We start from the raw sequence: 288,358 nt of genomic DNA, 5'->3' as shown, positions 1-288,358 counted from the left end.
AATTTTTTAAAAGATTTTATTTATTTATGTGACAGAGATAGAGACAGCCAGCGAGAGAGGGAACACAAGCAGGGGGAGTAGGAGAGGAAGAAGCAGGCTCATAGCGGAGGAGCCTGATGTGGGGCTCGAACCCATAACGCCGGGATCACGCCCTGAGCCGAAGGCAGATGCTTAACCGCTGTGCCACCCAGGCGCCCCAATCCAGCATCTTTCTAAACCAGGGCCAATGTCTGGATGCACTTTTAGTTGTCACAACTTGGGGAGTGAGGATACAAATGACATCTGGTGGGTAGGGGTCAGAGGTGGCACTAAACATCCTGCAGTACACAGGACAGCCCCACAGCTGTATAGCCCAAAATGTTAATAATGCTGAAACGGAGAAACACTGATAAACATTTGTTAATAAGCTCATTGATATAGCCTTGATAACCTACCACGTATAATTCATTATGTTAATTTTTCTTCTAAGTAATCTCTACACCCAAGGTGGGGCTCGAACTCATGACCCTGAGATCAAGAGTCCCATGCTGTACTGACTGAGCCAGTCAGGCACCCACCATGCTAAATATTTTGAGGAAGATAAAGTACTTCATCTACAAAAAGGTGACAATATGATCCCATATCTAAAACATTTGTTTGAAACAGAATCGGTAATCAATAATGTCATAATAAGATAATGTCGTAAGAACAGATGGTGAAAAATAAGAAGTGAACTATGGATGATTTCTTACCTATTTCTTTGTTTCCAAAAGCTGACATGATATTTCTACTTGGATATCAACACAGCTAAAGCTTAACTCATCAATTTTCCCTATAATGAACTGTTTTCTAAGTATACCATCATTATTTTAACCTCTTGGGTTAGAAAACTGGGAGATACTCTTGAATATCTCTGCTGGCTTCTCCATCTCTTGTCAAGATTTTTAAAAATTTCTCTAATTTAGGTGTGCCTAGATGGCTTAGTTAAGCAGCCAGCTCTTGATTTCGGCTCAGGTCATGATCTCAGGGTCCTGGGATTGAGCCCCACGTCAGGCTCCACACTCAGCAAAGAGTCTGCTTGAGGATCCTCTCCCTCTCTCTCTGTCCCTCCCCCCCACACGCATGTGCACAAACACGTGCTCGTTCTCTAAAATAAGTAAATAAATCTTTTTAAAAATTTCATTCAGTCAACATAAATAATTTTGCTTCCTTTTCTTCTTTTCCAACTGTGGGTAAGCAATTTTGGGCATATCAGTGCATTAAATAGTATAAATATATACTATGGTCCAATATATAATCTAGTGGAGGGAGTATGTGATCTTTTGAAATGCCCAAAAAGATGACTACCACGCAGGTTGAGCTTAAGGGCATATCAATAGTAGAGATAAATGTTTAGAAATTCTGAGAAAAATAAGATAAATATAAAAATATGACTTCTGTGAACAATTTGTTATTCTAGTCTTGATTTCTCATAACTCTATTACTGAAATAGTTTCCTCTGCCTTCTATTCTAAACCCCTAGATGTCATTTTTGGTTTAATTTTCCTCAAACATTTCTTTTATCGTAATATTTCTCCTGCTCCGAAGTCCATAATGACTTCTTCCCTAAGGTATTAAATAGTCAGCAATTTGACCCAACTCCACCTTTATTTCTCACGATCCCCCGTCGTGCAAGCACCACACCAGCCAGGTGGGCCCATTCACACACCCCTGCCTCCATGTGTTTGAGGGGCTGTCCTCCTCCACTCTTTTGCTGATACCAATGCAAGCCATCTTTCCGGTCCATCAGTCTCATTGAAGCTTTCTTTACCGTGCTAGGGCACACTGTTTCCCGTCTTTGAATTAATTTGCACTCATAATAGACACTACCCAGCACTGAATATTCTTATTCTCTGGAAGTTGCATCCATAATCAACACCATCCAACACGAAATGTTCTCATTCTGTGGGAAGAAAGAAGGCCTGTTGCAGTGTCCTTCCAATTCAATTAAAACAGCCCCTAGGAGAAGCTCACTACTCCCTAGCCTATGTGCTGCTCAAAGAAGGAGGCATGGATATTGTGCCTTTGGAGAAACAGTACTATGATTCTTTTATGAAAGAGAAAAAAGGTATGTAACTGATTCCTTTAGGCAAGCAGATCAAATGTTCCTTCCACAAGAATGTTGTATTTCAATGTAATTAACTTGAAAACTACACACATAGTCTAATTTTTAAACTTAAAGGTCTTCCTTTTTAGGAATTTCTTGGAGAGCCTATGGCACATTCTTTTACTATATTCGGAGGTTATAAATCTTAATTCTGTGAAGGTGAACTTGCGTTTCTAAACGGCATTTAGAACTCTGTCAGGGGATTCAGATGGGGGAAGCTGGGTGGTATCAAAAAGGGTCTAAAAAAAGAGGTGTGAGTAGAATCAAGAGGCTCACCTTTTCTGTTGATGAAAACTGTTTCTGAAGGTGGTTTTAAATAAATGCTGGAATGTTGATTCTCAGAGGGAAGAGCCCAGTCCTGTACAGGGGGCATCACTGATATCACTAAGTCAAGATTTCTGTGGGAATCTTTGTCCATCCTGTTGGCTGCTTTGTGCTTCTCTCCAGCTTTCCTTCACCGATAAAGCACGCCTTCAGACAAGAAAAACGTGTGATGTATGCCACCCAGAAAAGCCCTGCTCAGTGCAGGGCAGCCATGATAATGGGCTGAACGGGTGCGGGTCAAGCGTTGGGTGCAGTCCTGTTTGGGTTTTTATTGGCAAGTTTTAGGATGTAGTGACTACTGCCCAGTGAAGCTAAAGGATGGTAAACAACAGTGACTTTAGAGGTGGAAGCTCTATTGTGAAAGTGGAGCCACCTTTGCTGGGGAGAATGACACTGTGTGTGTGTGTGTGTGTGTGTGTGTGTGTGTGTGTGTGTGTGTGTGTGTAGAACAGGAGGACTCAGAGGTAAATTGCATATGATGTCAAGTACCAACATTTAGAGTTCTAGCAATATGCATCTTCAGTCCCCATTTGTCAAGCTCCCAGCAGAGTTGGCTGCTTTGGCATATAATAATTGGATTTTACTTATTACTGCGAGGCATCCGATCTTTTTTGAACATTGCCCAAATTTATAATTTGGTACATAGGTCTCAAATGGAGGGGTACAGGTACTTTTATTGTGTAGACGTTTTTTATCACACGTTATTTCTTTTACGACTCAACAGCGACTTTCTGAGGTAAATAGAGTTGTCCTTGTTTTCACAAAAGGGGGAAGTAATCTTGGAGACTTTTAACGATTTTGATCAAGGTCAGGCACATAGTGAGTTGTTGAATGGAAGGGAGGATACTAAGGGGCCATTCCAGGCCCCCGAGCCTTCTAGAAGATTCTAAATCCAAATGTGTGAGTCTTCCTGAAAAAATCTGCTGATGTACTCTTAGCAGGGTTATATATTTCTGCTGAGTCATTTTCAGAATGATGACCTGCTTTGATGGACTGCCAGGATTCAAAAGTTCTTTGAATTAGGGGCTCCTTTCATCCCGTTGAACATTATCAATCCCGGCCTAGTGATCCTTCCTTGTTTTCTAAGCTCTAAATGAGAGAGAACAATGCAGTCACATTTTGATATTCTGTAGCTTTTCTCTGCTTAGTCATGCCACTAAGCACCTTTTTGTGTGAGAGGCAACATATAAGCTATTTGCTGAGTGCATGAAAATAGGCTTATTTTCCTCCTCTCCATTTATAAAGCATTTTCACATGTAACATCTAATTTTATTTTGCCTTGGCAAAAGTAATGGTGGTGAGGCCAAACATTTCCACAGCAGTGGTTAATCAGGGTTACTCCTTTTAAATCATTATTACTTATCTTTGCACTAAAGGACAGGCATGGAAGAGAAATGTCTTTAATAACTTACTGATAGGGCAGGCAAGGAAGTATAAACATGCTGTCCTGAACCAGGGCTTCTCAAGCTGCTTCAGATCACCCAGGGGTACTTGTTAGATATTCTAGGCTCCCACCCTGAACCGACTAATCTCGGTCTCTGAAGGCAAAGCCTGGGAATCTGCATTATTTTAAACCGCCGTCCTGTGAATCTTTTATATAAGATTTTGTATTATGATTGCCCAGCCAAAGGTCTTCAGACAGAGGTCACTGTACGAAACAATGACTTACTGTCCTTCTGGCGCTGTTTTCCATGATCTTCAACATTCCCCTCACTGAGACCCAGATGACTGTTCTGCTAGACCTCCTGGAAGAGTTAATTAAAATGAAAGAACTGATTCTTAGGCTACTTGGAATGCCACTGTCTTTCTGAAGCTGCTGTGGTCTCTGATCCTTTCACGACAGTCTGAGAACTAACACTGGCAAAGATTTTGGGTTATTTTTAATTAGAATTTTTTCATTCATTATCCAAAATTAACATGACTAGATTGCTTCAGAAAATGGAAACATTTAGATTTTGAAGGAAAAAGTGAAATCTTTAATCACTGGGACATTGAGACACACTCCATTTTTGCATTAGGTTTCATCAGGGAAATAAAATGAAACACAATTAGCTGTGTGACACCAGGAGAGTGAGTGTGGCCAGATTTGGTTACCAGGCAGAGCCAGTAGGTGAAGTGGTGTAGGGTGAAGCAAAAAGTTCTCAAAATAGGGCGTTCTATTAGGTAAAGAGATTTGGGCTTCTGAGAAACATAAATAGCCTGACCCATTTGGTTAACTAGGTAACAACAAAATGGCTGTTGTCTAGGATGGAGCAGTGAGACCCAAGTGCAGGAAGTCTAAGACTTGAATATGCAGAACACAGAAAAAGGCATGCATACCAGTGTGCTTTATCTTCCCCGTAAATCGATACCACGGATTCTCAACCTCTGCCCTCCTGACATTTGGGGCTGGAATGTTCTTTGCTGGGAGGAGCTGTTTTGTGCAATAAGATGTTCAGCATTTCTGGCCTCCGCCCACTAGATGGCAGTGGCTAGATCCCCATTTGCCATCACCAGAATTGTCTGCAGACATCCCCATGTATCCTCAGGAGCAAAATCACTCGCAGTTGAGAACCATTAACTACATGCACGAGTTTCTTTAATTTTAACTTCTGCAATCACAAATAAGTACATAAACTGAAGGAACTCTTTAAGACATGCTTAGAGAATAACTCAAATTTATTTGAATGTTTGAAAAACACTCCAAAACTCTATGAAGATCAGAGATGTAGAAGGGTGAAACATTCCGATTTTGTATGTAATAGGACAACCTCCGTTATGAGGCGGTGTGGATTTATATCAGTGGCGAATGAAGACGCCAGCTGTTAAGATGGGCAGCAAGATTAGTTTAGGCAGCCTGGAGTTCCTGCCACCCAAGCTGTAGGACAAGCTTTTGATATGCAAAACACTCTGATATAATCAGAAGAATGGAAAGGGCAGGCAGAAGAACATGCAGTCTCCCCATTTTAAATGTGTTCTCTTGTTATTTAAATGTAGGAACCTCAGAAAACGTTTTGGGTCATCTTGAACTTAACCTCCAGCTATTTCCATGCGTCTGTGCCAGGATTTAGCTCCTGGATGCTCATTGTCACTCTGTTGCCCAAATCTGTGGAACAAGGGACTTGGTTCAAGCCCTGTCTCACTCCCTGTCTGTCAAGGAGCATGTAAACTGAGACTTCTCTAGGTCCCAAGGCCTCAAGTGGTGGCCAAGAAATAAACTTCAGGGAGAATAGATCTTGGTGGACTCCAGGACAGGGGGCCCTGAGGAACGGAAACCTTTAAGTACCAAGGCCTCTTAATGGTGAAACCTCTTGAGGAATATTCTTCGAAACATTTTTTATTATTATGTAGGTAGTAAATGCCCATATTAGGACCTCCAAGGACTTAAGAGAAAAAGTTAAAAGACAATCCAATTACCTTGCTTTTCTGTGAAATGTTACCATCTGTGTTGTATAAATTCTTTAGGTTCGCTAATTTTAACTTTTATATAAATGGGATTAATGGTATACATATATATATATATATATATATATTAACAATTTGGTGTTTTCAATCCACATTAAGGTTTTTTTTTAAGTTTTATTTATTTGAGAGAGAAAGAGAGAGCACAAGCAAGTGGGCGGAGGGGCCCGGGGGGGGGAGAGAGAAAGAGACGGAGGGACAGAATCTCAAGCAGACTTCCCACTGGGCATGGAGCCCAATGCACGGCTTGATCCCATGACCCTGAGATCATGACCTGAGCTGAAACCAAGAGTCAGATGCTTAACCGACTGAGCCACCCAGGCTCACCCACATTAAGTTTAAAGATTCATCTGTGTTGATGCTTGTAACTGTAATTTGTTTTCACTGTTGCTTAATATTCTATAAGAATATATCACATTTATTTATTTATTCTGTTGTTGATTTTAGGTGGTGGTTTTGTTATCTATTACAGATAAGTCATCTTTGACTGTTTTTACATGTCCCTTGTTGAAAGTGTTCATGAGTTGTTCTTACCTCTCACATGTGAGGATGAAAATCCTGGACTTGGGGAATGTATGTTTCCAAATGTCTAGATAATGCCAGATTGTTTTCCAGATTGTTTGTAGCATTAAGCTCTTGCCCATTCACCATCCTTACCAACACTTGGAATTGATTGGTATTTTAATATTTGCCAACTATTTGTGATAGTATGAAAAAGTAGTTCATTGTGGTTGTAATTTACATTTCCGTGATTATTAGAAAGCTTAAAATCTTTCCATATTTTAATTGGATATTTATGTTCCCCTTTGGTAATTTTTTTGCCCATTTTATGTTTCATTATTAGCCTTTTTCTTATTGATTCATACGTGTGGTTTTTTTTAATATTCTGAATATAAATTCTTTCTCCAGTTCCATAAATGTTTGTGCATGTGTGCCAGCTCATAATTTGTCTTTTTATTCTGTAGAGGTTTTTGATGAACAATAGTTCTTAATTCTAAATAGTCAATTTTACCCATATTTTCTTTGTTTTATGCTTTCTTACCTGTTTTAAGAAATTCCACTCTCCCTTGAGGTGTTAAACTACTATCCTATATTTTCTTCTAGATGTTTTAAAGTTTTGCCTTTTACTTATAGGTCCTTAAACAACCTTCAGGTGATTTCTATGAATGGTATGAGATACACAACCAATTCAATTTTTTCCATGTGGATGCCTAATTGCCCAGTGTCATTTCTGGAAATATTTATTTTTTCTGCACTGATCAGTCTTCAAGTGGACAGCTTTTGAAGCTGGAAAAGCATGCCCTCCCTTAGTCAGATTGCAAAAGGCGTCCCATTTGGACAAACCAGTTAGCAAACATGCGTTCTTCTAAGCATGTCTCTTAGAGCAAGAAGTCCCTTCCTCCCAGAAGATGGTGCCTGGACAGACACATGGTCCGCTCTGCTTGGGCTGGTTCTCAGTCGCACTTGAGCTAGCTGCCCTCTAGGAAGCTGCCCTGTTCTATTGTATTGATCCGTGTGTCTATCCATGCCAGTACTATGTCATCTTAATTATTATAGCTTAGTAATAAGTCTTAATATTTCAGAGGGCAGACCTCCCCAAATATTCTTCTTCAGTTGTCGCAGCTTCTCTTGACTCTTTTATTCCCACATAAATGCTTGAATCAGATGATCAAGTTCAATGAAAAAATCCTGTTTGTGATTTGGTTGGAATGGCATTGAATTCATAGACCAAAATGGGAGGCATTTCAATCTTTTCATTATTGAATCTTCTTACCCATGATACAGATGTGTCTTCTTTCTTTCAATTCAGTTTCATATTTTTTTCCTTAATGATCTTTACTTTATCAGACTTCTAAGATTCTTAGTATTTTTTGCTGTCTTAAATTCTGTTAAATTATTTTAATTTCATTTTCTAATTCTTGTTGCTGGTGTCTAGAAATTTTTTTTTTTGCTCTTCATATTGATTTGGTATTTGGTAAATTTGCTAAACTCTTATTCTAATTACTCACGTATAATCTTTATGGACAGTCTTCCTATCTACTGATTACTACAGATTTGTTCTTTCCTTCCCAAGTCTTACGATTCATTTTATTTTACGTGCTTACAGTACTAGCTAGTTATTGCAGACACTGCCTAGCTCTCCATTGAACCTGCTTTTCCTTTCTTCCTGGGAACCCACAGCAGAACCACATTTCCCAGCATCCCTGGCGATTAGGAGGTCCATATGAGTAAGTTCCAGCTAAGGTAATGTGAGCAGAAGGAAAGCCTGCTCCTTAAAGAACTGCCCCTTTAAACCTCCCAGATGATCCTCTTGTTTGTTCCCCTTCTGCTAACTTGATACACATGAACGTGTCAACTCTGAAAGCTACATGTTGAAGACGGAAGAAGCCACAATGTGAAAGGAGCCTCAATCCCTAAGTGAACACAAAGAGAAGAGCCGCCCACCAATCTAGAACACCGAAGAAGCACTTCATTTGAACAAGATATAAGGTTCTACTATATCTTCTCCACCAAGTATTTTGGAGGTTTTTGTTTTGTTTTGTTTTGTTTTGTTTTGTTTAAAGATTTTATTTATTTATTTGACAGACAGCCAGCAAGAGAGGGAACACAAGCAGGGGGAGTGGCAGAGGAAGAAGCAGGCTCCCAGTGTACGAGCCTGATGTGGGGCTGATCCCAGGGATCCGGGATCACACCCTGAGCCGAAGGCAGACGCCCAACAACTGAGCCAGCCAGGAGCCCCTTGTTTTGTTTTGTTTTTTAATGATGGTTTCACCTGCAGTTATATGCTGGGAATTCTAGTACGGAGTAAATTAAAAGTGGTGACATTGAGCACCCCTGTTATCTTTGGCTTTAAAAAGAAAACTTTTAAAGTTTTACCATAGAATTAGATATTTACCATAGCATTTTGTTTTCTTAATTGTGAAGTGTTTGTACATGAATTGTAGACTTTTGTTGGTGGTTTTTCTGAGTATATTTGTGGCTGCCTAGTCTCTTTTCTACATTTAACTCTTTAATACATTTGGAATTTGTTTTGGCCAATGCTTTTATGTAAAGATCCAAATTTATCTTTCCCTACCAGCTACCTGTAGGAATGAGGGCTAGATTTGGCCGCATACAACAGGGAATCCAAAAGCTATGACTTGAACAAGATGGAGCTTTCTTTCTTCATCATTTAAAAAATGTTCAGAGGTAGGCAGTCCAGCCCCCTAGGGTGGCTTCCTTAGCACTGGGAATACTCGTTTCTTATTCCTCTCTGTTCTGCTCTCCCAGTACATGACTTCCAGCTTGAAGGTCCCCTTATGGCTTCCAGAGATACTGAAGCTCATCCATCCCTTCCGTACCCCAGCAGAGAAAAGAAGGTGGGGATGAGGGTGGGGAGGATGGAACAAAAGAGTCCACATGTGGCTGAGACAGTGCCCTTCAACAGTCTTCCTCAAAATGCCACACAGCATTTCCACTCATACATCGTTGGGTAGGATTACACTGAGGCCCACCGCTGGACAACAAAGCTGGGAAATATAACCTGATAGACACATAACTAACTCCTAAAATATTGAGTCTTTGTCACCAAGGAAGAAGGGGAGACTAAAAGTTGGGTAGCAACTAGTGACTTCTGCCACACAACTAAATTTCCTGATTTTAACAATTAGTGAGTAAGACTTTCCCTATTGTCTTGTAATGCTTTATTAATTTACATTTTATAGATCATGAACCTCTAAGGTGCTCTTCTGTTTCAGTAATCTATCTGTATATTTTTTTTAGTAGTTGCGTTTTGACTTATTTATTATCATTTATTCTATGCTTTTCCTTTTTTGGGGGTTCTGGTGGTAATCCGTCAACATCAATTTCCTTTTTCATTATTTTTCTTTGCTGTTTTCACCTGTGGATTTTTCTTCATACTCTAGGATTATTTTGATAAGTTGCAAAGAAAACTCTTAAGATCTTAGCATTGGATTTTGGCAAAAATCTCAAATCATGGGGCGCCTGGGTGGCACAGCGGTTAAGTGTCTGCCTTCGGCTCAGGGCGTGATCCCGGCGTTCTGGGATCGAGCCCCACATCAGGCTCCTCCGCTATGAGCCTGCTTCTTCCTCTCCCACTCCCCCTGCTTGTGTTCCCTCTCTCGCTGGCTGTCTCTATCTCTGTCAAATAAATAAATAAAATCTTAAAAAAACAAATCTCAAATCATTACAAAATTAAGTCTTCCTGGAGTGACTGGGTGGCTCAGTCATTAAGTGTCTGCCTTCGGCTCAGGGCCTGATCCCAGGGTCCTGGGATCGAGCCCCACATTGGGATCCCTGCTCTGCTGGGAAGCCTGCTTCTTCCTCTCCCACTCCCCCAGGTTGTGTTCCCCCTCTCGCTGGCTGTCTCTCTCTCTGTCACGTAAATAAATAAAATCTTAAAAAAAAAATTAAGTCTTCCCATCCAAAAATAGAGTAGGTTTCTCCATTTATTTAAGTCTTAGCATCACATGTACGTAAAGGTCTTATATAATTTTGATGTAACATTATTTCTATATATGTTATGGGTTTTTTTTGATATAATGAAGGGTCTTATTCCTTATATTTTAAATTGTGATATATGTAAAAAACAAATTCATTTTTACACATTTGCTTAATGTCCATTCATTTTACTATCTCTCCATGATTTATTTTGGATGATTTGTATATTCGGCAAATAATTATAATTTTTCCTCTTTCTCAATGGATTATTTAAGTTTCACGAATTAATGTGTTGGCCATATTTTCCAGAATACTCTTAATCATGATGCTAATGTGCTTATTATTCGTGGACCTGATTTTAGTAGTAATCGATCTAGTTTGTACTATTACGTATGCCTGTTGTTTTGAGGTGAACATTCTCTATATTTTTTGAGAAATGTCCTTCCAGTCCTCTTTTTTTTTTTAATTTTATTTATTTATTTTCAGTAATCGTCACACTCAGTGTGGGGCTTGAACTCACGACCCCCGAGATCAAGAGTCACATGCTCTATGGACTGAGCCAGCCAGGCATGCCCCTTCTGTATTTTTTTAAAGAAGGAATGGACATTGAACTTTATTGAATGCCTTTTCAGTATTTATTGTTTTTTATCTGACATTAATATAATGGGCTATATCTATATATAGGTACATATAGATCTTCTTATCTTAAACTATGGTGACATTTTTGGTTATAGTGAATTATTAGTCTGCTGCATTTTACGTTTTAATTTTCTAGCTTTTTGTAGGACTTTTGTAGGAGCTTTTGAGCTATCAGCTAATTTTGATCAATAGTTATATTAGAGAGAGAAGAGGGAGGGAAGGATGGAGAGAGAGATGTGTCAGGAGTTTTTAACAGATTATTCTGGCTTCATGAATTGGATAGAATTTATATTTTTCTATCTCTAAGAGACGTTTATGGAAAAATAGGAATTGGATAATTAAGGATTTGAAAGACATCACCTAAAAATACTTAGGCTCCCAAACTGTGTTGGGAGGTAACGCTTGGATACCATTTTTAAGAGCTTTGGGGCAACTGAACTGTTTAGGACTTCTCCACATGGTGGTAAAATTTCTGAGATCGGGAAGATCTAAGAATGCATTTCAGAAAGCCAAAAAGGGAGCAACATGGCGCTCTCCGGGTGCTTTGTCTCTCCTGAGGCGTGTTTCCAGCCTGGATACCAGACGTCCTCCCCTGCCCTTGGTCCAGCCTGGGTGAAGTCCCGGAGGCTGGGTCGGGAGGAAAGTGACTGACAGGAACCCAGCTACCAGTGTTCGCACAAAGTCTCCCACGCCCAGCAACTCAGCGCGCGTCTGTAGGACAGCCGCAGTTACATTCAGTGGTGGTGGAGAGGGGGGCCTCACCTGTGCAGCCCCAACAGTGAGAATGGACCTGATGTGGGGGTGGCCCTGCTCCCCTGAGCTGGGGCGTCATTGATAATGCGGATTCCAGTTGCTGCCCTTGCCAGAACTCCAGTCTCTAGCCCCCACCCCCCACATCCCACATCCCCCCACCCCCCCAAGCCTAAGCTGCTATCCTCCAGCAGCATCCAGCCGTTCCTGGTTCCTGCAGCCTTCCCCCTGCGCATGCTCAGCTAACTTGGCTAATGCTGTCAGCTCTTCACTTACACACAGCACATCCGAGGAGCCTTTGCCGACTCTCAAAGTCAGGCTTCGCATCTGTGCGCATGCGCTAGGTATTACTCTCTATTCACTGTGTGGTGCTGCTTCCAACCTGCTTGTTTGTCTGTGTCCCTCTCTAGATGGAAAGCCCGATGGGAGGAGGAGACACATCCGCGGGCCTTCGTCCTGATGTCCTAGGTGCCTGGCAGAGTACACAGCCCAAGGTAGGAGTTTGATGAATATTCGTTGAATGAATGGACGAGTCAGCAAATGCACACATGACGTTCTTCTCCAGTTAGGAGCAGACTGAGCCTCAGATCTTTTGGAAACCCCAACAAGTGGCCTCCCAGAACCCAGAGGAGAGAACCACAGACTGCCATGTGGTCATTGTCACATGTCGACTGCTCTCAGTCATATCTCCCTCACATCTGGGATTGATCAGCCCAAAGAGAAGTCTGTTTTCTTAACTGAAAAACTGTTAAAACTGTCTGCTGCCACGAGTCGGCTAAATCAGGTCTTGCTCCGGTGTGCCACCCATGTGTTACGGGTGTGACATCGGGGCCTTCCGTGAAGAGGGCTGGGGTAGTGGGACTCAGCCCCACGCTGCTGAGGGCTCTCCCACTATGTCACATGAACGTGCGCGTGGGGCATCTGTGGCAGTCTGAACAGGCTTGCAAGAACTGATGGCAACCGTATTGGCAGATTGTATTATTAATGGTTTTTTTTCTTTTTAAGCCGTTATTAGTTCTTAGATGTGTCTTTAGGTGGGAAGTCAAAGGCGGCACTGTATTTTTAGGCTCTGCAGAACTTCGTGGCAGCCCTGTCCCCCCCGGGTCCTGGAATTTCTCCCAACTTATAAACAGGACGGTTAGGGGAGTACATGGTAGTAGTAGTAATAGCTGTGGGAGTGATAGTAATGGTAGTAAGTAGTAGGGGCAGTGGTGGCAGCGATAGCAGTAGTAGCAATCATATTCTCAAGGCAAAGAGTTGGATGGAATGAAATGTCTAATCTGCTATTTTTCCTTCGTGGGTGCCCAAGGGGCCAGGGGGCAATAGCTGGAAGCAATCAGCTGCAAAGAAACAATTTCTTTAAAATCTTGTGCCTTATCTTTAAAACCCATGCAGATTTACTTGCTACTTCCTAACATGTTAGTGTCCTCCCCCCCCCCAGAATAAAAACTATGAGTTATAAATAAGCTCCCAGAACATGGGTCAGGTTCATCCTGGGGGTTCATCCTGGGGCTTTAAGAACCCCCTGCCTCAACCCCTCACTTCCGAGCACCCTGGGGGAGCTGCATGGTTTTGGGCAGTTTCTTTGCTGCTCCCGATGGGATGAAATGAAATGAAGCACAAACCACGGAAGTTCCATGTTAATAGGGAAAACAGTGGACAGGACAGAAAAATAACCAACAAACAAAAGACCAGATTGAAACTGTTCCTTTTTTTTTTTTTTTTTTTAAGGGGAAAAGAGTAGGAGTATTCTCTAAGCTGGGATGATAGCATTCAGGGCTTGCAGCTGGACCTCCCAGTATCTCCCCGTAATTCCAGGACGGCTGGGAATCTTGTTCTAACAGCATTGCAGTCTGTCAGTGGTCCATCACTGTTTATCATACTCACATTCAATTACGCCTGGCATGTGCTCTCAGTCTGGAAGCTCTGCCAGATACCGTCTCCGACTGCAACTTGGCTGCCTCTAAAGAGGTTTGATCAGTGTTTGATCGGTATTTTATCATCAGTCCAGGGGTGAACATCACTTGGGCCTCCTTGGATAGTGTGCGGTATAGTGTTTCCATGAGACAAGAATAGTTCTCCAGGCGCCATGTTTGGAGGGAGAGCTCCGGGAAAGGCACTCATATATTTTTGGCCCTAGACCTGACTTTCTTAGCTGAGAATAAAATGATCAGGCTAAACCCAAACTTCCTGGTGGCTGCCCTGATTCTGTGTTGACTCAGCTTTCCTAATGCCTTTCTGCCAGTGTAGGAGAGGTTCCGTCCAGAGCCTGGGAAGAGATGCTTGGGTGCTCTCTTTCTATTGGTTTGCTTTTGGTTCTGTTTTATTGTCTTTAAAACATTGTGTCTAGAGACCTATCCTTATTTGGACAAATAGCTCAGGTTTTCATCCATAAAATAAGAGAGTAGGAACATATAATCTCTAGGGTGCCTTCCAGTGTTCGTGTTTTTGGATTTTGAAATTTTCTGTCAAATTGTCTGAGAGGCAGAGATGCTTCCTGGACCCGTGTGGAAAAAGAGATCCTTAAAGTATTTTACGACCTGAAGAGTCCAGTGAACTAGAAGAATGTCGTAAATCAGTATCCAAACTAGACTGGACTCAAACGTCCGCCCCCTTCAGACCAGTAAAGAACCAAACGGAAGCTCTGGAGAATTGATGCGGGCTGTATGCAGAAAGTATGCCTGAAGTAAATAGCGAGTGGTAACAAACAGAACAACACAAAATATGGGGCAGAAGGAAACTTCGGAAGTGATGGATATGTTTGTGGCGTTGCTTGTGATGATGGCTTCACAGGTCTATACTCACCTCCAAACACATCAGGTTGTGTACGTTAAATACCTATAGCTTTTTGTATGTTGATCATACCACAATAAAACAGTTTTTTTTTTTTAATACAAAAGGTAAATAAATTGTCCCACCAGCTCATTTGGTGGGACCTTGGGGACTTTCCCTGGAGAATATAAAAATGTTTCTTGTGGACTCTGATGGGCATTAGATGCACCTGCCCAGTTTGTAGTATTCCTCTCTCTGCAACACAAACTGTGTATCTTGGACAGGCAAGCCTGGCTGTCTGGTACATTCCACCAGCCGTCAGATTTGCAAAGCTCGAAGGCTTGGTTAGAAAACACAGCTTTAAGCCTCTGACATAATTTGGAGGAGGACAGAAGCCAGGTAGCCTCTGGAGACTATGGCAGGGGACCTGGCATGTTTGTGACTGCAGAGGAAGGGTGCCAGCTGTCTCCCAGTAATTATGCTTGATGAGAAATGCACGGTCCCCTGGGGGAGATGACCCCATAGTCCATTTCTATGCAACAAGAGAAACTAGTAACAAAGGCTTGTATTCAGAATGTGAGAGCTGAAAGGGAACTCAGAGTTTACCTCATTCAACCCCTCATTCCGAAAATGAAGAGCACCAAGACCCAACACGGCTGGGTATGTATTTGGTCCAGATCCCACAGCTAATTAACGGCACCGCCAGGTGTGGAAACTCGGTATCCCCAAGTCAGAAGGGCCCTAATTCAAAACCGGGCCGGGTCTCTCCACAGTTAAGTTTCCCTCAGTCATGTACCCAGTCTCCCCTGAGCCTTAGGGTCTAAATCTACACGAAACAGGAGCGATCGCCCTTCTTTTTAGGGGTCCCGCGCAGACCCCTAATTCACATACACTGCTCGGCGCCTTCTACGCCGCGAGGGCACTTGCTCTTTCCCGGCCCTCCCGTTCCCTTATCACGGGTTTAATGGAAGCGCCATGAAGTCAGTGATTTCCTTTGCTCAGACGCGCCCTGGCTGCAGTCTGGTGTTGCATAAGCTGCTGGATCAGGACACGGTCCCCCGGGGAGCTGGCGCGAGGTGACCAGACACGCTGGCGCGGGCTGGGCGTTCCGTCCAGCAGAGGGCAGCAGAGCTCGGCCCGGCGCTCCTCCGCAGCGGCGCCGGCGAACAGCGAGCCATTGTGTGCCTCTTCGGGAAAGGCCCAAGGAGCCCTTCGGGCCGTGTGCTCTTTTTCAGTGGAAGCATTTTCCCTGTCTCTCTGCAGTGAGGACACAGCGTTTGGGCCACTCATAGATGCCCAGGTTCTTTGCCTTTTCTTTTCATCTCAGGGGTTGTTTTGTTGGGTTCGGTTTTGTCTGGTGGGGTAATCATGACATTTATTAGCAACCCCCCTTCCAGTGCACCAGGCACCGTCCTGGACGCCTGACCTGCCGTGTCACAGTCATTCCCCACGTAGAGGTGACGACTGTGTTACTCACATAAGTTGAGTAACGGGTAACAAAGGCTCTTTCTAAAAAAGAGGAGGAGGAGGAGGTATTTTATTTTACTGTGTCTGTCCAATATATTAGACATTTATTAAGTGTTCCATATGAGTTAGGCATTTTCATAAATGCAGGAGAACAGGAAACAGTAAAGAATAGGGCAAGGCTTTTTCTTCATTTTGAAGATGGTACACATTTTTTTTCTCCTCTGAGCAACTAATTTGGAAGGAGGTGGGGCTTGTGGGCAATGGGAATCCCAGGCCCCATCCCAGACCCGCTGGATCAGAATCTGCAGCTTCAGAAACTCCCCCACGTGAGTTTTGTGCCCTTTCAAGTGAGAAGCAAGGCCCAGAGGACAGGCAGTAGCTGCCTTCAAATATTTAGAGGGCCAATATTTGAAAGAGAAAGTGTATTTGTTTTTCTTTGCTCTAAAAGGCAGGTTTGGGTTTAATTAATGTAAGCCACAAGAGAAGGAGGTTTGCAAATCCTTAAAGAGCAGGGGGATTTGGAGTTGGACCTCATCCCAAACCTCACTAGCTCCGTACTAGTCATCCAGGTGGGTTAAGCTGGAGAAGTCCAACTAAACCATTTCTCTCATGTCCTTATCTATAAAAAGGGGGATCTTGCTATCTAAACAACTAAAACTTTTTAAAATTCATTGAGATAATGGTTCTGAAAGTGATCTGTGCTTTTTAAAATATGGTGCAAATGGCAGTCATGACTCTCCCCAGCTGCAGTAGCCCGACGTGGAATGTGTTCCCTTGTGAGGTGGGCGCACATCCTCATGACCTGGGGCACAGAGCGAACAGGTGTGTGGAAGTCTTTGTGGAGCTCTCAAGAAATTCTTTATGGCCGGAGCATGTGGTGCACGTGGGGACGGGGCTGTGTGTGTGTGACGAGAAGCTGGATGGGAACGCCAATGGCAAAATGAGGACTGGAACCCAGAAGTTCGCTCCTTTCATGTTTATTGTGTCACGAGTAAGAGTGGAGTCTCCCAGTTTCCCACTCCTCAAACTCTTGGCTCTTTAGAACTCAGGTTAGGTGGCGTCTGATTCGTTAGGAGCTTTACCAACCATCAAAACCCTTTGAGTTAACTACATTCAGGAAAAAGCAGTCTGTTTACTGTTTCTTGCTGCCTCTGTATCCACACAATTAGGAGCAAGTGGAAACAATGCGGAGAAGGGCCAGCCTGTAACTTGGGTGTGACTGCTGCCGCCCGGAGCTGCACTTGTCTTGTCTGCACCATGCTATTAAGTGGGAAGGAAATGCCTCTTCTGGAAGCTGTGTACCAGGCCTGCGAAGCCAGAGGCCCTTGCCCTGGGGGTCCTCCCCTTACAGGGTGGCAGAGGGCACCAGAGTGAGGAGAACGGGCCAGGGGGCTGCATTCGGCGCCTGGCACGCGGTGGCCCCCCCCCCCCCGAGAGGGCTTGTGGAGTGACCAAGTGGAAGAGTGACCCAAGAGCCAAAACTCAGCCAGCAGCTCGTTTTCAACCCTGTGCACCTCCACCTACACGCCCAAGACAGAGACAGAACTTCCGCTAGCTTGGAATAGGTTGGGCCTCCTTTAGGCCTTCGATCTGACTTGAAGAGCATCTCTCCAACACTGAGGTAGTGCAGGAAAGGGCATCGTCCGGAGGCTCCCGGTCTATCACCTTCTGAGAACGCTCATTGGCCCCACATACGACATTTTCCTCTTGCCGTCTGCACTTGGACATTCGCATCAGGCTCAACCCCACACGGACTCCATGTTTGACCCCTCTGGTTTTTAAGTCACCTAGTACTTTGCCTCCCAGGGTGGATAGCTGGGGGGGGCAGAGGCACTGGGAAGCGTGGCGTGGGCCAGTGAGGATGGAGCGGGAGCTCCAGCCATCTTTGGTTATCGTCCAGGTTGAGACAACGTGGTCAGCTATTTTGAGGCCTGTTTTTCTGACTCAGACTGTTTTTTCCCTAAATCAGAGCAATCCTTTCCCCTTTCCTTTCCCTCTACACCCCTTCCCTTCCCTCCCCTCTCCTCCAGCTCCTCTGCATTGAGTCTTTGCAGTATCCAGGAATTCCTCCAGATGCTCTGTGTTCCAGGAACAGGCAACGGCCAGTTCATTCAGGGGAGGCAGGAATTCAGTACCATCTGCTTGCCACCATTTTTTTGCCCTAAAAAAATACATTCAAGGGTATTTTTGTCCTTTCCATGTGAGTTTCTACCTGAAAAACAGATGCCCATCTCTTTTTACATGTTGACAATAACATGTGGCTTTTAAATTTTTTCCTCTCTCTCAGATTTTTTCATTACTTTTTTTTTTTTTTTATGTTAAGCATGGTGTGATGAAGAGTGTAGAATGTGGAATCAGGATGTCTGCTTGTGAGTGCTTGTGAGTTCCGGCCTTGCCCCTGCCTAGCTGGCCAATCCTGAGGACAGTACTCACCTTCTGGGAGCCTCAGTTTCCCCATCAGTAAGCAGAGACCCTGCCAAACTCCCACGAGCTTGGTTTCATCCCTCTGCCGTGTCCTTCCATTTGCTTTCTCTAATGTTCTCTTCTTTTCTCTCCTCAAAACTGGCATTTTAGAAACTGTTGCTGTTAAAATGAGTACTTGCCTTGTAAAAATCTTCAAGTTGCTAAGCAGCATCTACGTTCCCCCCTCCCTTTTGTGCAGCCTGGTTGCCATAGTATCGTCTGAGCATGGTAACAAGAAGCAAAGAGCAATCATTTTTTGCTAAATAGGGTTGGGCAGACAGATAAACACGCTGAAATGTTTCCTTACAACCCATCTGGAAAAAGTGGGAAAACTGCTTCGTAGTACACCACTCGGATCTTTAATCAGCCACTACCTGGATTTCCTGTTCACTTAGAGCTCTTCGGCACACCTGTAACTCCCTGGATGTCACAGAAGCCCCCGGCGCAGCGCTTCCTACAGAAGCTTTTGGAGGGGCGCTGCCGCTCCTCCCTTATTTGTAGCTACGTAGGGCTAAATGCAGACTCAGATCCTTCTCAGATGATTGCTAAATATAGAACGTGGAGCGTGAATCACGTTTGCGACTAAAGGTACTAGCGTCGCAGCAGGTTTGGAGAGGATACATCAACGTCATCCAAGTGACATCAGAGGGTGCTCTTAAAAAATAGAAAAGATTAGCAAAGATAGAAAATAAAGGACCGACTTGAAATCTAACATGTGCTTAAGAAACATAAATCCTGGGCTCCTGTTCTTCCAGCTCATGAGGTCAGGCACTTGATTACCAAGGGTGTGAACGGAAACACAGTTTCCGTTGAAGTCCTGGATGGTCAAGTTTCCATAGACAGGATACACAGGTACAGCCTGATGGGTGGTTAAGACGTTGCAGTATTTCCAGAGAGGTCGGTGTGTCCCCTCGCTCCCGGAGCGTCCTCCTGCTGCCCAGTCACCGCGCTCCCGCGCCGGGACTCTCCAGGCCTCCCCAGGACCCAGCATCTCAGGGGTTAAGGCTGGCACACACCGGTCTCCAGGAGCAGAGACCAGCATCTGTTCTGATTGGTCAGTGTCCCTATTGTACTTGTTAACTATTTTGAGTATCAGCTCTTAAAGCTTTCCTTCAGATCTTTTTCTAAGTAATAAAGTCAGTGTTTTCTTGAGAAAGCAAAATGTACTCCTCGAGAGTAAGCCATCCCGGATATATGCCGCCCTCTAGGAAAAATGGGCCTGCACCCAGCCTTCTTTGGGAAGACATTGCCTTTGAACTTGGGTCACAGGAATGAGGTGAACAAACACCACTGCTGCACACTCATGCTTGGCTGCCCAATGACAATGACACACAATTGCCAGGCAGCTGGTGAAAATAGGAAGCACACCGTGTGGCCCCCCAGTGCTGCGTGTGTTCACTGCCGGAGCTGGTCCCTACATCTTAAACACATATGGCTCAGAGAGACTTAGAGAGGGCCTTTCAGGCCAAGGCAGGCTTGTCCCAGACTCGTTCAAAGAAATCAACTTCTCCCTCAAAATGGAACACTTCCGTCCATTGGGCTGTAGGGCCTTTCCTATTCTGCGTGTGATAGCTTCCACTCTTCCTAAATCTCACCGGAAGCCACTTCAGAGTTAATAACATGTCTTGCCAGAAGAGTCTTAGGACCCAGGAAGGAAGCAGAAGAGGTTTTCCAATCTTTGCTTCAGTCAGGAGGGAACCACAGACCTCACAGATGGATCGTATCCATCCAGAGCCTCTCAGAAAGAACTTCTGCTGTGTCACTCAGTTACTTAACCCAGAGCTTGCTGACCCTTGCTCTAGGAAAGTTCTCTGGGAGGCCTAAGGAATGTGTTGTTGGAGCCCACTTTTCTTCTGTTTGGAGTCCAACAGAAGCAGAGGTTAGCTGTCTGAATGACCTGAATGCTGGTCCTTCTGAGCCCCAGCTTTCTCGGCTCTCCCAACTCCATGTGTGAGCGGTGACTGCCACACGGCCCTTTCCACATCAACCCTCAGATCCCTGTCTGAGGGTTGGCCCTGTCTCTGACTACTTAACAAAGGTGTGTTTTCCAAGCAGAGCTCCTCCCTCTTTCCGGATTCTATAGACTTCCACATAGCCCCTCCCTTGACCATGCCCAGAAGGCAATCGGTCAGAGCCTCACAGGGCTTGGGCAGTTTCGCTGGCTACATTGTCTTTGGATTAAGTTCCAGTGGTATGCTAACAAGTGTTTTATAACCAGCTGTCTGAGGAAAAAAAAAAGAAAAGGCCCCAATTCGTGTGGCATTTGCCCGTTTCTACGGTGTAAACACTCCCACCATGGCCAATTTTGAGCTGCTAACACAAAGCCCCTGAACGCAGAGTTAGGGAAAGATGTGCCCACTTCTTCCTTGCAAGCTGGCACATGCAGGCTGGATCTAGCACATGGAAGTAATCCCCTTTTCAGGGGAGTATGACCATTGATCTTTTCTTCACGTCCCATTCTGTGTCTTGTTTCTGTCTAACATCTAGTTCTGTCCGACATGCCGATCCTTTAAGCCAGTGGTTTCCAAACTGTTTTCTGGCCAAAGGTCTTTGTGTTTGTATCCATAAATAAAGTACATAAAAGCAATGCCAGCCTGAATGAAGGATTGGGAAGGGTTTTAGGCCCCATTCTATCCTACAGCTATGGGGACCACTCCTTTTAGTGTTTTTGATGATTGGAAACAACCAGAATTGTATGGAAAATATTACATAGTTCTTGACATATGATTGTTTTCTTGAACTCTTTGGAATAGATTGAAATGAGCAATGTTTTTGGTCCACTTGGAACCACTCGCAAAGCCCATTGCTTTTGGCTAGGAGGGGCTCTCAGGAGCCCTATTAATCAACATACTGATAATGACCTCATATGAGCTGTAGGACAGGCCATTGCAGTGGGAGCCCCTGCTCTACCAGGATGCCTAATTTAAGTGTTTGTCTGCAGCTCTGAATGTTCTCTGGCTTCAGCTGTCTACCCAAAACTGAAAGCTATGAGTCACACCACTTAACTGGCTTGCGGGTTTTCAGTCCTCCTTTTTTCTCAGTCAATACCTTTTCTCTGTCTCTTGTTTTCTCTCTCTCCAGGTTTCCTCACAAAATTATTTCATGTAATTTAGATAGCCCTACAAGATTCTTTTGTATATTTCCCTTCCAATAGAGTGATTCCATTTTTATTAATCTGTCCTACAATGTAAATCGTAATTTCATGGGGATGTATCATTCGATCTTAATGGACTCATGATTCAAGCTGATGAACTCTTTTGTTTTGATGGGAGAAATAGGTTTGGAATTGCCTGAGATTTCAGGAATCAAGTTATTAATAAAGGAATAAAAATTCTGAATCAGGAGAGGAGCCTATGAAGACAGAAGAGAAACCACAGGAAGGTTCTCTGTATGTGTAAACCCTGCCTGTCTCTCTGACAAGTCCCTGCGTCATGTAGGATCGAAAGGTTCTTCTAGTTCCGCTTCTTCCCAGCCATACTCTTAGATCTAAGAGCAAGAGTGAGTTTTAAGTATGACATAGAAATGCTCTGAACTATCTTCAGGCCAAGCGGTGGATGGAAGCAGCAATCCCGTCACCCACGCTGCAGGCAAGGACAAAAGCTTAAGGCTTTCCCATAAAGCTAACAATGTGAAGTGCTGATAGTTGGATTTCAGACATCAAAGGTGGTGAGGGAATAAGACATCCAACGTCACACGTGTAGGTTACCATTACTTCCATCTGCGAGTAAGACCTATCTTGTTGGTCCATGGGAATGGGGAAGACCAACCATACCCACATCCCCATCTTCAGTAAATTACTGGGCCTCTCCATTTAGACATCCTAATGACTTTTCCTTGAATAGAACTGAAACAGAACAACTCAAACCCAACTTCTAGACTGTGTTCAAGGAGTATCCCAGTAGTACCATTCACAAGGTTACCCAGATCACAAACCAGGGAGTCCTGTTTGGTCTCTTCCCCTCCCTACTATCCACTGAGTTACCAACTTCCTTTCCAATGGCTCACGTTTCTACCTCTTTCCTTCTAGTTCCAACATCACTGCCCTACTTCAGGCTATTCTACTTTTTGCCTGGTCTGAAATAATTTTTTTATTCATAAAACCCTCTCAGTAACTATCAGTTGAATATCTTGGTTGCTGTAGAATCTTCCTCCTAACTTTTCTGCCCCCGGTCAGTTGTGTTTTCTGTCTCCCACTTATGCTCCACACTCCAGTGAAAGTTCTTTAAAAAAAAAAAAAGATTTTATTTATATATTTTGAGAGAGGGAGTGAGGGGGAGAGAGAGAGAGCAGGGGGAGGGAAAGAGAGAAAAGGAGAGGGAGAGAGAATCTCAAGCAGACTCCATGCTGAGCTCAGAGTTCTGTGCAGGGCTTGATCTCATGACCCTGAGATCATGACCTGAGCTGAAATCAAGAGTCAGGTGCTTAACCAACTGAGCCACCCAGGTGCCCCTCCAGTGAAAGTTCTAAACAGAACATGGCTTGTGTTCCTTCTGGAGGTCATCACAGTGCACTTGCCGTGTTCTCCCTTGTGGCCTGTCTCTCCCTGTGTGGTCACACATACTCGTCAAGGCATCCTTCCATTTGGCTGTGTCTATGGAGTCTACTGGACTTTGCTTCCCAGCATCAGTCTCACCCAGACTCAGCCTTACCAAGTTTCTGAGTCAGTCTTACCAACTCATTTCAGGATCACATCTCCACCAGCCAGTGGGATATTATTAGTGTTTAGACCTTGTGCTGGATCACGTTTCCCCCTTCAGTCTCCCAGAATCGCATGGGCTATAAAATATGGAAACTACATTTCCCAGAAGCTTTTTCAGTTTAGATTGTACCAGAGGGAAAATCTAAGTGAGATTTGAAAGTAGAAAAGAAGTTGACATCAACATTGCTCCTATAGCAGCAGCAGGCAGCTTTGGAGGCCTTGACCATGGCTTCCAAGAGACCTTCTGCAGTTACCTGTTGCAGGCATCTGAAATCACGGACTAGAGTTTCCCACAATTCCTGAACGTCCTCATTCCCTAAACTCTAAAAGCAGCTTTCACTGACCTTTGTTCCCCTTGTCTCCCAAGGGTTTTGCAAGCCCTTAACTGCATGGAATATTTTCTTCCAGAAACATCTGGAGTAGTTTCTCTTTTCTTGATCAAACCTTGAGGAACACAGATCAGGTAGCCAATGATTTGGAAATGAATTTAAGCCAAGACACAGATTCCAGCTCACTGAGATTAACCTTTCTATTCCATCCGTGGTTGCATAAGTCTATAGGAGTCCACTCTTGTGTCAGATACTGAATTGTATTCTGAATCTAATGCAAGCGTACAACCCCCGCAGTAGATCCCAGCCCACTAGGCGAAAACCCTAGTACCTTTCCTACACTTTGCTGCATGATCATCTCAAGGAACTCACTGTGGCCTCTTTTCTACTCTGCCTCTTGGTATTGTGCTCCAAACCTGACAACTTCTCTGGAACCACAGGGCTGCCAGCACCCAACTTTGATATTTATTTCTGCCTAGAAACAACTTCTTTCATTCTTTATTCATGTTTTGGCTCCAACAAATGTTGGTTAACCATTGAATTCTTGCCCCAACTCTCCAGGTGACAAATCATACAGCCAAGTTTGCTCTCATGGCCCAGGGCCTTCCTCATCCCTGTTTTGTTTCCTTCCTTCCCCTGCTTATCTAGTTTTGAAGACCCAGCATGTCCCTTATTGAGCCTGTCATGATTATAATATGAAGTCAATGATGTATCAGATGCTTAGAAGTATAGCATTTTTCTGTCCCTGTCATTCCACCTCAGGTCCTTGTATCCAACTTCAAGTTAGGGTATAACTCACAAATACAAAAGGAAGCCAAGAGGATCATAATGAACAGACGTTGTATTATTTAACATAGAAGCGTAGACCAGTTAGTCTGGTCAGAACGACTCATGACAGATCTACGTATTGCTCAAGTCACCTGCCCTTTTCCCCTACATACCACATTAGGGTAACTTGTTGTACCTTTTCCTTATGGATACTACTTGCTGTCCCAAAGAATCTCTTATTCCATATTCAGGTAACAGAACGTACACTTATGCTCTGCTTTTGAATTAGCCTTCTATAGTTTTTATATGCTGCTGAAAGAGTTCTTTCTTTTCTCTGGCACACTGTCTGCTTTTCCTCTCTGGAAAATTTTTGTAACCACATGTGTACATTTAGTACTACAGACTCTTCTTTAAGAGGTAATTTATGGAAAACCAATCCATGTGTATTATGAGTGCCAATGTTATAAGTCCGTGTAATCATATAATTTCAGAGTGTGTTTCAGCCAGAAAACACGGAAGTCAGTCTTTGGTAGCCTGCACGATCCTCATGTCCATATTCATAAGGGAATTCTGCATACAAAAAAATCATGGCAGTGATTGTTATACCTGCCTCTACTCTTAATATTTGAGTGGCAAAAGAATTTTGGCTAAAAATTAGATGTGGACACACTACCTATTTTTCTTGGAAATCTTTTAAAAGAGATTCCACCCACCTGTCACATTGTTCTGCAGGATGAGTCATGAACACCGCAATGCCATAGAAGGAAGATTCTAACGCATTTACTCTAAGACCTCCTGGCTGGACAGATCTGTCAGGCTTCAGCCCTGTGACAGCGATGTGCACACTCACGGGCACAACCATGGCTTGATGACTCTATTCCTCTGAAGTATCTGCCTTCGTCTGGGGCTTCAGCCTTTCCCCCTCTCTCTTGCCATCAAGTCTTGCTTCATCCAGTTTCCAGAATCCAACCGCCTGCTTTCCAACGGGGGTTTCCATGACAACTTCTGTTTATGGTGGTGTTGACTACAGCGCTCCATTTCATCTCTCCTTTGTGGCACTGAGCTCTTCTCTCCTAAACATCCCTGGTTCTTCTCTGCTCTTCTGTTGTGCTTGACTTTGACCTCAGCCTCTCTGAGTTTAGTTTACATATTGATGAGCTTTGTTCTCAGATAAACCAGAGGAATCAGAATCAAAGTTATGGTTTTAAACCTTGCCCATCACAGAGAACTAGGTCAGATCAAGAAGTCTCCTGCCTTGTACAAATGGTGGCCATTAATTTTCTGCCCTGGAAAATAAGGATTAAATAAGAAAAAAAAAATCCAAGGAAATCCAACCCCACCCTCAATAAACACACACGCTTTTAAGGCTGGTCACCTTTCAAACTAATTCTACATGTTTAATCAACTGAAAACTCATTTAAGATCATGTGTCTTTTTTTTTTTTTTTCAGATGCATTCCCTGATAGGGAATGTCTATCAGTCATTCACTTCTTAGTATAAAGTGACATTATCGTTCAGTGACAAATTGGCAGTCTTGGATAAAGGCAGGAGATTGAGATTGAGAAGAGGGGTCATTTTTAAAGGTTAAGAGGCAGGCAGGCAGATTCTGAAGGAAAACATTCCAAAAACAAAAAGATGCCGTGGTCTGAGGATATGTGATAGCACTTTGTGTGAGCTGGTAGTGCCGTTGACGAAGGGAGGTAGGAGGGCAAAATCACCTTTTTGCAGATTTCTTCAGCACACAGTTGGCAGCACCTGCAACAGACCACCGTGAACCCTTCACTCCTTTGCCCTTGGCACGTTGTGGCCGGCTGCGGTGTCCGTGCGTGTGAGGTCCTGCTTCGCCAGATGCAAGTGAAATCCATCTTAAATTCTTAGAGGCAGAGCAGACACACAAAAGTGGTGGATCCCACTCCAGTTTGGACACAGTCTCCCCCCTCCCCATCCTCATCTTCTTTGTCCTCTCTCCTTTAATCTCTTCACTGAAAGGGCTCATTAGCAATCATTCCCACAGAGTTCTGTTGGTTGCTTCATCATTTGGAAGCATGTAGTTAATGACAAACATAAAAAGGAGAAATGGACACCAAGTCTACGAAGCCACAGAGGAGAAATAAATCGTTTGAAATCTTTAAAACACCAAGCATCTTTATATACTGGAGAGTGGAAATATTCTGGACTTAGCAAGGTCTGAGTGTGGGTCCTTACCCTGCCTCCTCTCTAGCCAGATGCTTTCGATGCCTTATTTAACCTTTTGGAGCCTCAGTTTACCCACAGAAGGGGAAATAAAAATATCTCCCTCTTAGGCGTTTGAAGATTAGGTGATAAAGTTTATAATGTGTCTGGCAGAGGGTTAAGCCAAATTCCATTTCAATAAAGGATTCCATATATATATATGTGTATGTGTGTATATATCTATCTATATATATAGATAGATATATAGATATAGATATATAGATATAGATATTTTTAGTTTTTTTGAGCTCTTGTTCAAAAAACTTTCTATCAATATTCATCTAAAAATTCATCTAACAAAATAATTACTGAATGACTAATATATGCCAACTAGTGTAAAATTTGATGTAATTTCTTTTTATGGGTTTTTGAGGATGTGACTTAGACTTATTTTGAAACCAAATTTTTGGAACAGAGTCACCTTTATTAGACTCATGATGTCTGTGCTCTTGTTGGCTGGTTTGGAATTCTGTGCTTGCATACTGTATTTTAAAAAAAAAACAGTCATGATTCATCTTATAGTCCAAATTCTCTGGAGAGACCTCAAACCATTCATTTCAATGCAGTCAGTATTTATGTGCTACTTCCTATGTGCAGAGGGCAGTGCTAGAAGCTGGGAGTAGTTAAGGAGGAATAAAAGACCGTTCTGTTTCAAGGAACAGTAAATATGGCTGACAGCCAAAGCATCAGGCAAGTGAATGATGGAACACAGTGAAATGAATACAGTGAGCAAATGATATGAGAAATGTGGGGAGAGAGGTTCATTCTGGCTGGGGGCACCAATTAGTGGGTGAGGTAGCGTTTATTCATGGCCTTAAAGAATGAGCAGGATCTGACCTGGGAAGACAGGAAGAAAAAAAGACCTGGGTAGGCAAAGAGAGTTGAGCATCTAGGTTGCCATATACAGGGAGACAATGAACTTGGCTAAAGTTATAGCTTTGGAAGCATAGACTCACTCTTTTATAGCTAGAGGGGACCCTAGAACCCAATCCATTCCTTTTGGCAGCATTTGTTAAAGGGAATTATGGGGGATTTATTTAGAAAGGTGTGTTGGATTGATTTGTGGAGAACCTGGAATATCAGTTGAAAAGTCTGGACTTCCTACCCCAGTAATGGATATTTCTGGGGGTTTCTGAGTAGTAGACTTGAAAGCATTTGCAGGCCTTACTCTAATTCTACAGCTCTTCTGGATAAATGTTTGGAAAGCTTGTTACAACACTGATTGCTGACCCTACACCCCAGACTTTCTGATTCAGTAGGGGGTCCAAGAATCTGCATTTCTAACAGGTTCCCCAGCTGGTGCTGATGCTGCTGGTCTGCAGACCACACTTTGAGAACCATGGTTCTGTTGGTTCTCAACTCCGGATGCCCATTCAGATCATCAGAGGAGCTTTTAAAAAATCCTGAGGCGTGTGCCCTACTCCAGACCAGAGGATGAGCTGTTGGTAATTGTTAAAAGCTCGCATGTGATATCTCAGGTCAGCACTTCTCAAATTTGCTTATGAGTATGAATCACTTAGGAATGTCAGCTGCAGATCCCTTTTTCCACAGATCCGGGTTGAGGTTTGAGATGATGCATTTCTCATGAGCTCCCAGAAGATGTTAATGCCGCTGGTCAGTGGACCGCGCTTGGAACAGCTAGCCTCTAGATTCTTTTTTTTTTTTTTCTCTCTCTCTCTTTCTCTTTCTCACTTTTCTCTCTAAGCTTTCATTCAGGGGTTGATTCAGTCTGTCTTTTCTGCTCCCAGTGCAGTGGAATGACATACCATTCCGAAACTCTTATTGGTATTGTGCCTAAGGAAAAAAACACAGAGGGATGGGGTGAAGAACTCTGGGTTTGGTCAGCAGCTGAGCCGTCCTGGAGACGAAACCTTGGGCCAGCGCCGGCTTGGTGGCACGAAGCCTGGAGCAGTGCAGGTGAGTACGAGCCAGCAGCCCGGACCTGGATGTGTCCATCTGAAGCCTTCTGTCCCCACCAACTGCTGCGCTTGGCATGCCACCCACATGCCTCATGCTCTGCCTGCCTCGCTGCTCTTCTTTACACACTCCTGAGCTCCGCTTGCCCGCCCTCTCCCAGCAACTGGCTTTTTTGCACAAATTACTCTTTGTTATGAGCATAATTCCCAGAGAGAGAATAAGAAGCTTTCTGGCATATCTATTAATCATGAAGGGTTGAAAGCTGGGAGTAAGGAAAGGGAGAAAAGAGACATACATATAAACTAAATGGAAAATGCCCATTTGAAATGAAAATTCTCTGATGTGCCGCCTCCCCCCCCACCCCCATTAGGACTTACATTCCTATAGTTACCTCAAATGCCTTCCTCCCTTTTCTTTGTGTGTGCGTGGGGGGGTGGGGAGGGGCAGAAGGGCGGGGGGGGGGGAGTTTTTCCCCTTTTATTTTTCTCAGTGAATTCTGACAATGATTTGAAATGCTCTTGGCTAGAAAAGTATACTTGGAGGAATAAAAACGAAAACATTCCAAGGCTGGAAGGCGAAACTCCTCCTCCTACAACCTTGGGTAGATCGACACTAGGACACCCAAATTATGTCAATTAAAGGACGCTATCTGAGCCCAAGCCGCACTGTGCCGTCATTGCACGAAGAAAGAAAACAGTAATTGTTTTGCTAAGCTGTGTTTATATTAGCAACAGCCTCTGGAAGAGTTTAGCCCTTGAATGTTTTCTTCCTGGGACCTTGGAACATGACCACTTAGGAGCAGAACCGATGGTTTTATTTACTGATTATATGTGAGCAAGGAGATTTGTGCAAGGGTTTCAGGAGCGCCTTCCAGACGGACATGAGCGCAGATACCCGCGAAGAGTTCGGGGAATTCAGGCCAATTGTGGTACTTTGTGATATTCACAAATTTGGGTCACTCTCTCAATTAGTTTAGCTCCTCATCTGTGTGAGTACAGAGACAAAAGCTACTTGGAGCCCTTGCGGGTTGGCAGAGCATCTTAAAATACCCTCCTAGAGAGGCAGTGCTGTAAATTCAAAACAGATTTCCAAAATAAACTCAGCAGGGCAGGGCTCCGGGAGCTTGCGGCGCCAGCCCTCCCCACTCCCCATCCCCGTCCCCAGTTCTGGATGCTTGAAACTTCGGTACCATTGAGCATTACAGTCCCCTTCGGTGAGCCCCGGCTTCTCCTGGGAGGAATCAGTCATTCGGAAGCACAGGCAAGATCTCCTCCATTCCAGATGCAGGCTTTCAAGAACCTTCCTCTGTTAGTCATTATCCTTGTCTCCCTCGTGGTGGAGGGAATCAGATGTACTTAACGTGCCTGCACGTGCGTGTGAAGGCCAAGCATTTGACAGAGGGAGTTGGGTCAGGACTTTCTTCTCAGAACTTGCCCGGGACGTGTGTGATGTACAGTAACAGATACAATCCTCTCAGAACTGAATCCAAATTCTGTCCTGTTTGTCTCAGCCATTTCTGCCACCAGAGCAAACTCGTATGGTTTTGGAGCATAAGTACAGATCATCTGTTGTGCTTTAAAGTGGGTGTTTTTTTTTAAAGGAGCTAATTTGGTTGTGCAATACCATCAAGAGGAGCCACTTGTAAATTATATTTAGGTGTGTGTATGTTCTTTCACTTGCGGTGATGATGAATCATAGCTATCTTCATTTCGTTATGTAACTCCACACTTACAAGAAGGGTTCCAAGGCTCTGCTGTGCAGAACAGGCCCCTAGCCATCCACGCTCCAGCCAGCAGAAGGGCCTCTGCACCTCCCTCCACCTGGCCTGGCCTTTCCGTGGGGAAGAGGCTAGAGTGACCAGCTCACCCTGTTTGCCCGGGAGTCTCCTGGTTTTAACTGAAAGTCCTGTGTTTCAGGAACTACACCCCCACCTTCTTCATCCCAGGCCAACCGGGACTGCTGGTCACCCTCACAGGTCTGGCTGCTTGACCATTTCTGGCCTCAGGTGCAGACATTAGCCCTGGGTCTTGGGTTCGACCCTGGCCTTCCCGCTCCAGCAGGAAATCAAGAAGATTCCATGCCCTGGAGTCAGGAGACAGATTTGGGGCACAACGAGGTCAGCTCTGGTCATGGAGAGGAGGACAGTTCTTCTCCAAGTTACTTCTTCTGGACTGCAGAAAAAGGCAGTAGCCTCAGCTTTTTGACCAGGTTTATGTTCTCTCTAGAAGGATATTACATATACTTCATGGACATAAAAGTTATGTACTGTAATTAGGTTGTGTAGAAAATTCATTTTTCTATAGCTAGATTAAACTTCCTCATGAGCCTTCCATTCCTCTGATGGAGGGGAACATTTTGCCTTTGGAGGATTGTTCATCTTAAGACTAGACTTTTTCGGGAGAAACTTGGTCTAAATTCAGTCTGTTGCAGATCATGCTCTAGGCCTTTGTGTTTTCTTCTCCCCTGGGAAGTCGGGGTAAATGTGCGCCACTGGCCTCCGGAGGGGGGGCGGGGGGAGTCCTCTGTTCTGGCTCATCCTGGAGCGGCCCACACAGCTGGGACCACCGCACCTTGGGGGCGCCTGGCCCTGGTGCCGAGCAGCTGTATTTGCCGCTGCTGCCGAGCCCTCCTGCAACTCCAGTCATGGGTTCGGGTCTCCTTAGCCCGCCCCAGACCTCCGCAGCCCACCGACCCTCTCAGCCTCTTGGCTGCCTTTCCTTACACTTAACAGAGAAAAGTCAGTGAACCTATCTCAGGCCCTCTTTACAGCAACATGCAAGGCCATTGTGTTGACTCAGAGCATGATGCAAAGTGTTCCAGCTGGTCCAGGGTTTCAGTCCGATGGTGGGCCTAAGCCCCGAGGGTCACAGATTCCCTCTTAACTTATTTGGGGTTTCTAACCTCTTATCGGGCTCCTCTCTCCAACACAGTTTCAGCTGTGGAATGGGGTTGGACCTAAGCTACTCAGGGATATTGACCCAATTCTAATGCTCTTCTGTGCAACACTTTTCTTAGTTCAAGCCCCAGCCCTTTCTATGCAGAGGAAACTGCTTATGTCATGCTTACATAATGTCCTAGGTACTTCTCTGTTCTAGGCTTATTGTAAAAATTCTGCAGTCTGAGTCCTACAAGCTTGACCTTTCAATCTTCCAAATGAAATGCTTTTCAAAACAAAAGAGCTTTCTTTTTCTTTCCCTTTCCTCTCCTTTGTTCTCCTCCTTTCTTCTCCCTGCTCCCTTCTTCTTCCCTTCTCTGTCTCCCTCCCTCTTTCCCTCATCCTATCCTATCTCTTGCAAATCTAATGTGCTTTGGCATTCGAGCAGTTATTACTCTCTGTGTACTCATTAAAGTAAAAACAACTGTCATAACAAATCAGCCCCTAAACTTCAATGGCTTAACATAATGGAAGTTTGCTTCTCACTTTTGAAACAGTTTGATACAAGTGAGTAATGGGGTATTCTGCTCCATGTGGGCATTCAAGGAGCCAGGAATTCTGTCATCTTCAGCACAGAGTTTCTAGGAGAAGGTGGAGAAGGCACATCCACCTGTCTTGGGAGGGACACATATCACTAGAGTTCATATTCAGTTGGGGAAAACTAGTCATATGACCCCACCTAGATGCAAGGGAGCCAGGGGAATGTAGTCCTCAGATGTGCAAACCCTTCCCAGCCACCGTTCTAACTAGGAATTGTCCTTCTATGTGCTGACTTTTGCAGACTTCTAGAATGCATGGGGCACTGTGCTGGGCATTTAGCAGAAAGATGATTAAGACATGGTCTTTACCCTCAAGGAGCTTACCTTAAATATTGGTGAGCTCTTAACTTCTCCGTACTGCTCTTTGCTGTCTGGAGCAATAAGATTCAGCCTTTTGGCTTGCCTTTATTGATGTGAGAGATGATTAATACAGAGTGTGGGGGCGTGGGGACAGAATCAGCTAATAACCAAATTTAAAACTGAGAGAGTTCTTGGAGGTCATCTGCACAAAAACCTTTGCCCATGGATAAGAAAGCATGAGACCTAGAGAATGGAAATGACTTGCCCAAGCTTTCCTAGCCAATTAGTGCCAGAACCAAGTTAAAACCCTGCTCTTTCCATATTTCAGTTCTAAACACTTTGCAGTATATCAGGATTTTTCTGATAACCATGCAATATATAAGAGTTTATGAGCTCAGAGATTTTTAAAAAATGTGTTCCAGCAAATGGGACTGTGGCTGAGTGCGATTTCCCAAGGTGGTGCTGTTTGCATTTGCATAGTACTGTTAGCATTTGCCATTTTACCTACGGAACATAGGGGGATCATTGCTTTGTTGGGAAATTACGGTGCCCCTTTGGAGAATTGTCTATATACCCACCTTGGATTCTCTTGCATTCAGCCACACTTTAGCTCACATACCCAAAAACTCAACCTCGCCTGAGGTAATAATATCTACCACATTTAATTTGTTCAACTAACAGTCTGATAGGTCTCAGATACTTAAACAACATTTTGTTTCAATATACACTGCTTTTTACCCTGTACCCAAAGCCACTGGCCATATCTGTAAATTAGTTTAGCTTATATTTAAAATCATAATTATTGTGACCTCTCCCCGAAGACCCAAGTACATTAGACTAAATGGTTACGTCAAGAATGATCTGTCAGTGTGGTTGGATTGGCATTGTCAGCTTTTACTCAGAGATATAATGGGGGTTTGGGGGATACTGAGAGTCAGTCCTGACCTACAGATCTCTGGGCAAGGGGCCTACCTTTGCAGTGTATATTTTCCTCAATGGCGATTTCCTTTATGAAGATGCTCTGGAGCTGAAAACTTCTAACTCTAGAAACTCAGACTCATGTATACTTACCAGATACACACTGACCTGTGAGGCTGGCACTCAGGCTATTTCTGAAGATTCCATATCTCCACCCTAGAGAATTGGGAGTAGTGGAGATATGTCAGAATAAAGTGGGGGGAACAGTTTACCAATATTTGAGGTAAGCTCCTCGAGAATAAATGCCGTGTCTTCATTGTCTCTCTTTTCCCAGTGGCCCAGACTGGGGCTATTCAGTAAATTCTGCTTCTGTTCACAATAAGTCTGGCAGCTGAGACTTTGAAGAAGCTTAGTTTTAGGTTCTGAAACTAAGGAGAAGCTGTATATAGCACGCCATTATGAAGCTACTCTTCCCAGACAGTAGGTTTACTCTGAACCGGAGCAGATGACAGAAGAATTTCTAGACCAAACTAGTTCTGGGACTTTGGAGTAAACACGCGCGCGCACACACACACACACAGACACACAGCCCATGAACAACTAGTAAAGGCTAGAAAGTCTATAAACAGTTTTCCAATATGTAGATGTCTGTGCTTCTGTTTATGTAGCTGAGGTAAAATTCCCTGGAGAGATGGATAGATAGATAGGAAAATTCATTCATTCATTCATTCATTCATTCATTCATTCATTCATTCATTCCCTGGAGCATCTCAGACTCTCCTGCAGTCTAAAACCATGCACTCAGCTGTTCAGCAGAAAGAAACAGTGGGAGGGGAATCCTAATTTCTTAATATATAAATACAATTAAGTTTTCCTATAGCCCTAGACTTGGGTATTTTAGCTATAACTAAGTAATTACCTACGTTGCCTCAGAAAGCTACTAGGACACCATTTTACCTTCCATAGACATTTTTTCGACTCTGCTGAAATAGCCAAATTTCTCCTAAGTTGACCAAAAGAGAAAAAAAACCCCAACAAACAAAAATCCATTCCATGTGGCTGGAATCAGTCTCACTGCGATTTTTACCAAGAGCAAAAATACCTTGCATGTGTACCAAAAACAGTTGGAAAGAACTGGCTATATTTTTCTGCACCAATATCCTCAGACTAATGGCATTCCAGTCAATTAGTTGGCATTGTTCTTTTTAGGGCATATAGTCACAAGGGCCCAATTTAAACTGGCTCAAGAAACTTGTCCTTTCTCTTGAATTCTAAATCTAAATGTTTAGTTTAGGGTCTTGCCCTTTACTTGCTGACTTTTGATGACTTCATCCAATTGTTCACTCAGTTACTTGGCTGAGACTTATTGAGGACGTTCAATATGTGGGGCACAGTGATGGGCATTAGGAATTCAAAGATGAATGAAGCATAGGCTTTACAGTTAAGGAGCTTAGCTTAATGTCCGGTGGAGACAGTTATGTTATCAGATTGTAGTCATAGAGGGAGAGTGACCAAGTCCACTTGGGATGGTAGGTGGTGCTGCTCTATCGCGCACCCCGAGAGGGGTCATGTACGTGATTCGCTATGTGTACGGTGCCCCTTAGGTACAACGTGAGTGATATCCTGGAGATGACAACATGGCTGTTCTGGGAAGAGTCATAAAAAGGCTTCATAGAAGATGAGACCCTTGAGTTGAGCCTAGAAATGATGACTATGTAGACAAAACATAGACATTGCAGGAAATCACCCAGGCAATGGGGTAAAATATGGGTAAGAATAGTGTTTAATGGACAAGAGGAGGTGTGGTGGGAGATGAGGTTGTACAAGGAGACAGAAGCCAGAAAAGAAGTGTCTTGCATACCATATCAAGGAGTTTGAAATGCATCCAGTTAGTGCTGGAGAGTCTTTAGATATGATGGTGACTTGCATTTTTGAAAGTTCACCTTGGAAGTAATGTGGAAGATGGTTTTTGTGTAAGGAAAGGGTGGAGAGGTGGGCTCCATGGAGGATAGGGAGATGAGTTAAGAGGCTATTAAAATAGCCCAGCAGAGAAGTGATGGACATCTGACTCACAGTGATTAAGTGTGCAATAATTGAAGACGTTTAAGAAATGAAATCCATAGGTCATAGGCCATAGGTCTAGGTGGCTACAAAGAAGTAAGGGATAAGCAAATAGAATTGCTGGGGATGAAAGCCATATGAGTAAATCATAAATTATTTAACTAGGGTAGGGGACCTTGGTAGGTGACTTTGGGTCAAGGAGGACTTCGGTTTAGGGACATGCTGAGTTGGAAATTGGGACCACGAGGAGGGCTGCAGAGATAGGTCTGGGGTTGAGGAGAGATGTCTGGGACACAGAAAACCATTTAGAGCCATCAGTGTTTAGTGTGTGGTGGGAAATATTCTCCTAAAATCCTAATTTCTCCCTTCTCTCCACTCTAAAATGACCTCTGATGAACTTTCCTGGTGATTTAACTTTTTCAAAGCCATCACTTGGAATCTATTCAGTCTTAGCTGTCAGATTGAATTACCACTTACATGGCTCTCCACTTGATTATTACAACTCCAGGTCCCTTCCTGAGGTTTCTCTGCTCCTCTGTTTCCCTGATTGCTTCTAGTTAAATAGTTGAGTAGACTTTCTCCTGGGCACTCGTCCAGCAGAATGCAGTGGAAAGGTCATAAGACTGATTCCCTGCTCTACCACTTTCAAGCCATGTGGTCTTGTGCAAATTATCAAACTTCTCTGAACCTCAGTTTACTTATTTCTCTAAGAGACTGTAATAATAATGTGAGCACAATGTTTTCTGAAGTTTAAATGAGACAGAGTGCAAGAATGTTTGGCATGCCACCTCAGTAGATGCTCCACAGACATTAAATTGTTTCATTCATCAGTTTTGTAAATCAGAATCTATTAGAGTTGGAAGAAATCTCTCATCTAATTCTATCTCATTAGAGGTGGGAGAACCAGACTTCAGGGAATGGTAATGACTTGACCCAGGTTGCACAGCCATCAGTCTTTGACACTCTCTGGACTCCATACCCTCAGGTTTAACTCCAGGTCATGCTCCTTTCTTCCAGCTTGTTTCGGAAGAGTCTCTGACTCTCTGTATTACCACCACTTTATTGGGCTTCCTATGGAATGATAGGAAAATCAAGGCTGTATTAGCTTTCTTTCACTGCATAACAAATTACCACAAATGTAGTGGCTTAAAACAAGGCATGTCTATTATCTCACCATTTCTGCAGGTGAGAACTCCCACCACAGCTTAGCTGCGTCCTACAAGGCTACAAGAGTCTGTGTCCTACAAGAGTCTCACAAGGCTACAATCAAGATGTTGGCCAGGCTGTGTCCTCATCTGGAGACTCAAATAGGGAAGGATTCACTTGTAAGCTCACTTGGGTTGCTGGCAGAATTCATCTCCTTATTGGTGTAGGTCTGAGGTGCCCATTTGCTTGCTGACTGTCAGCTGGAGTCCACTCATGGCTGATGTCATCCGGCTGTCTCACAACATAGCATCTTCTTCAGAGCCAGCAGGAAAGAGTCTCTAGATCCCATCATTTTGCCATACTCAATTGGTTAGAAGCAAGTCCAGGTCCTGCTTATTTCTGAGGGGAGGGTATTACATAGGGCAAGATACCAGGGGATGGAGATTATGGGGCCATCTTAGAATTCTGCTCTCTGTATAGAACATGGTGAGTTTCATTGTGAGGGTGTCACAGAGCACAGTCTGGTTAGCCCTCAGCATTCTCTAATCACAAACCACACACTGCTCTGCTCTGGAGGGAGCTGGATCTACAAGGGCTCTGGAATAACCATGGGAGCCCGACTCAAGGTGTCCTCAGGAGACCCCATCAGGTGCATAGTGACACCATAAGGTAGACTGGCGCCAGTGGCACCAGGAGGAGAAAATATGTGTGTGTGCACACGTGTGTGTGTGTGTGTGCATGTGCGTGAGAGGAGAGCCTTCCTGAGAGCACATCAAGAGACACTGCCTGCCATTCTGGCATTTTCTGAAGTGGCTTTTTCCTGAATTGTTGGTACACTCTGTGACATGAGTCACGCTGTCTCTTTATTAAAAATCCATCTTCTCCAGCTGAGGCAAAGCAAATATTTACCCATATCTAACTGGTCCTAGCCATGGCAAATATCTGTGCCTTCCCCATGGAAGTGTCCAAACCCACTTGGCATGGCTAAAGGAAGGAATATACTCTGTTTTTTTCTCAATCCTTCTGGGGACTGAAAACCTACCTGGAAGGTGCCTTCTCTGTCTCTGAGCCCCTGCCTGGGGTAAATCCTGCCCACCACCACCTGACAAGCCATCTTGGAAGTCTGTTTTCACCATCCTCTTGCTTTTCCTGCCTGAATCTGCACACCTCATCTTTTCCTTTAAGATCTGCTGAGCTTTGTAATGCCTTCATTCATCACTTCTTTCCCTTACATCCTGTAATTTCCCGCTGCTACTCAGCACCCAGGACATGTTACACCTGAACGATGCTAGTCACCATGTCTGCTGGTGAGGTTCTCCCATCCCCTCCCATCGTACCCAAAGCCCCCTCCTTATACTAACATCTCTTAGAAGTATGGCCGTCTCCTAAACCCCATCTCAGACCTCACTGCCTCCCTAACCGTCCTGTGAGCAGTAATCAGCACCAACTTTGACCTCTAGAAGCACTTGCTAACTGAACCTAGTGCCTGTTTTAGGCAATTTATTATGTTCTGTGTTACAGTTATTTCATGGGAGTGTGTCTTGTTTTTCTGGTGAGATTATAAATCTCTTGAAGACAAGATTGATATTTTCCTACTTTTTCTTTTTCTCTCTCTTTCCTTGTCCTGCTGTTGAGAGTTTGGGGTATGGAGCTAGATGGACCTGAATTCGAATCTCAGCTCCAGCACTTTCTGCCCATGTTAAACCTCTGTGGTACTCATTTTTCTCATGTTTAGATGGGGATAATAGCTACCTCATTTTGCTGTTTCGAGAACTCACTCTAATAGCATATGTGAAGAAACTAGTATATGGATACGTGCCTGGCACATACTAAGTATTCAGCTAATGGAAGTTATGATAGAGTACTTAATTGCACATTAGTGACCATTTCTGTTCAATCCAGCAAGAAATATTTGAGCACCTTCTATGAACCCGGGCCTGTGCTTAGGTGATAGAGGGATGTCAGGAAGCCAAACGACCATGCTCTCATATACTGTAGAGGCTTTTAAGGCTTCTAGGAGTTTGTGAACTGACCCAAAGCCCTAGAAGAAATCAAAGTAGATAGTAATTATTTTTAAAAATTGATGAGAATTCCCTCATAGTGGTGTCATTTTTTAAGGCCCTTTCAGTGTGTAGTGTATACCTATTAGCATCTGTGATGAGAGAGGCCGAGGGCTCCCAGCGGCGGGGTGTTTCCTGCTTTCTCCCCCTCCATGCAGTCCCCGTTAACACATTGGAAATGGAGGCTGCCCCTCGAAGAACCGATGACCACAGGGCACTGGTTTGATGAGTTGTTGATGAGATGAAAGATGGGGTGTCTTCCCATTCTGTCTGTGGGTGGCGATGGGGAGGCAGAGGGGCTGATCTCCGGCAACATCCTCCCCTCTGCCTCCCAACTTGTCCCCCTCCCCACAGGTGTCCTTCGTGCTTGTCGGAGGGCCTGGGGAAATGTCTCATGTTGTGGCCCCTTCTAAAACTCCTGGGAGCCCCCCACCCCGGTCTCAGGATGGTCACTGAGGTTGGTAGTAGAGTGTCTAATAACCGTCTCTTGAGTTGAGTGCCTCCTTCTTTCTGACAGCTGATGCCCCAGTTGGAGGGGATCAGCCATCATGGTAAGATTCTGCTGCAGAAAAGTTTAAAAATGGAACTTGGGAAAACGATCTTAAAGCTGAAGCGTCAATGTTTATCTGGGTTATTTTGCTTGAATACGAGCTTTTAGAGGAATCCGAGGCTTTCTCCGCTCCGTTTTGTGGGTGGCTCAATAAAATAGGAAACCTTCCACATTAATTCCTGTCAGAGTGAAATTGCAAGTGGTAGAGTTCATTGGTTTTCCCTTCTACAGAATGCAGAGTGCTTGATTATTGAAATGAAATACCGCATGATGAATGTCCCAAAGGAACATGAGCTTTCTTGTCTGAGAGGCGCCCACGGAGCTGGTTGTGGTGGAGGGGAGCGCGAGGGCTTCAGAGGAAGGGGATGGCGTTCCACCCTGGGCCTGGCCCTCCGAGCGTCCCACAGTGGGCGCATCGAGCATCGGCCTTGCTCCACGGCCTTGTGTCACGTTCTGTTTCACTGCCCTTGACTTGGCCGGATTACTAGATCCACCGATGTCAGTTTGTGCCATAAACTACCCGTTAAACCATAGTGCCCTCAGACCTGCTGAGTTCAGGTCGAGTCCCCTAGGAGCTTGGAGGTGGAGAGAGCTCTGGGCCCCTTGAGTCCTGTCAACACTGTGACCACAGTGAAGAAGAGCACGAGGACTCTGCATCTCAGGAGACTCCGACCCTGTGGCATCGAGGGAAAGGTTGGTTTCCATGTTAGCAGCTCTGCCCCCCCTCACTGACCCATCCCTGGGGAATTTTGGACCAGTGCTCCTGACCCCATACAACCACTGCTTCTGATGGCTTTCCCTCACCCTCGACTTTCTCAAAGAGTCTCCTGTGAATGTTGAATGGAAAAATATAGGACAAGAACTGGGCTCCTTAGCTCAATGCAGAATTTCGCCATAGTAGCAAGGTCCGTCTGCCACGCTCTTACTGTGAGTCTGGCACTGTGCTAAGCCTTTTTCGCACACTGATTTGCCCAGAAACCCTCCTAGGGAAGTGCCCTTGTTACTGGGCGTTGCTGTTGAGGAAGGAGGGTCCAGCGATGTTAAATTAGGTACCCCAGAGCAGAGTCAGACAACGAGAGCTGGGGTGTCCTGATTTTAGAGTCCAAACATTCAGGTCCCACGATAGATCGCTCCCAGTTTAAGAAAAAGTTTCTTCCAATTCCTATCTTTATTTTGTCTCTTCCCCTCTTCCTTTCACCTGAAATTTCTATGCCTCCGCGTCCTCTTTGCTGCTTACTGCCCTCCGTCCTTCCATCAAACCAAAGAGCAGCTGATATTAAGTTCCTTTGTTCTTAAATGTAACCGTGTCTTGGCACCCAAGGAGCGGGAAGTCTGTGAGTACTTGGAGCTGTCGCTTTGTGCTGCCGATCACGTGGGCTGACTCCCGGTGAAGCCCGGGAAGGCTTGCTGGTGGGCAGTGCGTTCCGCAGGTTGGGGTGTTGAGGATGGGGTTTCGCTGGAACTGTGTAGCGCAGATTACCACGCCCTCACCTCGCGAGCCGTCTCTGCACCGCGAGCCGTGGGCCAGCGCGCGGCTCCCGCTGCAGTTTGCTCGGAAGCGTGCGGCGGCAGCAGCAATGACGTCGCTGCACCAAAGCTGTTGGGACAAGGGTTTTATTCAACTTCCAGCGTACGGAAAACAGGGGGGTTGGGAACAAAGGGACGTGACTCAAGGGGCCCAGTTAAGTAGACAAATCCAGGAGGTGGGCATTCCACAGGCACTCCCCTTCAATAACGTGAGAATAAAGCTGCAGAGGTGGGAGATGTGAAGGAAGCCTGCAAGAGTCAGAGAGCATAAAGACACGTAATGGCTGCATGCGCTTAATTTGCACACGTTGATTGGATCCTGCTTTGAATAACTGAGTCCTAAAACACGTTTGGGGGACAGTGTGGGAAATTGGAATATGGAACAAGGGCTGTCGGATTTGCAGGTACTGTTGTTGGTTTGGGTAGGTGCAGTGGGGGATGGTGGTTACATAGGAAACTGTCCTTCGTTTTTACAGATGCTGCTGAGGTCTTCAGGAGGAAAAGGTCATGAAACTTACTTTAAATACTACCTGAAAAAATAAAGTAAATGTGGCAAAATGTTAATAATTGTTCACTCTTGGTAATGGGTATATGGTGTTCATTATACTATGCTATGGTGACTGAAGAATCTAATGAAATGGAAAATTACCACCTTGGTTTAGCGGTGTAAATGCAACGTAGTGATTTATAAGACCTATTTATGGGATAATTGCCACGTATACAATGGTATTTAGGCCTAGTGTGAATAATGTCAGATTCATTTTGGTGAGTCTTCGATTCCCAAACCTGTGCTCAAGTGTACTGGGAAGGCTGTTGTACGTGGAGTCGAAAGAACCTTCTCGGGTCGCTTGCACGGGGTGCTCCAGCTTAAGAAGCACATAGTAGGAAGCTTGTCTGAGGTTCTGAGAACCCCCAGAGCCAGGGGGCTCATGGGCCTCCATGGGGCAGATCTGGGAGGCTGCCCAGCCCATGAGACGCCCAGGGTCAGCCCCTGCCGAGCAAGGAGCAGCAGTCTTGAGCTTGGGAAGGTGGAGGCTGTTCTCCCTCCTCTTCTCTTTCATCCGCTCCTCTGGCCCCTCATCTGCTGTTTTTGCTTGCGGCTGTTGCCTACATCCAGGCTGGACCCGTTCTCTTGCTCCTCCTACCTCAAGCAGAGTCTGTCACTTAGCACATTTCCTGCTGCATTTTTCCAAGTCAGCGCCACGTCCTGACGTCTTCCACCTTGTCACCTGTCCTTTCTCGAAGCTTTTCTTGTTGAACTTTTATGACTCCTCCCGTTTTCACTCTGCTTAAGGATTCTTCATAACAACTTTGTTTTTCCCAGTCCCATCTGCCTCCTCATAGGGGGCTGGCGATGCAGAGTGACTCCCCAATGCGTACACACACACCTTTGGTGAATGTCAAATTTGAAACTGTTCATGTGCTAAGTGACACGGAGGAAAATGCTTAGAATTGTTCGTCAAAATCGGACTATGTGCTCAGCATTTGGAGCATGTCACTGAGTCCCCTTTCTGTTGGCTGTCAGAGTATTCTCCTCCCAGTGGTAAGAGCAGCTCAAACTCACCTTCCCCTATTGCCGAATCTCTAGCTGTTTCCCTTATGTTGCGTCCCGGTTTGTTTGGGGTAATTTAGGTTTTGAGCATTCTTCTCTTGTTAGTCTGTAATGTCTTTTCTAAACTGAAACTCTCCCTTCAGGGAGCCAAGAGCTCTGATGCTTCTAAATTTACATCTGGGTAACAGATTTGCTCCAGAGTTGGGATACTGGGGAACAAATTCAGTGTTTTAGAAATTTTACAAAGAGTTACATTCCTCAAGGTCTCATTCAGTGAGTTTCGTCATCAGAGACAGATGGTCTACTTTAAGGACGATCAGGAAGTTTCAGAAACATGACATAATGTTTATCTTTCTTAACATTTTTCTTTTTGGTTTGGCTTCTGAGAAACGCTCTGTGTGCCCGTCTTATTCTTTCTCTCCCTTTGGCAGATTCTGGTAGAAATAGTGTCCAGAAAGGCTTTTGCATTGTTTTTTAATAAAGAGAATGTATTTGCTTCTGATAATATAGTGGCTATACTTTTCCATCTTTAGATCATAAAAACTCCATTTTTTCTCTTGTGAAAAATAATATGCTTTATTTAGGAACAAGCAGATAAACCATAAGCTCCCTGGGAAAGACTATTATAGGAAAAGAACCTAAACGTAATCATTTTGACCCTTAAGTTGGGTTCAAAATCATTCTTTACACCTGCCCTACATCTGACATTTAGACACAGTGCTAACAGCAGAGTCTCATGAGCCTACTCCTAGAATGGCATTTAATAGGACGGGTCTGATGACATGATGTATGTTCAGTGATTTAAAAAAAAAAGTCTGAAATGCAAATCAATTTTAAACCATCTTCCTAAGAGTGGGAAAGTCCCCAAACCCAACTGTGTCCGTTCCTTTCAGGAAGTAGTATTTATTTAGAGGCAGTAATGCATGTTAGAATTCTTTAAATTGTTGTGTATGCTGAATATTCTTTATTTAAAAGTAGCACACGTATTTTTTTTCCTCCTGTCTCAAAATGTAAATATATTATGCCTACAATTTGTTTGAAGCATCTGCGCCCACTACAGTTTACACACACTGTCACTCCTCCCTTGCATTCTATAGATCCTTTAATGGAGTTCAGAGTCCTCAAAGCTTGGGGCGGGAGGTAGGGAGAGAGCATGTACTCCTAGGAGTACAGAAGACTCACGTTCTTGGTGTCATGAGTCACTCCCTTGCAGAGCTGAGTTGTTAGCTACTACATGGCCTGTGGCTGTTTGCTCTGGAGGCAGAGGGAGGACAGGCTTCTGCAGAGGGAAGAGCTCTGACCCAGGAATGATGGAGCATTCCCTCCAACAGATGCAGCGAGAGCCAGGTTACCTTTCCTCCTTGGGTTCTACATCTCTGTGTGTTTGGTTCTCTAAAATAAGGCCCTGCCGACATTGGTCATCTAAGGAACTAAGCCAAAGAGAAGGTTGATTTGCAAAACAAAAAAAGAAAAAAATTAAGTAACAACTCTATACATAGAGGGATAAAAAGGAAGCAAAACAAAAGAGGTGGGAGCCCAAGGGATGCTAGCCTTCTCATTTAATGAGCATTAATGCATGTGATTGCTGTACTATTTATTATGAATCGCATACAAAACGGTAGAAAGTGGCTGCTTTAATAAGAAACTTAGTAAAAGTAAGATATTGATAATTCTGCATTTTTCATTTATTAATCAATAGTACTTGATTTCCTACAAAGAATAGAGCTTGGCTCATCTTATAGAAATAAGATGCTCACCTCTGGCTTCTCAATTGTAAATAGAATCATGAAATACTGAATGCAGGGGCCTTGTCTCTAGCCCTTTTTGATTGATTGATTGATTGATTGATTGATTTTTAGAATTCACCTTTCAGCTATCATCTTTAAAAAAAATTTTTAAATTAACATATACTGTATTATTAGTTTCAGAAGTAGAATTTAGTGATCCATCAGTTGCATATAACACCCAGTGCTCATTATATCACGTGCCCTCCTAAATACCTATCACTTAGTTACTCCATTCCCCCCCCCTCCCCTCCAGCATCCCTAAGTTTGTTTCCTATAGTTAATAGTCTCTTATGGTTTGTCTCCCTCTCTGTTTTCGTCTTATTTTATCTTTCCTTTAAAAACAACTCCCACCCCAACTGTGTATTGGAAAGTGTCTGTAAGTACTGTGAAAACTCAAACATTCTCAGGTCTCAGTTCCTCAAAACCCGGAGTTGAATAAGCCAGACATACCTCCCTACACACCACCCATGAACTTGAAATAGTCATGGACTGGCTCAGCCTGGGTCATGTGTGCCCCCGTAACCACATCGCTCTGTGCCCTCTTCCCTCTTGTGAACATCTCCTCCCTGCCTGACTTCCGTGTCAGCTTCCTGTCCTTCATTTTGGAACCCACAACTTGAAGGGACACTCCCCAGGGAATTGAAACATGTTTATTTACCGTAAGGGGAAATCTGGGATATATCTCATGGCCCAAGGAATAGGACTAACATGCAGCTTTGGAAAATTTAGTTTTGTTTCTGTGTTGCATAATTTTCTAGTTTGCCTTGAGAAATATCAGAGCTATTCCTTGGGGAGAAATGAGAAGGTGGTAAATCTTGTTTTTGGTCCTGGTTTCCCAAGAATTATCAGCTACTTCCTCTTAAGACCAAGGATTCTTCACTTCCCCCATACTACCTGGTCCAGATTTATGGTATCAAGTAAACCTATAATACCATGGTCGTTGATGATGGTTTTAAAAAATTAATATCGTGCCTCCCAGGTACATTTTTTATTGGTTCTTCTGAAAACTAAAAAAGCCTTAGTTCTCAAAGGAATAATTGTCTAGTTATAGAATCGTGTCAATGTAGTGAGCACTGGGGGAGACATTTGAGGAGCTTTCTGTCTTTCATCATCTTATAGAAGTGGCCATTTACTCCCAACACCAGCCCAGTTTGTTCCACATAGCCCTTAGCTGATCTGAGCCATGGCATTCCAGGTAACACAGAAAAGTTTCTGAAGAATTTTCCTGCTGTCAGTACCTCACAAATTCCTCAATGTCCCCATGGCATTGAGTGCTACCCTGGAAAGACGTCTAAGACGCAAAAACTGCATATGACATTCAGCAAGTTCGGGAATAGTAGCTGGTAGGGTAGATACATTGGCTTCTGGTTTACTGGTCCCCAGTGCTATCTGACTAAGCAGATGAAGTGAGTAACATTTATGTTCAAATACAATGGACTTGGTTTTCTTCAACTCTCGGGTACTGTTTCATTGATAGGTAAGGTTTGGCTTTACCTTAGAGATTTCCTTATAATTCTACAGTGCAGATTTCCTCAGATTCATTATAACTATAATGGAGATGTAAAGATGAAGAAAAAGAGCGGTCAAGGAAGGTATAGATGAGAGGAGGGAGCAAAGAAAGAAAAGAATGTGAGAGAGAAGAGAAAGAGCAGAGGACGGCAAGAAGAAAGAGAAAGGGGAAAGAAGCAAAGGAAGAAGCAGCAAGGTGATGGAGGGCTGCCCAGTATATCTGGGGTGAGAACTCGCCATGTGAAGTGGGGGTATGGGTCTTGATATTACTGTGCATGCTCCTTTATTTTGTGAGTGGTTGCTCCCTAGTACTTTGTAGTTTTGCCTCTAATCTGTATATTTAAGACTGGGCATTATTTTTATATGGAAGCCAACTCAAACATATGGGCATGAGATGGTTTTTGAGTCCGGACAGTGTAGCTATGTTATCAAATAACAGTTTGTTGAAGGAAAGAGCCTGACAAATCATCTGATTCCAAGTTCTTGAGGCCATCTTCCCAAACCTTACCTTGGTTTGGCTTTCTTGTGGCTCTCTCAGGGGTTGCATGAACCAAACAGTTGAGCTGCACTCTTATCTGATGTGTATAGCAGGCTTTCACGTAAGATTTTATTTGAAGAGAGTGTTTCTCATTTTAAAAGAAAAAAAAAAGTTCTCTAACAACAGATCCAGTCCATCATAGACAAGATATCAAAATATCTCTCTAAGGGCACCTGGGGGCTCAGTTGGTTAAATGTCCAACTCTTGGTTTTGGCTCAGGTCATGATCTCAGGGTCCTGAGATCAAGCCCCACGTCGGGCTCTGTGCTGAGCATGGAGCCTGCTTGAGATTCTCTCTCTCCCTCTCCCTTTGCCCCTCCCCTGCTCTCTTTCTTTCTAAAACAAAACCAAAACCAAAAACACTTCTCTAATATTCATAATAGCATCATGTATAAAATTAACTCTTCATTCGGAATGAAATGACGTTTACAGTTTAAAAATATGACTTATTAAGGGAAGGTTGCTGTCAGCCTGGGATCTCCATTGATCAGGGGGCTTTAAGAATGGTCAGTGAGGTATGAAAGATCTGTAGTGGGGTCCTGTGGAGGGAGGACCCTTTATGTTGCGGGGATGACTGGAACAGGGAAATTGCCTGGAGCTCTCATTTTACAGAAAGCCCTTTCCCTGTTCAAAATCCAAAGCTATCTTCTAGCATTTTCATCAGACTGCATGGCTAATCTCCCCTCCTTCCCAAAGCCAGGGGCAGCTGCCAGGGATACCTAGCATGGGCCTGTTCCCCAGGGACCATGACCCGTCACCCAACAACAATAGGGGTTATTGACTTCTGAGGATGAGGTGGGGAAGATTACAATGAAGCCTTACCGGCTACTTCTGGTGTGGATCCATCTTTTTCTCCAGAAAAGCCACACTGGCCACATCTCAGTGGGAAAGGCAACCCTTGGGTCTGCAGCAGAACTGGGGTGGGGTGGGGGGGCTCCTGCTGTACTGTGGACCACGACAGACCCCTATTTGTTTTGGATAATTTGGTAGGAACGAGGTAAGAGCAGTAGCATCCAGAGGGGAGTGTCGCACACCAGGTTTTATTGGAAAGGGAACGTAATGGCAGTTATCCAAACAGGAGCAGAGACAAGAAGAGCATCTGGAAATTCGAAGTTAAATGAACTACTGCGATCGGCTCCCCTGTTCCCTCGGTTGCTTGTGAAGCAGGCAAGTTGCACAAAGCATGCGAAATTCCTAACTGTGCTTCTAGCGCTAAACGCACTGTCCATTCACTTTATATTATCCCAGACTTAAATACTTGCGGGAATGTTTTTCATCTGTGGATTGGTGAGATTTCTAAATTCAGAATGTATGGAGGTAATTTGAGCTGTGTTTATATAATACATGTTCATGTTGGCATTTGTCCCTAACTCTGTTTCTATAATCATGCCTCCCCACCCGGCACTGTAACTTCGGCTGAGTGTAAAGCAATAGCCCACCAGTGGCTAGGAATGGTCCCACTTGGACAATTGAGAATGATTTTTTTCCTACTAACTAAATAAAGAAATGCTCATATTTACCTGGTTCTTCAGCTTGCAAATGAAATAGTCCATTTCTCACATTGGTTAGAGTTGAGGAGATATTTGGCACTGCAGTCATATAATGGAGCCAATGAAAACTAGAACTTTCTCTGCCCTTCATACCTGGAGAGGAAAGAAATTGCATTAAAACCAGCGTCCATTTGGGGGGTACGTAAGGCAGGAAGGCAGAGGTTGCTTTGTCTCATGTCCAGGATGTGTTTTCCATGAGGAGAAAGAAGAAATTCGTGGTTTGAGGGCAAGAGAGGTGCCTGAGAGCGAGTGAGGGGAGCACACAGGTTCCAGAATTCAGGGGCAATAAATAACCAAAGACACAGTGCGTGGAGCAGGAGGGGTCGGGACAAGAAATGCCAAGGACTCCCTGGCTCGGGCCAAAGACGAGGGAACTAGAGAAGAGGACGAAGTCACTGCAGAATCCAGCATGGGTCAGGGCTCCATTCCTCCCAGCCTGCCGGTGTGCAAGCTTGACCCTGGGAAGAACCAGAGTTGCATGTCGAGGATGGATGGTTGAGAAACAGGGCAGCTACACGACTGGGTCCAGGGAAAAGAATCAACAACACAGGCTCGATCCTGGAAGACATACTCAGTGACTGACAATGTTCACTGGAGACTTCCATGAGGACTTTTTTTTTTTTTTTTTAACTTTGGAGCCTTGTTATATCATTAGAAAATGTTCTGAATAGAAGGGTCGCTCTGTGTTTCTTGGCTGAGACTGTTCTACCTGTGGAGCTGGGGAGACAAGAATCTGTATTAGTGTCCGATTCTTTCAGTTCAGTAAGGCTGAACAGCCATTAACATCATTGATGGACACATGTCATCATTCATTTGTCAAAACCTATGGAATGTGCAAGAGCGAATGCAAGGTACGCTATGACTTTGGGCGACTGTGATGTGTCCGCGTCAGCTCCTCAGTTGTGGCGAACGTCCCACTCTGGTGGCGGATGTTGATAGTGGGGGAGGCTGTGCGTGTGTGGGGGCAGAGGGTATGTGGGAACTCTCTGTACCTCCAGCTCAATTTTGCTGCAGACCTAAAATAGCTCTGAAAGTGAAGTCTATTTTAAAAAGAAAAGCAAGCAATCCGTGATCATACAGATGAAGAAGTGAAGAGGCAGCATCAAGTAAGATATGGATCCGTACTACTTAATTATTTACTATCTTCCGGGGAAAATTTCAAGATTTTTACGCTAAGGTAAATATGCCTTATGCCTGAGGTTTTCAGAGTTAGTGAATGTCTTGCAAAGGATGTAATGGAATCCAAAGAGATGTTTGGGGCCATAATGACTCCTCTTAATAGTAGAAGTGGGGTAATTAGGTCCATGAGTATAAATCCATATGCACTCCTGTGCACCAGCACACATGCACTTTTACACACACACACACACACACACACACACACACACACACGGAGTTTCGCCATTCAAAACATATTTAAAATGCCTAAAGAGGAGCAAAGACTCACACTCAGCTTTGAACTTGGGAACTTTCCACACAATATGTTTGCTGTGTGTGTGAATTTGAGGAAACGTGCCTGTCCTCAAGCCAAAACACACTGTCACTGAGGCTGTGTGTCTTAGAGACGCAGGGCTCTGCCAGTGAACTGTGTGGGTGTAAAACGAGAGAGAAAGTGATAGGGCAAGATTCAGCTCTGGCAGGCATTAGAGAATGTAATATTATGCTTCCTAAGGTACCTTCTCATTAGTGATTCAATGAGGACATGTTCATGCTTCAGATGGATGTTTAATGCCTTGTCTTAAGTTAAGTGAAATGTTCCTGGAGATAAAATCCATCTGCTTTCTCATGTGCTCTGGATGCTTAGTAAATATTTAATGTCAACTCTGCATCTTCCTCAGGTTCACTAAGTCAGTCTCTGCTTTCTCAGAGAGCAGCTCTGGCACTTCCTCACACAGTACACCCTGCTCCTTGATCTCTCCCTTCCAAAGAAGCCACCTTGGCCTAACTCGGAGCTGACTGGGGGCCGAAGTGTCACCCATAGTAACAGCCCACAATAGCAAAGTCTTTGGGGACTGCCTGCTCTTCACTACTCCCAGCAGCTTTTCCAGGTAATTCTTATGATTACTTCCATTTTATTAAAGAGAATGAAGCTTAGAGGGCCAGTTGCCCAAAGACGAATGGCTAGGAACTGGTGAGCAGAGGCTGGGACCTCTATCCCTCTAGTTCAAGCACACGTTTATATAATGGACGCCTTACTGTTCTGTCCCTGTGAGGCACCACCTTTACCCAAGAACCGTTTATCTCCTGGGCTCCCACTCTTAAAAGATGTTTCTTAAGGGGACGGAGGCCTTTCCCTCTGATCTCAACAGGGGAGTCGTCCTCCCAGAAGTGAAGTTGGGACCCCACCATGTCACACACCAGCTCACCGAGAACAAGGTCTCCTGAGAGTCTGGGCCAACAGTGTAGAGCATGTTTTCCGATTGTATGTTGGCGCTGCATGCTTGCCCGCAGTGCCAAGAGTGTTTTTTGTCTCAGAAATTGTCGCCAGTCTTGTAACAGAAAGTGGAAAAGTTCTCCAGTCGTCACTAATCAGCCAGCCTACACTCACCACTGGTAGGTCCACCGGGCACAGAATGAAAGGAATCAGCATGGCTTTTTCCTTGCCCAGCACACGTTTTTGTTAAGTGATCAGCCCAGAAATGCCATTTGTTCTTCAGAGTTATTCATGCTGAGATGCCTTCTTACCTCTTGGAGCTGAAAAACTGAATTTAACAAGATGAATGGTGTGAACCTTGAGGCTGCATGGAACAGGAGCAAGATTAGTTATTTCTCAATTGCCAAATACAGTCTAACCAATTTATAGACCAACAGGTAATGGCTCAAATCCACAGGATCTCTTCAGGTTGCCCTGGTACTTGGAAACTTTTCCAAGAGGAAATATGTATGTGTTTGACAAAGGCCAAGAAGAGGGAGTTTCATGAAGTCAAAGTTACCAAGTTTGTAGCAGTTGGCCAAGCCCTGAACGGCATCAGGCAAATTCTTCGCCAGCATACATGGTGACCCTGCCCTCACTTAATGTGCTTCTGCCCCTGCCCTCAGGGGCAACGCTGACCTGCATGCCCTTAACTGGAGCACCAGGAAGGCCACCGTGGCCGTGGGGCCTCCCTGAGTCTTGAGAGGCACTTCTGGGTGGGCCCAGGGTAGGAGGAGTGTTTCTGGACCACTCAGATTCTTGGCCTGCCCCTAATACACCGCCAAGTCTTCAGTTGAATTTTCACGTAAAAAAGACAGAAAAATAGAAGCACCATACAATCCAGTAATTCCACTTCTGGGTATTGATCTGAAGAAAAGGAAAACACTAATTCAAAAAGACATATGCATGTCTATGTTTTCTGCAGCATTATTTATAGTAGCCCAGATATGGAGCAACCCAAGTGTCCATCTAGGGATGAATGGATAACAAAAGATGTATATATTGTGTGTGTGTGTACAGACACACACACACACACACATACATACGCACAAAGGAATAATACTAATCCATAGAAAATGAATGAAATCTTGCCATTTATGACAACGTGGAAGGACCTAGAGGGTATAATGCTAAGTGAAATAAGTCAGACAGACAAAGACAAATACCATATGATTTTACGTATATATGGAATCTAAGAAACAAAACAAACAAACAAAAGGACATTGACAACAAAAGAAACAGACTCTTAAATACAAAGAACAAATTGGTTGGCAGAGCAGACAGAGAGAGGGGGAATGGGAGAAACAGGTGAAAGGGGTTAAGAGATACAAATTTCTGGTTGTAAAATAAGTAGGTCATGGGGATGAGAAGTACAGAATAGGGAATATAGTCAATAATACTGTAATAATGTTGAATGGTGACAAAGGGTCACTAAACTTACCATGGTGTGTATAATATATATAATTGTCACATCACCATGTCATATACCTGAAACTAATAGAATATTATATGTCAACTATACTTTAATTAAAAATAAAAAAATAAAAATAAAAAGGCAGATTGAGCTCCTCCCTCAGACCTCTAAAAGGAGTGTAAAGCATTTAAAAAAATATATAAACCCTCAAAAAAAAGGAGACCACAGAAACCTAATTTTGCATGTTGCAAAACAGATGGATGAATGGCTACTGACTTGGCAGATCTGGGGAAGCTGAAAGCTAAGCCAGCAGCAGGTAGAGACAAGAAAAAACCTGATTGAGCTTCAGAAAACCAGGAGTGGTGATGCCAGGTGCTTTTCAAAGTGGGGCTGAAGAGAGGGCTGGAAACAGGAAAGTGGGTTGAAAGTCTGAGAGGCAGTTAGATGCTAGGTTCCCATTCCCCTTCCCATTCTGCATAAACCCATGAGCATGCTCCCTTCCGCTGACCAGGGCAGGAAACTAAAAGTGTGTTTTTGGAGGGGTAAGCCAGAGGAGTTCTGGCTTGGGGAAAACCCAGACACAGCTCGGGGCAGGCAGGCGTAGTGCGCTCCATGGAGCACTGGTTCTGTTAACAATCAGCTTGGGCTGGGGAAGGGGGGGATAATTGGTAGTCGCTGCCAATTCCAGCGGGATAAATACTCCCACCAAAGCTAATTTTAAGCTAACAACATAAAGTCTCTGATCATGGAGTTGGAAAGAGACGCACATAATTAGCTTTTTTGAACTGGGCCTGCTGGCTCCAGGACCACCAAGAATGCTACAAATAGAGGTATTAAATGGAATTTTACACACCAAACTGCGAGATAACCTCCACCTTCATTTCCTCTTCTATTTAATGCCCATAATCAGACATCCTGGATAATACCTTATAAGGAGTAGATTGAAAGTTTTTTCCCTTGGAGAATATGACTGATTGGTAAGAGATAAGGGGACCTGGTGGCAATAGTCAAAGTCATGAGTGTCCTCATGAAATGGCCAACCAGATTGCTCTATCATGAAGTCTGTCTGACAACAAGCTCTCCATATAAAGAGCTTTCAGTGGCACTTTACAGACTTACTCATATGTAAGCAGACATCCAATGATGACCCGTTATTTTAGTAAATAAGCCAACTTTAAAAGCCAGAGGTGAAAAAAAACTGAGAGCAAAAAGAAATTTGGAATAAAAAGAGAAAACAATGCCCTAGAAAAACACTTCAGAAAGAATGGGATGGATTATTACATTCATGAAACAAGAAAAGGAAGCCTTTATAAAGGAACATTCAGAAAGCAGAAAGAAATCTTAAAAAAAATTTTAAAAAAGGGTATGATAGGAGAGTAGGAAAATCTCAATAAATAAGTTGAAAGATAAAGTTCAGGAAACTTTCTAGAAAGGAGAAAAGGCAAATAAATGAACAATGACAGGAAAATATTTTTTAGATAGATTATTAACCCAAGGGGTGCAAAATCAAATGGGAGGAGTTTCATAGAGAAAGAGGAAGCAAGGAGGAGAAAAGTATCCAACAAATGCTACAAATAAAGTGTCCAAATGGAAGTCCTTGAGTTTCCATAATAAAGGGACTACCAAGTGTGAGCAAAATGGACAGAAAAGGCCCAAACCCATGAGCATCACTGTTAAATTTCAGAACACTAGAGACAAAAAGTGTCATGAAGCTTTCAGAAAGCAAAAACAAATAAGATTCAGAATAGCATTGAACTCAGTACCATGCAGGAAGGTAGAGATAAATGCCTTCAAAATGTAGAGGGGGGTAGGATTTGTGATCTAGTACCCTGTTGTCAGCCACACCATCCATTGAGGGGATAAAATAAAGACATGGTCTTATATTCAAGGTCCCCAAACTTTCCTCCCTTAAAAAAATTAAGAAATCAAAATATTCTTCCCTTGGACCTTTTCATAGGAAGCAACTGGAGGAGGAAGTAATTTATTTTATTTTTTAATTTTTTTTAGGGGGAGAGAACTCAAGCAGGGGTGGGGGAGGGTCAGAGGGAGAGGGAGAGAGAGAATCTTAAACAGGCTCCACACCCAGCATGGAGCCCAATGTTGGGCTTGATCTCATGACCCTGAGATCGTGACCCAAGCCAAAACCAAGAGTTGGATGCTTAACCAACTGAGCCACCCAGGCACCCATGAAGAAAATTTTTAAAACAAGCGAGTATATAAGTTAAAAAAGACATCAGATCCAGAAAACAATCAAACACAAAGTAGCTAAGGCAGTCCCCAGGGGCAATGGTGAGAGATCCTGGAAGGACATGTCAGCAGTAAATCTAGAGAACAGCAACACCAGATCCTAGCAGGGAAGGAAGCACAGGGCTCGGAAAGAGTGTGTCAAAATAGAACAATCAATAGCATACTGAATGTGTATCTATTAAGAGGAGATTTACATACATGGTAAAGCACTTGGGGATTAATTAGTAATAGGTACATAGAAAACTGAGCAACCTCCTCCACACACACACACACACACACACACACACACACAAAAAAAAAAAAGAGAAAGAAGAAAGAACTCCAGGGACTTAAAAATGAATATAAGAAAGGAAATGTAACAGTAGTTCACCATATGGCTCAGCTGGAAATAGGGTTCTCTAACCCCATAGCAATATAAAAGGCCATATATTGATCCAGACCAACACTGTAATATCATTGTATAGGAAGAATATGGGGAGGGAAGTGTGTGTGTGTGTGTGTGTGTGTGTGTGTGTGCGTGCGCGCGCACGCGTGTGTGTGTGTCTGCAGGGAGGAGAAGGGCTAAAAAACAGTTCTTCTATGGAGAACTAAAAACACAACTGGAACACTATGAGCACATTATTTAAATAAATGTAAGTATAATCAAAGACGTAATCAGTAGCAGTCATCAAATAGAAATAGTTAACAGTTAAAGCAGTTGGGAGACAGGTGAGAAGAGACTACTGGGATTTTTTTTAATGAGACTTGCAGAAAAAAAATTCATTTTAAGGCCATGAACACATGTGATTTTGATTAAACAGTAAACATAAAACAAGAAAGAAAATAATCGTATTTAGAGAAAATGGAAAACCTTTAATAAGGCTAGAACTACCTGTGAATACCTGAATGTTCTCTAAATGATTGGAACAAAGGATAGTGTATGCTGCCGGCAGAAGCAAGCCATAAAGTGTCATGCGCATCCCCAGAGGTCACGCCCGTTCACAAAGGGGCGGCAACAAAATGGCCAACAATTTGACTGTGTCCACCTTGTCATGAGATTTCCTCATATTTGGAACACTTGCTAGTGTGCTGGCTTCTGGATAAAGTATGCCTATAAATTTCTCCCCTCTGCTATCATTAACCTTTGACATACTTCTGTGTAGAGGGGACTTAACTCTAATGACCAAGTTCTATGTCTTTCTCATTCGTTAGAGGTTGACTTCGTGAATTCAGTTTCACATAGTGAGTATTTCTAGAGGACAGATACTCTGTGTCAGACCATACAGTGCGCTCAGGAACCAAAGCCCAGCTGGCTGGCTGGCCTTCCCTCCTTCTTCCTTTTCTTCCTTCCTTCCCTCCCTCCCTCTCTCCCTTCCCTTCTTCCCTATTTGCATCTGTTATATGTAGAAGCCGGGAAAACTTGGTAAGTGAAACAGATAGAATTTCTTCCTTTTGGAACCCATAGTCATGAAAGGGAACTGGGTGTGTACAAAAATTAGACTGGAGATGGATCGGTCTTCTAATTCGCACAAGAATCTTGGATAAGGCTTTTCGTTTTCATAAGAGGATGTTAACCCTGTTTTTCACCCGGTTGAATTTTGAAGTATATGGATTCACATCAGCAGTGCAGAGAGGGAGTGATTAACTCTGTCTGGAAGTAGCAGGGCAGGCAACACAGAAGAGAAGCACATCATGTTCTGTTGCTATCCCTAATGCCTAGCAGAGTCCTTGGCACAAGGTTGGTAGACCTCAGTATTTCTTGAATGAATAAATGGTGGAAAGATGGCTGGCTGGCTGGTTGGCTGGCTGCTTGGATGCGTGGATGGATGGATGGATGGATGGATGGATGAGCTAGTTCACCTGAAATTCCCCTTGGCTTAATAAGGTGATTCTAAGAGTAGAGAGACCATACATTGGAGATTATCAATAACTTGTGTTGATCAAAAAAAAAATTTTGGATGGATCTGATTCTAAGGCTTCTTTGTACAGTCAGGACATGAGTATTCCAGTGCCTTCAGCTTCCATAAATACAATTTTCATTTGAGCCTAGACTCCCAGGGGCCACACGCTTTTAAAAGGGCTCATTTTTAGAGCTCTTTGTTTCCTTGGCTTAGATTTCAGGGAACCACTGGACTGGTTACACACACGGATGTGGGAATTTCTTTTTAGGTATTTTTTATTTGAGTTAGAAACACGTTTTCCCTGCTCTCATTCCAGGTTGTTCTCTTTACCGTTTATATATACCTATATATAGGTATATATACATAGGTTTTAGGGGCGCCTGGGTGGCTCAGTCTGCCTTTGGCTCAGTTCATGATCTTAGGGTGCTGGGATTGAGCCCCACGTTGCGGGGGGGGGGTTCCTGCTTAGTGGGGAGTCTGCTTCTCCCTTTTCCTCTGCCCCTCCCCCCACTTGTGCTCTCTCCCTCCCTCTCTCTCTCTCTCTCAAATAAATAAATAAAATCTTAAAATAAGTAAATACAGATTTTAAATAAATACAGATTTTAAATAATGTTTCCATCTAAAATAAAATTCTGTTCCACTCATTCTCACCCTTATCTAAATCCAAAGTCATTTTATGTATTGGAAAGGAAGTTATTTTCTTATGTTTAAAAGACAGTAAAAGCTGTTAGGAGACAGATCTCTGTTATAATGTTAACTCTGCAATGGAAGAGCCTTCTGGAATCAAACAGTTGTCTCTCAAGGCAGCTGAGTGATTTCAGTTGAGTTGTGAACGTATTCCAGGCTGCATTTAGCTCACCTTCCTGAGCTGGCTGCCCCCCTGCTCACTGCAAAAGGCAAGAAGAAACTCCCCTAATAAATCTCAGGCTGCTTTCATTGAAAGGAATCATTGCTTCAAGGAAAGAAGGAATGTAGGGCGGCCAAAACAGGATGACTTCTGCTTACTAGAAATAAAGAGCAGACATTTGTTTGTTTCTGTCTAATTGCATTGAGTTTGCACTTAACTCTTTGAAAACTGTGGAAAATGAGGTGGCACTAACTTCAGTAGCTTGATTGTGAGATACCGAAACACACACACACACACACACACACACACAGAGAGAAAAAGAGACAGGTGAGCCCATAAATACGCTTAAAAGGTATACTGCCAACTATAAAGGCATCTTTTGAACATTAAAAATGTTGGATCCCCCAATTCTCTTTTGGATCTCAGCACTTAAGTCCCTTGGCTTTGTAGGTGAGTAACTCAAGGCGGCATGTGGACCCTTGTATTTATGGAACGCAGTTTATGAGGCAATAACAAACCATTTAAGCCAGCTCTCAGCCCCCATTTATTCTCCGCTTGCTCTGAGGGCCTCAGACGGGTGTTGCTAAGGCGTTCAGGCCCGGCTGGCCAAAGTCCATCTGCCCGCAGCGCTCACACTCCTGCCACAGCCTGTGCGGCTGCCCCTTTGCCTCATTAGAGCCAAGCTAACCGCATTTATTGGCATTGGCTTTTCATTCTCAAAGATAAACACCTTGAATGAAAATCAGGAATCTCCGCTTTCCCAACTTGCTCTTATTAGCATGGTTGCAGCCAGAGCTGGGCTTGATAGCCTGCCGGGGAGGGGTTATTTTATTTCACTCCGCAGTTGTGTACTTTTTAAAACCAATTTTTTCTAACACCAGAGTTTAGGCAAATGTGAAAAGAGGCAAGGCAATTCACACTTGATTTTCCCATGGAGATGGAGAATGTCATGCAAAGTTGTGTTGTGATATCGAAGGTGGGATTTTTGGCGTTTTGGTGGGAGCTGTCTGTTGGTCCTTGCTACTTAAATTGTAGTCTGTGGACCACAGCACCAGCATCGCCTGGCAGATTTTAGAAATTAGGTATCTCAAGCTCTCCATCTTCTTTTTAACAAGATACCAAGCGATTCATATGCACAGTAAAGTCTGTGAAGCGCTGGTTAGGATGTCGTCTTTCACTGATACCAATGCAGATTAATTCCAGTAGCATTTGGCGTCGAAAGGCAAATTAATCCAGTTGGACATCATACTGTGGTTTTAAGAACTCAACATCTGCTTTTGCCCACACACCTCTCAAGACTTTCAAGTATTTGACTCGGTTCTCATTGCTTGTTCATTAAAATCATTATCTCAACTCCTTTTGCAGCTAAGTTGTACCTCATGATAGTGAGTAAAGCCTTTAAATCGGTTCCATGCAAGTGTTTGAACTTTAAGGTCTAAGAGTTCCAGAGCATGTTGGAACTTTCAATTATTCTAGTAATTTCTACTACTTTTACTGGAGTCCAGTAGTTTGGGGCAAAACTTGTAAGGATTATTATGAGCCTACATTATAATTAATATTATAACTGTAATATTTCTGTGAATGTACAAGTTAAGCATCACCTTGAAAATGTCTAAAGTATGTACGTATAATAGAATAGCGTATTCTAGATGACCGTGAATTCTGTCGTACGCTGATAATAAACCTTCCTAATAGAACTGGGGACTTATGAGCAGTAGACAAATGAAAGTTGGCCATGGCTTCAGCTGCCCCAAGCTTTGAAAATACTTGGAATTGGTAGATACACTTGCATGGTGTTTGGGATCCATTTTTGAATACAGTGAGTGATATTTTTTAAAGATAAAAGTGCTATATTTTAATACAGGGATACAGGGTCTGATGAGTACATCCAGCTGAGATGAACAGCAAACCAACTCTAAGAATGAAAAGTCTGGTGGGGGTGGGGACAGGAAACGGACTGGTTACTGGGCTCTAACCTTGGGTAGGTGGAAATACTCAGTATGTAAGCAGTGACTCATATACATGAATTCTTGCAGAGAGGGCTCCTATGTGAAGAGAGGAGTGTATTTTCTATATAACACCTGTTACTTTTAATACATCCACACACGTAGGTTTCTTTGTGTTATGACTGCAGTTCCTGCTGCCTGTGACTTAGGGAAATTATGAAACTATGAAGCGTAGGTCTTAAAACTGGAAAAGATAGGCATCTTGTGCTCCCACTGTGTTTTCATGGTCCTCAGGAGGAAGTTGAGACAGTCACTAAGGAAGGAAAAGGACATTGGGCAACTCAGCCACTCCCCAACGACTCAGACTGGTTGGAGTCACTACACTTGTCTTTGCCTGTTGCTCCCAAGAGTGCAGACCTGTGCAAAATTATATTTTTTTCATAATTAACTTTTAAGATCTACACATAAAACAGGTTTATTCTTAATACCTAGCTGAGATCTAGGTGACTAGAGAAGACTATAGATTGGCTGGGGGAGATGGGAAAGTCCGGTCACTGGGGGAAGGATGGCAAGAAACAAAGGTGTTTCTACAAAGCCCCGGCTTCGTAGGTGGGAGATTTGGACCTTCAGAGGAAGGGAAGGGGAGACCACAGAAGATCATTTCTGCTGTAAACCACCACTACAACCATCCACCACAACGATGACAAAATCACAACAAAGAACGTGTTCTGTACTTAAGGGTCGAGGGAGGGGAGCAGAGCAATAAGCAGAAAGAGCATCTCATGAGGAGGGCTCCCTGTACACCTTTCAGGACCTGGCCCCACCTTATTCCCCTCCGGGCTATAACATTTGCCCATGAAACCTGAAGACAAATGGGGAGGCCTGATACCTGATATTTAAATCTATAAATTATAAAACCCAGTCCGATGGCTAACGGAGCCATGTCTGTCCCAGGGCAGCCTTGCCACGAGGGAGCCTCACAGGGACCTAGAACACATCTGCTGGGGTAAGACGGGGGAAGCAGGTCCGGGCACAGGAACTATCCAGGAGGGGGCTGCCCCGCACAGCTCCAAGAGGTGCCGGGCCAAGCATCTACCCTTTCTTCCAACTCAGGATTCCAAATCAGGCAGTCTTAAGCCCCTCTCAGAACTTTGCCACCTGAGCAGTGGGAAAGAGGGCTGCAGCTATAAGAGGAGCCTGGTTGGCCTACACATTGCCTGGGTGACTGGTGTGGCCAGCGTTAGACAAAAGCTCCCATGTTCCTCTGGTTCCCACGGGCAGAGGCTGGGATTATCTCCTCCCTCTGCACGCATGTGCACACCTCAGCACCTGCCCCCCTATCGTCGGGCTTGGGTGCCCAGTTTGCTTCCTGCGTCCTCCCCAAGTCATTCCTATTTGCTCCATCAGTCAACGGCTTGCAGAAAATTGCTTTTACGCTGAAAGGAAAATACTTTGTGTTGTGGTGTGTTGGGTACATGGGGACACTGAAGGGTGGGACCCAGTGCTGCCTGGTCTGGTCCATGCCCAGGTTTAAGGCGGCATTCTAGTTTCGTCTGGAGCCACTGCCAACAACAAATCCCTGTTTCTAATGGTGGTGCCCTTGCCTGGAACGCCCACCACCACCACACATGCATGCACACGCACACACACACACACTCACACACACACAACCCTCACAGAGCATTTCTTCCTTTTTGGCAATTCCTGCTCATCACTCAGGACCCAGATATGTTTTTACCCTCTCTTTTAAGGACATAACGATTAAAACCCTAACCCCATCCGAATATGCCGTTGTTTGGAAACTGCGTCATGGCAGATGTAGTTAAGTAAGATGAGGTTAGGTTGGAGCAGAGTGGACCTCTAACCCAATATGACTGCTGTCCATATAAGAGGAGAGAGACGCAAACAGACACAGCGAAGAGGATCCTTATGAAGACACAGACGCACAGAGGGAAGGCAGCCTTGTGACCAAGGAGGCAGAGATTGGAGTGATGCGTCTACAACCCAGGAAATGGCAAAGACTGCTGGTAACACCAGAAGCCAAGAGAAAGGCCTGGAACATCCTCTCCCGTGGAGCCTTCAGAAACAGCATGACCCTGTCAGTGCCTTGACCTTGGACTTCTAACCCCCAGAACTGTGGGAGAACACATTGCTATTGTTCTAAGCCATCCAGTTTGTGGTACTGGTTATGACAACCCTAGGACACTCATACAGCAACCCTCCTCAACCCCCAAGCACAGTTTGTTAATGCTTTCTCCATGCGGATCTACGTTACTCAGGCACTATCCCATTGGGATTGTTAGGATTTTCATGCCTCTCTGTACAACTAATTAACTTGTGATTTTGCCAAGTGTTGCTACCCTGCCACATTAACTGCTATCTCCTATCATAGAGCCTGACATACAGAGGTACTTAATAAATACAGAATGAGTCAATGAATGAGCAATTGAGAGGGTTCACGCAAAGGGAAAAAAAATTTTAACGATGAGTTTGGGTGAAGTAGCAGCCATATCACAAAGGGAAATAGCTCCATGCAAATAGTCCTACTGTGCTGTAGCCTAAGGGAAACTTTTTCAAAGGATTGCATTCATTTCTATATCCTCCCTCTTTTAGAGGGATCCAAATACAGACAAATTTTCCACAGTTAAAAAGCAGGTGATTAATTTTCCCAGTTCCTAATAATGCCAACAGGAAGAATGGCTCGAAGTTCCAAGGAACCCCAGTTCTGATTTTGCCTGACCGCAGTTAAGGGTCTGGTGTGGGCCTCCTGGGGCAGAATCGGGCAGTTCTCCTTACTTCCCACACTGAGAAAAAAGAAAACAAGCTCTATTTCCAAAACAAACTCTAAGGAGCAATGCAAAAACATAGCCTGAGGGAAATGAGGAGAAATGAAGGTTTTTAAAATAATCCCTTAAAGGGGGAAATGTCACCTTAATTTAATTGGGGCTTTGCTATTACATTTCTTCTCTATCTGTGACACAGTTAAAGTCTATTATCTAAAGCACTGACCCAAGATGAGCTACTTTTTCTCAAAAAAAAAAAAAAATCTTCCTGACATCATTTTCCAATGTCTTTTGTGAGTCCTTTGGTTCTGAATTAATTATTCAGAGGAAAAGAGAGTAAAATCAGAATTTCAGTTGGAAGGCTTGGGGCATGAGTAGTTTGAGAAGTATATTCAACATTATGATACAGATTTATTCCTAGAAAAAAATGTTTAAATGTTTTAATAATACAAACTGTGGAACATAAAGAGTGATAAATCCTCACCAGTATGGACATACAAAAGACAGACATCTGAGTACGAGCCACTCACCCACAGTAGGGATACTCCCCAGGGATGCAATTCATCAGTTTTGAACTTGAACACCGTGTAATATATTTATACTTATTGAAAAGAGGCATGTGCTTTAAAAATGTTACCACCATGTCTAATATTCTCATTTTCTCTTTGTAAAAATCACACTATCTATGACATATAGATCTGCCCTTGGATATCAGCAGCCTTGAACTCTGTTCCCATACCTGAGAGCTGTAACCTATTATTTTGGATAGATTTCCTCCATCATTGAAATTGTGGGTGACCCTCATAGCCATAAGACAAGTAACTGGAAATCCTTTCTAATCACAGGGGATAATTGCTGTGTAAACACAAAGTAGCATTTTGTTAGAGATCTAACAGGAGAGGAGAAAAAATTTGCAGGAGTCTCTTTGGAATATGAAAATGGTATTTCATGTTGGTTGAAAATCATATTAGGTGCAGATATGGTGATTTTTAACTTAGGAGATGTATTGTTCAGGACGTTTTCTCCCAAATTAAATGAATTATCAGGGAGCACATGAATCCGATGAATTCCGAAAGTCCTTTTAGCGAGTCTATCCACATGTTCATATTCTTACAATAAGGGATGGCTTTCATTCCGCCTTAGTTTCAAGTGTGGATGAGACAGGTGGATAAAGCATGAGATGTCCACATGCTGCCTCAATTCTTCTGTCTTCTGGGTAGTTCTGACTGCAGCATGCAGGTGTGGGAAAGCCCCAACAACTTGAAGGGTGTACCAGCCTGAAGGTCTTTTCTACCACAGTTCCCATTGGGCTCTGCTGCCTGTTACAAAGTTAAGAGAGTGCCTTGAATGTTACCCAACACAGAGTAAATGACCAATAATATTTGTTGAGTTAATGAGTAAACGAATATTAACATACCAGGCAAATACCTGCCTATATTAAGAATAGTAATTAATAGAACAAAGTAGCAAAGAATCATTCAATTTGAAATCTCAGGAATTGTGGCCAACAGCCAAAATAACAAAATAAATCAAACAGAACATATATAGGAGGGTACCTTTTGTTTAAAGAGGTAATGAGAAACAAACTGAGGGCTTCAGAGGGGAGGGGGTGGGGAATGGGATAGACTGGTGATGGGTAGTAAGGAGGGCACGTATTGCATGGTGCACTGGGTGTTATACGCAACTAATGAATCATCGAACTTTACATAAAAAACCAGGGATGTACTGTATGGTGACTAACATAATATAATAAAAAAAATATTAAAAAAAAGAGGTAACTAAATTGAATCTCTGCCAGAATTGCCTCTCAACTGTAGCATTCACCTACATGCTCCACGATGGTGTCATTGTCATTGTCTGAACATGGGAAGATCAATTAACCATTTACTAAAAAAAAAAAAAAAAAGTAGATGTGAGAAATAGGAATCAGAAAGTAGAAATTCTTACAGGATAGTCTAAAAGGTAAAGAGGATAAAGCATTAAAAATAAACAAAAATTATAGGGAATTAATTCCTTCTGTTGATAAATCTGTATTTTTTTTACAAAAAGTAAAATTAATCTCAAATTGGAGTCACATATTTTATATTTTTATGAGCCAGCTTATTAGCATTTATTTAAAACAGGTTACAGCTGAATTTTATTTTAATCATAAAGCTGGGTATTCAAGTAAAAGCTTGAATTCTGTATGGATCAGAGACATGGTCTTGGAAGTCATGCTTTTCCCCATCCTTCCAGAGTGCCATGTCCCAATGGGTAGAGATCATTTTGAAAACAGAAAATGAGGTCTAAGGAATGAGTGCATTCTACTGTGTCTCAGAAAGTATCTATATTATTTGTCTCTTAACCTATATATTTATCAAGTTTTAAATTGATGAATTTCTTGCCATATTAGCATACACTGTGGCAAGGGGAAGCTTTACAATTTTTGCTGGTGTATGCTTTAATTAAAAAAAAAAAAAAGTGGTCCAGAAGTTTAAAAAGATCAGCTTCAAAACTCCTAAAATAAGAAAAAATAAACTGAATAACATTTCTATGGCAATTAAGCAATTTACAGAGTGCTTTCTCATGCATTGTCTCATTTGATTTCCCAGCAGCCTCTGAGGGAGCTTTTTCTATTCTCACCATGTCACAAAGGAGGTTCCTGAATCTCAGACAGGTTAAAGGATTTCTCCCAAAACATCAGAGACAGAAAGTGCTTGCACCCAGAGGGGAGGCTGTGCCCTTTGAGGGCAAAGATTATCTACTTTCCCCTCAGCCAGATGACTTCTCATTTCTGGATTCCTCTCAGGTTTGTTCAGGCTGCACCCAGACTGCCCTCTATGCAGCATCCCTGTAAATGGCCATTGACCAGTGACTTTTTATCATAAATGTATCCAGGTCAGATTGTTTGATGTTTCATAACTTCAGGTAACTCTTACTTGACAACCATGTTCTTGTAGTTCTTATTGGACACTACTTTATCAAATCAAATAGAGGGGATAATCATCCCAGGTGGTTTCATCTTCTTTCATTTATGTCCCATAACAGTTGATCAAAAACAAAATATATAACACTGTGTCGGACACTCTGCTATACATTAAGAACAGTGATGAACAAGAAAGGCTTTTAAAAAATGGTTTCTATGAAAAAAAACCTCAGTAAATTAGGAATAGAGAGAAGTCTCCTCAACTTGAGAAGGGATAGCTACAAGAAACCTATGGCTAATATACTACTTAATGATGAGAAACCAGAAGATTTCCCACTAAGATAAGGTACAAAGCAAGAATGTCCCCCTCTCACCCTCTTTTTTAACATTGTGCAGGAAGTTCTAGCTAATACAGTAAGGCAATAACAAGAAATAAAAGGTATACTGATTGGGAAGGAAGAAATAGAACTATCTCTGTTCAGAGATGACATGATTAATCTCTGTAGAAAATCTGAAAGAATCAACAAAAAGACTCCTGGAAGAAATAAGCAATTGTAGCAAGGTGGCAGGATACACGGTTAATATACAAAAGTCAATCGCTTTCCTATATACCAGCAAAAAACAAGCAAAGTTTAAAGTTAAAAACACCACCATTTACATTAGCATACCCCAAAATGAAATGCTTTGGTATAAACCTAACAAAATATGTACAAGATCTATGTGAAAAAAATGACAAAACTCTGATGAATGAAATTTTAAAAAACGAAAATAAAAGGTGGTCTGTGTTTATAGATAGGAAGATTCAGTATTGTCAAGATGCCAGTTCTTCTCTACTTGATCTATAGATTCAATGCAATCCCATGAAAATGTCAGCAAGTTGTGTTTGAATATCAACAAACTGACTCTAAAGTGTATATGGAGAGGCAAAAGACCCAGAGCAGCCAGTACAATATTGAGGGAAGAAGGAAGTTGCAGGACTGACCCTACATAACTTTAAGACTTACTATAAAGTTGTGGTAATCAAGACAGTATGATATTAGTGAAAGAACAAATAAATACGTGAATGAAGCAGAATAGAGAGCCCAGAAATAGATCTCTATAAATATAGTCAACTGATCTTTGATAAAGAAACAAAAGCAATACAAGGAGCAAAGATAGTTTTTCAACAAATGGTGCTGAAATAACTAGATATACACATGGGGAAAAAAAAGAATCTAGACCCAGTCTTTATATCCTTCACAAAAAGTAACTCGAAACGGATCATAGACCGAAATGTAAAATGCAAAACTATAAAACTCCTGAATAATAACACGGGAGAAAACCTAGATGACCTTGGGCATGGTAGTGTCTTTTTTGATACAACATCAAAGATACAATGCATGAAAGAAATAATTTATAAGTTGAACTTCATTAAAACTAAAAACTTCTCTAAGAAAGATGATATCAAGAGAATTAGAGGATAAGCCACAGACTGGGAGAAAGTATTTGCAAAAGATCTATTGATAATGGAATGTCATCCAAAATATACAAAAAAGTCTTAAAACTCAAAAATAAGAAAACATCCCAATTTAAAAATGGGCCGAAGACCATACCAGACATACAGATGGAAAATAAATATATGAAAAGATGCTCCACATCATATATCATCAGGGAAATGTAATTTAAAACAATGAGGTATAACTGTACACTTATTAGAATGTCCAAAATCCAGAACACTGACAACACCAAATACTAATGAGGATATGGAGCAACAGGAACTCTCACACATTAATTCTGGGAATGCAAAATGGTACAGCCACTTTGGAAGACAGTTGATATTTTCTTACAAAATGAAACCAAATCCTACTGTGTGATCCAGTAGTCATGCTCCTTGGTATTTAGCCAAAGAAGCTGAAAACTTACATCCATGCAAAAACCTGCACAGAGATATTTATAGCAACTTTATTCATAATTGCCAAAACTTGTAAGCAACCAAATATCCTTCAGTAGGTAAATGAATAAATTAACTGTGGCCTATTCAGACAATGGAACATCATTCAGCTCTAAAAAGAAATGAGATATCAAGCCACAAAAAAACATGCAGTAACCTTAAAAGCATATTATCAAGTGAAAGAAGCCAGTCTGGAAGAGCTACATATTGTATGATTCCAATTAAATGACATTCTGGAAAGGCAAAACTGTGGAGGCAGTAGAAAGATCACTAATTGCCAAGGGTTGATGGAGAGAGGGAAGGATAAATAGACTGAGTACAGAGGATTTTTTTTAGGGCAGCAAAACTACTCTGGATGATACTGTAACGGTGGATACATATCATTATACATTTATCCAAACCCATAGAATGTACAACACCAACAGTGAACCCTAATGTAGACTATGGGGATAATGATGTGTCAGTGTAAGTTCATCAATTAAACAAACGTTCCTCCTGCACTAGCAAGAGGATAATGGGGAAGGCTATAAATGTGTGTGGGTAGGAAGTATATGGGAAATTTCTGTGCCTGCTCTTCAGTTTTGCTGTTGGCCTAAAACTGCTCTAAAAAAATGAAGTCTTAATAAATACACACTTGCACGCATGCGTGTGCACGCGCGCGCGCGCGCACACAATATGATGGTTTCATTTCTTCCTAATCAGTGTTTGGGCATTCTCCCAGATGACACCAGCCAGAGATAAATTAGGTTAGATATTTTGCAAAAATAAGATTTCTCTGCTTTCACAGTTTTCTGAGAAAACTCAAGCTGGCTGAAGCCAAACATTACTGTATTTGAAATGGCATCACGAATGCAAAATAGCCATCCATTTATTGTCTTTTGCATTTAGAATTCTCCATCTTTCCTGGTGTTTATGGTTTGTATGTGAAAAGGTCAAGTTAGAAAGTTTAATAACAGGACCAACACTTTATACCACTCTTACAGCCATTTATGACTGGGGCTACCCTTCCCAAACCTTGTCTGGTGTATGTGTGTAACAGGAGCTCCCCTCTTTTACTGGGCTGCTGCCAGGGTGGTGTTCTGGGAGGTTGTTTCCCTAAAATGCCACCATATTGTTTGATGTGGCCTTTCAACATGGAATTCATATGGTGCATTCAATTTTACAACTTTAATCACAATGAGATGGCTTCCATTTAGCACATTTTGGAAAAGAAATGCAATTGCTAATTAAGAAGCTTCTGGTCATTCTTTACTCACATTGCCACCACATCCTCCTGACAACCACCTATACCATCAGAACTCCAAGGCTGAAGTTCTCACCATTTTAATAGTGGTTCTTGTGGTCATTCAGATACTACACATCATAGGGTCATCCTGACTCCTTTCTTTTTTTTTTTTTTTTTAAGATTTTATTTATTTATGTGACAGAGAGACAGCCAGCGAGAGAGGGAACACAAGCAGGGGGAGCAGGAGAGGAAGAAGCAGGCTCCCAGCGGAGGAGCCTGATGCGGGACTCGATCCCGGAACGCTGGGATCACGCCCTGAGCCGAAGGCAGACGCTTAACGACTGCGCTACCCAGGCACCCCCATCCTGACTCCTTTCATTTGGGATACTATTCTGTGACTAGGACATCAGTTTCTTACTTGCCTGAGTTCATCTTGAATTCTAAATGCTAAGAGACAGTTAAGAGTTACATGTAGGTTTGTGATGTTATTTAAAGGGTGTGTGTATGTGAATGATATTAGTAATTATCACTCCCATTTATTGAGTACCAACAATGAACCAGTCGTTATGCTTGGTGCTTTATATGTGCTATCTCATTTAAAACTCTGGTAATAATTCTGGGACATAATTATCCCCCAAATAAGTGAGTAGCTTGGCTCAAGGTTGCAAGTGGCAGTGCTAGAATCCAAACGTTGGTTTGTCTGATCTCAAGCCCTACATAGGACTCCCTCTCTACTCCAACTGTAGGATTTTCTCCAGAGTTCAACCATGCCCACTTAAATGTAATCCTAGTTAATATATAGAGCTTAGCACTCATCATGAGCCAGGCACTCTGAGTGCTTGCATTTTATGTCATTTAATAGTCATAAATAAGGTAGGTGCCATTATTATAGGTGAGAAAATTGAAGCATAGAGTGATTAAGGATCTTGCCAAAAGTCACACAGCTTGTAAGTTACAGAATTGAAATTTGCAATCAGAAAACCTATTGCCAGAGGCTTACTGATAACCATTACGTTATATTGGCTTTTCAGTATAACAAATACCTTTGAAGATAGTTATGCAAAAGCATTAGAATGGTAAAGTTTTTCTTTGAAACTACCTATATGTGATTCATGTGTACACATAGTACACCACACACACACACACGCACACGCATACACACACACACACACACACACAGATGTTTGCATACTTCACATCCATTTCTTGAAGTCTTCACCATATGACTCATTTAAGGTTTGAAACACATTAAGCTGAATATATCCCATCTGTCTACAGAGAATACATCTAGAACTGTGCCCCCTTTCCCACCAGACAAGTCTACACAGATTCCTGTGTGCACCAAACCAAACAGGATAAAAAGGGGAATCAACCTGTGTGCAATTCATGTTTAGTCTGCCACCTCATTGGTCCATTCCAGGATGAGGGCGGAGATCCAGGATCACAGACAGGGATCCAAGGCACAATGTGCTCGGGATACTGCCTGAAAACAGTCCTGCTCTTGTTCCAGTGTCCTCTTCCACCTACCCCTGGGCACATTCCTCTCCTCTGTTTTGTTCTCCACGTAAAATGCTAGAGATCTATTTAGGGCAGAGCTCTGATTTGGATGTCAAATAAAACTGATTGATTTTATGATTCTGTAAAGGTTACCTCAAAAGGTGAAATGGTTTCTGCTGCAGAAGAGCACCCATAAATCCAAGCTATTTGTGACAAGTCTTGTCCCACAGTAGGAAGATGGATTCTTGGATCTGCATCTAATCTAGACGTGATAGCAAATTTTCCACTGGAGTTGGCTCAGGGACTCATGCTCTTTCAGTGTCAGAGAAGCTTACATATATGAAGACAGCATGGTTAAATGAGAATTCATTGTCAACTGTTCCTAGAGTAGTACCATGAGATTGGAAAGTGAAATCACCATAGTATTCCATTGGCAAAATAAAACAACACACCCTACACCCGTTGGTTGTCTCACTGCCATGGATTAAGAGCCCTAGAACATGTTGCCTCCAAGTGATTGAGAAAGTCAGTGAATGACCAGAAGTCTTCCAACTCTCTCAGCCCTTCCAAAGCTCCAGGAAGACAAGGAGTTTTCTTATTTGATGTCATAGAGTTGGTACCCAAAAAACAATGAAACATGGAACACTACATCAAAAACTATTATATGGTGACTAACACATGATAATAAAAAAAATTAAGTCAAATGAGTATGCAAATTTCATGAAATCTGTGAATTTCTGGGTATTCTCAAAACTCTTTGGGATTCTTGGCCCAGTAGATGGAGGATGGGAGCAACGGACAATGGTGACTATGGTAGAAAAGTAGGGGAGAAAAAAGATGGATGGATGGTGTGTGTGTGTGTGTGTGTGTGTGTGTGTGTGTGTGTGTATGCTTGTCTGTAGACACAAGGTAACAATGAATGGATGGGCTGTGGTGCATACTAATCTAAAGCAAGAAGATCCACTGAGCATGTTTACTTATCATTCCCGTCATCCTGAAATAACTACCAAAGGCACGACAGTAGGGAAAACTGGAAGTTACTTAAAAACATGGGGTGAGGAAAGGGGGTGAAATTACTGCTTATGTGCCAAGCACTACAGTAGGCTCTTCATGGGACTGTCTTCTCTGATGCGCAGAATTAGCCACAGGGCAGAGAGAGTGGATTTGAGTGATTGATGTCATAGAGTTGGTACTCAAAAAACAATGAAACATGGAACACTACATCAAAAACTTATTAGTTTTTGCAGGAAGGAGGCTGAATGACCTCGTGCGGATGACTGGCAGCATAATGACTCCAGCCTGGTCTTTCGGCTGCAGTTGCTATCCTTTATTTTTCTCAATTCTTGCTTTTACCCACCCAGTTCAGGCCCACATTGCCACTTGCCAGTTCCCCTGGTCTCTCTTTACTCCTTATGGCCTAAGCCAAACTGTATCAATATCCTAATCAGACCATGCCACTCTTCTTTAAGTGCTTAAAGCAGCACCAAAGGACCCCTGATCCAGCCCTTGCACCACATAGTAAAAGGCTAAGGCCTCCCCCCAACCTCCCACTTGCCCTCTCTGCTTTATAGTTCCCCACATGCAGCAGGATATTTCTCACCACCATACCCTGGCTATTCTGTCACCCATTTCTGGAATTTTGGTCCCTCCTATCTTTGCCTGGCAAACTTAGAATCATCCAGCGTTTAGCTGAGACCTCAGTTCCTCCAGCAATCTTGTCTGATTCCCAGGTTGATTTAGGGGATCATTTGCTATGTTTCCACATTCTGAATTCCTGTGCCATAAAAACTTACCACATTATGTTAAAATAGTCTTCTTATGTCATTTATCTCACTAGTTGTAAATTCCTTAAAGGCAAGGGCCGCATTCTATATATTTTTGTACACACAGGGCTTTGTATGCATTGCTTGTAATAAAGTAATTTTTTAATTGCTTTTCTGTATTATATATAAAAGAATGGAAAAGGGAAATTTCTCTTCATAGAGTGGAAATGTTATCACAAGCTCCTTCTGGAATGATATAGGTGGATGAGCGGGGGGTGGGGGGTGGGAAGCTAGGTTTACAAGAGGAAACAGGAGAACGTCCACAAAGGAATGGTTTCAAATCCCAACTCTGCTGCCACATATTTATCAATGTCACTGACTACATCCAACCAATGACTGAATATTTCAGGGATACGAGCCTGCCAGGGGACTCTTCCAATGGGCAAGCTTTGATCAGGGACTTCCAACAGCCTGGCCAAGATGTTCCCACAACTGTACTGTGATCTTGAGCTCTTCTTATCTGCTCCTTCCTTTCCTCCCACAGGCACCAGACATGCACTGTGGTCTGATGGCTCTTCATGCCTACCCCACTCCTTCCTCCTTCATCCTTTATAGGTGCTTCCCACAGTACATCTCTTGCACATCTAATCCTGCCCTGAAGTCTCTTCTCAGAGGCTCAGACTGACAAAGGGGTACTAAGTGTGGTCTGAGAAAACAGGTGCTAAAATGGGGTTTGGAGACTAGTTCACCACCTGGCTGGCAAGGAGAACCCTATCCTGAGTGAAATGTGGGGCATACATAGTCCCTGGCATGAGGTGGTGGCCCCTCTGCTGAAGATTTCACTGGTGGTGACCTGGAAAAATGTTTCAGCAGAAGTGAATGCCCTTTGCTGTTGCAATGATTCGAGAAAACCACATTTTAGAAGCTGAGAGGGGAACAATGTCCACAACCACAGCAGAATTGGCTAATAATTACTAATTTGCATTGGCACCTATAGAGGGATGATGAGAAACTGAAGGTAGTAACCATATAGTTAAAGGCTAAGTATGAGACTTAGAGAGACTCTGGTAGCTTACAAAGAAGCCCTTATCTTGCTGCAATTGAAGAGTGGACAGAGCTGAGGAGTAGACTCAGGACCTGATAGAGTTGAGACCTCCAGAGATGCTTAAATGCAAGCCAAACCAAGTTGTTTATGCTAAGACTGGGGCTATGGTCAGGAAAACCTGGAACCTTAAAACATGGGATGGGGATATCTGGATGGATGACCACCAAAATTTTGCCTCTGCCGATGCCCTTGAACACTCAGAACCTTCTGAACTCTCCCATTCCTGGTAAAAGCGATTACTTCTGCAATACTGAGAACGCTACAGAGGCTTTTCCCTTGTAAGGCAACAAATGCTTCTCCCATTTCCTGCCTGCCAGGTGGATAACTAGAGTTAAATCCCAGCATAACCTGGCTGGGCACATACTGGGTCTAATAAGGGAGGGAAGAGATTACTCACCAAGGAGCTGAAAGAATTAGCTAGAATGTACTGGGAGGATCCAGGAGAGTATGCATGCCTGAGATTAGAATTTGAGGGTGATTAAGCAAGGAGGCTAGAATAAATCTGGCTAAGCAAAATTACATTGACTAGGGGGTACTTTCTTGCAACACCGGATTAAATACTCTGGATCCCAGAGGTTGGGGTAAACTCACTGTTAGATAAGCCTGAACATGTGTGGCCCACACTGAGTAAAGTGGAAATGCTTGGGTTTTCCTGGCAGATGGTAGAAGAAGGCATAGAAGGCTGGAGTGTAGGCCTGCTGGAGTAGATAAATTACATGAAGCCCAAAGTCCTTCTTGAGGTTTATTCCCCTCTAGGGGACTCAGAAGTTTCAGCTGTCACTCAGGCCATCAAGAATGCACTTTCAAGAGAGTAAATGGCATCATTAAGAAGAGCAGCTTATGTTGCTTAAGAATTTGCAAATGCTCTGAGGGTGAAAGTTCCAAAGAATGCAGAGGCTTGCCTCAAAATGTTTCTCTTCTCTGAGAGACCTCAGTCCCTCAAGTCAGAGACCTTAGTAACCTTCTGATACCTTCCAGCAGATGTTTGATGTATATTGTCTTATCTTACTCAGTTATACTTAGTAGGAGGTTAGTCTGCAATGATCTACTTGGCCTTTATAGAAATGATATCCTTCCGGGGCGCCTGGGTGGCACAGCGGTTAAGCGCCTGCCTTCGGCTCAGGGCGTGATCCCGGCGTTCCGGGATCGAGTCCCACATCAGGCTCCTCCGCTATGAGCCTGCTTCTTCCTCTCCCACTCCCCCTGCTTGTGTTCCCTCTCTCGCTGGCTGTCTCTCTCTCTGTCAAATAAATAAATAAAATCTTTAAAAAAAAAAAAAAGAAATGATATCCTTCCAAACAGCATTCTTTAGTACCTAAATATGAGCATGAGCCAGGAAATAATGAATGTAAACCAATAATCAATAGATAATGAATATGAATCAATAGGGCTCCACAGAAAGTTGAGAAAATTCATTAATTTGAGAAGCAGGGTTAAAACAAACAATAAGGGAAAAACAAACTAAGAAATAGATATGAAGCAGGGGGCAAAAGAATAAAAACATGGTTACCCTTACCAGAGAAACAGGAGAAGCTACCACAGCAGTGAAAGAACGATAGGATATCATCAAAATGGAACATCTGAAGAATGAGCAGAAGCTTTTGAAATTTAGATATTATTATAGTACAAATCAATAACTCTGTAGAAGTTTAGGAAGATAAAGTTCAAGGTAAAATAGAACAAAAGGGCAAAAAAGAAAAGGCAAATAGAAGAGAAAATAAGAACATAGGGGACCAGCTAATTAGATCCAATATTTCAGAAATAGAGAAAAAGGAGAGAAGAAAATTATCAAAGAACTAACAGTAATATTTTTCCAAAATTAGAAGAAATGTCTTTTTAGGAAATGCCTGAAGGTAAATGACTGAAAATATATGTAAGACTCCTTATCATTAAACTGAAGAATACTAAGGATAAAAAGATAAAATGAAAAACTCCCATAAAGATCAAATATGTCATATGTGAAGGGTCAAGAATTACAATGGCACCAGAATTCCCAATTACAATATTGAGAGCTGGAAGAAAATGGAACAAGGCCTCAAATTCTGGTGGACAATGATTTTCTACCTAGAATTCTCCAAGATAAACTATCAATTAAGTATGAGTATAGATTCCTTACATTTTCAGACATTTTAGATTTCAAAAATTTCCCTCCTATGGATGTGTTCTTAGAAAGCTACTGGAGCAGTGCCACTACCAAAATGACAGAGGAAACCAAAAAAGAAAAAGACATAGAATCCAGACAACAGGGGCTTGAATATATAAACAGTCTGTGAGAATTAATCCACAGGATTCTGGTAAAGAAAATGCCAGGATGAGAGCCCTTGGGCATGAGGAGAGAATTGGACCAGAAGTATGGGGGTGGCAGTGAGGAAGGCTTCAATGCCACTAACATCTACTAAAGCAGAGTTGATTTATCTATATATTTGACTATCCTGAGAGGAATACACAATTCTTTTGGAGAGGTTGGGTAAGAATTCATAATTAGCACAAAGAAATGTAATGAAAAAACAAACTGTCCAAAAAAGAAAAAAACAATAATAGTGTACTTTGTGGCTCAACATGAACAATAATTACATAGTAAATGCTAGATGTTTAAATTAAAATTATTATATAACCTTTTTGGGGGGAAAAAAGAGGTAAAGAAATGTGGATATGGGTACATGAAATTTCTCTGAGCGCTTCCACCTCATCTTTCATAATAAGGAGTCAATGGAAATGTCCAAAATGAACATTACTTAAATATACAAAGGCAAATATAAAAGCAAACAGCTAAAAAACGTTGAATGTGTTTCTAGGGAGTAAGTCTTGGAGGTGGAAGGTTGAGATGGGAATTATGTTTATTTTTAATACCCTTTAAGTCACTAGATTTTTTTAAACTTTGTTCACGTATATATTTGTAAAATTAAACCCTAGTCATTTCCAGGGCACTTGGCTGGCTCAGTCAGAGGAGCATGTGACTCTTGATCTCGGGGTCATGAGTTGAAACCCCATGTTGGGTATAGAAATTACTTAAATTAATTTTTTAAAAAAACTAACCATTTCCACAATAAGAAAAAGCATCTACCAGTCTCTCCTATCTTAAGACAAAGAATACCACAAACTTTCCTTGACATTTTGGCTTCTTCAACCTGCTGCTCCATTTTCTTCCCTTCACACACCAGCTTCTTCATGGTGATTGTCCTCACTGTCCCCATTTACTTATCCATCCATCATGCTTATGGACCTCTGTGCTGGTCAATCCCATGACTTCTCTTTCCTTATTTGACAGTGTCAACAGCCTTCTCTTGGGGCTTACCTACAACAATTTCTCCTACTTTCTGTGCTTCTCTGGTCACATTCTCATCTCCTCACTCCCTCCAAAGCCTCTGCTTTCTCTATTTGACATGTAGATGTGCTCCATGGACCTGTAACTCAATTCCCAGATCATTTTGCAGGCTCTTCTCTGGACCCGTTCTGGGACTGACCGTTAGCGGGGTATCCTCTCTCTGCTTCCTTGGACTTAAATTCCAAACATGCTTGACTCCTGTCCTGCTCTCATCTAACAGGAGGTCATGAGGTTCCCTTAAACTGTGGCCTGAATCTCTGGCCTTTTGCTCACTCTTCTGCCCAGCCCCAACTCCTGAAGACTGCTGCCTGGGCCAGAGATTCTAGTTTCTACTTGTCCAGGCAAACAAACAGCATGGCCCTAAGGGAGGAATACCATGTCAGAGGGACAGAAAAAAAGGCCAGAGAAGAACTTCAGAAGGTTAGAGAAGAGATCTAGGGATGAGATTGGAGCAGGGTGCTAGAGCTACACCGGGAAGGCCTTTTATTCGGCTTGAGGATTTGTGTTTTAAGACCAGTGGAATTGTTGGGAGCATGAAATACTTTTGGTCATATTTCCATAAAAGATGAGTTTGGATGAAGTGCAGAGAATGTGTAAGATGTAGATAAGAGAAAAACAGGAACGGTGCAGGTGAATAGTAATAGTAGTTGGAGTTGAGTTAGCGTGGTGATAGCGGAGATGGACAGATGTCATTGAAACAGAGAGGGACTTAGGAGGTAAAATCAACAAGCCTCTGTAATGACCTGGTTGGGGGTGAAGAGAGAAAGGCATCCCCTACGTGAGACCCACATTTCTGGTTTGAACCTTGAGTAGCTGATGGTGGCAATCAAAGATCAAGAGGATGCTGGATAAGGACCCAGTTCTGCGGAGAAGATCATAAGTTTTTGAGCTTGACATGTGTTTGAGACAGCTAAGTGATGATTTTTAAGAAGCCAGTTGAATATACAGTTCTGGAGCACAGAAGAATTATCTGAGTTGACAGATAAAAATGGTGTAGTCACAAGTGTACCAACTACCTATCAGGGCTGTAACAAATTGTCACAATCTCTTAGTGGCTTAAAACAGCACAGATCTCTTATCTTACAGTTCTAGAGGTCAGGAGTCCAAAGTGGAAGTCAGAAGTGCAAAATGGGTTTCGCTTAGCTAAAATCAAAATCAAGGTGTTGGCTCTGAGGGTGAATCTGTTCCCTTGCCTTCCCAGCTTCTAGAGGTCACCAGTGTTCTGCATTCCTTGGTTTGTAGCTCCTTCCTCCATCCTGAAGGCAAGCTGTGTGGCGTTTCAAATCTGTCTCTCTCTCTCCCCACTCCCTACTCTTTCTCCGACCTCTGCTACTATGGTCACTTTTCTCTTTATGGCTCTCAACCCTGGCTTTCCTCTCATAAGGACCCTCATGGTTTCCTTGAGTCCATCTGGATAATCCAGGATAATCTCCTCACCTCAAGAATCTTGATTTAATCATGTCTGGAAAAAAAAAATTCCCTTTTGTCATGTAACATGATATGTTCACACATTCCTGGATAGGATGTGGACATCTCTGGGGAACTATTCTTCTGTCTGCCACAGATATACAATTCTTTTTTTTTTAAGATTTTATTTATTAATTTGACAGAGACAGACAGCAAGAGAGGGAACACAAGCAGGGGGAGTGGGAGAGGAAGAAGCAGGCTCCCAGCAGAGAAGCCTGATGTGGGGCTTGATCCCAGAATACCAGGATCACGCCCTGAGCCGAAGGCAGATGCTTAACGACTGCACCACCCAGGCGCTCCCCCCCCCCCAGATATACAATTCTGCAAATGTTTTTTGAATAGGTGATTTTTTAAAAATGCCGTATTTTAAATGACACATTTTCCCCTTTCCTATGACAGAATTAAACTCAGAAAGATAGAGAAGTACGATGGTTGAGCTAAGGAAAAGAATGGAATTTACAATACTGCTGAAATCCAAGTTGTTTTTACCCAAAAAGTTGTAGGTGTTTTTGATCCTAAAGAAATTGCCCCCTTTGAACAAGTATAGGAAAAATAAACGATATCTGAATCCTAGCATCTTGAGAATTTGTTCAGCTTTTTTATGGAGACATTCTGAGTTTGGCGAGTTGTAGTATACGCATATCAAGCTTTGTTAGGACACCGTGTGGTAAGGGGGCTGCTTTTCCTGGGCTGCTCACCCTAAGTACTAGCATCTTGACTTTCTTTGCCATAGTCGCAGGACACAGAGTACATAGCCATGTAGGTGACCTCTTTCATGATTATGTCTAGCGAGGTACTCATGTAAGTGTTGTTTCCTGCCCCTGTAACTCTGAGATGTACTGCTTGAAACAAAGAAATAGCAACGTCTTCTTTGTCTGGTTATTTATCATGCTCCTGGACAAACAAGCAAAATAAGCGTTAGCATTTAGGCTGGTAACTTTGACCCTGACTGTCAAGGGACAGTGGAAGGAAAATGTGTGGATGGAACCCAAGGAATCCCATAGATGCTGCCTGGAGATACCATGTCCATTGGATGACTCGTGCAGCCTAAACAGAGAGACCCACCTAGGACTCAGGATATGCACGGCAATAGATTCCAGCCAAAGGGAAGAAGAAGGAACTCAAGAATACTTGGTTCACACTCAATGGCAAGTTACAGAAGTAACAATGGCAACCATTACTCATTTTTTCTTCTTTGCCGTGCTATGCATATATTAAATGTTTTACCTGGGTTCCCTTCCCTTTCCTTTTCCTGAGCCCCACTATCATAAATAGTACTTACTAGTGACATATATGCCACCTAGCTCGTAGGTGGAATGAGAATGATGGAACACAACGGAACCGGGGGAGGAGTGGGCGTCACTCAGATAATCTAAACTTAGTGATGGATGGAGTAGCTGGCAAGACTTTGGGTTCTCTTCCTTTCAGTACACTTTTGATATGTCAGGAGAGTTAACATGTTAACTAGTTGGGCATTTTTTTGAACTGTCAAGATGGGAATAAAGATGGGGTGGACTTTAGGCAACCAAGTGGGCTGTATTAAGAGTACATCAGCTTTTTTTTTTTTTTTTTGATGGCACAGAACCATCACCTTTCCAAGAGTATGCCGAATTCCCCCTGTGGAATTATTCCCCTCCATTGTGTAGTTCATCTTGGGAAGGAAATGGAGTTCATCTTGGGAAGGCAGTGCATGTTGGCAGCCAACAACAAAACAAAACTAGAGAGGACAAACGTCCGTAGCAAGTTTCACCAACTATAGATATGTCTAGTGCCATATCTGGAGAATAATTAAACTCCAGATTTTTATAGTGTGTCAGTAAGAGGGTCTGGTTCCACCACTACAGACTGAAAGCGTATGTGGTTTACCATACAGTTATTACATGAATGCAGGTGTATCAAAATCAAACCTTACAGAGGAGGGTTCTCTCATAAACTAGTGTCTTTTCGACAAGGATTTGAGAAAAGTTTAGCTGTGGCTACAGGATGTGTCTCCAAGTTGGTTTTTTCTTCTGCTTTGATTGTTCTGTACCGGTGATCTCTCTGCATGTCTCTGTTTGTCCCAACCATTCCCTCCTTCTATTATAATGGAAATTGTAGCAAATTCTCTCTCTCAGAGTAATTACTCAAAATTCAGCAGCTATGTTTCTTGAACCCCATCTACCTCTGTTCTTAGGTACACAAGAGAATATTCTGTCTGTTTCCAGTGTACCCATAAAATTCCTTCCCTTCATTTATCACCCAAGACTAGCGTCTTTCTCTTTGGGGGATGAAGTTTGTCAAATGCCTCCGCATAGCCCCACCCCTTTTCTCTGAGCCCTCCCTAGTCTGCCATCATACTCTGCCCAGTACGCAGGAGGCTTCCCTCCCTGCCCAGACACTCCTTTGAGTTTCTTTTCTTTTTTTTTTTTTTTTAGACTTTATTTATTTATTTGAGATAGAGCTAGAGCGAGAGAGAGAGCATGCTTGTATGAGTGTGTGTGGGGGGGGCATCGGCAGAAGCAGAGGGAGAAGCAGGCTGTCCACTGAGCAGGGAGACTGACACGGGGCTCAATCCCAAGACCTGGGAATCATGACCTAAGCCGAAGGCAGATGCTTAACCGACAGCCACCCAGGCGCCCCTCATTTGTGTTTCTCCTAAAGTCACAGTGGCAACCCCCTGGTGTTTGAGAATTCCATGCCCACAGTTGGGTGCACCCCAGAAAGCTCCGTGGCCTGGCCTGACTGAAGGTAGACCCTGCATCTTCCAGTGAACGCCCTCACTTTCTCCTGTGAGCAAGAAATTTTTCTCTTAATGGTAATTTCTGATCCTCGCCTAGATGGATGGTGCTCTCCTACTTTCTGATATTCAGATGGAGAATTTATTGTCCCTACCTCCTGTACCATTGCCAGTTTTTCCCCAGTTGGTGAGTCATTTGCATAAAAGTGCTTCTAGGCGAGGTCGCTGATTGTTTGGCTTGCCTGGGAATCAGACAATTGGATAGGAAACCAAATCCCCAGTCTGTCTTGAGCATTATGCTTTGGTCTGGTCACTCTGAGAGGGTGAAACTAAGGCTTCCTAAATGGAGCAGGAGTTTTTAGAGATGGGTACAAACTATTATATTATAGCTTAAGTGCTCCTTAGGGACTGTCTGATCCAAACCACACGTGGTAAAATGAGGAAACTGAGGCCCATCCAACGGAAGTACCTTCCCAGTTTGTTGAGAAAAGACTATTTTCACATTCATTCCCCTACCAGCCACTGCTTCTCTTTCCTGCAGGATACGGGCCGTATCATCTTAGGAATATTTCAAGTGTACATTTAGTAAAGTCTAGCTCTTATTACACAGCTCTGTCCAATGCTTCAGTAAGATGTGAGAGTCCCTCTCTTCTCTTTAAAACAATGACTTCACTGGACTGGACTGTTTCTTGGCTTACATGATGTTTTACTCACATCTTTCCCTCCCTAACCAGTGACCTCTAGCTGCTGTCCTGTGGACAACCCTGCCCTGCCCTGTCTTACTTGCATTCCCACTGCCACCCCTGAAACTGCTTCTCCACGACCAATGACCAGTGACCAGCTCAATCCCAAATCCTGTGACACCTCTATTTCCATCATTTTACCTCGTTTTTGCATTTGGCACTAATGACTTACTCGCCCATCATCTCTCTGAGTCAGACATGTATGAGTTCTTGGTATGACACTTTTGAGAAACAGTTCTAAATTATTTTTTAAACTATAGAAGTCATGAGAGAGAGAAGGACCAAAGTATGATTATATTCCTGTATTTCTAATGAAACGACAATTAATTGCTATATTTCCTTCTGACCTATTTTCACATGTTACATATATTATCTCAATTATTTTTTGTGTCTCTGTGTATTTCTTATGCTTTTAATTGCTGCATAGTATTCAGTAGAGTGTTCATACCTTAATTTACAATGGTATTTGGTATCCATAATAAAGAACAAATTTCATATCCATGATAGACTGAATTACTCCAAGAAAATTTCCAAAATGGGAGCAAAGTACAAAGTATGTGACCTGCAGTTGACATGCAATATTGTTCACTGAATAAATAATAACTTAATTTGATAGAAGAAAGATTTCTTGAATCTGGAATGTCTCTGAATGGAAGTCAGGTTTTTCTAGACTCTCTCTACATCCCTGCAGAAGGCTGAATACTCACTCTTCCAAAGATGTCCATGTCCTGATCCCTGGAACTTATGAATATGTTATCTTACGTGGCAAAAGGAGCCATCCTCTTCCACACTCAGGGCCCAAACTCTAGAAACTCCATACAAAACATTGCTCTGGTGACTCAGGGTGTCTTTCAGAACTCAGCCTCCCATGTGTCATTTCACTGCTTCTCCTCATTTTGCTGCTTATCCCCCATGCCTTGTTTTTCTGTACCTAGCCCTTTTGAATTTTGATGAGTGAACCAGGCTGACTTACCTGATCCTCTTTCTTGATAACTCAGGTTTGTCTTTTCAATGTCTGGCCTTACCTGGAATCCTGGGCCAGAAACAGCACCTAGTGCAGCATTTGTCCAAAAGGGGCAGTAGACAAGGGTTTCCAGATACATAAGATGTGGGCAATTTATCAGTATCCCCAAACTTCCATGAGCTCTAGACGCATGTGTCCCATAACTTATTGGACATGCTACTTGGATATGTCCGTAGATACTTAAACTCAACATTTCTAAAGCTGAACTCACAAATTCCCCAAATCCTTCCCCTTCCCTTGCATTCTCAATCCCGGCTATTGGCAATACCCAGTCATCTGCTCAAACCTCAGTCTTACTTGAGATTCCTGTATGCTCCTGTAGAGTGTATGCCATTCCCGTGCTCAGGTATGGACAACTTCTTACTTGTTTACTTTGAGATATTTATAGTTGACACTTCCATCAAGGCTGCGGTTAGAGTATAGCTCTTATTTTTTAGTATAACTTAGCTGTCATTAGCTGTTCACAAAAATTACATGTAATTTTCATATGTAGATAAACATAACATTAAAATTGGTTTGCCAATTAATAAAATGGGCCAGAGTGACAATCTAACCATATGGAATGCATGAACTTTTAAATATACAGTGCAATTCCCCCTACTAACTAGAAAACTTCCTTGGACCTTACCAGTCTAATCACAGACTCTTTTCCCTCCTACTGTGAATACTTTCCAATTCGGGAGGTCACAGCAAATCCTCCTTTCAGTATTAGCCTAGTGTTACAAAAAAGAGGTTATTCCTCTCTCCAGGTTACCCTGATGATAGCAGTAAAAATGATCACTGTAAATCATGATATAGGCATTAATATTTTGCTCATATGCAGCAAAAGAAGGGGTAGCATTCCACACTTTTCACCTCCAGTGCTCAAAAAGTGTTACTGGGTTGAGATGATGTATTGAAATTGGATCCCAGGGACTCACCTGGTGATCACTGAACAACTTTGCTTTGTTGAGACCCACTGACTTCCACGGCCTTATTTTGGCCCTCAAGTAGAAGAGCAAGAAGTCTGTCTCCAAAGGGTTCCCTGTCTTGGGCACTGTGTCCTACTGGGGATGAGATTCCTAAAGATCTTACCTGACTTTTACTAAAAGATAACTATTTAGAGCTTAGTATGGCCAATACGGAGATGGACAAATCATGTACTTTTTGAGGAGTAGACTAGAGCGTAAGTAATTTCTATTTTTCCGAATGGGATCCAAACTTATTGTTTTTCTGTCTATAAAAATATTTTTTCATGACAAAGAAGTGAACGTAGGTATAAACTAAGATACAAAATAAATACCATCTTAAATCCACTGCTAAGATTTCGTCACTGTTTACATTTGGTTCATATTCTTCCAGGATTTTGCCTAAGTAGCAAGTAACTCAAAGGCTTTTGTCTGTGCCAGAGGGGGAAAAAATGAAACAGAGAAGCTAAAAGGTTCAAAAATAGGAGAAGCAATCTTCTATTTGTGCTGTGGCAGCAAACATAAGGAGTCAGAGCCCAGAGCCACACATAATATTCCCTAATGTAATTAGGAAGCCAAACCTATCTGTTTCCTTCTGCCATTGGGAACCCTCAAGCTATGCAGTGTATAGCTAAAAAAAAAAAAAAATGAAAATGAAACTGACACAATATCTTTCCTTAAACGCACTGAGCACTGAGGTATTAGCCCCTAACCCGTAGAGAATTGATGTAACTCTTGATTTACTAGAAAAATCTTCTGGGGAACATTGTGTTTCTCATCACCATCCCTGACAGATTCATGCTTGGAGCAAGGTGCTTTCGACTGCAGAGGGAATATTTTCCCTAAATTCACCCACAGCATAATTGTCCTTAAAATGAAGCTACAAAAGGTGAGAAGGTCCTTAGGAGCCACTTGAGCTGACAGATGGCTCCACTGCAGCCATTATAGAAAAGACAGGGTAATTCCATCAGCTCTCCAGATCTTGGCCTCCTCCTCTGCATAGTGAGGCTAGAAATCCACGTACAGGACCACTCCCAGGATGCTTCCCCTGATAGCAAGTGGACATGAGGGCTGGATGACTACTGTCGTGCACAAATATCAGGAATTATCATCCCTCCTGGGACGATAATCACACCTGTCATCTCAGAGCTGTGGAAGTTCGTGGAACACACACACTTGCCTCTCCTAATGCGTTTCTGTTTAGATCACGCAGCCCGCATTTGCCACATACATATTGAAATACGCAATACCTCTTCCTTCACCTGACCTGCTGCTTCTTACAGCTTTCTCAATCAATAGGCTGAGGGAACCTAGCACCTGTATGCAGCTGACGCGCATACAATTTCCATGGAATACTGAGCCTCGTAAAAACCAAGACAAAAGAAGAAGAGAGGCAAAGATAGTAACAAATCTTTGAATCACTATTTTTCACTAAACCCACCCTGATTTCCTTTGGGCCATAGGCCAAGGCTCCCTCGAGCATACATTCTAATTTCCTTATTGGGACATCCAGAGCTCTCCATTACTCAACTCCTGTTCCATCTCTCCTGGCTCATGATTCGCCGATCTACCCTCAACCCCCTTCCCCCAACCCAGGCCACATTCTCCGCCAACTTCCTCACTCTCAGCCAGCACTACCTAAAACTCCTGGAAGCCCTGCCCTCTCAGGCCTCCACACCATCATCCACACATGCTCCTCTCCCACTCTGGGACTCTGCTGTCCCCATCTGCTGATACCACCTTCTCCTTTAAACAGCTCGAGCACCCCCGACCTAGGAGCCATATCCTGTCACTCCAAAGTGGGCAGTGTGCTCCACGCTGCTTATACTTACCTCTACGGAACACCCATCCACTGAGTTCTAAGGGGTCAGTTTAGTTGCCTGCGTCCCTCGGTGTTGGAGTAGGGGACTCTTCCTTCCATCTTTGTCCTACAGATACTTGACACATGCTAGAACACAGAAAATGCCTATTGTAAAAAGATGGAAGGGAGGGAGGGAGGAAGGAAAGAAGTTTGTTCAAGATAGAAGTAATACATTTTGCTTTTTTTAAGATGAAACTAAATGTTTTGATAGGAGAAGAATCAAAATAGCTATTTCTGTAAGGAAGGAAACACACATGTGTTTATGTGCACATATATGGCTCATGTATATATCTGCATACATATGCATATATAACGTGTGCATGCTTATATGAATGTATTGGTTCTATATACATGTATGTGTGTATACACACATGCATACATATTTTAATTTTCCTGGATCATCTATCAGCGTATCTGCATGACCCACAGCGCACAAAAATGAAATTAACATGAACACAATTATGGGACAGATAAGGACTTGTAACCAGTTTTCAGCAAATGGTTATTGGTGTTTACTTTTGAAATCACATGCATAGCATGTGCAGCTGGTGACACTGCCTGGGCCACCTGCTACCTAGTGCTTCTTCAGTAGTGCCTGGTTACAAAGACGAAGGAGGAAAGTACCAGGATAGCCCAACCTCATACATATTTTACCACTTAGTCTGTGTTTGGGCAAAGGTGTCCAAACCATGTGTGTCCGTGGCGTGTGAGGTGGCATGGGGCTCTGGCCACCTGCCACAGCGGATCCCTTGCTTCGTTTCCACGTGCTGTGTTAGCATGACAGACAGCAAATCCAACTGGCCACAGGAGGTGACAGGAGCTGAGGCTCAGCCCTTCGTGAAGCCAACCCATGGCCTTGTGGCTGCTGACAATGTTCTGAATAAATTTTCCAGTTCCCTTGTTCTGTGTAAATAAATTTTAAAAAGAAGCAATCATCAGCACTGATAGAAAAATGTTTTATGAAAACCAGAATAATTCCTTTTCCTTTGGATGACACTTCACAATGTGTTCGGTGTTTCACACGTATCATTTTGTTTGCTCTCCACAACAGTAGAAGAGGGAAAACAATGTTGTTGTCTTTCAAAAAAGACAAATGAAGAAAATGAGAATAGAGAGATAAAGTTCATTTCCCAAAATGACTCGACATAGGCCTGGAAAAGTGATTGTTTATTTTGGATGAGATATTTATTCCAAAACGGAAGTGCAATACAGTGGAAAAACAATGGGCTTAGCAATGGAAGGCGCTTAAGTTTGTCCACATACATTGGTAGGACCTGGACAAGTCATTTTCTTTCTCTGGGCTTGCTGTTCTCATCACTAAAAGAGACACATCTTCCCTTTGCACGTCCAAGGAGTTGGTGAACATGCAAGAACATTGTCCTCGAGTGGCTGAGTGCCAACATGGCGAACAGTTGTCATGCCCGGTGATCGCCGTGCTGCAGAGGCCAGAGTGACAGAGTTTGAAGCCCGAGCCTGAATTCATGGTATCACGAGAATACATCAACTCCGAACACCCTTATGCAAAGGAGAGCACGTGGCGCATTCATAAATCATGATCTGGTTTAATGTCTTATTGTAACTTCTCATCTGTTGGCAGAAATAGCTCCTGTTGCTTTGATTTCAGGTGATAACCCGAAGTTTTAATTAGAGATGGGCACTTTCATTAAAAATTGTCAAATGGGCAATTTCCTCATTTAGTTGGAAAGTAGTGCCTGTAACGAAGTCATGCTATTGTGTATAAAACAATGGAATGCGAAGCTCTGATAAAAGAGTTGTCACCTGCACCAGAAGTACGAGCATTTTTAATTTACATGAAGACTATGTTCCAAAAGCTCCCTTATATGTTGGTTGGTTGAGATTTATAACTCAAGTTACACAGTAAAACATGGTATCCACGTCAAGCCAGCCCAACCAATGCCTATATAAGCATAATGTAGGCAGAATGAAGAGTAATAATTCTGCTGGGTTTGAAATGAAAAGGAATTTTGTGGACCAGCATGGTGATCCGTGGACTATGGGAAAGTGTCCTCATAAATGGCAACTCAAGGTGCTGTGAGTACACGTTCCTGTTTTCATAAGAGCTGGGGAAGACATACATCCCACCTGGCAAGAAGAGGAGTCCCCAGGGAAAGGAGACTCCCTCTGCAGCTGTGCTGGGCAACTCAGCACAGGATGAAAAAGGGTTTTCACCTTGCCTCTGCCATGGCATCTCAAAGGAAAAGAAGAAAATGCTCCACCTATGCTTTGAGGCTCAGTACAGGACACTCCTATTTATAGAACATTCATAATTTAGGTGTTTATAGGTCAGGGAATGACTATGATGCATTTCCTAATTTTTATTCCCTGTTGTAGACATATAAGACAAGCAGTCTTTAACTGTAAGATCTAAAAAACAGAAACAGAAATAACCTGGCCCCAGGATGGTCGGCCTTGTTACTATGGCAGCTTGGTTGGCCTTTTCAAGTTTAACATTCAAATCCTCCAATGGAAGAAAACAGTATAAGAAACTAACATCTTCAGAAATTGAGGCAGCTGATGCCTGGCTGGCTCAGTCGGTTAAGTGTCTGCCTCTTGCTCAGGTCATGATCTCAGGGTCCTGGGATCGAGTCCCACATTGGGGTCCTTACTCAGTGGGGAGCCTGCTTTTCCCTCTCCCTCTCTCTCTGTGCTCTCCCTCTCTCTCTCAAATAAATAAAAATTAAAAAGAAAAAGAAATTGAGGCAGACATAAGATTGAAGGGTATTTATTCAGGGGAAAAAAAAGAAAGAAAAAAAACTCCGTTGTTCATGCTTTCACAAAATTGAACCAGTTATTCAATTTAGCTTTTATCTGACCCTGCTGCTATCCTTCCAATGTGATTTTTGCTGCTAGGATGGGTAGGACCCTGCGCTGGACCTGAACTGTCCCTGGAAAAGATAAGACCAGACCTGATCCACCTGGCAGGTATGAAGTGCAAACAATCAGAGGCAGAAGTGAGACTGAATAATTTGGAATTGAAGGCTGGGCTAATCCCATAGCTTAAGAAAATCCTTTATACTCCAAGGGGTAGGCCATTGGGAAAGCAGAGGAAATTGAGCCCCTCAGTGTAGACAAAGGTGCCCATGAGTTGTTGAACCTGAGCAGTCTCAGAGGTGCCCAGGCGAGCTGCCCTATTTACTGTCAATGGTTTGGCAATCAGGAAACCAGGATTCTGAGAAGAGGCCAGGAAGAGCTTTTATTCACCAGAGGTTAGAATTACCCCACCTGCAGAGATTCTGATTTGATCAATTTATGGCAGGCCCAGGAACCTGTGGCCCACACTTTGAAAAACAGTGGACTAAGGGGTAGTTTTAGATTTCACCCCCAAACAAGTAGGTTAGCTGTGGTACCAACAGGGAGTAAGTTAAAATCAAAGGCAGGTGAAGTCAAAGTGTGTACGGATGCCCAGTATCAATCAGCAGCTTCCCATGTAGGTTGAAACACATCAAGGAAGCCAGCAAATGAAGAAAAAAACTAGAACCGTTCCGAACTTTGGTCCCGAGACAATTTAATCAAGAGGGACTTGGTGAGTATTTCGATGTGATAACTGTGTCCCAAGTCTGAAGAGCCCGGACATGATTTTAGCTGGGTGATTACATAGAAAACAGGAACTGTTTTTGAAAGAAGGTTGCAGGCAGCAGAGACCTGGTGTGGAGGTCCGGGCCAGCCATAGATCATCAGGAGTTCAGAAGTGGAGAGAAAGTAACAGCAGCACAACTGTCCAGAGGATGGGCACATTCTAAGTACTGGCTTTCCTGGACAAGACAGCCCCAGGGAAAGATGCTGGATGTGGTTCTGCCCAGATGGTGGTCACAACCTGAGGGTCCTTAGGATAGTTGAAGGCAAGATGTGGCCTCACTGGAAAGGCAGGCACTGAAAGTTATGAATGATGGACATTGAGCTGATAGGGACACAAACTGCTGGCTTTTCCTGGGATTAAAGCTGGCAGAATGGGAAGGAAGTACAGCAGAGGGGCGAAGAGACAGCTTCCACAGCCAAACTGAGTTTGGATCTTGGTGTTATTGCTTCTTGGCTTGAGAAACTATGGGCAAAATACTTGAATCTTAACTATTTTATCAGTAAAATGCAGATGATTACAGTTTCTACCTCTTGGGTTCTTGCGGGGATTTAATGCGACCATCGTGGTAACATGGACAGAAGTTACTGAATAGACACTCCTTATGGTGGATGTTGCTGCATTATGAAGTTCTTCGACTTCTCAGGCCTTTCTCTATCCATCCACTTTCCTTCTCAAGCACTCCCTGACCATTGACTCATTACTTGTAGCCTATACTATGCATGCTGTGATCTGCTCTGTGTTTTAAGACTCCAACCCAACCTTGCTTTAAAATGAAGCTGAAGCTGAGGGCTGCAGAAGGAGGGGGGGCGATGGGGTAACTGGGTGATGGGCATTAAGGAAGGCATGTGTGATGAGCACTGGGTGTTATACGCAACTGATGAATTATTGAACACTACATCTGAAACTAATGATGTGTTGGCTAATTGAATTTAAATTTAAAAAATTTTAACAACAAACTTAAAAAGATAAAATGAAGCTGCTTGAAAGAGTCATCTCTCTGTCATTTCCTCACCAGCCATCCACCTGTGCCTCTACCCCTCCCCACCCCTTCAGCTGCGCTTGCCAGGGCCTCTAACCATCTAATTGCCAAATCTGTGGACACTTCGTAGGAGGTTGTCACTCCTGGCCCTGGCCCTGGCCCTGGCCCATCCCTCATTCTTGGGCTTCTCTCCCTCCTTGCTGGCCATCCTACCAGCTCTCCACTTTATGAGCAAATTGTACCTTCTCAATGCCATGAAGCCATCTCTCTCCTGCACCACCCTTCCACCACCCTCGCCAGGCACTCTAGAGTTTCTCACCACAGTCTGTCTCTGTCGTGGTCATTTCTCCAGTGTGTTCGGGTAGCCTTTCCACTCTTAGAATATAGAATCTTCCTGCATCTGAAAGTCTTCCTGCCTCCCACACCCCACAAAGCTTAATAGATCCATCAAACTATAGGCGAGATTTTATTTTGAAAGTATAAATTTATTGTTTCCTGTCCCATGCCCACCCACAGTTATCCACATTTCAGTAAATGGCTTCATGAACTTGGTTCCAGGCCATAAAGTTAGGAATCATCTGTGATTAAATGCTTTCTCAATATCCCACAGCAATGTTGACAGAAGACCGAACACTGCTACTTCCAAAGTATAGCCCCATCTTTCCATCTCTCCTGCCACCATGACTTCCTTCCTGGACAACTGCCATATGCTTGGTCTTCCTGCTTCCTTTCTTGCCTATCTGCAATCCATTTTCTACCTAGTAGCCAGAGTCATGTCATGTCTGCTCACTGCTCACTGCCTTGAAATGCCTCTTTTTAGCATCTTTAATGGACGTTAAAACCTCTTGCCTTGGACCTCACAGCCCCCCCCATATGACTCCTGGTGACCTTTCCAGCATCATCTTGGGTCCGTCTCCCCCCTCTCGCTATGCTCCAGCCGTACTGGTCTTTTAGATTCTAGACCAAATTGAGCTCCTTGCCTGTCTCCAGCCATAATGTTACCTGGAACATCCTTCCGGAACATTCTTCTGCCTGAAACATTCTTTACCCTGCTCTGTGTATGACTGAATCGCAGCTTTCAGGCCTTCCCTTCAGTGACACCTCCTTAAAGTTGATTTCTCTGAACACCTCATCCAAAGTGCATTCCCCTGACCCATCATTCTCAGCACCAGCTCTTTATTTCTTTTATAGCATTAGTCATAATTTGTACTTATTTTACTCAATAAAACTGGTTTTCTTTCAATATATGCACCATACCTCCTTAGAATCTAAATTCCCCAAGGATGGAGACCTTTTCCACTTGGTTCACCTCTACGTCCTCAGTGCCTGGCACAGTAGCAAATCCATGGGTAGGCTCCTTAAATATTTGTTAAATGACCAGATGATAAAACTGATTAAATTCAAAGTAATGCTGGCCTCATAGAATGAGTTTGGAATGCTAAGCGAAATAAGGGAAGCAGAGAAAGACAATTATCATATGGTTTCACTCATTTATGGAACATAAGAAGTAGGAAGATCGGTAGGAGAAGAAAGGGAAGAACGGGGGGGGGGGGTAAAAAGAAGGGGGAATGAACCACGAGAGACTATGGACTCTGGGAAACAAACTGAGGGCTTTAGAGGGGAGGGGGTGGGGGAATGGGATAGGCTGGTGATGGGTATTAAGGAGGGCACGTATTGCATGGTGCACTGGGTGTTATACGCAAGTAATGAATCATGGAACTTTACAGCAAAAACTCGGGATGTACTGTATGGTGACTAACATAACATAGTAAAAAATTTTTATAAGAAAAAGAAACAGGGGGAAAGGATACACATTATTATTAAAGGAATCTTAGAGGAAACTGAGGGCAGAGCAATTCCCTCTACAGCTGGAGGGGAGACAATGGAATCCTTTCTGTGTTATTATTTTTGTTGATAACAAAAATATTAAAAATAACAGTGTCAGAGAAAAAAAAGAATGAGTTTGGAAGTTTTCCTTGTGTTTTTATTCTTTGAAACAGCTTCAGGAGAATAGGTATTATTTCTTCTTTGAATGTGTGGTAGAATTGCCCTGGGAATCCATCAGGCCTTGGACTCTTGTTTTTGAGGGTTTTGATCACAGCTTCAATTTCGTTACTGGTTATTGATCTATTCAGATTGTCAATTTCTTCTTCTTTCAGTCTTGATAGTTTATAGGTTTCCAGGAAGGCATCCATTTCTTCCAGGTTGCTTAATTTATTGGCATATAGTTGTTGATAACAATTTCTAATAATTGTTTCTATTTTCTTGGTGTTAGTTGTGATCTCTCCCCTTTCATTTATAATTTTACTAATTTGGGTTCTTTCTCTTTTCTTTTGGATAAGTCTGGCCAGTGGTTTATCAATCTTATTAATTCTTTTCAGAGAACCAGCTTCTAGTTTCGTTGATTTACTCTACTGTATTTCTGGTTTCTAATTCATTGATCTCTGCTCTGATCTTAATTTCTTCTCTTTATTCTTTTTTTGGGGGGGGGTTACCAATACATTTTCTTTCTTTCGTTTTTTTACTCAGCCATCAAAAAGAACGATTTCTCAACATTTTCTGCAACATGGACGGGACTGGAGGAGATAATGCTAAGCAAAATAAGTCAAGCAGAGAAAGACAATTATCATATGGTTTCACTCATTTATGGAACATAAGAAGTAGGAAGATCAGTAGGAGAAGAAAGGGAAGAAGAAGGGGGGGTAAACAGAAGGGGGAATGAACCATGAGAGACTATGGACTCTGGGAAACAAACTGAGGGCTTCAGAGGGGAGGAGGGTAGGGGAATGGGATAGGCTGGTGATGGGTATTAAGGAGGGCACGTATTGCATGGTGCACTGGGTGTTATACTCAAGTAATGAATCATGGAACTTTACATCAAAAACTAGGGATGTACTGTATGGTAGTTAACATAATCTAATAAAAAATATTATTTAAAAAAATAATTAAAAAAATAAAAAACAATGCTTCTCTTCATTCTTATACTTCTCCTGAGTGGCTTAGGCTTTATTTGTTTTTCTTTCTCCAGTTCTTTAAGGTGTAAAGTTAGTTTGTGTGCTTGGGATTGTTCTATTTTTTTTTTAAAGATTTTATTTATTTATTTGACAGAGAGAGACAGTGAGAGAGGGAACACAAGCTAGGAGATTGTGAGAAGGAGAAGCAGGCTTCCTGCCAAGCAGGGAGCCCGATGTGGGGCTTGATCCCAGGACCCTGGGATCATGACCTGAGCTGAAGACAGACACTTAACGGCTGAGTCACCCAGGTGCCCCAGGATTTTTCTATTTTTTTGAGTGGGGCTTGAATGGCTATGTATTTCCACCCTAGAACAGCCTTTGCGGTATCCCATAGGTTTTGGATGAATGTGTTTTCGTTCTCATTGGTTTTCATGAATTGTTTAAGTTCTTTGATTTCCTGGTTGACCCAAACATTCTTAAGCAGGATGGTCTTTAGTTTCCAAGTGTTTGAATTTCTTCCAAATTTTTTCTTGTGATTGAGCTCCAGTTTCAAAGCCTTGTGGTCTGAGAATATGCAAGGAATAATCTCAATCTTTTGGTAACAGTTGAGACCTGATTTGTGACCCAGTATGTGGTCTGTGCGGGAGAAAGTTCCAGGTGTGTTTGAGAATGAGTATTCTGTTGTTTTAGGGTGGAATGTTCTGTATATATCTATGAAGTCCATCTGGTCCAGTGTGTCATTCAAGGCTCTTGTTTCTTTGTTGATTTTCTGCTTAGATGATCAGTCTATTGCTGAGAGGGGAGTATTGAGGTCTCCTACTATTAACCTATTGTTATCAATATGTTCCTTTATTTTGGTTAACAGTTGGCTCATGTAGTTGGCTGCTCCCATATTGGGGGTGTGGATATTTACAATTGTTAGATCTTCTTGTTAGATAGACACTTCAAGAATGGTATAGTGTCCTTCTGTATCTCTTACTACAGTCTTTAACTTAAAATCTAATTTGTCTGATATGAGAATTGCTACCCCAGCTCTCTTTTGAGGTCTGTTGGCATGAAAAATGGTTCTCCATCCTCTCACTTTCAGTCTGGATGTATCTTTAGGTTCAAAATGAGTCTCTTCTAGATAGCATATGGATGGGTCATGTCTTTTTATCCAGTCTGCAACCCTGTGTCATTCCATGGGAGCATTTAGGCCGTTCATGTTGAGAGTGATTATTGAAAGATATGATTTTATTGTCATCATGTTGCCTGTGAAGTCCTTGTTTCTATAGATTGTCTCTGTAAATGTCTGTTCTATATTACTCTTGGGGTCCTTCTTTTTTTATAGAACCCTCCTTAATATTTCTTGCAGGGTCAGCTTGGTGGTCACATATTCTTTCAGTTTCTGCTGGTCTTGGAAGCTCCTTGTCTCTCCCATCTACTCTGAATGACAGCCTTGGTGGATAAAGTATCCTTGTTCTTCTCATTTAGCACCCTGAATATGTCTTGCCAGCCCTTGCTAGTTCTCTGTGGACAGGTCTGACGTTATTCTGATGTTCCTCCCTCTGTACGTAGAAATCTCTTCCCCCTTGCTGCTTTCAAGATTGTTTCCTAAGATTTGCGAATTGTACTATTATATGTCGTGGCGACGGTCTGTTCTCATTGATCTTGGGAGGGGTCCTCTCTGCCTCTTGGACACGAATGCTTGTTTCCTTCACCAGATTAGGGAAGTTCTCAGCTACGATTTGCTCAAATATATCTTCTAGACCTCTCTCTCTCTCCACGCCCTCAGGAATCCCAGTAATTCTGATATTGGAACGTTTCATTGAGTCATTAATCTCTCTCAGCATTACCTTGATCCCAAAACCAGGCAAAGATGCCATCAAAAAGGAGAATTACAGACCAATATCCCTGATGAATATGGATGCCAAAATTCTCAACAAGATCCTAACTAATAGGATCCAACGGTACATCAAAAGGATTATCCATCACGACCAGGTGGAATTTATTCCTGGGATGCAAGGGTGTTTCAACATTTGCAAATCAAAGTGATAGAATACATTAATAAGAGACAAGAACCATGCAATCCTCTCAATTGATGCAGAAAAAGCATTTGACAAAATACAGCATCCTTTCCTGATTTAAAACCCTTCAGAGTGTAGGGATAGAGGGAACATTCCTCAATTTCAAAAAAACCATCTATGAAAAGCCCACAGAGAATACCATTCTCAGTGGGGAAAACCTGAGAGCTTTTCCCTTAAGATGAGGAATACAACAAGGATGCACACTCTCACCACTATTGTTCAACATAGTAATAGAAGTCCTAGCATCAGCAGTCAGACAACAAAAAGAATAAAAGGTATTCAAATTGGCAATGAAGAAGTCAAACTCTCTTTCTTTGCAGATGACATGATACTTTATGTGGAAAACCCAAAAGACTCTACCACAAATTACTAGAACTCGTATAGCAATTCGGTAATGTGGCAGGATACAAAATCAATGCACAAAAATCAGTTGCTTTCCTATACACTAACAATGTAACTGTAGAAAGAGAAATTAGGGAATCGATTCCATTTACAGTAGCACCAAAAACCATAAGATGCCTTGGACTAAACCTAACCAAAGAGGTGAAGGATCTATACTCTAGAAACTACAGAACACTTAGGAAAGAAATTGAAGAAGACACAAAAATATGGAAAAACATTCCATGCTCATGGATCAGAAGAATAAACATTGTTAAAATGTCTATGCTGCCCAGAGCAATTTATACGTTCAGCGCCATCCTGATCAAAATACCAATGGAATTTTTCAAAGTGCTGGAACAAATAATCCTAAAATTTGTATGGCACCAGAAAAGACCCCGAATCACCAAGGAAATGTTGAAAAAGAAAACCAAAGCTGGGGGCATCATGTTGCCTGATTTCAAGCTATATTACAAAACTGTGATCACCAAGACATCATGATACTGACACAAAAACAGACACATAGATCAATGGAACAGAATAAAGAACCCAGACATGGACTTTCAACTATATGGTCAACTAATCTTTGACAAAGCAGGAAAAAATGTCCAATGGAAAAAAGATAGTCTCTTCAATAAATGATGCTGGGAAAATTGGACAGCCATATACAGAAGAATGAAACTTGACCATACACCATACACAAAGATAAACTCTAAATGGATGAAAGACCTCAGTGTGATACAGGAATCCATCAAAATCCTAGAGGAGAATATGGGCATCAACCTCTTCAACATCAGCCACAGCAACTTCTTTCAAGACACGTCTCCAAAGGCAAGGGAAACAAAAGCAAAAATTCACTTTTGGGACTTCATCAAGATAAAAAGCTTCTGCACAGCAAAGGAAACAGTCATCAAAACAAAGAGGCAACCCACGAAATGGGAGAAGATATTTGCAAATGACACTACAGATAAAAGGCTGGTACCCAATATCTGTAAAGAACTTCTCAAACTCAACACCCAAAAAACAAATAATTGAGTCAAAAAATGGTCAGAAGACATGAACAGACAATTCTCCAAAGAAGACATATGAATGGCTAACAGACACATGAAAAAATGTTCAACATCATTAGCCATCAGGGAAATTCAAATCAAAACCACCATGAGATACCACCTTACGCCAGTTAGAATGGCAAAAATTGACAAGGCAGGAAACAACAAATGTTGGCGAGGATGTGTAGAAAGGGGAACCCTCTTACACTGTTGGTGGGAATGCAAGTTGGTACAGCCACTTTGGAAAATAGTATGGAGGTTCCTCAAAAAGTGAAAAATAGAGCTACCCTATGACCTAGCAATTGCACCATTGGGTATTTACCCCACAGATACAGATGTAGTGAAAAGAAGGGGCACCTGCACCCCAGTGTTCATAGCAGCAATGTCCACAATCGCCAAACTGTGGAAGGAGCCAAGATGTCTTTCAACAGACAAATGGATAAAGAAGATGTGGTCCATATATACAATGGAATATTATTCAGCCATCAGAAAGGATGAATACCCACCATCTGCACTGACATGGATGGAAGTGGAGGGGATTATGCTAAGTGAAGTAAGTCAAGCAGAGAAAGACAATTATCATATGGTTTCAATCATAAGTGAAACATAAGGAATAGCCTGGAGGACATTAGGAGAAGGAAGGGAAAAATGAAGGGGGGGGGAATCAGAGGCAGAGACAAACCATGAGAGACTGTGGAACTCCAGGAAACCAACTGAGGGTTTCAGAGGGAAGGGGGGTGGGCGATGAATTAGCCCGGTGAAGGGTATTAAGGAGGGCACATGTTGCGATGAGCATTGGGTGATATACACAAACAATGAATCAGGGAACACTACATCAAAAACTAACGAGGTACTGTATGGTGACTAACATAACATAATTTAAAAAAACTGATTAAATTCAGTGGTCTCCAGAAATTACACAGCACAGATCAAAGCTCTTGGCACACAAGGCCCTGTCCACCCATCTAGACCCTTCTGCTAACATTTCTAAGCTTGGTACTGTGGCCATTGCAATTCCTCAGCAATCTCTAAATGGAACATCCTCTCTCAGGATAGTACTTCTTCCCAGATTATTTTGCCTATTTCCATGTCCTCCTCAAGAACTCAGGCATCATCTCCTCTATATTTCAACCATAGTCCCCCACCAAAGATGCCAGCTGACACCCTCATACCCCTCATATATCTCCACTATGGCATGGCTGCCTATTTGGAGCTATTTGTCTCTCCCCAGTCCTGCTGTCCTTTGGACTGTGTGTGCCTCAAGGACATATTTGTCACCATATTACCAGAATCTAGTTCCTTATATAGCACATAATTGGTGCTCAGAAAATTTTGTCCGATAAATTCCCTCTCTGGAAGCTTCTTAGAATAACTATATTAGCCTACCCGTATATTAGTGTTACTGAAGTCAATATGTTGATAATTTTAGACTAGAAATTCAACATAGTTTATAGGGTGAATTAGCATGATGTAAGCCATGGTACTAAAATTATATAGAATAGCATCATTAAACCTGGTATCAGATAATTAGATGTGATAAGTGACTTTAAAAGGTTCTAGGTGCATTCTCACTAATGGTTGATTCTTTGTAATCATGGGCATTTTTAATATTGCCAATTGACATGTTACTTGGTGATAATCCATTTTCGTTGTGAGAGCCTCATATTCTACAGCATGTTGTCTTTCTCTCTAATGGTACAGCAAATGTGGCTTTGCACATTCGTTACACCGGACAGCTCCAGTCAAAGCTAACTGGAGCAGCATCTCCAAGGGTTTCCATAGTCTCAGCACGACAAAGGTGTGTAAGTGGCTACGTTTGTCTCAGCCTAGAGAACATGAATTTTCAAATAATTTGAATCTTAATCTTTCCTTTGCTGTGTCCTATATTAATTCCACAAAGCAATAACAAGTATAAATCGCCTTCTTGTGCCAGGCAAGGCTGCAGCTCTGCTCCTCCGGCATGCGCTGTGGGCACGACAGAAATAGTAAAGGTGGAAAAATGACTGCCTCGAGAGGGGGTGGAGCCAGTTGATACGGGAAGTGAACGCTTTGCCTAGAGCCTATAATTCATCAGCAGCTTTTACACAAAAATACCAAGATTGCACTGCATGTGAAGTACCACAGACAGTGTTCTGGGGATTAGAAGGCTACAGAGTCCCTACCCTTTAATTTTTTGTGGCCACTTAGAAATTGCTTAGTGCTCCTGTTATTTAGGGAAGCAGAATCCAATTTAAATGGTTCAGAAGACTTTAAAGAAGGTGCCATCTACAAAGGTGAAGGCAAGGTAAAGGCGACCTAGAGGAGACAGGAGGCACTAGTGGGAAACCATTCTCTCCCCTATTGGGGGCATGGAGGAGGGGCCCAGCCAGACTGGGGCTATGGCGGGTCAGTCATTTCCAGAAATGCGCTTCAAAACAAGGAAGGAAAATACCTCCTTCTGGGTGTCTAAGTGATTCAGTCCATGGAGAATCAACTCCAGGGCACAGAAAAGGTGGGGTTGAAGGAGAGGCAAGAGGAGAATAACCAGCTAAATTCCACAATTCTAATTACCAAGATCTCCTCTTGCACTTTTTTTTTTGAACCTTTCCCATTTCCAACCTATTCTTTGCCACCATATGGTTCTGAGAACGAGCAGCCTAGAAACATGCAATTTAAATTGAATGTCTCTCTAATGTCCCTTTTGTGATCTTTGTTATTCAGATTGTTTACATAGACCAAGGGTCACCAATTACTTTGCCCCTCGAGCTAGATTGTGGAATGCCAGGAAATTGCTTTCAGTGATACTGCAAATTAAAAAGCAGAGTCACAGAACCTCAAAAGACATTGATTATCCAGCCTGCTACTTGACTGGGGGAGGTCAGAGAGCTCCCATATTCACTCTCCTACCTGTAAACTCAGCGAAAGTTTTTTCTCGAGTTGCAGTAACAAATAATGCTGTATTTCGCATGTAGATAGATTGTCTTGATACCATGCTTCTGCTTTCATTAAAAAATTTACTGTTGTTTGCGTGCACACCCTGCCTTCTTCCCTACCCTTCTAAATCACAATGAACTGCAGAATGAGTTCATATGCTCTGCAGTAGATTTTTATTTTTCTAAGTGAAATTGGCCATTACACATTCGTGGTTAAAAAGATGATTTCTGCTATTCCTAGTTATTGAGTTTTTATGTTTATCCCATTAGTGTGTCAAACTCAGCTTTCTGTTTATTCATTTTCCCGGAATAGTATTGATAATCTCTTGAAAGTTTTCTGCCGCAATCCGTTTTCTTTTCATTTGCCGTTGAGACAGTTTTTCATTGGTTCAAGCACTTTTGATTAGCCATTTTTTCCAGTCAGTCGTGCTCATTCTCTAGGCTCTCTTTCTTGTACTTTCAGCTCTCTTGATAAAAATCATATGAACAAAATATTTGTGTTCTTTGATCTACAAATGCGCCATTACTTTATTTGAAGTATTTATGACTCCTCTAATTTTGATTTCACTAATGTAATGTTTCCTTAGAGAATAATGTTAGTGGGTATATGGATTATATTAGGATCCAATTAAACTAGTTAAGGTTGTTACTCCTTAAACATTTGCCTGATTTTTACCCTTCGTTTTTGTTTTTTGTTTCCACTGTGGTTACGCATTGAACCCCTAGTTCTTTGCTGGATGCAAAGGTTAAGCCCCACAGATCCTGCTGTCAGGAAGATTTTATTATAAATAAGCCCCCCCAAAACTGTGTCACCTGCCCAGACCCCTGCACTGAACCTCAGACTCACATTCAGCTGCCTTCTATTGAGTGTCCAGTGGGTATCTCAAACTGAGCATGTGACCAAACTTTGACTTCCCTCCATAATCTGCTTCTTCCCCAGTTCTCCCTTTCTCAGTAAATGTCAACTTCATCCTTCCAAGAACTCAGGCTAAAATCCTTGGAGCCATCATGGGCCTTTCTTTTTCTATCACATTCCACAACAATCCTTCAGAAAGACTCATTGGTTCTACCTCCAAACATTACATTCTCTTCCAGGCCATCACTTTCTCTTGCCTAACATAATAATCATGAGGCCATATTATTTCACTTGTGTGTGGAATCTAAAAAGCAAAACAGATGAGCAAATAAAAAACAGAAAGAGACTTGGATACAGAGAACAAACTGGCAGCTGTCAGAGGGGAGGAGGTGGTGAAATAGGTGGAGGGGACTAGAGGTACAAATTTTCAATTATATACTAAGTAAGTCACAGGATGTAAAGTACCGCATAGGGACTAAAAAAAAAAAAAAGAAAAAAATCGCCGTTGAATGAATGAATAAGCATGTACACGGACAACTGTTGTTGAATGTTGAATGTATGATTGCTACATAAGCTGTCTGAGACAAGTGCTGTGAGTGTGGACATGAGGATTATTTCCGGCTAAAAGACCAAGGGCAGTTCTGATCCACTTTATGATAGAATGGAAGGCTGACAGCACAGGGGTTGAAAGCTCGGGCTTTCCATCAGACATACCTGGATTCAAATCCTGACCTTGCCCTTTTCAGGTTACGTGACCTTTGGCAAGCCACTTCATCTTTCTGCCTCTTCATTTTCTTACCTGGAAATGTGGTATTAATGCCTGTTTGCTAGAGTTCACGTGAAGACTGAAGGGGTCCGTATATGTCCCATCTCGCAGGAGTCTGGCATGAGAGGCACACGTCAGTGCGTGGTTGGTCTTGCTAGACAAGTTCCCTGGATGCAGAGATCAGACAGAGCACAGCCTGTGGCCTATGCCAAGCAAAATGTCTGATCTTTCTGGACGTGGGGGACACGCACAAGGAACGTGAGCAAAAGATGAAGAGGAGGTGGTTGTGACCAGACCACTGGAGACCTGCGATGGCAGCGACGGGTGTGAGCTTTACACAGAGGCATGAGGTAGTCAAGGAAGGCATTGCACAAGGGCGGGGCTAGGATGGCATGATCGGGATCATTTGATTCTACTTGGCGTGGAGGAAGGATATCTGTGTGCAAGTTACTAGTGCAGTATGGAATCTGGAATAAGACAAACCTGGACTCCAGCCCCAGCTCCGCAGTGTGCCAGCAAGTTATTTAATCTCTCCAAGACCCAGTCTGCTCATCTGCTTCCTGGAGGCAGTAATGGTGCCTACATCACAGAGTGGATATGAAGATTAAATGAGTTATTATTAATACATACAAAAATCTTAGATTGTTCTCATACGTGGAAAGCATTCTGTTAGCCATTTTTTGAGCCTCACTGGGGTAGTGACTTTGGGCGAAAAAGAAGAGGACAAATTCCGAAGACGTTTTGCAGATGGATGATGATGGACGTTTCTAGGTCTTTCTACCATTTAGAATTGAAGAGCATTCTCTTTGCTCTCAGGCGCCTGTATCAGCCAACATTCTTCTTAAAATTTTTTTATTTCAATTAAATTTAATTAACATATACTGTATTATTAGTTTCAGAGGTAGAATTCAGTGATTCATCAGTTGCAGTCGGACAACAAAAAGAAATAAAATGCATCCAAATGGGCAAAGAAGAAGTCAAACTTTCACTCTTTGCAGACAACATGATATTCTATGTAGAAAAACCAAAGGACTCCAGCAAATTGCTAGAACTGATACAGGACTTCAGCAAAGTTGCAGGATATAAAAGCAATGCACAGAAGTCTGTTGCATTTCTATACACTAACAATGAGGCAGAAGAAAGAGAAATCAAGGAATCGATCCCATTTACGATTACACCAAAACCCATAATATACCTAGGAATAAACCTAACAAAAGAGGTGAAGGATCTGTACTCTGAAAGCTATAGAACACTCATGAAAGAAATTGAGGAAGACAGAAGTGGAAATGGAAAAACATTCCATGCTCATGGATTAGAAGAACAAATATTGTTAACATGTCTCTTTTACCCAAAGCAATCTACACATTCAACGCAATCCTCATCAAAATACCACCAGCATTTTTCACAGAGCTGGAACGAACAATCCTAAAATCTGTATGGAACCACAAAAGAAGATCCCAAATAGCCAGAGGAATGTTGAAAAAGAACCCAAAGCTGGAGGCATCACAATTCCAGACTTCAGCTGTTAGCAGCCAGCATTCTTAATTACAAGAGAATCTGCCCTCATTGGATAAAGCGTTTAATCCTGCCTGCCTAGCTCGTAAAATCTTCAGAAGGTCCAAAACATCAAGCCCTGAGTCTGTTTAACAGGAGCCAAGCACAAAGCGTCCTGCAGAGACCCTAGTGCTGCCACTGGGAGCAGACACCACACTTCTCACCTCGGAGCTGGGCAACAGAAGCCAGAACGTCTGCCCTTGCTGTCCAAAAGCACCTCACTGCCGCCATTGCCAGAAAGGGAATTTTACATGGTGCCTCCTCTGTCCCAATGGTTCCCTCGAAGTGGAAGCCTTGCCTGGGTACCGCTGATGGTGGTAGCCTGTGTCCGACACTGTCACTGGACCTTGAGCAAGAAGGCCAGCAAAGTGTATTTAAAAGAGGCTCAGAGGCCACAATTATGACAAGTATCCATTTCTACTGTTAACAGACATTAGGAATGAGGAGAAAGAGGTCGGAGGTGAAGAGGTACTGGAAAGCTGACTTTGGAGTTGGGATTCCAGTGGAGTAATTCAGTGGACTATATTTAGTGGACATTTGAATGTGGGTTTGGAGTTTAGAGTGGCATTACAGAGACGGTCATTCAGAGGTGGAAACTGTTGAAACAAAGCAAGGGTGTGAAATCACGTCCTAAACTCTTATGGTTTTAGAACATTTCTCCTTGATTTTGTTTCTTTAATTTTGAGAATTTATTTATAGTTGGTCGAGTAAAAACTCAGTGAATCTAAAAAATATATATATGATATTGGATTTCTTTAAACGACAAATTTATCTTCCTATAAGTCAAATAATTATTTAATTCAAAATTTAAGTAATTCATTTAAAATAATGAATTATTTTATTAAATAAGTTACTCAATTTTTGAATTAGAATTATTTAATGTTTGGTTAACATAATACATAGCCTAAAATTATTTAATTTTTAGAATTAATTTTTTTGTTAAATTAACTAAATAAATAATAAGTATTAGAATTATTTAATTTTCAGAATTATCTAATTTTGACCTTGCAGACTTGAACAGAATATTGATTAACAAATATCTTGGTGAATCAAGAAAGATCAGATACAATTTAACACACAATATGCACATTGTTTGCCAATTTGCGGGCCTCCATGGATTTTGAAGGATGTTTCTCTCCTTCAAGCATTGAATGCAATTTAGTCTCTGAATAGTTTTCCTCCCTCATAAGGTTGTTGTATCAGCCGGTATTGGATCAGAAGTCGAAGCAGAATTGCTATGTATGAGAAAACATAAGGCATCCATTAAAAGGGTTAGACTTATATGTAGGTGTACGAGCTGGTGGCACAGTCTCCGCACTTGATGTGGGGCCTGAACTGTAGAGCCATCGGTCAGCCAGATGGGTAAATGGGGAAGAAAGCTGGATGTGGGTTGAGAGCAAGAACAAACAGCAACCTTGATGAACTCCCACAAAGTTAGTTGGAACCCGCAAGAGACAATTCAGAGCCCACATCTGTCACTCACCACCTCTTACCATGATGCCGTGGTGGGGAGAAGCTGGTGTCCTTCAGCACGTGCACCTGCTCCGAGCCTTGGAAAAGTGGGAGGGCAGATCTTACGGGCCCTGAGGCATGATGAGTTGGATGAGGGGCCACCGCAACCGGGCCAGCTAGCAGATCTGACATAGTATCTGGAGCCTGACACCGCCCTTCAGCTCTGGAATGAAATATGGCGGTCGCTTCACTTCCGCATTCACTGCAAATGTCTCTCATGGCCACCACTAACCCAGAATGAACCCTTCAAGGAAAGGACTCTGGGAAACAGTTCCAGCTTAGATTAAGTTGACACGGCACAGGTGTAAGAATTTCTACTCACAGTATTTGCATTTTAGAAGTTACCTCTCTCCCATCTCTAGAATGGGCATGATAGAAAATTAATAGGCTTTGCATGAGAACAACAAAAAATCTTTTGGATTACGTTTTTCATGATTTTGACCCTAAACAGCTTTAAAGAAATTGTGGCCACATCTCTTTTAAATTTGCAGCTTGCTCAATCCCTCCAAAATTCCTTGTATTTGAGTATTTTATTTAATATTCTTGTGCCTACAAACAGCACTAAAAGATGACTAAAGTAATCATGCAGTATTTTAAACCAAAAGACTTACTAGATTATATGGTAGGGGGCACACTGCTCTGCTCTCTATTCCCGAAGACAGGGCCCGGTTGCTTTAGGGAGGGGAGCTAAGAGGCTCCTTCCAGAACCTGGCTGCCTGACCTCCTACAGAGAGTCCTGCCGTACTATGTTCTTACTTATTTCCTTTTAAACTCTACCTTTGTTTATGAAAGTTCGTTATTCATTATCCGTCTTTGTCCTTTTCCCCTCCTTTTGACCTCAGACTCTGTTCTGTCTCGGAGATATTTCCTCCCTCTTGCTCATTAAGCTAATAGACTAGCAAGAGAGAAAAAAAAAGTTCTTTGAAAACCACTTCTTCCTTGAAGCCCTTGAATGATGAGCTTTTAATGATCTATCACTTTCTTCTTGGTAAAATGAGGCTGGGGGTCAGAGTCATCTGCCCAAAAGAAGAAAAGCAGGACTTCAAAGACCATCTTATCTTTAGAAACACATCAACCCTCCTGTCTGATTCTCCTCTGAGTTTGCCATTGTTTCTTTCTTTCTCCATATTACATAACAAAGCAATCCTGCTTATAATTGTATCATTCACGTGCATGATTATGTTTTGGTTTCCGTGAAAAATAATAGCCTCTTTTCACATATTCTTTATACTTGATCTTTTTTTTAAATTTTTTTTTTTTAATATGGAACGCTTCACGAATTTGCGTGTCATCCTTGCGCAGGGGCCATGCTAATCTTCTCTGTACCATTCCAATTTTAGTATATGTGCTGCCGAAGCGGCACCTTTATACTTGATCTTAACCAAAAGGCCGAGAAGCAATTCACATATTATTTAAAAAACTACTTTTAGACATATGTCTCGCTAGATATATAGGTAGGTACACGGATGGATGGATAAATGGTGGATGGGTAGGATATAAAAATAAATGTATTGAGTGTCAGAGAGGAAGGGGCTACTTGAAATCATTTAACAATGATCATTATTAAATAGTTAATAATTAAATCAATTATTTTAACAGTGATCCCACTTTTTCAAGTTAAGAAAGGTTTGTCTACTAAGAAAATCTTATTTATGAAATAAGATCCTCTGGGGCTCTATCTATTTATAGAAACTATGACTTTCAGGAAGTTCTACAATTTGAGAATTTTGAACTACAAACCACTGAAACCTCTCATTTTATATGTAGAAAATTGAGACCCTAAAACAGTTGGTAACAAACTTAAGCATAGGAGCCAAAACTCGAACCTAGATTTTCTAAACCCTATTGTTTTCTACTCTACCACTTAGAGAAATAGAAGGCCTAAGCAACTTGCATGTAAAATACTCTCATTTGATCAAACACCATTTAAGTGTTAATGCTGGAATACAAATGATGCGATTTAGGGGGCTGGTAGATTTACTCCTGCATCTGGACCAAATCATGTTACACCTATAAGATTATGGCCTTATAGTTAAACCACAGCTTGAGACTGGATATTTTATGTTTTTAATGAATTATTTTAATATTTTTAGATGTGGGAATGGTATCGTGGTTATATTTTTTAGCAGTTCTCTTTTAGAAATACATACTGAGATGTTTATAGATGAAATGATCTGATGTCTTGGATTTGCTTCAAAATAAAATAGTTTGGGGGAAAAAACAGATGAAACCAGACTGGCTGTTTTTGGTAATTATTGAAACTGGGTGATGCATACACAGGAGCTTATTACACTATTCCCTCTACTTCTGTGAACATTTGAATTTTTCTATAACAAAAAGGTAGTTTTAAAACAAAACGCTGCTCCTGAAGCATTAAAGTTGATAAGCATCATCTCTGGAGTCAGAATAGGGGAGATTTCCAAGCCAGATCTGCCACTCACCAGCATCCTTCTCACTCCATCTATAGAACGGGCACAACATAGCTTCCTCATAGGGTCGTAAAAATGAAATAAGATCATAGTAAAACCCTTGAAACAGCTCCTAGCACATTTGTAATCATTCAAATTTTACCTAATATATTATTACTGTCATTGTCTCTCCATGGTCTACTGTTCCCCCTCCACACCTACGGCAATGGTTAAAAAATAAATGTTAAATAAATAAAACACATGAATATTATTTTTTTTAAAGATTTTATTTATTTATTCGACAGAGACAGAGACAGCCAGCAAGAGAGGGAACACAAGCAGGGGGAGTGGGAGAGGAAGAAGCAGGCTCATAGCGGAGGAGCCCGATGTGGGGCTTGATCCCATAAGGCCGGGATCACGCCCTGAGCTGAAGGCAGACACTTAACCGCTGTGCCACCCAGGCACCCCAACACATGAATATTATTATCCCAGGATCTGAGCGAGAAGGAGGGCTCACTGGAGTGTTCAGAAGACATGCCACAAGGAAGACGAAAGTTTAGACCGCTGGATGCAAAAAGAAATCCTCTTGATTGGAAAGATGAACCTGTACCCAATCCCAGCAACCTGATATCCCCTACTCAGCGGAGAAGTGGGCACCGCAGGTGGCTTTGGCCTGGGGCTGGACCACGTGTTGTCTGTCAAGGCCAGCAGACTTGGCTCATTGCCAAAGGAATTGTTCGATTGCCTTCAGCTACTCCTCTCCTCCTCATCCGTGCTTCACTTTCTTCCTCAGTACCCCTTCCACTGCTGACCTTCTTGTCCTTTCTTTATGGAGAAGTGCCATGGTAGAGTGGTGGGTAGACCAGAACGATCTGTCTGCAAGGGCTGTATGGGAGGTGGGAGTGCTATGGGAAAAAGGACGCCTTTGCCCAGAATCAAGGAACAGCACTTTATTCATAATATAGCCCACTTGTAATAAAAAGGTCAAGACCCATTACTTTGCAGAGGACTTTTGGGGGGTCATCACTCTTTTGCCAGTGCCTACTTTAAACACTGTTCATTCAGTGTATGCATTTGGAAACAGAAACCTGGTATTATTAATTTACATATGCATTGATAAATGCAAAACAGATTACTCACCCTATGAATAGAGGCCCAAGTCTTTAGAATATTATATGAGTCTGCACACTGGAGCCCCATCTACCACAACTCCCACCCCCACACGGTAACTGGTCCGGCTTCTGCACTAACCATTTGCACCCCCACACCCCCCCACACACACAAAACGAGCTCCGGGGAAGCAGGCCCAAACTTCAAGGTCTGCGTGCTTCTTTTGCCTCCACCTCAAAAACTGACCTCTCCGGTATCTCCCTGGCCTGCTTGCTTTGTGTTTGGTCAAAGACAACCTTCTGGGTGTGACCTTTCCGACAACCTATAAATACCGTAAATCCCCACCTGAACCCGCATTTCCTATCCTTTTCCTCACTTTACTATGCTATATAGCATTTATCACCTTTTAACACGCTATGTAATTTATTCACTTAGTGAATCTCCCCCATCCCGTGCAGGCATGTATTTGTACCTGTTTTCCTCTTTAATAAATGCCCAGTGACTCAGTCGGTTAAGCATCTGCCTTCAGCTAGGGTCCTGATCTCAGGGTCCTGGGATGGAGCCCCGCCTCTCACTCCCCTGTTCCTCGGGGAGCCTGCTTCTCCCTCTCCCTCTGCCCCTCCACCCAGATTGTGCACTCTCTCTCCCAAATAAATAAATAAATAAATAAATCATCTTCATAAATAAATAAATCCATCCCCAGGGCCTAGAACCCTGCCTGGCACATTAATTAAATAAATATCTGTTTCACTGAATGAATGATGATGAATGAACGAACAAGGGAAATAGGTAGTGAAATACATGTGGAACTTGTCATTACAAGGTATCGCGCATTCATTTTTACCTGAGAGAGGCCGGTTTCCTCTCCTGCCTACTGAGGGCCTGTCTTTGGAGTTCCAGCCATCTGTCTGAGGATCTGATTTACTCCGATGTTCACGGCAGTGGTGGGTGTCCCCATCCTGGGGCACTGCCACGTGACCTTCTCCTCTAGCCCACAACATGAGGGCATCTCAAGTCAGTCAACACTGCTTTAGCAGGAGAGGCACACCCATGGGATGGAGGCTGCACTTTGTTTGTCGGGAGGTCCCAGAGCTTGTCCGGAGAGAGTTTTCAGGACAGTGCTTGGATTTAATACCTGGGTCAATTATCAGATGTCTTAGGAAAAGACTTCTCTTGAAATAACACAACATTGATTTGAAATACTTTACAAAGTATATTCGAAAGAAGACAATCTTGTTAATGTAAGCCCATAGAAACCATTCAAGCCGTTAACAAAGTATTACCAATATGAGGAACTCCCCGCTTTGTTTCCTCGAACACATACAGTTCATTTACCATGAATGCATTTACTTGTATAGACTCTTTAAATTTCCTGATTAAGGAAGAAATCAACTATAGTTTCTTTTTTTTTTTTTTAAAGATTTTATTTATTTATTTGACACAGAGAGAGAGACAGCCAGCGAGAGAGGGAACACAAGCAGGGGGAGTGGGAGAAGAAGAAGCAGGCTCATAGCGGAAGAGCCTGATGTGGGGCTCGATCCCATAACGCCAGGATCACGCCCTGAGCCGAAGGCAGACGCTTAACCGCTGTGCCACCCAGGCGCCCCTCAACTATAGTTTCTTAAGAAGGTTGAAAAAAAATTTTTTAAACCATGTAGCAGTTGAACCTTTTCTTCTGAAGGAGCAGGAAGGAGGTTGTAGCCCTCCCCCCGCCACTGCAGCCTGCCGCCCTAGACCTTCTAGACCTTGAGTCCTCAAGCCAATGCAGTTGTCTGTAAAGTGCCAGAGTGGTTTCTGCAGAGTGATGTTTTGTATATAAAGTACGTGACAGGAGCACCGTGTTCCCCTTGGACTCTTCCCTTCACCCACGTTCTTTCGTAAAAATAAGTTGGCATCTTATAAGTCCTGCATTTTATAACCGAGTATCCTCTTAGAAGGGTCTGAATATGACACTTCTGTTGGATTACAATTTATATCAATTTTCCTCTTGTAAGAAGAAAACTCTCACTCAGAATAAGATTTGTCAGAGTGACAGCTGTTTTTTGTTGGACATGGATTTAAGTAAACATTAAAGACAGTGGAGCTTTTACTAAGATGATTTAATAAAGCTCATTAATGTGGTTGATTTACATAGCTGACCTAAATGGGAGACACAGTTCATCTCTGCTGCAGTCGTGTGTCATCAAAATATATTGATGTATCGGATGTGCTACCAGTGTCCAAGTTTAATTTAAATGTAATCAAACTTGTTAAGACAAAAGGCAACTCGAAGGAGACATGTTAAAAATAGCAGAAAACAGTTTACATTTATTTCCCTTTGTTTTTAAACCATGCAGAGTGCTCCGTCTGCCTCATCGGGAGAGTATTAACAGCATTTCGCTGTTATGAAAAAAAAACAACAACAGCAACACTGAGTTATTTTTGAAATTATAGATCAAAGCTATTAGATCAATCAATGTGAAAGCCAGTGAGTCGTTGGAGCAGGGCTGTAGCTCTCAGGAAACATCCCTTGGTCTCTATCAGCTATATTCGCAGTAATGAATCAGCAAGAAAGCATTTGACCCAGCAGAATTCGCCCGTGTGTCTGAATTGTGACTCATACAATTCTGAGCCTCGGAGCCCAAGGCTCTGAGCGTGTTTTCTGCCTTCTGCTTCCACGCTCAGCCCTCCTACTCTTCCTTCACCCCACAGTGACTGAGGCTGTCTTATAGTCTACTTGCTGAGAAGTATGTGATTTTTTGCCCATGAAGACCTCTCAGCCCTCTCGCAGCTTTATGGGGAAGGCAGGCCAGGGGAATTAAATAAACCTCACGTTTGGTTTGGTTCCAGGGCTTCCTGACAGTTGAGGACGAGGCCTTGGCTGTGAAATCTGTGAAATGTGAGAATTTAGCCATAAAGAGTAAATAAAGAAACAATTGGCCACAACACACGTGCTTATTTGAATATTGACGGGAATTATTCAAAGCATTTTTGGAGCACTGATTCCTTTCCTTCTCTCAAGGGTCCGGTGAGGATGACCATCCCGGAGATGAATCCTAGGCACAGGGACTGCAGGCAGGGTTACGTGCTACTCATTGGGAGAGGTGGGACTTGAACTTGGGAATGGGTTAGAGCCTGCACTCAACCACTGCACCACGATGCCTTTCCAATAGTAGCAACATTCATGATAATGTCATCTTATGCAAAATGTAAGGAAGTGGAGAGCCTGGGATTTGGGGTCAGTAATGTGGGTTCGTGGTAAAGCTGTGCACCCAACTAGTAGAGGGAACTAGAGCAAGTTATTTAACTTATCTAAGCCTCAGTTTCCCCTTATGTAAGGTGGATTTACTAGAACAGGCCCCATAACAGGGTTACCTTTGCCCAGTTCCCTTTGTCTCCTGTCTGGTTCACTTCTCTCTACTCACCTTTGTCTCCCTAGCCCCTGTATCCCTCCTCCTCTTTCTTGTATGTAAATTGTTGCGAAGTGCAACTCATTGTACAGTGAAAACCTGTGAAGTGCTCAGGAAAACCCATAAATGGTCTAGGTTATGCTGTGCACACTATCATGGCTGCTAAAAACTAGCTAATTCGTGAGGGCGAGATCAGGGAAGAGTCTTAAGTCAGGTAAAGGAGCATTGTTTGGAGAACTTGTTTTTCTGCAGATTTGCATTTCCCAAGTGCATTATTGATATTAATAGGAGTTCCCAAAAATAAATAGGTTTGGGGATAAACAAAATTAAACAGATTTATTTCTTGCAGGACTTCTCAGAGCCTTTAAAATGCTAATGAACTATATGACTCTTCAAGTAGACTATATAGTATGCTGTGTTTCCCAAACAAGTCTGTAAGGGAATCCTTTTTTATTCAATCCCAGATCATCTTGTAGAACTAGGATGTAGCAGGAAAATATTTACCCAGTTAATAAATGTAGGATTCAGTGCTTGGGATTGTTTTTGTGGCTTAGGGAGTAGGGCAATGAGACTAACACCATACCTCTGATTCCACTGTGGAGCTGAAACTTGAGCCTTTTGAGGAAGCTGCAGCCTGGCCCAGATTATGCAACAGAACTAGATTGTTTTTAGAACTCTAGAAGTAAAAGCTGATTCATGGATTTATCTTATCAATCTTCTGGGATGTAGAAACTCTAGTTACTAGTCCTTAGGCTATCAGGGACAGTGTAGTGAAGTCTCAGTTGTAGATGTATATGGGTCAGGGGCTTGAGAAAGAGTTGAGAAAATAATGACAAGATTTACAAAAGACTAGAAAAGAGTCAGAGGAGAAACACAAAGATTATCTAAAAGGGGTAAGTCTGTGACCAGCCCTATTATTATCTACCTACTCACTCTTAGAAGATGTTAACTGGGCAGACATGTATGGTTAAGTAAGTTGTGTACTGCACAACTCCAGGGGTGAACATATTTCAAGAATGATGACTCTAGAATATTGACTGTAACCTGAATAATGGACTGGAGATTTGCCAAACATAACCTCCCTGGTTATACACAGTGGCCCTGGACATTAACCTCAGTGATTAAGTAAACTAACTGAAAATGTGTTTTTCCAAGGTATCATTTTGGTCTGTCAGTCTCTAACTGGTTTGTCCATTTAGCAGAGTTCTTAAAGGTAGGGGCAAAAACTCAAACAGGCCACCCATGCAGCTAAAAACACACAAGAAATCAATTCAAAATATTATAAAGGTATGATTTGAGTAACTTAATTATGAATTTTTAAATTAAACCTCTGTGTTTCCTTTAGAACATTTCAGGAAGTTCTCTTTATTTCCATGTTTCCAGGAAAATCTCTTCCCTTCTTACAGTCTTCTACATGAATGCAAGAACCCACCAAAATTTTGCTCGCCAACTCCCTGCCAAAACATGTCAGTTGCGTATGAATCTTTGCTCCAGTTTTAGAAAGAAACTGTGTCTTGAGTTGTTGTGCCACTGAGGGACCTAAATTTTGCACAGAGTCTGGGTCCATCACCCACCTCAGCCAGTACGTTCTGTAGAAACCCCGGGAGAAGGTTTTCAACCTTCTGAGCCTCAGTGTCTGCTTGTAAAGTGAAGATAGAGACAGTGACCTCCCAGATTGCATAGGAGTATGAAGTGATAAATTAGCGTAAAGTGCTTTTCAAAAGAGAGAGTGCAATGAATGCTTAATAATAATCTTTCCAATATTGAAGACATAAAGATAAATTAGGCAGCCCTTTTGTCTCCTCTGAGAACAATGATAGAATCCGTATTTGGGTGTCAGTTAGTCTAATTGGGGCAATAAGTACTTATTAGTTGATTCAGTATGAAAAATGTGTTCTAATTGCTCATTTGGTAAAATTTACATTTTTTGAAAAGTTTGAGAATCTTTTGTTTTGCTATTTTCAATATTAAAAAGTCCCTTAGAAGGAAGATATTGATTTCTAACCAAAAGGCAATTTCCTCATTAGACTTTAATGTGAGATCTTGAGAATAGACAATTTTTTAAAGTGTGGTCCAAATTATTAGCTCAGCAATGTTATATAACTCAAAGTATATATAAAGCAAAGTTATAAATGCTTAATTATGTTAAAAATAACTTTAAGATTAAAATAGATTAAAAATATCATCTGTGCTTCTTAGCCAGGGATCCAGCAAATGGAGAACTTTTTAAATTACTCTGGAGCACGACGGTTAATGTGTGATAAAAGTGATAAAAGCTTATGAAGGAAGTCTTTGTCTTGGCAGCACGGCCCGAGGCTTCCAAAACTGAGAGCCTGATTTTGCCCAAGTGTCACATGTACGTGGATCATTTTCTGTTCATTGACAGCAAATATTTCCCATCAATATATACAAATGTTTGTTCCTATAAATAAACATCACTTAAATGACTCCCCACAACTGTGAGTTTTCAGACGTTGTTTATTTTGAGACCAAAGCCAATATTTCAACTTCTAAGTGGAGGAGTCTCAGCCCAATTTCTGGTGCAGGAAGGATTCCTGGCACTGATTCAGGGATTCGGGTGTATGAATTTTTGTGTGTGGAGGAGCTGGTGGGGAGGGGTGGGGGGAGGCGGGAGGCAGCGGCTGGTGAGGGGGCATCCCAAGGGGCGAAGGGGGTGCTGCACGGTCTGCCACTGTGGGAGGCTCCTCCCTGAAATTTTGAGGAACCACAAACTTCCAGAGGAGTAGAATCTTTTCGGTGTTTAACAAAAGCCAACCATTGTGCTTCTGCCTGTCTCCTCGCCTTCAAATAAGGGACTAGAATCTAGATGAACAGTAAGATTTCTTCCAGCCCCAGGATCCATGATCGTGATCTCACCATAATCCCTTCAGGACTGGACTGCTCTGCAAAATAGGAGAATTACATTTGTAAGTGACCAGGCTTGTTGGGGAGGCCGACAATGCAACAGGTCGGGGGTGCAGAGAGGGAGCTTGTGGGCATCCGCTCGGGAGATACGAGGGTGCAGGCAAGACAGTGGCAGCGATTGGAGTGAGTTCAAAAAGAACAATTCTCATTTTGTTTTGCTGGAGCAGAAAGACCTGCTGACAGAGTTCAAGATTATAATGACTCAGTGAATATTTAAACACGGTTATTTCTTCCTTTTTCATTAAGCCTTTAAATGCAGAGATCTATAAAGCTCCGAGGTTTTGAAGGTTTGAGATGTTAGAGAAAGAAACACAGTGACATGAGACCAAATGATGTAAGGTGATGACATCAGCGTCAGAATGCTGTTGCTAAGGTGAAGCTGTTTTTCTCTCTAATCCAGATGGAAGGCTCGATAATTGCCCATTTCTGGTAAAGAATATATCCATGACATGATCCCTTTTCTGTAGCAGATAAAACAAAGCCAGATGCTTTCTCTTTGCACAAATTATTTTTAAAATAAAGATTAAAATTTTATTATAAAACACAACACATGTTCTTGGAAGAAAATTCAGAACATTTTATATAAGTTTGAAATTTTTCATTTATCAAGAATATATCCTGAGGTCTAAATGGATAGCAGAATGAGATCGTTTGATGAATCAACCTGAAAAGAGATAGCCATATTTTTGAATTTAGAAAGGGCGGATAGGGAAACACCTAGAAACGAAAAGAAGGATCTGGCCCCTTATGATTGCTGATAGAGGGACGGTGGTGAGGAGTGTCCTGGGTGTGAAGAAAGAAAGACAGAAGCCAGACTGATCCGAACTGAAGAGTGGATGGTGCCATTAGTACAGAGAGAACAGGGCATCGCCAAGAAATAACTATTAAGAAACAAGGCGTAGAACTTAGTGACAAGCTGGCGGCCACCGCAGTTGAACGCAGAAGCCCCTCCCACACGAATGTCTTCTAGAGTTCTCCCTGGACCCTGGAGTTTGCATCTTCTGCATGGAACATGCTTCTGCGGAGGGCCCGTGACATACTTCCCCGACTTGGCTAATCTCTCTCACGGGACTTTCTCAGGGAGGCCTGTCCTGTCTATGTAGTTTACCCACCCCCCCTCAGATTGTGTGTTTCCCCCTTTGCCGTGTCCTGCCGTTGCTTCCTTTCCCCCCCCCTTAACACTTAACACTTTCTGATTCCTGTGTTACCTGTTCTGTTCTATTTAAAGCCAGGGAGGTGCAGTGGTAAGGAAATGACTGTGGAGCCAGCCTGTCTGGGGCCAGTGGGCTCCACCACCACTGGCTAGCTCTGTGGCCCCAGAAAGGTGGCTTGGAGGCTCAGGTAACTTTTCCCATCTGTAAGATTGGGATAATCACAGCGGGTACTTCACAGTGTTGTACTCAACACATAGTAATTGTTAAGTAAAGGCTGAATAAACAAATCGTCCCTACCCGCCCCCAACCCCCAAGACTGTAGGAATTCTGAGAAGCACTTGTCATGAATGGCATTTGGTGGAGGAAAGGGATGAGTAACAGGTTTTCTATAAATTTGTGTTTCTCTTGGAGCACAGAGTTTAGACGGGATTAAGATTTGAAAGGGTAGTGATGCCCCCAGATCACTACACAGCCACCAGGGGCCCTCTGCTGGCTAGGAATACCTGGGTAAATGGTGTCCGAGATTTGACCGAGGAAGAAGGCTGTGAAGGTCTGGTCCGGCCAGGATATCCTAGAGCCACTGGAACTCTGTGGTTCTAAGAAATGACTGGAAAGTAGCATCAAGTCATAGATGCCTGACGAGTTGTTGACAAAGTTGAGGACCTTTATAAAGTAGGAAGACAGAGCATCAGAAAGAAGATGTTGAGGTGAATGAGGCAGGCAGATAGGGGTATGGCCCAAAACACAGGGGGAAAGAAAAAAGAAAGATTTATCTTGACTAGTGTTTCCCAAAATGCATCCCCCAGAATATCATACAAGTGAGATGTTTTTCAAGTAAAAGGGTCTGTAGTAAAATAAATCCTCAAACGTGGCAAACTATACACCCTTTTTTGGAGATTCACAAAGCACATTCCCAGAATAAAGGCTCTGAGAAGTCCTTTGGTGAAAGAACATGTTTAATGGCTCTTCCAACATTTCCCGAACCTACTTGGCTGTGGATCCTTTTCTTTGGGAACATTCTGAGACGAGCATCCATAGATCTTGCTTCTGGGATCACTGTGTCATTCTTCAAGCTCCTCGGGGTCACGCCTGTGTCTTGCTCATCTTCAGATCGTCCCTGTCTCGGTTGGAACCAATATATGTCACGTATTCGATAAATCCTAATCAGATATGTGAAGAAGCGGACCCAGGTAGGGAGGCAATCCTGGGAGAACCAAAAGAGGAGGAGTGGGGACTGGGAGCTTTGGAAAGAGTTTCATCAAGGAAGAGTTTCATATAATGGTAGAAAATCAAAACCAGTTGCATTTGTTCTTTAAATGCAAGCTTTTAATCCAAGCTGCACCTGTTATTTCCCACAGCTAGTCCAAACTTTCACTTGGCGATGACGGTGTCTCCTCTAGTCAGCAAGCTCACGTACCCCCTGCTGCTCACGTAACCCCCCCACCCACCCCGCTGTCACGGGGCCTCGCCTGTGACCTCACCAAGATCACCTTTTTTCCTCAAGCCCACCTGCTTCTCAACTTTCTGGAAAAGAGGTCGTTCCTGTTCCATTAAAGACCCAGTCTCGGGAGCTGGGCTGCTCCTGGAACATCGGTGAACCATAGTCCCAGCTCTGCTACAGCATATGCCGTTGGGTGGCACCCAAGTTGTTCTCAATCCGGGGCTTGACTCTGGCCTGGTTTTCACACGCGTGACTCCAGTGACCCTGGGAAGCACTAAGGAGGTGCTCCCATGCTTGGCCTCGAACACAGTTTCTTACTCCTCCTGTACCATTGTTCAGTCCTCCCACGTTTTCTTTATTTATTTAACAAACATGTATAATCAGTCCCATGGGTCAGGTTCTATCATAGGCACTTGGAATATACCAATAAACAAAACAGTAAAAGGCCCCTGCCCATGCGGGGGGCGAGGGGTGCTTATATTCTAGTGGAGGGGATAGACAACAAGCAGTAAAAGTCGATTATACGTTATGACAAACGGGGGCAGGTGCTATGGAAAAGGAAGAAAAAGTAGATCAAGTCGTTCTCCTCTGATCCAATTGCTGCTGGACCCCTGTCCAGCTTGAACTCTCATTCAGAAGATGGGCAGGAGGTAATGGAAGAATCTTCCAAGCCATCTACCAGGAGGGAGAGCAGGCCAGCCCGCATAGCATTTCAGGTTTGGGGGATTCTCTTCTCCATCAGAAAACACCACCCCTTAATACGAAGAGGTGGAGACAGGGCCTAACAATACTCATCCTTTATTATAGGTAAAAAGTCAAATTATAGTGCATATGAAAGAAGCTTGGTAATTCCCCAGCGTGCCTAGGAAAAAAAGTAGGGATGAGCAGCAAACGGTATGTGTGGTCTTAATGAAGAGGACTAATCGGGAAAAGTCTCACCATTCCTTCCTCCTCAAGCTTATTTCCAGAATTCACTGTTTTGAAAGGCTATGGTCACTGGCAAGTGTCTTTTCCCATGAACAGCCGATGGCTTCATCATTCTCTTTGTCTCCTAGTCTCTTCTCCTTGCCCCACAAGCGTCTGAAATTCTGGAGAACTGTAAGCCTCCCCTGCATCTCAGAAGCTTGTGTTCAAATGACTTCCATTCCAGGGCTGGCATGTCCAGCAACCTTGACCTGATTTTCTTTCTGCAACTTCAAATGCTCTTGGACCTCAGGACAGGAGGCCTGATGCAAGTATTACACCAGGAAACAAACACAAAGCCAAAAGCAATGGGACAGCTGACTTCGGCCAACCCATGCCTTAGTGCATGGTTCCCAAACTGTGCTATGAGTCACCCCAGGAACCTGCAGCGAACTCACAGGGGTTCCATGAGACATTTTCTATTTCTAGGGAAAACATAGCAGTACTCTCAACATGTGTCAGACGGCGTGCAAGTTACTAATTCAAGGTCATTCAGTTTCAGTATAAGAATCATGCTACATTCCTTTCAATGATGTCATCTATCTTTGCCAAGTTGGGTTTTAGCAGTGGCAAAGAGGAAAAGCACGCACCACACAGAAATCACTGTGGACCGGGAAATGAAGAGTAGTGGTTCCAGTCTGATTTCAGGCTTTGAGAATTGTATGCAGTGCCCAATAGGCACTCACAATCCATTAATAACTCACAAGGGTTATTTAAGAATGAAATAAAAATATTGCTTTTTCTTTCAAACTTTTTGTATTAATTTTTCAAACAGCTACAAAGTTGTTAACACATAAACTATATTCAACTAAGTTGTTAGGACCTAATTACTTATTAAATACAACATTTAGGTATTTCTTTTGGCCTAGAAGCATGGTGAAAAAAATACAGGCTACCAGAAGTGCTACAAATCAGGGACGTGTGGAAATCCCTACTTTAGTGATTTTTTGACATAATCACTCTTCAGTGAGATCTCACTAGAATTCTACAACCTAAGGATGATGATAAAATCAGTCGTAGTAATAGTAGTAGCTAACATATATTATGTGCCATGTTTTATGCGGAGGTTTTCTCAGACATCATTTTATTTGCATACTTTATGCATTTTATTTCATTTTATTTTCCTTACCCTGGAAATGTTAGTCCTGATTGTTCCCAGAATCTTCTGCCCCTGGACCTATGGAGAACATTTAGGAACCAGTTGACCTTCCTTGTGATAAATTCAATTGAAAACACTATAACTTTTTTCTGACAATGATAAAACCAAGTTTTCTATTCCCTGCTGCATTTTTAACAATTCGAACATAAAAAAAAAAAAAAACCAAGCAAACCAAAAACTACCAATCTTTTCTAAAGTATGCAAACTTTCTCCAGTAAAAATCCATTGACCAAAATTAATTCAGCACTGCTCCATGCTAGGCACTGTGGAAAATACAAAAAGGTTTTAATGCATGGTCTCTGCCCTCAAGGGACTTGTGGTAAGATCTCTACATAAAACAACTAGAGGAAAATAAAGAACAGTACATACTAAAGGACCAAGCGGACTTGTGTAGGCTAGAAACAGCATACCGAGAGATTATACCGAGAGAGACAAAATTGTCACAGACTAGGCCCGTCTGCAGTGGGCCTCCCGGTCTCACTTCTCTCTTGCTGTAAACAACCTTCTCCTCCTTTCTAGCACTCTCTTCTGGAAAGTCAGCACTTCCATCTGTTCTAGGACACCTATCCTTTTCCACTCGAAGGAAGATTTTGTTTCTATGGAAATCACCTCCATTTTAAACATGATCAGAGATAATTTTCCTCTTGCCCATGAGCTTGCTAAGTTTGGTGCATCCAACAAAAGGAGTGATCCCCTAACTGCACTGTGCTTTTCAGCTTTTATATTATTTCTCCTTTACCTTCTCTAGCTTAACTTTCTTTTTTTAAAATATGTGTATAGGCTACATCCATTGTCCCTATGCCTTCACTATCACTTTTTTTATTTAAGAAAAAGAGGACTCAAGTGGGGTTGGAGAGGGGCAGAGGAAGAGAGAGAGAGAGAGAGAATCCCAAGCGGGCTCCACGTCCAGCACAGAGCCAGATACAGGGCTCGATCTCACAACCCTGAGATCATGACCTGAGCCAAAATCAAGAGTCAGATGCTTAACTGAGCCACCCATGTGCCTGCCACTTTACTATCAGTTTTTTGCTTGACCCCTGCATTTCTCTTTGCCACTATATTACTCGTGTTATTTTTAAGTTTATCCATTTAACCATTCAACAACAATTTAGTGTTTGCTATTATATCATCGCATGTTCTGGGTACCAGGGATAAACTGATGAACAAGAAAGACATGGTCACTTTTCTCACAGACATTAGTGGGGTACATAAGTAAGCAAACTATATTTATAATACACTGTGATAATTTCTATGATTAATACAATGTCAAGGGGCCAAGGAAGTCATGGCAGTCAGGGAACGCTGCCTGGAAGAGGTGATATGTGCATGGAGTATTGCTGGATGGAAAGATGTCAGATGGGTATGAAAGGAATCAGAGCTGTTTCATACAGAAGGAATCCAGGCTGTAAATTAGCAAGGGCATATCACATTATAGGGATTAAAACTGGTTTAGTAATACTGGGTATTAAGTAGGAGGCAAGTAAGTTCAAGAGGAGTGGTGAGAGAATATACTCAAGAATTAGTATATAGGCAAGGGGTTTGTCCTGAAGATAACGGGCATCACTGAGTGACTTTATGTAGATAATGGCATGATAAGATTTGTGTTTCAGTTTGGCTGTGGTATGACTGTGGTGTGAAAACTGAGGACCAAGATTGGAAGCAGGGAGGTAAAGAGAAGACAGAAGAGATGAGGACTTGAACTAGGGACACAGCAGTGAAGATGGGGAGACATCGATGAATTCAAGAGGTAGGAATCTATAGGACATGGGAGTGTTTGCATGCTGGTTGTGAGACAGAGACAGTCATCAAAGATGGTGGCTCCATTCACTAATGTGGGAAACATAAGAGCAATGTATTTCAATAGAATAAAAAATAATTTTAGTTAGGGACAAGGTGAAAATGCATGTTCTCTGGTCCATTCAAGTGATGAATTGGGCATAGAGGTCAAGAGAAAGGGATAGAGTTATAGATCTTGAATTCATCAACCTGGAGGAGGTAATTGACAACTTCTATTGGACAAATGTCTATGGTCTTGAGTCCTCTGGCTTCCTTCTTTACTTTGATACAGTTCATCACCTTCTTGACTCTTGTTCTATTTGGTTTCTCAGCATTCTCCTTTCTATTTAGTATATCATGACTTCAGTAAACATTAATTTTCTTTCCAGAGTTTCAGGGCTCCCACAACTGAGTTATAGACAGAAGGAGGAAGAGAAGAGGAAGAAGGGTTGGGGGAGGGGGGAGGAAGAGGAGGCAGATGAGAAAACGAAAAAGAAAGAAAAGTCCAGCTTGGATCTGCAGTACGTTGTATTGATCAATTCATTAATTCAAAACACATATTTATCATTGAACATCTCCTGTCACGCACCAGGCACATACTAGGTTAGATGCTGGAGAAGCAGGAGTGGCTTCTGATGCTGGCCAGCTGGTTGAGAAGATAGATCTTAAGTAATTAACCAAATAAACGTATCCCATGCCCTATAAAAAGTGCTGTAAAGTAAACAACATCTATAAAATCTTGCTACTCAAAGAGTAGTCCATGGACCAGAAGCAATACCATCACCTGGGAGCTTGTTAGCAACGCAGAAACTCAGTATCCACCCAAGAACTACTGAGATAGAATTTTAACAAGATCCCTGGGGGATTTGCACGCACATTAAATTTGAGAAGCACTGCTCTGGAGCGCACAGGTTGGGTGAGAAAACAACAGGTGGGACCTTAACTCATCGTGGGGGTCAGGGGAGGGTTCCCTGAAGAAAAGGCCTCTGATTAGGCTAAAGAGGTAGGCCAGGGCTGGATAACACAGGACCTTGTAGACCACGCTGAGAACTTTTATCTTATTCCCCAGCCTGCAGTCCATGTGGACCGAATGGCTTAAACAACAGAAAGGTACTTTCTCAGGGTTCTAGAGGCTGGAAGTCTGAAATCAGGGGGCAGTATGGTCAGGTTTTTGGTGATGGCCTGCTTCCAGACTTGGAGACTACTGCCGTGTCCTCGCTTGGGTGAGAGAGAGAAAAGATCTCATTCCCTGGTATCTTTTTTTAGAAGGGCACTAATTCCATCATGAGGGCTCCACCCTGATGACCTAATTATCTCCCAAAGACCTCATCTCCAAATACCACTCCACTGGGGCTTAGGGCTTCAACATAGGAATTTGGAGGACACGCAGCTCAGTCCATAACAAAGATTTTGAACAGAGGAATGTAGAATAATCAGAATTCTACTTTTGAATTCTTATGTTTACTGATGTGTAGAAAAGGGACTGAAGGGGTCAAGAAAATAGGCAGGAGGCCAGCTAAAAGTCTGTTTTCATAGTCATGGTGAAAGACACGGATAGCTCGGACCAAACCGCATTGGTAGAGACAGAGCGAAGTGAAACATTTCTAAATATCTAGATGCCGAACCTGACAGGCTTTGATAATGGATTTCATATGGTGTTTGGGGAAAGACGATCAAGAATGACCACCAGGCTATTGGCTTGTTCAGTTGAATGGCTAGGATACCAATTCTTGCGATAGGAATCATGCAATCAGCACGTTTACTCATGGCATGCTGCTAGATATGACGGAAATATAGAAACAGCAATAAGAGTGGCCATCATTTAGCCCATATTGATCATGTGTTAGCCACTGTATAGATGTTTTAAGTACATTATCTTAATATACCGTGCAAACCTTGCCTTCTGGGTTGGGGAGATCTGCTCATTAGGGGTTTAATGGTCTGGTAAAAGGAGCAGTGCAGCATGCTTTCAGAGGAGAAGAACATCAGAGAAGATGTTGTGAACAGAGTAGCCATAACAGAGGAAAGAGGATGTAAGCTGAGGTGTAAAGGTTGGATGAGGTTTTGTTAAGTGAAGCTCTTGGGAGTCAGGTCTAGGGACGGACTGTGGGAGCCAGGTCTCGGAGAAAGAAGCATGACTCCATCAAAAAGTTCACTTGGGGAAACAGTGTAGGAAAAGCTGAGTAGAAAGAGAGCGGGCAGATTATGAAAATCCTTGTAAGTCTGTAATTTGGATTTTAAAAGAGAAGACTTTGAATATGAAAGGAACAGGACTTTAGATGGCAGGAAAACCTGTCTGGCAACAGGGAATCTCGAACATGGGAAGGCTTCGTCCCAGAAGCCAACTTGCAAGCATTTGTATTATCTAGACAGTAGGTCAGAGTTCTGAACTAGCCCGGAGGAAAAAAATCAATGAGACCTCCTTTCATTGGATGAAGGTAGGAGAATGAGTCAAAGATGACTAAAATTTCAGCAATGAAATGAAGGGCATGGTAGTCTCATCGTCTGAATCAGGAAGATCGGGAAGAGGAGATTCGTAAACCTGTGATTGTCCATTTGCAGGCAGTATGATATTAAGTATATTGCGAGCTAAAAATAATTGTCTACCTGTTTGACCACAGGGATTATTTAAATCTTCAGTAAAAATTATAGTAGGCAGAACTCTAAAAGTTATATATGATGGATTTCCATCAGGATGAAAACTGTTGTAATCCTCATTAGAAGTATAAAATCCAAGGCGGAATAACACGATCGTCTGTTGAAGACATAACCTACACATCATATGAAACCTTGTGTTTTTAAACTGCAGTTAGCAAAATCGAAGGGAACCACTACATTCCACCTTAACTGTTACTTCGTTACAATTGCACTGAACAGTTTCTCATAAACAATAGTGCGTTGGTTCAACCTTTCAGATGAATGGGGCTTTGTTCCTGCTTTGGTCTAGTCATGGAGTCATGACACTTCATTTTTTAAATTCAAAATGTTGTGTTTCAGTGGAAGGGAAATGTATGCTTTTTGTGTTTTCCAAATGCCATATGTTTTTGTTTTTGTTTTTGTTTTTTTTTCCAGAGCATGAAGGAGTAGTGTTGACTGGTTAAAAAAAATAAATAACCCATACCAACCTTTCCGTTTCTGTTCTCCTGCTTTATCTCGGGGAACTTCAGCACCTCTAGACGACCTTTGGGGAGTGGCCCCCGATGGTGCCCCTTGGATCGTGTGCCCTGTGCGTTCCGCTGTGACTATCTTCCTGTAATCACTGCTTCATTAATGACAATATGGACCAATGCACAGTATTTGTCAACTGGTACCTGAGATCCCTGAGGATAAGGGGAAAGCACACCTAATCCTCTCAGGGGTGCCTGCCAACAGGACAAAAGGATAATGTGTAGAGAGCAGTTGTATTGTTCCGAACGCCCTAACTGAAGACCCCAGTGGTTGGAAAAACTTAGCTGAAAGCTCTAGGAGCTACAGTAATTAAGCACTGCAGTAACAGCTGTTCTACAGGGAAACTGTGTGCGAGGGGGTTAAGCGTGTTTTGATTTTGAGTATGCACTCGGGCTAACGCAGCCTCCCTCGCTAATAGAAATCATCTGTAAAACACTCTGCAAGGTACCCCCCGCCCGTGGTAGACGTGGGCTTGTTCTCCGCTGCAAAACAAATCCATGCTTTGTCAACTGGGAGGATGACTTCAGTTTCCTGTACAACCTGGATCTCTTTGGAATCTGCGGGGTTGGTATTTTCGAAAGTATTCACCGTGCAGCCGCAAGCCCGGGGCTGGCTGTCTTCAAGGGTGTTTTCTCCAGCTACCCCTCTCTGGGCTCTGCCAATTATGTGCCACTTTGTCTTGGTGCTCCGATTGCTTTCTTCCGAGAGGGAAATTCCTCTTTCATCAGTATGGATGCACTGTTTTCACACACTGCAAGCCCCGTGTTGCTGTGTCAGTCATCCTATGAGGGCCAGTTTCAGACGAGCAGGGCTGACGAACTGGCCGGCGATTGGCCGCCCGCGGCTGGGAGGGATTTGTCGGGAGGAAGGGCTGCAGCTTTTCTGCAAAACAGAGTTTAGACTGTCTTTGCTTCATCATCTGAAGGCAAAATTTTCCAGCTAGGGCAGACGGCTCTCAGAGTACAATACACAGGGAATGAGGAGTATTTACATGGAAATTTCTTCCTCGTGATGCCGCGGAGAAGCCTCGGCCGCCTGATTCTGCCAGATGTTCCCGGGGTTACTATAAACGGGAAGAAGAGGCAGAGCTAAACAAGGTAAGAGAATCATCCCCCCCCCCTTTTTTTGAATGTTTAAAGAGTTTGCTGCAGTATGCTGCATTCCATGTGTGTTGCTTCGGGAAGCCAGGGAAACCGGATTCCACTAATTCAAATGTAATACTTGCAGGGGGACCCTGGAGTTTTACGTAACATTCTGATTTGAGGAAAAGGGATGGCAATGCTTGAATCGATGCCGCCTGTCTGGGGTGAGGCATAAAACGAGCTTTTATTCCGAGAACAGATCTATTTATTTATTCAGCAAAAACCATTTGAATTCTTGGGAGCCCGTTCTTATCTTCTTGGGAGAGAGCGTTTTCACACTGCCATCGTTAACTCCCGAATAAATAAAGTTTACATTGATCCTATTATTTGAAAACTTCACGGTAAATCGTCATCGGTGGACCGTTGAGCTAAAAAAAAAAAATATGTCTGTTTATTAGAAATTAGGGACCTGCCTCGCTCCGTAATGCCACGGCTTTGAGTTTCAAAAGCACATTTTTTACCAAGCTAGCAAGAGGTAGCTTTCTGACAAGTTTTCGATACTGTAGTTCAATGTTTACGTTTCTTTTCCTGGCATGTCTGAGCCTTTGTTTCCAGCTTAAAAGTGGAACCATTATATTCAAAAGTAAAGCTGGGTTAATAATGCTTACTGCAATTATCTGATCTTTATGCATTTTTAATGAGAACACACAGCCAACAGAATAATTTAATGAGGGCAGGCTAGCTTTTAAAGCTGTGTCTCACTATGCCGAACCATATCAACTTTCTTGCCGAGAAGCAGCAGGGAGAAATGATGGAGATTTATTTTTAACACACTTGGCCCAAGAGAAGGAAATGATATATTTGTGAAAGAATTCTTTCTGCCCTTTTCCGTTTTTAAATTTCTGCCAGGCATGAGGAAACTGTGCTTTTTTGTTAGGCCTCGGAAGCATGTGTTTACAATAAATGTGTAACATTTTTAGAATAGTTAGCAAGCACTGAAGTGAAGAAAAAAAAAATCTGACTTGCCTAACCACTGCCACTGTGAATGTTATTCAAGAAACATTGCTGCCCTTTCAAAAGACAAAGGTGAAGTGGAAAGATATTTGTTAATTTGTTAATACGTGAATTTGGGGGCTAATAAAGTAAAAAAGAAAGGGGGGAGAGAGAGGAAGGCATGCTTCTAATCTTTCAATAAGATGAAGTTTCTCCAGCTCCCCTGCCTGTTTTGTGAGGGGCAGTTCAAATATTCATTTAAAGAAGGGCAATGCCACGTAGATTCTTCTAGACCCACTGTTCTTACTTTCAAGGAGAAGTGCAGGACACTAGCCCAGAACTTCTGACGTCATCCCCCAACTATTTCTGCTGTGTGTTCTTTTATTCAGGCTCGTGGAGAGGAGTATTGCTTTATGTCCTGGCCAGGAACATTCTGACTCTCACTTGGCAGGTCTGGAGTTATGTCTTCATAGCGTAGCTCGGCCTTTCTAAACCCCCCACCAATCTCCAGCATAACTAGGGCATCTTCTCCTACCTGCCTCACGTCGGGCGGGTCCGAGCAGGTTCTCTGCAGGGTTCTGGCTGCGCTGGCAAAAAGCGGCGGGGAGCGGAGCACGGCTTTGCTTCTGGTCCAACTTCCCCTTGGCACAGCCCAGTACTGCCACCTGGGTGGACAGTGCCTGTGGCCTCATTCCCAGTCCCCCTAGAGCCACTATTTAGGACCAAGATTATGCCACCAACTCCGTAGCTGGTCGTGATGGTGGGAACAGCTGCCTTTATATCAAGAGCACCGTGTCCTAGGGCAGAAGGGCTGAAGGAAGGGAAGGCCAGTCCTGTGGGCTGTTAATCCGTGTCACAGGTGGTAACCTTGGTCATAGAGATCAGGGGAAGGTTACTTTTTAACACAGAGCCCTTTAAGAGAGAATTTCCAGCAGAACAGATGGGAGTTTTCGGGAGTTCCTGGTTCTAGTTGACATTCCCTTCCGTGCTGCTTGTGTAGCCTTAATAAGCAAGCACCCACCTCAGTTTTTCCTTCTCTTCATAGAACTGAGTAATACTTGCTACACTTTCTCTCATAATTCCTGCATTTTGAGAGGCCTTGACCTTGTACCAAAAAAAAAAAGTCATCCGTCTCTTGCTACAATGAGCTATTTAAAGTACAAAGGGATAAACCTCTGTATTAATGAAACTCTTGGCAAATGCCTTAGGGTATTAAGATAGTCATATTTCCAGAGCCCTTCACTCTACTCATGCTCATGTCCATTTTCTAGGGATATTTATCCTTAGACCAACAGACAAAATTTCCAAGGTAATCAGAGTTTTGATGTTTGCATTTTCTCCATCGATCTGGTCTAATATACTAGAAGCTGTGGCAGCCAGACTATTTCCTACGTAGGCCTTGTAGTGCCCAAAGCATTTCGTGCTATTTTTGCCTTGACTTTGCGTTAAATTTGTGAAAGTGGAATGGATGAGACAGAAAGCAAGAGGAAAGGAGGAAGATATGCTTGCAAAATATACTGGTTATGTAGCTTTCCTGGTTAACAGCCTGCCTCCTCCCTGCTAGTTGTTTTAATTTGCTGTTGCTATGGTGAAAACAAATCAATATCACATGGCTACCAGCCAGTCCCGCGCTCAGGGAGCGCCATCGAAATTCAAGATCAGGTACTCAAGATTCCGAGCAAGAATTGGGAGAAGAGTGTTTAGATTTGAGTTGAAGAGAATTCCTGGTGGTAGATGGACTAGCCTCAATCTCACATACATTTTCTCTCCCTTTCTTCCTGCACTTTATTACCGATAACAAGAGAAGATGGAGAGGAAGGCATAGTGATTTGTTTACATTTTCCGAAATGACAAAACATATCATCAACATAGAAGTAGGTTGGTAACATTGCAAGGGGATTCTGATTAATGAAAGGCGGTACAAACGCGGGGCATGTTGGTTGTTGAAGACATAGTCTGGGGGCCTTTCATATCTCCAGGTATAGCTGCACGTGAGAGCTGACAGGGTCAGAAACAGTTAACGGCTGTCGTGTCAGGCAGAGAAATCTGGCAGCTCTAGGGAGCAGGTGGGCAGTGGAGGCGAGGGGCATGGCAGAAGGGCAGGGAGTGTAAACCATCAACTCCAGGCAGGAGCAAAGTCAAGGGGAAGCCATAGGGCCAGAGTCGGGCCAGGTGAGCACGGAACCCCAGGGGCAGAGCAGAACAGGGTAAAGGGCACTTAGCTCTTTTCATGAAGTCTGCCTGAAGGACTATCAAGGAAAGAGAGGAAGGGGCCTCGAAGAGAAGCTAAGGGGTCAGGCACCCAGGCATCCTTTCTGGAATGGTCAGCTGAATTGGGTGGGCAGAGATGCGCCTGGCCGTGTGGAGCCAGGAACTTGATATTTCATGCTTCGGTTTCTCTTGGAAGAACGAGGCAGAAGGACTTAGCTGGGCTTTGTAAATTAGTTACAATGCTGTATTCTCTCTCTCTCTCTCTCTCTTTAATTTTACTCAGCTCGGTTGATTCTTATATTTTGTTTTGTAATGTGCACAGACTGTGGGCTGCAGCCGTGGTAATATTTGTAGTACGGAGTCCGAGGTGGCGTCATGGCTGGGTCTGCATCAGGCCTGTGCCTCCAACTGTTCCACGTTGTTTAGCTGGGGTGAGTCCCGCCTCTGTTGCTGAGGGTGAAAACAGGTGTGAAAGGTAGGGCCCTAGGGTTTCTTTTGTGAACCTGAGCCACAGGCCGGTGGACAAAGTTTCAGCTGGTCTGCTCCCCTCGACATGGCAGAAATGCTTGGTAATAAAAGTGGTCCCACCGACTTACCTTAGTGCTCTGTCAAAGAGTGCATTGTCTCGGAGATGCGAGGGCAGTCTATCCCATCAATCAGTCAACAAGTGTTTATTAAACACCTCTTGGGTTCTCTAGCTTTTGCTCTTCGGTTCGAACGAGTCCATTGCCTAATACCTGACTTAGTGTGCGTGCAAAATAAAGGTCAGAAAGAAATGATGAAAAATTGTAAGTTTTAAAGACTTTAATAAGAAGTGTATTGGCTAACGTTAATTTCACATTAACTATCAGGCATTTATTATAGGTTTCAGACAGTCCTTGGTGTCTGGGGGGAGAATAAAGGGAGGAATTTTGAGTTTTAAATGTCTACATATACTTTCTTCACCTCTATTGCACTTCTCAGCAAAAATGCTGTTTAAATAACATTATGGCGATGTAAGAGGAACAGCAGACATATGAGAATGCTCTGAAAAATCCCAAATATGAGGCTGCTGAGAGCAATCACCAGTCTCAGCCAGCCGAGATTCAGTCCTGAAGGGACTGGGGAACATGGACGCGTCATCTAAAGAGCCTTAAACACCAGTCACCGAGAGGAAATGCTAGACCCTCTCCCACACTCCCGAGCCTCGGGGTACCTGGGGAGCCCCTGATGCAATTATCTCGGCATTCCCAATCCCAGCAAGGAAACCTGATTCCCGACCCTGGAGGATTAAACATCCTCCCCCCCACCCCCGCCACCTTTTTCTCCCTTAAAAACAATTACTTAAAAAAAAAATCCATTTCCCCTTTTAAACACAACTTTTTTGCTGTTGTTGTTGTTGTTGTTGTTGTTGTTTTACCCTAACATCTCTCTGTATTTTCTGGGTGTGGACAAGCTGCAAGGTTAGGGACCCAGTTTGGGGAGAGCCAGGAGGGCAGACCGAGGACGTAAATGAGCCTAAAGAAGTCTTTTTAGTTATGAGTCTTGGCAGGCAGATGGGCAGTGCTAAGGGTTATGAGTATCTATGCAAGCTGGCTGCTGTAAGAGCTTTGGGGGTGGTGAGCCCCCTCAGAAGACAGAGGGAGGAGGCAGGAAACACCCAGCAAGGCAGGTCCTGGGTCTTAAGCATTTGCAATCCACAATCCCCGGGAACAAGAGACTTACAAACAAGATAAGAATAGGTCAGCACACAACTGTCTGCAGAAGGATAATTAACATATGTATAGTTTCTTACACTTTACAGAGGACTTTCACAGACATTATCTCAATTAACAGTTCAAAAAGAGGGTTTAAAAACCGGGAGCCTAAAATTAGAGCACTAGGTAAAGCTCCTGGAAGAGATGAATTACAACCCGGATTTAAAAAAACAAAACAAAACAAAACAACTTTATTCATTTTTATTTTGTCTGTGGTTAGTTGAATTTTGAAGAGCAGGAAAAACTTCTGAGTGTCCCTGGTACGTGTATGCATGTCACTATCTCCTGTCCCCACAACTTTCCTGCACAACCCCTTATAACCAGTACTGGAGGCAGCCGAGTTGCCAAGGCAAAGCAAGAAGAGAGCTTAATTGGCTTTGCTTTCTCAGCTCTGACGGCTCCGAAGGCATCAGGGGATAGAACTTGTCCTGGCTTCATGCCCCGACCTAGCCACACAGCAGCAAGGGGAGTGTGGCTGTGGATGGCAGGGCGGTGCTTCTAGAACATAACGTTCATTAATGGTTGCAAATGGCCTGCAGACCTGGGAAAAACCAAAGTCAGGAATGAAAACAAATTTTAAAATATTCCATTTGCCCATGAGAGCATCTCATTGAGTCCTCCTATGCCTGCAGAGGTCAGTTATTTTCAGAAATCTCAGATATACCTGATATCGTTTACCTTATAATGCAAAAATGCTGGGTGTAATAATAATAATAATGTCTTACATGTATAAATCATTGCGATTTTTGTCATCTCTTTAATGGTCATTTTTTGTCCCCATTTTATGAGTTAAACAGAAACTGAACTTGAGAGAGGTGCAGCAATGTGTTAAAAAATTTCAGTAGCCAAAAAGCAGAAAAGCTAGTCCTCAAAACTATGGGAATCTGTGCCCATGACATTCAATGAGATGAAGCAGTCTTTAAATGAAATCACCCTGCAGTCTGACTTGGAGTTTTCTTGTAATGGATGTTGCATGGTGGATAGAGCCCAACCCAAGCGATTTTGGAAAGACAGTAATGGTTTTAATTAAGATATTGAATTATTTTAAAAATCTATAAATTTCTGGCATCCTGGATGCAAGCTTCAATTAATCAACTGAAAAGTATCGGTGAAGCGTATTTTATATCAGTGATTTACTACTTGTAATTTTAGATGCTCTGGTAATTCGGGAAGGTAGCACTCTGTTTGGGCTGGAGTAGCAGACAACTTTATAGAGGACAACATACTTCCTGTAGCTCTGGGCGGATATATTTTGTCCAGATCAGTGGTTCTAAAGGGGGATGTCTACACCCCAAGCCAAGGTAGGGCAAGATTATTCACTAGGTGAGGAATAGCTGAACTTGCATCTTATACATTATTTAGCTTATCCTTTTAAAATGTCAGTTTTCATGTTTGATAATGTATGTAACATGTTAGTATTGTTATGCACGTATAATATTCATAAATAAATAACAACCTTGTAACAGTTGTTCCTGCTCCAAAGTACCTTTCTGATAGGGGAGATATTTTCAAAAAAGTTTGGGGAGGATGGTAGTCAAAATCAGAGAAGGGAAGTCATCTCTGGAAGGAGGAACAGCATGACACAATGTAGGGGCCAGTGTGGAAACTTGTCTTTGGAGAACAGGGATTAAATTTTGGGGAGCAGTAGGAAATAAGGTTAGTGGGGAAGTCAGAATATAGAAGACCTGAAGCACTATGAGGAGTTTAATTTTGTTACCTGTAACATCACATTTAATGCTTTAGAAGTGTTCAGTTATGACTTGTAAGATAGAGGTTTGAACATTTGTAACAAGTGATGCCACTGGCCAAAAAAAAAAAAAAGGCACTATTCTAGGTATGATGTAGGAAAGAGTTGGACTAGACTAGCAGTGTGAGGGTGGAGGAGAAAGGGCAAATCCAAAAGGTGTCTTGAAGGGAAAGTAACAGAAGCTAGTGAGAGCTTAGAAGAGCCAAAATGACACTGGCGGTTTCTATCAGGAGAAATATCAATGGAACCCTAATAGAAAATCAGGGTAGATGAGAAAAGGGACCAACCAATAGGAATGAGGTGGAGGAATGGAAAGAGGTGATGAATTTTGAGTTCTGGTCATGGTGCTTTAGCTAATGATGGGTCGTCCGAGTGGGCTATCCCGTAGACATTTGACAGTGTGGGAATGAAGAACAGCTTAGATGTGAGGTTTCAGATGTAAATTGAGACATATCTGTGTTGAAATCATAATTGAGGCCATGGGTGCTCGTAACCTTCAGGACAAAGGGACTGTAACTGGAGACTGGCAGATGACCAAGGGTGAGCCATGGGGGAGGACTGCAGAGGCCTAGAAGAGAATAGGAGCTAGCAAAGAATCAAGAAAATAAATGCCCACAAAGGAGCAGAACTGCCAGCCAAAAAAATGAGTACAAAGACTCTTAAGCACCGTACTGCAGTCCCTGTCGCTCCGCGGGATGACATAGCAGCCTCTCACACCATATTGTCCTACTGCAGTGGCTTTACCCTCTCTAGCCGTTTGAAGGCAAATACTGGTTCACTGTAATGCTGAGAGTCACAGAATATTGGGTGGAGGAGGCACCTGGGGGACTCAGTCAGTAAAGCGCCCGACCCGTTTTCGGCTCAGGTCATGAACGCGGGTGTGTGGGATCGAGCTCGGCATTGGGCTCTGCACTCAGTGCGGAGTCCGCTTGTCCCTTGCCCTCTGTTCGTCCTCCTCCTGTCCTCTCCCTCTCTCTCTCTCAAATAAATAAATCTTTTTAAAAAAGAATACTGGATGGATAGGGAGATCATCATAGCTGTGTTTTTCATAGATACAGTTGACTTTTGGAAAAAGTAGGTTTTCAGTAATAACCACAAGAAAACACATAAAACTAGCAATTATCGAGACTTAGCACCTGTATCTTGAAATACACATTTTGGGGTGGTGTTATTGGTTAGGACGGTAATTCCAGAGTGATTGGGGATTTCCCTGGACACTGGTCATCCTATTCTCACAGACCCAGAGGTCCATTTATTCGCGAATCTAGCAGGTCTCTGCTGAACCCAGCGGTAAGGACTGCTCAGAAAAATGAGAAAGCACTCGAAGGAGCAAATGGTTGTTGTCCTCATACCTACAGTGTGTGCACCGCAGAGCGCTTCTCAAATCGCCACGTGCCTAGGGCAGCACCTGGGGATCTTACTAAAAATGTAGATTCTGATTCGGTAGATTTGGAGTGGGGCCTGAGACTGTGCATTTCTCACAAGCTTCCAGATGATGAACTCGCTGTTCATCCGCAAGGCTCTAGAACACAATGGCAGCTTTGCTAGCATCGATGAAGATGGCAGCCGACCACTGGGTCTGGCATGGTTTTAAAGGAGGGCTCTGCAGGGCTGGGGGCCATGACCTACCTCCTCAACACAGTAAGCCTTTCCAGGCTCTTTTCAGGCTCAGAGGGGGGTCAGGTTGAACTGACTTATCCCCTGGAGCCTTGCCCCAAAGCCTCTGTGGTCAAGGCAAAAGGCAGGGACTTGGACAGTTTCTAGCAGTTCTGAAGCTATGGGCAGTGGGCCTGCGGATGTCTCCCTGTGCTCGTGATGGCTGTCTTCTCTGTGGACAGAGACTCTTACCAATTCCCCAAGAGATTTGCTCACCGTCTCCAGGGAACGCCAGTGAGTTTGTTTACACATCTGTTCCAGAGACACTTCTCTTCTATGAAATCTGTGTGTTTGAAATCAACCTTAGACTCTGTTTCCTCTAGACAGTAGTCGGAATGGGGACCTGGGAGTCTGACATAGCCTCTCCAGGCCTCACACCCTCAGTGGATTAGCTCAGGGAACTCTGACAAGCTCATCATCTCCCTTAATGGTGCAGATAATACCTTTCTTTCCTCATGCTCTCCAAAGACTATGAAGAATAGAGAGGAAGGGTTGTTACATGCAGTTAAAGTTGCATTTGCTTCAAAATGCTAGTTTCAGCATTTTGCAATAGCAATGAAGACAGTTTTAGAAATGAAAGCTGTCTAATATGGTGGCTTAAGTGAAATGTCCAGGCCTGACTGTGGACAATTGTATATGTTGCTACAAGTTTTACACCTGGTTTTGTGTCCATCTGTCTTCCCTTCCTTGAGCACTTCATTTTCCTGTCTGTCCCGCCTGTGGCCCCGCTTTCCTGGCCCAGGAGTGGAGCTAAACTGATTTAGAGGAAGTCTTCCCTGCCCAGATGCCCTCTTACTTCACACACAGATGGCCAGTGTTTTTATGCATTTTTAATTTACCAGTAACCTTTTAGGAATGAAAGGAAACATGTGTCTCTTGAGTTTATTGAGTGCCTACTGTATGCCAAGGCCTCTGCTGAGAGCTTCAGGTACACGGACTCAGTTAAGCCTTTTTATAAAGAACAGGAATTCCAGGGAGGCTGAGGTACTCGCCAGGGTCAGCGAAACCCGTTGGTGGTCTCCAAACACCCAGGCTTTTTCCAATGGAGCTGTCTTGGGGCTTTGCTTTAGAGAAACTTCTCTGGCATCTGCACATACTACTGGCCGAACTCCCTCAACAGTGAGGGAGAACGCAGACAGCAATTGCTGGCATAACCGTGCAGGCCTGAGTTCGGGTTTAGCCAGGAGCAACTTCTCACAAAGGGACTGGGTCAGTCACCAGGGGGTGGCTAGAGCGTTCTCTCCGTTAGTTTCTCTCCATTAGTCGTTGTCATTAGTTGGCCTTTTCTTTACTCTTGAATCTGATCTGCATATGTATGTGTGTGTGTGTGTGTCTGTGTGTGTGTGTGTGTGTGTGTGTGTAAGAAGCTTAAAGACCTAACGACGTCAACTTATAGATACCCTAAATAGATACCATATGTAAGAGCCCATTATCGGCTGTGAGGCCTGTACAGAGGCGAGATGTGTTGTGTTGTGGCTTTGCGGTGCTCTGTGAGAATTCTTCAAAATCCCGTTTCCTGTCCACCGCCCTCCCTCTTCGTGTGCAGCGTTTTCTCGTACGTGTGTCGCCCAGCCTCCGCTGAGGCCCGGGGTGGCTGTGTCCAGCACGCCCCCTCCCCATCCCCTTGCCCCCCCCCCAGCCTGCTCCTGAGCGGGCCCATGGCGTCCTCTCTCCTGCTCTGCTCTCTGCCGAGGCTTCCCTGGCACCCATGCGAAAGGACCCACATAGATGCCCTCTGTTTCTGGGGTCCCCTTCACACCTGGCTCTGCGCTGGTAGAAAAGTCTATTTATTTGCCCCCCTTAGGAAGCCCATCATTCCAGCCCTAAAGTATCAGCTTCCTGGCAGCCACCACAAAGACCATCCCCTCAGGAAACAAAACAAACCCTATCTCTAGTTTCCCGGTTTCTTTTCTTTAAAGTTCCCTGTTGCAACTAGGCTGCAATTAAGAGTGAGGATCAAAGGGCCTCACTGCCTCTGTGGCTGCAGGGACCCAGGGAGAGCTTCGGGCTCCTTAACTCCTTACTCCCCGTGACCTGCTGCTCACCTGCACCTCCGTTCCTCTGAGGGTCAGGTGGCAGGAGGGGGGGCTTGGGGAGATGCGTCGGAGCCCACGGAGGAGCCCCTCACACACTCGAGGGTCTAATAGCCCCTCTTCCAGAGATCCACCCAACTGACAGAGCCCGTAAGATGCAAATCGGAGGGAATCCCAAATTGGGAGGAACTGGAGGGCTTATGTAGCGTAATTCACATCTACCCTCTGCCACAGCCCCCGCCAGCACGTTCTCAGGGGGCTTTTCCCCCTCTGTTGAGTGGACGATTGCTGCCTCAGAATGCTTTCAAACCATAACATTTTCTTGTAAAATTCATCCTTGTGCTGAAATGAAATGTGACTCCAGTGACTTTCACTCCCCAGGCTCATTTGGGCCCTTGGAGTGACCCAAATGCCTCTTCACAAATTAACAGATCGCAGTCCAGCTTCCTCTGATAGGAGCAGTTGGCAACTCCTTTATTTAGGCTATTATACTTTTATTTATGCAACTTAAGACACTCTGAGTGTCTCTTGTGGACCCGTATCGCTATCCTACTTGAACCTTGAGCCAGCGGTGATGGAGGGAGGGGTGGGGCTCTGTGCTCCCTGAGCTTTGTTTGGGCCTGGGCTCAGTGGGGAAGAGCCGAGGGGCGGAGGTGAAGTGAGGAGGGACAGACATCTTCCCCCGTGATGTGGAATGCTTTAAAATTGTCTTCAATCTCAACAATAGGCTGTAGACACCTTTGGAAGTATCTGGCAAGTTGTTAGACATTGACTTGCAAAACCCACAGGATGATTGACAGATTTAGACGGTTATATATGTACACAGGTAGAGAGAGAGATTAATAACAGATATAGATACATACAGATTTAGATTAATAAAAGTAGATAGAGACTTATACATCCAGATAAAGATAGGTACAGATTTAGATTAATATATTATGTTTTTAGATTGATATGTACACACAGATAGATATACAGATATATACAGTAATATACATATACACACAGCAACAGATATAGGTTAGTAGATACACAGATACAGATAGAGAATCCACACAATTTGAATACCACACTAAAGCAGCTTCCAGAGGTCAAGGACATATTTTAGGTGTTCTTTTGTTTTGTCGTTTCTGTTTTTCGGCTCCACAAAATGGCGATCACTTCAGCCGTGGCTCCCAGTCCGCCCGGGTTCCTCTGTGGCTCTCAACACAGTCCTCGGCGGCTTGGAGACGCATTCTGCCATCAGTAGATGCCAAGGTCACCGAAGGAACTAATTAATCCCGGCTCCAGTCAACAGCAGGCTACACTAACCTGTCCTCCTTCCTCGGAGAGGGAGAAACCAGGAAGGATTTTCTCCCTCAGTTCCGCCCGGGGCCCCTACTCAGGGCCACCCTGAGCAAACAAAGGGAGGGCTGGTCAACTATTTCCCGACTAGCTGGCCAGGTTTTCATCTAGAGAAAGCCTGTTCAAAGGCTCTCAAACTTGAGTTGAGACAAGCCTTCCAGTTTTTCTTAGGAAAATTCCCAGGTTGAAATTTAACCTAAAGATCCCCAGGCCCCCCTCTCTGCTTTTTTTTTTTTCTCTTTACTACTAGTTTTACTAATGTCCATAAACCCAGCCAGCACTCTCTTCCAAGCTGAAAATTTGCCTTTTTAATTAAAACTACAAATTTCCTAGCTGACCACGAAGGAGCATAAATTTCCCCCTCCCCCAGGTAAAATTTATGTCATATAACCCAGACCATGCTAAATAATTGATCAGAAAAAATAGTTGAGAGGAGGGATTATTTTTGGAAACACGGACAGCCAATAACCCATGGTAGGAAGTTGGAGAACGTTGCTGTTTAAAACATCGTGGAAACCAGAGTGAATATCAGTCTCCTTAGCCAGATACATGTCGGGTCTTGAGTTAATGGTTCTGCGCCTGTGGATTTTTATTTGATGTTCTGATCTCTTCCTTCCAGCCTGAACAATTAGTGCAGAGAGTCATGGGAAGCAGCGACATGGGGCTGTGTGCTTTGTCAACAGTACGGCGTCCCTGTCTTAGATCTGGTCAGTGCAGTTCTGTTTGAGCCCGTGCCCTCTGTGGCTCCTCCGAGGGCCCCCTGAAGCTGTCAAAGCAGGAGGGCCATTGGTATGGGAGTTGGTTTCCCTGTACAGTTTGGCAGAACCCAGCAAATTGTGGGGGTAGGTTTGTGACACTCTCCATCTTGCTCAGGGGCTAAAAACAGAAAAAAAAAAAACCCACCAAAATCAAAACCATATGTTCCATACAATATCAGGCTTCTAGAGAACACTGTGCTATTAAATAATCACCATCAACCTATCCACATATTTGAAGGTACGGGAATAGGAGCCGACCTTCTCTGGCCCCAGCTGAGACAGGCAGAGAAGGACGATTCTGTTCCCTTCCTTTCTCAAAATGGCATGTCGCTGGAGCTCTTTCAGCTCTGATGGGGGATGCAGAAAGAGACTGCATTTACTGACTTATTTCCCTTCTTCCCATCTTCCCTCTTCCCCTCACAGTTTCAGGATTGAAAATTAGAAACACTTTTCTCCTACACACAAAATCACTCACTCACACACACTTACACACGCACACACACACACACACACACGCACGCGCGCACACTTCTTCCCCCCTGCTTTGAAATGGCAGCTGTTACCAGCAAAGCCTTCTCAAAGAACACATTGCTGTCCTGGCCAGAACAGTCAAAGAGTTCATTTAAAATGTAGCCAGCTAGTGCCATGTATTAGCTAGTTCAAGAGAGGGGTCACCCTTTTGGGGAGAGGGGCTTCCGGGGTCCTGCTAAGAGGGCATTTCTCGGTCTGGGTGTGGGTCACCCAGATGTGTTCACTCTGAAAATCCAGTCAGCTGGACACTTCAGATGTGTGACCTTTCTGTTTCTAATAAAAAATTTAAAATGTGGCTGGCTACCCAGCACCGTCTCTGGTAAGATAAAGGGAAAGCGAGTCGGAAGGGGCCCCGTATCCTTTCTCCCTGCAGCCTCCCCTCCTGATCTGCGTCTCCCCTACTTTCTGGGCTCCAGCAGGGAGCAGTGGGGCTCCATTCCCCCTTAATGGCCAGCTCTGTGAAGCACCATCACATCCTACCCCCGGGGCCCGTGGCAAGTTAATGCTTCAAACTCAGACTTGAAAAGGAGATCATCAATGTTAAAGAAGAATGATAATAATAATGCCACTTTGTCCTGGGGTACAAAGCATGTCCTTTTCTCTCCCTGTGCTTATGTTTTATGTTTTATGTTTTACAAACACCTGCAAGTTTTGCTCTAAGTATTTGGGGAAGGGGGTTCTTTTTTATCCTGTTGGGCAAACAAGACTCATGGAGAGAAGGAACCACATGGGGACTGCAGATGACAGTACCCTTTGCCCTTTCTCGCCCTGTAACCTTAGATTCATGGGAGTCCATATAAGTCAAGGGAATGGAGGTCTCAAAAAAATAAATAAGGATGACTAATGATGGCAAGAATGTGAAGCTTGTGGGTTCTCAACAGGGATTTGACTTCTGGGTTCCCCAACTTCAGAGGAACAAAAGTCACCAAGTCACTTGGAACTTTGATCTCCTGGTTGGCTCAAGTCAAGAGGTTGGTGCCGCGTTTCAGGATTTCTGTGAAGATTTGGGGCAACAAGATACCGGAAATGCCCGGCACAAGTGAAAGCCCTTTGTCAATGGGAAGGGGCTGATTACTGTTCATTTCATCTTTACCTGTTCTGCCAGGGCAGATGCATTCTACTTGGTGACACTTTCTTGGCAACAGAAAAATTTGCAGGAAAAAATTAAAATACCGTGTGAAAGGTTGAGGAAGTATATCTTAATTTTTCCTCACTTCCTTTCCTCTTGTGGAATATATGCGCTGGTGGGACAGATAAGATGTATAAATAAACCACCATGCCACAAGGGAGGTATAAGTTTCCCTATCAGTAGATTCCTGCTGTCCTGGTGAGGCAGGGAGGTCTTCCTGGAGGAGACAGTCTCTGACATGGCCTGTGAAGGAAAGCAAGACCACAGTGCCTGCACTGGAGAGCACCCATGCAGGTTTCCCTGGAGCGTGGGGCAAAGTCTAGAGAGAACTCGTGGGGGCACAGTGGAAATGCTTCTGTCGAATATAGAGCTAGATGTACATTCGGGACTCATCCACAGAGGAGTGGGATTTGAAATCAGAAAGGAGTTTGAGACAGCTAAGGAAGCAAGTATGATCTAGCAAATGGTCGATGGCACAGCCTTGGGGAATGCTGACATTTTAGGGGATTTCCTAGGCACATTCCAATGGCACGGAAGCCCAGAGCAAAGAGCCTTGCAGAGACAGCAGGTGTTCCTTGGACATGTGTGTGGGCCTCAGGGCATCTCTTTTGATGCCTTTGGATCTGTGAGAAGGAAGCGATCATGCTATTTACTAGGTCCTAGTGATGTAATACAGATATGAGTATTCGGTTTTCCTAAAACCAAGTGATAATGGGAAAGAAAGAAAGTTCAGTGAAGACAAGGACTGAGCCTGGTACCTTGACCTTTGGGAGACATCTGGAGAGTGGTGGCTGGGAGGTCGAAGGGCAAGGTGCCAGGAGAGTGGAAGTGAGAACGTTCAGAGGGCGTGGAATATTTGGGGCAATCATAGGGATGATGGAGGGAAGCAAGAGGAACGGGGGCTAAGATGGGACTGTGTGGGATTGAGGAAGGGTTGGCTAGGTGGCGGAGAGCACCTGGTGCAGCTTCGAGCCCGAGGAGGCTGCTGGTGGGATGGGTGGTATAAAACCACCGGGTTTTTGAAGATTTGTAGAAACAGGTGTGATTCCGCTATAACAGGAAAGGTGAAAAGCATCCGATAAATTGGAAGGAAGGTGTAAGTTGAGGACTAAATGCTTCTCCAGAGAAACTTCCAGAAGCCTTTGCCTTGAAATGAATCCTTCTCTATTCAAAATAACTGTGATGGGGAGGCCAACATACTGCACCGATCCCCAATTATTAATTAGAGATCAGCTTTGCCTCACCGCAGGCTTCCCAATAATCCGGCGTCGGCTCCTGCTTCCTCAAGTGCTATACCAGTGTTGTTTGTTGTTCTTCTGTCTTTTTTATCATTTTCCTTAGCTCTTGCCCTCATTTCACTGGGGTCAGCAAAAGGCTAATCATGAGCCTAGCACTCTTCCCCTAAACATAATAATCTGCCAACATAGATGTCACAAATAAAGCCTCCTGATCATGGCAATCCCCCGTGCATTTTAAACTTGAACCTGGCAGGTAATAGATGCTCAGTAAATGTTCGTGGGGTGCAAAGGAATGATTGAAGTGTCTTACTACTGAGACAGGCATTTGTATAGATGATTATTAGCTACAAGTCATACTCACAGGAGCTCACAGTGCATCGTCCACCCAGAGGCACCCAGAAGTTTCTATTACAGATGAAGAGAGGGTGCATTCTTCCCCCAGAGACCGTACACATGTCTGTGCAGCTGTACTGTAGTGCTGAAGAAGGGCCGGGTAAGCCCCAGCCCCTTCAGCCAGGGTTCTTTTTGGCATTTAAACTCCAGAGAAGTTGGCTGATGAAGGCAGTGGGCAGTCAGAGACCAAGAGCAAAATGCCTCAAGTGGGGAGTGATTTGGAGCACGCTAAATTTTATAGGAAGTTTTAGTTGTTTAATTGCTGAGGACAGATGCTTTTGGTTATGTTCAGCTGCACGATGGGTATAGCACATCTCATGGAATGGATTGACCTATTTATTTACCCTTGAGGGCCGCTTGAAAACTAAGTGAAAGACAAGTATGCCCGCAGTCAAGGCCAGAATGTGCTCTTACAGCCCCTGGGACAAGGTCATGCTGCTCTACTCCGTTCTCTGCCACACCCAACTCCAACCCCTGGAAGAAGAAAGAAGCTGTGGTTTCCTTCCCAACCCATTTCAAAGACCTTACCAGTGACTCCAAACACTGTTTTTGGCTGGTCACAAACTCTGGGGAAGCTTCTTAAAAAAAGCAGGCGACAGACTCTTAGGCCGCGGCCCCTGAGATTCTCATTTGGGATGTGTGGGACAGCGCCAAGGAATCCACATTTGTGGCAGAAACAGAGCGATTTGAACACAAATGATTATAGACCTCTGGGCACACAGGTTAAGAGAGAGTTTAAACCCTGCATTCAAATTCCGGCTGCGCCACAGACTAGATGAGCCATTTCAGACAAATTTTAACATGTACTTGCATCTCAATTAAAAAAAAATGTCCTTAATAATGCCCACTTCTCTGGGTGATGATTAGGATTAAAAGAGATCACCTATGCCAAGAACTCTCTATCCTGCACAGAATAAACAACATATAATGCTTGGATATATTTCTTTGGGTGCACATGAGCTACCGTGAACAATCCCCAATGAATACTGCAGCCCTTCGCAACAATTCCACAAGGAGTAGGGACTCCAACACGACTATTTCTGCAATTTCTTACAGTCGTCTTATCACTCACAGAGCTGTCACTGGTTTTGCCACAAAACGCAAGAAGGATATTGTACAAAATAATCTTATGCCAGACTTTTGGGAACACTTATATTTGGTAGAGGTGGAAAGACAGTGGAGCACGTCTCCCAGACCAGAGGAATGCAGTCGCTTTTGAAAACAGGAGGACTGGGCACGTTTGGAAAGCTGCATACAGTGCATGTGTGTAAATGGAGCACTTGACCCAACTCCATGACAGCCCATGCCTTGAGCTGTTTTGGCACAGATAAAATTGATTCTGTCCCCACCCGGGCCGTTTTTAGGTCATTCAAGCAGATGGTAACTGGCTTACATTGGGACCAAACTCCTGAACTTAAACTTTTGGAAATGAATGAATAAATGAATGAATTTCCTCCAGGGCCAAGAAACACTCCTGACATCTGCCAGTTCGTTCTGACCTTCTGGTCCCTGGGGGAAAGGTTGGCCCTTTGTGGCTTAGAGAATGAATAAGCAAGGATTGCTCCAAGGTGTTTCCTGCAACCATGCGCTCCTTCCTTCCTGGATGTAGTGACCCAGGTGCCTGTGTTGGGAGACTCCATATGTCCTTTTCCTCCCTCCGAGAACCCCTCAACTGCAAAGATATTTTCACAAGTTAGGTGCTGGCTGGTGCTCCGGGTCATGAGATTTGGGTCACACACACACACAGGAAAGAAGTGTGGTATGGAGTCCATTTATTTGATCAGGACCCAGGGAGAAATAAGGACAGAAAAGTGAAAAAAGAAATACAAAAATAGAGGAGAGAGTACAAAGAGAAATTTATGATACTCTGGGATAGAAAAGTCTCAGTTTCAGCTTTCAGTTGGGAAAGATTTCTAAATGTTTCCAAATCAAAGTATATCTGCAAATCTGCAAATCCATTGTGAATCGTTTTCAAAATGCTCATTCCCTCCATTCAGAGAGCACTGATGAAAACCCAACTGTGTGCCTGTTCGCTGATGCTACGTAAGGCGAGCAAAAACAAAGCTGATTGGTAGCCAGCAATCACAGTGAGGAGTGAGGACACGTGTGCACGCACATAGGTGCACACTGCAAAAGCCAGCGAGGACCCCCGGGATGAACCCTGCTTAGAATGGGGGCCCCAGACACTTAATGCTTCGTGGAAGGCGGGAGGGAGGGAGAGGCCATCGGAGTGCGGCCAGTTGGGCCTGACTCCCGTTGGAGTGGGTCTTGAATGGAGAAGGATGCCTGGATTTAGACAACTGCCAAGGGGAGCGGAAGACATCCCGTATCAAAGGAAACTGTTCAAACAAAAGCCAATAGGAGGAAATGAGCTCGTATTGTGTGCACACATGGGGTTCCACAGAAAGGAAATTGCCTGATTCAGGACACTTCCGATGCCTCCTGAAGCCAGCTACAAGGAAAGGCTGGGCCTGTGTTCTCACAACCTGGAGAAAGTGTCCTCCTCACCCCAGGGCTGGTTGCGGTGCAACTGGTCAGATTTTAGCAAAACTACGTACATTCTTAGACTTCCAGAAACTTCGAATACAAGATGTGTCCTTGGGAACCCAAAAGGCAATTCCTTGTGCTCTACCTTGTGCTTTATGGCCTTTGGATCTAGGAAAAAGTGGAGAGCAGGCACTGGGCTCAAAGGTTCTGGTCTCTTTATGGGTGAAGCTCCCTCATTTTTCAGGTTCCATCAGCCAGCTGAGGCATGACCTGTGCCTGCCTGGCAGGGCCATGTCCCTTCGGGGCCCTTTCTTGGCTTCCTGGGGTGGGCCAGGCCTACTGGGAGGAGGCTCCGTGATGGTCTCAGAGCCATGTTATGTGCGGGCCGCTCGGCCAGACAGCAGTGGTGTTCACAGCTTTGCTACCTGCCAGCCTCTACCCAAAACACAATCCTGACCGTAAGCTTTTGATTCTCTGGGGTACAGCCTGGTGCTGCCTGGTGCCCCATTGGGAACACAGAAACAGGCATGACATTGCCAGTCCCCAAGGACCTTAGGGACTAGAAGAAGAGCATTCATTTCAGTAAACACCATAAGAAATAGGAATTTCCCTGGCCCCACAAGCCCCTGGGGTGGTGGTGGGGGAGGGGCGCCTATGATTTGTTAAAAAGCCTAGAATGAGCAGGGCTTGTGGGTTTTTTTTTTCCCCTCTCTCTTTTGTGTTGCCTGATTGACAGTTTGAGTACAGTTAAGCTTGGATCTGTGGGGATGCTACTATGAGTGGCATGTATCATGGAGTCCTTTCCACTGACGTCATCCTCAGAAAGTGGCGCCCGCAGACGGCAAAATGCAGGACCAAGGAGGGCTCCACGCTGGTCGTGGGGCCCAGCAGTAGGCTCCCCGTGAAGGAGCCTCCCTCGTGCTCTTTCTCCCTCTGCCTCTGCCTGGACCCCCAGAGCTATGGCATGTCTCAGGTGTCCTCCGTCCGTCCTTCCCCAGGTGACTGTCTGCAGCAGCGACCAGTGGCCGGCGTGTGCAGTGGACGTAGGAGACAAAGTTGATCACAAGACTGTGCTCTCTGAACACATCAGGTTCCACTGTGGTTTAGGTAGATAGATTTTCAGTTTACTCAGGGGGATGAAAAATTAGGGTCCTTAAATCATGTTCTAGACAGACACAACAGCAACAAGGTCAACTCCAAGGACATGAGAACTAGAGAGAGGGGGGCGCAGTGGGCCGGGAGGGTGACAGTGGCTCTCCAGGGCAGTGGAGATGCACCAAGGGCAGCAAGCAAAGAAAGGCGAGAAGGGTGTCACAGTCTTCTTCTAATTAGCATGTTCCTTCTAATTAGGGGCTTCTGAGGCTTATCAAGCCTGATCTATAAACTTAAACTAGTAGGCAGTTAGGGGTCTTTTTGTTTTCTTTTTTTCTTTCTTTCTTTCTTTTTTTCTTTTTTTTTTTTTTTTTTTTTTTGCTTCTTTCCTCCCTACCCTTCAAGGGGAAAACACATGAATTAAGATTTAATTTGCCAGCAAACAGCATAATATGAATGCACAGAAACAAAACTATTTTACTCAGCATGGATTAGGCTGGATATTTAGGGAGATTTTCATCCTCCAGCATAGATCTTGTTTTGTTATCATTCATCAGAAGCTGCAAGAAAAAAAAGAGTAGAGTAAAAAACTTGTCCGAAGATTCCTCCTTGTTCTCCTCACATCTCTGGCTCCCACAGCATCAAAAAGGCAGGAGCAGGAACCACACCCTTCTCTTGGCCACGGCGCGGACAGTATTTTGCCCTCCCCGCTGGCTAAAAATGACAAAATAAAAACACAATTCATCTCACATGACATTGGATAATGGTGGTTTCAAAATTCCTCATACTTTAAACAGGATTAGGTCATAGAAATGCCTGTAAAATTCCAATGTGATTATTTAGTTATGTGTAGTTTGTTGCAAATATTACCACACGCCCCGAGAAAAACCCCACTTGTAAAGATCTTTGAAACGAATTTAAGTTTCCTTGCATGATTTTTTTAGCTGTCTAAAAGACACGGGCTGTAAATTTGAAAGCAACAAATTGAAGGATATCAGGAGGAAAAGGAGGCCAGTACCCCAATAACACTGCTGAACAGATCAGGATCAGGAAAGCTAAGAAAAATCTGGAAACTAATAGAGATAAGTCAACTTACATTCAGGATGGTCCCACAAACCATTGATGTTCACCAAGAACCCTGAAACTTTGGCTCTTTCATGTATTAACGGCCCTTTTGTGTCATTGTTTTACAATGTAGACCAGCTGATAATGCGCCTTGTTCCTCATTGACTTTGCAATCTCATTCTTTGCCACAAATATAATGGCCTGTTTGTTTTGCTGCTGGTGCACACTGGCCAAAGAATCAGACATTTGTTTTACAGTGCTTGTTTTGAAGAAATCAGTTCTGGGTACATCTTTACACTGCCCATAAAAACAGAGGCTTATCTGGGTGAAAGATACCCCAGGTCTGCCCTGGGGTAGGCATCCATGCTTCCACTACTATAGAAAACGAAAATGAAATAGAATAAAACTCCATTTCAAACTAATTACTAAAGAGCCTGAATTATAGACTGTTCATGAAGATGTACACTTTTATTAATTATAACAACATACAGCAATTTGAACTGGCCAAGAGTATTTCTCATAATGGCTCTTAAGAAGTTCTTATTAATGAAGAGATAAGAACGATTTCTAAGTAGTATTACAGGTATTTATATCTAAATGAATGGTAATGAAATGCCTAAGAAGTTTGGTCTCATAAGTAGGGTAAATAATCCCATTAGAATGATGTTAAGACTGTTAATTTATTCAGCAAGCACACCCCCACGGCCCCCTTTTTTCATAAGCAATTCAAAGGTAACCTTTAGCCTAGTCTCGGGGTGGTTTCGACTCACAAGGGAACTCTGATCAGTTGGTGGTGGCTGCCTGCCTGGAAAATTGTTTTGAGAAATTTTCCAGTGCCAAGTCTAGATTCATAGGGAGAAAGTACCAGGATTGATTAGTCATGCCTGCTGTGGACAGGCAAGGTGGGAATAGGGGAACTGAGTGATGTCCATTTGCTACCCTTGGCTGGGCGGTTCAAAAGTGCTCAGCAGTTGGTGTTGTCACAGAATCATCTCCAGAATAGACTGCAAACGGGTAGTAACTTCAGTGATGCTGGTAACAGTTTCTAGGTAGCTCCAAAATCTGGCATTTTAAAGTTCTTTCCACAAGAATAATAGCCATTGAACTCCCTTAATTCACTTAAACCCTAAGTGAGAAAAGTACATTGAATTTACTAAAAGTAGCTATGTGAATGCATTTTTATTTTTTAAGTTTGAAGGACAGAATTATTTTTGCGACCCTTCTTTCTATTAAATATGTATTTGGGGAATGGAGTGCAGGGTGCTGTTGTACGGGAATGAGCCCTTTGAAATGGTATTTTGATATTTTGTTTTAATTTCATGTATAGTCATTACAGCTTTTGGAAAGAAAGTGAGAAAGTGCTTATTTCCCTTCACTAAAACAAATCTGAAACTCAGGGCCAGATCCACAGAGTACCACAGTTTTCTTTTATTTCTAAGTTAAATGACAAATAAATAGGACAGAGGAAGGGAACTCTTTTTAAAAAAGCACCGGCTTTAAAATGTTCTAGGCACCTTGACAATTGTTTTCAAAATATTAAAAAGATTTTTTTCTAACTTAATGCTCCCAACTTCCCTGAGAGATATGGAATATTGTCCCATTTTATAAATAAGAAGAATGAGGTCTAGGAAGGTTAGACTGTTAGGTCAATATGGAGCTTAAATTGGAACCAGCTTCTAAAGCAGGCTGACATTTCTGTGTGGAGTTCAGAATTTAAACATAAGCCACTTGTGTCAACTTTTAAACAGGACTTTTGCAGGGACATTTTATGTATTGACTAATAATTCTAGAACTTTAGCATCTTAAGAGTCCTCAATAAATTTTGGCTTTACTGTTTGTCTCCCTCCCTCCACCTTCCCCTCCCCCCCTTTCTCTCCCTCTCTCTCCTTCTCTCTCACTCTCTCCTTCTTTCTCTCTCTCGTGCACATATACTGTATATAGGTATGTGTATCTATATAGAGTGAATGCTCATTGAACTTCAAATGTTTATTGCAAGCCACTTTGCCTTTTTATTAAAAAAAACCCCACAAATGCCTACTTTTTATGTTAGAAAATTATCTAAACCTAGAAAGGGTAAATTTTTATAGGAGGATAAAGAGTGTAAAGTATACAATAAAATCAGCAGTGTGTGTGAGAAACCAGAATATCATCCTGACATTTTATACAGTATGTAAATTGCAGTTCTAATCCAGAGGAAGTCTGCTTTTAGTTAAGCGCTGTGAATAAACTCCTGTTTCTAAAATTCTCCATCTCTCTTTTGGTGGGAGGGGGCAGCATGGGGTTGGCGGTAGAGAGAAACTTCTTTTTTTCCTTTCGTTCTTTTTTCTCTGAGAAGGCTTTTTATTAATTTCTTTTGCTGAATTTTTGACCCTGTAAAGAAAAAGAGGGCTATTGTACCAAACCACACAACGGGACGGGCTCCCCCAGAAGGGATTTTTCCTTCCTGCTGAAGGACACAGATACCAGCTTTTTTTATGCTGGTTACAGTCAGCTTTATCGCAAAGCCAGTAGATTTTCTTAATATACTTATTACTGTTCTGTAAATAGCACGGGGGCAATCATGAATGAGAATCACTTGCAGGGTTGGAATGAGACTGATACTGGTAATCTTGGGGAGAAAGTGTTGAGTAGCCTCAGTAATGAAAGTAGTCATTGGAATTCTTTCTTACTGAGCAAGCTGAGAGTCTCTGCACCAATCCTTTGCGCACCCATTGTCTACCTCTGAAATTTATTGAGATACTCATGCTGGAAGCACTTCATTCACTGTCTAAAATTCGCCATAAATGCCAGGTGATAATATTAATGATCATAATTATATTAAAATTTTTAATTAAGACATGAAGAGAGCTCTAAGATTGCCCACCATGTTTCTTTAAAAAGATGATTCATTAAAAACTGCAGTACACTTTGTTTGTTTCTTCATGTCCAAGAATATTCGGAGGAACGGGCATCTCAGTCCTGGGTATATGTGAATCCCATAAAAGCCATCAGAGAACAGGCTGAGACTGTTTTTTCTTTAAAATGGTGTGCTAGCCTGATTTTTTAAAATTCTGAATTGTCCTTTGATTCCCTTTGAAAGAGGGACAGGAGAAGGGATATTTCCTAAGATCTAGGACAGCTTTTAATTCTAGAAGAATGTTACTATAATCCTTCTCAGAGCTCTCCGGGAAGGCGTCATTTCTCTCCTGTTTCTCTTGCTTACTGGCTGAATTTAATGCTACGATCTGGGACACTAATGTGTGGATTCAAACGTAAAGTGTTGTGGTGATTGAGGCAGTGGTACTGTGTATACGAAAACGGCTTAGAACTCTAGATGTTTTTAGTTCATTCATTAGTCAGCTAAAAAAAAAAAAAGAGAAAAGCAGAGTGGCTGGAAGATTACAGTGTCACCTACTCTATATTTGAATCACATTTTGATTGGGTGGTTATTATTTGTGTCTTAAACAATTTATAAGCAGTTAATATTTGAATCTGCAGACTGATTACTCTACCTGTGATTTTTACCCTGAAACATAGGTAAACCCAAATCTTGAAAACATTTAGTCTGCGTCAGAGCCTACAGGGCATATCCTTCATTATACTTTTTAAACCTAAAATAATTTGTCATCAGACAATCTCATTCTAGTTCACTGTTTCGATGTTGCACTAGAAACAGTGTTTCTTGGCAAATATTCCTTCCCATATTTATTAGTAGTCCCGGATTTAACATGTAATTATTTACTCATAGCATAACAATTTACTTTTCATAATATTTCATAGACGTGTTTGAGGCTCTTGTACATGGTTGAATAGTTTAGCTGATTAAAGCAAGAGACAATGATTACGGGTTGCTGATACCGTGGACTCGTGCTTCATCCCAAGCTGTAGCCAACCCTTCTAAAAATACGTGCTCTGAGTCCCCAAAGGGATCAAGCCGTAGCATAATATCTTTAACCTTGTAAAATATGAAAGGAACTCTATGTTCACTATAACTGTTAAGAATAATAAAATCCAGATAATGTTTTGTTTTTTCTTAGAATTCCCCCTTTTATTCTGAAATCCTATAAAACCAAAGGAGGTGAAGAGAAGGTGGAGCTGTACCCTCACTGTGATGTTAAAACTGTCTCATTTGGTGCCTCAGTGGTTAATTTTACATTAATTATGTTTTATTATTAGAAGAAATAATAAGGAGTTATAATTTAACATTTTTATGCCAAGTTCTATGAAAAGTGTTATGCAAATTTTACTATATTAGGAAGCTACAATTTGCAAGCCATTGTCACTGTGTTCATTCTTTTATTTAATCTCTTTTCTTAAAAGTTGGCCAGCCCCCTACCACAACCTACTCACTGTGAGTTTGAATTACTCAAATTAACATCAAGTTGTTTAAATATTAAACCGTATTTTATTTGTGACTTGTTTCTCAGTCACACTTATCATTGTAATTTCTGCCGAGCAACCTGGACAACAGACCATGATATGCAATATGCTTATTGTATCAACTAAGTGGGCGAAGTTCACATCAATGAAAATGTGTCCAAACTTAGCAAAATAATGTGATTTTCCTAGTTCACTACTTTTCTTGCATTTTAGGTTGCTTGTCTGTAAAGTATATTCACATTTTATAAATGACTTTCATTTTGGGTGGTTTAGTCTGGAAAGCATATTCACATTTTATAAATAATCGTCCCCAGATCTTTGTGACATTTGACCTATTGTTCAGTTTTAAATGAGGAAATGACATGGTTGCAAGCATAAAAGCCCAGGGGGCATTTTTAGAATTTTCTGAATGTTTTTTTTGTTTCATTTTATTTTCTGATGATAAAATACTTGCTTCCTGAAGAAAAGATACAAAATATTTACTATCACATGGTAAGCATTTGGATCTGACATTCTACATTTTCAGAATTTAAGAGACGCTTAGTATCTAATAATAAGAACATACAGTAATTTATTTAGCCTTTCCTGTCACTTAACATTGACATTGGTTCTAATTTTTTATTTTCATAAATTATGCTGTGATTAATATCCTGATACATAAGTATCTAATCCCCTACCTGATTTTTTTCTGGTAGGATATATGCCTCAAAGTGGGATTCCTAGGCACTGTATATTTTTTGACCCCTTGAATATTGGAGAATTCTTTTCATTTTCATGTAGGAAATATGTGACAGAGTATGTTATTGGAGTAATAATTTCCCTCAACATTCTATAGATATTTTTCTATTGGCTTTTAATATTTTATACTGAAAAAGAGAAGCCAATACTTTTTTTTTAAGATTTTATCTATTTATGTGTGTGTGAGAGAGGAAAGGGGGGAGGGGCAGAAGGGGAGAGCATTTCAAGCTGAGTGTGGAGCCCAACTCAGGGCTTGATCCCAGGACCCCCAGATCATGACTTAAGCAGAAATCAAGAGCTGGTTGCTCAACTGACTGAGCCACCCACGCACCCTCTATAGACATTTTTCTATTGGCTTTTAATGTTTTGTGCTGCAAGAGAGAAGCCAATCAATTTGCTTGTAGTTAACCATTTTTGGGCAGAGGGGCTAAATCATTTTAGAAACTTTCCCTTGTCTTAGTGATTACTAGAATGTTCTAGGTTCTCAGAGCTTTTCGTTGGCTTTGCCTAGGACATGGAAGTCTCTTCTTTCTTGGCTCCCTTTGCACTTCCCCCAATTTTCTGGTCTATATCTTTTAATTCTGCTATTTCATCTGTTCTTTTATTTTTATCTCTCCAGGGACGTGAGTCATTCTTCATTCAGCTTTTTGTTTTCTGACCTCTGTGTCTGTGAGCGGCTCTTGGATTATTTCAACTTCTTTTTCCTTTTTCTCTATGTTGTATAAATATGCCTCAAGTGTCTTCTCTATCTCAGTGACTCCATTTTGTACACCGACATTGCTCTTTATTGCATAAAATTAAGGTTTTAATTCTGCTACTGAAATGGTGGTTTCCTCACTTTCCTTTCTGATGCCATCCAGGCACCTGCCTCTTTCAGTCCCTTTTCAGTTTGGTCTCTATCTCTTCTTACCGTCCTAACTTTCCTGTCTCAAAGTTTATGAAGGAAGGATGCACTTTCCTGAATTTTATCAAAAATGCAGAACAAGATGCTATCTTAAAATTTCTTTGTTTTCGTTTATGATAAACCTTGAGCTCTCCATCTTGACCTCCTCCTCCTCCTCCTCCTCCTCCTCCTCCTCCTCCTCCTCCTCCTCCTCCTTTTAATTTACAAAATCTTTCCGCTGGTGTCATAGTGGATCTTAATTGCATGTGTAAGTGTGTGTTTGTTTGTTTGTTTTTATTGGAAAGAGGCCTGTCCAGGCTTGGTTCTTTTTATTCAAGATAGGGCACAGAAATCTTCTTCTAGCTCCCCACTTGCCACCTGACTATCAGTAGAATCATCTGCCCAGATAGGTGACAGAGGATTCCTTGGTGTAAGTTTGATCGTGTTCAGTGGTGTAGCTCGCTCGGTGTAGCCGGGAGGGAATTCCAGCCAGGGGGTACCCGGTGCGGGTGTGTCCTCTCTGCTTCAGCTTCTTGCCCTAGGGATTGCTACTCTCCACCCAGCGAGTCCTCTGCTTAGCCTTCATGCCAAGTATTCAACGCAGCCAAGCCTCCTTGCGGTTGCCTTTCCCACAGCACAAGGGACACAAACCATTGCACTTTCAGGTTCGTGTAGCTACTTGGCGAAATGTTGGATTTTTCAGTACAACTAGCAGCAACAGAGACTTCAAAACATGTAACTGACACAGTTTCTCTATTTCTAGCACTCTTCAAGTTTTCTCTTGCCATATTTTTATCAACCTGTAGTTATTTCACTGGGGCTGTGGGCGGGGGAGTTAGGTAGCTCCTTGTGCTCAAGGTGACATTGTTCCAAGAGGTCAGAAGTGTTCTGTTAAAATGTATCGAAGTCATTAAAACTGGATTGATCTTTCTGTTGCTTGTGTTGTTTTTTATTCTCGGCAAGACTTACATGCCTCTTATCAAAGATTCACCGATATATTCTTTTGCCCTTTTGTGGAGTATCTTTTTAACCAAATCAACATGTAATTTATTTTGGTGAATAGTACAGGTTGAGTTAATAAATTCAATAAATTCAATCAATTTATTCTCCATTTCCCCCCCAATTTTCCTAAACAATCTTATTGAATATGACATGCTTTCTCTGGGGTGCCTGAGTGGCTCAGTCTGTTAAGCATCTGCCTTTGCCTCAGGTCATGATCTCAGGGTCCTGGGATCAAGGCCTGAGTCAGGCTCCCTGCTCAGCAAGGAGTCTGCTTGTCCCTCTTCCTCTGCCCCTCCTCCCTACTCCTGCTCTCTCTCTCTCTCTCAAAATGGATAAGTAAAATCTTAAAAAAAAAAAAAGCAAACAAACCATGCTTTTTCCATGTTCGTACTTATTATCTTGGATTCTGAGTTCTCGGGTATACTGACATCCCTTTCAAGATGCTTTTAGTCAATTGCATTGACTTGCCTCTGTATTCCTCAGCAGTAACAAACAGTTTTAATTGTTTTTGATTGATAGTACATGTATCCATCTACTAAGGTCGATCTCATATATTATGATTCTTTTTATGAAATTTATGTTCTGTCCTCATCTATTTCTTCATCCAGAAAAATCTCAAAATCATTAAGTTCGTTCCCATACTGAAAACAGCCTCCTCCAACAAGAACAAAATATCCTTTTGAGACTTTATTAAAACTGTGTTGAATCCATAAATTAATTTGGCAAGAACTAATACTTTTAAATGATAGCAATGTTAACCTAGAACTATCTTTCAGTTTTTTTTCAAATGATACTTTATATCTTCAGGTAAAGTTCATTAATTTCTTTGTCCAAAACATTTTCAGTAACATTATTGCCAATTGTTTTATATTTTATGTAGGTATTATGAGTGATATATTTTCTACTATATATTCTACCTGATTATTGCTAGAAAACAAGAAAACTGTTGGTTCCATTTAACTTTATTTAGTTATCTCATTTCTGGCAGCTTAACGGAGCTCACTTTTTCCTTGTGAGATTTAAATTTAATTCTCTTGAATTTTCTTAGTCTATGATCATTTCAAATGAAGATAATGACAACATTTTCTCCTCTTTCTCAACAGTTATACCAGATATTTCTCTTACATATTAATGTATTGGCTGCACTATTTCTTGACTTTTTAAAAAATTTGAACAGCTGATCTTCTGAAAATTCTCAAAAATAAATGGTCAGTGGCAGAGGCTTCTCTATATTTTATATCCTGCCATGAATGCAAGTTTCCCCAGGGAATTTTAAACTAATTATAGCACCCAGCCATAGATGTTTCATCTTGCTAACTGAAATCCAAGACACTTAAGTATCTCATAAATATTAGTTTTATGATATTAAAAAATGCAGGGTGGTACGTTTAGACTGATGGCACATTAGTTTCCTGCTTCCTAGAAAATACAAGTTTGAAATATAAATTTAAAATAAAGACAGCCAGTGATTTTTCTTTGCTTTTTCCCATCCATCCACCCATCCATCCATTTATCTACTCAACAAATATTTCTTGAGCCCTGCGCTTAAAGCAAAAGAATGATGACATCTAGTCCCCACCGTATAGAATCTCAGCTTACACTTACTAGGGGTGCATAGTTCTGCTCACATAACTGCTCCCAAAAATGTTCATGGCTTGATTAAATGATATCAAATGAGTACTTACATACTTATTAAGTTATTAGTACACTAATTATTTGCTTATGAGCTAAAACTTGATCCTTGGAAAAACAGACATTTGTGACATGTGAGTAAAACCAACTATCGCTTGGGGATCCTGTTCGTTCATTACTAGAGGGCTTCCCTTTCTGCCTGTCCAGGTCTTTTTTTTTTTTTTTTCCTGAATTGAGGAAAGTCTGCAGCGATACAGGTGAATGTGAGAAAAGTAAACATGTTTCAAGTTTTTTGGTTTTCACATTCATCAAAAAAAAAATCCTTTAGTAATCCTCCCTTTGTAAACTGGTGATGCACAAAAATTTTATAGTAACACCATACCTATTTTTAATACTTATTGCAGAAGTTACTGTGTAATGTTCTGTGGAAGCTTACATGCTCAAAAGTGTATTAGATTTTTCTTAGGAGTTTTCCAACAAAAATTTTTCAAGCATATAAAATTTTAACTGATAAATGTTGCTGAGTAAGAAGCATTTTAGATATTGAGATTAAAATATCGTAACTCTGAACCATCTCCAAATTTGTTAATATTTATGATATCTCTTTGAAAAATAAACTATGATGCATACCTAAAAATAAAACAAAACATAACGTATTCTAATTTTCAAAGCATGGTGGAAGATTTTGTTGCCTTATGATAGAAAGGAAGGCATTTAGCAATATTCTAGGGGTGGCTCACGAAAATTTTGGTTGTAAAAGTTTAAATTAAAACCAAAACTAATGTTAACAACTTACTCTAATGCGTTTACTCTAACTTACCGCTAAAATGTCTTCTACAAAGCATTTGCCTCTATTTTGAAAATGTATTTTTCAGTCTAACCATTTGATTTGAACTTGCCTTTTTGACTTCTTTTGACTCTAAATCTAGTTCCCCCTTTAATATTTAATTCTTATGCTTGTGGGAATATAAAATGATCTATAATTCTAAATACGTATTATCCTCAGTCATAACGTGGACTCCTAAAAAAATAGTTAATTTGATGGATTTCCTATAGCAAGATTAATTGTGTCAAGTGAGAGCAAACACAATTGAAACCAAATGGGCGCAACTTTTCAGTGACATGAACAGCCCAGGTGCCCTTGGCCGTCTCTGATATTGTAGTAAGTAAGTTAGTACATTAGATTTCCCAGCCCCAAAGTTGTGACCCTAAATCCAGAGTATGCCCCCATGATCATTTTAGGCATGGGAATGATCTGGAGAAGCCCTGTTGTGTTCTCCTCCAAGGAGGGTTAATGATTCAGATGAAATCTTTCATTTTAACTCTGTGTTTCTGCTGCGGGATAACAAACCCCACTGGGTCACAGGTGTCTCCCTGAAGATCTTTGTCACTACAAGGCAAGAAACATGACTCCTAACGTGTCCAAGGCAGAGGTGGCCCTGGAGACCCTATTGTTCAGTATTTCTGAAGTGTTTCCACTGAGGCATCCTTCAAGCAGAGGAGAGAGCAGTTGGTCTCCTGAGGCTTAGAACAACTGACAGAAGAAGGCTTCTTATTTATCTGAAGACTCTAAATGGTACCTTCTACTCCATTGTATATGTCTGCTCTGATATAACAAATTCAAAATTACTAACCCCTGAAGTTATTTGATTTCCCCTTTATCCCAGCCTTTTTTAGTAAAATTGATGTTTTCATAAGCTACACTATATGTTTGCCTTGGGCTGTGTGGCTACTCAGACCCAAGTCTGACAGCACTGCTTGGTCCAAGGTCTCCTTTTCATGGTTGGGTGAGCTGAATCCTAGAGAGGGACTGTGACTCACCCCAAATCTCCTACCCCCTACCCCCCCTTCACTGTGCAGAAACTAACTCAGCGCCTCTAACTGCCAGCCCCACCCATTTGCTGATGATTAGGCAATGAGGCTACTCCCCAGGGTAGTCAAGTGTATTTCAGAGAAAAGCCTTTACTTCTTACACTTTTCCACTTTGGAAAAAGAAGTGCTGGTGGCCCTTTCCTTCTAGAAACTGCCTGCAATCTAGTGAGCTCAATGTGTTTTCGGTGGGGCATGAGGTGAGTGAGCTAGTTACCTATGAAGTGTCTGTAATCTACTCAGGGACTTGTGTATTCGAGCACTCCATCCTCTTCCTGACTCTTGGTAACCAAAACGCTTCTCCCTCTGAAGGAAATTGTTGGAAAAGCTGAAAGCATTGGCCTAAGACACATAAGAGTGAACCCTTAAAACTGCTGGCTTGGGGACAAGATCTCCATTTTCATTGGTTCTCTGAAAATAGAGCAACTACCATTTGAGAGGCTGGGTGCATCTCAGAATGCCTGTTAGAGCAGAGTTGATGGGGAGTCAGTTAAAACAGCCAGCACCGCGAAGAAGTTGTAGCCAAGCTTAATAAATATTTTCTGCTGCTGAGTCATTCTTACTGGAAAAAGTAGTGCAGACAGGATCATCTCTGCCAAGTGCTACAGAGGTTATCAGCGTGGCCTTAACCAAAATTTCCACCATCAGTGTTGCAATCTTCTGCCCTGGCTCGATGAAGAAGCCAGGGATGAGATGCGTTCTACTGGGCTCTGCTTCCAGTCCTCTGGATTCCTGCATAGACGGTGGATCTCTTGGGTCTCGGCAACAACCAAATATAGATGGCGCAATGGAAGTTTCAAGTTCGGTGGTTTGCTCAAGGGCAAACTGCACCTCTTGACTCTTAGCGGTTGTGGATTTAAGTGAGCCATACGTTTTTCATTATATACACGCTTTTGTTAAATCCTAAGAAAGTCATGCCGATTATATGTTAATAAGCAAGATATCGTTTACATCTGCACGGAGTTCTATTATAATCATAAAAAGTATTTTGCATTTCACCCCCCTTTAAAAAGAGACTTCATTAGTAAAATAATGCTTTACATGGTGAAGCACTGCTATGTGGACAAGTTGCTTTTTCTTACACACTGTTAATGACAAAATATTGGGGAGGTTACTGGGATATACAGACTGTAAGTAGGTAGCCCTGTGATCATCTGCATACCAGAAAAGGTATTGTTCAGGTTCTCTCTCTTTTTTCCTCTCTCTCATTTTATCTTGTCAGATTTGGTTTGACTCAAAGCTATTGGTTCTCTTAGAGAAGGAGGTCAGCCCAGTTTGAGGAATAAGCGGCCTTCAAAGAGCGGTTGAAGTAGGCACATGGGAACGCAGGTGATAAAATCATTTTGGAAAATAACGAACAAGTAACTTGAGAGCTTGTCGTGAGGGTGGGATCACAGGTTATGCCAGGTTATTAATTTCCCAACACAGCAGTATGCCTCTTAAAAAACACTTAAAGGAAAATGGATACGTTTTTGAAAGAAATGCAGTTGGTAGAGGAGATTAGGGAACTGAGTGAACTCCGCAGGTCCTTAGACCCAGCAAAGCAAAAGGATGTGCATTTAAATAAGAATTGTGTATTTGGGGAAGTATGCAAAATATGGAGTTGAGAACGCAGCATCTTGTCCATTAAAATAGCCGTCTAAAGATTTTGTGGTCCGTCTCCGTAATACCAAAGCACCCCCTCTCTGTGTGTTTGTTTCCCTCACACTGGGCTCCTACGGAATGGCCCTGTCACAAGGGAGCAGAGCCCCGGGCATAGACGGTGATTAACAGGCTTCGCACTTTGCTCCTCCTTTCACAGAAATTAGGGAGAGCCCAGGCCCCTCAGTTTCCCCTTCCTTTAAAAGGGAAGCACGTTGGCCTTCTCAGAAGTTGCTCGTGACCAGGAACAGCGCAGCCCGTGACTTATTTTTCCTTTCCCCCAGTTTCCCTGTTGCACTCCTTAGAGTGGTGGCCCGCTGTTGCCATGGTGACGCAGCACCGGGTGCCGTTGCTTGGAAATAACGTCAACTGGTGGCAGCGGGGAGGCAGAGCCGGCCTGGTGATCAGCCTGGGAGGAGTGCCCTGTCTGCTGGGGAGGGGGAGTGGGGAGGGGTACGGAGGAAGGAACAGGCCTGGGAGCTGGATTTGACAAGTCCCACGTGGTGTTACCTGCCTCCAGCGATTAGCATCCTGTTACCTAATGATGCCCTTCTGGGTTACATCAGAGTGCATTACGTTTTTATAGAATATGCACTTTGTTGCCAGGTTTGTCCTTTTTTAAAATTTATTTTTTTTTTTTTTATTACTCAGAGCTCCGGGTTTTAAGTGCAGTAAATATCTGTTGTTGAATTTGATTCTAGCAGTTAGTTCAATTTCCTGAAAGATAAGAGAAATCATTGACTCCGACTCATTTCTGTAGGCTGCTTTATCCTTGGGGCTTGAGTCGTTCCTCAGCGATTTTAAAAACTATGGCAAGAAACTCATTTTTTTTTTTAACTTCTAAGGTGAGTGAAATGACATTAAAATAAAAATCCTGTGTTAATAGATGGACCTCTCCCTCCTGATTTTCTGGGTTCTACTTTTCTGTTTAAGTCAAATGGTGCTTTGTAGAGAAATTTTTATTTTGCTAAATATTAATGAAATACCATCACCTTGGCATGTCTGACCCTGGTGGTATCTTTTTCATAGTGTTCAAACAAACCAGTAGCATTCTGCGTCCTTCTGGGGTCTTCTGAATCTTTGGAATGTCCAATCCACATACCCCATATCTTGTCCATGCCAGAATAACGGTGTTCTGCGAAGTTAGTGGGGGTGGGGTTGGATGTGAAAAGAGGTTGAAGAATTAGAAGGTTCTTCCCATCAGAACCTCTCTGGAATGTATTCAACCTCTGGATTACACATCTCAGGAAGAAGGGGACCTGGCTATGGCCACTGTCTCAGGGGACGAGGACAGAGGAAGATTTGCTCTCTCTGGTCTGCCTTCAGAGATACGTTAAACCCCCAGAGTACACTGTGTTGAGGGTCCATTTGGCTCAAAAATTGGGCCTTCACTTGCTATGGAACTCCAGGGCCAGGGATGGCACCGCTCGGAGCCCAGTCTTATCAAGGAACATATTCACATCACTTTCAGCAGACCTTTCTGCTGACAGCCTTCAGGAGCCAGGATTGCTCCCATTGAGAGAGTTCGAGACCCTCCTGTAGGTCGGAGACTATAACAGCTCCCACCACCACAACCATGAGGACTGGGCTGGAGGAATTGGTGGGTTCTTGGTGCACAGTAGCATTCTACATGCTGTTTTAGTAGAAAGAGAACATGTAAAGAAGTATTAAACCTCTGGGGTGCCAAGACCCTAGGTCTGTGTCCTTTTTTGCAGGCTGGAGCTTAAGTATTCAACACGTGCTCCATCCTGGTGCTGAGTGCAAAACCCTGTCACTTCTCCACCCTACCTGGGCGTCCCCTCAGATCTGGACTTTGGAGCAGAAACACAATGGGCTCTCCAAATGCCCCCTCCCCCCATACAGATGCTCCTGTTAGATCTCACAGCTCAAACAGCCTGCTAACAAATCTAGGCCAAACCCAGCAGAGCTGATAAGATTTCCAGAAGAGTTCCTAAAAATACATCTCTCCTTAAGTCAGCCTTGCCAATCACTGTACAATCACAGAACTTTAAGGGCAGAAGTGGCCTTAAAATTTATTGCACCCTCTCCAGTTTAAAGCTAAGAAATTGGAGTCCCAGAGTACCGACATAGTAGCAAGAGCAACAATGGTTGAGGAATATTTCAAGTAACATCATGAGGATGGAACGAAACAAGCCATAAAGACCGTCACAGACTCTGGGCTGTGTAGTATATTCATTCATTTCTTTGTCCATTCATCCACACACTCATTCAGCAAATATTTACAGAGTGCTTACTATGTCTTAAAGTTTTCGTGTTGTGCTAGCTGTCGGGGATACACACAGACCTGCCCTCACAGATGTTACATTCTGGTTGGGGGAGAAATTGAAAAGATAAGTAAGTACATATGTGAATATCTAATAGTGATAAGGACTTTGGAGAGAAATAAAGTAGGGTGAGTCGGAGTGAGGAGGTAGGACTGAAACCATATTACATCAGGAAGGGCCTCCCCATAGGCTGACATCTGAGCCATGACTACACCTGAGCCATGACTATCTGGGAGAGGCACATTCTCAGCAGAGTGAGCAGTGAGGTCAGAGCCCTGGGGCAGGCCAATGTTTGCTGCTCAAGGACCAGCCACAGGCAAGGAAGGGTGGCTTAGGGGGAGTGCACAAGGAAGCAGGAGGTCAGGGAAGGTGGGCTGCTCACGAAGGTCAGTATGGGCTCTTGGCTCTTGGCTTTCACACTCAGCAGGTGGGGAGCCATTGGGAATTCCCGAGCAGAGAAATGACATGATCTGATCACATTTGCAGAGGATCTCCCAGAATAATGTGTTGAGGTGGGACTGCAGCGGGGCCTGGGGAGAAGCAGAGGAGACTGGTTAGAAGCCTGTCACATTAACCCAGATGATGGTAGTTTAGAGGAAGGTGGCCGCCCTGTGAGCGGTGAGAAGGGGCTAGATTTGGGCTCTGTTAGAAAGGTAGAGCCGGAAGAACTTCCTAATGGATCAGATGTGGGCTGTTGGAGGGAGGAAGGGGAAGGAAAAGGCGACAGAGACAAGAGACAGAGAGAGGGCACAACTCTGGGGAGTCGTCACGGTCTGGTGGGTTTAGAGAATAAACTGGGGGAGAGAATGGCGAAACAGAGCCATGTGGATTTTGCAACCAAACTGCTTGCGATCGAGCCTGTTCCCCAACCCCTCCACACTGGCCAGCCACGGCTCTGCGAGCCTCCGCCTCCTCCAGCTGCCACTGGCCGCCGGGCATGAACGCTTTGATCTCTCTCAGTTTTAGTACCTTTCACCTCAAAAGCATGCTGGTGAAAGGCTCTCAACAGATGTTTGTTTTAAGCCGGTAGCTGGGTCTTATCTCGCCACTAAAGATGTCCCAGGAATCTCTCAGTCTATCCACCTGCCTTTTTCTGCCCATTGAGATGTAGGCACTTCTCCGAGCTCCTTCCCGATGGCTGCTCAAACTAAGGGAAACCACTGGCTTTTCTCTCATTTCCAGAGCACACGGGAACTGATCCAGTCCCTCTCGGTGGGGCAGACCCGCCATGCCTGCTTCTGACATCACTCACACCCACCCGCAAGACACTTTACACACCTAGATGCATTATGATACATGCTCTCAGAGAGCAGATACAGTTTCCACAAGAACAGTCCTGTCCCCCAGGTCCTCAACTCCAGTCACCTCCACGGGTACTCTTGGGAGAACTCAGGCCTTCTTGCTACTTTAAACTGTCCCATCTCCAAGGCCTTGACTTTTGAAATTAACAGCATCCCTTCTCTGTCCCGGCTTTCAAATGCCAAGGGCAGATGGAGAAGGGGACGAAACCGTACGTTCATTTTCAGAACACGCTCATACTGTCACACTGAGGTCGTGCCTCCTGGGCCACTGGCTTGATCTCATCTCTTCTGCTGCTGCCCGCAAGGGCCATGTGAAGCTTCAAGAGCTCTCTGTAAGCCCCAGCCCCACGCCTGCCTGTCTGGGCAGGTAGACCCTCTCTTACCAGACTCAGAGGGCGGGGGCCACGAGACAAAAGCTGCCCCATTTCATTTTCGTGCTCTCCAGTTGGAAACCAGGCTGTCTCCTTCACTTTCCACCTTCTTTCAGCCCCAAGTCTGAGAAACGAGCATCTTCTTTCTCGAGGGTCCTCCACAGGAGCTGGTGGCCTCATCCCTCCTCGTCCTCTGGGCCAATTCCAGCTCTCTGGCCCACAGCTCAGTCCTGCCATTTCCCCACACTCCTGCTGTGTTTCCCTCCTTCCACTCAGGAAAGAAAGGGAGGGCTGGAAGTGAGATGGAAAAATCGAGCTCTCTCCCACCCCCCTCCCGGGGGGGCTTCACTTAGTGCAGCCTTCCAGTTCTGTGAGCAAAGCCCAGGTTGACCAAGGGTCGCCTCCCCAGGAGCGCACAGGTAATCTGTGCCATCAGACTGCAAAGCAAAGAGATTTCCACACTTCCCAGGCTGCTAATGGTGTTCTCGAAGCACCAAATACTCCAAAGAGCTCCAGGCACTGAGTGTTCATTTCCCAGCTGTCCTCCCCTCTCCCCCTGCAGCTGTGAACTAGGGAAAGTGCCACCTGGAAAGTCGGCTGCGACATCCTCGTTATGCCATCTGTCCATGTGCCCATGGTCTCCTTGTGACGGGACCCTTCTGGCCACTCCCTCCATCTTGGAGCTCTGAAACTCTCTCCAGCACCCTTGACACTGCAATATTTGGAGGACCTTTTGTCTCTTGTTGTTTTTTTCTATGGTTTCGCTTGCTCCTCTTCTTTCTGTCACCTCCAGGTAACTGAACGGACTGTCCTTGACTCTGCTCAGGCGTTTCTCATGTCTCCCCTGAATAGAAACTCAGATGTAGATACAGACATCTCTCTCTCTCTCTCTGTCTCCTTAACCTCAATGCCCCTATTTCCAATTAGCTTCCACGTGCTGGCATCCTTCCTCCTGGGCAGAGCATCGGTGTCCACACAGGATCCAAATTTTGAAGTCCTCTTTGACTGATCTCTTCCCTGCTCTCTTCATTCCCAAAGATTATCCGTTTCTAATGAATTTACACAAGCCACACCCTCTTTCTTTCCCTTCTCACTACTGCAATGTAATTTTCGACTTCGATTATGCCTTTTCTCTGGACCATTGCTATAATCTCTAACCAAGGCTAACTGCCTGTGAGACCTTCTCATTCTAATGCATCCTGGGTCAATCTACCAGAGGGAGGCTTCCTTCAGCTTGGGGTCTTGTCTGGATCCCTCCAGTGCTCCCCAATATCTACCATACTAACGATCCTGATATTTTATACCTGAGTCTACTTAGTCAGACTTGCGTGGGCTACAACCCTACGGCACTGTTCTCAATGGGGACAGTACCACCCTGTAAATTGAAGGAAACATTTCTTCGGAAATTTAAGGGAACATTCTTTTCCCCCATTTTCCAGATGACTAGAGAGCATCTTGAAAGTGTAATGGGCAGGAGCATAGGATATTGACCTATTGCCATGTTCGTGACTCCCTCAGAGCAAAGAACCAGCCTATAGCTCGTGACTTTTGAGTGTCCTGCTGGACATTCACAGAGATAAAAATCCTGTTCATAGTGGTCTGGGTCAAGATCTTCACTGTGCTTTTTGCGCAAAGCATTCTTTTTTAATTTTTAATTTTTTAGACGGTCTTAATGTAACTGTATTTTTAAAGAAGGCAACAACCGTGTAAGTTGAGGCAAGATTCTTCCTTAACTTGTTAGGGACTGTAACAGGAATTGTTAGACATTTTGAAAAGGCACATCACTCGTCATCCCTCTGTTAGTCTGCATTTGTGCCTGTCACACTCAAAATCGTGGTGCATGCATGCAGGGGTGAGCGTCTGACCACCTCACTCTGTCTTCTAACATACGTGTCCCTAAGCGCTGAAATTTCAACATACATGATATCTGTTTTGTTAAACCTTAACTTCCTTTGACATCTTAGTTATGTTTCCGTGCGGTAATATATTGATTTTTACAACACTGAGCTTGTTGGCTCTATGTTTATTATTTTCATTTGGTGATCATCAAAGTTATGTCACAAAACTTTTGTCCCAAAAGGGAGGATTGGCATTTGTGAGGCATCCAGACAGATAAGATAGCCGTTCGGCTGGTTATATTGGAGAGAGAAAAGGAAAACACTTGGCTGAAAAGCAGTCCTGTCCACCAGGGCTGTGGCCGGGGAAGGAAATGGAAGTTCTGACAAAGACTTCTCTGGGAATTCAGGGGCTAGACTGCAACCTGCAGCTCAATAATCATTTTTTTCTGACTGCAGCCACTGGGTCCTGGACATCCAGGAAACCGGTTAAGTGCGGTCAGACTTAAATGGTATCTAATACAATTGCTTTTATTCTCATAAGAGCGTCCCCTAACTGAATTATAAATGTTTAGATAGAAAACACAGACACAGTGAAAAAACATAATTTGAATACAAATATGTGTTGAATATATTATATCTGGCTGTCGTTTCAGGAGTGTATTTAGAAATTTCTCCTCTTCTAATTAAAGATGGGATTTCTTTCTCTGCCCAATCCTGGAAACTGCAGTGAGAATGGACTGGAAATTGTGGTGTGTTAAAATGACACCTGGATTTTATTAATCTTTCCCTTGCATTTTAAGATACAAGAGAACATTTTTAGATGGGAATTTCTCCTTTTATACTGTTGTCATGAATGTTGGCTTATCAGACCTGCCATTGTGACCTTGGTGGCCAGGGTTCTGATTTCCTCAAGGAAATGTATTCGGAAAGTGTGTTCCACAGAAAAAAAGTACCATGTAAGATGAAGGCATCATTGTTAACCTCGGTTCTTTTTCTGCTTAGAATGAATGTGTGTTTGGAATTAGTCTGAGAAGAGCATCCATCAAAAGTTTGTCTAATGTTATGGGAAGGACTTCCTAGAGTGTACCAACTTCACAGAAAGGACCTTTCTACTCTCTGTTATTTAGACTTCATTTACTTTACAGAAATTTATAAACTTTAGTGAGTGGAAGTTATTTCCGCCTGTCACTGTGTGTGTGTGTGGTTGTGTGTGTGTGTGATTGTACATGCACACAGATGTTAGGCATATAGATGCCATAGCTAGTGTTGGAAAGGGATAACTACTGTATAGAGAGTACTTATGCTATTTAATCTATACTGGTTGCAGTACATACATTTATGATTTTGGTGTTTTCAACCCCTTGATTCCAAACAGGAAACTGGAACTTGGAAAGCTCAGGTGACATCACACAGCTAATTAGACTAGAGGAGCAACTAGAACCCCACGTAGAAAAATTGATTCTTACCCCTAAGCCATACGAAAGTCTCAGAATGCCATTTCATGTATACTTTTGGTAAATTAAAAAGAAACCCTTTTCAAGATTCTATAAAGAAACATCTTTTTAAGGACAGTCACTTCTGCTGCTCCCTCCTCTTCTTCAAAAAGTCAGTGAGGTCCTTTTCTACTTTTGCAGTGGGCCTCTCAAGTTTCAGTATTTTTATTGGTCCATTGGGCTTCCTGTGGAGAGCCCCAGTGAGGGACCTCTTCTCGGTGGTGGCTGTGATTACAGGGCAGGATTACACCCTCTCCTGGAGGTCAAGTGGCTCTCAGCCCAGCACTCCAGCCCACAGCTTCTCCTGTCGTCTCCCGCCCAGGCGTCTGCATCTGATAGGTGCGGGATGCGGCCAGTCATTGATCAGGGAAGAGAGCCCACTGAGAGCTATTTTAAATCAAGCTCCAGAAATAGAAGTGGGGATGCTCAAACGTCAAGCCGCTCGCAGGAAGGAAAAATCATGCTTTAAACACATATTCAGAGAATTTTAAACATTAAAAAGAGGAAACCCAAAGATGCTCAAAATTAGAAATTAGGAAACTCAAGGAGACATAGTTTCTTTATGGGAATGAGATTTATGGAAAATAAAATTAAAGGCATTCCATAAATTACTTAATGGGTAATGAGTCCTTGACTGTCTGACTCAGAAATCGGTTTGTTTTGCAAGGACCCTTTGATGAGCTCGCTAGGAGGCCGATGTCTGGCAGACAGCTAAATGCCATAGGTGACCAAAAGTGAACTATTTTCCTTAAGGCAGTCTTAAATTTTGGTCAATCTCAGCCTCAAGATCAGGCATGATTGATGTTTTTCCCTTCAAAAATGTACAAACTAGCTACAAAGCGTCAGCAAGGCAAGGACACCTGGGGTCCCCAGCCCGGGCTTGTCTGGGAGCTGAGGGGCGTGGAATGAAGGGAGGTCGCCTCGCTTGAGGAGGGAGGGCCGTGCTTTCCAGACTGGCCCCCTGCACCATCGCAGAGCTGTAAACAGACGTGAACAGCACATTCTTTCATACAGCCAAAAGCCACAGCTTTCTGAAAATCGAGCACCTAGAGGAGTTTTAAATGTATTTTGAAAAATGAAGTGTCACGTAAGTAAAGACGCTAAAAATAGCTTGCGATGATTTTGGAGAGTTGAGCAGCAAGTCCTTTGGTATTTCAGGAAATACTACAGAACTTCATTTCTTTATCCTTGAACTTTAATCTTGCTTTTCTTTTGAAGACGGGTCCCGAAGTGAACCTTGATATTCATTATATCGGGGGCCCTACAAAGCAGTCCCTCTGTAAAGAGCTCTAGCAGGAAGGGGCTGAGGGCTGAGCTGCTGCTCGCCGGGGGCCACCAGCCCTCTGAGATGGTCCTGCCTCAGACGAGGTTCCTCGAAACAAAGCCTGATGCACCCCGACCAAAGGACTGCTTCATCCTGAACAAAACCTACAAGCTAGGAGTTAATTGATTTTTGTAATTCTCATAGAATTAAGTTTTGTCTGGGACAGTTCTCTCAGGTGTCTTTTGTTTAGTTGAGTTGTGTTTCGATCCATCAGAAACACAGCCCCTGGGAGAAGCCCCCAGCCAGCCCTCCTGCAATTATTTCTGCGGGAATCCGTGACCCCAAGACCCTGTGATCAACTCAGGGCTGACATCCTTATTCCCTTGGCATAATCAAGGGAGCCAGTTAGAAATGCTTACTATAGCAGTTCTCAAACTGGAGCAGGCTTCAAAGTCGCCCTGGGAGGGCTTGTTAAAACACAGCTCACTGGGCCCCACCCCCGGGTTTTCTGAGTCAGTAAGTCTGGGCGGGGCCTGAGAATCTGCATCCTATAACACTCCCAGGGGCTGCGCTGTGCTTGCCCAGGTATTGCACTTTGCAAATCGCAGGGCTAACGATGCTGGGTTTTGAAGATCAAATAATTTATCCCTGGGGCAGCTCCTCACTCTCACCCCTGACCTTCTTGGCAAGAAACAGGGTAAGCCAATGGCGCCTGCTCGAATTTCCCTTCCAGGATAATACTGAAATTCCCTATTCAGAGCCTTATTCCCTTTGTTTAGACTTCAGTGCGTATTACAACGCAGATGTTCATTGGAGGAGGACCAGGAGTTCGTTTGACAAACATTTGTTGAGCATATTCTCCACACCAGGCACTGAACTGAGTTCTGAGGATTTGAAACTAAAAGAGAATGTCTATTACATACACAAGGCAAACCTGGAGGAGCTTACACTGGGTGCAGGCGGTTGGATAAGTCAATATTTAAGTTCTTGAGAATTAAGGGGGTCATACTTAAAAACGATCACCAGGTACTGTTAGAAAGTGGGCTAGAGAGAGGTCATCAGAGGGGGTGGTGGGGGTCCACGGAGCAGGATTTCAAGATGCAGAGGCAGTGAGGGCCTGGCCACATCAGTGCTCAGCCCGCAAGGGCACCGGCACCTCCTCTTCCCCGAGGGGCTCAGAAAGCCAGGAGAGGGAGAGAACACGAGGCTGCCGAATGCCCGAAGAGGACAAGGAAAGGAACACCAATGGAGAAACAGGGCCAGAGAAATCACTGGGAAGAACTACTTCTGAATTCTGCCCGGGTTCTGCACCGGAAGGAGCTAATTGGGATAGCATTGATTGGGAGGTTGGAAATAAAACTGAAGCACCAGTCAAAAAGAACTGAGAAAAATGGCCACACAAGCAGAGCATTGGGAGAAACGTAGAACAGAAGGAACTGGAAAATCATGTAAGCAGGAGACCCTGCTTCCCAGTGCAGCCCAGAAACGTCTGGGAAAGCTAAAAGGCCTTGCGTGCTAAGCAGGACCAATGGCAGCATATGCGGGACCTTTTGAGAATGAAAAAAAAGGTGCCCTCTCCACTCAGACACATTTTCCCAGGGGCCCCTCTGGGCAGATGAACAAGAAAATGCTTCACGCTTCTCCCCACGCACCCAGAGTGCCAGGGAATGGCCTTCACCTCTGTGTTTCCAGCAAGCCCTAAAACCAAGTAGGCTCCGGGGCAGTGCTTCCCGCATACTTGGGGCTGTGCTTCACACCCAGGGTGACCGCCTGGGCCCCAGTGTTTGATTCGCTTCTGGGTTACTAGCAGCTAAAGGAAGAAAGCAGGTGTCGGGCTTTTGTGAGAACACTATGGGATCTGTACTTGGGGAGACTTCGCTGTGGGTTCCTTTCGGGTGCAAAATAAATCAGTCTGAGTGCTGAGGGATGCCCCCAGATAAGTGGGCCCCTGTATCCCGTTCTGTCAGTTCCTTTGATCTCGAAGCCACCGTCCTGATTTCCGCATCTGTGGGTCAGTGAGAGGTGTAAGCCTGGCCCTCGATACAGAATCCTGAAAGTGGGTTTATTCAATAAACATTTATGGAGTGTCTTGCATTGGCACAGCACATCACTGTTTACAAAGTGTTCTTCTTTTCCTCCATAATCTGGCCTTCGTGGCAGCAACCGTGTCATGTAGGTAGGAACTATTATCCACATTTCACAGACGAAGAAATCGGATCTCAGAGAAATTGACTTACCCAAGGTCGCATGAAGGAACCTTGGCCAAACAAGGGCTAGAAGCTGGCTCTTAGGACCAGATACTTTCCACCATTCCATGACATTCTATGTTGGCTGAGAGAAAAAAAAATGCAAAAGCTCCTCAGACGTTGCCATCGATAGAAATGTAATGGGAACTACATCTAGCTCTGAATTTTGGAGGGGCTAAAGAGAAACAAGTGAGTTTAATTTTCATAGTAATATTTAATCCAGTTAGTTAAAATATTGGCAACTCACCATGTAGTAAATATGAAACAATATTAACGAGATACTTTCACATTATTTTTTGTATGAAGTATTTGAAATCAGTGCGAATTTCACATGTAAAGCACAACTCAGGAGCTGAATTCAGTGGAAATGCTTGATCTGTATTTAGGTTTAATATACAACGGAAAAGTGGATTTATGTACTCGAGTCAGTCCAAGCACACTTGAAAGTTTTCCAATGACCAAATTGAGGATCAGTGTTTAAGTTAAATTTACATTCATTAAGAATAAACAAAAATTTAAAATTTAGTTCCTCAGTGGCACTAGCCACGTTTCAGGTGCTCAGAAGCCACGTGCGGCTGGTGGCCTCCTTACTGGAGCATGAAACCCTAACGTGTCCCCCTTCCTCCTGGGAATCTACAGTCTCATAGATCCGATATGTATTTTGGTCTATGTGTTATCAGGATTTAGACCTGTCCTTTGGTAACTGTGTCAGAAGTTGGTTTCCTCTATCCTCACCCATCATCGGCCATCTCCTTTGGTGGCCTTCCTTAACCTCCTTCAAATCTGCTCTCTCTACCTTATTCCCACAAGTGCCTGCTTGTACCCATTCCAGAAGCTGGAGGTTGTGATGGCCTAAGGCAGGCAGTGTCTTTGACAACAGTAGCTCTGTAACTTTCAGGATAGAAACAGAGAACAAGCTGGAAGAAAGGGGATTCATGAGAAGATAACAATATATTTAGGTACAATATGATGTACTTCCATCTCCTGGAGCATCATTGATTTACACAAGATTCCGGCCATCAGAGAGCATGGCTCCTCTGCTCTTAAAAGCAGGTTCATCACCCTAAATCTGACCAGCTAAATTCTGGTTGTATTTTCGTAGTAACTAGAAATGGCAATCTGTTTTTCCCAGGAAAATAATGATTTCTTACTCAAAAGTATAAGCAAATGCATATCCCATTCACTGGACTGGGTCTAGAGCGTTGTTCCTGTGTGGGTTTTAGGAATACTTGAGTAATTACTCATTTATCATCTGTGCATAAATACATGTTTGCCTGTTTCTTTTCCTACATGTGAAGCCATGGCCAAGGTTGTGTTGCCTTTGGGGATGAGCTTCTCCTGCATTTTTGTTGTCCTGTAATCCCATCAGACCCTGGTCCATAGGACTCGGGGATTCTATGAAATATTGTGGAAATATAAACTAGATGTGGCCAACCTATCATTTGCAACCCCATTAGCAGTGCCTTGGCTCCACTGAATACACAGGCAGGAATGTTTTCTTGTCCCTTGCTTCCCTCATCCTTTGTTCTCCACGGGGGTTAGAGATGGGGGTTGAGGTAATGAAGATGCAGGCCCAGGCTGGTCTGCGAAACCTGACCCAGAGTAAATTTGGTTATTAAACTCATCTTCTTGAACTGCCTAGTTAAGCGAGTTGATGTTCGCTGCTGGGAACACAAGGCTGCCAAACAGACAAGCAGGAGCCTGTCTGTCCCCTCAAATATTTTACAGTCGGAATTAGGTATGTGTCATAGCTCTCGAGGTTGCCAGTTTCCTTAGATGCACATACAATTATTACTCCCTCAAACACTTCTAACAAGTAATAGACGTCCTGGGAAGAAGTAGCATTTCCTACTAGTCCCAAGAGACGTCCTGCTAAATAAATGTGCCATGATCAGATAAGCTTGAGAGACGCCATTGTTTCTCTTCCCCTATTAGACACTCACTCAAGAGCAGACAAAACCAAAACAGAACAAAACCCTATGGCAAGGAAGCCTGTTTGGCCCGGTTTACCTGGAGTTAACTAAACTTAATTAGCATGAGACCTACTTTTTCAGGGAACATTTGTGAGCCATGCAAAAATTATTGTCTGAACTTATTTGTACATGCTGATTTTAAATAATCGACTTCCAGTTTCCATTAAGTTCTTGCTTAAATTTTTTTTTTTAAAAAGGACATCAAGGCTAGGCAAGCAGTGAACGCAGCTTGTGGCACGTACAATCTATGAAAACAATCAGCGTCTGATAGTCAGTCCTTTATTCATCCTGGACCCAGCAGTGTTAAATTTATAATATTTTAATGACTCCATAATGCTTGAAAATATTAAAAGCAACTAAATACGATGATTTTAGAAATCTAAATTTAGTAATTATATTTTTGTTGTAGGTATGTGATTTAACTCCAGCATTCCACAGAACGGAGCAGACTGTGACCCCATTAAAGCCTAAAGTGAACTAAACTAAAACTAACTTGCATTCATCCCTTGAGTCACTGAGTCAGTCATCAGTGAAATCAGTCAGTAAATATTTTTTGAGGACCTAATGGCCATGAACTAAGGCACTAGGGACACAGAAATGACAAATACAAACAGTCCTTACTCTCCGAGTTGCTGACAGTGTAGAGGGGAATTCTAACGTGAAGCAAGCAATACTAGAGAGGAAGTCAGAGGGACCTAAAAATAAATATTAGGAAGCTTCTACCTATCGGTTTCTAAGTTCAAACCTCTGTAAACCAGGAAGGATGTAAAGAATAAGGAGCTCATGCTTCATCCAAAATGCCAATACCCTTATTATACAGGAGAGACACACCCCGAATGATTGTTTAGAGCATTTCCAACAATGAAATCAACGGCCTCAATGTGAAATTAATCGGAAGCCGGGGTTCTAATACGCTGTTTTGGAGATGAGGCGCATTAGATGGGATTGTTTCAGAACGCCTAATTATTGTGTCTGCCACACGCATGTGTTTGAGTCATTCCTAACTTTTGGACTGCTGCCTAGATCATTTCTGCAATACGGTCGCAGTTGTGTTTTTTCTCTCTCTCTCTCTAATGCATAACTTTCCTCACTAGCCTCTAAGCTCAAAGCTCAAAACCGCACTTTTGCAAATTCTAGATAAGAGCCGAAACAGTTTGTCAAAGTGTTGATTCCACCGAGTTTGGGTGTAAGCTGATGTTTTCTTTGTGTTCTACAGGTTCAGGATTTAAAAGTGCCTGTGTGAAGTCACTTTCGCTGGGAACTGCAGCCCGAGCTCTTGCGGTGTTCAAATCGTTCTTCCTTCAAATACGCGTTACCCTGACCTTACGGTGGATGAAGATACCTCAATTGTCTGGCTTTGCCAACTGCTCGATTTCAGAATTTAGGAAGGTGGAAGGAAGGAGAAATCCTGCCGAGATCTGAGCGTCTACGTGGCTTATTTTCCAGCACGGTCAATAGCCGTGAGCGTCAGAACTGAATATTCTCCCAAGGAGTGCCATGATATTGAAGTCACTTTATTAAAAGCAGTTGTGTCTGCAGATCGGTCGAGAGACTCGGACGTTTACAGCCAGAGATGACACTGAGCGTGCTTCTGCCGCGGCCCGCAGTCTTCAAGTGGGGCATATTGATTGATGAGTGACGGCCTGCCGATAAATTCTCCCCGCACCGCTGCCTGGATCGGACTTCACTGAGCAATCCGTCACTTTACCTTTGGACGCACATGTGGGGTTTTTCACAGCAGTAGTTTCAGAATTACTGGGACCGGGATTGATTTCATCACCTGACGGAAGCGAAGAGAATCCCCGGCGCTTGAGCACCATGGCCTTGAACGTGGCGCCAGTCAGAGACACAAAATGGCTGACGTTAGAGGTCTGCAGGCAGTTCCAGAGGGGCACCTGCTCCCGCTCCGACGAGGAGTGCAAATTTGCTCACCCCCCCAAGAGCTGCCAGGTGGAGAACGGAAGAGTCATCGCCTGCTTCGACTCCCTCAAGGTAAGGGCATGCGTTTCCCGTGGCACGTCGATGGCACGCTGGATTTTCCGACGGCATGTTTTCCGTGGTACTCGTACAGGAGTCCCACAGTCGTTTCTGGGTTCTGTTTTCTTGTTTGTGGTGACTATTGGGAGATTTTCACCCACGGTTTTCTTTATATCAGGCATACATAAATTTTTCACAGATCCATGTTTAAATTAAAAATACATGATGGTGTATTTTGGGTCTGGCATGACATTCATGTACCCAAGAGTTTTAAATCAAAGTCTGGCTTGTGACAACTGAAGATAAATATTTTATTAACGTTTGATCTTCTGGAGGTTATATAAAGGTGAAGAAATTGAATGTGTCACTTTTATGTGCCAGTTAGTCGGCTGCTCCTCTTGAAGAATTTTCTACTCTTGTGGCTTGTATTCTTGACCAGGGCCTTCCTAAAATACTTTTTAATAGGTTTTTCATTCTCTCTGGCAATTTGTCGTGGCTAACAGAAATTATTGAGTACACACTCAATACTCCTGAGAACCCACTGTGTGTAAGTTAACCCATCACAGAAGAAATGAATGTGATTCAAGATGGCATCCTTGAGCTCACTGTCTGGGAGGGAAAATACAGCACGTCAGCAAATAACTATAATACTAGACAGAAAGGGACACGTGCCTTAAGGGAGAAATAGACCTCTGTGTGGATCCGTAGAATGAAAATCTAATTGAAGGAAGTACAAGTGACTCAGCCCATAATTCTTTGAGGTTTATTTTGCCCTAAAATATGGATTCTATGAATCCCAGATTGTCTAAGAAAGTCCTAACGTCATCATGATATTGTTTCCAATGGAGGTAAGATACGTGGATTAAAAAAAGCTTAACGTTTACATATCTTCAAAACTTCATATAATACGCTTACTGAAGAGTAAAAAAAAAAAAGTTGATCTATGCTTTTGGGAAATCTTAGTGCTGTGAGTTTACAAAATAGTGATGTTAGCCTATTCTTGGATATAGAAGGGTTGGGTTTGTTTTGGGGGATGATTTTTATCTAAACTAAAAAGTTATATCTTATGATATTTGTAAGTCAAAACTGAAATATAAGACTTCATATATTTAAGTATATTTAAAAGGGAAAATTTGTCTATACACTAAAAGCAGAAGGATGTATTTAAAGCCCAAGAGAAGTCTTTTAAGGGTTAAAATTTGAAAAATTAGGTATGCTATTTATCTCAATAACTACCTCTATTTTATTCCTTTTTCTCATAAAAAGTTTATTAGATTAGACTTTAAAAGTATGAATTATTTTGTCTACACAAAAATAGATGGATAAATTACAATTATATAAAGTATAACAGTATAAGCACATTTTTATATTATATTTATTTTACTTTTAGTCAAACGAGTAAACTATGTATTTGCTTCTATGATTGTCACCAGTGGAAGCATTCACTATAAAAAGCAGTGTAGATTAAAAACTAGATCATAAGAACTTCAAGATATGGAAACAGGTCAGAGAAGAGAAATTCGTTTTTCAGGTCATCCCACTTCCTTCGTTTTAGTAATCCGAGCCTTTTCTGATTGCCTATTTACTATGAAACTAACATTTTAGGAAGTTTCTTAAAACTTTTAATTCTTTTTTTTTAAGATTTTATTTATTTATTTGACAGAGACAGAAAAATTAGGTATGCTATTTATCTCAATAACTGCTGTTATAAAAAATATATATATTTTATATATATAAATATATAAAAAATAAGATTTTATTTATTTATTTGACAGAGAGAGACACAGCCAGTGAGAGAGGGAACACAAGCAGGGGGAGTGGGAGAGGAAGAAGCAGGCTCCCAGCGGAGCAGGGAGCCCAAAGTGGGGCTCGATCCCAGGACCCTGGGATCACGCCCTGAGCTGAAGGCAGACGCTTAACCACTGAGCCACCCAGGTGCCCCAAAACTTTTAATTCTTTAAACTAGTTAAGGAAATATGAGGGAGATACGCCCAATGTATCAAGGTTAAGTATTTCTTGAATATCAAGAAAACAACAACTCCCAGATCCTTACAATTTATTACCTCACTGTGGATTCACCAGGAATTCACAATTGTTTGGGAATTCCATCCCATGGAGAAAGGATCCAGAATGGTTATGTTTAACATAAAAACATGAACCAAGCTATGAGATTGTGGAGCTTTAAAGATCATTTTCAGATGTGTCTAGTATAATCATTTTCAAGTGCTGAAGCATAGTTCCATATTGCCTTAAGTTATTGGTTCCCTTTGAGAATTGTAAATTTTCAGATTATTCAGTTTGAGTGTGATGTCATTTATTTTTAAAGTTGTCAAAATGTAAAGAATGTGAAAGGAGCCCTAGCCCGGAAGAATAAGACAAACCCAAGAATAAGACCCAACCACTTCCCCACTTTGGGTGGGTCACTTATCACTTCTTAGCTTTTGTCTCATGGGTAAAAGGAGGATATTCACCAGTGAAATTGGCTTAAGCATGCACAGTGCTCAGCGCTGTGCTGGTCTATTCACCTTGCAAGGTGGAGGTAAGAATTATCAGTTCTTACAATAAGGACAGGTAAATTAAAAAGGCACTCAAGAGTGGTAGCTAAAAAGAAAAATTGTGACAAACATACTTAGGCTGTTTAATCTTCATTTAATATTTTATTTATTTATTTATTATATGTTATTCACCATATAGTACATCATTAGTTTTTGATGTAGTGTTCCATGATCCATTGTTTGCGTATAATAACCCAGTGCTCATCGAAACACATGCCCTCCTTAATACCCATCACCGGACTAGCCCATCCTCCCACCCCCCCCCCCTCTAAAACCCTCAGTTTGTTTCCCGGAGTCCATAGTCACTCATGGTTTGTCCCTCCTCTGATTCCCCCCCCCGCTTCATTTTTCCTTTCCTTCTCCTAATGTCCTCCATGCTATTCCTTATGTTCCACGTATGAGTGAAACCATATGATAATTGTCTTTCTCTGCTTGACTTACTTCACTTAGCATAATCCCCTCCACTTCCATCCATGTTGATGCAAATGGTGGGTATTCATCTCTTCTGATGGCCTAGTAATATTCCATTGTATATATGGACCACGTCTTCTTTATCCATTCATCGGTTGAAGGGCATCTCGGCTCCTTCCATAGCTTGGTTAATTGTGACATTGCTGCTATGAACATTGGGGTATGTGTGCCCCTTCTTTCCACTACATTTGTATCTTTGGGGTAAATACCCAGTAGTGCAATTGCTAGATCATAGGGTAGCTCTATTTTCAACTTTTTGAGGAACCTCCACAATGTTTTCCAAAGTGGCTGTACCAGCTTGCATTCCCACCAACAGTGTAAGAGGGTTCCCCTTTCTCCACATCCTCGCCAACATTTGTTATTTCCTGCTTGTTAGTTTTTTGCCATTCTAACTGCTGTAAGGTGGTATCTCAATGTCGTTTTGATTTGAATTTCCCTGATGGCTAATGATGTTGAGCAATAAGACCGTGTCGCTCAGTGGAATCAGGCTAGGACAGAAGTGCAAGGTCTTTGAATGAACTCTGGCTGGTTACAGGCGAGCTATCATTTAAGACAAATTATTTTACCTCCTTGATTTCAGTTTCCTTTTATTTAAAGTTGATATAATAATTCTAATTTCATAAGATTACTAAAAAGACTAACCAGCCTAAGATATGCCAGACGCCTAGAATAGGGCAAGACATGGTAGGGACTGGTCGTGGTAGTTATTTTCCCTTCATAATAAAGTATCGTGCAATAGACATTGATTTCGACGACTGGCTTTATAGGCAAGACGTGGCCAACCCATAAAGCGTCCTGCTCTTCATGTGTCCAAACTCTTTAGAAGCTACGGTGTGAGTGTTAATAACTCAGTGATGCAAATTAGTCATGACATTACAAGAAATCAAGTTTGAGGCAGGCATTGTTTCTGTTGTTATTGTTTGTTACAAGGTATTTTCTCAAACACTGTGGAATATTTTTATGCATAAAAATAGGTAAGAGGAATCTGAGTTGGCATATCAGTATAGAGATGGGGCTACTGTATGCCTGAGCTATTCCTTTTTTTGTTTTGTTTTTTATTATGAATTATTTGCATCCATGAGTAAACGTCTGTAAACACTTACTAAACAAATTTGTGGGTGGTTAGAAAAGAGATTTGCAAAAGGTCTTTGGAAAGAGAATTGCACATATATAAATACTTTTATAAAAGATGTTTCAGAAAATAGAGCAAAGTTCTTATGATGAAAACTGTACTTTATTCACAACTGTTACCTGTTGCAGTTTAAGTGAAACCACTGAGCATGCATGGCATTTGTGATGTTTTTTTAAACAGTGGATTTGCTTACATTTTTTCCAGAAGGCCAGAACATTCTGGAACATTGTGTTTTACAAGCTAGGTTAACTTGACAAAATGCAAATTGCTTCGTGAGCAACTAACTTCCCTGCAGCCTTGACCAACCCCATCTCTGTGCCTTTATAATCTATGAAACAGTCTCCCTCAAAGTCGAGATGTTTGAGATTTTTCTTTTTAGGTTCTTTTCCCCGTAACCGAGAGAGGAACTAATCTGGCTTGTTTTGCAAATTGAAACATCCAGAAAGGAATAAATGAATTAGCTGTAATGCTTATTGAGACGAAAGGTTTTGGCATTTACCACTTGATGAAGTATTTAATATATTTGCTTCGACATGTTAATTCAGACTGAATTTGAAAAAGGAAACACTTTTTTAAATCATGTTGCTAGTTTTGACAAAATGGAAACAAAAAGCACTCCTAGAGTATTTGGGGAAATTGTTTAGACTTTACATAACAGAAATTCCTTCAAAGACAGCGTGATTCTGGATGAGGTGATGTCACTCCCCCATTCAAGGCCTTCGAGTGGCTTCGGACCTCACCTGAGTGAAGACCAGTCCTTAGGAAAGCTGTTTAGGCCCTACGAGATCTGCTTCTCACCCCCAATCACCTGATTACAGTCCTACCCCTGTCCCCCACCCCTCCTCATTGCTGTCCCCTGGATGTACCAACTAGGTTTCTACCTCACGGTGTTTCACTTGGTCTTTGCTCTGCCTCGAACATTCTTGCCTCTGTTGTCCCTCATTCACTTCACGATTCTGATGAAAAATGCCAATGGTGAAGCCTTTCTGCCAACCTTATTTCAAAGAGTTACTTCCCCATTGCTGTGATGACTTCTCCTCATCATCTTCCTTTACTCTTCTCCCTGACAATTGTCGCCTTCTGGTAAACCATATCCATACTTAGTTTTTGTTCATTATCTGCCCACCCCCGTTCTGCTAGAATGTAGGTGTAGAATGTAGAATCCTCCATATGGATGAGGATTGTGTTTTTTTGACCACTGTCGCATCCCCAGAGCCTAGAACAATATCTCATACACATTAGACGCTCAGTAAGTATTTGTTGAATGGTAGAGCGTGTTCATCAGGAAAGTATTCAAGATAGGGTGCCGCATATGGCTGTACAGTAGGGGTGCATTTCTCAACATAGTCTATGTGACCAGCAGCCCTGGAGTTGTGCAGTGCACAACCTACGCAGCCATGGGCTTTGGCCCTATTCTCAAAATCTCAGTAAATTTCAAAATGAGGGAGCTCCGTGCGGGAATTGGAGACACGAGTATGACTCTAGAAGTGTAATACAACATTGGAAAATTGACAAGTAAATTATTTCACTTTCTCTGAAGCTACAGATGACACAGAAACTACTTTTTAGTACTCTCTCTTTGGTGTTACGTTTCAAAAATGTAAAAAAAGTAGATCCTGCTCACTTATTTACAGGATGCTGGCTATAAGTTGGCTGATGGCAAATAAAATTTTAGTCTTTGTATGTGTGGGTGAAAATTGAAAATGATAGGTAGGTGACCATTTTAGACAGTTCCTAAAAACATACTAAAAAATGTATGTTATTGGCCTTGACCTTAACTTCATGTTCTTGATTTGCTTTCAAATAGAGGGAAATTCTTTGCAGAAATTGCTCAAGTATTTTTAAAATTATATATTTAGTTCTGGCCTGATTTGAAAATATAATCTCGGACAATGATTCCCTTACCAAGAGAAATCTCTGTAGTCATAGAGACCCCACTATCTGCCAGGCATTTTTCATGCATTATCAGTTCCTTCCAACAAGTCTATAAGGTAAATATTATTCAGCCAACCATTGTAGCTGTGGATACAGGTTCAAAACTGGAAGTGACTCACATGTAACTTATAAATGGGGGGGAAGGGACCTACTCGGAGGTAAGTGTAACTTCAAAGCTGCCACCGTCCCTTCCCTCCTCCTAACTCCTTTTACAGAATATATCATTGGTCTAATGAATTCCATGTCTCCTAATATCTTAATAATATTCATGTTTAACAAGGTTAGCATAATGAAGTGTCAGAAACATTCTAAAATAGAAGCCCCCAGGAATAAACCAATTTAGGTACTAAAAAATTAAGTATTTGAAAAAGAGAGAAAGCAAGGCACATGTATTTATTTTTGCTTGTATTTGTTTACAAACATTACACTACCACGTACTAGGTCTCAGTAGCAAAAGTGGCGTTGGTCCAAGGTGCTGGTGTGTGTGTGCACCCGTGTGATTCTGATTTCGGATGTTATGATAAAGTACAGGACAGGCTCTACTTTAAGGATTCTTGGATCCACCAATTCTGCTTCCTGCATAAGAGGTCCATTTCTCTGTCATCTGACTTCTGCCATCCAGGGAAAATCAGCCACTTGCCCCTTATGGCATTATTCAGACCTCCATATAACAGTTTATCCCTCCAGGTATGTGTCCCTGTATAAGCCTGTAAGCTTCCTAAAGGTAGGATTGAGTCTTACTCATCTCTGTCCAAGCACCTAGGATTGCATCTGGCATGTAGCAGGAAGGCGAGAATAACCATTCAGAGAGTGCATAAATTAACAAAGGAGTCCCCATAACTTTTCAAAAGGGACTTATGGATGGTCCTCAGTGAACTTCAGACCCCAAACTTCTCTGCATGGCCATTCTTCATTGTCTTTAATGTCTCTGTTTCGTTCTGCAAGCCTGGTCAGCCCCTCCTTTGGAATTCTCTCGTGCTCTTCCCCCACCCACTGCCCCACCACCATGGTACGCTCCTAGTTCTTCTACCACTGCAACCTTCCTTCCTGTTTCACCTCTAATGGCACCTCTTCCTCACCTCGCTCCCCTATGTGGATACTCGCCAAGACTCGGTGTTGGCCCCTCCTAGGTCAGGTCAGTGATCAGTTCTGAAAGGGTATCTGCAACTCAGCATTAAGTTCCTGCCTCTGTGCCCATCCATCGCCATTCTGGGTGTGTGCCCTTTCCTTGCCAACTCTCTGGCTCCAAATGCCCACCCAACACCCCATATGCATGGTCCATACTTGCCTGTTGTTCCACATACCTAAATCCAAACTCTTCATCCTGTCTCTGCCCCAAGTCATCAGCCCACTCCATCCCCATGCTGTGTTCCCCAGGCACAAAACCTTAGCTTGATACTGACCACCATGCTGAGGACCCTTAGTCTTTCTTTTTCCTTCTTGTTCTGATTGTAGGGAAGTATAACATCTTTAAAAATTAATAAAAACTATAGAATTTTCCCCTAGATACAGACTATTGCTACAAATCTCAAGATCTCAAGGGCTTCATGTTGGCCTCTAGAAAGTCTCTATGGATAGCAAGTGAAGAAACTCTCATCTACAGAGAAGTATCACACATGAAAGTGGCCACAAGTAGACCAGAGGGTCATTAAAGATACTTCTTGGTAATTTCTCAGATTTTCCTAGGGCCAAGATTAGCACCAGATTCTTCCTGAGAATCTCAAGATATTTCTATGCTGAGGAAGAGTTTACCTCTAGCTTCTGGGACGAGAGGCGGGCCATTGCTCCTGTGAAGTGCAAGAGGAATCCATTTCAGTGACTTTAGTGAGCAAAGGCATGAGGATTCTCAAGCAAGATGGCACCCGACTCGGTGTCCTACTGAGAGAGAGCACATATGAGTGATGCCACCTTCCTGGGAACACAGCATCTACCATCAAGAAACCTACATTCTAACCTGTCTAAAATGAAGAGTTAGACAAAATAATCTCTGTTTTCATTTCCTAGGGCTGTCATAACAAATTACCAAAGATGGGGCAGCTTAACACAACAGAAATGTATCATCTGTCAGTTCTGGGGGCTGCAAGTCCGATCAAGCGTGGGCGGGATCATGCTCCCCCTGATGCTTCTGTGGGAGGCCGCTTCCTTGCTTCTTCAGTGTGTTATCCGGCTCGTGGCAACATACCTCTGATCTCTGCCTCCAGCTTCAGTTGTCTGTCTTCCTGTGTGTCTCTTCCCATGGTCTTTCCTCTGAGTCTGTATCTAAATTTCCCCTTCTTATAAGGATACCAGTTACATTAGGTTACGGCGCATCTTTTCTGGTAGGACCTCATCTTAACTAGTGATATCTGCAGCGACCCTACTTCAATATCAAGTCACCTTCTGGGGACAGGGGTTAATCCTTCAATTCATCTTTTGGGGGGCGGACATAGTTCAACCATAAGAATAATATCTAAACCTAGAAAACATCAGAAATCAAACACTGTAGTCTAATTCATGAGCCCAGACTGGTTTCAGAATCCGTCTCTACGCACTGCCCTGGATAGCCATGCGCCATCATCGGAATTGGCAAGAGAGGAGAGGCTTGAAAAACTCCAGTCTTTGCTAACAAGTAGAAGGAAGAGAGATGATCAGTTGACATTCTATGATTACAATAATCTGAGTTTAAAAACACGTAAAAATAGGTAAAAATAATTCACAGAGAAAATTGGCGAAACTTACTTTCTCCAAAAACCAAATGGAGTAAAATATCACTTTTAACCTTAATTACATGCTTTAATAATTACATTTGTTTATTATTCACTTTGCCTTGGGCAGCGATGCTAACTTTTGTTAGTCTATGTAGCAGTTTCTTATGAAACCATTTTTCACCAAAGCTTAAGGAGAAAGACACATTTACTGTGATTTGTTTAATTCTTTTTTTTTTCCTCAGAATGGAAACAGCATTTTATCAGGACCCCTCCTCCTTTCATTCAGCCTTTTGGCTTTATTTTAGGATGTGTTTAATACAATGGCGAAGTAGGAAGCAAAGATTTAAAGTCAAAGCCCTGGCCTGGGAGTCCGTATCTGAGCCCTGGCTTTCCTGTGCGTCATCGTACAGTTCACCTCTCTGAGCCCCATTGATCCATTGTCATTCATTCATTTGCTCATTCATTCGTTCATTCATTCATTCCCTCTTTAACTAAACAAGAGGTGCGAAAGATCTGCAGGACTCAGCAGGAAATCGGAGTGAGACACTCCACACTCATTTCTTTTTTTTTTTTTTTTCCACACTCATTTCTGGGGAAACCCAGGGACCAGTGCAGGCTGCAGAGGGGGGAAAATCCAAAAAAACCAAAAACACATGATCCCACTGAAGATGGCAGCTGCCTCTCAGCCACACGCAGCTGTGGTCTGCCTTCTGAGAATCCTGGGGATTTTTTTTTAAAGATTTTATTTATTTATTTGAGAGAGAGAGAGCATAAGCAGGAAAGGGGGGCAGAGGGAGAGGGAAAAGCAGGCTCCCCACTGAACAGGGATCCTGATACGGGGCTCGATCCCAGGACCCTGAGATCATGACCTGAGCCAAAGGCAGATGCTCAACGAACTGAGCCATCCAGGCTCCCCAAATCCTGTTTTTTTTTTTTTTAAAGAATCAGAGATGCATTCTTTTGGTGTGAAGTTTCCCAATTTGTAAACCTTGGCAACCAGTTAAAATATTTTTAAACCCTGAAGTTCAAACAAAACAGAGCTACAGGCTGGATTCCGTCTGTAGGCTGCCATGTTTAACCTCTGTTCAAAACCAATAAACAAGTATTGATCCCAGGACAGGGGCTGCTGAGCCCTGGGAATAGAACAGCGTACACCCCTTCTTCCATCGGTAGCGATCACGGAGGGCAGACCGAATTTATCACCTGCTCTGGGAGACTTTATGCACATCGTGTTGGTGAATCACTCTCCGGTTTCCCCTTACCTCACTGGCCGGTCCTGCTCTGTCTTCCTTCCTGAGTCCTCCTCCTTCTGACCTCTGAATGCTGACATCAGTCCAGTCTTGGTCTTTGAACAGCTCTGTGTTTCGTCACATCCACAGTGACCACCTTGCCCTTGTAACTCACCAAGCGTGATCTTGCCTCAGAGCCTTTGTACCTTCTGGCCCATATTGCAGAGAACTGGACTCCCTAGATGACCTCATCCAACCCAATGGCAATACACGTGCTTTGTATGCTGAACATTTCTTAATTTCTCTCTCTGGCCCTGATTTCTCCCCTACGCTCTAGTCTCATGTATTCACTTGCCCGCCCCCCCCCCCAAAATTTTTACCTGGATATTTAAGTGACCTCTCCCATTCAGTGTGTCTACTAATAAGTTTTTGGTTTCCCCTTTGACCTACTGTTCCCATTGTCCCTATTCTCAGGTGGTGGTTTATTTATCTGATCAAATAAAACATCTTGAAACCCAGCTTCAGTCCTCTCTTCCCATTACCACCATATCCAGTCCATCACTAAGCCCTGCTTTGTCTGCCTTCAGCAGATGTTCTAAATCCAAGCGCTTTCCAGCACTCCTGTCACGAGCTCCCTGGCCCAAACCCATGTCTCCTATGGACTTCTGTAACAGCCTGTATAATAGTTCTGGCTTTCGCCACTCCCTCCTTGAGCAGAGTGACCTGTAGGTCATGTCACTGTCTTTCCCAAATCTTCCAGTAGCTGTCCGTTCCATCTCTGACATCACGGCCCTTCAGGCCCCCTGTGCTCTGGCTCCCTGTTGCACTCTGGCCCCGTAAGTCAGCCACGCACCCCCTCACCTCTGAGCTCCTATCACACTGGCCTCTTTGTCCCTCAGGGCCCTCTGCACTGGCTGCTCTCTCTACTTGGAATGCTCTTCCCCCGCATAGCTGCAAGCCTCAGGTCTTGACTTCGGTCTGGGCTTGGCTCAAACAGCACACCTCCACCACAAAAGCCAGCTCAGAAATTATCCTTAAGGAACGTGACCTATCTCCATCTCCACCATGACAAGGTGCGGCTGTAAGGCGGGGGGATCCCATGGCTCTGTCCCTGTACCCAGCGCTCGTGGGGTGCCCCATCATATTTGCAAGTGCATACATGTATCCTTAAGTCTTACACTTTTAAATACCACTGCTCTGACAAAATTCAAATCACTTGCCTGGCTACCTACTGCTTAATATTTTCCGTCAATCTACAGACAGATAAAACCTCAAAGCCAAAGGCTTTGTACAAATAAGCTCTTTGCTTTACAACCTGAAAGGTGTTTCTGGGTCATGCTCATGTTTCTGGCTGCCCTGATAGACAGGTCACATGGAGACTTGCTCGCAAGTGGCAGCTCCCAGCTATTGAAATTCCTGGATTGGCTTGTTGGGCCACTGTGGGCCACTCAGCATTCCCAAAAGCCTGGTTGGAGACTTAGGCTGGAACTGGGCAACATTTCCACTACTCTGCTATAAAATAAGGACACTGAAATACTTTTGTTTTAGTTTTGTTTCATTTTTATTGTGGCAAGAACGTGTAACACAAGATCACCCTCTTAACAAATGTTTAAAGGCACGACACAGTGTTGTTGTCTGCAGACAGGCCGTTGTCCTGCACCACTCTAGAATTTATTCATCTTGAACAACGAAAACTGTATAAAACACATTTTTTCGTGAAGGGAAATTCTTCAGTGCAAAGCTTATTTTTTTATTCAGGGATTGTTTCTTTCTTTTTTTTTTTTTTTGATTATTATAATATTCCTTTTTTTTTTTCTAAAGAGGTTTTCTTAATAGATGAGTTTTATTGTTATTTTTCCCTTAATACCCTTACTCGGCAGAAGAAAAAGTGAGCAACTCTGTCAGTTTCCCATTCTTCTTAGGAATGATTACTACTCCATAAAATTCAAAGGTAGGGACCTACCCGTCCATACCCTCATCACCATCAGACTCACTCATTTGAGTCATGCACAGCAAAGGCTTTGTCATTAGAAAGTCACTGGTAAGTCCACATGTTACCTGAGAGGAACCCAGAATTTCCTCAGGCCTCTTTGTGTTAGCAAAGGAGGACAGCTTGATCCATCGAATAAGCAAATGCTCGTGGGGGTGGGGGTGGCTGGAGGGGGGTGGTGAATGAGCCTGACCAGAGATTTTGAAACCTGGAACAGACCTAGAACTTATCTGTTTGAGTGTCCGGGACCAAGTTCCCAAGGATCCAGAGGCAGCAGGCATCCAGTGCTAAGGTCTAAACCACAGCGGGGGACTCGCCCCTGGGGCTGGGGAGACCAGGACTCCTCTGGGGGGGCCTCCCCAATGATAGACTACACCTGGCTTACGATTTCCTCATGAACTGACCTGCTAATACTAAGTAGCATAGTCTTTCCACTTGGTTGGGTTCCATTTCCTTTGGCTCAAAGATTATAGTCTAGTCTCTATTACCCTTTCTCAGCACTGTCATGACCAAGAAGAATAAAGCCCCCCCAGCACCCACCTTTGGGATTCGGGGAGTGGATGTTGCCATATTTATTTGTAATTGGCCATACCTGGCCATCCTGCCCGACCCACTGGCATCTTGGGGAGATGTCTGATGAGACCATTTTCTTATGACTGAGGCGGTGCTAATGGTATGGATAATGGGTGGTGAGCCCCTTGGAAGGATGAGATATTGTCTGCAGAAGGAGGAAGGGAAAGTGACTCAGAGGTTTTAAACCAATTAAAGCAAAACAAAATGACTGGTTTCAACTTGAGGCATGTGTATTTTTCAGTTAGTCTACTGTCATTTTAATAAGTGACATTTTATATTCTTAAAAAATTATCACTTTTAGTTTTCGACTGAACAAGGGATATGGATACCAAGGTACGTTCGTGATCCATCTTTGTATAAAAGTGTGTTTGTTGAAAAGTAGAATACAGTAGAGCTAGGCTTTTAAAAAATACCTGTCTGGTCCACATCTCAAATCTCATTCAGAAGAATGTTTCAAGCGCTCCCAGCCCTCTGTAAAGTCATTAATAATGGCACCAAAGATATTATTTCCACACTTGCCATGAAACGAGGCACTGGCCCAGATGCTTGGGATGTAAAATTAATCATCAGCGGCCTCATTTGAGAAATTTAATTCATATCGCTTCTCTCCTGCTCCCGTCGGGCACTCGGTTGTTAACGGGCACGGTGATCGCGGGAAAATACTGGGATAGCAGAACTCTTAATGAAGAATTCTAGTAGATCCAGATGTTCTGGGTGGTACATAAAGCCGCAGAGAAAGAAGTGTCATTTCCTCGAGAACTTCAATATCTTTGTTCATTTATTTATTCTAGAGCCGTCACAGGGCCGCCCCTGTGGGCTAAGAGCACTGAGTTTGGTGCCTAAACAGGACACGGCACTGTGTTCCCGGGGAGCTCGCAGTTGAGTAGAGGAAACAAGAGGAAAGTAAACAAACTAAGCAAAGAATCACAACTTCTCCAGATTGCTGTGCATTCAGGAAATCCTGAGTGCCCGCACGGTGACAGGCATTGGGCCAGGCCCTGGCAGTACAGCTTGTTAGAAATTCGGCACAGTTTTTGGACCTCACGGGGTGTTTGTTCCAGTGAGAGTGACAGAAAACAAAAGGCCCTCCCCCCCAAAAAAAAATTTAGTTATGTTCAAGCCATGAGAAGTGCTGAGCAGGAAATAAACTTGGATAGAACCCAATGTGATCAGGGAAGAATTTCAACAGGCAAGGTGGCCTGGGCTGGGTTCTTCAAGGAGCTGCTTTCTGAGCAGAGACCCGAAGGATTAGGAGGAGGCAGCCAGGTGGAGAGAGAAGAGCTTTGCCAGGCCACAGGGGAGAGGGAGCCCTGAAGCCAGGAGATAGAAGTAAGTTCCTCTTTCTGGAAACAGAAGGCAGGGTGACTAGAGCTTGATGAACCCGTCAGGGGGAGAGGGGCCTGCGAGAGTGGCTAAGAGAGAAACCATGCAGGAGTCTGAGTCCTAGGCTCTGAGTCCTAAGGTTTGCTTGAGAGGATGACATGTTCCCATTTGCCTGGTGAGAAGGCTACCCTGCCTGGAGAAGGAGTTGCAGGAGGAGGCCAGGCCCCAAGATCATTGGAGAGTCTTTGCATCATCCAGATTGAATTAATTTAAAAATCTCAACGTGTCTTTGGTATTTTTTAACAAGCCTACGTAACTGTCCAAGGGACCCCTTCATGCTTATTTTGGAACTTTATCAGGGGCCTACAATATCTACTTCTGGTGTTCCAAGTGGGCTAGAAACGCAGGAAATCCTAGGCCTCCTGGCCATGTTTATATAATATTGTCTTGTGGGTGACTGCCTGGGGTCTCCAAAGATCAGGTTCGATGTGGAGGCGGGGGGAGACCAACATCCCCCATGAACTCTAGCACTTATGTCTGGTAGCAGGCCACAAGTGCAGTGCAGAAGAAACGTCTTTCAAAAGAAAGGCTTCTTTAAGCTCCTTCACCTTAAACTGTTCTAGCTGCCCTCCTGCCTCTCTCTTCCTTTTGTCTCTGAACTTCTTCTTCCACTGCCCCCCAAACCTTTCACCAACCAATACGTGGCTGTCCAGTCTTGTGCCATATTCCTCGAGAGACATGGATGTGTAAGACGTAGCTCCGGCTCTGATGGGTTTTATAAAATAACTGGGGAGACTAAGAACCATGCAGAATTAACAACTCAATACTAAACTATTTGGTAGTAATTATTTGAAAGAGCCTTTTTTAGAAGAGAAAAGCATGGGCTGCAAAAGGTGGCCAAAACATGTCATGGAAAAGAGCTTTCCGGGCTAGGTAGAGGTCAGCTCAAAGGAATGGCTGACCTTCGAGCTGGATAGCCCGTATCTGTGGTTTCCACGCGTTTTTCCCTGGGGACTTCTGAAGGCATCTACTCAGTAAGTCTGAGTATAGATACCAGGAATCTGTATTTTTAGAAGCTCTCCAGTGATTCATATGCATGGCCAAATTTAGAAAATATTACTCCAAATGATTTCATCACACCCTGAAGCTGTTTGTTCTCACGCTGCATAAACCTAGTAAGCATCCCTGAAAGTTTCCATTTGTCTTCCAAGGTTCCCATAAAGGCACAAAAGTATGGTTTCTCACAGGTGGCATTGTCCAAGTCAGGATTAGAAAGATCAGGCCCCTGTCCCATACCCTTTGACTTCTTATTCCTATGTCTATTTTAATGGAAATATCCAACAACACAACAGCCTCCAAGTGATTAACCATAACTGTAAACTATAAAACAACAGCATCCCATCCCAGTTATTGCCCCTGGTGCCACTGGGAGGGGAAAGCAAACAGGACAATGGGAGCAATGGGAACAAATAAGTAAATGAGCTGGGTATGTCTACTCTGAAGAAAGAAAGGTTAAGAGAAAACACGATAGCCCTCTCCACATATTCAGAGTGGGAATGATGAAGAAGAGGCAGACTGGTTCTATGGAAAGAGTAAAGACAGTTCAACATGAGTAAGAAATAGATGAACATGCCTGGAGGGTGAGAGTTCCCATCTCAGGAGCCGTGCAAATAATGCAAGCTTGGGATTTGTATTGTGTCCTTTAAAAAGTTCTACGCCAGGGACATTGAGAGGCAGTCTCATGCAGAACTAATTACTTGAATGACCAATCCAAGCTTAGCAGAGAAATTTTCCCTGGTGTCAGTGGTGGAATATTTGGTTGCCTAGCAACCTGTAAATATCTATGATGCAATGGAAAACCATTAGTTTGTGTCTGGGTTGATTGTATAGTTCCTAACACCACACTTGGTTCATTTCATTGATGATAAGTATACCTGGTATAGTTTGTTATGTATCAAAATGGTGCTGAGCCGCAACTTTACACAGTTCTAATCCTTACCAAACACTGGCCAGCTGCCTAGCCTAGCCCAAATGCACACTGTAGAAACAGATGTTTGGTCCGTACAGGAGGCAACAGGACAAGAGAGTGAGAACAGAATAATTTGGAGATCCGTAGAACTGTTGAGTAAAATGAAACCTAGTGGAGTCCTTAGAGTGATGGTACAACTTGAATCCTGAACTCTCCAACTTCGCAATTCTGTGGATTTCTACTAAATGGCTAACACCAGCACTTAAGGTATAGAACAAAATATACAAGAGACTTTAATCATAACTTTCCAAGCACAGTCTCCTAGAAACTGACAAAATATATGTGGATAGTTTCGAAGTTTGAACTCATTTATAAAGGGCTGCTTTACGTTATAAGAGCCAAAGAACTGTCAAACTTCCGCATTAAACATCTGCCAAGGTCTCTTATTAGGTAGGTTTTCTTAGTGATAATGTCTAGGTACATAAAATAAACCATGCAACGCTGTCAATGTCAGATTCTATCCACACTAAGTAATGGAGACATGCATTTCCCCTTGTCGAAAGTTCATAAAAAACAGAAGTAAAACTAGCAAATTGCTGAAGTAGTAATTAGGTAAGTTTATGGTACACACAACCAAAAAGACAGTTTGCAAACCAGGAACACTCAGACCAAAACAGTGAGGCTCAGGGGTGCGTTGCAGGGGTGCGTTGCATAAAGTAGCTTCTATTGTGAGAAAGCAGTTTATTCTTCACAGTGACTCGTTACAATACTAGAATTTTCTTGCATCGTAGAGAACTCATCACTGGTTACCTCCCATCAGCCTTGGGAACCAGTTCACATTTTGCTTATGACGTTCAGGGACATAAGCAAGAAGTGATCCAAGTCAAGTTAACCTTGCAAAATAAGATAAATTAAACTTTGTTTGGATGACTAACCTGGTTTTGTCTGCTCAGGAAATTTTCAAGGCTGGTCTCTGATTGTTTTTTGATTTTAACACCTTCTTTTGTTTGACGTCTCAAACCCAAATCGTAATTTTCAAAAGTGATTGATTTTGATTAATTTCTTTTTCTTCCCAAAAGATTTAGAATTGCTTTAGGTAACTTTTTATTAGCCAGTCCAGGACATTTGTACAACAATATAATTAATAGCATTTTTAATGAAAATGATGGTATATTAATTGGTAATTTTTGGATGAGTGTTCTTCCTAATTACTTATTAACCTTTAAATCAGATATACACAAGGGAATGGAGCAAGATTCACGTCTTTGAGTATCTGAAAGCTTTTTCAAGGTGGTTTTTTTTTTTTATAAAAGGGATTCAGAAGAACTGTTTTTTTTTTTTGAGGAAACTCAAAATTATATCAGGAGCTAAGTGTGGTGTGATGCTTAATGCATTAATATGCTATAGAAGTTTTCAGTGTACCTATTCTTGGCACTCTAGTGAATCCTCACTAATAGAAGTATGTCTTAATAAGATAGTAAAGATGATGCCATCAGTTTTTCTTTATCATTTAAATTTGCAGGTAGTTACAAATGGTGCTGAAAAGAGAAAAAAAAAAGACTATTCTTAGTTGAGATATTCTATTTGAATATTTTACTGTATATATTAGAAAATGAAGAAGCCTAGACCCACAGAAGATCTCTAGATCTTTGGCCCCAAATATCAAGTCTGACTCCATGTAACTAAAAAAGGCTCAATAGGTAGGGCATGATGTGAACCTAGCTCATTGCCATTTAGACAGTAGGTCCATTTAAATGGCTGAACATAGACTAGGTGAAAAGACAAGTGGATTTTGGAAGGCAAGAGCCCAGTTTCACCTCCTCTGATGGGAGAGGTCATCCCACTCTGGAGGTCTTCTCTGTGGCCCTGCCTTTTTCCAAATTTCTCTTAGGCTTTTCTATATATCCGCACTGTTGAAAAAGAGTCACTATTTGAAGGTCTGTGTTGCTTTTCACTGTTTGTGGGGATTCATTTTGTACCTGGGCCTTCCCTCTAGGCCTTTGACTTGTTGACTTTTCTACTTTCTCTCTGTCTCTGCCTAATTCATTCATCAAACAAATGTATTGAAGCCTGATATGTCCTGGGTACTGTCTTTGGCATAGAGAATCCAGCAGTGAAGACTTCATGTCAGTGAGAGTTTGATGGGTGGGGGTGGTGTGAGGTGGAGTCAGAAATGAGTATCAGGCAACTATCATCCGGTGCGATAAGTACTGGGAAGAATATCTGTGTGCCCTGGAGCATGGAAAGTTCCAGAGTATGTGCTCTGGAAGCCTCCTGGGAGCTGGACAATTCAGACTGGGCATTGGGGGAGGTCAGGGAAACTTCTTATCAGACGTGACTAGGAAAACGGAGGTGGTGGTAGTGGGTAAGAGGGTGGAACACGCCATCTCTGAGTCTTCCTTTCTGATTCCACGAGGCCACCTATATTCTTAGTCTCCCCATCTCTGTCCTTTTGCCTGGTTTCATTCGCCTCCATCTTCCATTTCTCCCTACTGGATTGTTACTTGCTTAAAGAGCAGGCCCTGGGAGGACCACCCATCAAACTGTCATGGGACAATAAAGAATACGCTTTGCTTAAAGGCCCTGCTGCAGGTCACAGAAGGAGTCTGACTATTCCTTCTTCCAAAGGGATTCCCAGAGGTCTGTACGCAGTTACAGGTGAAGCTATAACTGTGGTTCTGCTCACCACTCCAAAGAAGATATAACTTTTATTTTATTTTTTTTATTTTAAAGATTTTTTTATTTATTTGAGAGAGAGCACAAGCAGGGGGAAGGGGCAGAGGAAGAGGGAGAAGCAGGCTCCCCGCTGAGCAGGGAACCCCCCCCCCATGTGGGGCTTGATCCCAGCACCCTGGGATCATGACCTGAGCTGAATGCAGATGCTTAATGACTGAGCCACCCAGGCATCCCGAAGAAATAACTTTTAAAACAAGAATTAAGACAAAATGCTAGCCTGTAAAAAGAGCAGCAATAAATACATACACACATTCAAGAATTTTTTAAAAAAAATGGATAAACAAAATATTTCTTGAAAGGAGAAAAGACAAATGAAAGAAAATCATCAGCAACATCATGGCTGCCATTTCCTGAGCATATCTATGCACTGTCAACCGTACCAGCCATTGTCTGGGTATTACATGTAATTCTTCAAACAATCCTGGAAGGCAGGATTCTTAAAACTAGTCCTGGAAGGGTCTTGGGCACAAAGTATGAGCTCAGTGACTGTTTCCTGAATCAATGTAGACATCAGTGCTTCTAATCACTTGGTATCTGTCTCTCCCCCTCCTTCACCCCCAGAATATAAATTCCTTGAGGACAAGAACCTCGTTTTGCTTTCTTCCATATGCCGAGCACCTACAGTGGAAACTGGCACATGGCAGGCGCTCAGTAGATAAGCTACCTTTAAAAGACAGGAAAACAGAGACTTAGCACAATTCAGGATTTTGTGCAAAATCACACGTAAACTGGGACCATTTAGGACTTGATCCCATGTCAACCCATGTTCTTCTTCCCTTTACATCACACCAATCAGGCCTTTCCCTCTGTACGATCATTCCCTATCTCAGGTCTGCTCGAATTCCAAAGATACTTTTCCGTCTATCGTTCATCAATATGGTTTTGTTTCTATAGCATGTCTTGGTGAATGTTTAGCCCAGACCGATTAATAATGGAAATTATCAACTTTCCTAAAAATAATTTGGGCGGTTGGGGAACGGAAATGGAAAAGCTTTATTCCTCCTGCTTGTGCTGGGAAAACCATAGGGAAATGCAAAGGCCAGAACGGATTGCCTTGGGCACCTGGGTGGCTCAGTCGGTTAAGCGTCTGCCTTTGACTGGGGTCATGATCCCGGGTCCTGGGATTGAGCCCCGATTCGGGCTCCCTGCTCAGCAGGGGTCTGCTTCTCCCTCTCCCTCTGTGCTCACCCCCCCTCCCCCACTAGAGAGGCTTCAGCTACTAGGACAATGCAGCTTAGTCTCCTCAACAGAATTTATTTACATTATTAACATGTAAGGACAAACTCACTGGTGCATTACGACTCATCCTCATAATGAAGGTCGTTATGGTAAGCAGGCATGTGTGGGCGGACTGGAATCCTGAGTACAAGAGCTTGGTGAAGTGCCTAACTCGTCACGAACCTGGCAGGTCTGGGAGAAAGACAGCAATCTGTTGTGATCATCAGAATAGTCCAAGTGACTCAGTTTCACGAAGTGTGATCGTCGAGGCACTGGGGAATTTATCACATGAAATTGCAGCTCTAGATTTTTCGGGTTCTTTCTCCAGTATACTTTTCTATTTTCCCCCATAAGCTGGGCAAAAGTAAAGATTCCTCATATTGAAAGTGTTCTAGAGAATGAGGCACTCTCATATGCTATGGAAATATAAATTGGCTTAGACTTGTTGGAGGACAATTTGGAAATATACATTATATTCATAAATGTTGATAGTATTCAAGTCAGTAATTCCATTTCTAGATATTTATACTAAAGAAATACCTATATGTGTGAATAAAAAGGCATGTACTAGGGTGTTCATGTCAGTAATATTAATAACAGTGAAAAGTAAAAACAGTCACAAAACTAATTAATAAGGTCATCGGGGGATTAAATAAACTATGTGCGTCTGATACTATGAAGTACATATGACCAGTAAAAAAATGAAGTGGAACCATTCTGTCTGTCTGTCACCTGTATCAAACACACACACACATCTGACTTGGAAAAAATCTCCAAAACATATTATTTAGTAGGAAAAAAAAGCTAGTTGCAATATATTGTACACTATCATGTTTGTATTTAAAATGCACTCCAAAATGTATATTTCTATACATTAGGTATAGAAATATAATTATAGGTACATTATATATGTACCTATTATATATGTATTGTATATCATATTATATGTTATAGCACATGTTATATAATAGATAATATTTACATGTGATATATATTACATAATTGTATCTAATATTATATAATGTATAATATTTTATATATTTTATATATGCTGCAGTTGGGTTGCAACAGCTAAGCTCTAACCAGAGACCACCTGGCATAGACCAACGAACCAAGACTCTCATACGAGAGTCATACCACAGTCATTCAGGGCTGGGGTTCTTCCCATATCATGGCTCTATAATTCTTTAAATCTTAGAGTCTTAGAATCTGCATGGTCAAGGCTGGGTGACGGCTATATCCAAGTTCCAAGCAGCCTTAAAGGAAAGGAGAAAATATGGAAGAAGCCCACTTGCTATCTCAAGGGTCCCCAGTTGGAGATAGCACACATCTTTCCACTCCCAATCTTTTGGTGAAAACTTAGCCAAACATCCACCCATTATAGCAAAGGGGGGTTAGACCACATACCCAGCCACAGGTATTAGGGGGGGAGTGAAAGGGAATAACGTTGGTGGATAGCTAGCTGTCTCCTCCCCCATATAGAGAACATAACACAAATAGAAAACAGAGGAAAATGAAGTTTTCCTCTCAAGTGAGAATGTGGCAGCATATCAAAGGAAATCTTTGCTTTATCAGTGTTCTTGAATTGTCTAACATGAGTGGGAGAGATTAGGACTGCTTGGAGCTGGCAGGGCGGTCAGTTGCCTGATCTGTGCAACTCTGGGTGAGAGCTCCCTGCAGCCCACTCGATCTCCCACCTGACCTCTTATAACTCATGCAATATTGCCTTTCTCTTCATCTTACTCCTTGTCTCTGATAGCTTTACTCCACTCTCCGTCCATGCTAGCCACCATTGAGGTGCTTCTAAAATTTGGAAGCTCAACACCTACTGGATTGTAATTGTCTTAAAAAGCTAGGTTGCCGCTGACCTTTGTCCCTGCACTGAGATTTGCCCATTCACTCTGTAACTCACGCAAATATATTGAACATATATAACAATGCGAGCTACAGTAGGAAATAGAAGTGATGACAGAAGGTTTTGGTTGACACTAACCTTCCCCTTCAGAAAGTCTAACTGACCAAACAGCACATCGGTGTCTGAATGATGAGTAACAGTGGCAGTGGATCTGCGCAAGTTAGCGGAACAGCCGTTAAGGTGAGAAGGACTTCAGAATGGTGAATGGGGACTGGGGAAGGAAAGCTAAGTAAAGACCTCTCAGTGAGGTGAGACTGGACTTGGATCCCCAGGCATATGTGGTCGTTGTCAAGACATAAAACCATTCACACGTATTCAAGGGATGGAGGGATCCTTAATTGTTCCCCTACTATATGCTGTGTACCCTGCCAGGCAATTTATATTCATTATTCCACTTATCCTTACAACACATCGTTGAGGTAGAGAGCCTAATTTTACAGATAAGGAAACTGAGGCAAAGAGATCTTATATTAATCATTCAAAGTCTCAGAGGTAGTAAGTGGAACAGGTGCAATTGGTGTCCAGACCTATCTATTTTCTGGATAGATCTGGATTTGTCTGGTTTCTCATTACCTCACTGTGTCTGAGAGCCTTTCGGCAGAAGGAAAAGCAGGCGCAATGTAATGGGATGGAGCTGAGTCTGGTCTGCTGAGGGACAGGGAGGAGAGCGGGTTGTGTCGCCGGATGTCATTCCATATGCTTTGGGGCCGAGGTCACCCTGGTGTCGGAGCGCTCAGGTACAAGAAGATTGAGTTACTTGTGGGAAATGCTGTATCACGCTTTGCCTGGCATTGAGTTCTCCCTCAGCCCTGGGAGAAGAAAGCTCTATGAGTCAGTCCAGCTCCACTGGCCCAATTTAACAATTTAACCAGTTTAGAAAAGGGTTTCGTTTGCAGAAAACACTCCCAGCTTATAAGCAAATGGTGATAAGAGCCCTGCCTTGCTCCGGGCTACTTGTGGTCACTAGAAGCAAGAGCAGGCAGGCTCTTTGTGTCCCTGACCTACGGGGGCTCGAGAGGAAGCTCTGCTCCTCCGTCACATTCCTTCTGTTTGGACTCTTTCTCAGTTCCTCACGAGGTGACAGTATTGCAGTGTTTTCTCGGAGATTGCGCCCTTTGAAACGCCTCTGGGTTTCTGTGTTCTTTAGCACGTCCTCGGCCTTGGAGACTGCTCAGCTGTCTCTCCCTGGTACTGCAGACATTGTCATTTGCCTCTTCCTCATGAAGCCCCTCTCATCTGGAAAGCCTCAGCGAAAGTTCTCTTCCAACGCTAGGTCCCCTTCTTTCATTCTCTGACCCATGCCATAGACAAGTCCAAATGCTGTTTGAAGGGCTTTCTTCTAGAAGGGCCTCATTATTCCGATCAAACGGGAGAAGAGAATCCCAATCAATTAGAAAGATGTGGCAGGAGGATCCTGTATTACGGAGAACCGGAATGCCAAATGGCGTAGTTCATACTTTCTCCTAAAGCTATTTTGGTTGGGGGTGCAGTCCCATGGGGGAAAGCCTCAGAGTTCCTTGAACGGGAAAATGAAAGGATAAAATTGAAGTTTACAACCTGTAGTCTGGTAACAGCATGTAGGGTTAATCACAAGTGACAAAGAGACTGTGTCTCACAATTCTAGAGTATTAATATATGCCCCACACTATGCCAGACTCTTGAGAAGCACTATTTCACTTAATCCTCACCACCAACCCTCTGAGTTTGTGCCCACTTTGTGCATGCAGCAACTGAGCCTTATAGAGAACTTTGCATTCCCAATGGTTGATAGGGGGCAGAGCCAAGTCCCATGCTGAGGATTTCAACCCAAATACAGCAGGTACACATATGTCAGTAGAGTGAAGACAGAGAAACTCCCAGGAGGCTTGTATGGAGTCCATACTTTATGAGGTTCCAGAGTCTGTTGGTTCCAGGAGTAGAACAGAAAGGAAGGGAGACGGCATTCACAGGAAGGGCTTGCGGACTGAGAACAAAGAGAAAGTCAAAGAAGAGAGGGAGAGGACACTTAGTCCAGGCACATGTCAGTGGTCATATCATTGCAATATCTTTTTTTTTTAAGATTTATTTATTTGAGGGAGAGAGAGAGAAAACATGAGTGGGGGGAGGGGCACAGGGAGAGAATCTCCAGCAGACTCCGAGCTGAGTGTGGCCTGACATGGGGCTCGATCTCATGACCCTGAGATCATGACCTGAGCTGAAATCAAGAGTCGAACACTTAGCCGACTGAGCCACCCAGGTGCCCCTCTCCACAATAACTTTGTGGAAAAGACCTTATTTTTCCCATTTTGTGGTTGAGGAGATGGGTTTAGAGATTTGAGGTGTGTCTACAGCTTTTGAGTAGCAGAGCAGGGATTCGAACTGTGCCCCGAGTGCCTCCCAATTTGCCATCTTTGGTGCCTCGTTGTACTGCTTCAAACATGGCTTCAACTTGAGCCCTGGGCATAGGGAAGAATCACAATGCCATTCCCAGAAGCGGGGGAATCGTCAAGGAGAAAAACAGGTCAGTAGGCATGGGCACGATAAGTTTTTGTGGGGGTGAGGTGACAGGCGTATGTTCAGGTAGAAATTTCTTGAGTATCTGGGGACTGGACCTGCCATGCTGATTTGAGTAGCAGAAGTTGAGAGGCTGATGCCGACCCCTCAAGGAAAAACAAGTAGAGTCAGAAGAGGAGGGCACTGGGGGCCGGGGAGCAGGGTTGCCCACAAATAGAGGCCAGGAGAAACGACAGGTGACAGCAAAAGAGATGGAGAAGTCACGACACCCGAGGGAAAAATAAGAGGGCGCCATGATCCGAGACTCTCCACACAGAAGACATGTAAGGAAGGTTCTGAATCCAAGCGTGTCTCAGCCAGCCGGCTGTCGGTTCACTGCAGCCTGCCCAGGCTGCTTCCATGATGTTTTGAATCATGTCACATTCATAAAGAATATATTACATTCCGTTAAATGCTGTAACCACAAAGGACAATGAAGACTTTACTCTCTTGGGCACCCACTGCTTTCAGTGGTAAATGCCTTGTTTTCAAAGCAACTCCCTCAAACTGGGTATTGTTTTCCAATAAAGTATTTGCTGAACATTTGCCATACATAAACAAATAGAAAAATAATAATAGTGTATATTCCCTCTGAACATTATAGGAAAGTGTAGGCTTCCATTTAATGAGGTTTGGAAACAACATAGCAATTTTGATGTCCTGTCAAGCTTGTTAAATTGCGATTCTACCAGGATTTTACATTGAGCCAGAACCAGCACATCCCAGGGTATAAATTAGGCATAATTGGATATGCACCGATCTTTCGGGTGACTGGGATAAATTTAATGCTATAATTGAATAAATGATGCTGTTGTGGCCTGAAAGGCTCTCTCCCAAAACTTCTAGTTCATTCTCTTGCAGTAACTGGGGAAGTTGAGTCTACTCTGTGATTTTATGTGTTTTACAAACATAACCCCACATCTGAAAAATGGCTCCAATCTAAACCTATTGGTTTATATTTTCAATTGAGGGGGCCAGAATTTGCATTTTTAAAACATTGTCTGATTAATTCTGTTGGAAAGTCATATTTAGAAAACACAGTTCTATGTTATTCAGAGGAGAAAGCTTTGTCACATATCTATCTATCTAAACTTTGTAGGGATTGACCTAGTTGGGCGAAGTAGAGAGGGTTTTATTTGATCATTGCTTATACCAACTATAAGTTAAAATTCATATTAAAAATGTTGTTTTTACATAGGTCAAACATATAAAAAAGATTTATTTACTTTTAATTTTACTTTAATGATATTTGCTATTGTCCTCCGGTAAGTCGTCCAAATTCTTCAAAATATCCAACCTGAACCAGGAGTGTAATGATCTGACAAATGAAGGATTTTATAGTGTATCAATATAAGAACTCTGAAGACCTGGCTTTGGATTCCAGATCTATACCATTGATAAGCTAGGTGACCTGAAGCAAGTGGTCTGCAATGAAATGATAATACTGCTAATGCCTAGTGTGCTTGTTAGTTCATTGAATTTTCATAAGCAATAAATTATGTGACAAAAATGACAGTGCTTCAAAAACTATTAAATGCTGACAAATAAATGCATTGCCATATAGAACTAAAATAATACATTCTACGTTGTTACCTCAGGACAGTCCCTGAGGGGAGGAAAGTGAGAGGGATTCTAACCCTGCTTAATGTGGAGAAACTCTGTTTGACTTTTCTACCTTCTATCTGATTTATATATTGGTTTTCTGCATCAGGCTTCTTTGGAAATCGGCTGCTGGAAAAAAGAAAAAAGAAAAAAAATGGTTGAAAATCACTCTTCTGTGTTCTATTGGGCTTTTTGCCCATTTTCTTCCTTCTTTAACTGCCAGCCCACCCTTAAGCAAGTAACTGCTCATTATCACCTTTACAGAAATTCTGAAAAGGTAAAATTCCAGTTAGGTTCCTTCCTTGACTTCTTATCAGGACTTCTGGTTAAACACTTGGGTTGAATTTAAAACTAATGGTTAAAGTGTGTTTTTAGATGAATTACTATTATTCTCTAATTTTCTTTCTATCCCTATGCATAATTAAGAAATTACTATAATAAGAGAATTCCTTTGAAGCTAATTATAATCAATTACATTTCTTGGAAATAAAAGTGAAATCTTAGACTTACATATGTATCAGGCAAAATGAGCAAATCGGAAAACTGATCAGTATCCAGTGCTCAGCTGATATTGGTTTGATATGGTTTTGGGTTAACTGTTTAAAAGCCTAAATCATTACTTCAAAATGTCAAATCATATATCTGCAGGCTATCTATAGTTTTTGTCAGATTCTTATAGTAGGTTTCTCACAGAGAGTTCAAGACATTTGACAGAAAGTGCCTCCATCGTCATTACACTTCTAAGAGGGCTTAGGCAAAAGAGGAGGTGAAGAAAGCACAGGAAAGGAATAGAAGGAACGCGTTCATTCCCACGTGCCTGTGTGTACACATGCACGCACGCGCACATGCGTTCGTGCGTGCTCAGGCATGTGCGCGTGCACGCACTGCTTAAGGGAGAACAACAGAAGAGAATTCCAGTGGGGCTTTCTCTGCCTCAAGTACGGAGGCATGCTGGCTGAGCAACTTCCACTGCTAGTGTGCACGTATTCCATTTGTCTCTTTACACAGAGGAAGGGGAATCATAGAGAACATTTCTGTAACCACTCCCCAACCCTTGCTTGCTGCATCGCAACCTGACTGTTGTTCCCAGCGCTCCACCAAAGTTAACCTTGAACAGATCACCAATAACTATTTAAATGCCATATTCAGTGATCATTTTTGCAACTTTTAATTTTCCTTGACCTCTCAGCCGTATTTGACAATGTTGGGTACTTTCACTTTCTCACCCGACACCACTTTGTCAAGGCCATACCTTCTCTTTCCTTTCCTTTCCTTCAAGACCTATCTTTGTAGAACCTATAATTACCATCTGAGACCAAACTGGTAGTGGCCTCCTCTTGCCACCACTGTAACTTAAATGACACGTATTACATGATATTGCGGCGATCTGTGGGCACTACTGGGAGTCTGGCCCTGGGCCACCAGTGTAAATGCTGGAACACAAATGGGAAGCTCACCCTTTGGTGATCCTCATGTAACTTTTGCCCTCTCTGAACAAGGAACAAAGTAGCAAATGCTTTCAGGAAAACCTGAAGGGATTCCCAACACCAGTAAGGGAGGGAGAAAAATAGGTGTCCTACTTATTAGCTCATTTTCCATGTGGAAAAAAAAACATGCATGGTAAGTAGAAAGCCTTTGGACATTGGTCTCCTGGGGCTCAGTAGAGACTGGTGTTGGTTGCCAAGCAACAAGAACAAGGCTCAAGGACTTTCTCTTCTAGCTGAGAGGCATATCTGGATGGGTTCTCAAACAAGATTTCTGGAATTTAAGGGAGGCTCAACCTTGGTTAGATCACTCAATGGTCAGGAGTCCTCCAGCATGCCTAGCCCTTTAGAATCTTGATTATCGTTGTCAACATAGCATTGTACTCAGTATTTGTTTTGTGCACGTTCCTGTTATCTCCCTAATTAAACTGAAAACTCTTTTGAGGGATAGAAAGGATGCCTAAATCTTATGGATCCTACCTCCCAGCATTCAACATATAGTATATCTTCAATAAAACCATATTAATTGATTGATGGATTATTTGAGCCACCATTCTAGTTTGTTGTCAAAGATCTTCCTTTTATTTTTCTTAGTGGACCTAAATTTATTGACACTTATAGAGGCAAACTTTACCTTTAAACTTTTAACTTCCATTGATTTTTCCATTGTGTGTGCCAAAGCCTTAAATTGATTCCAGTTGTTTTAAAAGAGATGTATATTTTTCTTCCACACATTCTAAGGGAAAAAAACTTGAACGTGTTTTCCCTAGACTAAACCAAAACCAGATAGTTTTTCCAGAAATGTATGAATAAACAACAAAGTGGTTACTTTAGAAGCTGACATGCCATTATATTGGATTTCAGAGAGGTTGGGTAATTCCATATTTCATGTGACTCCAGGTGAAAGAAAAAAATATTTAGTCAGCAACAGGAAAAAGGGAAAGTAAATCCAAAAGCTCTCTTGTTCAGATTTGTGATATAAAAACTGAGCAATTTAATGTAGAAGCAATATGGCAAATTATATTAGTCAGGGAATATGTTGCTTTTAGGATAAAAGAATATTCATGACATTTTTTGCTGTTTAAAGACAAAATAGTTCTCCTTTCATGATCATAGAATCATAAAATCTTGGATCTGGAAAAGACTTTAGAGAATTAAATTATTTTCCGCTGATGCCAAGATGGTGACTCCTTTAGGGCAAGGATTGTATTTTTGGCTCCCTCTTCAAAATGTCCACAGTGCTGAGTCAAGCGATGTGCACTCAGTTCCCTTAAATAACAGTCAATGATGTGGGTCATTGCTATGGATTCACAGCCATAGGGGGTAAAAGGAAGATCTCAACTTCACTTTCTGGAATCGTCTTTCTCTTTGGTAACAGCCCATTTTGACCCGTAGAGCTATTATAATAATAAGGATTACATCTTTAGGATTTTTCCTGTGTCACTCATCAAAATGTCATGCAAAGAGCTACACTGGTGCTTTTGTGGCCTGACAAGCATTGGCCAGCTGCCATAATGCCTGCAGGCCCCAGTTCATAGAGAACTGCACATTGACCTGCCCGTTCAAAAATTGTTGCGAGGGCCTTACCTTTACAGCACCACAGTACAGCCACTTACAATGATCCTAGATCAATAGTCCTCACAGAGTTGTCTAGGAAGTCCTACCAGCTGTCACTTAAGGGTAATTAACACATCTCTCTCAATTATGCATGCTGGTAGAAGAATTTCAAACATTTGGCTGGATAACAAATTCATCCCCTCCATTAGAGAAAGGTCATTCCTCTGGCCATCTGGATATTTACTTTTCTTTAGAAATGAACTTCATGGAATTTTCTGTCAGGAGAGGAAAATGATGAAGACAAAGGGAATTTCTTAGTAAAAATAACTGTCTCCCATTCACCATGCCCACAAACCACCAATCTTAAATGATACATCCAGTCCTTATCTATTCCACTGTTAACGTGTATCACCCTTCACGGGCATATTCTTATGACAAGAGTTGCCTCCCATGACGCTTATATGTTATTATTGATCTCTATAGCAGAATATCTCTTTTTCCTCCTACATGTTCATAAAAGGCACCTACAGCTATGTTGGGGGAAGTTAGAAAAGAAAAGGTGCTAGACGGGATGAGATGGTGGCTAAGCCCTGACTCTGAGGGAGGGTACAGGCTAGCAGGAAGGAATGCAGAATGGCTGTCATACAATGATCAAATCCTTCCCTGTCAGCCAGGTACACAAAACAAAGCCCTGTGGGAGGAGGAGACATGCCTGAGTGGGACTAGGAAGGCGTCGTGGAGGAGAGGGTGCCTGAGATGGGCCAGTGGACATGGAGGAAGAGGGCATTTTAGGCAGAAGGAGCCTCATGAGTATGGGTGTACAGGCAGGAAAGTGTGGGATGTTTGGAATTTGAGAGAAATACAGGCGGACTGCAGTGTAGAGGACTATAGGGCATGGAGGGAGATAAAATAATAATGATACGTTGAAACAGGGTTGTGGGAGAGCCTGAACACCGAAGTGAGGAATTTGGACTTAAGTCAGTAAGACAGGACAATGAAGGATTTTGAGCAGGGAGATGAAAACTTAGAAAAATGACCTTCATGGCCGTTAGAGGTTGCATTGGATTCCCCCTACCCCCGCTCTTTATGTTGAAGTCCAAACCCTCAATATCTCGTAATATGGCCCTGTTTGGAGATAGGTCCTAACAGAAGTGATGAAGCTAAAGCAAGGTTGTTACGGTGGGCCCCGATCCAGTGTGACTGGTGTTCTTATGAAAAGGGGAAATTTGGGGACGCTTGGGTGGCTCAGTAGGTTAAGCATCTAACTCTTGATCTCAGCTCAGGTCTTGATCTCAGGGTCATGAATTCGAGCCCTGTATTGGGCTCCACGCTGGGCATGGAACTTACTTTAAAAAAGGAGGTGGGGATTTGGACACAGATACAAATAGAGAGAAGACAATGCAAAGAGACCCAGGAAGAAGACGGCCATGTATAGGCCAAGAGAGGCCTGGAATAGACCCTTCCCCAGAGCCTTCAGAGGGAGGATGGCCCTGCCGACACCTTGATCTTGGACTTCTAGCCTCCAGAACTGTAAGACGACTCATTTCTGTGGTTCAGGCTGCCCAGGCATGGTCCTGTGTCCAGGCAGCCCCGCCGGACTCATGCAGCAACTGTGTGTGAGATGGGCTACGGGACACGTGCTCTCCTACCGTGCTCCAGGAATGCAAGAAGGTGGCCTCACAGGACGGTGGTGATGGGAAATCAGACACGGAGAGAGCAATAACAGTGTCACAGAGAGAGGCGCTTCCAGATTGAGCCCCTGGCAGGAATGTCAGGGTGTCCCATGCAGCAAATAATGCGCTCCTGGTGCTTTGTTCAGGGATCGGATTGGGCATGAAAAGGCCAGGGTCCTAGTTAGTTCCGGTTCTGATTCCAACTAGTGATCCCAGGCAAGTCCTAGCCTCTCTAGCCTGCTGTGCCCATCATAGACGGAGGGACTGTACCACATCATGGCAGATTCACATCCAAGAACATTTGGATTTTACGATGCTAATTACATGAAGTTTTATGTTCGATATGATAATTACACATCCGTGTGTGTGCTTGTGTGTGTGTGAGTGAGCTTCATAACCCAGGCTGCTTCTGAAAGGAACCTGAGGGAACTTTCAGAATCCGGCATCGTTTTTCAAAGGGACAATGAAGTAGAAAATCAATGTGAAGGAAACGAGAAACACATTACGGTCACCTGAGGTGAACTTACTGCAGTATTGGATTTGAACTTGAACTCCGAGTTTCCTGGCAGTTAAGGCAAAAAGAAAAACATGTGCTCATTGTCTGATAAAAATCAGTGTAATATGATTAGTTCTTGAGAAAAACATCTAGATATGCTGAGTGCTCAGATAGGATTACATTTAAGAACACGCCGATTCAAGATACATTAAGCACCATGCAAAAATCCATACTTTTTAATCCAATAATTCCACTTACACCGAGGAAATAAAAATGGCAGGGGGAGGGGCTGTGTGGGAGAAAATGCCTGTCACAAAACGATTTATGAACGTGTAAAACTGTAAAGAACTAAAACAGGAGAAAGAGTGAATTGTGAGGCGTCTGTGCAGGGAGTATAACATACGTGTCATAAACAAGACGCCCCAGCTGTTGAGAGGAACAAGCTGATGATAGCCTCCGTGAGAATAATCAAGAGATGAAATTATTTCTTCACCAAGATTATGGAAAACATCCAAGGGAGTCCTCAAACATAGTAATAATAATAACTCTGAAGGGTGATCACCCCCCCATTTATCCCCAAATTTTAATAATGTTTACAATGAAATTTAAAAGAACAAGCCAGCTCACATATTTGAGTTTTACCCGTCAGCTGTGCTTTATGGGATCTCATTTTTTAGCTAAAAGGAAAGGAAAAGATTTCAGAAATGCAAAACAGCAAAGTGAAATTGTACTATTTGGAAAAAGCTGTTAATTTCTTGAAACGGCTTTGGTTCAGAAGTGAGTTTTGTAAGCATGCATGGATGTTGACAGTCACGCAGAGACCCTCCTTGCTGGCTTCTGAGGTCACTGCAGCCGGCTGCGTGAAGCAGGCGCTAACCCGCTGGTTAAGGGGCTAGGGATGGGTTAGGTCCATCGGTCCTCTGGCCACGGCGCCCTCCCAGGCCTCCCTACCTTGATCAGACCTCTTCTAGTGACCCAGCCACCAGCACTCCTCCTGCTGCTTCACCTGCCCCGCTGCTCGCTGCTGATACGAATTCTTGGCACCACTCTCCATCTTGCTATTTCTTTCAAGCGTGGAAAAGAGCTTGGACCCCTGGTATTCATTTGAATGAAACCAACTAATTATGACCAAGAACTAGCTCTTAGCATTGAGTTGAAACATGGAAAATGTTTCCATCTTCAAATTCCCACGGCATGTGAGAACAGTCCAGAAATGAGCCAGCCCAGGCAATAACTTGAGAAAATTGGCCAGAAGAAAAGTATGGGCACACATGTCACAAACTGGTCTGGCCTCTGGCAAAGCACTTCCAAACAGTACGAAAAACAACCCATGTAATAAATACCACAGTAACACAATGAAGGGGGGAGAACTACATGATGTCGACCGATGCAGAAAAAGCACTTGATAAAATCCAGCACCCTCTCGTGATAAAAAGAGGTAAGTTCCCCTTCTGCTAGTAGCCCGTTTCCCTCCTCACCTCTCTATTCTAAGCTCTTCTCCTAATTTCACATTTTTTTAAATGATGTCAACTATTTTCTTTTATCTGAGCAAATGATTAAGAAATTACACCACACTGTAGTTTTAATAATTTCAGGGTTGTTTTCATTGTCAAAAAAAAAAAAAGTAGGAAATATCCCCCCAAAATGAGTCTCTCATGGTGAGGCTCAGACCCAGGAGAGCGGGTCTTCTTTCCACTGTCTTCCTGACTCCTCAGCAACAGCCATTGAGTTTCGAATTGAAATGTCAATAGCCCGCAACTTACATTCATTTATTATTTATCACTCACTACTTACAGGTTTTTGAAGAATTAAAATTCTGTTTTGAACACTGAACATTTTTCTCTGAGCCTCTATGCTACCAGTTATGTTTTTCTTATCTGTATGTTGAAAACACACCTTACAAAGGTTACTGTGAATTCAATTAACTATCGTGTGTTTGAATCTGCATTTTCTTCCCGACAGCAGCATTTTATGACCTTGGAGGCTGTTGATACATGTATTTGCAAGACACTATTTTTTCACTGTCAAACAGCGTTTGGTGGCACATACATCCGTGTTCCCCTGGCTAAAGGGAAGCACTGATCATTTCAGAGTAAAGTGAGTTCCAGAAAACTCTTAGAAGGAATTGCGTGTATCCATGTTAGAAAGAAGCAAACGACGCTCTGTCTCGGTGCCATGATCCTGAAGCTGGAGGCTCGCAGTGGTGCCCCCCGACTTCTAAAGGTCTAATGTCTCGGCATCCTAACATTTGCCAGGCTAACGGGAGCGCCAACGTGTTCACTTGAAATCCTGAAAATAGAAACTGAGCCGTCAGTGGTTATCCTGAGGCAAATTTTCAGTGGTTTTCTCTGCTTTCCCTCCTTTCCACACATCCAGCTGCACGCCTGCGCTCTCACCATACTGTCAGGCCCCTTCCCTGAGCGACAAACCCATGTTCTAAGGAGTCGATGTTCTCTTGGTGGGCTACTCATCAAATTAAAAAAAAAAGAAGAAGAAGATCTTATTACACAGAAGGGCAAGACTGGAGGCAGTGAGATTTGAGGATGATTTTATATTGTAAGGTGTGAATCGGGCTGGCTGAGTGTGACCAGGACTCTTCCGAGCTCTGTCCAAAAGACCTTTTCTCCTCTTGCTGTTCTTCTGAGAGGAGCATCTGTGGCCTGTTGCTTGGACAGCCTTTGCTGGACGGCTTTATCCCCCCAGTGCAGATGGCCCGGTCCATTCGCCAGCCAGCTCCTATCACGGAGGACAGCGGGAAAGGTCTGGGGGCTGGCGTGCTGGGAGATGGCGGCCCCCGTTCCTGGGCCTCTGCTATTTAAGCCCGTCAGGCTGTTCCAGCCTCAAGCCTGCTGCCCCATCACAGGAGCCGTGCTAAATGGGGATCTGTATGAGTTCAGCAATATTTAGTGATTGGGAGTCTGACATAATGCACTTTCTCATAATTTATTAAAGTTGCTAATACATTTGAAAAATCTGTGAAGAACATGGAAACCTCTGGGTAATATCGTCCAGTGCATTAACCCTCCATTGATTTTGCATCTCAATCAGAGTAAAAGCCAAAGTCCTTCTGATGACCCACAACGTTCTCCGCCCTCTGGTCACCTCCCTCCCCTCACCTCTCGTCTCGGCTACCACTCTGGCCCTTGCTCTGCTCCAGCCACAACTGTGCTGGTTGCTATTCTAGAATGCTCTAGGCACACTCCTGCCTCAGGATCATTGCAGCTCCTGCCCCCGCTTAGCAGGCTTGTTCCCCTGCCTGGAAAATTCTCCTTGAGACCTTCTTCGGACACCCTAATGAAAATCACAAAGTTACCCACCTGCCACCTCCTTCTCCCCCTCAGATATGTTTTCCCCTGGCGCTCTGCATTTTACTGACTGTTCAGTCTCTGTCCTCCCCATTCAAATGGAAACTCCCTGAGGGTAGGGACTTGGGCCTGTTTTTGCTCATTACTCTTTCTCCCGTGCTGAGCTCCCCAACGGAAGTATTAAATACAAATTGAGTGAATGACCAAGATAAAATGGTAGTGAATTCCGTCCGGGGACATGAGGATCGGAAGCATTTGCCACGACATCTCTCCTCTACCGAGAAAAGCAGCGACTTAGACACTGAGCTCAACGACTCTAGGGCTGGGGGCCTCCCGGGGGAGGGGAGGAGGCCGGGCCATAAGGTGCAAGGAGCTTTGCCCTGGGCTTTCACGAGAGTCGCTAGAATCCTAACTCTGCTACCTGTGAGCTCTGTGACACCCACCAGCTGTTCAGCGTAGGTGAGTTGCTTTTCTCACTTCACTCAGTACGTGAAAGAAAGCTCCTGAGACAGAACTCCAGGGCTGTTGTGAGAATCAGGGTCGGTGTACGTAAAGCATCTGGCGTAGAGCAAGCCTCCATGAAAATAAAAGCAATTTTCGTAGATGTGAATCCTTTGTATTAATTTGTAGCTGTTTGCCTTATGGTAAAAGTGGAAATTCACGTGCTTGTTGGCATTTTTGCTTCAGGGAGCACATTGAGTCTATTTTAAAACTCCTTGCAATAGTATTTTTGTCCTTATAGGGAAAAAAAAGCCTACTACATACACTTCTATTAGGTTCCAGGGTGGGTTGGTATTATTTAAGGACCTTAAATGGGAGGAGACGGCCCCTGAAGCAGGGGAAATCCTCTTCTATCTGCTGCCCTCCTCCCCGCCGCCGCCGGATCTCCTACCAGGTTTACAAGGGCCTGGCCTTGCAAAATCTGTGTCTTCCGAAGATTCATTTGTTAAGCCAACACGGACGGCGTACATGTTCTCCAGCAGGCACGGCGCTCTCCGTGACTGGCTTTTCCGAGCACGTGGGAGAGCGTCCCCTCAGGAGCAGCTGGCAGTAAAGCTCTGAGACTGGGCCCTGATGGTGAGAGCGGGCATCAGCAGTTAGGCGCTGCCCCAGAAGGGCGGGCAAGGCAAAAACACTTCCTCAAGGGTGGCTGGGGACAGGTTGGAGCATGGTTCTCGTGGAAGAAGGTCAGTGAAACTAGGCCTTGGAAGGGAAGTGGAATTTGGACAATTTGAAATAGGGAAGAGGACAGAGAAATGGTAATGGCTTGAACCTAGCCAGAGAGGAGGCAGGAAGTCATCGGCCTTGGGTTTCCCAGCTTCAACTGGAGTTGGATCTAGGCTGCATGGATCTCGTGGAGGTGAGCCTGTTGGGTCTCCTCTCAAGATATCACCAGAACCCACCACTTCTCACCTCCACTGCCACCGGCCTGGTCTAAGCATCATAGTTCCTCCCCGGGATGGCTGCCATGGCATCGCTGGTCTCCCTGTGACTGCTCTGGCCCGTCTGTCTGTTCTCATAAATGTCAGTTAGATCCTGTCACTCTTCTGCTCAGAATCGCCGTTCCTTCCAAGTAAGCAAAGGCTTTCCAACGGCCTACAAGACCCTGCACAACCAAACCTCTGTTACTTCTCCGACCTCCTGTTCAGCTCTGCCCTGGCTCAGGGTACCCAGGTGCACGGGCTCCTGGCGCGCCTCCTGGTTCACCGGCCTTAGACATGGCAGGCATGCTTCCTCCTGGGGGTATTTGTGGCGTCTGTCCTCTCCATCTAGAACGTGCTTCTCCCGGACACAGGCCATGCCCCGCTCTCCACTCCCTTCGAGTCTTTGCTCCAAAATTACGTTGTCCGTGAGCCTGGCCCTGCCCACTGAAGGGAAAGGGCTGCCCACCACCTGTACAGCACTCCATCCCACTTACTTCACCTTTTTTCCCCTCAGAACTTGGCATGTTCTACTCTGTAACTTACTTAATTGTAATACTCATTGCTTGTTGTCTGTCTGTCCTAACTCGAAGCTAAGTTCCATGAAGACAGGGGTATGGGTGAGTTCGGCAGGAAGGGCAGAGTGCTGCTGGACGAGGGTCGGCAGCGGGCCCCATCCAACAGCTTGCGCGGGCGGCAATGAGAATGAAACACTAACGATGATGCAAGGGACCTAGTGGCCATATAGCCAAGGCCACATAACCCCACGCGGGGGACGAGGGACTGTGTGGTAGATGAAACACCAGTCAAGGGTCCAGCCCGCGTGCTCCTGTAAAATTCACTGTGCTCCAGGGCCAGGGACTGTCCTTATTGATCGCAGAAGCAACCAGGTGACATTGAGTAGATAAAAATGAACAAAATACTGGTCCTATAAAAACAGCTCAAAACCTCCCACTGGACCCCACCAAGTGTCAGACGCTGCGCCCTGGACAGGCAGAAGTTTCATGCTGGAGTCATCCAAAGGCGGTGGAGAGCTCCCGCCCTACTCTTCCTGGGGACACTGCCCTCCGCTGGGGCTCTGGGCCTTTCCGATAAGCAAACCATAGATATATGCCTAAAACATGCATGCATAATTCTTAAGCTATAGTTTGATATACGCATAATCCATTTATCTCCCTGAAATCCAAGGACCTCACCTCCTGATTTTGAAAGCTTGCAATCTCCTCATCACAGGGGAGCCTCTGGGGCTCTTGGTGGTCATCCTGCTGCTCGAATACATGGAGATGTGCTGGGACTGGCCTACTTTGGTTGTTCCCTTCAATTATTAGTTTGATGTATTAAAATTCAGCCATATTTATAAAATGTACTCAATCACTTTAATTGGATTTGTGAGAACATATGATTTATGAAACGTTACATAGATCCTTCCGGCTAATACTTAGACTTAACCATTACTTATTACTCTGGTTTCTCCCTTTCTCTGTGTATATGCATCGCAAATCTACGTAGCTGTATCTAGAGTTGCTCAAAGATAGGAACGATTTATTTTTCATCTTTGTATTCACTCGGGCCCAGCATCACACCACACATAGGGTAGGAATCCATACTTCAGATTCTTAGAGTGTGCCAGTTTTGGAGTCAGGCTAAGCAGGTTCAAATCTCGGATCTTCTTACTAAGCTGTGTGATCTTGAGCAAGTTACTTAACCTTTCGGAGCCTTAGTTTCCACGTTTGCAAAAGGGAGATAAAACTAAGACCTACTGCAGAGATGGATTATGGACACCAAAAAGATCATTCATGGAAAGCACTTAACACCGTGCTGGGCATATCATAAGCATTCAATAAACATGTAATTTTTATGATTATATGAGCAAGTGAAAGAAACACAGTGATGAAGAGCAATGGCTCAGGGGTCACACAGCCCGTGATAAACTCTGCATTCTACTTCGTGCTACTTGTTTGATCTAGGACTAGACCATCCATCTCCCCAGGTGTCAGTTCTCCCAACTAACTATCACAAGGAGGTATTGCCGGTGGCTGGTCTGTCTCAGACAATGCATGTGAGACACTTAACACAGTGCCTGGCATGTATATAATAATAAGCAGTCAATAATAATAATAATAATAATAATATTTCTATATTTGATAAATGTCACCAAGTATTATTATCATATAAGCAATTACCTTTAAAAAAAATTAGGTTCTCTAAATAATGGATAGATTCAGTTTATACATAAATTCGACCAGCAGTTTCTGGACTGTCAGAAACTTAAGTATCCAACCAGTAGCAACGGTTGGGGAACATCTGGGGTTTACTGAGAGAAAAGACTTCTTCCATAAACAGGTTATGGGGAGGTCCTAAGAGGGAGAGGGGGAAATGTCATATGTCAGTGTTGGCTAGATGTGACCAGAAGGGACCCCAGACTCTGAAGACAGTTCTGCCCACTGGATCGAAGAGATGCTGCCCCTGAGCCCCAGAGTTCTGTCTCAAAGACTCCACCCTCCTGGTTCATTTTGGAGAAACATTCAGCCACAAGAAGTCTGAGAAAAATTAGCAGGACATCGGTCCCCTGAGGGTGGGTGACAGTGAGGGCAAACCCAGGAAGAGGATCCTTGGTGGGTGGTGGGTGAGGAGCCGCTGTCCCTAGTGGGCCACAAGCCCCAGACTGGGGGGCAGGGCTTTCCAGATGCAGAGGCCCAGCAAAGCTCTGGTCAGGAACGGAGCCTGAATGGAGGCAGGTTCTCAGACCTTGAGCTTGGAGATGAAGACAGAAGCCCCGTGGTAACTTGAACGTAAGAACTGGGATACCCAATGGGTGAACCAGGCGAAGAGGAAGGCAGAAAGTTGGAGTTTGGGTCAGAACAGCCATGTAGCCTTCAAAACTGGGGATACTGAGTTATCAGCCAGGGAAAAGACCCATTCTCAGTTCAGGATTTATCTTAGGAACCCAGGAAAGAAGGAACAGGTTAAGATCTCAGGAGGGCGGGATAACAGGAAACCTGAGCTGAACACAGCAGGCCCTTCTCTGTACCCTCTTCTCTACCATGTTCCCTTGTTGCATCAGAGTGCCTGTGAAGGTGGCCTCGCTTCACGAGGGAGACCACAGAAATGCGTATCGAGCTTGGTCAAAGCAACTTCAAAATGCTGGCCAAATTCACACATTTTCTTTGACTTCCCCCCTGCTTCACTGAATGATTCTGGCCCACCCCCCACCCCATGCAATTTTAATATCAAGCACAGTTTTTATCAAGTCTTTCTCTGTAATCAGGATATAAAAATTATCCCAACATTTCTCTTTGAAAATGGATCTTCAGAGACTCAGTAGGCCTTTATGCATTACTAATGAGTTCTTTAGTGAAACATTTTGTCTTTTACTAAAATAAATCTCTCCTATTAAATCTTCCATATGAAAAATCTGATAGCATTTAAGCTGGCTAGTTTCATTTGGGGAAAATCATCGTGCTTGTGAAGGATTTAGGAGTTGTTACAGTTTGTTTTTGATCAGGCGAGGGGATCTTTTTGCCTGAGTTCGTGCAAAAAGTTAGACCACGCATTCGCAGATCCACATCCCTCTGGTAGGAGGCAGCCGGCTGTTTTGCTGCTAAAGCCTACAGTCTCGTGAAGTACATTATCGAGCATTTCTTGGGGGTCACTGTATTAGTTTCCTCAGGCTGCTGTAACAAGTTCCACAAAGTAGGTGGCTTAGAACAACAGAGATTTTTTCTGTCCCCGTTTTGGAGGCTGAAATTAAGGAGTGTCTGCACTGCCTCGCTCCCTCCAAAGAACTAGGGCAGGATCTATGCCAGGCCTCTCTCCCAGCTTCTGGTCACTTCAGACGTCCCTTGGCTTAGAGATGGCCAACTTCTCCCTGTGTCTGTTCACATCATCCTCCCCCATGCATGTTTCTCCCTGTGCCTGAATTTCTCCCTTTTATAAGGATGCCAGTCTTACTGGACTAAGACCCACCCTAATGGCCTCATCGGCACCCAGTTACCTCTGTAAAGACCCTATCTCCAAATAAAATCACATTCTAGGTACCGGCGCTTATCCTTCTGGGATGACACAATGCAGCCCCATAACTTGGAACTTCCAGGGTCATCTCCCTAATGTCCGTTATCACACAAGGCTGCTCATTCTGTCCTAAACACATCTTTCATATGTTGGGCCATAAAAATTGTTGCCCATAGCTCTTCCACTGACCTCGAGGGACAGTGGAGAGGGGCACACTTTCTAGTCACTTGGGACCAGAATCGAGTCCTGGCTGACTCTGACTCAGCCTTGGAAAGTACCTTCAATTCCCTCCGGGCTTCATTTTTCTTACCCTTAAATCCGGGTACCATATTACAAGAATGTTGGGAAGCTGTAATAAGATACTGTGTCTCGAGAATGCTTTTCACGGTGTGATCCAAATCTATTGGATTTCTAGTTTCTTAAGAGCTGACAGCAGCTTTGGACGCAGGGCTCTGCCATTTCTGCCTGTGTGACCCTGGGAGGTTATTTACCCCTGTGTGCCTCCCTTTCATTCCATCAAATGAGAACATTAGCAGTGGCTCTGTAAAGATCTTGTATTGAAGATTACAGTATAACCTACAGAAAGCACTCTGAGGCTGCCTGGTACGTGATCCTCGCACCGTTACATAAGCCTTAGCTATTTCTGTTGAGGGTGGGACCACGTCTTAGTACCCTGTGCGTAATTCCATCCCAGTTTCTGGCATAGAGCACACGCTCCCAAGATGTTTGTTGAATGAATAAAGGAAGGGAGGCATGTGGCTCTGCCCTCAGGGGACCGCTGGATAAGGCCCACACCTCTGCCAGCAGGCAGCACTGCGAGCAAGGGACTATGCCTACACCTTCCCAGGCTGTGTTTCCCGAACAAAGTGCAGCTTCCTTCGGCTGCGGTCTGCTGGGCTGGCCAGTCCCGTACCACCAAGAATTGCAAACCAGCCTAAGAAAAGTGTTCCCTTGTAAAAATGAACGCACTCTTGAAAGGACACTCTATCTTTCCATCTTCTTCTAGAGATTCTTCAGCCAACCTTCCTCTTCTCCCTGGTGCCTTTCTCCGTCTTCCTCCCTTTGCTGCCCACCCCTTCCCCATGCATCCGTGCATTCCTCACCCACCCTTCTCCCACCTCCTCCTGGAAGCCTTCCCAGCTCCAACAGCAGCAACCGGGGCACTCTGGCTTTGTCACAAGTATATTTATAATCAGGTGTGATATGCAAAATATTTTAAAATGAATACCTCCCAGGTACATAGGGAGCAGTCAGACTGCAGGAGAACTGGGTCAGGAAGACCCCCTACTGTGTGGGATTTAACACTTTGATTCCAGGGAGAGAGAGAGAGAGGGAGAGAAAGAGAGAGAGAGAGAGTGTCTGTGTGTGTGTGTTGGGGGGAGGAGGTGTTGGGATTCGAGGGAGTGGCCAGAGCAACCAAAGAAGTGGAGAAAACACCTGATACTCCACAAGCTTGGGGCAGCGGCTGTTTTCTAACTGGGACAGAAGTACTTCCCGTCTCTGGATAAATGGCACAGCTGGACAGGAGCATCTCCCCTAAATACCAGCCATTGAGGCTGATGGTCTACCTGTGTCCTGATTCCAGGAAGACCTCAGTGAGGGGAGAGGTGATTCACCGCTCAGTTTACAGATCAGACTGAAAAGACTCTGACAACAGAAGATGTATAGTAACATTTTATGTCTTTGGGAAAATGTCACTTATTTAAGAAGTGGCCAGCTTCTGGAATCAGCAAGAACCAATGAGAGTAAAAATAGCAGCCAGAATTTACTGAGCATTTACTTTGTTCCAGGTGCTGTGTGAAGGCCTTTATAAGGCTTCAGGAATTTAACTCCTGCAGAGTGATTGTGGATGAGCCCGGCTTGTTTTAATTTTCCAAATGGCCAAGTCTTCCTCCCTACCCACCTCCCCCTCCACATACATCCAACCGGATAAGCTGATGAAGTCGGTAAAGCATCCGACTCTTGATTTCAGCTCAGGTGATGATCAGAGTCATGAGACTGAGCCCTTGGGGGGCTCCATGCTGGGAGTGGAGCCTGCTTAAGATTGTCTCTCTCCCTCCCCCTCTGCCCCTTCCCCTGTTCGCCCTCTCTCTCTCTCTCTCTAAAAAATACATATCACAGGGCTTGGCACATAGAAGGGGCTCAGCAGGATTTGTCAACGAGAAGAAAGGATGATCATTTGATAATATGCATGGAGTGCCCTCTGTGTAAGGGTCCCTGTACTGCTGGGCTTTGAGGAGAAGTATAATAAATAGACGAGAAACGTGTGCCCTTCCCCACAGGAAAATTCTACTGCTGCGATATTAATATTTCATAGAGCTGCTGTTGCACACGGCCATGGCAATGCACACATCTACGAACGTGACGTTAGGAAATCTAGACCCTGAAGTCAAACAGCCGCTAACCTGGTTTTCTGTTGATATTTTCTCACAATCTACACTCACCGATGTATCTCTGTGACCAAAGACATTCACCTTCCAGTCAGATAAAATAATTTTCAAATGAAGCATCTGACGCCCAGAAATTAGTTTCATTAAATCGCTCAAGAACACAGGGGCAATTTTTGGTGTCACTGATTTCTCTTAATTGGCACATTTTCAGTTAACATCTGAATGGAAAAGCCCAGTAAAAACAGGGTGTGGCTCCTGAATTAAATATGACAGACCAGTTCTTTCCAATCACAAGACAAAAATGGTACGAGAAACTAAAACTGCATGGCAACCTAAATCCATTAAAAGATAAAGATGTAAACGTGCTTTGAAATGGCGAACTACAAATAATCAGCCCTCTTTGTCTCTCTTCCTCATGTGTCAGTTTTTATGTTTGGCCCCTAAAATGGTTATAAAGTTAGGACTTAATGGCACTTACCAGTAGTGTTTGAAGGAAGAAGGCAGTCGTCACAATGAAGGAAACCATCAACAAACCAAAAAAGCAACCTACTGAATGGGAGAAGGTATTCACAAATGATATATCCAATTAGGGGTCACTCTCCAAAATATATAAAAAACCTATACAACTCAATACCAATAATAATAATAATAATCCAATTTAAGAAATGGGCAGAGGACCTGAATAGATTTCTTTTTCTATAGAAGACGTACAGATGGCCAACAGACACATGAAAAGATACTCAACATCAATCATCATCAGGGAAGTGCAAATTAAAACCACAATGTGATATCACCTCACGCCTGTCAGAATGGCTAAAATCAAAAGCACAAGAAACAATAGGTATTGGTTAGGATGTGGAGAAAAGGAACCCTCTGACACTGTTGGTGGAAATGCAAACTGGTGCAGCTGTGGAAAACAGAATGGAGGTTCCTTAAAAAACTTAAACTAGAATTACCATACAATCCAATAGTTCTACTACTGGGTTTTTCCCCAAAGAAAACAAAAACAGAAGTTTAAAAAGATATATGCACCCCTCTGTTTGCTGTAGCATTATTTACCATAGCCAGGTTTTGGAAACAACCTAAGTGTCAATTGATAGGTGAGTGGCTAAAGAAGATGTGGTGCAGATCTACAGTGGAATATTACTCAGCCATAAAAAAGAATGAACTCTTGTCATTTGCAACAACATGGTTGGACCTAGAGGGTATCATGCCAAGTAAAATAAGTCAGTCAGAGAAAGACAAACACCATATGATTTCACCAATATGTGGAATTCAAGAAAGAAAAGAAAAGAAAAGAAAAGAAGAGAAAAGAAAGAAAGAAAGAAAGAAAGAAAGAAAGAAAGAAAGAAAGAAAGAAAGAAAAAAAGAGACAAGCAAAAAAAACAGATTCTTAAATACAGAGAATAAACATGGTTGCCAGTGGGGGAGCTGGGGGGTGGGGGGTGGGAGGGATGGTTGAAACAGGTGAAGGGAATTAAGAGTACACCGTGATGAGCACTGAGTATGTACAGAAGTGTTGAATCACTATATTGTACCTCTGAAACTAATATTAACACTATATATTAATTATTTTTAAATGGGTGTTATACACAAGTAACGAATCATGGAACTTTACATCAAAATCTAGGGATGTACTGTATGGTGGCTAACATAATATAATAAAAAATTATTATTAAAAAAATAAATTAAAAACTAAAAATAAAAAAAAAAGAAACAAGGAAAGGGGCAGTTGCATCACCATAGTGGTGCATGAGTCCCAAATCTATTTACAAAGCACTGCTGACGACCCTAAGGTGTCCAGCCCTCTGTTGATAACAAATGGCCCTAAACGTATTATCTAGAGATGGGAAAACCCATAAGCATTTGACCCACTCTCTAAGAAGAGTTAAAAGCATTAGCGCTGGGGGAGGGCTCTGGGTGTCACCCCAGAGGCCAGGTGCAGCAGTGGAATGACAGGTAATGCTGGTTCCGGTGGTTTTCTGGAAAGAGAAAGCAAACTAAACTACAGCTCCCACTATCGCTTGGGCCAGTCATCTACTGCCCATGCTTCGGACTTCATCCCCTGCCCCCACCTCATAGCTGTGCCCTCGGCTGGCGTTGGCGGTGGGGAAAAACGGAGGTGTTGGTAACTGCCTATCAGCATTTGTGATTTTCCCCTAGTTTCCCCATCTGGCCACTTCTCCAGTCTTCCTTAGATCTTCCTACACGTTTCCTCCATCCCGTGGGAGCGGGAGATAAAGGAACCCTCCCCAGAAAAAGGGAAGATCAGATCGTAAATGTGCCCTTTTTCATCTGTCTTTAATAAGTATAGTGTTTTATGCTCTTGACCAAAAGACTATAAAAGATGAGTTGTAATGTAAATTGAGCTAAATTACTAATAAACAGAAAGTGCTTATTTTAAATGCGTACATAATATTGACGATCCGGGCAACTGTTCATTTTGATGGAAGTTCTGGTTATCATTTGCTTATAGTGATTCCCCGAATTCAGTTTCCTCTAATTCCACAGTCCTTCTGTGGTTGTATTTTATTTGCTCTATTATGTAGTTGGAACTAATACTACAAGGAGCTCATGCGGTTCAATTAGTTTATTTAAATTCAAAAGAAGCTTAAAAGCCTAATCTGTCACTTGCCTTAGAGTACAGCTATATCGGCCGCATAGTTAATGTTATAAATTAGGCCCTGATGTGAATAACCATTTTATTCCCCTACACTTTCACTTGCCCATATCCTTCCGGAAATGTGCTGCAGAAGGAAGAGAAGGTTCAGGCCAAATGTTAAACTCAGCCTTTTGCCACCTGACTTAGACCCATTAAAATGATACACTAATATAAATCTGCTCCCCTGGTCAAATCAAGGCCTTTCTTCCACTCCCCCACCTCCCCCCCACTCTGAAAAAAACTTGAGAGTCTCTGAACCTGTAGGCTGTGACTCACCCAGCGAGTTCAGTCCCTTAGAAACGTCTGCTGGACGACTTCTATGTCACAAGGGCCAAAACGTGGTCTGTTTGATTGAATTTCTCACTTTCAAGCTGTGTACACTGTAGGTACTTAATAAATCCTCCTAGACTTAATCAATTTTGACTTAATTCGCCGCTTCTGCTGGGGTGCCTTGTGCCTTGTCTGTCACATAGACTTCTCAACTGTTCTCAGAACATGCCGGGGCTGTTGCCACCTAATCCCTGGTGTCACTCTTTACTGTAACTCTTGGTATGTGTAGCTTTCCCCTTTTCCTAGATGAGGAACATTTAAGAGGAAAGAGACGTGGAATCGACAGTGTAGAGCAAATTACGATGTTTCCCGAGCAACATCTGCTCTCTCTCAAGCTGTCACAGCCAGCAGGAAGGAGCGGAGATATGGGAATATGAATGCACCCGTTTGACAGACGAGAAAATTGAGACACAGACCATTGTCATGATTTGTAAAAGTTCATATAACCATTTGGGGATGAACCCACAACCAGAATTCCAGGATTTTCCCACTGTAATGCATATTTGCTTTAAATTCTAGATGAGTCATGCCATGTCAATCAGCCCTGGCAGGTTAGAGCAGGAAAAATATCAGAGAACCAGATCTGAGGCTCTTCTGAAGAGAGAAACGGCCCGTGTTGGCACTGATTGTGAGAACAAGAGTACCGGAGGGTTAAAGAGCCTCATAGCTCCTGGGAGCTCGGGGATCGAGGAACTGAACGAGGATTAAAGAGGTGGTTTTTAATACCATTTCTTTTTCTCTACAATGCAGCAAAGGTGCTCATAGTATAAGTGATGATGAGGATGAGGATGGTAAGAGTAATAATATCAAAACCTTCCAGAGGGCTCGCTGTGTGCCAGAAACTGCTCAAACGCTTCACGCGCATTCACTCTTCATCTTTACCAAAGTCTAGAGGTAGGAACCATTGCTATCCCCGTGTTGTAGCTGTGACAGCGCGAGGCCACAGAGCCCCATGGCAAGAACAGCAGAGCTGGATTCCAAGCCAGAGTAGTCCAGGGAGAGGCTGTTCCCTTTACCACGAGTTCAGACTTCTTCTCCAAGAGAGGGTCCCAGACAGGCCAGGTCTCTGGAATGTAACTCCAGGACGAGAATCTGTTGTCACATCAGGAGTTCGTTAAGCTGGTCTCACGTGCGTGGAATGCAGAGGAACCTGAGGGCCTCTTCCATGGCCAGCTTTGGGGTCCAAGGCAGGCTCCTGGACTCAAAGGGTCCCTGTAGGCCACTCTCAGCACATGCACCTGCCATCAGTCACCAGAGTCCACACTTGCACTTCCAGCTCCTGGCCCGCTCACTCCGAAACACTATCACGTACTGGAAACACCGAGTGTCCAAGACCCAGCTGCAGGGGGAAGAATTCAGTAGGTTGGACGCTGACCCCGGACTCCGGCTGGAATTATTCTCCCCCAGGAGGACATTTTTAGAGGCTGCTAATCAATGACTCAGCCCACGCCAAGACCCAATTCAAATGATCCCCAATAGCAGGGGCCTATTAACTGTTTGAATTGTACATCCTATAAAATCCATAGCTTTTCCCATGGAAAACGAGTGGGTTGTATTCTGTCAGCTCTTCCTGTGGGCAAAAACGCCTGTTGTTAATCCTTTTAACAATCTCCTAATTAATCTGTTTTCTTTTCGGCTTCCATATTTTAATTGACTTTTTCAATTAGGAGCAGACTAGAAAAAGGTTCTAAAAATTACTTGTTTTAAAATAAGCATCTAGAAAATCTCATTTTCCAATTATGTTTTTTTTTCCCCCTCACACTGACCTGATTCTGAAATCTTGTCTTAGCCAAGTCTCCATTTACTCGATCCCACACCATGGAATGTAATGGCCATGTAACTCCGATGGATCCGATCTGTTGTTCTGCCAAGTACAGATTACAGTTTAGCATCTTTCCATGTTCTGGTGAGAATCGACATGGGTCCTCTGTATTCGAATTCTCCATGGTCGCTTGCTTGAATAAACTTACTTCGGTGTGACATTTTTACCTCTAACCATCCTTCCTAATCTAAATATTCCTGAAATAGAGATTATTTTTGAAGAAAAATAATGCACACATTCTATGTAGACTCTGACAGAATTCTGCTTTTGTTTTTAAATAAGTGGTCTCCAAACAATGCGAACTATAATGAAAGTAGAGAAAGTAGTAAATAAAAGTAGTTTGAAATCTAATAATCAGGGTGCAATTTTGCACCGAGCTAGACTAAAATGATTCTCTGCTCCTACTTAAAAACTCCGTGGCAGTGACGTTCAAACCCCTTACCTTGGCTCCAGTCTGCTCCTGTTTCCTATTTTCTCACCCCGGCTCCAGCGCGCACCCCCTTCCATACTGCAGCCTCGGGAAACTTCATGCATGTCCCTGGATGGTACATTCACCTAGGACATTCTCCTTGCACATTCTCTTCCTCTCATTCTCATTTCGTATTCTCTCCCCTCAACACACACACACACACACACACACACACACACACACACACACGGGTACCGCTCACTGCCTTGCCATGTTCCTTCTTATCTTTTGGGTCCCAGTTTAATGTCACTTTTTCAGCATCCTTCCCTGACCCCCCAGTCTCAATTTTGACCATCTTCCGCCACCTTCTCTCAGCATTCTCCTCGGAACACGTATCACAGTTTATACATTTATCTGTGTCGTTATTTGGCTAACATACATCTTCAGTGCTAGACCGCAGGCTTCAGGAAGGTAGGCCGCGTGGCTTCTGTTTGCCTGGCTTTGTCTAACCCACTCTCGTCACCATGCCTGGCACACACATGGTAAGATCTCAATAAACACTTGTTGAATGAGTGAATGAATGAGATCCTAGCCCAGAAGTACACCAAGGACAACGGTGAGTGTGACCCAGACCACTTGCGGTCTCCATACTACCGGGGGTGGGCAAAGCACCTGAAGGCCTGATGTCCTCAGGAGTTTGATCCCCACAGTGGCCCCTTGCATGGGCCCATCTGCCTGCCTTCGCCTGGGCTCCCGTGTTTCGTTTCCAGAAGACTCTCCACGTGGACTCCGCCATGGCACCCTCCCATCCCCAACCCACAGAAACCGCGCAGTCCTCTTCTCTAGAGGCCGGACCCTACTTCTCTCTTTCCCAGACACAGTGTTTAACCAAGACCTAAAAGGGAGGGAGAGTTGAAATAAAACAAGAAACAATCCTAGAGGCCACAGGAAGACTTTTCCAAGACATTTTTATCTTTATTTCTTAGACTAAAATCGGGAGATACTACTTTTGACGCTGCTGTTGTGTTGTTTTACAATGATGTACAAAGACACTTTACATTTCTGCATGCTGCCCTCTCCGTTTCAGTTATGACAACTTGCCATGATAATCAGCAGTTTCTGTGCGATGATGCGTATCCTGACAAATCTTACGCCTTCACAAAAACTTCCTTACAAATTGTTTACTGTGTCAAATAGCTCGTTATATTTTGACAGTTGCTTTTCCTTTAGGATTTTAGAGTCCTGTAGGATCCTTTACTAAAACTCGGCCTAGAGTTTCCCAGTTCTTCAATTAGTATGCCTCAAACATCCATGGTGCGACACACTTCCCAATATTAATACTAGATTAAACTATGGTGCAGGGCTGTTTATTTTTTAGTATTTTTTTAAGATTTTATTTATTTATTAGTGAGAGAGCAAGAGCAAAGTGGGGGGAGGCAGGGGGAGAGGAACAAGCAGACTCCCCTCTGAGTAGGGAGCCTGACATGGGGTTTGATCCCATGACCTTGAGATCATGACCGGGGCCACCCACATACCCCAGGGCTGTTTCTTTAAATGTGCATACTTGCAGAAATACCCCAGAGAATTGAAAATAATTTTAAATATAAGATATTTGAATAAGTATCATTAAGTAGCTTTCTTCATGTTTTGAAGGAAAACTCTGTTCTACGGAAGAACCGAAAAGCCACAAAATACAACTAAATCTGTGGTCTGCACTTCTTGTAAACAAAATATCATATACAAATATTTTCTCCTTTTCTGGTAATATTAACAACATTTACTCAATGCTTACTACATACCCGGTGTATGTACCTCTAAACTTTGTGCGTGGATTAATTCATTAAATCCCACAACAGCCCTTAGAGAAAACACAATTCATGGTTTTTAGTGTACAGATAAAAAAGAACTGATGCACAAGAAATTCAAGAGTTTGCTCAAAGTTGCACAGGTAGGAAAGAGCAGAACCAAGTTATGTGCCCAGGAGTCTGCCTCCAGAGCCTGTGAGCGTAACCATTTCTCTACCCCCTACAGAGGGATAGACCTAGGCAAATAATGTTTTTCCATTCCCAAATTCTCATATATATTTTACTATATTTTAAATTGTATTATGTATCCTTATTATTATATAATATGTATACACCATATTATTGTATCAAGGATAGCACTAAATTGTTATCTTCTCTAGATTTTAGCTATTGCTAATAAATAGCTTGGTGTAGTGATGTAGTTGGGTCAGGTAGACATCAATTTAGAACCTAGCTCTACCACTTACCAATTACATGACCTCGGAAAGGTTCCTTAATATTTCTCAGCCCATTTGCTATTTTGTAAGATAGGTACCATTATAGCTGTTGTACGGGGAAAATGAGATAGCCATGTATAGATTGTCTGGCATGTGGGTGATCCATAACATGCCTTACTCCGAGTATGTAAGTAAGGACACTAGGAAATTGCATTAATTCTCATGAAAAAGAAGGTTCCATCAATAAATTACTAATTCAGTGCTGTAAATCATGTTCTCTTGGCTGAAAATAGTTTATACAGTTCCTTAAGTGTCCCAATTGTATCAAAAGATAATAGCATTTACAAGAAAACCATATTTTTCTGGCCTAATCGAAATTTTTATGTGTAGCTACAAAGGATTACATTCGAAGACTAGTGAATCAAAGGGACAGTTATATGAATAAGCAAAACTAAAGAGTCGAACTGGTAGAGGTCTGGATATTTCACAGATTCCATCACCATTGGATGGAATTCTTTTCCAAATCCCCTCCTTAGGGCCGGCTGTATGTTTGTGCACACAGGCCTATACGGGTATCTTGTAGACCTGAGCCTTTCTGGGTGTCAACCTCCAGGTGAAGTGATTGTGCCTAAAGAGAGCATGGATTGAGGTTGTCAGAAGTCTGGGGTGCATATTTTCTGTACGAGAAATGTCATCCTGTTTAATCCTCTCCCACCCGTGCTGATGGTCAGTAGCTACATCTCGTATCCCATGAACCACCTCCCATCATAGATGATACGCGTGTATTTGGATACTTGGCTGACAGGCAGCCAATCCAGGGACCAGTCACACGCCTGTGTTGTAGGAGCTGACCCAATACACACGCGTCTTGGAGGTTTGCTCTTAGCAAACTCAGCAATTGTCAAGGGAGGACATCACAAAACAAAGTGCAAAGGAAAGTTAGGATAAAAACTAACCCCCCCCCCAAAACTGCAGAGACAAGTAGACGGAGAGAGAAGGAGAAAGATTCTTAGGGCTCTTGGATTTAGATTATTTTTCATTGTGGTTCCAGTTTACCTGTGTCTTTATAACAGCCTTCCAGTGGCTGACCTGGGATGGCTCACATAGGAAGCTGCAGGACACATTCAAAATATGAGCTTGAGACTAAGGAGACATACTGACCTGTAACCATTGTTATAGAATTTTATTAACAGAAATGTGGCCGATTCCTTTTGATGTCCCTAGTACCTGCCCGGTGTCCTACCTGCAGAGGGTGACACGACCTGTAATGCTAATAATAGTACAGCCTTGGGACAGCATCGGTTGATGGGCCCAGACCACCAGGACCGAGCCTGCCACTGACATCTGCCCTTCTCCACTGCGGCGGGGGAGGGTTCATGCTGAAGAGGGAGCCCACACTGCCAAAAGTGCAGCTGAAATTAGCGGGACACGGAGTGAGAACTCCAGATGTTTAGAATTAGGATGACTACAAACAAATTTGTTTCCCCAGTACCACCAAGCTTGCCGTTTAAAATTATTTTTATATCTGGTAAACAAACCCATATTCTCTTTTCTTGGTTGCAAATAAACTAATTCTTTAGGGAATGATAATACTCACACTGGTTAGCACAGTCTGCTCTTCTTTTTCCAGAAATTGCATAATTCACACATCAACATGATTCTCTCAGTTGGTAATTTTGAAAACGTGGGAATTCAGTATGAACCTTACATTTGCGATTACTCTTCAGGACTGGTTGTATGCACACCTGTCACCTAATTAATTTTTTTTGCTGTGCCAACTGTAACGCCAAATATTACTTTAGCCATAAACACTCTTCACTGTGTCATATTGTGACATTAAATTTGATACAACTGTCATGGGAGTGGGGCAGGGACATCGGGTAACCAGCTTTGGTGTACCAAAAACTTATTAGCTGCAGGTAATTATCTGAGTTTATGCCTGGAATTTTCACTACTGCATCTATTACCAAGAAATATCCACTCCTGTATGACCACTGCCTCTTCTTCAGTGATTGAACTAGGGATATCTTCAGCCAATCTGGAACATGCATTTCAAGAAGTTCTTATTACTGTCGCTACTGTGCAAATTCAGCACGTAATCATTCATATTTAGTCATCACTCCAGCATGCACAAGCCAACATAGAGCAAGTTCAAAGAGTCCTTTTGATAAGTCCCCATAAAAATGCTCCTCTGGTTGCCTTCCACACCTCCTAGGAGAAAGGTCTGCCTTTACTCCTAGCACTCAGATTTCTTTAGAGTGTGTTGGCAGAGTTGGAACCCATTAGAAAGAAAAACAGCAAAAAATCCCAGGAAGCCTCCCTGCCAAACAGGTTTGAGCAAGGTTGATAATCATCTAATGCCAGATTCACACCTTGTATATTCCTGTTGTATGTTCCAACATGAGCGCGCACGCACGCACGCACGGGATTCTTACCTTTGTTATACATGGAGCAATTGTGAGATAGTTGACAATAGATGACAGCTACTCCTAACAGTCCTAAAACCAAACATTCGTTTTACAGGGCCGTTGTTCAAGAGAGAACTGCAAGTATCTTCATCCTCCAACACATTTAAAAACTCAACTAGAAATTAATGGGAGGAACAATTTGATCCAGCAAAAAACTGCCGCAGCGATGCTTGCCCAGCAGATGCAATTTATGTTTCCAGGAACCCCACTTCATCCAGTGGTGAGTACATCGCATCTGATGACAGGCTTGATGATTAAAGTGTTGGTACAGGCAGGGCCACATTGGCCTAAAATGGCCTCCCTCTACTTTGTCTCTGGCTACAATTAAAGCAAATAGCTTTGAAGCTAAATGGATGCTGAAAATAGGGTTTTTGAAATTATTTAAATGGAAAAAATGTGTGTGGACACAGTAGGCAATGACAATTTCTAAGCGGTATCTGGGAAATGGTGTCCCTGCAACTCTTGCTCACCGGTAAACTCCGCATTTGAACCATCTTAAAATGGAAAAAGTTCTCCACTTGATTCAGAGTATGAGGTGATGGTCTGTGTGAAGAGGAGGCTGGCCAGGGGTGTGGCATCTGTGACCAGGGCCACACGATTAAATGCTCAAAGGAGTTCAGTCTTTAAATATGTTTTGTGTCATGTTTTCTCCATGATTTCAGTGTTTGAAAGTACTTCCTTAAAGGTCTGGAAGTTGTTTTAGGAACGAGGCCCTGGGGAAAAGGAGTGCATTTGGCTTGAATGGATTTCATTTACATTGGTGAATTATTTGTCAAAAACAAGCTAATTAAAAAAAAAAAAAACAAAGCCAGTAAAGTGAGCAAAATTTGCTTTAGAAGTACATACACAAAAGACTATTGTTTAAAAATTAGTCTTTATTGTGTGAAAAGTCTATGTTGTTGAAAACTGCTAAATTAAAAAGGATAGCTACCCCTGAGATGTACTTTGTTGAGTGTCTGCGTGATGAGATGGGGAGGGTGGGAATGGCTGGAAGAGGGAGAGAATCCAGGCAGATGGTTAGCAGTTCTGCTTGTCTCCAAGTTTCTGCTCAAGAATGGTGGCACAAAGTAGCCAGGACCCAGCTCTGCCCAGAGTTTAAAAAAAAAAAAGTGCCAGGTGCAGGGGGTTCCAATCTAAATCAGAGACAGCCTTTTGGGAGTAGACAGAGTCATGAGACAGGCAAAGTAACATTAAGGCACAGGGAATTATGATTTTGAATGATGCAGGAAATGCTGCTTGGAGGAGGTCCCAAATAACTATATCCCAAAGGATGAGTATATCCCAAAGGATGAGTAGGGGCGAGCCTAGATGTAAGGACAGCATAGACAGAGTTCTGAATATATTTAACACCAAATATAGGCATTTAAGTGGATCTATTTAAAACCACACACATGTATAATTTATGGTTCTCTATTGATGTACTCATATAAATTATTTTATTAAATTACCTAAAGCTAAAATAATTTAGTTATTCATATTAAATAATGTCTGTAGGAATAAATTTAGAACCACCAAGGTCAACATAGTAACACTGCATTATGTATCTGTCTCACTCATTTTAATCATTCACTTCTTATTTATTTAGAATTCATAAAGATTGAACTTGGTACTTAACAATGGCAATGTTAATAAGAAAAGTCCATTCCCATTGTTAACTATTAGCTGAACTTCTTTTTGAAAGTTATGTTTATGTATTGTCTCAAATAATAATTAGAAGTTAATAACCATGATCCATCTATGAAAAAGGAATTGTACATTTACGTATTTCAATAGAAGTTTTTAAATCCCAAGAAATCCTGGAGTTAGAAGTGTGATGTACCTAAAAATCATCAACTCTACAAACAAATAACTTCAGAGTCTCAGGAATGAGTTAGTGACCTAGGCCAGTATCGCAGGCCAAATAATGGCCCTGAAAAGTACAGGGAACGTGTAAATGTCACCTTATAAGGAAACTAGGCCTTTGCAGGTATGAGGAAGTTGGGCATCTTGAGATATGGCAGTGCTCCTGGATTAAATGCAATCACAAGGAGCCTTATGAGAGAGAGGTAGGGGGAGAGTTGGCACTATGGAAGAAGAGAAGGGCAGTGTGCCCGTTGAGGCAGAGGCCTCAACCCAGAGACTGCCAACAGCCACCAGAAGACAGAAGAGAAGAGGAATAGATTTCTTCCCTGGAGCCTCCAGAGGGAGCACAAAGTGCCAGTACCTTGATTTGGGCCTGGTGACACTGATTTCAGACGTCTGGACTTCAGGACAATGCAAGGATAAATTTGTATTTTATCAGTTGCCAAGTTTGTGGGAATTTGTCAGACCGGCCACAAGAAGCGAATAACATGCGGGAACTGCTTAAGACAAATACATTGATGAACGCAGAGTAGCAAGTGCCACTCCATTTTCAGGTTTCCTTCTAGGCTAATCTTCTCTAAAGAACTACGGATATTTTTTCCACTCCCTCCTAACTTCTATCCATCCTAAACCTAGTCTCTGATTATCTCACCAGTGACCTCCATATTGCAAAACCAGTGATCTCTTTTGCCCTCATTGTGTTCGTTTGACCTCCCAGCCATATTCAGCCCACGTAATCAACCTTTCCTTTGTGGAATGCTCCTTCCGCTCTAATCTGTCTTCCTCCTCGGGAAAAGGCTGGAAATGTTGCCCGTTGTGTTCCTCTACCATATGTGGGTAGAGACTATTGTACATGGACATTCCTGGCACTGGATATTTCCTTCATCATCTCATCCATTCCCATGGCTGTAAATCATCTGTAAGCTGAGAACTCCCCAATATATGTTTCCAGTCCTCTCCTCAGAGCCCCAAGTATGCATATCTAACTTCCTGCTGGGCTCATCTTTAAATTGCTCACAGGAACTTGATGTGTTCAAGCCCAAATGTTCTATTTCAGTAAATGCAACCAGCAGTTTCAAAACCAAAATTAAGCAGATTCTCTCACATCCAGGCCATCAGCAAGTCCTGTCATTTCAAGTCTGTTTCCTTCTTTACCTTACCAAACCCTCACCTGAGCCTCCATCGATCTTTTATTCAAATATTTCCTTTCTAATCTATCAATTTCCACTCTTGCTTTATTCCAGTGTATTCTGCATACAGCAACCAGAGAAATATTTGTAACACATAAAGTCATCATATCACTCCCTTACTTAAAACCCATCAGTGCTCTCCCATTTCATTAGAGACAAAGCCTAAATATGTAACCATGGCTATGCTCTAGGAAGTCATCTGTGGTCTGGTCCCCACCAGCTCACCAACACATCATGGGCCACTCTTTCTGTATTCACTGGAACCAAACTGAACTTTCAGTTCTGTGAACACACAAAGCTCTTGCTTGCCTCATGGTCTTTGTTCTTGCTGAAAATATCCTACTGTTCTTCACATATTAACTTCATCTTATCCAGAAGGACTCCAAATCCATCCTCTGTGACCCACCACCAATCTCCATCAATACCAGTGAGGCCTCCTCATTTCTGCTTATCCATAAAAATAAATTGTAATTTTGTTTGTTCTTTCCTATTATGGTTTAAGTTCAATAAGTGTGCATACAGTGGCCTGGTTCAGTGCCTGTACCAAAAAGTCCTTACTGAGTGAATGAAAACACAAATCATTCTTCCCTCTTATAACTCTTCTGTCTCAAATTCACCATACTTTAAAAGTACCCTTCAGTTTTTCCTCCTGGCAGGTTTTCTCTCCCCAATTCCTAACAGGATATAAAAGTAATTCTTCTTTTCCTTTCCTTCCTCACACACTGCATCCCCACCCAAGACACAGCCTTCGTGTGTACACTCAAGATAGAGAAGTGGGTGGTTAGCACTAATACATGAGTTTAGTAAATTGCAGGATACAAAATCAATACACAGAAATCTGTCATCTTTCTATACACTAATAATGAACTATTAGAAAAATTAAGAAAAAAATCCCATTTACAACTGCATCAAAAAGAATAAAATACCTAGGAATAAATTTAACCAAGGAGTAAAAGGTCTATACACTGCAAATTATAAGATACTGATGAAAAAAAACTGAAGAAGAGATAAATAAGTGGAAAGATAGTCCATGTTCATGGATTGGGAGGATTAATATTATTAAAATAGCCATACTACCCAAACTGATCTACGGATTCAAATAATTCCTATCAAAATTCCAATGGCATTTTTCACAGAACTAGAACAAATAATCCTAAAATTTTTATGGAACCACAAAAGACCCTGAATAGCAAAAGAAATCTTGAGAAAGAAGAGCAAAGCTGGAGGCCTCATGCTGTCTGATTTCAAACTATATTATAAAGCTATAGTAATCAAAACTGTATAGTAACGGCATAAAAACAGACACATAGATCAATATAACAGAATAGACAGCCCAGAAACAAACTCACTCATATATAGTCATTTAATTTACAATAAAGGAGCCAAGAATATATAATGGGAAAAGTCTCTTCAATGAATAATACAGAGAAAAACGGGCAGCTACATGCAAAAGAAGGAAACTGGACCACTATCTTATGACATGCACGCAAAAATTAACTCAAAATGGATTAAAGACTTGAGTGTAAGATCTGAAACCATTAAACTCCTTTCTTAAAAGAAAACATAGGTGGTGACATCAGTCTTGGTGATGATTTTCGGGATTTGATAACAAAAGCAAAGGCAACAAAAGCAAAAATCAACAAGTGGGACTGCTTCAAACTAAAAAGCTTCTGCCCAGCAAAAGAAACCATCGGCAAAATGAAAAGGCAACCTATGGAATGGAAGACAATATTTGCAAATCATATATCTGATAAGGGGTTAACATCCAAAATATAGTAAGAATTCATACACAGAATAGCAAACAAGCAAACAAAATCCTCTGCCCATTTAAAAAATGGGCAGAAGATCTGAATAGACATTTTTCCAAAGAAGACATACGGATGGCATACAGGTCGTGAAAAGCTACTCAACAGCACTCATCATCAGGGAAATGCAAATAAAGATGACTATAAGATATCACCTCTCGCGGCACCTGGTTAAGCGTCAGATTCTTGGTTTCGGCTCAGGTCATGATGTCAGGGTCGTGACACGGAGCCCTGCGTTGGGCTCCATGCTCAGTGGGGAGTCTACTTGAAGATCCTCTCCCTCTGCCCCTCCCCCGATTCAGGCATATGCGCACGCATGCTCTCTCGTTCAAATAAATAAGCCTCAAAAAAAGAAAAAAAAGAGAGAGAGAGAGAGATCACTTCATGTCTGTTAGAATGGTGTTATCAAAAAGATAAGAGGTAACAAGTGTGGCCAGGATGTGGAGAAAAGAAAATCCAAGCATTGGGAATTGGTGCAGTCACTGTGGAAAACAGTAGAGGTTTCTCAAAAAATTAAAAATAGAAATACCATATGATCCATCAGTTCCACTTCTGGGTATTTATCCAAAAAAAAATGAAAACACTAACTTGAGAAGATATCTGCACCCTTATGTTCACTGCAGCATTATTTACAATAGCCAAGCTATGGAAACAACCCAAGCGTCTGTCAGTGAACGCATGGATAAAGAAGATGTGTATATATACAATGAAATATCATTCAGTCATTAAAAAAATGAAATCTTGCCATTTGCAACAATGTGAATGGACCACAAGGGCATTATATTAAGTGAAATAAGTCAGACAGAAAAAACAAATACTATATGATCTCCCTTATACATAGAATAAAACAAAACCAAGCTCATAGATACAGATAGAAAGATTGGTGGTTGCCAGAGGCAGGAGCAGGGGGCTGGCAAAATGGGTAGAGGGGGTCATAAGGTACAATTTTCCAGTTATTAAAAAAAAGTAATTCATGGGGATGGTAATATTCAGCATGGGGACTACAGTTAAGAATACAGTGTTGCATAGTTGAAAATTGCTAAGAGAGTAAATCTTAAATGTTCTCATCACAGGAAGGCAAATTCTGTACGTCCATATGGTGATGGATGTCAATGACTTACTGTGGGGGTCATTTCACAATATATACAAATACCGATCATTACGTTACACATCTGAAACTAATGTAATGTTGCATGTCCGTTATGCCTCAATTAAAAACAGAAAAAGATAAAGAAGTGGGGGTGGGTAGCCCTTAGTAGGATAGAGATTTAAGAGCCTAAACAACCCAGTCCTCAGGGACAAGGTCTTGCATTGGGTATTCTGCCTTCCAGAGAAGCTTCTGAAAATAAAGAGAGGAAGCTTAAGGGATGCCATGTTTTAAGGCTTTCAGTTTGAATGTCGAATACCTACCCTTTGAAGTCAAAGCTTTCTAAATGTATGAACTCTCACGCTCCTGTTTTAAAAAGTCAATTGACTAAATTTCAGAGCCATATAATACCTCAGGCCACTTAGTCATTACTGCTCAGCACTGGTCCTTCCTTGCCACTACAAGGTAGCAAAGAATGCGTGCTGAATGTGTGTGTGTGTGTGTGTGTGTGTGTGTGTGTGTGTGTGTGTGTGTGTCTCTATGCGTGTGAGAGAGAGACAGAGAGGTCTTTGAACCTGGATCTACTGGTACTGAGAAAGAAGACTAGAGCGTGAGAAGCTAAAGAGAGAAACACAGGCATGTGGACTGAAACACAGAGATTAGAAATAGCAAGGCCAGCATTTCAGAAGCCATTTTCGTCCAGAAGATGCCATAGCTTCGTCTTCTGGCCTTTCCAGCTGCAGCTAGTTCTGAGAGATGATCAAGGACCCAATGGATCCCATGTCAGACAGCCTGGCAGCAGGCCTTGTGCAGAAACCACGGGGCCCAGCCTCCCAGACACGAGCTGATGTGGCCCCGGGGACCAGAATCATTCGGGGGTGCTGCTTTTCTCTTAGCTGCAGCTAAGAACTGAATTCAGGTGCGAGGACGTGGTGTCAAGCCTGGACTCTACCTGGGGAGTACAACTTGAATCCGGGACCTGGGATCCACTTTCCAGGGCAGCGTCACTCCACACCACTGTTCGGAGCAGTTACCAACAAAATCTAGGGAGTGCAGAGGAGTGGAAATAGCCCCGACTGGGAGTCAGGAGTCCTGGGTGCTTTGCCCTGACTCTGGGTCAGCAGCATCGACCTTGCATAACCCATTTGGTCTCTACTCTAAATTGCTTTCACCTGTAAGTTCTCACAGCCACCCTTGCCCTTCACGGATAGTGAGAAGGTTAAAGAAGACAATGTATGTGAGAGCGGTTTGAACACTGGGAACCCTTCGGAAGCATAAGGTATTACTGTCAACGGTAATTATAATAGAGTGCCCATCTCTGAAGATGACCGTAACTTTACTTTTTACTCATCACCTTCGATGAAAAACACTCTGTATTAAAGAGAGAGAAAATATCCAATTGAATCTATCTTCCTAAGACCTATAAACTTTTAACTTTCAGCTACACACGAAAGAATGTATTTTCCCAGCCCATATTTCAAAAAAGAGAAGACATTTGCTATCGTTTAATAATCATTAAGAGAGTTTGACCTCTATTATCACAGTACTATGCTGATTATATTCCTGTTATAGAAGCAGTGGGCCATTTGGGGGAAAAACTTTATTAATGCTGGCTTTTACACTACCAATGATAGCTGTTATTTACTGAGTTCTGACCATGGGAAGTGGGGGAGAAATGACACCTGGTTTGGCCCAACTCTTTAAGCTAAGCTTCAGGTTTTATGTCCCGTCTGCTGTTGAGAAAACTAAACCCCAGGGAGTTTAACTCACTGCCCGGCATCTCTGGATTTGAATTTAGATCACTCTCAGTCTAGAATCTGTGGTTTTGTTTTTGAATAATACTCTCTCCGAGCCGTGTTAGAGCTATCATTAGTAAAACAAACTGCAACATTCAATTTAGATCATTAAATGAGATGAACAGGTAACTCACATTTTGGAAAGCACGATCTTCCTAATCGTAATAGATTCGTTGATAGGAGAAAAGGTTTCAGGAAATGAGTTCTGAGGTTCTGACATCCTAGTGACAGTCAAGGGACAAGCTGTGTTTATGTCACCCCCCTGACCCTGGCTTCAAATGATCCACGGGAAGGAGGGTTGGGAATTTGCTGCTACAGAAAGTCAAAACGGGGGGTGTGGGGGAGGGATCTTTTCTTTCAGTGTCTACTTTGATAATTGGTCTCTGGGTTAAATTACACATTTTGTACAAGTGTTTTATTTTTTTAATTTATTATAATAATATTTTTTATTATATTATGTTAGTCACCATATAGTACATCCCTGGTTTTTGATGTAAAGTTCGATGATTCATTAGTTGCGTATAACACCCAGTGCACCATGCAATACGTGCCCTCCTTCCTACCCATCACCAGCCTATCCCATTCCCCCACCCCCTCCCCTCTGAAGCCCTCAGTTTGTTTCTCAGAGTCCATAGTCTTTTAATACTTACTTTCACTCTTCATCTATGACAGTGGTCCCCAAACTGGGCCACACATCAAATCATGTAGTAAATTTTTTAAATGCAAATTTCAAGGGCAGGGGCCTTGAGTCTGACCTATTGGGTCTGTCCATATCTCTATGTAAGAAATTCCCTGCAGGCATTTCTGATAGAGCTAGTTTTTTGAATCACCGATCTGTTGTGATTTATGACCTTTCAAGGTTGATATTTTTTAAATTCTAGCATTATATAGTCATACCATTTAAATCACTTGGCTTTCTCTCAAGAGCGCTAACGTATAAAACCTATAGTTCCTGAAAACCACAACTTTCTATAATTATGGCTCAAATGGGTTGAAAATGGAAAACATACACATAGAAAATTTTGGAAAGAAAAAATCCTAACAGCCATCTATTTCCCATGTTGAGACCTCATGTTGCAACTCTGTCCCAAAGTGAATTTTATGTCTGAGCCGTAAAGATCTGAGAGCCCCTTGTGGGAGGGCTACAGCAGCGCTTGCAGACCATCAGAATCACCTCTTGCGGCCCCCAGCCACTCCTGTAAAGACTTCCAGACTCTCTGAGAGCTCCCTGCACGCACTATCAATATTTCACTGTTTTCTAACATGAGCATTCGTAAGAGATGTTTTTCCGTTATTGCTGTCAACAAAAAATTTGTTTAATAAACATAGATTGTTATTTTTCCCATATGTTCAACAACTCATTCAGAGCCATAAATAGAAAACAAGAATGTTACTCACAATGTATAAATAGTGAAGTATCGTGACAGGACCAATGGCATGGTTCAGTATTAGAAAATGGCATTAACACGTGATTGCAAATATCTGCGAACTGGTCTTAAAAATAAAGAAGTTAAAAGCCATCCATTAACTAAAAATGCAAGCAACCAACCAAAAGCGTTCAGGTACGATTCGGTGTAAAATTTATTCTCAGAAAAGTCTTCAGCATCTTTAATTGTTAACCTTGGTTCTAGAAGAGTGAGGCAAAATTTCTTGTTCTCTTATATTATTTCCTTTCTGAGAGGCGTATTTTTAGGTGGGGATTTGAAAAATAATCAGCCCATTAGCCCCTTAGTATATTTCTTCTTGTCTGTGGACAGGGAGTGTAGTGATAGAGGAGTTTAAACAAGGTAGGGTATGCCTGTATCACTGCTGTGTTGATTTTGACCTAGGAAACCAAACCAACTTTTAACGGCCAGTTGAAAAATTGGCCAATTGAAAAGTTCTTGCTCTTCCACCCAACCTTTTAGGAAGGGAAGTTTGGATCTAGACATGGTTGAGCTGGACCATGAGATAGCAGGTGTCTATGAACATTGCCTATGAACGTTGGGTACGTGCATGCTAGTGATGGACTATGGGAACATGCTGTCCGAGCAAATACAGCCCCAAATAATCCCTGCTTTTTGAGAATGTACAAACTCGATCGACTGGAAAATCAGGCACTATTCAAGGTTTTTCTTTATTCATTTCCTTTTTGAGATCCGTGGAGGAGAAATTAAAGATTTTGAGTCAGCACTCCATAGGTTTTCCTCCCTAACACTCAGTGTTTGGAGTGATGAGCACTTAATTACAGTGGCGAATTATTATCTTTTCTCGAGAATGCCTTCCTAGAAAGAAAAGTTTAACCTGTTTGCTGTCATTCAGTTTCTATGATGTTTTCCTGTGGATTTTTGTGTGGTTTTAGGAAGACGGGATCTATACGGATTTCATTTTTGTTAAACAAAACAAAATGGAAATTTAATGAACTTTCGCAGATAATGATTTATGCACACAAGGAGTCTTATCTATGATGAGTGAGTTTTGCTGAAATGACACTTGCGGGTGATTTTTTAAAGTTTTATTCTAAAGGAATCTTTGTCCTGTGTTGTCTTCCTTTAACAGCCCACTTTTCCTGTAGGTCCCGCCATAGGGACAAATACGGCGATTAGCTTTGCTCCTTACTTAGCACCTGTAACCCCTGGAGTTGGGTTAGTCCCAACGGAAATTCTACCCACCACACCTGTTATTGTTCCTGGAAGTCCACCCGTCACTGTCCCGGGCTCAACTGCAACTCAGAAACTTCTCAGGACTGACAAACTGGAGGTACTTCAATTATATTTGTGGTTTGAGATGCATTTGTGGCAGGCATGTACTTCTATGTAAGTGAACGCTTGTAAGATATTAATTCAGTCTTGCAAAACAGCCACGTGCACGCACACGCGTGTGCACAACATTCATCTAAAAGCCATGCATTCGTAATTCTATGGTTTCAATTTAAGGCAGCGAATAAAGGAAATGAGTCTGTAGGAAAAGAATTAGCTTAGTACAAACAAAATTCACCCGTGGGGAATGTGTGTTCAGGGGCACAATATTTAACAACCAGCGGAACTATGAATCAATCACTGTGCAGGCCATAGGGATGGCTCTTGAAGGCCTCCAGATGCTGGACATTAACTTTGGATGGATCCCGGAAAGACCTGAGAATGGGCAAGTCAGAGGCCCAGCAGTCAGGGCAACGGGGGATACTTAGGGGCAGGGGTAGGAGTCGGTAGAACTATGACTGTTGACCACTTGGTATGATCATATTTCAATATTTTAAGAACTAGTATGGTTATGTTGGTATGTTCCAGAATATCAGCCCTGGTCGTATTGTTGGTAAACAGGGGAACTAGAAGCTGGGCAAATTTAGGTATCAACTGAGGTATTTTCTTTAACTTAAGTTCAAGTGGTCTATAAAACTCAAGAAAACAAGTTCATATATTTATAGAATATAATTCTTAAGTCATGAGTCAAGCCAATATTCTCTTTAATCAGAGTTAGGAGATTTATCTCGACTATATCCTGTGATATTTAATAGAGCATTTTACACAGGTATGTAAAGATTCTGATACATTTTTCAATGAGCTCCTTTAATTCCATTATGCATTAAAGCTGTGAGGTGATGCCTGTATGGTTAGGGTGTATACTGTGCTTTATGTTAGATCACTGGAGAATGTTCTTTCAATGTGCATTTGTTTAAATATTTACCCAATAAAAAAATTTAAAGAAATATTTACTGGATAAATCTTGAGGGCAATAAAACGGTGCTGCCTGATTTCAGCTTCAGTCTGGAGTTTACGGGCCCAAAATGAAAAGACTATTTCCTAACACGGCTGTTTTGATCTATCCAGCCTGTGAAGATAGAACAGACCTTTCCTGGTCTGGAAAAGTGTTTGGGGCTCCACCTGCTGGACCCGTGGAGCTTTAGCGTTTGATTCCTGAGTGTGTGGTTTAGAAAACAAATTAAATCAGCTGAGTTGGGAACAAATTGTCCTCCCCTACAGGACTAGTAGACAAAGACACTGAAAAATAATTTCCAGCGACTTTAGCAGGGCGGCTTGCAGTTCATTTCAAACCAGGAACGAAGCCGGCCGCACATAGATACCCTTGGTAAACGCTCGATGGCTGTCTGCACCTCGGAACGCAGTCTCAGACCAGAAGATTGCATTCAGAGAGCAGGGCTGACTCAGACTTGATGGGAACACCTAAGTAATTTTTATTTTGTACATTTTATGAACTAAAGATGGAATACTGGCTTATATCCAAAGCAGGAGGAAAGAAGGAGCAATTTTGTGACTTACCTGTTTACCCTTCAAACCCTCTTGGCCACTGGTCTGTGAAACTGTATTTTGCAAGCACCTTTGACTTTCACAAGGCTTGACTGTTACATCAGTGACCCATCACATGACATCACTGATGGTCGAGATGCCAACCACCACTTCAACATACTGACTTTGGAACTAGAGCCGAAAAGGGAAAATAACTTATAATTTTATGATTTATTCTGCCCTGCTAATGATAAAATATAAATAAAATATCAGTAGTACGTCTATTTATTATCCATGTCATGTTATGTTGTTGATATTCAAGACAGAATTAAGAATACTCTTGAAATTCTAAAGAAAATTTTCTTTACATAGTAAACTTTTGATCCACCAGAACTCTTAGAGGATGGAGCATTCTGGTTACTTGAGACTTCAGGATAACGAAGGATTAAGGACCAAAAAAAGCAACGGCAACACATCAGCACTTCAAACTCTATTCCTACTTCCCTCCACTTATTTCTCTCTTTATCTTTTCTTTTTGTCTTTGCTGTCAAAAATAACAACAAAGTGACCTTAAATGCAAGTTTCAATGTCTTAGATATGGTAGTACTGACTTATGTTTATAAGTGTAAGTTATCTGTGCAGAGCAGGGGAGACCTGGGGGAAACAGGAGTTTCCAGATTCACCCCACCCACTTCCCATCCTCCGCGGAGGAACAAGTCTGTTTCCCCCAATTCTTTCTGGACTTGTACAGCTATGCCCTGGGGGTTTGGTCTGTGACGAAACTATCCCTCCATGCAAAAAAACTATGGCATCCCAGAGTTGTCAGGGTAGGAGAAGAGTTGGGTATGGATATAGATCTCCAAATTCTATACTATTACGTAGTTACATATACACAGATATTGTGTCCTAATTATTATATATAAAGTAGATACAGAGATATGCACATTACCCAGAGAGAAATGGAGGCTTTGTTGATTTTCGCGATTTTAGCCCAACTGCAGACTTTTGACTTATTTTCTCAATACAGAGTCTCACTCCAGAAAAGAGGGGGAAGCAAAACTCACATTAGTTTGTCAGGGCCTCTGGTTGAGTTCTGGACAATCAAATTTTTATCGAAATGGCACAAAAGCCACCATTAAAAGAAAGGAAAAGCATTTATTCCTTTGTAAAAAAAAAATTTTTTTTTTTTTAACCTAAATGGCTGCGCTGGCGGAGGTGGTCGCCGGGGGCGGCCTCGGGGCTTCCCTCCGCAGCGTCTGCTCTTGTTGCCCATGTCCTAGGTATGCAGGGAGTTCCAGCGAGGAAACTGTGCCCGGGGGGAGACCGACTGCCGCTTTGCACACCCCGCAGACAGCACCATGATCGACACAAACGACAACACCGTAACCGTTTGTATGGATTACATAAAGGGGCGTTGCATGAGGGAGAAATGCAAATATTTTCACCCTCCTGCACACTTGCAGGCCAAAATCAAAGCTGCGCAGCACCAAGCCAACCAAGCGGCGGTGGCCGCCCAGGCCGCCGCGGCCGCGGCCACAGTCATGGTAAGTGGGGCGCGCCCGCCGCGCACCTTCCTCCGTCGGGCCGGGGAGCCGCGGGGCGCCCGCGGGATTCCGCCGCTCCCCCCGCCCCCCACAGTCGGGAACTAGGGAAGGCTGCCATTCCTGCTGCTCCGCTGCCTAAGTTCTGTTGTTGTTCTCCCCGTTTCGTTTCGTTTCCCCCTCCTTCCCTTCCTCAGCACAATAAGTAAATCCCTCAGGCGCAGGGCACCCCGGCGAGCCGCCAGCCCCCCTGCCCCTGCTGCGAGCCTGGCCCCGGGGCTGCTGCCCAGGGCTCCTCCTCCTCCGGGCGGGCGCCGGGCCTGGGGCCACCGGGATGGGGGGCCCCAGAGCTCCGGCGAGGGAAATTGAGCGCTGCCGCTGAGCCCCGAGCAGCGGCGCTTCGGAGCGCAGCCCCCCGGAGGCGAGAGGCCAGCAACAGGTGACCATAGGCGACTGGCGCTTCCCCACTCCTGTTTCCCCCTTGCCTTCAAACATTCTCCCCCTAAATGAAATTGTGTACGCAACACCAAGTCATGAGACAGATGAAAATGGAGCTGTACTGACTGGTGCTTTGAAGAAAAGGGGGGGGGGGCTGTAACCCAGCCTGGAGTCCCTGAGTCACTGTAATGTCCCTTAGAGACCAGCTGTGGCAGCCTCCTCCCCCTCCCCCCCTCCTCCACCCCCGCCCCATCCACCCCCTCCTCCTCACCTCCTCCCCCTTTCCCCCTTCCTCTTCCTCTTTCTCCTCCTCTTCTTCCTCCTCCTCTTCCTCTTCTTCCTTCTCATCTTTGGGGAAATCTATTACAGCTCCAGAGTCTCAGGCCCCACCCCAGAACTTTGGGATCAGAATTCTAGTTTTAAAACAACCTCAGATCTTTTGTATACACATGAACAGTTGACAAGCACCTGCCCAGAGCCCTGGTTCTCAAACCTAGCTGTATTTTGGAATTACCTGAAGGGGCTTGAAAGGTTCCAACATCAGTCGCTTCCCCCCAAATTTCTTATTTTATTGGTCTGGGTGTGGCCTGGGCAGTGGCCTTTCTTGCAAAATCTCATGGGATTCCAGTGTGCAGCACAGTCTGAGAACCATCACACTGGGTTGTAGAAATTGCTCATTACTTTGTTTTAAGGTGAGATCTCTGGTTTATCAGAGATATAATATATATCTCTGTTATAATATATGCGAGACACAGTGCATTCATTCATTCATTCATTCATTCACTGACTCATTCAAAACACACATTGAGACCTGCCATGCAATAGACACTTGTCGGGAACATCCAGAAACTAGCGGGTTTTCTTGCCCTCGAGGAGCTTGCACTTGAGTGAGAGTGCTCCTCGGTGATGACGGAAACGCATGATGGGGTCCAGCGGGGACTCAGTGGGCCGTCCCTCCTTAGAAGAGACAGAGAGGACTTTAAAACACAATCTTCTAACTACAGTACAGAGAAATACTCCCCCTGTTTTGTTCTAGTTAAAGAGCGGTTTGCAAAACTGTAATTGGGAATGGATCTGGGGGAGGGGAGGAGCGGATCTTGAACACAAAGTAAGTTTGGGGTTCCAGATCCAGTAATGAGAATACAAAGGAGTACATCGGTTACTTAATGCTGATGAGAAAGGAACTCTTAGTGAGCAAGGGAGGTTTCTTATACATTTCTCCAGTGTGGAGTCTGTCTGACCACCCTCTTACTGAGGATCTCATCCTGTGAGAAGTAAAACTGTTTTCACTGTAATCATTATTTCAGGTCAACCTAAATTAAGTGATTGTTAGGCACAGAACACACGTTTTTTCCACTGCGTTGACGTTGTAAGTCATAACTGGGTACCAAGGATAGCCCCAAGGTTAGTCAGGACTCCGGCTGCAAGAGACAAAAACCCAAGTGTGGGAGCTTAAATTAAAAAGTTGGACTTCCTGTGGTGCCCTCCAAAGGGAGGCAAAGTCAAGTAGAGATTAGGGGTGCCCAGATCCAGAAACTGGAAAACCAGTAGATCTCCCTTTTTTTTCCTCTCTCCGCTTCTCTTGCCATATCAGCTCCATCTTCTAAGACCAGGCTCTCCAGTGCAACCCTGACACGGTTCTAGACGTGTGTGCGGCACATTCTTGTGTCTTTTGCCAGGAGAGAAAACAGCACCTTCTACAGCGGTTCTAATTAGAAAAAAAACCTAAAAAACAGTTAAACATCATTCTGGTGGCTGTCCTCATGGTTGGAGTAATAGCGTTCCATGATTGGCTCAGCTTGGGTCACAGTAGCCGTCTCTGGCCACCGGGGGAGGAGATGAGGTTCTGGGGGTGTGAAAAAAATTCATCCCTATACCTCAAATACCTGTTGCTACAACGAAACACTGGTACTAATTGTGACCAGAGAGCTGAGCCCTGAATTTCTCTGAGCCTTGATTGTATCTGCCGGTTTATGGAAGTACCTGTTCTGACACCCACAATCAGTATATCCGTCAATCACCGAAGGAACAGTGCAGCCCGGATAGGTCAGTGGTGGGCGATGGGGAGAAGGGAAGAAATGGCCATTGACACAAACATGTCACTCCTCAACCTGATATTGTGAGGCCAAGCCTGTAGCCCTCTGGGAGCTGCCATGTGCCTTCCCCCACCTTTGCACGTCACACTCATCAAGGCGCGTGGATGTTACTGCCATGGGTGTCAGTATAGTTAGTTACCATAGTTCCTGGGACTGTCATACTGTGCCCAAATTTGGAGTTCTGATATTTCAGGGGATCTTGCAACATCGTCAAAGACAACCCAAAGGAATACAGTTTCAGAACAAAAGCCAGCTTCTTTCTGACAATGACATGAAAATTATTGAATCTGTCATGTCTCTTTAGCTGAAGTGAGAGGCTCATTTGAACCAGCCTCGATGCAGTTGGATAAAGTCAAAGTGTTCTTCCTCTAGCGGCAAGATTACTCGATACACTGAAGAAAACCCTCTTATTTTATTTCCTTATTTAAAAGAACAAATGGGAGTGATGATTACAGTCAGAAGATATTAGAACTCCATTCGCCTGGGCTCCCTATCCCAACACAAAGAATTTCTGTCATGCAGTTTGTATTATTGTCTGGGATTTCCCTCTTTTGATTAATTGGACCCTGAAAATGCACTTAAAGCTCTGATTCCAGAAAAGGAGCCATTTATTTCCTTTAGAGCCCGACTCTTTTATAATACGTTTCAAAACGTGAGCATCATCCTTGCCAGATATATTTTTTCAATGCAAAAATTTGCCAGACAGGAGCTTCTCTTTGGTCATTTTCACACAAAGGGTGTCTGAACTTCAATCAAGCAGTCTTCCTTCACACGCTCCACAATGGGCCTACACAGATTCCTATTTTGTAAAAGGAAGCAGGACCAGCTGCCATCAGCTAGAGAAGTTTCAATTGTCCAAGAAATCACGTAAAGGAACTTTGAATTCCATCCTATTTGTCCACATCCCTTTCTTCCACATTAAAACGGCAACTCTGATGATTGTCGTCAGGATTTTCTGACGGCTCAGATTTGGTCTTTGCCCCTAAGCTGGCATGGGCCCTTGGTTTGCACGCCTTGATTCGCGGTTGGATTGTTCTTTGACCCAGAGAAAGGAAAACCCCGTTGCGTGTGCACAGACCTGCAGGTGGCCCAGAGAGGTCAGCCAGAATGGGTGCCGTGACCGACACAGAGCAGAGGCTCAACGAAAGAGAACCTCTTTCTCTGCTTAGGTGCCTAAGGAAGTTCCCAAGACCCAGCAGGCTCAGTTATCTCTCAGGTCTAGTCTAAGCCTGAATACCTTTCAGTGTAGCTAAACAGACGCCAAAAGACCAATCGTATTCTCTAAAACAGAGTATCTCTGTACTACAAAATCATATTATAATGTGATTCTTAATCCACGCAGATTTTTTTAAAATGCACTCTACACATGTGGTTCAAAGCATGAGGTGTGCAAGATCCTGATAGGTATGCTCCGCCCTCCAAAAACCTTAGGCTTCCTTGAAAAGACACAGCATTTGCGTCTAGGAAAGATAACTTCTCCACCATATGCAGTGGGAGAAAACGAGATGCTGTTGTTGTCCAGCTCAGTGGAGAGCTCTCGGTTTCTTCACATTCCTAGGTTATTCTCATTTCTATGGACATTAAGCTTCATCAATCTAAGATCAGAAAAAAGAATATTAACCTTCCAGGTGATTATCCTAGGGAGAAATATTTAATATTTCTTTTCCTACTCGGAGACTTCATTAAACGCTGCTTTGTTAAATCGAAATTTTGCTCATAAATACCAGCCTTTGGAGACATAATCAGTCTTCCAATTAGCACAGCAGACAAAATCAACCCAACGGTAGATTTGCTCTGGAACTCCTGAGGACTGGAAAAGTGAGGAGAACTGAGTCCAGAAGGTTGAGGCCAAAATGATTCCGGGTTGGTGTTCTCAGTGCACTCTGGGAGAACAGGCTATGCAGCCTTTTGTAGTTAGCAAAGATTAATTTCAGCGTCAAGAAAGGCATTATTTAGCAATCTAAAAACTCTACAGCAACCGAAGATTTTAAAGGAACATGGAGTCATGGGAGTTACCTAATGGGGAACTTATATCTGAAGAAAGAATACCCATTACAAAGCAGCCGTCTTATTGTGGGGCTCTCTGGGTTTTAAAAATGTTGCAATCCTACTTTCAGAACACTGATTTCGTATTATTTGATGGCCTTTCTCAACACCGCCTTATAAAACATTTCTCTATTGACTGTTCTAAATCCCTTCTCTGCCTTCAGTCCTTTCCCTACCCACTTTATTTCTACCCCCCCATCTTTACCTTACCTCCTGTCATCTCTATACTTTTGATCCTGAATCATCAAATGATGACGAAAAGCCCGTGATTTGCAATGGAAAATGTCATTAATTGTTTCCCATTTTGAGAGTTTAGTACTATCCTGTTTTATTTCAAATGCCATGGTTCCAACTCAGAACTTTAGAACATTTTGTATTGATTACACAAACCTTAGGGATTTACCTATTGTGCTACACATAGAAAAGGGGTATTTCATTTTTTATTTGCATTGGAGCTATTCCTTTGATTTTTTTTTTCACAGAATTCCATCATAGAATTTTTCCATCTTTTACAGCAATTATCAAGGAATAGGAAAATTTTTTTTACTGTGGTGAAGATTCAACCAATCTTTGTTATTATTTCAGCTGTTTAAATGAGACTACCTGCCCCGAAGTACGGTTATAAGTTAAAAACATTATTTTACATCTAATATTTCAAGCAGTCCTTTGCTGGGTTTTTTTTTTTTTTTTTTTTTTTTTTTTTTTTAGCTGTTTGCTATTTTTAGCTGTTGTTCTAGCTGAGAGTTCCACTTCTCATTAGCTGGGTTGGTCACTGATTATAACTAAAAGTACACACAGAATTATTAAATATAAATGATTCTGCTAGCTGAGAACACGAAATACCTTTTTCAAGGGTATTTTCTTAGCGTAATCCGGTAAGTTGATTGAGATAAACTGAATTATAATTTCAAATGTAGTGGAACACAGAATGGACGATAAGTTAGTCGGTAGAAACAGTGTAATGGATGGAGAGTGGGAAATTTGAGAAACTTACCCTTCAAATTCAAAACTTGTTAAGTTTGGAACCTGCTCCCGCATTACCAGATTCACGCTAGCAGACTGAAGGGAAGAATTGAGACAATTATCCACATGATTCAGACAAAAATTAAGATCCAAACCCAAACAGTTTTGCCTCAATAATATTGTGTTTGAATATTTTTTTGCCTGAATTTCTTGTCTCAGTTTGCCACTTCATTTTGTTAGGCTAGATCTTCATTAAAAATGACTTTGACAAAAGTTGAAGATAATATCTTTTTTTTTTTTTTTTTGACTCGGATCTTATACTTAGCGCATTGGTTACTTTACATTCGAAAACTAACTTATCAGAAGTTCTTCAGTCCTATGGCCCTTGAAAGTTTTGCATTTTTTTCTGAAGCAATATAAAAAATGCTTATGGTATGTATGCAAGCTGCTGTTTTAATTAACTTTCCTGAATTTCAAACATCTATATTTTACTCTCTTATATGCTTTTAACTAAGGTATAGTAGATGCATTTTTGCTTCGATACTAATTTAAGGTGTAATATTCATTTCTTTAGAGAACATTTTTGTTGTTGTGCATGCCTAGTGTTTTGTACGTTGTATATTGCATTCAGAATATTTTTTTCCTTCTCACCTATCCACAATGCAATGCCGTTCCCATGATGCACCTCTGCTTGCTGTTTACCTGTATGTTAATTCGCTTGAATCCCATTGGCCCACTGCCATCATGTGCTCGCTGCCTGTTATTAAAAGACTCAGTCGACTGCCAAAGCAATGAAGCGACCTCTCGAAGCATCTGTAGACCTGGTACTTTGACCTTTCACCTTTCGCTTTGCATGTAGCTTTTCAGAGAACCATCTGAGATTTGTATTACTTGTAAAATTGGTTGCAAACAATCATTATTAATAATTAATGGCGGAAATTCAATAAGGTGTTTAGTCATCTCATTTTCATACGTAATTTGTGAAATAAATTAATCCTAACAAATTTTAATACCTTTTCCAAAAGAGTGAAGCAAATTTAAATTACTTGCCTCGGAAAATTCTCCTTATAATTCTTATTAACCTTTAAATCCAAGCAATTGCCATTTAGTTAATGAAGAGAATAGGTATTAATAATAACACAAATGCTTCTCCCCCCCCTTAGAATAGTTTAACTCATTTTTAAAAGCTGAAGCCATTTTTTTTCTTTTCTTTTTTCTTTTTTTTTCTTTTCTTTTTGTTTTTTTTGGTGTTGCTTGATAGTTTTTCTTTTCCTTAGTTGAGATGCTACCGTTTTGGGTTACAGAAGTCATGCTTTCGCTCTCAATAACAAATTCTCACTCATTCGACATTGCCGCTGTTTAAATTAAGGTGCATGGCGGAGGCATCTCCTTAGCTGTCATTTTGAAAAAGAATGTTGTAGTTGATGATCTCTGTGGACCCTGGAGGCGTGGTTACTTTGAGTTATACATGTCTTATCCAATTCTTTACTTCTAGGCCTTTCCTCCTGGTGCTCTTCATCCTTTACCAAAGAGACAAGCACTTGAAAAAAGCAACGGTGCCAGCACGGTCTTCAACCCCAGCGTCTTGCACTACCAGCAGGCTCTCAGCAGTGCGCAGCTGCAGCAGCACACGGCGTTTATTCCGACAGGTGCGTGCCCTGACAGTGCCGAGTCCTGTGTCCGTGTGCCCTTCCGGTCATGTGCTTTCTTCTCATTCCTTTCAGCTGTTCGGTGGCATCTAGTTTGCTTGTAAAGGTACAGTCAATGCAGCCTGAGACTCAGCACTGTCCTAGCTACCGAGCTATATTGACTTTGCTTGGAATGATAGCTGAAGGCTGCTAGGATTCTAAAGCCAAATATTTTGTAGTGAAGTGACAGGCTGAACCCATGAGAAGCAGACAAGCAGTGAGGCCTTTCAGTTCCTCGTATTTACACACGCTGTGTAAAATTGTTTACGTCAACGAGACCTTTTATGTGTGACAATTGAAATTTGTCATTAACCCTGAATGACCTAAAAATAGCAATTCCAGTGAATACTAACCTTTTTTTCCTATTTCTATTCAGAGCACTAAAAAAAAAAAAAAGAAAGAAAAAGACAAGGCTATTCAAATTAAAGCAATCCTCTACTCATGTTTTACATTCATCCTCTCTCTCTCGCCATCCTTCTCAACTTCACCAAGTGCACCAATAGCGCTCTTATCCTCAGTTTCTAAGCCAATGCCTGATAACAGTAGCTGCTGAGGTCCATTAACTGTATCTTTCCGCTAAGAAATGAATTCTGTTAATCACAGGATCTCAAGCTTAGAGGATTCTTCGTGATCTCCTCATGCAGGCGATTGTTTTACAGATGACAAAACTGAGGCCCCCTAAATGGGAGGTGACTTCCCAAGGTGGCACAAAGAGCCGGCGCCTAGTGTCCCTGTGACCAGTCCCACGTCCCATGACATGACACCACCCAGCTTCCACACATGGAGTCACAGAATTCTCCCTTAGAGCTTGGCAGACATAAAACCTCAGATAGAAGTGAAGGAACAAAAGCGTAATGCGTGGCAACCCTCCCCCTTTTCTTACCCACCTCCCTGACCACAGACCGACGTACACCATATACAAACACAGAGTCACCTTAAATGGATCGTGGTTTTGACTTTTTGGTCTGCATAGAAGCAGGGATAATAGCCTCAAAGTAAATAAAACCTTCCTAGTATTCAAAAAAAAAAAAAAAGAACCAGAGTGACTTACGCTTTTGTGAGGAGACTGTCCGTTCGTTCTTAGTTCTGAAGTCCAAATTTTCATCCCGTGAGAGTGACTCGAAGGTAAATATAGGCGAACAACAATTTTATCACAAAGACCTTGTTGGTCCTAAGCTACGTGGTTGGACGTTTTGGGTCTATCATCCATCTCTTTAAATCCTGTAGCTGATCAGGAATTAACAATGGGAGGGAGTCGAAGAGGTATTTCTGTGGTTTTCTTTGTACAAAAGCTACACCTTGAAAACAATGATCAACCTGTCAACGATATTTATTATAGTAAGCATGTAAATTAGGTAAGCAAAACGGTTCTTAGTGTTTAGTTTTCATATTTCACTCCTGCTCTTCTCTTAAGTAGACCTGCAGACCTGTAGCGTGAGTCTCTACGTCAGCACTTACGGGGGCTGCCCTCCTGTTCTGTTAGAACCTTAGCTAGTGACATTTCAGAGCAGGTATGTAGCACAGCAGGACTTGTACTTGTAACCCACTGGCTATAACATGGGTGTAAAATAATTTCTAGTAGGTAAACTTACCTCGAGGTCTTAAATGATTTCCTTAAGCATCTGCTTTTATAGACCTCGTCACTAGATATCTTAGGAGAAAAAATTAGGGAGGAATGTACTGAGGGGGTAGAACATAAAAGGGCAAGTCTGTTTCTGGAGACTGGGTAACAATTTCACTACCATTTCCTGGCACTGCCTTTGAAACCTTGGACCTAAGTCGTGTGGAAGTCTGAAGGCCTCTAACTCGTATTTAGGACTTCAGTGCAATAATGACAGCTCTGTTAAATCACTGCAAGAATCCTCATTTTAAAATATTTCACCTGGAAACCATTTAAAGACTTCCAAAGCAAGAATGGATAACATCCCTTATGCAGTGACCCCGGTTATTGTTGATGGAATGATGGGATTGAGGACCGGGAGGCTGTCCTGGCTGCCGTTGTTGTGCACTTCCGCCCCCTGCTGGATTCTTTAAAAACTGTCCCAGTGTGTCGGGCAACCCTCAGTTGTGTGGACTTTCAGAGCCCAAAAGTGGGTCCTGGCCCACTTCATTCTGTGAATTACAAATGTTTCCATCTGTAACATGATATCAATATCCTAGTGAACAGCTATGTGGCTCTCGTGCTCTGCAATAGTATTTCAACTTCTAAGAAGTTTTCACATGTTTTTCTTAAATGATGAAAGAGAAAATAATTCAATCAAAAGCAAGTTAGCGTGATCGTTCCCCCACTTAAATCCCTGACGGAAATCTCTGTTTATTTTGGCTCTAGTTTTTATTTCGGGCTTTCTTTCTCATAAACCACGTTTTCAACTCAATTTTAAAACAGTAATGATAATCATTCTTTGTTAATTACTGTTGTCTTAAATCTCTGCAAATTAAGTGACGATGTTCAAAAATCGTTCTTGTGACTTGGTAGATGGTGGGCCCGTTATTTTTAAAGTGACAGATTTTGATTTTTCTGTAAGTACTTTCTATCAACAATGATCGTATATATGAAACACAGAGCATCTCACGTGTTCCTGGAGGTTAGCCTTTACTGAAAGGCCATTCGGAGTGAAATTCTGGGGTGGTTTTTTTTAAGATCCCTAATTTTTCTTTTTTTTTTTTTTTTCACTGAGGTGTAACCGGCATACCACATGTATTAGTTACAGGCATATGACATAATGGGTCAATATTTGCAGACACGGTGACCTGAGCATCCCAGTCAAGCCACCTGCCATCTGTTCCCCACATGAAGTTTTTGATATCTCACGAAAACTCCCCCATGGACACCATGTGAATTTGGATTTTAGGAATCCTGCCTCCAGGGTGTGGAGCTAGGAATACAAAACATTGTGCAACATATGGGATTCTTCTCCAAAGCCATGCTCATATAATTATCACCTTGGTTGATGTCCTAGCACGTTTGTAGTGCGTGAGACTTTTCCTTTTCTCCTTTTTTGATAGGGATTATTTTAATCTAGGAGTTAATACTTTTTCTTTGCTACGTTAGGCCAGTGGCAGAAACCACACACACTCACAAAAAGAGCAGGGTAATAATTCTCGGCATTTCTCGGACAGGTTTATTGTGTTACCGTAAGTGTTCTCCTAGGCATTGTCTCACTATTCTTCGAGATAGTTCTGCCAGGGGCAGGCATAATTATTTGCATTTTGCAGATGGAAAAACTGAGGCTGCGTGTCTGTGCTGCAGAGTGGAATGTATAATTCGTGGAATTATCCAGAGCATCCTGACTCACAGATTCTAGAGTTGAAATATTTGTGCAACCGCAGCAGAGAACAGATGAGAAGTCTTTGTTGATAGAATTAGTGCCCTAGTGAAATGCTTCAGCTGGTCGGAACAGAAAGACCCACCGAGTCCCTCTCTGATTTATTTCATTATATTGGATGTACAGAATACATAGAACAAGGAAAAGCACTAGTATAAATATTGCCTAATGATTCGAAACCATAAGGTTACATAAGGTCATCTATCACACACCTTGGTGAAAGATTTCGCAGTGCTTAGTGGAAAGTGGACCTGTATAACCACAGCGAAATATATCTGCCTCCCTTAATTCGGCAAACAGTTCTTGAACACAGAGTAAGTTCTGGGCTCCAGATCCAGTAATGAGAAGACAAAGGAGTTCAGAACTGGGGAAAAACCAATACAGTGCCGAGCGTTAAGGGCCCCTTGGAGTGCGAGCAAAGCCACTTGCCAGTGCAGACAGAAGTAGTGTCTGGGCCATCAGCAGGTGCGGTGGGGGTGGGGACAGAGGACACGGAGAAAGAAGCGACTGTCTGAAGGAGAAGACATTAGCTTAGGACTTTGAAAGGAAGATTTTACCAGTAGCGGAACAGCATCCCAGGCAGGGGGAGACAGTCTAGGTTGGGGAGAGCGTAGTTGAGGGATCGCGAGTTGTTCGTTGTAGCCGCAGTGCAAAGTACTTACGGGATAGGAAGAGGGTGCAGAGGCAGAAAAGACGAGGAGCAGAGTCCGGCACTGAGCCAGATGGCCACGCACAGCCAGAGCCAAGCGTCTCCAACGTTCATATCACTTTTAGACCACAGAGAGAGAGAGGCTCATCAAACAAATCTGGTCGAGCGATTCAGCCACGTCCTGAACTGAAGCTCAGGTGACAGGTTTAGTCCCCGCTCAGTGTGGCCGTAGGAGCTGCTGGTGGTGGTTTGCGACCCTGTGACATTCGCAGCCATGACCCAGGAAGGCTCTCCAAGACATCCCCCACCCTCCACCACAGCACTGGAATGAAGAGAAGAGCAGAATTTGTGTAGGGAGGACTTTGAATCCAGCCACGGTTCGCTTCCAAATGAAGTCATTGACAAGTCAATACATTTTAGGAACCAGCTGCTCCCAATACACCCGCTAATGACCGAGAACCCTCATTCATCCGATTGACCACCTACTGCGTGCCCCAGAGACTTAGACAGACACGAATCCCGTCCTCCCAGAGTTGACAGGAGAGGAGGAGAGACGGATGTTCAATAATGCCCATATAAATATATAACTTAAATGCTTTATAAGGCCAATGAGTGAAAAAGGAGAGTTCAGTAAGCTTGAAAATAGTAAACTGATTAAAATGGCGGATGGAGATAAGTAAAAGAACAATCAAACGGTTTTCCAAAGAAGTGATACGCACCTTGAGACCAGGAAGGTGAAAAGAGGGGGCGAAGATTATTCCAGGCAGAGGGGACAGCTCGTGGGAAGCCCAAAATGAGGACAAAAGTGTGACGTGTTCAATTCAAAGAAATGAAAGGCTAATCAGCCTGGGTCATGGTGCTCCCCCCCCCCCCCGCCACCCCCGACAGGGGTATGGAATGAGCAGGGGAGATAGAGAGTGGACCGTAGGGGGCCTTTATGCTAAAGGCAATGAAAAGACAGTGAATCATTTCCAGCAGAGAAGTGAACAGACCTGTATTTAGAAAGGTGAAGAGTGGAGAGGATTAGGCAGGGGACGGAAGGCAAGCAGGAAGACCAGTTAGGATGTCATGACATGGCCCAGCCTAGAGACAATGGCGATCAGGACTGGAGGAGTGGCATAGAGATGTACAGACAGATCAATATAAGATGCACTTTAGAAACAAGACTGCTTCGGCTTGTTGGTGAGCTGGAGCAGGGAATTTCAAGAGGGAAGGTAGATGCATAAATTTGGAAGCCTTGAGCTTATAGATAGTATGTATGTCCGTATGCACGTATGTATTTTTAAAGATTTTCTTTCTTTCTTTCTTTCTTTCTTTCTTTCTTTCTTTCTTTCTTTCTTTCTTTTTCTTTTTCTTTCTTTCTTTCTTTCTTTCTTCCTTCCTTCCTTCCTTCCTTCCTTCCTTCCTTCCTTCCTTCCTTCCTTTCTTTCTTTCTTTCTTTGAGAGAGTGAGAGAGAGCCTGAGGAGGGGGAGAGGAAAATGGAGTGGGAGAGGCAGACTTCCCCACTGAGCAGGGAGCCCTACACGGGGCTCAATCCCAGGACCTCGGGATCATGACCTGAGCCGAAGGCAGACGCTTAACGGACTGAGCCACCCAGGAGCCCTTATAGATAGTGTTTAAATCCTGGATTGAATGATATGCCCAGAAAAATAGTAGATGAAGAGGAACAAGAACTGAGTCCTGAAAACCTCCAGCATATAGAGTGTGTGTGTGTCTATGTGTGTGTGGGGGAGGGGCAGGAGGGGGTATCAGAAAATGCAAGGAAAAAGAGTGGTTTATTACAGAGGGAGTGGCCAAGTGCTGAATGTCACCAAGACTCACAATAGATGAAGATGGAAGAGCTCCTACTAATGGCAGAAATAGGGAGTTCTTGAGGACAGTAGCAGATGGAGTAGAGACCTGACTATGGAAGTCAACTTGGAGAGGATTAAAGAGTAAGTGGGGTCAAGGCAGTGAGAATTTATGAACAGGCAACTGTCTAGAAGTTTGTTTATGAGGATTAGAAAGATAGGGCTGGAGAAAGAGAAGGATTTTCAGGTGTGTGTGTGTGTGTGTGTGTGTGTGTAAAGTCAGATTCATTAGCACGCGTTTGCTGAAGAATCCAGTAATAACCCAGCTAAATAACCTCTGTTCCTGACTGGTTAGCATCAGCCTGACCAAGATGTAGATCAAGCAGAAAGTATCCCTCCGATGTGGACAGTTCAGCAGAGACAACAAAGGTCTACACATCTCAGACTCTTCCCCCGGTATCTCAGAAGGCAGTTCTAAACCCCTAAGTGGGTACACCCATTTGTTAAAGAGACTTTTCATTCATTCATTAAAAACGAATGCTCTGTCACCCCCGTGACACCCCGTCTTCAGATATATAATCCTTGTATTATCTTGATTTTTATTCTAAGGAACTGAACTGGAAGTAGATAATTTGTTTTTTCAGTACTCTACCACATACATTTCTCTTCAGGGTCAGAGTTTTCGGATTCAGGTACATTCATAAGGCCATCCGCAGGGAAGGCAGCTATTTCCCTGGAGGGATTGAAATCTTCCCTCCCGCTCACCCTCTGCCCCCTCCCTCCTCTGGACACCAACCTGAGATTTCCTAGGAGTTTTGCCAAAGAGCTCCCTCAGGGATCACCTAATAGCAGCCGTGACACAGTAGCTAGGCCTGGTCCTAAGTCGGCCCCCATTCGGCACTGTTTTGCCTCTATGCTCTTTGGGCTTTATTGCTAGGCACCGTTCCCTTATCATGATGAATCTTGTAGCAGAAAATAGATCACGTACACATCCAGGTCATTCTGTCATAAGAACGGTCAGTCTTCCTAGGCTGTAGGGCTTCCAGGCAATAATCGAAAATTCACCTGACCTGCCAGCCTTTGATTTGGAGGATACGGAATCTTAGTTACTGTTTTGATTTTCACATTGTTTTTGACACAAAACAAGCAAACAAGCAAACTTGTAAAGCAATAAGGTCAGTGTAATCTAGTGAATACAAAACCCCGACCTAGATTTAGGAATGAAATTCTATTTCTAGCCTTACCCTCGACCCACACTATGCATGACCTTGGAGTAGTTACTATGCCTCAGATTTTTCATCTGTAAAATACCCATTTCCTACCTTGGAGGATTACCTCGATGATGTCTGTAAAATACTTGGAGGTCTTAGAGGAAGGACACTCTCGACATTGTCACATGTCATTCTTAGAAGAATCATGTTGATGGATCCGAGTAAAAAGCGTGAAAAGTATGGAAGGAGTGAGCTTTGAGTAATATTGGCTTCCAACAAGTCAGAGATACTTGTGTCAGTACTAAAAATGTGAATAACTCTAAAAGACTGTGTTAACTAACCCTACTGATTTCTGGTTGTGCTTCAATCTCACTTTGAATGTTAACTCTAAACCGCTAACCTGTTTCTTTCCCTTTATTCACTTTTTCCACCCACCATTGCATGACATGCAGGGTCAGTTTTGTGCATGACACCCGCTACCAGTATTGGTAGGTTTCAACCTTTTTTTATTTGTCTTTTATATTATGTACAGTACCTTCACTTGCTTGAAATTTATTTCAGAGATGGTAGAAATGCTCTAGGAAATGGTAGATCTGAAGGCTTTATTTGGCTTTAGAGTTAATGTATAGGTTTTTAAAATGTACTTGTATTATTTAAGAAAATGATCGTTTTAATGTGACGAGAATAACCACTGTGCTAAAACAACCACTGCAAGACATAAAACCACAAGTACTGCTTTTTAATGATCTGTATTTTGTTTCTCTTTATAGTTTATGTGGTTTAGCGTAAGAGGGAAAAAAAGCTGACTTTATCAGAAAGGCAGGCTAATTCATCAATGTTTTAAAGTTTCATAGCGGTGTGCCTTTATCTCCTCTTTGCTGTGTGTTAGAGTTTATCAGAGTTTCCCAGAAGTATTTATTTTTAAAAATTATAAATGGATGTATTTTGAAAACAAATGTCTGAATTGCCTTGCTGTAGTATCCTTTTTAGTTTTAAGTGTTTATTTATTCGTGGTGATTATTTGACCCTTAGCACTCCCTTAGATGTTATATTTTAATGCTGTATCGTTATCCCTACACACCCAGTGCCTTGGTGCAAAAGTCCGTCTTTAGGACGTATGGATGAGTTCCATTTAGAATAAAGAGAAAGAAACACTGGCCACATTTGCCTGGCTGTTTCGCCATAACTATGTTAGAATTTACAGTAAGGCCACGATTTTTGCTCTACCGTTGATTAACCCAGAATAAACCCCAACCTCCAGCAATTTTGGCTCAAAAATAAAGCACCCCCAGATTGACAAAAATGTTCAATTTAACCACAATTAATTCCAAAGAGTATCCTACCCCAAATTAGGCCTACGTGTTGAGCCTTGGATGTTTCAGAATGACAAAAACGAGTATCACATATTCTTACTTCATTGGATGTCACGGTTTGCATTTTTAGGGGAAACCGTTAGTACCTACAACCACAGGCTCCAAATTGGGAATGATAAATTGTTAGAAGTAAAAATGTTGATAAATACATCAACCAAAGTCATCTGCTTTGGCCTTTCTGGGAATCACTGATTATGTTTTAAAACTTCCTTTAATTGTACTTGTAATAAGCTATTTTCCCTTTTTTATTTCTCTCCCATGCTTCCTTGCTTTGCATTGTGATTGCATGCCATCTGCTGGTTTAACCCATGATGGCTTGCTGCTCTGATATTCACCATGCCAAAATACCACTTCTATTACCATAATGCTACACCCTCCTGTTCATTGCTCCCATGGTTCCCCTCCTGAAAGTACCCATGATGCACAGCGCTACGTCAGCCACTGTCTCTGCAGCAACAACTCCTGCAACAAGTGTCCCCTTCGCAGCAACAGCCACAGCCAATCAGGTTTGCTCCTTTTAAAGCTTTCTTTCACAAATCCCAAACTCTAAATGAGTGCTGATATTTAAAAAAAAAATTCTCAGTGAGAATTTTTTTTTCATGTTTATCCATCAAATTTTATTTTTTTGATTAGTTTATAGCAAAGCATTTACGGACAGGTTGCACTTATTTAGAGTTAACATTTACTGCAAATAATGATGTAGCTACGTTTTGTGTTGCACTGTTTGTTTTCGTACCTAATATTGTGTAATTAACCTGACAGGCTTCAGTTCCTCTTAGCACAGCATCACGTATCCAGTGGTTTGTGAATTGCCACAGAAAAATCGTAAAAGCTCGCCCGTGGGTGCTTGAAAACTGGCTATATTTCGATTCAGTTCATTCAGACCCTATCGCCTCTGTTGGGGAGGAAAAAAAAATCTCCTCTTAGAAAAGTCTCCCCTTTTGCCTTCGTGTCAAATTTGAGGTCTGAATGATGCTTGTCAACATCTCGCCTTGGTCGCTTGTGCTCCCCAAGTCACTGGTTCCCACCTCACAGTTTGTCTGGATACTGGCGTAAGAGCCAAAGCGAACTGAAGAGGGACGCTGGCGCTGAGTTCACAAAGGCTGGATATAACTGAGTAGGGGCGTTTAACTCTGTTGGTTTAATGCATGTGCCAGTACGACCGTGGATGTTCTTTCTCAGTGAGAACCAGTTGGCCATGTCCCACCCTGTAAGCACAGGCTGACTGTACCCCTAACCCCAGCCAACCAGCTCGCAAACTCGTGCTCCCGGCACAGGGGACACGCACGAGGATGGGTGAACGGCAACCCGCAGCCTCGCCTAGAGAACCGTTCTTGCGCATGCCCTCCCTTCACACAAGAGCAATGGTTTTGGCTTTGTTTTTAGCTTAATTTCTTTTAATCGAATGTACTGATAAGAGATAAAAGAGACCTAGGAGTAAGCCAGAGGGAGGGTCCAGGCTAATGGGAGAAATCATGTCAGGGCGTCAATGGCAGATTCCAGACTGCATTGTGCAGGTGGGAAAGGCTGATTCACGCTTTCTACCTTCAAGTGAATAAGTGATTCCAGGGCCGTAGGTTTCATCACTGAAAAGACAAGTGGGAGCGCACTTGAATGAAGGAATGAAAGTGCCATCCCATGATAGTTCTGCCTGTGTTCTCTCAATTGTGACGAAGCAGGAAAGGAGGAGGAGGGGGAAGGCGAGCCCACGCGCTTTCAGAGGCAGATGCAGACTGTGGCTAATTGTTTATCGCTTCACTTACCACCTCAAAAACGCCAGCTTACCTCTAAGGAAAGCCAACTCAGCTTCCAAACAGATGTAACGAAGAATAGCAAATAAGTGTCTTAGCCGGGAAGAGTCCAAAGAAATGACGGGTTGGAAGAGGGAGAGAAAGTTTGCATCCTTCCATTAGTAGGTTCAAAGCACCCCCTTTCGTTTGCTTGTTTGTTATGAGGAAGCTAGATATCTGGATATTTATGTCTGAGTCCTGCCTTCTTGAACCACATTTTTGTGATTTTTGATAGAATTTTCGTGACAAAGTCTTTTCGTAAGAAAACAAGTATAATATATATAACATATAAAACAAGAAAACACGTAGTTTGTAGTACTACTATGTCATAGTAGTACTATTATGTGTTATTACATAATACATTACATGATGATGGCAAATTAAGCACCTCTTTTTTTATGTACTTTTTTCATGTAGCAAGAGAGAGATCGCAGGCAGGAGCAGGCACACAGCAGGAGGGGGCAGAGGGAGAGGGGGAGGGAGAAACTTGAGCAGACTCCACGCTGAGCACAGAGCACAACGTGGGGCTCGATCTCAGGATCCTGAGATCAGGACCTGAGCTGAAACCGAGAGTCGGATGCTTCACCGACTGCGCCACCCAGGCCCCCAGAAAAGTGAAGCACTTCTAATACTGTGAGATCCTTCCTAAGAATGGAAAGGAAGTCAAGATAAATACTTTGGAGTTTGAGCATAAATTCCGTTACTATGATAAGTACTTAGTCACGTATCATAGATATTTTTTCCAGCCCGGTGGTTTTTTGGGCCTCCTTCGGTGGAGAAAACTTGGAGACTTAGCGTGCATATATGTGCAGGCTTGTGTGTAGGGAGGCAGAAGTAGGAAGCATGGGATATGCAGAGACTAAAATACTTTGTTTTACAGCAGACTGCAATTGGTAAAGAAACTAACAGGTTTAACTGCAATTACATTTAAAGAAATATTATTGAAGAAGTATCTGACAGTAGCTTCGAGAATCCTAGACCCTGCGTTGCGCAGTTTATCGGATGTAACAGTTGCTGGATTCCACTTCAGCAACGAAGAAGAGAAATCCTGTGGCAGCTCTTGGTGAAGGTCTGCTTGTCCAAGAAAAGCACAGAAAAAGAAATAGTTGTAAATATAAATTTCTCAGACATGATATTTTTTGCATATTTTCAACAAGTTTCAAAGACCGAAGCCGCAGCAAAAGAACTTGGAAATCTTTCCAGGGCTCCTGAAGTCAGAGATTGCTGCTGGCTGTGACGTGACCATTATCCTCTTATTAATTTCACCCTTTCAACTCAGATGGAATCATAAGTATGTGATCGAGGTGTCATTTAAACGTAGTAGGTCTCAGTTTCCTCCTTTGTGAGAGGAAGCCTAGTATTAGATCACCTCTGAAGTCCCTTCCAGCCCCGAGATCCAGCAGAGCCGTGGTCCCTTAGGTGCTGTGCTGGACCCCGAGTCTGGGATGATGAAAGGTAGACACCAGCACACTTGGCAAGTAGAGCTCGGGATTTCAGAGCTCAGGTGTGCTAAGCATCCTGCCGCCTTTTTCCTTCGTGGAGTGATCTGTCTTTCACACAAAACGTGCTCGAGTTTTGACAGTCTTTCACTGGATCAATTTAGACTGTCAGTTCAAATAGTTTAAACCTCTTAGGTATTTGTAATTAGATCCAAGTCATTCATAGAAGACAGAAGATAGACCAGAACATCCCATGACAGATCCTCCGGTCCAGTCTCCTTTGCACGCTGGTCCGTGGTGAGCCACGATGAACAAGCCACAAATCTGTAAATTCTAGCCTCGGGGCTTTGTCGAGGGGCCGGCAATGAAAGTTGCAACTGAACTTAGACTTGTAGCTTGAAATTCAGTGACGACAAAACCCAAATACTTTGGGGAAATATAAAACAATTTTGCTGGTCGCTTGGCTCCGGGCATAGATACGTAAACAAAAATACAATGAACACATTTGCTAGCCGTGACTTCCTGTTTGAGCTAAGGTCTTTGGACCTTAATATACAAATTATATTTAATAATTTTATTATTACCTAATATTATTTTTTACAAATGGGTTGTTATGTACAAGATACTATTCTAAATGGATTCTCTCTCATATAATGCATTACGTATTACATTATATATCATACCATATATTTCATATTATATGAGAAAGGGTAGATATGTATAGATAGACTGGCTTAATCCTTACCACAGTTTTATGAAGACAACTTTGGTCTTCTCTATTTTACAGATGGTAAAACTGAAACAGAGGTTAACTACCTTGGCCAAGGTTAAACAGCTAATAAACGGTCTTGCTGGAACTGATTCCCAGGCAGTTTGGTTCCAGAAGCCTTGTTCTTAACCACCATGCTACACCACCTTTTTCACAATTATGAACACACAAAAGTCACTTCTCTCGCCAATTACACCTGTCTTGCACGTGAGACCCAATAGCAACACACTGTGACGAGTGTTGTGATGCAGCCCAAACCAAGGTCACTCCCAAGCCGGGGAGATGAACCGAATTGGAGCCTGGCTTCAAGCCAGAGGTGTAATAACCAGCTCACGTCTAGAACCATCTAGCGGATTCGTATTCATAATAATGTATAACCGTATGTGAATATTCTGTGTAATATCATAACCAGTGAGGAGACTGAAAATTACGAGCAGCATCTATACAAGTAAGATGAGAAGTAAGAAAGAATTCATCATTAGTCCTAGTGAAGCAGGCTCAGGGGCTTGTTTGGTGCCAATCACTGCCCTAGACGTTACTCTTAGTTCTGCCCATCAGCCAACAAATGGCTTGATAACAGGGAAAATCGGAAATGAAAACGAGAATACCATACAAATGAGTCAGTTTCGGCCTAACAGCTGGTCGGAACGTGTACGTCCATAGATGCCTGTAGTGGGACAGATTTCACTCAGAGGACACATTACAAGATGAACAGGTATACGGCTCAGTATACTGGATTACCTAGCTTTTTTCATATTGTAAGACATTTTATTTAACAAGAGTACAGAGTGAAATGCCTGTAACTTGAATTATTTTAGTAGTCTGTGCCGTCATTGCTTTATTATTTTTTTTTCAAAACTACATCCATTTCAAGAGGGGAGAAAATAATTTCCAAATAAGTACATTTTAAGTTTTAGCTTCTTTCTTTATATACAGAGTTAATTCAGTTTACCTAAGAACATCCTGGAAGGCCCAGTTAAAATACAGTCTATGTGGTGAGGCTTCCTGCAGCCCTGCAGCTAGACGTGCTTTCTCTGGCCTCTGAGTCCTCCAAGGACTCAGAGCATCGCCCGGGAGACAGAAGGGCAAGCTCACGTGCGCATGGGCGGGCAGGGGAGCGTACTCGAGGCAGAGAGCCAACAGTCTGATTGGTCAGAGCCTCGGTGTGCAGGGGTGGCGCAGCTGGGTCTGATTCTTCAATGCCAGGGCAGAGGGTTTTGCCTGATTGGGGCGATGACGGTCTTCAGGAAGGATAGTGACGGAACAGAACTCCAGGGAGAATGAGCAGAGGGATCTGAGGCAGGAAAGTCTGTGGAGACCCTCGAGGGGTTTTACCAAGAGCCCCAACTGAGACAGTGGTCCCTGGCAATGGCCTCGTTTGCCTTGCCTTTGCCCCTTACGTGGGGGAGAGTTACTTTTAACCCAACAGAAACATAAAAACTACTTCTTACTATGCCAAAACCCATCCCAGTAAATGTCCCATAGCAGAAAAGGAAATTTGGACTGACATGAAGGGTTAGCCACAGGAAGTCGCCCTTGAGGGACCTGAACTCAGTCCCTTCAAGGACAGCAGTTGAATGCACTCCTGATGTGTGGCTTCCCACTTCCTACCTAAATGAGACTTCAGAGCCACAAAAGCTCAAGGATCTCCCAAGCCTTTCCTCAAAAGAAAGAGCCTTCTAGGTGTGGAGTGAACACACATTGCCCATGTTTCCACAGCGAGGGCTATGGGGGCAACGAGGGCAATTATCCATCTAATTCATTCTGGAAAATGAGCCTGTGCTAGGAAGAAAAATTCTTACCCTTGGATTTTAGGAAACTTTTAATGGAGCACCCACCCCACCAGTACCTTTAAAGCTGGTGGAAACAAATTCTATTTTTGGCAAGATGTTAAAAAAAAAATCACATCTACAAAAAGTGATGATTCCGGTTTAAAATTCTGACCTCTAGGTCTTGTCACATCTCCTGAACACTCTCCCAAGATTAAATCCATTCAACAGAAAGTTGACCCGAGGAAGAGTTTATTGAAAATTAGTTAATAATATATACACATAACTCTCTATTTATTAGAATATTTGATAAGTCAGAAAATCCCATTTTCCACACCTGCCCGATACAAATTTACTGTATATGATAATCAACAGCAACAATATCGTATGAAAAATAAAATAATTACATGCAACTGGGTTCACAACATTACGCTTTATCCGGCCTGCTACGGACTACTGGAGAGGGAAGAAGAAAAGCTTAAAAGCATCACATTTTACTTCCTGCTCACAAATAAATGTGAACACAACTTCAAAACTATTTGTATAAAGATTTTCGGATATGTAAGTTAGCCTGCACTAGGCGAGAAATCTAGAAAGGGAAGGTCATGTTTTACTTAAACTCTCATCTCAAAGAGTTTTATAAAACATCTGTTATGCAAAGCCATCTGTCAGGACTATATTCGGATAAATGTAGGAGGCATTAAACATTCCCCACTATTCCCCACTTGACCCATTTGGAGCCTGTTTTTTTTCTTAAGAAAAATCTTGATTCTGCAAAGCCTTGGTGCGGGGGGAGGCCTCTGGGAGATTTGCCTGCTGAACGCAGGGTAGTAACTGGCCTCATGTACAGATGTTCAGACTCCTCCTTCCTCCCAGTTTGCTGGTTCCCGGGAACAGAGGGTGGGAAGCAGCTGGGGCCCCACTGTGTTGTGCTCCAGAAAGGCCCAGACGGCAAATATCAAAGTCCAGCCCCGGTCACTAGTACTCGGGTGGAGACATCTGTCTCAGCATTCGGCTCAGGCTGCCGAAGCTACGTAGCCAGCTTAAACTTTTCGCCGGTGTTCAACTACAGAAGGGGGTTCCATTTCAGCCATGGATCGGCTTGCTTCAAATGAGGCAGGATTGTCACATCGAATATTTTGTGGAGAATGGCAGCAGTAAGAGTGGTGTGTGTGTGTGTGTGTGTGTGTGTGTGTGTGTGTGCGTGTAGGGGGGCTGGAGATGGGAGCTTGCCATATCTCTTCAAGTAAAAAGAAAAAAAGCGAATTTTTGAAATCGCGGTTTTTACATTCCGTTAACGCTGTCGGTTAGAGCTGCTTGCACCTTGAGTGAAAATGCCATGCGTGCTGTGACTCGGCGTTGGGACCAGACTTAGCATCAGAGTGTGGTCAAAACATTTTTAGAGGAGAGGTGGGTCTTGGATCTCAGAGAGCCATACAGAGGCAGTTTATGTTTTCTCTTCAAGAAGTCAGAAAAGAAGAGGACAGTAGACCTTTTAGTTTTCTGCCTCGGAAGCCGCTGCTTTGCAGGACTAACTACCATGAGGTTTAATTAATAAGCGTCTCTGCAGGTTCTCTGAGGAAACGCTAAGTTATGTAAGTGTTGTCATCTAGTACATTTTCGTTTCTCACGAATAATTTACACCTCACGGTGAGAAACTTGGGTGGAATTGTTTTGTAGATAGCACCTAAAGACATATCATCAGCCCCGGTTTTGTGCAGCTGAAGAGAAAATGTCAAGGGTCCTTATGTGGAACTTGACTGCCTGGTGGCTTGTCCTATTTATGATGCCTCAAATCCCATCCTCTTTTGCATTTTGATGGAATTTGGGGGGAATCTTTTTAGATGGAGAAGTTCTACTCCCAGCAGTATTTGGGCTTTTGTTGATGGTAATAAAATCATGCTCAGCTTGGCTCATTTGGGGGTTTCCTCTCTCGAGCAGAATGAATGTACGGTTCATCCCGCACGCGTGTTTGTTCCGGCTCCAGAGCTGTCAGGGAAGAGAGCCGGGCTACACGGCAGGAATTCGGATCTATTTTCAAGGATTGAAAGATGAATGGGGTCTCAGCCTTTTTTTTTTTTTAGTCTTTCTTGAAGATTTTATTCATTTGAGAGACAGACAGAGCACAAGCAGGGGGAGAGGCTGAGGCAGAGGGAGAAGCCGATTCCCCGCTGAGTGGGGAGTCCCATGCAGGACTCAGTCCCAGGACCCTGGGACCAGGACCCGAGCTGAAGGCGGGTGCGGAACCAACTGAGCCACCAGGAGCCCTGGGGTCTCTCTCAGTCTTAATAAAATTTGTTAGGAACAGAGTACAGTTTTGATTTATAGGCATTTATCTCCCCAAGTCCTGCCCCTGCTGCCTGCCCTCGCGCTCGGCTCCCGGCGTGTTCGGGGAGCTGCCAGGCTTTCTGTGTGGGCAGAGGGAGAGGAGACATCCTTGGGGCTTCCCGCCGAGGAGGAGGGCTGGCCAGCTACCCTGACTGCTCCTTCTCTGACCGGACACGACGCCACCACGTGTCCCGGACGGTTGGCGTCAGGTCAGGCTTGGCCTCTGCGGGCGTTCCCCCCGGGCCACGCTGCTTGAGGCCACGGCTCCGAGGTCAGAGCTGGCTGAGCCTGCTGCGCGTTCTGGAAGCCGCCTGTGCGGAGAGCTCGGGCTACGTGGAGCTTACCGCCTAGTCAGAGAAAGCCGGAGCGATCAGGGAATGTCAGAGCGCAACAGCCAGACTCAAACATGACCGCACGGGAAGTAGGCTCCATGGCCCTAAAGGGGCTGAGGACTTGAGGGATGCGTGGGAATTTGACGGACAAGAACCAGGGTGACATGTCAGGGCTGGAGATGGGGTAAAGAGAAAAGGGAGCCGACAGGCACGAGTGTGCCACCATCCTGCTTTCCGTGCGCCCTTGCGTTTGACCCTATCAGGTGGGTCCTATTCTCCCCCTTTTACATGGGGCGGGATCAGGGCTTCATGGGCCACAGCTCTATTCAGCATTAGAGCTGCATTTGATCTCCGGTCTACCCGACCCTGAAGTCTGGGCCTCTCCCTGACCCCAGCTTCTTCCCCAGTAGCCTGGTTCTGACGGGAGTTTCAGAATCGGTCCTGGACTTCATCCCGCAGCAGAGACAGCGAGAACGGCTGTGATTTTGTCAGACCTGCAGGAGAGGGGTGGACACCAGCTCAGGTGGGCAAAGCGACTGGCTGCGGCCCGCTGCGGCGAGTGCGGGCGAGGGAGGGTGCATCTGGGCAGGACTGGACGACTCAGCTGCAGAGGCCAGGAGGGATCTGCTGCCGAGGGCCTGGGAGGGCAGGGGGAGAGCAGGCCGGGCACGTGTTGAGTGAGAGATGTGGAGACGCTGACCTACCACAAGCGAGCAGGTAGAAGCTCGCTGGGACAGGCCAAGGTCAGGTTCACTGGGGAGGAAGATACTTCATCACTGAAGAGATGAAATTGGGAGAGAGAGAAAACAAAATGTGGGGAGGGATAGATAATTAAGAATCGGGGAAATTCAGGGCTCTCTCTAAGGGTCTTCTCCAGCTTCTGTACCAACTTCCTGGTCCCTGCCACACCGGCCTTCTACATGACATCTCTCCAGTGACTCACATAGAAAAAATGGTTCATGTTGACACATCTTCCCTTTTATTTGTACTATGAAGGACCAATTTGTTGACTGGTATTTTCCGACATTGGAAAAACTACAGCTCCTGTAGCATTTACAATGTGCCACGTCTCAGCATCAGGTATAATGCGCTGGTGCTTTTGGTCTGTTTTACTTTCAGCGATCAAATTATATTATTATTTTTTTTTAAGAAGCAGATTTTTTTAATTTTCATATACCTTTGATTTTTAAAAGATGCTTACTTCAAGTTGTATTATTCTTACCTCTCCCTTCACTTGGGAGTTTTCAGAGATCCTCAGAACTTATGTCGGTGAGCTTCCTGTCGTCAAATACAGACACTCTTCACTGTTCAGCACAGTGCACTTCTGAGAGCAGCATTATTAAGCTGGTCGTTGTAAATGTCACCCATTTTCCCAGAGTCACGGCTCTATCAGGCACAGCAGGTCTGACCCAAGGCCGGCATCGACTCACCATAGTCCTGAAAGGCAATAAGTCATCGGAGCGAATTTACCGCAATCCTGCCATACCTCCGTAGTAATCTACAAAAGGAAACTGTGCTGCAAGTTACAAATTAGAAGAGGGGCCCAGGTCAGCAGGGAGGCTTATCCAAGTCACACGGATATTAAGAGAGCCAGGACTAGAACCCAGTTATCTCTGTCTTTCCCAGAGTACTGCTTTTTCTTTCACCACACTGCCTTCCTGAGAACGTGCTTTAAATGGTCATCCAAGGGGCCACAAAGTAGACAGAGAGCCCATAGACAACACCCGGACAACTCAACAGCTCCCCTTTATGGAGCACTTTCCAAGAGCCAGACATGGTGCTAATAAGCCTTTCACAGGAATTATTAAAACCCCAAATGGCCCTGGAAGGGACTGCTCTCATCCCCAGTATGCAGATGAGGAAATCGCAGTTTCAAGAAGCCAAGAAGCTTCTCCAAGATCATCGATCCAGTGGCAGAACCAGATTCAGAACACCCCCAAGCCCCTCACCTTCCATTGCACAATGAGAAGGACCTAGAACGATTAAGTGACTCCCTCAAGGTTACGTAAGGGCCAGACACCCATCTCCTAACACCACACTTAGTCCTCTGTCAAACCACAGTGCAGCAAGAGTATGTTAACTACACATTTGTTTTTGAATAATCAATACATTTGCTTCCGCCGTAGAATTTAGAAAGGTTTTTGAGGAATCAAAAAGATAGCCAGGGATGTTAAACTTGATTCCTTCTTTTTCTCCAAATAATTTCATAGTTCTTCCGCCAGTCATTCTTCCAATATTTGTCATTGTGACACCAAAATATTTGAAAGGGCCAGAGAACCACTTTAGTTATGAGAATTCAGGAGAAAGGGAATTGTTTGAATCAATTCCTATTGTTCACCTTTTCTTTGCTCTTCTCTGACCCCTGCGACATGAAGGATGGCCTTGAATAAGAAGTTGAAAAACGGAAATCTAAGGAGTGTGTCAAGAATGAGAAGAAAACCCCACTCTATTTCTTTGCCTTGGAAAAGGGTGTTTAAGAGTTTTGTTGTTGTTGTTGTTGTTTTTCAACATAAGTCCCCTGGCGCTGCCTGCGGTGTGTGTGGGATCCAAGAGACGAGAAGTGAAGGTTCTGAAGACAGAAGTGTAGACGTGTGTTAGGCGAGACTGGTGTGCCGAGTGTCCATAAGTCATGGTTTCTCTAAGCGCAGTGATCTACAAATCATTGGTAAATGCTGTGTATACCTTGTCAAAATATTCGTGTTTTGTGACTTAGCCTAGGAAGTTAAAATAGGTGAAATATTACCAAATCAAACAGTGGTCTGACGTGCCTCCTACAGCCAGGTGCTCAGTAAATACGTGATCTAATCCTCTCAACTCATGAGTTAGGGGCCGTGTTTGATTCCCACTGTAGAGAGGAAGAAGACTAAGGATAAGAGGTGCTGAATTACTTACCCTGGTCACACACCGAATGGGCCTACGCGCTGGGCTTGAGCCGGATCTCACTTTAAATCCTGGGAGATCCTGCCTCTCAGACGATGTTAACTTTCTACAGCACCGACGCTGATCATGAGACGCTGATGGCTGTTGATGCTTTTGCAACAAAAGATTTTCATTTGAAAAATAATTACTATGAGTGACAGTCAAGACTGTCATGAATAAATGGAGAAATCTGGCCTATATTTAGTTAGTTGTCAGTGACAGGTCAGGATATGTAAATATAGAAAGGAAAGTAGGTGTATTTGACATTTTTAATATCTTAATTTCAACGAAATCAGGTTTACTACCAACATAGATGGAGTGCCGTCCCGATCATATAATATTTTAAGTGCACAACATTATTATTTGAATGCCCATTTAAATAGAAGCTGAAGCCAAATTTTATTTATTCCCTTCCAAGGGAAGGGAACCAGCACTTACTAATAACCACTATTACATGTCAGACACTTGCTATACATTATTTCATTTATTACTCGGCAGAACCTTGTGAAGTGTTTTATCCATTTTCCAGAGGAGAGCAAATCTTAAAGAATAATTTAAGATTTGAGCAGGTAGGAAGTGACTGGACAGTTTTAGAATTCAGGTTTGCCTGCCTCCAAATCCTGTTCTCTTGCGTCTCCCCCATACTTGAATGAGATGAGAGCTTGCTGTGGTCAGCATTGGATCGGGATGAACCTCTTTATATGGTTCCCTTAGAAATAATTCTAACTGTCGAGTTTCACTATTAGTATTTAAAGTTTTAACCGTTTAAGAAGAAAGTTCTAATAGAAGCAAACCTTTTGAAATCCAAGTTCAATATCATAAGTAGTCTGAGCATACTGTTGCTTGATGAAGCCACAAGGAAATTCAGATTTCAGTCCAGTAGACAAGAGCTAGAAAGCAGATGGACAAGAGTACTGTTTCACCATTCCCAGGATGGTAAACTGGCAGATAACTCTGGCTGGAAAGAGTCTACCAAGAGGAGTCCTCTCAACCAGGACTTGCGTTTTTTACTTTTTCAAACAATGGTAATTTAGAAAGAGAGATACTGTTTTTTTGCCACAGTCTCGACAGACCCTTACCTTCAGAGCAGCCTCAGGTTAATTGAACATCACAACTTGGGAAGGGATATTTGGGGCGGCCTGGAGGAGGCAACCCAAAGGAGCTACTGGGAGGTTGGTCGTAAGCAAGGCAGGGAGCTGAATTAGAAAGTGAGCCTGGAAGTTGCTGATGACCCGGGTGTGACCCAGAGAGCCAGGGATCCCGTTTTGAAGCCAAACATGGGAAGGAGAGAGGGAAGGAGGAAATAAGCGTCGGGATAAGCGGGGAATAGGGAGGTACTGTTTACTGCTTTGGAACGCTGAAGCGTTCTGGAGAATGCTGGGGGTGAGGGTTGCTCACCGGTGAGCGTACTTACGCCGCTGAACTAGACATTGAGAAATGGCGAAAAGGGCAAGTATGAAGCTATGCCTGTTTTACCACAGTTTTTTAAATTGGGCAGAGGATCTGAAGAGACATTTCTCCAAAGAAGCAGGGAGTAGGATTGGAAAGAGGATGTCTCGTTGTACTTCTATTAAATCCATAGCACAGTTATTCTTTTTACATTAAAAATTCTCTTGTTGCTGTGTTTTCCTTCAGGAGTTTTCACAAAGCAGGTATCTGAGTGCTACGGCAGTTCTTCCTCAGTGAGCCATCCTTGTTGGAAGCTGGGTCTGTTCTGAGAGGCCAGGCCCTAACAAAAGGCCACCGTTGGCTCAGCGGCAACACACCTTCATACCTTTTCTCAATAGACATTTATTAAGCGCCTACTATGTGTCATGTAAAATTCAGAATTCTGCGAGTACAGAATCGAACGAAACAGTCCCTGTTCCCCTGACTCTAACCTAATAAGGGGGACAGGCAGTAAGCCAACATGAGAATAATTCCAGTCAAAGTGATTATCACCTAATAAGGATCATCTCGAAAAGTAGAAATGTCAAAAGGTTGGTCATAAGCCCTGAGTTTTGACAGAGGACAGCAATAAAGAAATGAAAGAGAATGTAGGAACTTTCTTTATATTTTTTCTTTTTTTGGGGGGGGGTTCCATTCTGCCATCTATTATACCATGGCATCCTGGCTCCTCCTCGAGTTGTTAGGGAAGACAGATGGTGACCCGGTGTAGCTCCCCACCAGACTGCACAGGTGCCGGAGTGGGACAGGCCGAGTGAGAAACTAAGGCTCAGAGGGTCACGGAGCTTGTTGGTGACACGGACAAGCCTCCTGAAATTCCACCCCAGGACTCTGATTTTTCCTTTACACCGTGATTTTACACACAGTTAAGTAGTTTTTTAACCAACATCTCTCTCTCTCTCTCTCACACACACACACACGCAAACATACAGGCAAAGAACTAAAATAGAAAAAAACCAACTGATTTTGCTGGGAATTTTGTTAGACGGCAGTGTCATCCCACCAGTTCCAGAAATGTCCAAGATGATTACGGGACACACAGAGACACACTTCATGTCCTGCTCATCACATTAATCTTACCGTTCCTTTTACTGAATCTTCACGTTTGCTTACTTTCCTGCCTTTGGTTTCCTAGAAGCCACTTGTCAACAGGCTGAATTCTACATCCTCTGCACTGTTACAATGAGTACTACAGCCAAAATGTGCTCGGGGTTCTAAGTCCGACATAATGGCAGTGGATACGCAGCAGGGCGTTGAGCAGGACTGAGGACTTGATGTGGGATCCAACAGGATCTTGTTTCTGTGGTTTTTCTCGGCCCAAATCTTGAATTTATTAGTGGTAGTAAAACCCCGTATGGAAAAGAGCAGGTATAAATGGGTGCTCTCGAAATTTCTTTTCCATTGCTGCATAGACTTTTTTAAAGGTATAAAAAAAGTTTCCTTAGATTCCCCCTTCCTGCCCAGAGGACACCTTCAGTGAAACAGCCCCCAGTGTAGGCAGCCTGTTGAATCCGAGATAGCCTCCCATGCCACACATCTTGGGGAAAATATCCTAAGTATGATATTTTTAGAGAAACATTTTATAGTTTTTCTTATAATGTTTTAGAGTATTTTCTTAAACAGTGTGACCCAAATATTATCTATTATTTTTTGATACAGTAATTTAGCCTTCTTAATATGCAGACAGTCTCTAATTTCAAAAATGTTTGTCCAGAATTCCCTTTGTCACTTGGTTTGAAACTCAAATACTTTTCCCATAGAGACAGTGATGAACTTGATGGTAAGGTCTCTGGTTGGCCTATCGAAGTTTACTTAACTCATAACATTACTCCAGGATAGTACTGGACTGACAGCATGGAACAGGCCAGATACTGCAGGCGTGGGTGTTTCTGTATCTTTGAGATTCAAGACAGATGCCAAAAGCACATCCCTAACTCAGAGCCCCGGACAGCTGTGTGATGGAAATGTCCTTCACCTTCTCCACCTGCTGGAGTAGAGGAACCGTCACCCCCGGTGAATTCCATGGCTGGGATGTTTGCCAGGGAAGGTTGGTGGGGTGGCGGGGAGATGTATGGTGTAGAGTCCAGGACGGGAATAGGAAGAGAAAATCTAGGACTTGTCCCTGCCTGACCACCAGGTGCTTTCATCCACCTCCTGTCCAGTTCCCGCGGACGCCATAGCTTGATCGGCTTCCTTTCTTCCTGGCTGTCAAGGGGCCCCTCCAGGCTAGGATTTGGTTTCGTTTTCCCTTTGTTTTGACCTCCTCTGGCACTTGCAAACACGGTCCCATAGCTCCTCTCTTCCCCAACATGCACACAACATTCCTGAATGTGTTTTTGTTTTAAACACTCTGTAACATTGGGGGAATCACAAGGAGTGAAAAGTCTCTCCTACGCCTTTTCCTTCTTCCTCATTTATACCCTACAGGAGAAAGAGTCACCCTTGGATGATATATGCATTTTTAGATGCTCTAAGGACTAGATGTCTGTCTCACAGTAAAAGCGGCAGAAATGCTCCTCAGAATTCCCTCCAGGGAATTGGACTGATTGAGGCTGGATGTGGGGTAGAGAAGGGGAATCACGATCGAAGCCTCACCCCATACTCACAAGAGTCTGGATTTTTCCACGTGTGACATGGACTCATGTGAGGAGTGCAATCTTATTGAAATCAAGAATTTCCAGGTACCTATTTTGTGCAGATAATATAAATTGTCAGTGGATACCTTGGTCGGCAATCCTCAGTGAGGCCAGCGTTATTGCCTTTTGTGCAAAAACTCAATTATTAATATTTTTAAATGATCATTTTTCATACATTGGAAAGTATATCTAAAAAGTCTTTTTGTTCAACTATGATAGGGTAGAAACTATTAGGAATGAGTCGTCAGCAAAATGACAACATTGAAAACAGAGGAATTAGAACTTTGAATGTAAACTTCCTGTTAATGACAGAGGAAAAAACAATAATCTTGACTATATTGCTCTTTACGGTCTGCTAAATACTGCGGGCATTCCGGCCAGCCTCACGTCGCCCTTCTCAAGAGTGAAACCCATTGTCATGTGTGAGAATTTTCTCCCACGACCCCAAAATCTGCCCACATAAAAACCCATTTTGAAAACAAGTCAAATATGGTATAAGACACTGCCTTCTCTGAGAACATTCCCCTCAAATAATGACTAGGACTGTTTTCCAAAGTGTCTCTTTATATACCGCTCATTACCTTTGAATTGTTTATGCAGTTCAAGTTTACATAGTCTTAAAATCGGCTCAAGTGGTTTAAAAGTGTTCATGTATTAACACGTATCGTTAGAATTGCTCTGATAAAGTTATGTTCACCGAACCCAAAGACGTTTGCTTTTGCCTTCGGTAATCCGTGCTGTGACTAAGCACAGAATGACTTTGCAGCTGAAACGGTACAAATGTCCCTCTGCCTTTGTCCAGGTTCCTTCAACCAAAATACTTCACAAGTTTGGCCTCTCAGACAAAATCAGGGAATTTCAGACAGTAGCGACTGCCATGGGGAAGACGTGTGGAGATGGAGAGAGTATTAAACAGTGGGGAGATTGGAGGGTTGGGGAGGGAGGGCAGTAGATAGCAGTGAAGAGAAACGTGCATGACAGAATAAAAAGGAAAAAACTGTAAAAAGAAGAAGAAGAAAAAGCTGTTAGGATGGTGAACAACAGGCAAGCCTCCTTAGCTTGGTCATAGTTTTAGGAAATTCTATTCGGTTTTCAGTTTTAAAATTAATAATTAGTTCTGTTTAAGGAGATAGTGACACATCCTCTTAAAAATTACCTCCCAAGGAAATGGGGCCTTGTACCCATGGAAGAAGACTTATAAGGAATCAACTAAGTCTAGAAGTTTTCTTCAGGTGGCATTTTTGTTTATCTGCCATATTTCCATCTTTGTGAGTGATTCTTCCCCCAGCCTGGAATATTTTCCCTCTTATCTGTCTGTAACAGGGAGTAGGGCAGGGAGAGATGTGTTTGTTTTCCTTGGGCATTCCCGAATCCTTGACTGCCCTGAAAGACTGCAGAGACATATATTGTCCGGAGGGTTCTCCTGCTGCCATTGCTGTGTCTCGCTTGTGAGCGGTCTGTTGGTCTTCTGCCGATGCCAGCATCGTAGTACTGTGTCCTCGGTAAACATTGATTCAGCCCTCTGTGCACCCAGCAGTTTATAAATGCCTCCTGTGTGCCCAGCCCTGTCCTAGACATTAGGGATATAAAATGAATGAAACACTGCCTCATTCTTACAAAACTCAGTTTTGCCGTGGACCCAGTTAATGCAGCGGCCTTGCTTGGAAATGTCCACTTGAGATCCCTTGTGAGTGCTATTCAGATCCACTGAGATGCTTTCAGATTTCGGCAAAACCACACAAATATTTTATAAGGCATATTTTATCCACATCTTCAAACTCCACACTACAGAGACACTATCGGATGGCTCTCCGCAGGGGGACTTAAGTTAAAACCTTATTCTTCTCTTCTAATTGTTTTGTGGTCTGGATCCATAGGAACAGTCGGGTCTTTTTACTGAAATGATTTTCCTATCAATTAAGCCAAGCAGTAAGCGTTCCTACTGACTTTAGTATTGAGCTAACATTTTAAAAGACAGCTCATCTGACGTCCCTGAATCTTTGTAATGATTGCATAAAAAGTGTGAATATTTCTGGAAGCTCACAATTTCCATAATTATTCATCTGTTCAGTCCCTGGCTATCCATCACAAGTGGTGGTACACGGTGCCTCTGAAGCCCAGGAGAAATGCCATGTTGACCCGTCTTCTTTGGCCCCATCTGGCACGAGGGCTAGTCAGTTCGGCGGTTGAGTGAATGGTGCCGACGCACTCCGGTTCAGTGTTTCAGCCTCTGCACAGACTGTTTGGCTTTCAACCAAGTGCGTTTCTCACTCTGGTCAGCTCTTTTTCAAGTGTCCACCAGGGGTCAGGGCATAGGGATGGCTCAGCCAAAATCTGTCATCATCTTGGAAGAGACGAGGCCATGTATGTATTTCATATCTGGTCAATCAGGAAAGGGAGGGACAATCGTTTTTTCTTAGAGGGAGCTTGTTGGTCAAGGACCCAGTTCCTCTGGGTGAAAGTCAGAGGTCTGCAAGTTGCAGGATTCACTCCCCGTTAGACCCCCTCCCCGGTCTCGGTGCTCCTGCAGCCTTGGCCACCGCCTGGCTCAGGAAGCTCCAAGCCGGGCTCAGCGGATCGCTCCTCCCGGGAAGTGAGGCTCAAAGAGGACACAGCCCAAGGAGTTATTGGAACCACACAGAGTTATTTTCTGTAATGTGAATTAGTTGCTGAATTTCCAGCTGCTTCTGGAAAGCGGAAAGGTCCGGCAGTGGAGAGCCGGGTTTCTGCACAAGGCAGCTGGCCGGGCTGGCGAGCGGCTCCTCCGTCCTTGTAGGCAGCGGCCGTCCGTGTACCACACTCGCCCCCTGACCCGCTCACTCCCGCGCACCTCCCGCTGGGCCCCCCCCCCCCCCCGGTCGGTGGGTTTACCACCCAGGGACCCCGTCTGCTCTGTCATAAGCCTGACTGCCACTGCAGCACGGTCAGCGGTAGGCACTTCGCCAAGGACGCAGAGGTTATTCAGGGACCGCCCATCACACATTTCGTGGGAAACAACCCATCTGCTGTTCTTTGGGGCCATTCGCGCTCTGCCTTCAGTAGCTAAACACCAGGCCACTTGGGTGCTGGCTTGTACGGGGACAGCGTAAGGCTGTGGACTAAGCAGAAGCGTCAGATTCTGAAATCCGACCCCCTGAAGGACCTGCTAAGACGTGGCCGCGTGGCAGATAGTCTCGTTCCAACCGAGGGCCCTCCGGACACTCACGCGTGTGCTGGTGCTTTGAGAGCAACTGTGTCTTTGTTTTAAAAATAGATAAAAATAGAATTGCCGATTTTGTGGGCATCAGCTAGTCCCATTTTTTGTGTGTTCTCCTTCTGGTGGAAAAAGGAATTGAAAGTAAGCCTTTCCAAAGTTGGGAATTTTGATTGACCGTACAAGATTGACGAGCATCTTAGTTTAGTCATCGATCCCCCTTCTTCATCATGGTCCTTAAATGAGAAGGTACTTAAATTCAAGGGGCAAGTCTGTCAGAAAGACGGACAGAAGGGCAGCCTGTTCAGTGCATTTGAGGTCTGCCCCGTCCGATCCGGCGCCGGGGTCCTCAGAAGCTGCAGCCGCGGACCTGTGACGGCCGGGGTTCTGCCGCCCCGAGCGGACGTGTGTGCGGCGTCCGCCTGGAGGAGGCCCGGGGTAGAATGTGGTTGGCCACCCAGGCAAGGACTTCCTGGGGACGGGCCCGCAGCCCCTGGTCCCTCAGCAGTCTCCACCCATCGGCTCCCCCAGACAGTCGCTGCTGTCTCCTGCACAGTGCTCCGTGCTGTTTGCTGTAGGCCAGCCCCAGGGCCCCCCCTTTCCCTGGTTCCCAGGCTCCTATAGCAGTTCCCCTGAGCCCTGATCTCCACCGGCACCATGAGAGGTATAGACGATGGCCTTTGGCATCCCTGTTTCCCCTGGTCAGTGCAGACTGTCACTGCATCCTGGAGGGGACTCCCATGCCGGCGGGCAGACTTGAGCTGGCATCTCTAACTCACGCTGGCTTGCACAAGCACTTTGTACATCGTGCAAACCAGTGAAAACCATTCGTGCTGCCTTTCCTGTGTCTACAAAAATATGACTGGCAGTACTGACCTCGCTCTTAGGGTTCTGGCAAAAACCACTCAGTGCCCCCTGGAAAATCAAGGGGGCATCTATTCAAATTAAAACAAAACAACAATGACACTTCAGAGAGGGGATTTCTGGGGGACCCAACGTGGTAGCCATCTCTCTGACTTATACACACTCTGGCAGACCCCAGGAGAATTTTCCATTGCCCCTTCCAAGAAAACCCAGGCTGCAGGGCCTGGAAGTTGAGGAAGGAACTTTGATCTCAGTTTTGGCGAGTGCAGGGCAGGAAGGATGCCACTGACAGCAGGTCTGTCAAGGTCACTTTGGTGAACTGTGGTTTAATTCACTGTTCTTTAAAATGGACAGGCTCAGGGTAGGACTTGTCAATATCGGGTTCATAGCCCATGTTTCAGGGCCACATATAAAGAGAGCACAGGCAGGGTGGGCAGAGGGAGAGGGAGAGAGAGAATCTTAAGCAGGCTTCACGGCCGACGCAGAGCCCGATGCAGGGCTCTATTTCACAGCCCTGAGATCATGACCTGAGCCAAAATCAAGAGTCAGACTCAGCGGACTGAGCCACCCAGGCGCCCCCAGCCTGCTCTTTTATGAACGCACTTTTTGTACCTATATTGAAATACTCAGCCTCTAAAGGTTTTGATCCCGCTGGCCATTAAAATTATAGGGAAGATTGAAGACATTTTTATGTATAGAACATATATATCCATGTAGAATCGGAGCGGCAACAGGGAAGGCCACAAATGTACCTATTCATCTGATTTTAAATTATGTGTCTTTGGTGCGAATTAAAAATACAATCTGACTAAAGAAAAACCATATTTAAAACTAGACAGAAGAGCCCTCTTTCCTTCGAAATGGCTTCTCTACACCCTTCCCCCCCCATGCCTAACCCCCCCCCCCAACACACACACGTTGGCTCTTCTCTTCCCTCCAGGGCTACCCCCCAGCTGGAAACTGCCCTGTCCCCCTGTGGGCCCTCGGGCCTGTGGTGTCCCACGTCACACTACAGTCCCCTGACATCAGAGACAGCAAATCAAAAGGGCAGCAGGTTACTTCAGGGGCGGTCGGTAGCTGGTCCTCATCCAGACGCCTGTCTGTATTTCCAGACTGCGTTTCCCCCCAGAGAACACTTAATTCAGATTGTACCGGCGAGCTACGTTTCTCAGAAAAAAAAAAAGAAATTAAAAATCAAATTATATTTTCCAGAAAAATGCTACCACCCCCAAAAATGAAACACTCAAAAGCTTTCTTACCTCCTAAAATCAAATCTCTTGGACCTCTTGAAGCTCACAGCTGCTAGGAGAGTAATTCATTTATTATTTTTTTTTATACCACAGAGGATAGTCCACAAGCTAGCCGAGGACATAGACCAGGGTAGAACTTTTTATATTTAGTCTTTATGCATATAATGGATCCGAGGTAGGCGGGGGCAGAGGGGAAGGGCAGGCTGGGTGAGCCCAGGTAATGCTCTAACTGCAAGGTTAATTTACAGTTCACTTAACCCAGGTGGTTGTACATGTCTCTGTGTCGGGTATGAGTCCAAGGCCTTGCTGTAACTAATTTCTCTAATTGCCCGTTGCTAGGCTTTCTGTAGAAGATTTTTCTTTCCAGGTGGTTAAGAATATCATTCTATATGGCAATTTAGTGTCACTTAATATGCAAGGATGTGAATATATTCCAAAATATATATTATTTATATATTGACTTAGGAAATTGCAAGCTGTTCTGCCATAAATATTTTAGAGGGAGTCTTGCTAAAGGAAAAAGAAAGAAGAAAGAGAAAAGGACACGATTTGATGTCCTGGGGCATGTTCTTAATTTGGAAACCTTACAGATAGCATTGAAGTTAAGGGACAAAATAGAATAATTCCTATTTAATAATCAGATATCTAAACCCAAAAGTGAAGTTATAACATAACCATCTGAAGAATTTGATATTGGCAATTTGCATGGTTATTCAAAGACACTATGATAATATTTACATATCAAATTATTACATCTCCGTTTTATTGGTCTATCGGTATATGAGACAAGGAATGTGATTTTTCCCAATTAATTTTAAATTTCCAGGAACTCTGAAGTTTTGAGTTTCCATTTTGTATAAATATTTAATATAAATGAGTTCTTCCTCTACTTTTATCAATTCCATACAAACCCGTACGTTCCAATAAGTCCAGGGATACTCCTATTTATTTCACAGGAGGAATTATTTGAGTTGGTACTATTTGAGTAAATACTAAAACTGTTTCATGCAAACTGCAGGAGCACCCACTTAAAAGGAAAAATGTCGACATATGTGAATTCTAACATAATGGGATAAGAATTTATACATAGAAATGAGGCTTTTATTAGGAATTGGATCCCATTGTGCAGCAATATTAGCTTGATCATAAAGAATTGTCACTGTTTTTTTCCCCTAAACATAGATTCTTGGCAGTTTAATAAATATTTCATTAATTGCACAAAGTTTGGTTGAAGCATTACACAAAGAATAAATAGTTTTGTTAGAACATGTTAAAAGGTTGGCTTTTTAAAAGCTTGACATTTAGAGGCCTGGGTCACACAGGGCAACCTCCCTGTCTTTTTGCAAATGTATGGAGTTGGAAATCAAGCTCCTGGGACCACGATTTGCATTTGACAGTTTAGCTTTGTCTGTGCTTTTGGATTTATTTAGAATGTTTTAACTGCTTTATTAGAATGTGGCCCCTTTTTCCCTTTAATTTGGGACATACAGACGTTCCCTGAATTTGAAACCGGTGGTTTTTACACCTTGGGAACAAAATCACTTTCGATGGGAATACATCTCTGAATTTTACATGCAAGTTAACAAATAAATAACAATTTATTATACATTTAAAAATATTTACATTTAAACTTTTCCCACAACTTTCCATGTACAAACTAATTCTCTGATTAGACTCCCTGATCACCTTAGCAGATATTACTTGGATGATAATGGGAACATATCAGAAAGAGACGCGAAGCAAAAACTACAAAAGGAGCTCAGGGCCTAAGCACACTGCATGCTCACACACATGCTGTCAGAGTTTTACAGAAAATACGGTCGTGTGCATTCGAATCCCCATTCCTTACAGAGGCCCCATGGCAGGAGCGCTTATGTGTAAAAGTTTCGGCATAAAGGGTGGGGATTGCTCAAAATCACGATTGCCTCAAAAGATGAAAATATGTCAAAATGAGAAATGGAAGAAAATTCCTGTTTTCAAAGAGTAAAACTTGAAACTCGTTTTCTCGCACAGAAGGGTGTCTAAAGCACGCTTGTCTTTTTCTTTAACAGATAATTCTGAAATAATCAGCAGAAACGGAATGGAATGCCAAGACTCTGCATTGAGAATAACTAAACATTGTTACTGTACATACTATCCTGTTCCCTCCTCAATAGAGTTGCCACAAACTGCATGCTAAATAAAGAATTAGTTCTTCCGGACAGACCACAACTCTAAGAAGCTAGTGCTGCTCTCTCATATATGAGTATTAAATATGGTATGCTTAGTATATTCCAACCTAAGATAGTTAACTACCTGAGACCAGCTGTGACGTTTAAAGACATAAAGGATAAAGTTTACTTTTCAAGGGTTTCTAAACATAGTTTCTGTCCTAGGAATATTGTCTTATCTCCATAACTATAGCTGATGCAGAAAAGCCCAACCAATGTACTCATTTCGATCGAGAATATTTCCAAGTTAGCAATAAACAATTAGCAGTAGTTCAGAAATCTATTCCGAGGGCAGGTTTGATTCTAACGCCAATTACTACCCGCTGGATCAGAGAGTGCGTTTCGCTTCTTCACGACACGAATGCTGCAGCAAAGCTGAGGAGTGAAGTAAAACTCACGCCTGTGCTACAGGTCTAAAATTTGAATGGAAATTCAAGCACAAGTACGGGGACACATCAAAGTGTGGTATTTGGTTTGCCTGGAGATGCCGCATTGAATCGTGTGATTCTAGAATAACATTAACTAGATTGAAAAAGAAACTTTGCACGGTATGAGCTTCATACCCCACCAAACAAAGTCTTGAAGGTATTATTTTACAAGTATATTTTTAAAGTTGTTTTATAAGAGAGACTTTGTAGAAGTGCCTAGATTTTGCCAGACTTCATCCAGCTTGACCAGAATGAGAGGCCCATGCCAACAGTCTAATCTAAGGAATTAGTTTTTCAAACTCACCATCCGGTTGCCTGTTACACAATAACTTCTAAACTAAAAACCTAGTCAAACAACGAAGCTGTAGGTGAGGAGATCTGTATAATATTCTAATTTAAGTAAGTTTGAGTTTAGTCACTGAAAAGTTGTGACTTTAATCTAAATTACTATGTAAACAAAAAGTAGATAGTTTCACTTTTTAAAAAATCCATTACTGTTTTGCATTTCAAAAGTTGGATTTAAAGGGTTGTAACTGACTACAGCATGGAAAAAAAATAGTTCTTTTAATTCTTTCACCTTAAAGCATATTTTATGTCTCAAAAGTATAAAAAACTTTAATACAAGTACATACATATTATATATACACATACATATATATATACTATATATGGATGAAACATATTTTAATGTTGTTTACTTTTTTAAATACTTGGTTGATCTTCAAGGTAATAGCGATACAATTAAATTTTGTTCAGAAAGTTTGTTTTAAAGTTTATTTTAAGCACTATCGTACCAAATATTTCATATTTCACATTTTATATGTTGCACATAGCCTATACAGTACCTACATAGTTTTTAAATTATTGTTTAAAAAACAAAACAGCTGTTATAAATGAATATTATGTGTAATTGTTTAAAACATCCATTTTCTTTGTGAACATATTAGTGATTGAAGTATTTTGACTTTTGAGATTGAATGTAAAATATTTTAAATTTTGGCATCACCGCCTGTTCTGAAAACTAGATGCACCAACCATATCATTTTTGTTGGAGAAAAAAAAGAAATCCGCCATTTTTATTCATGTCGGTCGACGTCTCATGACCATCTTATATTGTAGATTTGATAACCCCATCGAAAGAAAATCACATTCTAAGTGTGATCTTACGTAGTGCTTGTATCGTGGCATTTGTTTTAATTTGTGGGAAAGTATTGTATCTAACTTGTATTTCTTTGGTAGTTTCATCTTTATGTATTATTGATATTTGTAATTTTCTCAACTATAACAATGTAGTTACGCTACAACTTGCCTAAAACATTCAAACTTGTTTTCGTCTTTTCTTTTTTCTTTCTTTGTTATTTCACTTAAACTCATTGAAAACATAGTATACATTACTAAAAGGTAAATTACAGGAATCACTGAAATATTTTTGTAGACTAATTGTTGTCACATTGTCTTTCTTTTGTTTCATCTTGATTTTTAAAATTATTAGCACACAGCTATTTTCAGCCCTTTAATAATGGAGCATCAAAAACATCACCTGTATCCCCAAACAAATATAGAAGACTGTATTTTTACTATGATATCCATTTTCCAGAATTGTGATTATAATATGCAAAGAGTCATAAATATGCCATTTACAGTAAGGAGGAGGCAAGGCAAATGCATAGATGTACAAATATATGTACAACAGATTTTGCTTTTTATTTATTTATAATGTAATTTTATAGAATAATTCTGGGATTTGAGAGGATCTAAAACTATTTTTCTGTATAAATATTATTTGCCAAAAGTTTGTTTATATTCAGAAGTCTGACTATGATGAATAAATCTTAAATGCTTTGTTTAATTACGAAAATAAAATCACCAATATCCAAGACATGAAGATAGCAATTCAACAAATACTGTAGTTAAGAGATGAACTCGCCACTTGTATGGAAACTACATTTCACTCTTGGTTTTCAGGATATAACAGCACTTCAACAGAAATATTCTTTCAGCCATACCACTGGTAACATTTCTACTAAATCTTTCTGTAACACTTAAAGAATTCCCTCATTCATTACCTTACAGTGTAAACAGGAGTCTAATTTGTATCAACTCTATGTTTTGGTTGTAATATTCAGTTCACTCACCCAATGTACAACCAATGAAATAAAAGAAGCATTTAAAAGGATTTCTGGTCTTTCTCCTTTTTGTGTTGAGACACATGGTTAATTAGCAGAACAAAACACATTCTCCTAGAAAACCTTTGGTGACTTCAAAGGAGAGCAAGCTCTGGTCTCCGAATGGGAGATTGACGGGTTTTGCTTTTAGTTTTGGCTTTTTTAACAAAAAGAAGAGCAAATTGAAGGGGTCATTTTAGAAGTTCATCTAAAAATTAGAAATAAAGATAAATCCCACCACTTGGCCCACCTCTTCAGGATTCTGCCTGATAATGAAGAGAACATTAGTAACCAAATGGGAACAAAATATCTGTTTCATTAAGACAAGAAAGCACCCCACTAACCCCAAAGGCAGGCTTCTGGCAAGAGCCTGACTGGCCCACACGGCTCGCAGCTGTGGCTGCAGAGAGAGGCAGAATGGTGAGTCGTGTCCCGCGCAGACACCATGCGTGGCCAGGTGGGCCAAGGAGACAAGAGCTGAGCATAACACCTGAGGGCAGGGGCTCAGCAAAGACTCCCCCACCAGGTGGTGCGCGCCTTCTGACCTTTCTCCTTCCTCAGCCCTTTGGGGCCCACGGTGTTTCTCAAGCAGGGCGGTGTTAGCTGTTGGGTTGGACCGGTCCTTGTCATGCAGAGGTTGGCATCACCTCCTTTACAGGCCAAGGCAGGAACGGGGCGGGGGGGAGGGGGGGAGGTTTTTTCCAGGGTTAGGTTTAAAGCTTCAGCCTTCTGGTGGTTACGTTACTGCTTACAAGGAAGAGTAAGAAACACATTCAACAGATTGGGAAGATGCAGAATAAAGGCCCTGGTATTTTTATTATTTTTTTTAATGTTTTTTTATTATATTATGTTAGTCACCATACAGTACATCCCTGGTTTCTGATGTAAAGTTCGATGATTCATTAGTTGCGTATGACACCCAGTGCACCATGCAATACGTGCCCTCCTTACTACCCATCACCACGGGTGTTTTTAAACGGTGCCGCCGGGATTCACACCTTTGAGGGTGTTTGAAAAACTGGCTGTCTGGACAAGCAGTGTTTTTACTGTAATGCAGAAGAGAAGCTGCTGTCACATCAGAAGCTCAGGCCAAGAAAACATTCTCTGTTAATAGTTAAGTTCAAGGTATCAACTTTGGGGAACAAGTTGTTATCTTAAGGGAAAGATCTAAGACAAACTACTTAAAATTTTCACACCTGGTTTTATGAAGTGTCGTTTCCATCAGTAGACTGACTTTTCATGGTACCACATCGAAATCAAAAGTGAAACTTAAACCTGAGAGAGTAAAACTAGTTCACTTCTTCCTCATGGAAAATAGTTAAATATAAAATATCAATTATTCTACAATTACCTGCCAGTAGAGAAGGGTTATTTCAGTTTGGGGGGGGGGCAAATTAAAAATAATGCTTTAAACCCAGAAATAGACTCTTTTGTTATTAATCCAAGTTCTTTTGCAACACTTTAAAGATTTTAGGGGCAGCCAGGCAAACTAAAATATAGTTCAATATTCTAATATTTGTGGGAATAAAATACTGGCTTGCTAAAGAATGATATCTTCCTCCTCCAAAACATCCTAGTGTTTCTGAAACACTGGGCTATTGCTGTTGGACTGCTCTATCGCCACAGAAATGACTGAGTCACTATGACTAAGTATGATTTATACAAAATGAAACATAATAATGGTTTCCCTACGTGCTCTTGGTTGGGGAGGTAGATGGCAGACATGAGGATGGGGTGGAATTGAGAATGTTCACCAGGGACCTACTTATGTGCCAAGTCCTAAGCTAAATGGTCTATATAGGTTTTCAACAAGCCCAAACTGTGTCATTGAAGAGAATCACTAATAACTGAGAAGTAAATTCTAACTACTACAAAGATTCCTACTCAAGGCATTACAGATTCTCCTGTGAGAAGTAGCCTCATTCTAGATCAACACTACCTTTCAGGGTCTGCCTGCGGGATGACTAGAGCTCCAGCTCGGCCAGATCCTCCACCCGGGTTGTTCCAACCGCACGTGGCCTCTCTGTCTCCCTCTCACTCAGCTATTCTGAAAAACAACTGCCCACCCATTGGAAGTGTCCCTCAGCCACCACCCTCTCCCACAACGTAAATGTTGTATGTGCTCCTTGGCCTGTATTTTAACCAAACCATTCAGATAGCCCCACCGAGTTTGGTGAAAGCCATCAAGCTGCTTCCCTGATAGGATATGACCAGACGGTAACTTTGGTTCATATATACTTGACATAATCCTTAGCATTACGATGGGGTCCCAGGTGGCTCAGTCGTTAAGCGTCTGCCTTCGGCTCAGGCCGTGATCCCAGGGTCCTGGGATCAAGCCCCACATGAGGCTCCCTGCTCCACTGGCAGCCTACTTCTTCCTCTCCCACTCCCCCTGCTTGTGTTCCCTCTCTCGCTGGCTGTCTCTCTCTCTGTCAAATAAATAAATAAAATCTTTAAAAAAAAAATCCTTAGCATTACGAGGGAACTATTATACCCACCAAGCAGACAAGAAACCAAGACTCATAAAAATTAAGTAACTCTTCCAAGACGACTTAGAGTGGCAGAACTCTGAACCCCTGGCTTGTCTTAGTTCTACGGTCAGGCTGACATGAGCTGTATTTGTAGCCTCCCCCGGGTCAACATTTCAGAAAAGAATTCAGAGTAAAGCATCCATCCAAGTCTAAGGTAAAGCTATAATAAGAGGTTATATAAACTAGGTTATAAAAACAAGTTTTTGGCCCTATCACAAGGATACGATTTATGAAATATTTTGAAGCTATGGCTGCAAAGTATTCTTCCAGATTTAGGATGGAGCCCAATTCTTTATTAGGACCAGAGGGGACTGGAAGGAATCTCACATTGTATCATCTCTCCAGTGTTACAGGTTTTCGTTTCACTGTTGTTGTTTTATCAAGCTTCTATATGGTTCTCTTGAAATTAAAAATAATGAAAACCATGGCAATTTTCTCAGTAAGGACATGCCATTAAGTCATGATGAAGCAGGCCCTGAAAAGAATGAATTTTTGGATAAAGATCACACATGGGTCACATAAGCCCTAAAATCCAACTGCGTCCAGAGTCCGCCAAGTTAGATTTTGGTGGTGGTCCTTTCTCTCGTAACTTTACCAGGGTTTTCCCAGGACTCTGGTTTATATAAACACAGGTTTATTTATCAGTCTTCACGTGTAAACTAAAATGGTCTAAATTAGGGAAGTCTAACTCTTCCTTTGCAAACCCTCTGTTTGAAGGAGGGCTACCCTATAGAAGGGCTACCCAGGCGACACAGGAGCCAAGTGCCCTGATCGCAAGGGGCTCTGGGCTCCTGAGCTGTGGCTCGCAATTAGCTCTGCAGGGCAGAGCTGGGAAGCCACTCACTTGATTTAAAACCCGGGGTTTTCAACAGGGAGAAAAGCACATTCCAAGTAGCATGACAGCTTCGACCTGCTTTCCGCGCCAACTGATAGGACCTACAGAGAAATAACAAACGCACTACAGGTTAAATATCCGTTCAGCGCTCGCTCACACACACATGCACACAGGAGCAGGGAGAGCGGCCTACACACACTATTATCCAGAAACACGAAGTTGAGGCTTTTTCGCTTCTGCAGAAGAAGATCAGGAAGCTCAGGGTCCGCCCTTCACTACAGTGGAACAGTCCAGAGCAGTTTCCAGTCAGACTGTCCACGCTGGACTCCCAGCTCTGCTTCCTCCAGCTTCTAGGCTTCGGCGTTTTTCCTCGGGAAGCTGGGGCTGCCAATAGGGTCTTCCTCACCAGGACGTTATAAGGATTAAATACGAGAAGATACACTGACCACAGAACGGAGCCTGACAGGTGGCGAACTCCCGGCAAACAGGAGTTACTGTTCTTAAAATAATATTAAAATAAGCTCTTGTGTTTCCCTGTAAATATTTATCTCCTCTTTCTAACCAAACATCTCTTGGCAACTAAGAGGCACCTCTTCTGTTTCCTCGATGACAATTAATGTCAAAAGCTGACAGGCAAATTATAGGGAATTTATCATCACAAATAATGAGCCGCATTATTTCTGTGGAAGCCTACAATTACATCAATTCAACAAATGCTCTCTGAGCCCTGACTAAGCACTGCTCAGCTGTTCAAGGGATGTGAGCAGAGTCCAATCCCTGCCCTCAAGAAGCTTCCCAAGTGGCAGGAGAGGAAGGGTAAAGCTGGAAACAACGGACAAAGCATGAAGCCCGCTGTATTAGTTTCCTAGGGCCACCATGACAAAGCCCTGTAGAGGGCAGCTTACAACAGAAATTTATTCTCTCACAGTTCTGGAAACTAGCGGTCTGAAATTGAGGTGTTAGCAGCACCCCACTCCCTCTGAGACTCTGGATAGAATCCTTCCGTGTCTCTTCCTAGCCTCTGCTGGTGGCCATCAGTCCTTGACGTTCCCTGACCCACAACTGATTGCTCAGATCTCTAACCCTGTCATCACCTGCCCTGCTCCCTGTCTGTCTCTGTTTTAAAGATATCTTCTTTTAAGGTTACCAGTCATATGGGATTAGGGCCCACCCTTATGACCCATCTTAACTTGATTAAATCTTACAAAGACCCTTTTTCCAAATAAGGTTACATTCACAGGTGCTAGGGGCTGGGATGTCAGGGATACAATTCCACCTACAACAACTAATAGGAGCCTAAATGAAGACTGGTTTCTATAGATCTCAAAGTATCAACAAAAGGGTGTGTGTTGCCTCTTCAGTGAAAAAATTCCACCTACATGATGTAATGTGACCAGTCACGACCCCCAGGCCTCTTTCGTTTGTTTGCTTTGTTTTGCTTTTGTTTGCAGAAGGAAGCAGTTGGACTACAAGATCTCTAATTTCTAGATGCAATATTCTGTGATTTAGTCAGCAACGTAGCGCGGTCTTGACTGGCCTCAATATTTATTTTACTTGGTAGTGTTGATTTGCAAATCTATGTCATTGTTTCTAAGTTTTTGGTGATTAGATTAGTTTTTCTTAGTCCATGCGGCAGGGACAGGCTCTTCCTTTCTTTCCACATGCATGGAATTCCAGCAGTCAGGCACAAGTTGCAGCCACGCTTGGCCAGGAAGGCCAAGTGTTCTATCTGCAACAAGAACAATGGTATCTAACATTTCCTGTGCCCTTATATTGTGATAACCTCTTAGCATGAATCGTCTCATTTAATCTTTACAACGCTCTATGGTTGCTTCTATTATTAGCATCCCAATTTACAGATGAGAAAACTAAGAACTGGAAATATTAGATGTCGTAACCAAAGTTACAAAGTTTGTGGTAAAATGGGCATTGAAACCAGGCGGTCTGGTTCTAGGTCCACAATGCTTTACTATCCCACTATCCCAAATGTGGTCCTTGAACATGCTTTGGGAGAACTTGGGCACTTGTTAGAAATGCAGAATCCCTCGGGGCGCCTGGGTGGCTCAGTGGTTAAGTGTCTACCTTCAGCTCAGGTTATGATCCCAGGATCCTGGGATCAAGCCCCACATCGGGCTCCCTGCTCAGCGGGAAGCTTGCTTCTCCCTCTCCCACTCTCCCTGCTTGTGTTCCCTCTCTTGCTGTCTCTCTCTCTGTCAAATAAATAAGTAAAAATCTTGAAAGAAAGAAAGAAAGAAGAAAGAAAGAAAGAAAGAAAGAAAGAAAGAAAGAAAGAAAGAAAGAAAGAAAAGAAAGAAAGAAAAATGCAGTATCCCAGGCCCCACCTCAGACCTACCGAGGCTGAATCTGCATTTTAGCCACATCCTCGGTGATTCATATGCACATTAAAATCTGAGAGGTGGCACTATGCTAACCAGGGCCAACCTACCTCTAGAGGCTTTATTGACTCTAGAAAGCAGACCAACAGAAAACCAATACCAACACTTGACCATTCCGATGTCCCTCTGCAATAACTGCACTCAAAAGTGTTGTGATTAATTGGATGCAAACTGTGGTCTCTCTGATTTCAGTCCTGTCTTTTCTCCATAGAGCACCTAGTACCTTCATAAAATAGAAATCAGACCTCAGCATCGTCCCAATCAGAAGTGGGTCCATGCCAGGTTTTGTGGGGTCTAAAGGTTATAAAATTGTGAGGAAGGGAGTCTTTAAAAATCCAAAAACTAAATATAGCATGAAATATGAAAATAAATATACAGAAAAACATAAGCAACATGCCATTTTTATGAATTAACCATTTGACACACCTCTATCATGTTTTACTTAAATTTTTTACTGTATCTCTTTTTGATTACATCCTCCTATGACAACATTTTTGTAATACCATTTTCTATATAAAGAACAGAAAGGTAATTCAATCTTCAAGCACGGTTGGCTACATTTTTTCTTAGTGTTAATGTTTTTGTACTGATAATTTAACATTCAACTTCATACACACACACAGAGCTCATTGTACACTTACAGATTCATGCCCTACAAACACAAAAATTTTGGTAAGTTCTATTTTTCATGTTTCTGATCTAAAAAGATGAAATTTATTGGGCATTTATAATTGTTCATATTTAATTATCCTGACAGATGAGCATCAATAAAGACCAAATCCTCTACTTAGAATTTTATGCATCTGATGTCTAAAAGATTTTTCCATGAACAATATGCATGTACAGGATTTCATATACATCACATATACAAGACTTCAAATCATTTTTTCTCTCCCATTACCCACTTACTTCTAGACCTGGGTGCTAGAGGATACACTCTCACTGCAATGCCAACCTCTGGCCCTGCACCTTCATGCCATTATGTCAGGTCAGGTGGTACTTATACCAAGATGGCTAGCAACAACACAACCACGTACAGAAATGGCTATGGACCATATAATTGTATTTTACAAAACCCAAGCTAGAAGTATCCTTGCCCAAAGTCCTCAGAGCCAGATCCCAAAAATGACAACAGCCATTCCAAAGCCACCCCACAAAAGGAAGTATGACAGAAGGGAAGTTAATGTGGAAAGAGACAGTGGTCCTCAACAACTGAAAGCTGTCTAGACCCATGACCATATAAACGTACTGGCAGGGTTCCTCCCAGGTTCTTGAAAGGACTCATGCAAATAAGAGGTCCTAAAGCTTAAGCTTCATTAGTTCCATGATACATCTGCCTCTATCCCCTACTTAAAACCAAAGCAAGGGGTGCCTGGGTGGCTGGGTCGGTTAAGCGTGTGCCTTCAGCTCAGGTCATGATCTCAGGGTCCTAGGCTCAAGCCTGGCATAGGGATCCCTGCTCAGTGGGGAGTTTGCTTCTCCATCTCTCTGCCCCCCGCCCCCCGCTTGTTCTCTCTCTTTCTCAAATAAATAAAATCTATATAAACAAACAAGCTCCAATATTCAATGGTTTTCCACTGCTCTTATGATAAAAGAAAAAAGCTGAAGATGACACAATTAATGGAAAGATATTTCATGCTCAATATTGTTAAAATATCTATACTATCCAAAGCAATCTACAGATTTAATGCAATCCCTATAAAAGTATCAACAGCATTTTTCAGAGAACTAGAAAGAATAATCCTACAATTTGTATGGAACCACAAAAGACCCCAGAGAGCCAAAGCAATCTTAAGAAAGAAGAACAAAGCTAGAGGTATCACAATCCCAGATTTCAAGATTTACTACAAAGATGTAATAATCAAAACAATATGGTACTGGCACAAAAAGAGATACATAGACCAATGCAACAGAATAGAGAACCCAGAAATATGGTTACATTAATGGTCATACTTATATGGGCAATTAATCTACAACAGTGGAGGCAAGAATATACAACAGGGAAAAGACAAGTCAGGTCAACAAATGGCACTAGGAAAACTGGACAGCTACATGCAAAAGAATTAAACTGGACCACTTTCTTACACCACACATAAAAATAAACTCAAAACGGATTAAAGACCTAAATGTGAGACTGAAACCATAAAACTCTTAGAAAAAAACATAGGCAGTAATTTCTTTGACATCAGCCGTAGAAATACTTTTCTAGATATGTCTCCTCAGGGAAGAGAAACAAAAACAAAATTAAACTATTGGGACTAAATACAAATAAAAATAAATAAATAAATATGAAAAAATATGAATATGAAAAATATGAAAAAAATAATCACGGCAAAATAAAAATAAAAATAAAAAATAAATATGAATATGAAAAATATGAAAATATGGAAAATATGAATATGAAAATATGAAAAATATGAAAAATAAAAAATAATCATGGCAAAATAAAAATAAAAAATAAATATGAAAAAATATGAATATGAAAAATATGAAAAAAATAATCACAGCAAAGGAAACTATCCACAAAATAAAAAGGCAACCTACTGAATGGGAGAAGATATTTACAAATGATATATCCAAGAAGGGGTTAATATCCAAAATATATAAAGAACTTATACAACACAACACCAAAGAAATAAATAATCCAATTAAAAATGGGCAGAGGACCTGAATAGGCATTTTTCCAAAGATGAATACAGATGGCCAACAGACACATGAAAAGATGCTGGACATCACTCATCATCAAGGAAATGCAAATGAAAACCACAATGAGATATCACCTCACACCTGTCAGAATGGCTAGAATCAAAAACACAAGAAATAAGTGTTAGTGAGGATGTGGAGAAAAAAGAACCCTGTGCACTGTTGGTAGGAATGCAAATTGGTGCCACCACTGTGGAAAACAGTATGGAAATTCCTCAAAAAATTAAAAATAGAAATGCCATATGATCCAGTATTTTCACTTCTGGGTATTTACCCAAAGAAAACAAAAATACAAATTTGAAAAGATCTATGCACCCATATATTCACTGCAGCATTATTTACAACAGTTAATATATGGAAGCAGCCTAAAGGTCCATCCATAGATGGCTGAAGAAGATGCGCATATACAATGGAATATTACTCAGCCGTAAAAACGAATGAAATCTTGCCATTTACAGCAACATGGAGGGGCTAGCGGGCATAATGCCAGGTGAAATAAACCAGACTGAGAAAGCCAAATATATGATTTCACAAATAAAGAAAGACAAACAAAAAACCAGAAACTTGAATACAGAGAACAAACTGGTGGTTGCCAGAGGGAAAGTGGTGGGGGGTGTGAAATAAAAGGGATTAAGAGCACATGTATCTTGACGAGCTCCTGGGCATGTACAGAATTGTTGAATCTTTATATCATATATCTGAAACTAATATAACATTATATGTTAATATGCTTTGATTTTAAAAAAAGGGGGGGGAGGAAAAATAGAAACCAAAACAAAACAAGATCCAATATTCAATGGTTTTCCCCTGCTCTTATGGTAAAATCCAAACCCTTTACCCTGGCCAACAATATCTCCAGCCTCATCCGATGTCATATTCCCCTGTGGTAATTACTGTCCAATCTCTCAGATCTCTTTTCTGTTTCTCAAATACACAGAGTCCTTTCTGCTTCCTGAATTCCTGTTCCTTTGCCTGAAATGTTCGTCTTCTCCCTCTGGGCATAGAAGAATCATCGACCGACTGGAATTCCATTGGCTACTGAGACCTGCCTTGTCCAATGTCTCCTCTGTCCCCCAAGCATGGCCTTTGTCCAGCTGATTGAGAGGAGTATACAGGCCCAACTTCGCCCAACTGGAGGCAACACTGAAGGGTCATCTCTCACTCCCCATGGGGTGGGCTGAGGCCTTTGTTGAGACTGTCACAGCCCAACTTGCCCCTCTGCCCAATCCTGCTTCCTTCCTTCCCCTCCACAGGGCTTGGAATCTCTACCTCAGAGTCTGCTTCTCAGGGAATCCGAACTTGATAGAGAGGCAAATCTACCACTGATTAGCTCCATTATTCGAGCATTTGATTTCCTTTTAAATTGATGCAAGAAATATACTTAAAATCACAACTTGATTCTTTTTGACAAAGAAAATTGTTTGCTTATAAAAATGTCTTGCCTGAGAGAGTACTAAGTTAATCACAGAAGAAAAAGGCGAATAAGAAACAAGTCAAAACTGAAGTCTTTTTTATTATGTATTCCAAAAAGTAGGCAAAATCTCACCTACTGTAAGGGGAAATGCGGCTTTTATTTTAAAAGACACTAGTGAAAGTCATGTTTAATGGTCCAAATTTTTACTCTTAGTCTTTTATATTCCTGAGCCATATGTCAATTCTCATTTGAGAAGAAACCAGAAAAATGATGAAATTGTTTCTTACAAAAGCCAAACATCTTCCTACAAGGTTGAAGCGAAGGCGCTAAGGTTGCATTTGGTAACTACAACCCCGGAGCCAGACTCAGCTATAGACCACGAGGAATATAAAACTCCAGAATGTAGCCCGCTCAACCCATCAGAGCCATCCAAAGCTAACTAGAGCGATTCTTCTATATCATTCAGGGTTCGCAGGCCGGAGGGGGTCACACTGGGAATTAATGCAGTTGATGGTACATCTATTGATGAGAAAAGCCTCCATTAGGACAGCAAGGAGTAATTAAGGAAACATACACACATAATCAATACTGAGATTATCCCAACTCCTCCAAGAGTCATCAATATGTTTCGAATAAAAACCACATATTTGGTGGTTTTGCTCTAGTAAATATCTTTACAGAGATCAGTTAGCACGTTTAGTGCCCGACTAGCTAAAAACACGGACACTATAACTCATATATTCTACCCGCAGGAGCCACTGGCGTAGACAGGAAACTGGGTCAATCTGGAAGCCCTCTGCTGAGCATTGCTCTGGGCTGACGCTAACCACACTTCACTCTGTGACGTCAAAAGGCAGTGCAGCCTTGTGATTAGGAGCATGGCATTGGTGGCCAAGCTCGCTGTGTTCGAATCCTGACTCCCCACTTTCTGTCTGTGTGACCGGGGCAAGAGCGTCAACTGCTCAGCCTGTTTTCCTTCTCTGTGAAAAGGAGAGGATGATAAGAGTACCTGCCACAGAAGGAGACCTCGAGAGTTAAGTGAGTTAACAGACACAAAACCCTTAGAACTGTGCCTGGAACGTGAAAGCATTAGTTGTCTTTGAAAAACAAATCGAACTTTAAAAAGTTAGTCATCTGAAAGGAGTTTCTCTCTCTGTGCATCATTTCCGTGCCAGGACAACCTCTGCCCTGCTCCTAGGAGGCAAAGTGACCTGGGACAGCCTGGTGGCCTCACCGCGGAATTAGGTAAACCAGCGTGGCCAGTCGTTGGACACTGGCTGAGCTCATCTTTTTATATCTTACAGTAAGGAACCTTCCAGACTTCCATTTCTGCAGGCGCAACAGAGTAAATGCGCGCAATGAGTGTCTGGTAGAAAACAATGAAGACAGCTGAATCGAGTACTAAAAACATCTCTTTGAAGGCGCGAAGGAGCTATCAAAAAAAGTAAGAAATCCTTAAAGGCCAATAAAACAAAAAAAATGGGACTACGTTCACGGGAGCTAGCACCAGATCTACCTTTTGCCCTGAGGCACGTGCCCGCCTGCAGTAAACTGGGGTCTCCCCATGGCCCAGGAGCCCAAAAGCAAGGCTGGACCTGGCCCGGCAGAGGGTGGGCCTACTGTCAGCAGGGCTGGGGGAGTGTTCACTCCCCGGCTCAGGCACCAGAAAACCCAGTAACCAAGATAAAGGATATTGTTAATGTAATATCTTTAAAAATCCAAACAACCAGAAAAGTCCACGATGAACAAAATACCAAACTTGTGAACAAAGCCTGGCTGTTCCTGTTTGTTTGACTCACCACCCCGTGTTACTGTGCAGCGGAAACCGTCCCTTCTAATCCTGGCGCACCCCCCTCCACCCTGAAGTGGGCTTGTGGGGT

The 288,358-nt window shown here is 42.9% G+C and overlaps 1 protein-coding gene, 1 long non-coding RNA gene and 1 other non-coding gene across 7 annotated transcripts; 1 reads left to right on the top strand and 2 right to left on the bottom strand.

Moving 5' to 3' along the window:
- Positions 1–103,256: 103,256 nt before the first annotated feature.
- LOC123801176 (U6 spliceosomal RNA) lies at positions 103,257–103,362 on the bottom strand. The gene has a single exon (XR_006782135.2). It is a non-coding gene; the product is annotated as a U6 spliceosomal RNA (small nuclear RNA).
- Positions 103,363–111,523: 8,161 nt separating this feature from the next.
- Positions 111,524–114,170, bottom strand: LOC148109330 (uncharacterized). The gene is made up of 3 exons (XR_015725852.1): positions 113,974–114,170; positions 113,489–113,648; positions 111,524–111,809 (listed from the first exon to the last, which is right to left on the bottom strand). It is a non-coding gene; the product is annotated as an uncharacterized LOC148109330 (long non-coding RNA).
- An 8,201-nt stretch (positions 114,171–122,371) lies between these two features.
- Positions 122,372–276,610, top strand: MBNL2 (muscleblind like splicing regulator 2). 5 transcript variants are annotated; one of them, XM_045810981.2, is made up of 9 exons: positions 122,372–122,589; positions 169,099–169,874; positions 222,052–222,216; positions 232,255–232,455; positions 235,220–235,483; positions 241,794–241,847; positions 242,519–242,672; positions 251,473–251,567; positions 273,848–276,610. In XM_045810981.2, the coding sequence occupies exons 2-9, from the start codon at positions 169,701–169,703 to the stop codon at positions 273,860–273,862; spliced, it is 1,122 nt and encodes a 373-aa protein (XP_045666937.1). In that variant the 5' UTR covers positions 122,372–122,589; positions 169,099–169,700; the 3' UTR covers positions 273,863–276,610. The 5 variants fall into 5 exon arrangements, with proteins under 5 accessions (XP_045666937.1, XP_087721164.1, XP_045666939.1 ...); XM_087865038.1 differs by lacking the exon at positions 251,473–251,567 and adding an exon at positions 141,829–141,937 and having other exon boundaries at positions 122,373–122,589; XM_045810983.2 differs by lacking the exon at positions 241,794–241,847 and having other exon boundaries at positions 122,373–122,589.
- Positions 276,611–288,358: the final 11,748 nt, after the last annotated feature.

The sequence above is a fragment of the Ursus americanus genome, chromosome 10 (genome assembly GCF_024610735.1).
Source record: "Ursus americanus isolate L20-20 chromosome 10, mUrsAme1.1.p, whole genome shotgun sequence".
NCBI classification, from domain to species: domain Eukaryota; kingdom Metazoa; phylum Chordata; class Mammalia; order Carnivora; family Ursidae; genus Ursus; species Ursus americanus.
This window is presented reverse-complemented; position numbering and strand designations above follow the sequence as displayed.

What these genes read in the sequence shown, in the direction of transcription:
- MBNL2 (XM_045810980.2), top strand. Translation starts at nt 169,701, where the DNA reads ATGGCCTTGAACGTGGCGCCAGTCAGAGACACAAAATGGCTGACGTTA. An exon ending in CCTGCTTCGACTCCCTCAAG is followed by an intron (nt 169,875 to 222,051) that starts GTAAGGGCATGC and finishes TTCGTTTTACAG; the next exon opens with GGCCGTTGTTCAAGAGAGAA. An exon ending in CGGCCGCGGCCACAGTCATG is followed by an intron (nt 235,484 to 241,793) that starts GTAAGTGGGGCG and finishes TGTTATTAAAAG; the next exon opens with ACTCAGTCGACTGCCAAAGC.